This window comes from Natator depressus, chromosome 7 (genome assembly GCF_965152275.1).
Source record: "Natator depressus isolate rNatDep1 chromosome 7, rNatDep2.hap1, whole genome shotgun sequence".
In the NCBI taxonomy this organism is placed as follows: Eukaryota; Metazoa; Chordata; order Testudines; family Cheloniidae; genus Natator; species Natator depressus.
In genome coordinates, this window is record NC_134240.1 from 83,819,662 (window position 1) to 84,108,019 (window position 288,358).

The 288,358-nt window shown below is 43.5% G+C and overlaps 6 protein-coding genes, 3 long non-coding RNA genes and 1 pseudogene across 18 annotated transcripts in view; 8 read left to right on the forward strand and 2 right to left on the reverse strand.

Annotated features, from left to right (window-relative positions):
• Positions 1-826: 826 nt before the first annotated feature.
• LOC141990994 (uncharacterized) lies at positions 827-36,288 on the forward strand. Its single transcript, XR_012640312.1, has 3 exons — positions 827-1,067; positions 33,777-33,922; positions 34,866-36,288. It is a non-coding gene; the product is annotated as an uncharacterized LOC141990994 (long non-coding RNA).
• On the reverse strand, positions 9,556-37,194 carry EIF4EBP2 (eukaryotic translation initiation factor 4E binding protein 2). Of its 2 annotated transcripts, XR_012640310.1 has the most exons (4): positions 36,995-37,194; positions 24,804-24,980; positions 22,661-23,247; positions 9,556-9,645 (listed from the first exon to the last, which is right to left on the reverse strand). XR_012640310.1 is itself a non-coding variant. In XM_074958947.1 (3 exons), exons 1-3 carry the CDS (start codon positions 37,131-37,133, stop codon positions 23,216-23,218), a joined length of 348 nt encoding a protein of 115 aa, XP_074815048.1. In that variant the 5' UTR covers positions 37,134-37,194; the 3' UTR covers positions 14,390-23,215. The 2 variants fall into 2 exon arrangements, 1 of the variants encoding a protein (XP_074815048.1); XM_074958947.1 differs by lacking the exon at positions 9,556-9,645 and having other exon boundaries at positions 14,390-23,247.
• On the forward strand, positions 36,860-153,515 carry LRRC20 (leucine rich repeat containing 20). 3 transcript variants are annotated; one of them, XM_074958945.1, is made up of 5 exons: positions 36,860-37,166; positions 57,849-57,978; positions 76,021-76,170; positions 120,219-120,386; positions 151,010-153,513. In XM_074958945.1, the coding sequence occupies exons 2-5, from the start codon at positions 57,897-57,899 to the stop codon at positions 151,168-151,170; spliced, it is 561 nt and encodes a 186-aa protein (XP_074815046.1). In that variant the 5' UTR covers positions 36,860-37,166; positions 57,849-57,896; the 3' UTR covers positions 151,171-153,513. The 3 variants fall into 3 exon arrangements, with proteins under 3 accessions (XP_074815046.1, XP_074815047.1, XP_074815045.1); XM_074958944.1 differs by lacking the exon at positions 36,860-37,166 and adding an exon at positions 54,299-54,546; XM_074958946.1 differs by lacking the exons at positions 36,860-37,166; positions 120,219-120,386 and adding an exon at positions 54,292-54,546 and having other exon boundaries at positions 151,010-153,515.
• A 3,412-nt stretch (positions 153,516-156,927) lies between these two features.
• On the forward strand, positions 156,928-162,684 carry LOC141991340 (uncharacterized; annotated as a pseudogene).
• A 2,890-nt stretch (positions 162,685-165,574) lies between these two features.
• On the forward strand, positions 165,575-171,093 carry LOC141990993 (uncharacterized). Its single transcript, XR_012640311.1, has 3 exons — positions 165,575-166,085; positions 170,230-170,326; positions 170,805-171,093. It is a non-coding gene; the product is annotated as an uncharacterized LOC141990993 (long non-coding RNA).
• A 21,449-nt stretch (positions 171,094-192,542) lies between these two features.
• On the forward strand, positions 192,543-247,605 carry PPA1 (inorganic pyrophosphatase 1). Of its 4 annotated transcripts, none has more exons than XM_074958952.1 (11): positions 192,691-193,090; positions 228,523-228,587; positions 233,261-233,314; positions 234,422-234,541; positions 235,951-236,037; positions 236,398-236,524; positions 237,600-237,727; positions 239,957-240,042; positions 241,732-241,801; positions 243,131-243,170; positions 247,240-247,598. In XM_074958952.1, the coding sequence occupies exons 1-11, from the start codon at positions 193,084-193,086 to the stop codon at positions 247,269-247,271; spliced, it is 816 nt and encodes a 271-aa protein (XP_074815053.1). In that variant the 5' UTR covers positions 192,691-193,083; the 3' UTR covers positions 247,272-247,598. The 4 variants fall into 4 exon arrangements, with proteins under 4 accessions (XP_074815054.1, XP_074815053.1, XP_074815051.1 ...); XM_074958950.1 differs by lacking the exon at positions 192,691-193,090 and adding an exon at positions 224,909-225,078 and having other exon boundaries at positions 247,240-247,593; XM_074958951.1 differs by lacking the exons at positions 192,691-193,090; positions 247,240-247,598 and adding exons at positions 224,909-225,078; positions 244,012-244,058.
• LOC141990996 (uncharacterized) lies at positions 208,004-216,797 on the reverse strand. The gene is made up of 4 exons (XR_012640313.1): positions 216,676-216,797; positions 215,474-215,878; positions 215,144-215,257; positions 208,004-211,319 (listed from the first exon to the last, which is right to left on the reverse strand). It is a non-coding gene; the product is annotated as an uncharacterized LOC141990996 (long non-coding RNA).
• NPFFR1 (neuropeptide FF receptor 1) lies at positions 219,276-224,141 on the forward strand. Its single transcript, XM_074958948.1, has 2 exons — positions 219,276-219,443; positions 223,629-224,141. The coding sequence occupies exons 1-2, from the start codon at positions 219,310-219,312 to the stop codon at positions 223,831-223,833; spliced, it is 339 nt and encodes a 112-aa protein (XP_074815049.1). The 5' UTR covers positions 219,276-219,309; the 3' UTR covers positions 223,834-224,141.
• A 4,126-nt stretch (positions 247,606-251,731) lies between the features above and the next one.
• On the forward strand, positions 251,732-263,155 carry SAR1A (secretion associated Ras related GTPase 1A). 4 transcript variants are annotated; one of them, XM_074958954.1, is made up of 7 exons: positions 251,732-251,886; positions 254,248-254,322; positions 257,472-257,591; positions 258,815-258,880; positions 260,075-260,178; positions 260,765-260,896; positions 261,760-263,154. In XM_074958954.1, the coding sequence occupies exons 2-7, from the start codon at positions 254,265-254,267 to the stop codon at positions 261,874-261,876; spliced, it is 597 nt and encodes a 198-aa protein (XP_074815055.1). In that variant the 5' UTR covers positions 251,732-251,886; positions 254,248-254,264; the 3' UTR covers positions 261,877-263,154. The 4 variants fall into 4 exon arrangements, with proteins under 4 accessions (XP_074815055.1, XP_074815056.1, XP_074815057.1 ...); XM_074958955.1 differs by having other exon boundaries at positions 251,843-251,978; positions 261,760-263,155; XM_074958956.1 differs by lacking the exon at positions 251,732-251,886 and adding an exon at positions 251,964-252,008 and having other exon boundaries at positions 261,760-263,155.
• A 7,820-nt stretch (positions 263,156-270,975) lies between these two features.
• Positions 270,976-288,358, forward strand: part of TYSND1 (trypsin like peroxisomal matrix peptidase 1) — a 33,282-nt gene continuing 15,899 nt past the window's right edge. The window contains exons 1-4 of the mRNA XM_074958958.1: positions 270,976-272,529; positions 274,808-274,938; positions 276,123-276,308; positions 279,029-279,270. Of these exons, the coding sequence (XP_074815059.1) occupies positions 271,364-272,529; positions 274,808-274,938; positions 276,123-276,308; positions 279,029-279,246 (1,701 nt within the window). The 5' untranslated portion in view covers positions 270,976-271,363 and the 3' untranslated portion in view covers positions 279,247-279,270. The remainder of the gene's footprint in view (positions 272,530-274,807; positions 274,939-276,122; positions 276,309-279,028; positions 279,271-288,358) is intronic.

Genomic DNA, 288,358 nt, shown 5'->3' on the forward strand with positions numbered 1-288,358 from the left:
CAATGCTGTACAAAACAACACTTTTAGGAAGGGATTTGAGCTTCTCTGATTGAACCTCCAGGTAGGCAGAATGTGACTGCCCAAATTGAAATTTAACTTGTACATCAGTTAGCACATCATCTCTTGCAAAAACAACACAGAAGATTGCATTACTTTAGTTTTAGATCTCATCCAAAATATGCAAGCTCAAATATCATGCAGGGCACTGCTTCAATATTGATTCTAGGAGAGAACACTACCTAATAAACTGCTAATACTTCCTGCTTTACGTGAGTTTTCCTGGGAGGGCTCCTATTGATCTACTTCAACCCTATTTATTTAGCTTATGCTAGCTAATTAAATGACAACCCAGATGCCACAGCAGCAAAATGCATTGTTCTATGCAGAGGGGAATTTATAAAATCTGGGGAGGCTGGTCAGCCTGCCACGTTCTTTCTGGTTAATGTCCATGTGACTGAGCATCAGACTCAGTATTGACACATGTACAGACTCCAGCGAGGCTGGTCCCCTACTGTGTCTCTTTGGTTATGCCCATGTGACCAAAGCATAGCATTGCACATGTATGTTCATGTCGTAAATCCAATAGTATGGAATAATTATGAGCAGTTGCACAGCTGAGATGCTAGGATTGCATCTATGTTGCAGCTTTTGTGAGAGAATGGCTGAGACATTTGTAAAGTGTCACAATTAATCCATAGTACTGGTTTTACCATATGAACATCCATGTGCAATGCCATGCTTTGGTCACATGGGCATAACCAAAGGGACACAGTAGGGGACCAGCCTCGCTGGAGTCTGTACATGTGTCAATACTGAGTCTGATGCTCTACTGCGGTGCACTCTGCCTAGCCATGTACAGCGGTGCAAAAGGAGCACCATGTGGAAAATGCTACTACTCATGCTAGCCCCACTTGCACGGCGGTCGCTGAGGATGAGCACAGGTGCTAGGCAGTGGAGAATCAGGCCCAGTCTGTTCAGACTGTTCCGTTTTGGACACCGCAACGGTAGCCAGGGGTGCCCTTCAAAGGAGAAACTTGCAGGACCCCCCACAAGGCAGGACGCAGCGGGTAGGTGCAAGGGTTGGGGGAGGGCGGCTGGGGAAGGAGTGTGGGGAGGGGGAGGGCTCTGTGTGTGTCAGGGGGGCTGTGCTCTGAGGAGGGGCCTGGGCAGCCCAGCGGAGAGGCTCGGACATTGCCCAGGGCGAGCTAAGCTCTCCTCTCCGCCCCGGCAGTGCCTGTCTCCTGGTGTGAGCCCAGGCCTGCAGGGCCCGGGGGCGGCAGCCGCCCCCAGTGGCCTGTGCGCGGAGCCCCTGGGAGCCTGGGCGGCGGGGGGAGGTGATAGGGAGCGGGGGACGGGCCAGGCAGGTGCCAGCCCGGCGCTGGGGCCGCCTGCTCTGGGCGCCTCGGCTGCTGCTCCTGGCGGGGCTGGCCGGAGAGCGCCGCCCCTCAGCCCCCGCGGCAGCCCGGCGAGCGCCCAGCCCCAGGAGGCGCCTCGGAGCCCTCCTCAGAGCCCCTCCGCGCCCGCTCCGCCAGCCTACACGGTGAGCCTGCGCCGGGCTCCCGGCCCGGGCGGACGTGGGCCGCAGCCTGCGGCCGCGCAGTAAATGGGCGGCTTCCTCCTCCGGGCACCAGCAACGCCACCTGCGGCGCTGGGCGCTGTTCAGCCTGCCCACGTTGACTGCAGAGCCAGGAGGCGGCGTGTGTGTGCCTGGAAGCCAGTGTCCGCCCCAGGGCCCTGTGCTGCTCCCTGGTCACACAGCTACGGCCTCTCCCTCCCCGCCTTGCATTGGAGCAATTAGTGGATCGGAATGAAAGGAGAAAGAGAGGGAGATTATCTCTGTCATATTTCTGCCACACACATGTTCATTTCAAGTAAGATTCGCCTTGATATAAAATTGAATGTGGAAGTGTACCTGTAGTATTGTAAACATACAGATCTCACATCCTTTTCTAACTACGTTTAGGATGTGTTTGTATATATTTTGCCAGTTCATATTACTGTTATTAGCAGCAGGCTTTTGGGTGACAGCTACTGATGATTGAGATAATATCTTTTATTGGACAGAAGCTTTCCAGCTGCACAGAGCTCTTCTTCAGGTCTGGGAAATGTACTCAGAGTGTACCTGCTAAATGAAAGATCGACATACTGAGCACGTTTCCCTGACATAAAAAAGAGCTTTGTGTAGCTGGAAAACTTTGTCTCACTCACCTGCAGAAGTTTTGGTCTAATAAAAGGTATTACCACACCCACCTTGTCTCTCTAATATCCTGGGACCCACAGGGCTACAACAACTGCATATAGCTACTGATGAGAATTTCCATGGACCATGAAGCCTTTCACTGAATGCTTTTCAAATCAGGGTATGTCTGAGCAGTTATTTGGAGGACAGATGCATAGATGAATCAGTCCTGTGTTCTGCTATCTCCAGAGTGTGGTGCACTTAGGGTCTGATTTAAAGACAATTAAAGTAAATGGAGGCACCCAGGATCAGGTCCTTGCTTTCCAATGCTCTTTTCTTCCCTTTTCTCCAGTGCCATGCTTGCTTCTGACAGGTTTCAGAGTAACAGCCGTGTTAGTCTGTATCCCCAAAAAGAACAGGAGTACCTGTGGCACTTTAGAGACTAACAAATTTATTTGAGCATAAGCTTTCGTGGGCTACAGCCCACTTCATCAAATGCATAGAATGGAACATATAGTAAGAAGATAGATATATATAGATATATAGATATATATACACATAGAACATAAAAAGGTGGAGTAAGAGGCTAATTAATTAAGATGAGCTATTATCAGCAGGAGAAAAAAACTTTTGTAGTGATAATAAAGATGGTCCATTTAGACAGTTGACAAGAAGATGTGAGGATACTTAACATGGGGAAATAGATTCAATATGTGTAATGACCCAGCTACTCCCAGTCTCTATTCAAACCCAAGTTAATGGTATCTAGTTTGCATATTAATTCAAGCTCAGTAGTTTCTCCTTGGAGTCTGTTTTTGAAGCTTTTCTGTTGCAAAATTGCCACTCTTAAATCTTTTAAGTGGCCAGAGAGGTTGAAGTGTTCTCCTACCAGTTTTTGAATGTTATGATTCCTGATGTCAGATTTGTGTCCATTTATTCTTTTGCGTGGAGACTGTCCGGTTTGGCCAATGTACATGGTAGAGGGGCATTGTTGACACTATATGTTCCATTCTATGCATCCAGTGAAGTGGGCTGTAGCCCACAAAAGCTTATGCTCTAATAAATTTGTTAGTCTCTAAGGTGCCACAAGTACTCCTGTTCTTTATGCTTGCTTCTGTGATGTCTGGTGGTCCTCATAGGTTGTCAAATCTCCCTGCCAGGCAGCTCAAAACCTCCCAATCCACATCCCTGGGGCTGGCTGAATAAACTCTGCAAGGGGGAAAGTGTCTGGGAAAGAGCCTGACTGTCATGCCCTTATCCCTTCAGCTGTGGTGCCCTTTGTGGTTGTTTCCCCCTGAGGCAGAGAATGTGGATCCATGCCCCTGCCAGACATCTGTCACAGATTTGCAGTCCACATCCTGCCACTCTCCTTTCAACTGTGGAGTGATTAGATTATCTCCAGACCATCATCCTCAATGGCCATCATGAACATGAATAGGTCCCATCCCAATCTTCCCCTATTTCTTTTAGCCTTTGTTTTGAAGAGAAACAATCTATCAGTTCTCTTAAAACAGTGGTTCTCAACCAGTGGTCAGGGGGCCCGTGTGGGGCCATGTACAGGTCTGCCAACCACGGCCAGCATTAGACTTGCTAGAGCCCAGGGCAGAAAGCTAAAGCCCCGCCACACAGGACTGCAGTCTGGGGCACCGAGCACCACCACCCAGGGCTGGAGCCAAAGCCTGAGCAACTCTAGCTTTGAGGAGCCCCATTTGGTGTAGGGCCCCAGGCAATTGTCCTGATTGCTACCCTCTATATATACTCCTTGTTAGATACAGAAAAACCATTGTCGTGGTACAGCTGGGCCGTGGATGTTGGGGGGGGGGGGAGGGCTTAGAAAGAAAAAGGTTGAGAACCCCTGCCTTAAAAAACTGCTTGCTGCTTTAACCCCTTGTAGTTCTGTAAGCAATCACCATTGATAACACGTCAGGATACAATCCATCAATCTTAACCTGTTTTGCTTACTCCTGAATAGATGCTGGAACTAGGGGTTCTGGGGCTGCTGTTGCACTCCCTGGCTTGAAGTGGTTTCCATCATATACAGGGTTTAAAGTTAGTTTCAGTGGTTCTCAGCATGCTGCTATACAAATTGTTCCAGCACCACTGTACCTTTGTGCAATATGTGTGCCCTGTCTCCATCAATTTATTATGTTTAGCCACGGAGCATTCATATCCCCCTCTGGAAACTTAAGTGTGTGTATGGAAATATGGGGCAGTTTACAGCCTGCCGGAACAAGACTTGCAGAATAATTCCACTGCTTTTCTGTCCTTTCCTCGCTGGAGAGATATCCTGGAGGTTGAAAGTCATTAATGGATTTTCCTAGGCAATCCTCCAATAATCTTCAGCTGGCTAATTTTCTATAGAAAATCCTAGGGAGCAGAGCTACCTTACGTGTTTCCAATTTCAAACCTTTGACAGCATTTTGAAATTTGGAGGGAGGAAAAGCAGAGGACATATGAGCTGTCAGATGTTTTTTGAATTTTGACAAAAGTTTGAATTTTGAAATTTCAAAATTATGTGGGAAAAAATGGATCTTTTTACAAAAGTTACTGGGAAATTTTTTCCCCTAGTTTTGCCCAGCTCTACTAGGGAGAGCTGAACATTCTCTAGTGCTATCCTTTACCAGCAGACAAAATTCAATATCATAGAACAGTGGCAGTGCTATGTGAGTCATACCTGTTACATCATCTTAGATTAACATAGTGTGGTTATAGAGAAGAATGAAATAATCAATCAGTGCAGCATGTAATAAATGCTTTTAATAATAAAGTAGGAAGATGAAGAAACAAACTGATCATACAGTATATTATAAAGCAGATATGTGTTGGAGCACGTGAGAATACATTTACGAAGGATACATATCCACTAAACTGTAGTCATACAGGGCCAAACTCAGTCCTCAGCTACAGCTGTGCAAGATCTCTGAAGCAAATTCTAGGGACAGAATTGGGTCCACAAACTATACAAAATAAACATAACCCTTTTGCAAACTTTTGTTTGAACAAAAGTCGTAAAAAGTTTGAATTAAAGGGCCGGGGGAGGGAGGGATGATGATATAGATTCTCCTAATATACATGATCTTGTTTATTGATTTTCCCCTCCCCCCAGGAATCTGATCAATCTTGTTTAAGTCAGACATAGTTCTGAATGGCTGAATTTGAAACAAAAATTATGATAATTTTAACATCAGTTTTGATGTAATAGGAGAACTGCTTGTATTACTTAAAAACAGGAATAATTAGAAGCTGGTAAAATGTTTACTAAATATAGCATAACTAATACACACTGGAAAATTAAAGGCTCTAAATGTCACTGATGTTTCTGATGAGATCTTAAATCATGAGAGCAGAATGGATTGTGCTGTCTCTAGGAATCTTAAAATAGCATTGTAGCTTTATTGATTTAAGTGTGTTAGATATGGTAACTTTATAATAGGTGGTTTTTATTTTATTAAAGCTTACTCTTCCTCTCCCTTCTCTGCACACTAAAAAAATAATTATTCAGGGAGTGTAACAATACTGAATCATAAGAACAAGATGTAACAAATGCAAATTATAAGATTACTACATTGTAGTATGTTCAGCAAAACAAATCTAGCCATATTATTTATATTGTATGTATCTCTACAAATGGAATGCTCACTAACCACACAAACCACAGCTTGTATAATTACTGGTATATAGCTGTAGCTCACGAAAGCTTATGCTCAAATAAATTGGTTAGTCTCTAAGGTGCCACTAGTACTCCTTTTCTTTTTGCGAATACAGACTAACACGGCTGCTACTCTGAAACAAATATAAATGACTCCCTGTAATGTGTAATATAGTATGAAGTATGAAATACAAATGTAGCACAATGTGGGCCTGGTCTATGACTGGGGGCTCCGAGGTTCTATGATAATATAATATACAAAAAAGTTGAAAATATTAGAAATAATCCATTCCTCTGTCTTAACCGGTGACTGATTGACTGGATAGCAGGATTTAGGTTAGGCCCTGTATTTTCTTTCTAAGTTATGTATTTCTAGAGTACCCATACTATGTATATATGTTAAAGGGGCTCCAGGAAGGCACAGAGGCATTACACATATATGCATTGGTATTGGTGCTCTAGAAATACATACCTTAGAAAGAAAATGGAAGAAAACTTGCCAGCCATAGAAAGTCAGATGTGGTGATCATAATGGTTCCTTCTGCCCTTAATATTTATGAATCTTATTGCTACATCTTTTGAGAGTTGGTTAAATCACCTTAAAAACTTATCTCTTCTGTTTAACTTACAAATGTTTCTGTGAAGGGTTTTGCTATGCTGTCTAATATATATATATATTGCAATAAAAATCATTTCATGAAGAGAACTGATCTCAGAGAGAAAACTTTGATTTTTGCAGATTGATAAAACGTATTGTTTTCTCTGTGTTAGAACCTTTTTATTGCAAACTTATCATTACTTTTATTGGAAACCAGAATTACTCCCTATCCCCCACCCTCCCAGCATTCAGTATTGTTAGGGAGCATTTCCAAAACACAGATGTTAAATTGCTGTTCCACTGCTCCTTTCTACTTAATATTTTAACAACACTTAGTAGGGCAGGAGTTCTCAAAGTTTTCGTAGTATGGACAACAGCTTAATAAAGAGAGTGCCTTGTGGACACCTTCCTCTCTCTCTCTCCATAGTCTCCACAGCATTCCTTTGGCAACTACATCAATTGTTTACATGCAAAAAAAACACCAACAACAAAGTATCTGATTCATTTTTAGCTTGTTTTAGTGCATTTTAGTAGCTAGAAACAAGAAGGGAGAAACCAGCTGGTTCTTTGTGGACCACCAGCAATTCCCTGCAGACCACTGTTTGAAAATCACTGCAGTTAGGCTTCCTAGGCTGAAAATCAGTCTCTATGCTGCAAAATGAAATTTAAGAGTACTTTAATGCTCTTTTATAGTCCCTTACTTTTTAAGCTTAACAGAACGGCTCCAACATACTAGTGGATAATAATTGATGAAAGCCTTGGAAAAATGTAACTTTTTCTAGGATGGATATAAATCATAATACTTTGCATTTCTTCTACAGCATCTCCCATCTCAGGATCTCAAAGCACTGAAAACAATTTAGCTTCAAAACACCTCTAGATAAGGAAACAGACACAGAGAGTGATTAATTGAGTTGTCCAAGGTTTAACAGTAACCTGTAGAAGAGCTGGGAATAAACCCAGACCTCCTGACTCCCAGTTCTGTCTTCCTCTTGTGCACAAGATCTAAGAATATGGACTTGTGGGGGGGGGGGGCAGGATTTCACCCCGATGTCAATGGGAATTTTGTCATTGATTTCACTAGGGTCAGAATTTTACCCTGGGATGCTGTCCGAATTCTTCGTTTTATCTCCCAAAGTTAAAATCGCAGAGAACACAAAGTTTAGGCAGCCAAATGAAACATTTGTCAGGCTTTTCTGAAGATGTTCTGAAGAGCTATATTTTTTTAAAGCCAAATTTAAAGATGGATTGCAAATAAAATATTAAAATTTCAACTACTTTACCAGTCCTTACTGAAAGCCCCAAATAGAACTAAGAATTAGAGCTAAGAAATACATTATTACCTAAAACCTCACCGTTTTCTTTCCCTTCACATTCTGTGTTGTCCATCACACCTGTATTGTTGGCTCCCACTCCAATGTAATATCCTAGCATTCACTGTGCTGGTGATTTTACAGCCACCATGGTACTTCAAATGTGGCATTTTGCATTTTTCTAAGTTATTATTTTAGAACTCCAGGGGATGATGATAAATAATAACGTGCAGAATTCCTTTTTAGGCTGACTAAATGGGTATTCAGCAGCAATTTATGAAATGGACGGAATTTTCATATTTTATTTGCAGTTCACCTTTAACATTCTGAAACATTTTTACAGGCTACATTAATTTACATTTTCAGTGGGGATACATTTTAAAAAAAAAAAGACAACTGTTCTGTGAGCTTTGTAGTAACAACTGGATGGAATGTTCAAGTGTATATGAGTATGCTGCCCTCTAATGGTTGCAGTCTACACTGAACATAAACTCTGATACCACTATGAAAGTGTGAAAGACTGGCAATTATTGTTGTGCAAATAAACCGATAGAAAGAAATCTATTTTCAGGTTCTTGAGAGCATATTACAAATAATGAAGAAAGGAAAAATGAAAATTAGTTTAAAACACCAGCTACATGACAATGTCCTGACTTAAATACATAGGAACTTTCTTATACAGTTAGATCTGAAAAGTCAGGTACTATGCAGGTTAAGAGTAAAGCTGGGTGGGAAGTCAAATTTTAATTCCACAAGGGTGAGGTTTTGGAAATATTTTTCAGTATTTTGTCATGTTAACAGAGTCTGGTCAGTTTTATCATTGCTATTCAGTGGTAGGCAGTAGTAAAACTGACAGGAATTATGTCAGTTTCAGCCTGCAGATGCCAGGGCTTCCAGGATCCCCAGGTCCAAGGCAGTCAGCCTGGTGGGTTGCTGGGAACCCAAGGGACCCAAAGAATGTGGAAGACCAGGAAACTCTGGGTTCTCAATAGCACTCATGGCAGGATGAATTGGAGCTGGAAGGTTGGAAGCCTTGGGAGTTCTGGCTATCTATGCGCTGCCAAGGAGCCAGGTGGGAGAGCTGGCAGGAAATCAGGCAGGATTTTGTCAGAATCAACCAGTTCAGAGAATTGGCAAATTCCAATAAAAAAAAAATAGTTTCAGAATTTTTCTGATCAACTCTAGTTAACAGCTGATCTATTTCAGCCCACGTGCCAACTGCAGCTCTTGGATATATCCCAGTTGAAGAAAATTAAATACAGCTTTTTAGCAAAAATAATGAATGCTGTGGTATATTATTAAGTATAATTACTTACAACACGATTTTATTGATTTCAAAGTTTTTTTCATTGCATTTTTAGTATTCATCCATCCTTTTCTATTCAAAATGATACTGGCTATTTCTGGAATAGGTATTTGACTGAACCTATTTGTATTACCTTGTATACAAATAGTACCCAGTCTTTCAGTATTTGTGTTCAGTCTAATAATGCTTCAAGAAAAAGCATGAACAACAAATAGTGACATGGCAATTCATCTGATAATTCATGACTACTGCATTATTTGTTAGGGAACATAAAAGTGATGATTGAATAGTAAGCATTCAAATGCTATATTTGGAAAAGCCTTCATGATTAATTTTTGGTGGGAAGGATGGGTGTGAAAACACACTGCAGTTTGTTCTAGGAAGCTTTAGGACGTGCAAATATAATTTTTCAAACAGTATATTTTGCAAAAAAAATAATGTAGTTAAAATCTACAAAAGTTTAACAGGGAGGCAGTGTTGACTAGTAGATAGAGAAGACTGGGACTCTGGAAAATTGGGTTCTATTTTTCCTGTCTGCGACAGACTTGCTTTGTGATGCTTGACAGGTCAGTTCATTGCTCTATGCCTCAGATTCCCCATCTGTAAAATGAAAATACATTTGTAAAATTCTTTGAGATCTTTAAATGAAAGCTGCTTTGTAAGTGCAGAATGTTATCACAAATATCATGAAGTGCAATTCTAGCATGAACCAATTGCAATTCTAGTTACAATCAAACATCTCAGAGCCTACCTACCCCCATCCTCTTTATGGCTTGTAAATCCAAGTGAAGAGGTTCTGGACCCATTATTGATCAGCATTGTTTGTTTCTTTAGTCAGGTCAAACTGCCAGCAATGCTTTTAAACAAATAGTAGTTATATCCTGACTCAAGCACTAATATTTGGACATGAACAAATTTGGAGATTATCCTTCTGCCTGAAGCCTCCCATTTTAGAGAATGATAGTGAGAACGTGGTAAAGGTCCCACTCATAGCTATACTCTGATTCCACAGATTTCTCTCATCTCTTTCAGTCTGCTGTCTGTCCTGGAGCACAGCAAGAGACTGTACTGATAGTGATGCTTGAACTGCTTCTAACCATGAATATGGGCAAGGTGTCCATGAGGACTTTATTATACCTCTTACCAGCTTGATACTATTGGCAATAGGTAACGTTGACTTGATTGTGAGGTCTGGTAGTGGTGGACTTAATAGCACTTCTTCAGCTTTGTTCCTTTCTCTCAGAGAGCCTGTCAAATGACACTATCATCTGCTGCTTTGGCACCTTAGTGGCTGAATTTCACGTTCTCCAAAAATTAGTCAGGTATTCTGCTGCCTACCCCTTGGATAACTGCTCACCCCCCCCCCACCTGGCCCCCCTTTTCTTATTACTTGATACCAAGCAGCTGGAGTCAGGGCACTTTGTTCTTTTTCTTCTCCCCAAAAGGAAAAAAAATCCCCAAACACCACCACCTTTCATGTGACATTTGGTTCTTTTTTTCTCTCCAGGGTTTGCTGAAATATTATCACCCTGATCATGTCCCTGCCTCCTGCTGCAGTCCACTGAGAATGAGTCCACTTAGCATGCTCTTTTATGAAGAGGGATGGGTTACAACAGGCCACCATGAGGACATGATTGTAGAAGAGTGTGGCTGTCACTGAGGAAACTGCAGAGCTCTGTCCAGGCTTTAGTTCTAGAGATAGGGGCTGGAGCCCCCTTTGAATATTTGCAAAGTTAAGGACACAAGGGCTGTCTTGTTCATGGTAGTCTACTGCAGCCATCTGAAAAGTTACACAGCATTTTTGACAAGGGAAAAAGGAAATTCCCTACTAGTACATGGAAAAGATGACAAGCTGTGCCAAACCCTAGTACTTCTTTCAGTTACCAAAACAACTCAAATCAAAGTATATACAAATATATATTTACCTCTTGGTGTATTACCATAGCTATTGAAATCCGGTAGCTGAAATGCAAATTGCTGTGCCATCTGTGACTAGCTGTCTTGATTTCAGGATGAATTACACTGGAAATGAACTGGTAAAACAAATGTTTGTCATACGGCTGCACAGGCAACTTGAGTGTGTTTCTTGTGCAGGAGTATAAATGCAAATCTATCCAGTAAATCTATCTCTGGTCTTCAAATAAAGGTGAGAACAATGATGTTTAATCCTGCTTATTCTGAGCTCAGAGTCCAGGCTAGCAGTGAATTTTAGCACCTCAGTAGTAAGTACCTCACACTGAGTGACATAACTTTTGATCTATGAGGGAGTTCTCAAACTCTTCTAAAGCATGGACCGTGTCTTAAGTCAGATCATCTCAGGACACCACTCCTCCCATTTGTGCTCTCGCTGCCCATCTCATGCTTATCATCCCTGTGCCTGGGGTGCTGGAGCTGGGGGCACGACAGCAGCCCTTTCAAAGTAATAGCAATTGAGTGCTTTACAATTTTGTTCAGTGGCTTTCAGCACCCCCACTATAAAAGCTGCCCCAGCACCGCCATCTCTATGGCAACCACTACAATTGTTTAAAGGGGAAAATAAGAGGAGAGTATTTATATATTTTTCTCTTTAGTGCAAAGTATTCTTTTTTTGAAAAATCATTTTTCTTCTTCCCTTTCCATCTCTACTGTTTCTCTCTCACATTGCTCATGCATTTCTGCTACCTAATCCCTCCTCTCCTACAGCATGATTCCGTTGCTTTGTCAGCCTGGGGGTCAGCATCCTGAGTGGGCAGAGCAGCACAGAGGCAGAGCTATGGGTCAGGCTCAGAAACATGGGAAATGCAGTGCCAATCATGCAGCCACCTGGGCTTCATACCACTTAGCTACTCTCAGAAAGTTAAGGATGCAGAAGATTGTTTGTTTTACACAGGGAAAAGCAGCTCATTCGACGTTAGCAATTCCCCTCCTCTCATACGATGGGGAACGGATCCTATCCCAAACACGTTGCAAAGAACGAAAAGGGGCAGCAGCACAAAGGACCCTTCCCTTCATCTTCTGCAGCTGACAATGACCAGAGAAGTGATTATTTATTATTCATCCCAAAGTATAAAAATAGTATTCCAAGTCATGTGTCTGGGTAGAGTCCCAAACCACTAGCAACCCTAGCTCCATACTTTACAATGGTGGTTCTCAACCAGAAGTCATGAACAGGTATCACAGGGTTGCAATCACTCTGTACTTTCCATAGAGCTAAATGGGAGGGAAATCCCAGGGCAGTCCTGGTATTGTAAAGTTCAAGAACTCTTATAAAACAGTCATACACTTTATTTTCTACCCTTATTCTACACAGAACTGTTTTGTTCTTCCTGGTGTATATATATTGTTCATATATGAGTTAAACAACAGCTTCAAGGCTTAACTGGTACTTGGACTAGTAGGCACTGTTTTATAAATAGGAGACATCCTTGAAAACCAATAAAGGAATCATAAGTATTGTACATAAAATCAAACATGTGCCTATTCATGCCATTTTCTTTGTTTGGGTAAAATGTAGGCAAAGATTATTCAAAGAGTGAACAGGCAGAAAGTGAATTGTATTTTACATTGTTGCCAGATTTGTTTGTTTACCAAAGGTCATTAAGCCCTAGTTTTAAGAACTGAAGTCCTCTTTCAGAAGCTGTTCTGAGTTAGAGGGATGGCAAGTTTCTCCACCAACACCTGTAGACCTCTAAACCATTCTTGAGTTCATGATTAAGGTTAAGATTGTGTCATGGATATTTTTAGTAAAATTCAAGGGCAGGTCATGGGCAAAAAAGAAAAATTCACAGAAGCTGTGACTTGTCCGTGACTTACTAAAAATATACCTGACAAAATAGGGATCTGCGAATCCCCACACTGCCTGAAGTGGAGCAGCTGCACTGGGGATACGAGCTGCCTGCAGCAGCTGGGGGGGTACCTCTGCCGCTGGGGGGATTCCCCCGCCAGGGGCTGGGGGGGGTTCCCCGCTGCAGGCTGGGGCTCAGGGGTTCCTCCACCACCCACGGCAGCTGGGAGCTGGAGGTTCCGCAGCAGCTGGAAACTCCTCCACAGCCACCCACAGCCTCTTGGAGCTCCAGGGGCTGCCAGAGGCACCCAACTAGAGGAGGTGACCCTCCAGCTGCCAACCAGCGCAGGCTGAAGTCACGGAGGTCACTGGAAGTCATGGATTTCATTACTTCCGCAACTAAATTGTAGCCTTATTCATGATGCCCCTCAAATACTTTTACTAGCTCACAGTATTTCTCTGTCCCATCAAACTTACCTTGATCACTTGTCATGTCAGATCAGTATGAGAGTCATCTTTTCACCGGAGGTCCCTCAGCACCCAAGTTCTATGTGGACTGTGGGAATGAAAGTTAAAGGTCCAAAGCAATTCTTTAAGAGTATGGGTTTGTCCCAAGTCACTGGCCAAAATTTCCTTCACCCCAGAGGTGGCTGTTCATCAGGGGATTATGCATGTAAGTGTGAGGAGTTTGGGCCTGAAGAGGAACTATCATAAATGTACTACCCTACATTGTGTCACTGTACTTACTACAGAATGCAGTGGCGTGGATCACTGCTACATTGACAACAGTGCAAATAAAAAAAGCATTAGTGGGCAGAGATGCCAGAAAGCTGCTACTCTCCCTTCCAACCATTTACTGTGATATTAAGGGGAGGGAACTAGAACATATCCAGTAGACTTGGGGGTACAATACCAAACCCAAGGAACAAATGAGTCTTTTCATCCAGAGGATGCATTAAGTGTGAACTGTGAATACAAGGAAAGCCTCACTAAACTGCAACATAACTATACAAGTGCGCTTTTTAGGACTAGTGCTGCAAGTCAGGAAATAAGATCCATCCAATGCTATAACTAACCTTCTACAGGCTAAAGCCCAGAGTTATTTTGAGCACTTGGCTCTGCACCATTTGCTATGGTGTGCAAGTGACATGAATGATTGATTTATCATCAACTGCTTTTGTGGTACGCAACGAGAAGTCAGTGAGCCAGGGATGAAAAGCCATAGCAAGTTAAAATGCTTCTTATGTTGTGAGCATCTAAGTTAAGTGTTGCCCAAAAGCAGCAGCAGCATCCTACTGTTTAGGGAGTCCCATCCAATAATCTTCAGCTAGAAACATGAGATCCATGAGGAAGGGCGGAAAATTGATAGGAAAATCTGGCCCCAAAATGCCCCTCACCTTTCATCTGGACTTTTAAAGTTTTAAGCACAAAATACTGGAAGAATCTTTAAAGAGAGCCATATGTAACTGCAAGCAAGGGGTCAGTTTTTTAAAGACCCTGACTTCCTGTCACTGACCAGAAACTCATCATAAAGAAAATAAAATCCAACAACATAGTTTAATATAATCAAGATCTTTATTGATCTTATAACAGCAACCATTGGTGAGAGCTTTTTTTCCAAACACCTGTTTGTTTCAAGAACAGTAAAAACTGAATTGTACAGAAGTTGCCCAATGACTTTTCAGGCAGTCTCTGCTTTTCAGCCAAAATCACATTTAAAATTGAAAGGGGATGGGGTAGGAAAGGGAGAAAAGAAGAAAGTGTCAATGGGACTTTTTAAAATTTATAAAGACTTTAAGAACAGTGAGTTTATAAATATGTCAGACGCCCATGAATTGTCATAAGATTGGTACTGTCCTCTATGCTCTCAAGACACCTTCACAACTCAGCTAAGCTGTTTCACAATGATGCAAACAGTTTTCCTATCTGAGGTGAAGAAAGGCACTGGGTCACCATCTTGCAGTGATGCAGATATGGACATGGGAAGCAGGATGGGGAAATCACTGTTTTATTCCCAGTCAGTAGGGACCAAGGTGCTCACTGCCCTTTTTTCACTACTGGTGTGATTAACAAAATGGTTAAAGTTCACTCCTGCTGTATGTTTCTCTTGGCTCCTGTTTTAGGTTAGTTAAATCCTTGGATTTTGGTTTTTAGAGCAGTTTTGTAGGAAGAATCACTCTGCTAGAACTGAGGCTTCACACATCCACTGTTTGCCCTTCATACTTAGCAAAGTTAGTCTTCCTTGTGCTGCTTCATCTTTCAAAGAATCCAACAACACTTCCTGCGATTTTAAGTAAAATATATTTATTTTTATATATGTGTGTGTGGATTATGAACATCGACCCACCCACACATTTATATTTGCACACACTCTGCTCCTGCCCCCCAGTGGAGATTTCTCACTTAATGAATAGCCAACCAATTTTGCCAGATAAGTTATCAGAGCATACTTCTCAACCTGCCAAATGTTCTATGTGGGATTAAGTCACAATGACGGAGGCAAAGGACAAGCATCTTAAAATAATGCTGTGTAATAAGTATTTCTTTCTATAATCTCAATTTTATTATTCAGAATTTCTTAGATTAATTTACAAGAACAAAAGAAAACACATCCCATGCTCATGTGAAATGAGGGGTGAATTTAGTTTGAAGGGGCGATTTGAGAGGTGTGCTATCGAGCTTTAAAAGAGTCCCCACATATACTACATCACTCCCTCCCTACCAAAAGGCATTACAAAAACCTCCAGCATGAGTTCAGAGGAAGGGGCTGTTTTCCCTAGACGGACAACTAGGGGAAAGAATAGATAGAAGGTGGTCACTGAAAACTAGATGCTGCAACAATCTGAGTGAAACATTCATATAAAAATCAGTTATCAAAAAAGAGGCAAGCCCTGCATCTTTGATGCCAGATGAGTGCCACTACAAAACTACATTTGAGTTTAGATCATGGGGAAAATACTGATTTGTCATAAAGTGGTATTTTTCAAATGTAGCCAGGGGCAGTATTATTAACAAAGAACAGGCACTAGGAATTGTGGAAGAGCAATATTAGCTCTAAAAGGGAAGGTGCAATGGGAGGAGAATGGTGGTGAACCCAGAGAAGACACCCCCAGGCTGATTTACATCAACAAGACCATCAAATTTTGGGGGTGGGGAAGGGAAAGTTACCAGTTAAAATTTACAAGGTAAATAGTTCAGAAATACAAGTGAAAAATGAAATTAAAAACACACAGAATGACAGTGTCCCTGCAAAGATGCAGTACTCCTTTCTTTAGCTAAGAACAGTGGTTAACTCTTTCCCAACCAGATGTTTGGATTTTGTTGTTTGTCTCAGTGACTGGATTCTGGATGTCAACAAAAAGCCCATGTGTTCTGGGGTCATGTAGAGGTTTCCTAGATACAAATATAGAGACTGGGAAAAATTAAACAAGACAAAGACAATTATGAGGAATGTGTTTTCCTTAAGGACAGAGTCAATTCCAAGTGCAAGATGATAGCACCCTAGGGAGGATCACAGTGCCCTCTGATGGCAAAACTGGTGACCTTAAAGTATTATACCACAAGGAACCCACATGCAAGAATTACATTTGTCTTTTCAACAGCATGGAAAGAAGCCCAGTGCTGCTGACTCTAAATGATGGAACCTGAATGCAAATGGTCAAGCTACCAAAAAGTTGGGATTTTTTCAGCTGATAGACTGCTAGGGAGAGGAGAAAGAAAGATGAGCTGCGCTCCATGCCACCTGGCACATTTTCTGTTCATGGTAGAAATGAGGATATGTTTAACAGCAAATAGACATGAGAGAGACACAGAAGGCTGAGTGCAGGAAAGTGCTGAGCAAGCTTCCCACACATCTGTTAATACACCTGATTTATAATAGGAATAAGTGTGTGACCAGTAGCACTTCTGGCTGCTGCCCAGCACATACTGCCAGTCATACAAAGTGCAGAAGCCCAAAACAGCCACCAGGCATGGGGTTGATACCAACAACTCATTTCATTTGAAAACTAAACCACATTTGACTCCTAATATCTAGAGATGAAAGGAGAATGCTCATTGCAAAATAGAAACCCACTGGGCAGGGTGTAACTGGAAGCTATTTTATCCTTCCCTCCTCTCCCCAAGGTCAGTTTCAGAGAACTGGCACACAGGTCCAGAGGAGAATTACTGTATACACAGACTGAACAATTAGATGATTAAGCAGAGTTAATTCAAAATGGAAGCATGCATTAGGACTGTCACAAAGGTGCTCAGTTGCCGATACCAAAGCTTAAAAAGGAAACCACCACTTTTTTAAGCTTTGTACACCCTGGACACTTGTGACAAAGGCTTATTGGTAATTGTCCCGTTGCTCTTGGCACTGTAAATCAGCTGGCAAGTATTTTCAGAAGTGGACCTTTACTCAGACACAGAGAGGAATGCTGCTTTCAGTGTAGTCAATTCAGCACACGAACCAGCATCAAAAATAGCTACATGATGCTATTTGCAAGAAGATTTAACAGATTGTTTTGGATTTAATGTCACTCCTTAACCTACCTCTAGGAAACAAAACCCCCTGGAGAAACCCTTCCCCATCCCATGCTGTAGATGGGCCCTCTTCTGCAATCTGTTCTGTTAACACAGACTCCAGCACCTGTGCAGAGCCCCACTGACTTCAGTGGGGTTTCACACCAGCACAGTGATCGGTGCTGTGCAGGATTAGAGCCTGGGCTTTCACTACAAGCATAAAACTCAAAATCAGGAAAAATTGACAATGGTTACATGGAAAATCAAGGTGAGATGACGGTCATTGTCAGATGTGAAGGTTCACTGCAGGTTTCTTTCTATATAGCGTAAGTCACTATTATTCTACAATCAATCAATAGGGGTCATCTTACATAAGCTGTGATCCTTCTTTCAAAGCTCTGCACGCCTTCCTCAGAGTAAAGGTGAAATGAATTTAAACCTAATCAAGTCTAAACAGGCAACACTGCATCTTTGAGTTCCCTGTGTTATTGTTCAGTTTAATTCATTTTAAAAAGAAACCACAGTATTTAAACCCCTTCAAAATGAAAATCAGCATGGAGAAGGACCAAAGCAAAGCTAATGGGAAAATTGGTCACGCCAGCCAGGACAGTGGGTCATTTGAGAGGCAAGAAGGTTGTTTTGTTTGGTTTTCAAATGTGATATTTTTCTCAAGGCAAGGAGTGTTTAGGGGTAGGGCTGGCTCTGGGCCTGGTGCTGCTGAGGAACAATGCCACAATGGAAAAGGCTAAGGCTAATGAAACCAAGGCAGGCAGACATCTTATAGCATTTTCTATCACCATCCACGTGTGCCCACAGCAGTCCTGGAGGGAAGGATGCAGTAACAGTACATCCATCTCCATCTTGGTTTAAAAAAAAAAAGAAACGTCAAAATTTGATACTCATGGAAGGGAAACAAAGAGCCCTAGCTAGAGCCAGGCACAGAGCGAGACTGTTAGTTTGCCTTCAAGCAGCTCTGCCGATATCCCCCCCTCAGTAGTTTCATCCTGTCTCTCTCCTGAGCAGCAGCCGCCCATCATCCCAGACTGGTCTGATCTATGCTGGGCAAGTTTTCCCAAAAAGCTTAACTGGTTTTAAAACTAGTTCAGCTAACCGATTTTGAAGCCAGTTGGAGCCGTAAGGTAGACCAGGCCCCAGACAGTTTGAACTGTTTGTTCACTGAACTGGTTTAAAAAAAAAAAAAAAAAGTGTTCTGCAGGTTGTGAAATGAATTCAGTAAAAGTGGTTCAGGGCACCTGGAGTCTAATCTACATGACAGCTCCAGCCAAACTGACAAGTGGTTGGAATTCCCTTAGCATAAACCAAGCTACTGGGTTGCAGTTTTATGAAGTGGAGTAGTAGGAATTAGGATGAACCTGCTAGATTCATTTTTACTTATGGTCAGAGACAGAATCCGAACCCAGGTCCCTGAAGGTGAATAGGTTCCTGCACTAACCCAGTGCATCATCCAGGCCCTGTGTTTTAATGGTTAAAAGTAAGGATTAAAGCTGATCATATTAGGTAAGAGGGAGCTGTTCCCCAATCTCTGAGCTAGTCCCAAAGCACAAATTAGAGCAGTCTAAGGGCTACTCTAACTTGTTTTAGCTATCAAGGGGCCAATACAGGAGCCGAGGGTTACCTTAACTTCATCCCCTGTGCTGAACGCAAAGGGGGGGGCGAGTGTAGGAACTGCTATGATGGCTCTGCACTACCGAAGGACCTCACTATGCATGGAGAATCCTGAAGCAGCCTAAAACTGGTTAAAAGGGGCACTGATGGAGTGATACAAAGCTGCCCTAATGCAGGGAAAGATCTGACCTGTAATTTCTGGGACACAAGAATGTAAGTGCAAAATTTAGGTTTAATAAAATAAAGAATTTACAAAATTGAACATTTTCATCATCACCTTTCCTTCAGTTTTAACAAACAGAGCATTTAGATTGGATTTAAGTGTTATCCTGCAGTTGTGGTGCTTAAGAACCATAAAATAACTGAATATTTTCATTATCCACTTTCACTGGAGAAAGTAAATACGGAAGTGTTATTTAATCCTTCTCATAACACAAGAACTAGGGGTCACCAAATGAAATTAACAGGCAGCAGGTTTAAAACAAACAGAAGTATTTCTTCATACAATGGACAGTCAGCCTGTGGAACTTCTTGCCAGAGGATATTTTGAAGGCCAAGACTATAACAGGGTTCAAAAAAGAACTAGGTAAGTTCATGGAGGATAGGTCTATAAATGGCTATTAGCCAGGATGGGCAGCAATGGTGTCCCTAGCTTTTGTTTGCCAGAAACTGGGAATGAGCAACAGGGGATGGATCACTTGATGATTATCTGTTCTGTTCATTCCCTCTGGGGCACCTGGCACTGGCCACTGTTGGAAGACAGGATATTTGAACTAGATGGACCTTTGGTCTGGCGTAGAATGGCCGTTCTTATGTTCCAAAGCTAAGTGTAGTGGAAATAGTAAACAAGAATTATTAATGGATAAAAATACATTAATTATATTTTGTACTGGTTTTATTAACAAACAATATATGACATGTTTAAAATAAATTGTTTTTAACCTGATGGTGCCATTTTAAATGGCAAACAACTGAATTCAGATTCTGATTGTTCAACTAGGACACCACCAAGGTGGAAGGTACGTTAGGTTCCACCCCACACTGCTGGAGTCACAGATGCAACTGATGGCCAAAGAGAGCAATCAGCAGCAGGAGGCACAGAAATGCAGATTTTAATCAAAATCTAAATTCAAACTGAAAGTGAGAGTGTGGGAGTGTGACTGTGTGGAATTGCTTTTTACAGGGCATTAAGGTTACAGGGCACTGCACTGACCAAAATAGGTGAGAATTCTATCCAAACTGACTAGCAAAGTGAGAAAGTTTGTTGAGTGCACTATTTTTATTCAGTCACCATTTTTCATGGCACCATGGCATGTCCAGGGGAGCTGGGTGGGGGGAGAAGAGATAAAGCACAAGACAGTAGAGACCTGTCACTGCACAAAATGCTGGTGCTTTTAACACGATCTCCACTTTCATGACATCCTCCTGTGCTTTTTTAAAAACATACATTTTTATGCTTTCCTATAACCCCTATTTGCACTGTATCTGACAGTCTCTCAAATACTAATGAATTTATCCTCACAACACCCTTGTGACATAGGAAAGTGCTGTTATCCCTATTTTATAGATGGGGAAACTAAAGCACAGAGAGACTAAGTCATTTGCCCAAGGTCACACAGGAATACCGTGGCAGTGCCAGAAACAAATCCCAGATTTTCCTAATCCTACTCCAATGCCTCAACCACCAGACCATCTTTCCTCTCTGGATGCTTGTTTCTTGCCTTGGGTATTTAAAAAAAATTAAAAAAAAATACATCTCAAGTTGACAGCAGTCAGAATGATTTCTCCGGCTGACAGCTAAGAGGATTGTTGCATAACGGAAGCTCTTGCTGCACTGTACACTTAAGGATAAATTTTCAGTTTTGCAACAGGATTTTAGCTGCACAATTCTTGTTATAAAAGAGTTAAATAGCTGAACCCCTGGGTAGTGCTTTGAAAAGTTGAGAAGTTACGAACAAAACAAAACGTATCACTATGATGAGAAAAGTGACTAACAATACCTTGTCACTGCCCATTTCTTCTTCCTGTTTCTCCCAAATCAACTCTGCTTAGTTCACTAACAAACCCAAGTTTTTAGAATTATCAGCACTACAGAGCAAATCTGGATTCTGTTCTGCCTCATCAAGAAAACTGCCTGCTAAATTCCAGAAACTATTGTTAGTGATGATGCATGAAGCAGAATGGGAAAGGAAAAAGAAAAAAAAAAAAAAAAAGGTCAAACTGTTTCCTACATGAGAAGGAACTCGCAGTGCGCTTTATAAATATCCGAACTGAACAAATTGGATCTGGGAGACACAAAGTAAAACTGAGCTTTCTATAGCATCCTTCATACTAAACAGAGGTGGCATAATACCAGAGAATAAATACAGGACATAGAGATGTAGTTTTAGTCACTTCTCTGGCCATCACCAAGCTTTAAGGAAACTCTGCATTTCCCAGATTCAGGAATAGACTCTTTAGTGTGAGATCAAACATTACAAAGGGTTTTTGTTCCTGTGTTATTTACATGTTGAAGGGAAGAGGGAAAAATGAGAGTTTTTCAGGAAACCTTCCTTCCCCAAAGAAATATTTTACCAGGAAAGTGCCCCTTTTGCATACCAAAAGAGAAAACAGGGTCTTTTCCAATTTATAACTGAGCTGTGTAAATTTCTGACTCACATGTCAGATACAGAGTCTCCCAGCTAGCGGGGCAATGGGAAACAAGTCCAGCTACAGTTTGAGCGATGCCCTCAGCAAACTAAATCAAACCCGTCAAGAACTTTCAAGTGGCAAGGCCAGACAGGAATTGGCCAGAAGCACCACATTCGTGTCAAAATCCACAGTAGTCCAGCTAATCCCTTTGGCAAGATATGGACAGAAGCAGCCCTGGACAGTGTGGAACCAAAAATGACCCACACAGGCGAATGTTCACTTTTACAAGTCAGCCAATATACACCCCAGCAGTGAACATAAAAGTTGCCAACAACTTGGAGGAAAAGTAATGGAGTCGGTGAATGACAGGAGCACAGTGAACTATGAATGGAAGAATGGCGTAAGATGAGAAACGTTGACATTTGCTTTTTCCCTTCAGATGGGCGGTCTTAAAATTGAAACTTTAAACATTTAATAAGTGTATTCATTAAAACTGTTAGTGGGAAAAAACACTCCTCCTAATGCAAGAGAGATGGGGGATGTTGGAAATTAACCATTACTGCAGTACCTTCAATACAACAGTCTACAGGGTGAACCAGCAAAGAAATCAGGAGACACTAACAAGGGCAAAAATGGAGGAAGTCCTGAGGATAATATAAGATACCCATCCCCCATATCCTAGGAAAAAAAAAAAGTTTTGATTTCGCATTGATGGACTCACTCAAAGTACTCAGGGAATAAAGGGTTAAGTTTCCAAAAGTGAGAAATTCTGGGTAGCATTCCTTTGGGATGGAAAGAAAGGAAGAGGAGGGATCAGCAGTATAATGAACTGACAGCTTCCTCTAAATACACACAACATTAAGAAGCAGTATCAAAAAGAAGTTTGGCAGCGGGATAGAAACCAAGGAGGTACAGGAGCAAATGAATTAAGGTTATGCTTCTCCAGAAGAGAACATGTTACACTGCAGGGCACACAGAGTCATGGAGACAGGTCACAAGTGGGACTAGTACCCAGGTTCCCCCAGAGTTACTCAAGTGAGTGCTCTGGCCACTGAGGAAAAGGAACTCAGACTGAGCAGAGACTCTTACCTGTCTCCCACTATTCCTTGCAGTTTCTAAAATGCGAGTGATCGCAAGTATTTGAGACACCATATTACAACTGGTTACTTGCTGTGCACACATAAGCCCTTTGTGAGCTGGGATCAGGCTGAAGGGAGGGGAACAGGGAAAATGCCATCTCCACTGAGCATAAATCCACTAGTCCCTGGCCCCTTTGCTGTTTGCAATAAATATCCAATTGGTGATGGAGGTACGTTCTCACTTGTGTATGGTTTGACAGGGTGCCTCTAAAGTGCGAGATGCCAAGGTTCCACTTGGAGTGTTCCTCAGCTCTGTATAATTTGACAAGGGCATCCATTCAGTCACAGAGCAGGGAGATGGGAGTTAAAAAAAAGGGGGAGGGGAGAGCAGGGTTGGGGAGCTAGTCTTCTTATCCTTTGGCACTTGGAAGATGAGGTGGGGAGTCTGATGGAGACTGCTGCTACCGCTGCCTCTTCCACCTTTCAGTTACTGATCCTATTAGCAGAATCGAGTATGCACAGGTATCAGGAATTGCTGCCTCTCCATGGTTATGCTCTGGGGTAATCAGATGTCCATCTCAAACTGAGCATCATCCCCTGGCAACAGAAAAAGGAGAGCAGCATTAGAGGGAGATCTCAGAAAGCCCTCAAGAGGAAAGACAATCCCTACATACCTCCCAACCCTATTTCCTAATATAACTTCTGGTAAATAATATAATGGAAGATTTCATTCCCATAATTAACCTTGCACAGCAGATAGGGCAAATCAGATAATCCATTATGGAAGAACATGCTCTTCTTGGGAGATGCTGCAATCACTTGCAGTGTGCATTAAGGACAGAGTGGACAGCCCTGTCTCAGTAATCATTAGTTTAAGTTGGCAGCCTTTAAAAAAAAAAAAAAATCACCAAAATGTCAAATATTTGTCAATTTATTTTATGTTCTTTATTTGTAAAAGGCCCTATGAAGATCAGTAACAGCCTTGACTTCAATACAAATGTCCTAGTTATTGCTAAATATTAATTAATGCATGTACAGTCCTATGACCATGTAAAGAGCTATATTACTGCAAAAGACACTTTGTCCCCTTGAAGTTACAAGCATTGACTCTTGCTACCCACATCTGATTTAAAAAAAAAAGATAGTTTGAAAGCCACCCAGTGGCCCATTGTCTATGGGGAGATATGATACAGCAGGAAACAGTTACCTGTTTAATCACATCCCTGTACACATAGGAGTTTTTGATCTTCAAATGTGCTTTCTGCATTTTTTAAAAAAGCTTTTCTACCATGGCAAGAATGGCCTGTACATTGGCACTCTCATCTACCCAAATGCTCCCTGCTTCAAAAAAATCAATCAATCCTGACCCAACAAACAAAAAACACGCCCCCCCCCCCCCAAATTTTTCCCAAAAGAGGGAGGAATACCAAAAACTTCATGAAGTCCACTAGGGACTTCACTATGGCTAACAATTTTCTATGGAAGATGCTTAGGAGCAATGGATGGCAGTATAAAGTTCTTACAGATATTAGGAATGTAAATATCATTTAAAAGGTTAACCAATTAAAGGGAGAAGGGCTGGGGTTGCTCTGGGCAGTGAGATAGGCACTGGGTCGTCAGCTGGCTGGCGGGGTGGGACCGGGCGCAGTGTGTGGTGCTGCACGGCCAGGATCTGGCCAGCACAGCCGGGGTCCAGCCGGCAGTGTGTGGATTAACAGTTAAGGTCCATTAACTGGTGAAGCCTAATGCCTACTGGTTAACCCGTTAACATTTTACATCCCTAACAGATATACAAAACCCCTCTAAACGTATTATTTCATATGACAGATTCAGGGTGCAAAGCTTCATGGGGGGGAAGGGGAGGAGGAAAATGAAGCCATATGTATGTTAAATATTTCTGAAACCAGACGAGTCTTTTTTGCTTTCCCTGAGACTTACGCAACAATTACTGAACTACTATGGGGGGGGGGGGGGGGGAAAATCACTCTGAAGAAGGAAACCTACTGTACATACTAAATTTCAGGCTGCAGGTATTTCTATATAATGAGCCCATCACTGATATCTGAGCACAAGATCTGCTAAAGTCAAAAATAAGGGAGCTATAAAGAAGTTAACCAGAGCATCAACCACTACCATCACCCAGCCTCTCTTACCCATTGCAGTCTTCCTGTCATGATTGTTCAGATTGTTTATTTCCACTTTGGAATCCTCAACCATGGTACCAGGACTGGTAACTCCTGGAATATTTGGGAGATGGCATGGTGGGGTCTGAGCCATGGGGGAATTGCGGCGATCCAACAGAAACTTACGGTCGTAGATGATTCGGGTACCTAGCACACAGTCAGACAAAAGGAGAAAAATCAGCATGTAAGAATATATACAGAATGTGAGTTGATAATGACGTGTCAATGTGAGCAGGCTTTAGGTGGGCAAACTTTTTGGCCTGAGGACCAGATCTGGCTACGGAAATTGTATGGTGGGCCATGAATGCTCACAAAATTGGGGGTTGGGGTGTGGGAGGGGCTAAGGGCTCTGGCTGGGGGTGCAGGCTCTGGGGTGGGGCCAGAAATGACGAGTTCAGGGTGCAGGAGGGTGCTCCGAGCTGGGACTGAGGGGGATCAGGGGTGCAGGGTCTGGGTGGTGCTTACGTCAAGCAGCTGCTGGAAGGAGCGGCATGTCCCCCCCTCTGGCTCCTTTGTAGAGGCATCGCCAGGCAGCTCTGTGCGCCGCCCTGTCTGCAGACACCACCCCTGCAGCTCCCATTGGCCGCGGTTCCCGGCCAATGGGAGCTGCGGGGGCAGCGTGCACAGAGCCTCCTGGCTGCCCGCATGTGTAAAAGCTGGAAGGAGACATGCCGCTGCCTCTGGGAGCCACGCGGAGTGGGGCAAGCCCGACTTCACTCCCTGGCTGGAATGGGCCAAGCCCCGGACCCTGCTTCCCAGCGGGAGCTCGAGGGCCGGATTAAAACATCTGGAGGGCTGGATGCAGCCCCTGAGCTGTAGTTTGCCCACCCCTAGTTTAGACGAAAGAGCCACTTGGAGTCCCATTCCCCAGGCTGGTACAATGAAAAGAAATGAAAAGAAGCATTTGGGCTTGGGAGAGGATATGTCAACTCCAATCACTTCCTGTTGCTCTATTTACAGAATGGCACTGCCTTTTAACTCCGTTCAAAGGCCAGTTTTCCCCCACTCCTGCAATCCTAAAGAGGCACCGATTAAATGCATGTCACCAGACCATATAGGAAAGAAAGCCCCAACACCCTACATTCAGGTGCTCTCAAGTCAGAACTATGTCCAGCACTGGAGAATCCACCCTTGAGCCAACTCATGGTGCCCTCAAAATGAGAGAATACAAAAAAGTCTTAACTTGAAACCAGTCCTATTTAATAACAGCTCTCTCTCCCCCCACTCCACATTTCAGTCTTGTTCTGTTACCTAAGGAAGTAATAAAGGCGAGGAACTGCTGGGCAACTTTATTTCAAACTGTTCAGTGTTCTCTCAAACTGTACAACAAATATCAACATTCCATATTTCCCCACCTTATAAACACCAAATAAACGTAAGTAGACTCGCTTCAGTTTAACATTATAGACGCAACAAAGTCCAAACCAGACTTATTGACCATCCTTAACTTTTACAACTTTTTTGTTGTTATTAATGCAGTGTTTGTGAAAGGAAACTGACAGCTCTGGACACTGAAGTCTTCTATTTATCCATAGTCTCAGATGACATGGACAGGATAATGCAAGTATCCTCTCCAAAGTGCTTCCAGTGTAACCTGGTGGGACTTCTAGGGGATGAGGGGAAAGGACAGTTGTATCAAGCTGTACAATGAGATACTAGTTGTCACCCTTACTGACCTCTGTATCGATGAGCGTTAATCATAGTGACAGTTTTGTGATGTGGACTGCTTCCCACTGGTATGATTACCTGTACTGAGCCCATTTAGAAAGGATCGAGTGAGTGAAAGGGGATGGGGAGTAGCATTCTATGTCAAAAATGGCATTACCTGTTTCCAAGTCTCTCTCACTCACTCATACACACACACACACACATGCACGCGGTGCTTCAATAAGGCCAATTTCACAAAGCTGAAAATAATTACTCCTCTCAGCTGATTTGGCTCATAATTTAATCAAAAAAAATGTGAATGTAATTGGGAATCATTTAACACCACCTTACTTACTGCCCAATAAGCTACAATCCCACAACTGGAGGAAGAAGGCTGTGCTGGTTAAAAAACAACCTAGTTTAGAGAGGAAGCAAAGGTAGCTGTAAAAAATAACAAATGGAAGAAAGCGGAAGCTGATGGTAATGAATATAAATCAGAAGTTAGGAATTGTAGAAAACTGATAAGGGAAGCCAAGGGACACAAAGAGAAATCTATGGCCAACAGATTTAAGGACAATAATGAGTTGAATACATATATTAGGAACAAAAAGAATACTGACAATGTTACTGGCCCATTTCTAGATGGAAATGACAGAATTATCAATAATAATGCAGAAAAGGCAGAAGTGTTGAAGAAATATTTCTCATAATACGGTGATAACACTCATTCCATTCTACGAGTATCTCTGGATAATGTTAAGCAGAAGCTAAACAGTTTTAAGTCAGCAAGTCCAGATAACCTGCGTCCAAGAGTTTTGAAAGAGCTGGCTGAGGAGCTCGCTGAACTGTTAATGTTGATTTTCAAGAAGTCTTGGAGCAATGGACAAGTTCCAGTAGACTGGAAGAAAGTTAACGTAGTACCAATTTTTAATAAGGGTAAATGGAATGATCCAGGTAATTATAGACCTGTCAACATGACATTGGTCCCGGCCAAGATATGGTACCTGATTAATAAAGAACTAAAGGAGGTAATGTAATTAATAACCCTCGGCATGGGTTTATGGAAAAGAGATCCTGTCAAACTAGCTTGATGTCTTTTTTTGATGAGATTATAAGTCTGGTTGATAATGGTCATAGTACTCATGTCATATACTTGGACTTTTGTAAGCATTTGACTTGTTACCACATGACATTTTGATTAAAAAACCTAGAAAGATATAAAATTAACATGGCACACATTAAATGGATTAAAAACTGGCTAACTGATAGTTCTCAAAATGTAACTGTAAATGGGGAATTGTCATTGAATGGGTCTGTTTTTAGTGGTCCTGCAAGCATTGGTTCTTGGCTCTACGCTACAACAGGGGTGGCCAACCTGTGGCTCCGGAGCTGCATGCGGCTCTTCAGAAGTTAATATGCGGCTCCTTGTATAGGCACCGACTCTGGGGCTGGAGCTACAGGCGTCAGCCTTCCAATGTGCCGGGGGGTGCTCACTGCTCAACCCCTGGCTCTGCCACAGGCCCTGCCCCCCCTCCACCTTCCCGCCCCTGAGCCTGCCATGCCTTGCTCCCCCCCAAGCCTCCTGCACACCACAAAACAGCTGATCGGGAGGTGCTCATCGGCGGGACTGCCAGTGGGTGGGAGGAGCTGGCAGCACGGGAGTGGAGCTGATGTGGGGCTGCTGACGTATTACTGGGGCTCTTTGGCAATGTACGTTGGTATATTCCGGCTCCTTCTCAGGCTCAGGTTGGCCACCCCTGCTATATAACATCTTTATCAATGACCTGGAAGAAAACATCAAGTCACCACTGATAAAGTTGGCAGGTGACACAAAAATTGGGGCGGGGGTGGTAAATAATGAAGAGAACAGGTCACTGATTGAACGATCCAGTTCACTCCGTGAACTGGACACAAGCAAACAATATGCATTTTAATATGGCTAAATGAAAGTATCTACATCTGGGAAAAAAGGAGAAGGCCATACTTACAGGATTGGGGGGGGACTATCCTGGGAAGCAGTGACTGAAAAAGATTTGGGGGTCGAGGTGGATAATCAACTTAACAAGAGCTCCCAGCGTGATGCTGTGGTCAAAAGAGCTAATGCAGTCCTGGGATGCTTAAACACAGGAATCTCAAGTAGGAGCAGAAAAGGTTGTTTTACCCCTGTATTTGGTACTGGTGCGACCACTGCTGGAATACTGTTTCCACTTCTGGTGCCCATAATTCAAGAAGGATGCTGATAAATTGGAAAGAGTTCAGAGAGGAATCATGAGAATAATTAAAGGATTAGAAAAACGTGCCTTATAGTGATAGATTCAAGCTCAATCTATTTAGTTTTACGAAGAGAAGGTTAAGGGATGACTTGATGACAGTCTAAGTATCTACATGGGGAACAAATATTTAATAATGGGCTCTTCAATCTATCAGAGGAAGGTATAACATTATCCAAAGGCTGGAAGCTGAAGCTAGACAAATTATGAAGGAAAAGACGACAAATTTTTAACTGTGAGAGTAACTAACCACTGGAACAATGTACCAAGGTTTGTGGTTGATTCTCCATCACTGACAATTTTTAAAATCAAGACTGGATGTTCTTTTAAAAGATCTGCTCTAGGAGTTATTTTGGGGAAGTTCTATGGCCTGTGCTACACAGTAAATCAGACCAGGTGATCAGAATGGCCTTCTGGCCTTAGAAACTATGCAGAAGATTAACAAAGCATAGTAAAGGTCAGAGCTGTAGGGAAAGAAAGAAAACAATAGGTTTTGGAAATAGTGCATCCTTGTACATTAGGATAAATGGGGATGTGTGTCAAGGATGACAACAAGTTTGGAAGCCAGGAAAGCAGGCAGTGTGGAGTTAGGCTTGGTTTTTGTAAGAGTGTTGTACACAAAGGTAGATGAAAAGGAGAATGAGAGACTGAATGAGCAAGAGAGGAGAGATGACTGAGGGGGTTAAGGTCAAGGGGTTAGAAGTGAAGAGTGTGAAGGCCACACCATTACAGTTCGTTGTACGTGATAGCACCTAGCAGCCCAAGTTATAGACAGGATCCCATAATGCTAGGTGCTGTACAAATACAGAACAAAAAAATAATCCTTGCCTCAAAGAGCTCAGCGCTGGATCCCAGGATTAAGAGTAGGGGTGGAGGGGATGGAACAAGAATTCATGGCAGATGGTGTCAATTTTTTCTTTTTGAAAACAATTGTTAAAAACTTGGGCTGAAAAGGAGGTACAATAGGTGAGTGGGTTTGAAGAGACAGTCAAAGGTGAAGCAGTCATGAGGGTACAGGAGTCCATCAGGAAAGAAGAAAAGCTGTTTGGCATATTAAAGCAAAGAGCTGATGGCAAGGAGGATCTATCTGTAGTGAAGAAAGTTAAACTGATCTTTGGATTTTCTCCAGAGGCACTCAGCAGCATGGGGACAGGAACAGAGGAAGTGGGGGAGGTCCAATGCTGGAAACTGATGAGTTGGACGGAGCGTCCAGGAAAGGGAACAAAGACCCTGGTGTGAAGAAGAGAGAGGCCTTAAAAATGGAGACCCTGGAGTTAAAGAAAAGTAGTATCTGTCAAGGAGAGGGGACAGCAGAGAAATGGAAGGAGGTAGGAATAGCCGTGATGGACTGGGATGAGAGAAGTTAAAAGGAAGAGAGGTGATGGTCACAGATATAACAGACTAAACATCTTTGATTGCTCTTCTATGAAAAATGAACATATTATAGTTCAAACACCTACTGAGCAGCTGATGGTTCAAGGAAAGACAGCAACACTGCCCGAAAGTTCAATAATTAACTGGAACCTAGGTACATAGAGGCATCAGCACTGGGGAAAGCTGTTTAAATATCCCACACCAGGATATACTGGCATTTCCTTGGGCCCAAAGAAGAGTCCAATCCTCCTCAATGCCTTTCCAAGATTTCTCTCGCCTTTCTACCCCAAGTATCAAACATATTACTCACACACTTCAGAACCTGTTGTCTGAGCAGGCTTCCTGCTCTAGAAAGATCCTAGAACCAATAGCAGGGCCTCACTTAGAGGTAGGAGTTTCAGACAGTCACAGGTTGTATCCTGTGGATGCCTATTTCATAGAATCATAGAATATCAGGGTTGGAAGGGACCTCTGGAGGTCATCTAGTCCAACCCCCTGCTCAAAGCAGGACCAATCCCAAACTAAATCATCCCAGCCAGGGCTTTGTCAAGCCTGACCTTAAAAACCTCAAAGGAAGGAGATTCCACCACATCTTAAGAATTATAACATTCATAAACCAGACGGAGAACACTTCAATCTCTCTAGTCACGCGATTACAGACATGAAAGTTGCTATATTACAACAAAAAAACTTCAAATCCAGACTCCAGCGAGAAACTGTTGAGAGTGGGGTGGGAGGAGGTATTTTTTCATGCTTTGTGTGTATATAAAAAGATCTTCTACATTTTCCACAGTATGCATCCGATGAAGCGAGCTGTAGCTCACGAAAGCTTATGCTCAAATAAATTGGTTAGTCTCTAAGGTGCCACAAGTACTCCTTTTCTTATTGTCAGGATTGAAGATGTAAAATGCAACGTTTCACTCCAAGATTAGAACTGCAGAAAGACAGAGAACACTATTTTTAATCTGAAGTGAAGCTACAGTCAGAAAAGTCGTCGTCATGTCCCACTTTTAAAGTCTTTATCAGTTGCTTCTATGATCAGATCTTTTCAGTTTCAAGTCAAAACAAGATTTTTCCAGCTGCCAGTGGTGCAAGATCATCCTGGTGTACAAAAAACCCAAGCTGTGGTCCCTCACTACACAGGTTCTGGAGAAGAACTAGACAGCCTGTTGGTGGAGGGAAGGAAGAAAATAAGGCACTTCTCTTCTGCAGTGCCACAGCTTTATTCCAGAGTTGACAGGAATAAACTTGGTTTTGACAGTACACGGAGCATGACTCAAAAGACACATGAGGAGCATGAACACAACAGAACCATTTTGTAATCCCTTTTCTGACCACTAAACAGACACAAAAGTAAACTAAGAAAAGGCATTTAAAATTACATGCACGAAGCTGTGAGTCAGAGCAACAACTTGCAGCTCTGAGTGAATCAAGTCTGTTCCTTAGAAAAGTAAATGTTTAAATGGATCAAACACAACCTTCGCATTGCTAGTTTAAAGCTAATCAGAGTTGTATGTTTGAGAGTTACACTCAGAATTTTTCTAGGCAATGCGCCTCTCAGTCATTCCACACCTCAGGGGAGCATCAGACATCTTACCCAGGGGCAGCTGTTTTGCAACAAGATATTTTGTATCCTGTCCAAAGCTCTTTGTGTTTGAATTGCAGAGGAACACCTGAAGTCTTATTTTATTCCTCCCCCACGCCCCTTGCACAGCAACAAGAAGGAGCAATGGGTCCTGATCCTGATTAGGGCTTCTGGGAGATATTATTTAATATTTCATGTACTACTAATAGGGTACCAGCTGAAATATTCTTCAGAAATTTTGCTACTTAGATTCAGGGGGCATCGGGAGTCCACAAAATATTTTCCTACCTCCGTTCAAGAGGGGAAAGAAAAAGAAAAAAACCAACCACCCAGTGCCTTAGTAGTTCTCAAACCGTGGGTGTTGAGAGATTACTCCAGTGATAAGCTGAAATAAAAAGCACACTTTGCAGCAAAGGAGCCTCCTGAGAAACATGAAATAGTAATTGCCACCTACAGAATGATGAAAAGATAGTCAAGGGCACCCTCCCAGAAACAGGGTAGTTCGCAGGGACCTCCAGTCCTGTTTTCTGAACTGGTAATTTTTAAGGGGACCCTTCACCAGGACTGCACATGTAAAGGCACCTCTGAAGGCAAGAGTTAAACACTGGATCAATTCAAAACATTCCCAGAAACTGTCTACAGAAGGAAGTTATTAAAGGCAGGACCCCCTCTTTCTTATAACAATTTCTGTCAACGTGGGAAAACAGCCAATGTCCATGACAGGTGATAAGGTATAGTTGGTGGCTTTCAAATTAAAGCACTACCATGAACTCAAAAGGACAGGCAACTGTTTTCTGAAAACAGAATGGACTCTGTACAAATGGGACGATCTATCCTAGCTATAGCCTCCGCATCGTCATTCAGAATTCCGTGTTCCCTGTCTTTAGCTTCTACCGGCTCTTGCTGCTCCCTAAGCACTGAACTAGGATTCTGTTTTTGTACACTCCCTGTCCCCTACAGTTGTCCTCAGCCACACTCACAAATGCTAGTCTTCAATACTCTGTTCCCGAGGGCTCTGCAGTAGTTCTTACTTTTCTGATAGCTGGGATAAACTCTTACCTGTGTCACTTATGAAAAGGACACCATTAATATGAAGTTAGTTTAAAAAATACAAATTTAACAGCTACCAATACTAGGAGTTTTACAATCACATTTTTCTTTTAATATAAAAAAAAACTATGGGTCTTGCACAACAGTGAGGACAGAGCAACAGGGAAACAGTTAAATAGACTGGACAGAAAGTGCTGTCAGAATGTGCAAAGTAAATAAATTAAAAATATAGATTTCCTTCAACTGCTAATCTCGGTTATAGTGATTTTAGGCATTACTTACAACAACAATCAATAAAAATTCAGATAGACATAGACCCTTTATTTTGGGAGCATCTTTCTAGAAGGCAACAATTCTCAGGAGCAGGGAACTGGACGTTGTTGGTTCTATACCTGACTCTGCCACTTATCTCTTATAAACCTGGGCAAGTCACTTAGCCTCATAAGAAAACTGAGGCCCAATCTGTAAAATAGAGATAAATAATACAGTCCTATTTCCCATCTTTGTAATGTACTTTGAGATCCTTGGATGAAAGGTGTTTTAAGTGCAGAACGATGGCACCAATGATATTTTTGACATCACAATTTGGTACTTGAGTAGACGCTGCCAACTGTAAGACCTAGAAGAGGGATATCAGAGACAAAGCAGATCTGGATTAACTGGCAGTGTGTGGGACGAAGAAGTTTGCAGACTGTCTGCTTGTAGTGCAATGGGCTCAAGCTAGTGCCATATGTCCTTCATTTCCATGAGTGATACATTTAAAAGCACCAAGATGTAGCTACCAATGATTTATTCAAAACCTTTATATTCAAATACTGCTTTAAAATAAACCCATCAAGAACACTCTGAATGGAGGGAAAGAAAATCTGAACTGTATGAAAAATAACTTAGCATCAGTACTGTCCACTGTCCATGGATTTGACCCTGTACACTTTTAATGAAATCCTAAATATTAACTATTACTATAAAAGAATATTCAGCACATTAACTCACACTTAACATTATTTCTTCTTTTAGGTTCCCAGTATGGATCAACAACTCATTCAGAAACACTCACTAAACTGTCACACCTACAACTGAACCAAGGGCAGCATTCCATGTGGCTTGTTGCAGAAACCATATGAGGTGGAAGGAGTTTTCTAGTCCTTTTTTAATTCAAAAAGGTAGGGGAGTTCATTTTTGAGGTCTGTCTTTGTTTCCCCCTCACTCCCACTTTGATTTAATTAAAAATTTCTCTCCTCCCACCCTTTATATTCATCATTCCCTTTCACATTTCTTCTGTGCATCTCTCCTCATATTTATTTAACTATGTGTCTTCCTTGTTGTGGGATTCTGGGATCGCCCAATGAAGACATTCTAAATGTTACTTCTTCCCTGAATATGCCAGGCTGAGAAGATGGAACTTAGATCCCTCTATAACCCCATCAAGGCACAAGCAATGACAGCAAAGTGAAATTAACAATTCCAGTCAACTGCACTCCTCTGCTCCTGCTGGGAAAGTGCAGTGCTGGTAGGGAAGGGATGTGTGCAGGGAAGACAATGCAAACTCGCTCAGCTCTCCTCTGCACCTCAAATTCTACAGCATCCAACACCCTTTGTACCTCTCTTACTCCTGTTTATAATTCTGCAGCAGGAACAGCAAACAGATTCTAGTCAGTTTCATTCTGGTGCTTCTGGGCAGCAGCAGTACAGATGTGAAGCTCTCATGGGGTATTCTCGCCCCAGAATTATTTCTAAAATGTAGGCTAATTAAGGAAAAATAGGAACAGAAAGTCCTGCAACCCTACTCTTAACACACAGAACCCCACTGTAGCCTAATATAAGCCTGTGAGGTCAGGTACTCCAGTCGTTTACCTTCTCAAAAATTGTATCACTTTGTAAAATTTTTAAAATCATCATCTGTGAATATTTTAAAGATCTGACACCATCAGCATGATACATTCTACAATGTCACACCAAGTAGGGATTTCACAACCCACAGTAGATTCAGAACAAGTATTTAGGTAACATGCATTTATTAATATTTTGTCCCTTTTATCCAGCTTTTTTTTAAATCACATTCTGCACATACTTCTAATAAATCTAGTTATTTTCTTTCATTTACAGATGACCTTCAATGGCAATCCACCTCCTGCCAACACAAAATACCATAACAAAATCAAGACCCCACTTAATACCTTAATAGACAAAAAAAGTTTTAAAATACCTAATATGGAGGAAGAAAAAGTGCAATGATGGAAGTCCATTACACAGGAGGATGCAGCAATATTACACATGGCCTGTAAAATACACACATCACTAGAACTGTATTTGCTACTTTCTGGAAGCCACAGAAAAGTCACACTAGTGTTTACATTTTTATAGCTTTCTGCAAAGCGAGCAAGTGAAGAAGTCAAGAGACAGCGGAGGATAAGCCTGCTTCTCTAGCAGATATCAACATACATATATACAAAACCTGCCCATGCCCAGCAGAGAAAAGTTAGGGACACAAAAAAAATAGGATAGAGCAATGATGTGGAATTCACATGTTCGCATAATCTGCATAATTTGTAACAACGAAAGGGCAAACAACATCCAGTTTAAGAGGAATAGAAGCAATCTTGAGCCTAAAATGAAGTGGAAATAAGAGGTTTGGGCTTTGGGAAAACTATACTGCAAAAAAACAGCAGGTTCTCATCCCTGAATATTTTTGTTTTATAGTCCTGTTTGACCATAACGAAAATTACAATAGAGTTCCACTAATAATTTCTTTCCACATATTTTACCACTGATCTAAGCCAGGAACCAGGGCACTATTTTTAAAGCGACTCTGAAAACTATTGTGAAATGACTGTTTAGCTATTTAATAACAAAACAGCTTTGCCAACTGAAATATCTGTGAGTGCTTCCCCAAGAGGTCCCCCTCAGGAGAACAGAGTCAATATTTAGCTCAGGAACCCTGTCTGTATGCACTCTACCATTCACACAACGTTTAGGCTAGATAACACATCATGGGATTTACTGTTAATTGGTGTTTATTTGGGGTGGTGGGGAGGAATGATTTCATGAGTCAGCCATGTCTTGGAGGAGATGACAAGGTTAAGCTTTAGTTTTTAAATACAAATAGGGTCTCTGGTGCTCCTATGCCTTGACTCCTATTTAGCTCTGTTACTAATAAAATCAACAAGAGCAGCAGGCATATCAATAGGTTTATACAGGCCTTGTTGTCCAAGAACAGGCCTAAACGGAGATTGTTGCACAGTCTACATCCATGTTAGTCTGCAGTGCAAAGTTAGCACTTCCTTAAACTGAGCCCTCCACTGGCTGATGCATTTCTTTAGTCAGAGCTAAAAGAATCCCAAGCCCCCTTGATAAGGGCCAGAGGCTGGTTCCACACTGGGGTGCGTCCCGAGTTCCCGGTGGAGTTCATGTTTCTCTCCCTCCTGCAGCTGCTGGAGAATTTCCCCCCCTACTTCTCCTCTCCTATTGTGCAACAGACACGGGCTTGTCCTAGACTCCTAGGCCTTGTTTACAAATATCTCACTGCTAGCCCCACACCAAAAAGGGAGAAGGAGCTTGGGGCCCAGTACAACTAGGCTCCAGATCCAGCACAATCTCCTTCCCTCCCCTCCATCCTTCCTTCCGAATATAAAAACCAAACATTACAAATACATAGAGAGGGGGGGAGAGGGCCCTTTTAGTGCTAGAGGCTCTCCTCCCCGCTTTGTACAGCGATCTCTGGTGCACCTATTTCTCTCTGCTCCCCACCAAAGCCTCTGGTCCTGTGTAGCACTAGCCTATACCCCTTTGCTTTGAGATCCCGGGGAAGACGACAGAAAAGAGGTAACCCTACAGACGAGGTCCCCACCGCACAAGGAGTAATAAACCTGAGGGCTTCAGAGAAAGTGGGGGTCGCGCCTAGTCCGCTCATCACCATCTGCACTTTCCCGCACGGTCTCCCCTTCCATTGCACCCACTGTAGCATTACTTGCACGTACTTCTCTGCTAATCCCCCTCCCCCATTTAATTGCATGCGCTTTCCACGCTCCCCCTCCCCCATTAAAACTGTCAGCTGTGTAACGCTAATTGCATGTACTTTGCTGCATCTCTATTCTCTCCTTCCCGTTAATTGCATGCACATTTCCCCGCAGCCGGTTGCGCGGACCCCCGAGTGGTTGCCTGCAGCCCGGAGACTGGTGCGTGTACGGAGGGAGGCCTGGGCCTGGCCAGCAGGGGTAACCGGGGGTGCTCTTTACCTCCAGGAGTGGTAGAAAACAGGGTCCCCCCGGGCGTGGTGCAATAGTCATGAGGTAGCTGCGTGGTGTCGCTGATGGGCACCGTCCTGGTGGGGATGGCCCGGCTCTGGCTGTGCTGGTGGCCGCCGGAGGAAGACATCGCCCTGCTCCGTTGTCCCGGCTGCTGGGGGAGGTAGGTGGCGGGGGGGTGGGCAGAGACGCTGAAGGAGGAGGTGGTGGAGGCGGCGGCGCTGGACTCGCTCCGGGGGCGGGGGCAGCGGCCGCCTCTTTTCTCCGGTGCCTGGGCGCTTTCTCTCCCTCCACCGCCTCCACCGCCACCTTCTCCCTCGGCCTCCGCCAGGAGCACGAAACCCGGGGCGGGGGCCGACGGCCGAGAAGGGAGGGGCGGGACGTGGGGGGAGGAGCAGCCCGGGGGGTGGGGGCGGCCTGTGGCCGCTGCCGCTACGCGGGCTGGTGCGGGAACGTGGCTCCCCCCCCCGCCAGCGCTTTGTGCCACCCGCTGCTCGGGCACAGCCGGGGGCGACTCGCCCCCTTGGACACAGGCCGCGCCAGCGGGGACTCAGCCCCGGCTCGCGAGCTGCTCGGGTCTCCTGGGCCGAGCTCGCCGGAGAGCCGCACGCAGGGCTGGCAATATGCTTGGGACACACGTGCGTGTTCAGTACCCCATGTGCATGCTGGGTGGTTCGGGTTGGTGTGCACAAACCTGTGGTGCAACAGTGCCTTGCAGGGCTCGCTTTTATTTTATTTATACAGATTACTAGTGGTGCCTAATAAGGCACTTTACAGACAAAAAAAAAAGACAGTCACTGCGCTGGGGGGTTTACAATCTAGATTTCTGACGGTGCGAGGAGGGAGAGTGATGGGGGGAGGACAAGGGATGCAAAAAATAAGGCCCAGAACATCTAATAAGTAGTGTACCATATATAGCAACAGCGCTCTCTGCCTATTTTTTGTAACATGGGATTAAATAATAAGGAACTGGAGCTCCTCTAAAGAACATACATGTTGCTCCTAAGTGGTGATTGCTCTTAGGAGGTGATGCTGTGAACAAGCATCTACTTACTGTGGGAAAGTTAGATAATGGCACCCACATACATAACTTAAACACAGCAGCCTGGAGATGCCTGTAGAGCATAAATGACTAATATTTGGATTTTTTTAGTCTAAAGTTTCAAAATAAATCATGCGATTGTCTCTAAAAGCATCTTGGATTTTTTTGTCTTTGCTTTATCTTTTTTCTCTCTGAAGTCTCAATTATTTTTCTGGTTGTTTTTTGGACTTTCATTTTAAGTATTGTCTCTGCCTCTTTCTTACATCTTCATCCACAAAATGGCATTGATTGTGCTAGTGCGATTTTGTAACCTAAAGTTCCATGAAACCAGCTTTCTTGCAATATTTTGCTGTAGTGCTGTTATTTTTTATTAACTGTGGCAGGGTAATTAGGGCAACTTTATTATCATTACCATACTTATATGCTGATTTGTTTAGTGAAATGCCTGAGGACAAGTTAATTGCTATCAAACTACACTGTGTATTTTGTAATTCTTGCAACCTATATCAGGTTTAATTCAGAACAACCAAGCTCTGGTGTTGGATGCCTCAGGAGATAAGAAGTTAAACCTTTCATCTCCTGCCCACTGGCTGAAGTAATGATGAAAGTAATGAGTGGCAATTTGATGACCTGTGTGAAATGAGCAGGTGGTCTCAATCTATTTCCTAATGGACAGGTGTCCCTATCATAAAGGAATACATAGCTGTAGCACTCATTGGAACCCTTAGTGGTGATGTTAGGAGAGAAGCTAATGATTAACCAGGCATGGAAACTGAACTACCTTCACCTTAAAGGCCCAGTTACAATATGAACATTTTGCCAGGTCTTGACACAGCTGTCAACAGTAACATTAGCTGAATAGGAGCTGAACACAGTTCAGTGGTTAGCTGGCAGGTCACTGAACACAACTTGTAGTATATTGACTCCCAAACTCTGTTCAGCCCTCATTCAGCTAACATGGCTACTGCCAACAGTGTTCAGAAACTGTACAATTTCCAAGTGTAGACAAGCTGTAGAGATGCAGGTGATCGTTAAAACACATTTATGGAGCAAGATTAAGAAGCATGTACTGTCAGTGCCTATGCTGAATTTTCCTGGGGAAAATCAGTCTTTCACTTTATATTTAAAAAAAAAAAGGGGGGGGGGGGAGAAAAGACGACATAGTCCATTAGCTTGAACATTTTACTGTTGTGTGTGCAACAAAGTATATTTTACCTTGTGGCTAGACATCCTGCGTCTGGTGTATTCCCATTTACTGCTAGCCAGAGACTGACAGACAGGAACTGGGAGATAAACTTGGGTTTTCTGCATGGCACTCTTGGCTACACCCTGCTCTTAGTGTGAGGAAGCCTTATCTGTGCCAACTGTGGGTCAGTTCCTCAACACCACGAGCCTCTGGAAACACAAGTGCTGCTTTCCAGGCTGCTGCGGGCCCGCTTTCTCTTTACAGGTTAATAATAGGCACACTCTAACCCGAGTCCTCTGAGCATCTCCCTGGAATGTCCAGCGTCTGATTCCCAGGACAGTCATAGAACTCACATCTTCTGTGCCCAAGGGAACAGTACACCACAGCTTACCAGTTGCACCATAGAACACAGCTCTGCTTAACACACACAAACTTATTTGTTTTCTCTATAAATAAATCTAACCAAGAACAGCAATTTCAAATGACAGCAAACAAAAATATTAGAAACAAAGGGTTAAATATAATATAAAATCATAATGCTCATACTAGAGCCTAAACTTAATGAACAAGACTTTGTCAGTTCATACAGAGCAAAAGCTCACCCAAAATCTTTCCATCGCATTACAGCCAGGCGTACCTGTGATCTTCCTATCATGAAGCAAACCGTTGTTAGCTTACTTCCTAGGTAAAAGATGTAGGTACAGAGACTCAGCTTGCAGTTATAATCCCAAACATCCATTGTTTCCACTTGCAAACAGGCTAACCCCCACTGCTTGTTTTTTTCCTGTGTATAATCCCCCCTGGAGACTTCACAATCACTTGATTAGCACTGTGCTCAGACTGCAAGTAAGCACTCATTGTGAAGTGTATAATATTCAATTTACATGTAGACAAACAAAAAATCCCTCTCTAATTTGAGTCTAACCTTTTGGTGAGCAGCTCCAAGTCACAGACCTTAACATAATTTTCAGTTTATGTGCATAACTCCTGACATATTATGCATACATACATTTTGCAATGATTATGAAGTCCAGTGTAACACAGGCTTGCAGCAGAGACCTTACATGGCATTCTTTGGCAAACTAGGATGTAGATACATGCACATTTAAGGGATCCCTGAGTGTGGTATCTCAAGCCCCCTGCCAGATGGCCCCAAGTGGCACCTGGGACACAATTCCAGAACACTAACCATTAGCAGCAAGACCAAATATCTTGAGAGCACAAGGGTGGCAGTGATTATGAAATGCTATTGTGATCAGAGATTAGATTGGCTTCATTGGTGGTGATGCAATGAATTGATATTTTTCTCTGGTGGCTGCATCTTGTTCCAAAAGAAGGCAGCGTGAAGCAGTAGCACTAAGTGAGGTAGAAACTGTGTCTTCATTGCCAATGAGTGTTGTCTCTGAAGCCCCATGACCATTTAAATATCATTTAAAAATATTTTGCTCATGCTCAAAGCATACAAGACAAGCAATGGATAACCATATTATGAAGATAGCACAATCTTCTCTGAATTACACTTTATTTTGGTATAATGAGTGGGTACATCTTGGGTTGTAGGCGGACACTGAGAGAGTATCACCATTTTTTAAAACCAGTCTTATTTGTGATAGTGATAGGTAAAGAATGAATGATAAAAGTCAGTGTTGGAGTGCATTCTTGGTATTAGGACATGATCCACAAATTTTTCTGTATTTTATCACAATAGCATTCTTGATTTGTTGGCTGTGGAGGTACAATATACACGTTTATTATTGACTTTTAAAAAGCAAATTACAGTAAAGAATTAAAATATTGTGTGAATGAAGTGCTGGGGAAATGTGGCCGTCCATTTTAGTTTCTCGGAGAGGTGGGGCCTCCAAGGTGAACTAATTACAGAAACATGAATGACCTCCCCTTCAGGTGAGAGGAGGGGACCACCAGGAATCAGAAGTCAATTAAATAGGGGGGACAGATAAAAGGTGCAGAGATGGGAGTGAGAGCAGAGAGATTTTTTTTTCCCTCCCCCCAGCTTTTGAAAGTATCTTGTCTCCTCATTGGTCATTTTGGTCAGGTGCCAGCGAGGTTATCCTAGCTTCTTAACCCTTTACAGGTGAGAGGATTTTTCCTCTGACCAGGAGGGATTTTAAAGGGGTTTACCCTTCCCTTTATATTTATGACACCCACAGAAGGGGTACTGCCTGAGCATTGACAGAATAAGTTTCGCTCACACTGTTCTGTCATAGTGTTTCACCCCTCTTGTTGCCAAGAGAAAAAAGGGGAGAGACCTCATGGTTAATCGCAAACCAGTCTCTCTCACTAAACAATCAAACTGATAGCAAGAAACATAAACCTCAATTACAGGACAGTCTCCCTAACCAGGCAGGCAAATAGAGGCAGAGATCTGTGAACCCCAATTACAGGGCAATCTCACCAGCAAACCTGTCAAAGGAGTGAGTTTCACTGTGCCTCTGTGGGTCACAACTGAGAATACAAAATTCAGGACAAACTGCAGAGAAATAGAGCAGGCACCCCCAAAACTGGTGGCTAGTCTCCCATAAGTTCTACCAAACCAGCAACAAAAGTAAACTTCTGTTTCACCACACTGGCAAACAAGTCAGAAAAGCAGTCGCCTTAGGCATTTCAGTCCTTGTATCACCACCAAAAACACTAGACTTAATGATGACTGGTTCTTTAAAACCAGTTTCACCAAAGAAAAGGGTTCTTCTGATCCCAAAGGACCATCCACACACCTAGGTCAATATATAACTCAGATCTTACCCAATAATCATGCTGCTGCCAATCCTTTAGTATCTAAAATCTAAAGGTTTATTTATAGAAAGAAAGGTGAGTTAAAATTGGTTAAAGGAATCAAATACATACAACAATTGCAAAGTTCTTGGATCAGGCTTGTAGCAGTAATGGAGTAAACTGCTGGCTTGTTAAGTCTCTGGTTGCTTCCAAATCACTGGAAGATCTTCAGTCCTTTGATTAGAATGCTCCTATTTGTATAAGTTCATAGTCCAGAGGGTTGAGTAGGAAAGAGGAAAATTAGAGATGTTTCCAGGGCCTTTTATACCTTCTACCAATTGAAGGGAAACCCATTGTTCTCACTGTGGAAAATTACAGGTAACAAGATCGTGTTTGGAGTCACATGGGCAAGTCACATGTCCATGCATGATTTTGCGTAGTCCTAGCAGAAACCATGAAGTGTAGATAGGCATCTCCCATGGTCCATTGTGATTTAAATGTTTCTTGATGAGCCATTTAACTTGAATAGTCCCTCCAAGATCTGGAGGCTAAATGCCATGTGGGTGTTATCACAGAAGCAAACATTTGAAATACAGGTATATAGTTAATTTTCATAACATCAGATACAAAAATAATACATGCATACAAATCACATAATATTCAGCAAATCATAACCTTTCCATGGACAACTTACTTCACATACTTTGTACAAGACTTGTTGCAATTATATAACAGTGGTAGCAACAATGATCTACATGGTCATATTTTAATCGGATAACATAACAGAGAGATCCCACAATATCTCTGCTGCAGAGACGGTTAAACCCCAGTTACAGGGTGATCTCCCTAATAAGGCAGGCAAATACAGGCAGAGATCTGTGAAAAAACTGTTACTCACCTATTGTGACTGTTGCTCTTCGAGATGTGTTGCTCAAATCCATTCCAATTAGCTGTGGCACGCTGCATGCACAGTCGTCGGAAAGCTTTTCCCCTAGCAGCACTCGTCGGGTTGGTTGTGGAGCCCCCTGGAGTGGCGCCTTCATGGCGCTCAATATATGACCTTGCTGACCTGGCACCACCTTAGTTCCTTCTGGCTAGTCTGACGGAGGGGAAAGCGGGTGGGTTTGGAATGGATATGAGCAACACATCTCGAAGAACAAGTTACGATAGGTGAGTAACCGTTTTTTCTTCTTAGAGTGATTGCTCATATCGATTCCAATTAGGTGACTCCCAAGCCTTACCTAGGTGGTGGGGTCAGAGTTAAGGAAATGCTGATTGTAGGACCGCTCTACCGAAAGCCGCTTCGTCTCTGGCATGCCGGACGATGGCATAGTGAGAGGTGATGGTATGCACTGAGGACCAAGTTGTTGCCCTGCAGATTTCCTGGATCAGGACCTGAGCTAGGAATGCCGCTGATGAGGCCTGGGCCCTAGTGGAGCGTGCCGTGAGAGCTGGGTTCGGCATTCTGGCCAGCTCATAGCAAGTGCGGATGCAGGACATGATCCAGGATGATATTTCTTTGGGAAAAGACTGAGAGGCCTTTCATCCGGTCCGCCACCGCTACAAATAGCTTGTTCAATTTTCTGAACATCTGAGTGTGCTCGATGTAGAAAGCTAGGGCTCTTCAGACATCAAGGGAATGTAGCCACTGCTCCTGGGAATTAGCATGAGGCTTTGGGTAAAAGACGGGTAGGAAAATGCCTGGCTGGTGTGGAAGTGTGACACAACCTTGGGGAGAAAGGCCGGATGTGGTCTGAGTTGCACCTTATCCTTGTGGAAAACCGTGTAAGGCAGTTCTGAGGTGAGGGCCTTTAGCTCAGAGACTCATGTGGCAGATGTGATGGCGACCAGGAAAGCTGTCTTCCAGGACAGATACAGGAGGGAGTACGTGGTCAGTGGTTCGAACAGGGGCCCCCATGAGCCTTGAAAGGACCAGGTTAAGGTCCCATGCAGGGACAGGCTGGCAGATCTGAGGATATAAATGGCCCAAGCCTTTGAGAAAGCGACCAACCATAGGGTTGGCAAAGACCAAGCAGTCAGACATACCCGATGGAAGGCTGAAATGGCAGCGAGGTGAACCCTTATGGAGGATGCTGCCAGGCCTTGCTGTTTCAGGTGCAGGAGGTACTCCAAGATGAGAGGTATCAGCGCTGGGGGGGTGTGGCGCTGGTCACACCAACACGAAAATCTTTTCCACTTTGCCAGATACCTGGCTCTAGTGGAGGGTTTCCTGCTGCCTAGCAGGACCTCTCTTACTTGTTCCAAGCACAGATGCTCTGTGGGGTTCAGCCATGAAGCTTCCAAGCCGTGAGGTGGAGGGATTGTAGGTTGGGATGACAGAGGCAACCGTGGTCCTGAGTGAGTAAGTCAGGGAGGAGAGGCAACATGACCAGTACGTCCACTGACCGCTCCAGCAGCGTGATGTACCAGTGCTGGCGAGGCCACACTGGAGCTATCAGAATTACCTTTGCCCCCTCCCTGCAGATCTTGAGCAGGACTTCGTGCGCGAGAGGGAACGGAGGGAAGGCGTAGAGCAGGTGACCTCTCCAGGGTAGCAGGAATGTCTCCATGAGGAAGCCTGGACCTGCGACCCTGGAAGGAGCAGAATGCTGGGCACTTCCTGTTGCATTGGGTGGCAAAGACCCAAACCCCTGGATCTTGGAACAATGGAAAAATCAGTCAGGTTCTTAAAAGAAGGATTTTATTTAAAAAAAAAAAAAAAAAGGTAAAAATCATCTCTGTAAAATCAGGATAGAAAATACTTTACAGGGTATTCAGATTCAAAACACAGATGATTTCCCTCTGGGCAAAACCTTAAAGTTACAGAAAACAGGAATAAACCTCCCTCTAAATACAGGGAAAATTCACATAAAACAAAAGATAAACTTATTCGCCTTGCCTGGCTTACCTACACTGGTTGCAATATTGGAGACTTGGATTAGGATGGGTTGGAGAAGATGGATTTATGTCTGTCCTCTCTCAGTCCCAAGAGAGAACAACCACGTAAACAAAGAGCACAAACGAAAACCTTCCCCCGCCCCACAAGTTATTAAAGTATCTTGTCCCCTTATTGGGTCAGGTGCCAGCCAGGTTAGCTGAGCTTCTTAACCCTTTACAGGTAACAGGATGTTGCATCTGGCCAGGAGGGATTTTATAGCACTGTACACAGAAAGGTGGTACCTACAAGATCTCTATCAAGCATTCTTACAACTACAATACCCACCTGCGGAAGTAAAGAAACAGATTGATAGAGCCAGAAGAGTTCCCAGAAGTCACCTACTACAGGACAGGCCTAACAAAGAAAATAACAGAACGCCACTAGCCGTCACCTTCAGCCCCCAACTAAAACCCCTCCAACGCATTATTAAGGATCTACAACCTATCCTGAAGGATGACCCAACACTCTCACAAATCTTGGGAGAAAGGCCAGTCCTTGCCTACAGACAGCCCCCCAACCTGAAGCGAATACTCACCAACAACCACATACCACACAACAGAACCACTAACCCAGGAACCTATCCTTGCAACAAAGCCCGTTGCCAACTGTGCCCACATATCTATTCAGGGAACACCATCACAGGGCCTAACAACATCAACCACACTATCAGAGGCTCGTTCACCTGCACATCCACCAATGTGATATATGCCATCATGTGCCAGCAATGCCCCTCTGCCATGTACATTGGTCAAACTGGACAGTCTCTACGTAAAAGAATAAATGGACACAAATCAGATGTTAAGAATTATAACATTCATAAACCAGTCGGAGAACACTTCAATCTCTCTGGTCACGCAATCACAGACATGAGGGTCGCTATCTTAAAGCAAAAAAACTTCAAATCCAGACTCCAGCGAGAAACTGCTGAATTGGAATTCATTTGCAAATTGGATACTATTAATTTGGGCTTGAATAGAGACTGGGAGTGGCTAAGTCATTATGCAAGGTAGCCTATCTCCCCTTGTGTTTTTCTCCTACAAACCCCCCCCCCCCAAGACGTTCTGGTTAAACTTGGATTATTGCTGTGCACATTGTAAGATGAGCTATTGCCAGCAGGAGAGTGAGTTTGTGTGTGTGGTTTTTGGAGGGGTGTGTGTGTGGGGGGGGGGGTGAGAAAACCTGGATTAGTGCTGGAAATGACCCACCTTGATTATCATGCGCATTATAAAGAGAGGTTTCAAAGAGGGATGGGCTATTACCAGCAGGAGAGTGAGTTTGTATGTGTGTCTGTGGGGGGGGGGGGGGGGAAGGGTGAGAAAACCTGGATTTGTGCTGGAAATGGCCTTCCTTGATGATCACTTTAGATAAGCTGTTAGCAGCAGGACAGTGGGGTGGGAGGAAGTTTTGTTTCATGGTCTCTGTGTGTATATAATGTCTTCTGCAGTTTCCACGATATGCTATGCATCCGATGAAGTGAGCTGTAGCTCACGAAAGCTCATGCTCAAATAAACTGGTTAGTCTCTAAGGTGCCACAAGTACTCCTTTTCTTTTTTCCTTCCCTTTATGACAGTGAGCTAGCTGTAATTCATGCCCTTCAGCTTGCTCTTGTCTCCCCAGCTTACTACCTCAGCCTTCCCCCTCTCTCAGTCACTTCCCCCCAGCCTCAGATCATGCACCCACTTTTACTGCCTCAGTGCTTCCTGCCTAAACTTGATCCTTTCACACCATTTGTGCCACCTCAGAGCTTCCCATCCAACCTAGTGCCTGGAGCTGCCTCCCTGACTAACTCTGCTGCTTCTTCCTGCTAGGAAATCAGGAACTCACTTTTTCCTATGCACCAGGAGCCCTAGCTCATGCCATCTCCACAACTCGTCCTGAGCCTAAGCCCATCTCATGCCAATTAACTCTCACCCTGTCCCTGCTTGTGCTTCTGCAGCCTTAGCACCTCTCTGAGCTCCAGCCCCACCATTTCAGTGTCACCATCTCAGTTGAACCCACTCTGCCATATCAAACTCACTGCCTTCCTCTCACCCTAAACCTTGTTCCTCCTTGTGCCACATCAGCCCCGCCCTCTCACCCCAAGTCCCATTCCCACTTGTGCCGCCTCAGCATCTCCCTCACACCTCCTTTATAAAGAACATAAATATTAATATTATTAGTCATTTGAATAAGGAACTAGATTTGAATGGCTGTGACAAAATTTTGACTATCTGTGACTTCTTGGGTCACCCCCACAGTGACCCAACCATGCAAATGTTATAGGTTGTGAAGTAGATGTGACATGCCTTTCTCTAACCCAAAGGTTTTATTTCTACATAATATGCTGCTACATACCACGCATCCCTCCACACCTTCTATTTTTACAAATAGCACTTGAATGAGGAAATGGGGTTTTGAATGGCTATACATGATAAAATACCTCTTGGGTCACTTCAAGTGGCATATCCTAAAAGTTAGGGTATGTTTACACTTGGAGCTGAGGGTGTGATTTCTTGCTTGCATAAACATAGTTGTACTAGCTCTCATGGAGCTAGCCTTCTAAATATAGCAGTGTAGCTGGGGTAGCATAGGTAGCAGTGAGCAGCAGCAGCATAGGCTAGCCGTGCCAAGTACAAACCCACCTGAACCCCGTGGGCATGTAGTCAGCATGGTTATCCCATGATAGCTTAGTGGGTTAAGCATTGGCCTGCTAAACCCAGGGTTTTGAGTTCAATCCTTGAGGGGACCATTCTGTGTGACCATTGTTTTTGGGGGCGGGATAGCTCAGTGGTTTGAGCATTGGCCTGCTAAACCCAGGGTTGTGAGTTCAATCCTTGAGGGGGCCATTTAGGGATCTAGGGCAAAAATTGGGGATTGGTCCTGCTTTGAGCAGGGGGTTGGACTAGATGACCTCCTGAGGTCCCTGCCAACCCTGATAGTCTATGATTCTATGACTCTCACTACCCTGGCTACACTACTATTTCTAGTGCACTAGCTCAATGGGAGCTAGTGCAACTAAGGCCTGGTCCACAGTATGCGGTTATTTCGGGATTAGCCGAGTTACCTTGAAATAAAATTGGTTCCGTCCACACGACCAAACCAGTTTTTTCAATTTAAAGAGCTCTTTACTCCGATTTCTGTACTCCACCTTGGCAAGTGGAGTCGTGCTAAAATCAAGATCGCAGTTCTGGGTTACAGGTACTGTGGACGCAATTTGACGATATTGGCCTCCGGACGATATGCTCCCTTCTGACCACTCTGGACAACACTCTGAACTCCGATGCACTAGCCAGGTAGGCAGTAAAAGCCCCGGGAACTTTTGAATTTCCTGTTTGGTCACCATCAGCACAGGCGACCATCAGCACAGTCCACCATCACAGGCGACCATGCAGAGTCCACCATCACAGGCGACCACACAGCCCCGGATTCGCAGACGAGCTCCAGCATGCTCCGAACGGGAGGTACTGGATCTCATTGTATGTTGGGGAGACGAATCTGTTATGGCAGAACTACATTCCAAAAAAAGGAACGCAAATACATACGCTAAAGTCTCCAGGGTCATGACGGAAAGAGGGTACTCCAGGGACACAGAACAGTGTCGTACAAAAATCAAGGAGCTCAGGCAAGTGTACCAAAAAGCCAGGGAGGCGAACAGCCGCTCTGGGTCACAGCCCCATACATGCTGCTTCTACCGTGAGCTACATGCAATTATGCGGGGTGGCGACACTACTACCCCACCACTGTCCATGGACACCTGCAAGGGGGGAGTAGCACGGAGCGAGGAGGATGAGTTTTTTTGGAGGATGAAGAGGAGGAGGAGGATGGCGCACAGGCGGCAAGTGGGGAATCTGTTTTCCCCCCTAGCCAGGAACTATTCTTAACGCTGGAGCCAATAGCCTCCCCCTACTTCCAAAGCCTGCTCCTGGACCATGACCCTGGAGAAGGCACTTCTGGTGAGTGAGAGCTTGATTGGAGCCACACGGTGGGGGGAAACCCAGCCGCGCTGGGCTCTTCGTGTTTAGTTTAAAGGGCTCATCCCTGCTCAGAGCCTCATCAGAGCCTCACTGGGCTGTTTGCATTTATTTTAAAGGGCTCATCCCTTCTCAGAGCCTCATCGGAGCCCCATGGTGGGTGGGTGGGTATGTGTGTGTGTCGAGGGGCGGGGGGGAGTGTTGTGTGAAGCGATCATCCCAGAGAGCCCGCAGGCTGCCTGCAAGCTGAATTCTGTTGCCTGGCTGCATGTGATGGCTTACTCACACCAAAGTGGCAGGCACTTCAGGATAAGAGGCAAAATGAGACCTTGTGCAGAAAGAACATGTGCTGTGTACTATGAATTGCCTGTTTCACTGAGAAACAGTGTCCTCTTTGTGCTCTAAAATGTATCTTTTAAAATACTACCATGAACCAAACAGCACAGCTTCTGCTGCCACTCTGCTCTCCTACGTTTCGCACCCTTTTTCCAGGATTACCCATGCAGGCGCCATAGCCATGGAGCCCGATCAGATCTCCGCTGCAGTTTTGACCATTGTAAATACCTCACGCATTATCCAGCAGTATGTGCAGTACCTGCAAAAACCGGGTGAGGAAGCGACAACAGCACGATTACTATACTGATGAGGATATGGACACACACGGCACGGCATGTGGCGATGGGAGATCACGGTGCTGTTGGGCCAGGTTCATGCTGTGGAACGCCGATTCTGGGCCCGGGAAACAAGCACAGACTGGTGGGACCGCATAGTTTTGCGGGTATGGGATGATTCCCAGTGGCTAATAAACTTTCGTATGTGTAGGGCCACTTTCATGGAACTTTGTGATTTGCTGTCCCCTGCTCTGAAGCATAAAGACACCAAAATAAGAGCAGCTCTCACAGTTGAGAAGCGAGTGGCCATAGCCCTGTGGAAGCTTGCAACGCCCAACAGCTACTGGTCAGCTGGGAATCAGTTTGGAGAGGGGAAATCTACTGTGGGGACTGCTGTGCTGCAAGTAGCCAGCGGAATCATTGACCAGCTGCTATCAAGGGTAGTGACTTTGGGAAATGTGCAGACCATTATGGATGGCTTTAATGCGCTGGGGTTCCCTAACTGTGGTGGGGCGATAGATGGAACGCATATCCCTATCTTGGCCCTGGAACACAGGGGCGGCCAGTACGTAAACCGCAAGGGGTACTTTTCCATGGTGCTGCAAGTATTCGTGGATCGCAAGGGACATTTCACCAACATCAACGTGGGATGGCCGGGAAAGGTGCATGACACTCATATCATCAGGAACTCTGGTCTGTTTGAACAGCTGCAGGAAGGAACTTACTTCCCAGACCAGAAAATTACTGTTGGGGATGTTGAAATGCCTATAGTTATCCTCAGGGACCCAGCCTACCCCTTAATGCCATGGCTCATGAAGCCATACACAGTAACCTGGACAGTAGTAAGGAGCAGTTCAACTATAGGCTGAGCAAGTGCAGAATGGTGGTAGAATGTGCGTTTGGACATTTGAAAGCACGCTGGCACTGTTTACTGACTCAGTTAGATCTCAGCACAATCAATATTCCAATTGTAATTGCTGCTTGTTGTGTGCTCCACAATATCTGTGAGAGTAAGGGGGACATGTTTATGGCGGGGTGGGAGGTTGAGGCAACTCGCCTAGTGGCCAGTTTCGCACAGCCAGACAACAGGGCAATTAGAAATGCGCAGCTGGGCGCGCTGCACATCAGAGAAGCTTTGAAAGCCAGTTTCGTGACTGTCCAGGGTAAAGTGTGAGAATTGTGTTTGTTTCTCTTAAAGTTACCTGCCCCCTATATATATATATATATATATATATATATATATATATATATATATATATAAAGGAAATAAAGTCACAATTGTTTAAAAACTGTTCTTTATTATTTGTTGCACAAAACATTGAGAGAAATCAGAAGCTAGATGGGGGAGGGGGAGTATTGGTTTGGGGGTGGAGGACGAGGGAAGGACAAGTCCAGAAACCAAATCAAAATTTAGGATATGCCAAATTTCTGCTGCTTGTGCAATCCTCTGGGGTTGACTGTGTGGGTCCCCATAGCCTCCCCCCTTCCCCCCCGTGTTCTTAGGCATCTGGGTGAGGAGGCTATGGAACTTGGGGAGGAGGAAGGGCCGTTATTCAGGGGCTGCAGCAGTCTGTGGTCTTGTTGCCTTTCCTGCATTAGATCCACCATACAGCTGATCATGTCAGTTTGCTCCCCAATGAGCTTGACCATAGCATTCTGCCTTCTCTCATCGTGCACGTCCCTCCTCTCTTTGTATTCATGTAACGCTTTACACAACTCCACAATTGTTTGCCTCCACGCGTTCAACTGGGCCCTATCAGTGAGGGAGGATTGCATGAACTCGGCAAACGTGTCGTCCCGAGTTTGTTTTTTCCGCCTTCTAATCTGGACCAGCCTCTGGGACGGAGTAGATACGGACCGCATTGAAACATTTGTGCCTGCTGCAAGAGGAGAAAAAGGGAACAACGGCTGAAAATGGTTGTCTTCTGTGGCTTTCACAGAGGTGGGAGCCCAAGACAGACAACATGGAGAAGCTCGGAAGTGTGGCAACAGCGGGAGAGCAGAGTTGGCTGCGGAAGCTGTGCTGCTCGGTTCACGATGGCCAAGCAGAGTTGAGTTGGAGAGGTGGATTCATAGTAGCAGGAGAACAGCGGTGCACTGTCTGCTGAAAACAGTATGGCGTCTGCACGCCAAAAAGGTGTGAAACGATTGTCTGCCTTAGCTTTCTGACAACACACACCCAGAAACACCTGCAAGAATGTTTTTGTCCCATCACGCACTGGGAGCTTAACCCAGAATTCCAATGGGCGGCAGGGACGGCAGGAACTGTGGGATAGCTACTCACAGTGCACCGCTCCGACATTCGATGGCAGCCTTGGTACTGTGGACGCAATCCGCCAAATTCACGTGCTTTAGTGGGGACACGGAAGACCGAATGTATAAAATAGCTTCCGAAAATTCAAATAGAATAATTTCAAAATAATTTTGTACTGTAGACGTACCCTGGGTATTTCTAGTGAGTAGGGAATCCTACCCTAGCTCCAAACATACACGGAGCTTTAGAAGTGAAGTGAGGGTGTGACCTGTGACAGCATATTGCACAGAAACAAAGCTAAAGCTTCAGGTCAGGAAATGCAAAATCTTACTTATCTCAAAACAGTCTAATGATCACAGGGATGTGTCAGTGTGGGGGTGACCTGAGACGTATTTTTGACTTATAACCAGTCAAAGCCCACATCCTTATTCTAGGTTTCAGAGTAACAGCCGTGTTAGTCTGTATTCGCAAAAAGAAAAGGAGTACTTGTGGCACCTTAGAGACTAACCAATTTATTTGAGCATAAGCTTTCGTGAGCTACAGCTCACTTCATCGGATGCATACTGTGGAAACTGTAGAAGATCTTTTTATATACACACAAAGCATGAAAAAATACCTCCTCCCACCCCATTCTCCTGCTGGTAATAGCTTATCTAGATGTCCTCAATATAGCGCAAGTAGATAGGGGCGTTAGGAGACGAGAGCTGAGGAAGCGTTGTTCTAAGTCAGCCATAAAAATGTTGGCATACTGTGGGGCCATGCGGGTACCCATAGCAGTGCCGCTGATCTGAATGTATACATTGTCCCCAAATGTAAAATAGTTATGGGTAAGGACAAAGTTACAAAGTTCAGCCACCAGGTTAGCCGTGACATTATCGGGGATAGTGTTCTTGACGGCTTGTAGTCCATCTTTGTGTGGAATGTTGGTGTAGAGGGCTTCTACATCCATAGTGGCCAGGATGGTGTTATCAGGAAGATCACCGATGGATTGTAGTTTCCTCAGGAAGTCAGTGGTGTCTCGAAGGTAGCTTGGAGTGCTGGTAGCGTAGGGCCTGAGGAGGGAGTCTACTCTACTTGCGCTATATTGATGACATCTTCATCATCTGGACCCATGGAAAAGAAGCCCTTGAGGAATTCCACCATGATTTCAACAATTTCCATCCCACCATCAACCTCAGCCTGGTCCAGTCCACACAAGAGATCCACTTCCTGGACACTACAGTGCTAATAAACGATGGTCACATAAACACCACCCTATACCGGAAACCTACTGACCGCTATTCCTACCTACATGCGATCCATCGTCTACAGCCAAGCTCTGCGATACAACCGCATTTGCTCCAACCCCTCAGACAGAGACAAACACCTACAAGATCTCTATCAAGCATTCTCACAACTACAATACCCACCTGCGGAAGTGAAGAAACAGATTGATAGAGCCAGAAGAGTTCCCAGAAGTCTCCTACTACAGGACAGGCCTAACAAAGAAAATAACAGAACGCCACTAGCCGTCACCTTCAGCCCCCAACTAAAACCCCTCCAACGCATTATTAAGGATCTACAACCTATCCTGAAGGATGACCCAACACTCTCACAAATCTTGGGAGACAGGCCAGTCCTTGCCTACAGACAGCCCCCCAACCTGAAGCAAATACTCACCAACAAACACATACCACACAACAGAACCACTAACCCAGGAACCTATCCTTGCAACAAAGCCCATTGCCAACTGTGCCCACATATCTATTCAGGGGACACCATCACAGGGCCTAATAACATCAGCCACACTATCAGAGGCTCGTTCACCTGCACATCCACCAATGTGATATATGCCATCATGTGCCAGCAATGCCCCTCTGCCATGTACATTGGTCAAACTGGACAGTCTCTACGTAAAAGAATAAATGGACACAAATCAGATGTCAAGAATTATAACATTCAGAAACCAGTCGGAGAACACTTCAATCTCTCTGGTCACGTGATTACAGACATGAAAGTTGCTATCTTACAACAAAAAAACTTCAAATCCAGACTCCAGCGAGAAACTGTTGAATTGGAATTCATTTGCAAATTGGATACAATTAACTTAGGCTTGAATAGAGATTGGGAGTGGCTAAGTCATTATGCAAGGTAACCTATTTTCCCTTGTTTTTTCCTACCCCCCCCCCCCAGACGTTCTTGTTAAACCCTGGATTTGTGCTGGAAATGGCCCACCTTGATTATCATACACATTGTAAGGAGAGTGGTCACTTTAGATAAGCTATTACCAGCAGGAGAGTGAGGTGGGAGGAGGTATTTTTTCATGCTTTGTGTGTATAAAAAGATCTTCTACACTTTCCACAGTATGCATCCGATGAAGTGAGCTGTAGCCCACGATAGCTTATGCTCAAATAAATTGGTTAGTCTCTAAGGTGCCACAAGTACTCCCATCCTTATTCTAATTATTAATAAATAATTCCTAATATAAATAGGTATAACAGTCACTTATTTATTTTGGTGACATTTCTAAAAAAAAAAAAAAAAAAGGTAATCTTACATGGATGAATTCCCTAAAACATGTTGACCTTGGAACAAGGAACCGTGATTAAGGAACCGACTTCTTCACCCTTGTGCCTAACCCGCTGTCAGAGCTCCTGCATTTCTTGGCTCTGGGTCTTTTGCTGCTCTCTGTCAGGTCCTCCGCCTTGGGTTTCCCTCCCCCGCTTCCTGTCCCCGGCAGTGTGGCTGTAAAAGCAGCTGTTGCTGTTCTTCACAATGGTTGGGGGAAACCGGACAGACGGAGCTGGGAGTTCAGGCTGAGCAGCAGCAGCAGCAGCGTGGGTCTGGTGCTGGGTAAGAGATCGTCCGTCTCTTCCCTCAGCTCGCCCGGAGAGAAAGATTAGAAGAGCTTCCTCCTCCCCCTCGCACACAATGGGGCCTGCGGATACCGCCGAACTCCCCGACGGCGTGGGGCTGCCGACGCAGCCCGAGAGTTTGCACTTCTCAGTGCAGGCTGCTAACATGCACTCGTCGGCCCTCGTTTCGCCCGAGGGGTTGCGTCCGCCAGGTCCAGGAAACAGTGAGACTGAGAGCCCCGCCGCTGGAAATGAAAGGAGGCTACTGTAATGCACGCAGCCTGCTTCCTGCTCTGTGCATTTCGGCAGCGCGCTCCTGCTGCAAGGGCGCTGAGGGCAAGAGAGGGGGTGGCCTTCTCTCCCCCTGCCCGAGAGTGGGAAAACAAATAACTTCTTATGCTGTACATTTTGGTGTTGGAAATTGGAAGTTGAACATGAAAGTGTGGGGAGGGTGAAATTCCAACTTCTGTGGCTGGGTGGGAGGGGTCTTCCTGCCTCATCATAGTTGGGTGGCACGTGAAGTAATTGTAGGATGTATGCAGATATTGCTGTTAATCGTCCTTAGTTTTCCCCGTAAATGAAAAAGTAAGCTGTACTGGATCAATGCAGACTGTGACAGCATTTGGTTGTAATATCACTTGGGTTTGCTTAGGCAATATTGCAGTCCAGCTCAGTGTCAGATTTGCATGGAAAGGTATCTTGGATCTGAAGTCTTGGGTTTCTGCCACCAGTCTAGTATTTTAATTTTTACTGCTCAGTCAACTAAATATAGGACCACTGCTGCTGGGTCACTGTCTAGGAGGGCTTAGGCATACTCCTTAGTAAAGATACCAAAAGCATCCAAAGGAGGCATGACATGGAGATGTGCTGCTTGACCAGCTATAGACTGGGGTTCTAGGCTACTGCCTTTTGCATGATGTTACTAGATGCATCAACTGGTCCTTTCTACTTCTTTCCCGTTTTGGCTCATCTGTTGTTCTTACAATTCTTTTTGAGCTAAAATTCTTTGTACTTTGTCTCCCCAGTTTTCTATTAATTCATGCCAACAGAAATGCCAGAGGTCCCTTTTGAAAACAAAATAGATTAATAGATTTTAAGGCCAGAAGGGACCATTATAATAATCTAGTCTGATGTGCATAACACAGGCTATAGAATTCCACCCAGTAATTTCTGCTTCAAGCCCATAACTTCTGAGTATTGTGATCTCACAAAAAGGGCAGTCCAATCCATCACTGCGCACTACTGTTACGGCGATAGGGCTGGTCTCTGCATCCTAAGACATTCAACCAATGACCTCAGCAATCACTATGAGTGATTTCTGCATACTTCCAGGTGAAGTTTAGAGTTGGCTAGTGGTAGGAGAGGTAGTTAGAAGCAGAGTTTTGCCTTCTACTCCGTGAGTGAACCCTAGTAAAGAGGTAATGGGGAGGAACCCAGAGAAGGCCTGGTATTAGAGGCCTGCTGTCTTAATTGCTGGAAAGTTCAGGTTACTGAAAACACAAGTATTTTTGTAAGGACTAGTGAACTGAACAGTTCCTCTTCTGGATATACCTAGGTTTCATTTGCATGTATTGTCGCTCTGGTTCCTTTTTTCCATGTTTATTTGTATGTTTTTTCTGGGCCTCAATTTGTGTGTAAATAACTTGTGTTCCACTACTCCCTATGAGGGTTGCTTCTAAGAATTTTTAAATGAGGCCATATGTCCTCATTTTGTCTACCTTTGAAACATTCTGTGTGAAAGACACACTATAGGGTACCAAGTAGACATTCCGCCCTGGTGAGACAACAAAAATGGGACAACATATAATCAGGCGCAGATTAGCCACTAGGCCAACGGGGCCTATGCCCGGGTGCCCTGGCTCCGTCCACCTGCCCAGTGCTCCTGTCAGGGAGCGGGGGCTTGCCCCACTCTGCATGCTCAGTGCACCTGCTGGGGAGCTGGGTTAGGGCACGGGGGCTTGCCACACTCTGCCTGCCCAGCAAGCCCCCGTGACCCGACCCGACTCCCTGGCAGGAGTGCTGGGCAGGCAGAGAGGGGCAAGCCCCTGTGCCCCGACCCTACTCCCTGGCAGGAGTGCTGGGCGGGGCTGGGAAAGCCCCCACGCCCCCATCACATTTCCCTGGCGGGAGCAGTAGAGGTAGGGGGACACACTGCAGACAGAAAGGATGGGGAGGGGCCCCCACTTGTTCTGGGCGAGGGCCCCACAAACCCCTAATCTGCCTCTGCATATAATAAAGAAAATCCTCCAGAATTTAAGGAGAGTATCACAGGTTTTTCTTTTTCCTGTTGTACCCTTCCGCCACCTGTGGACAAAGGATTATCTAGTCCAACAGTTAAATATTCAGACGATTGTAGGGTCATGGGAGTCCTTGTGATTTAATATATAGTTAGGAGTTCTGACATCCTGAACAACTCAGATCTTCATATGGGGCTCAATTTGTGAGGCTTGGTGTTTTTGGTTTTGGGAAGAGGTGTTAATATTTTAATTTACATATTTATATTTAGTGTGAAAATTCAGTGTTTAATTATTGGAAAAAATAGGTTTAACAAAAGGTAGTCAATAATATTAAGAATCTACAAATGTCTTTTTTTTTATTTTGATAGCCATGACTGACAATTTTGATTTAAGAATATAACTCAAAGCAATTAATCATTTTAAAGATACATTTACTCATTTTGTAGTCTTTTGGATGGTGCAACAATAATGACAGTAACGAGTAATTAAGGGAGATTTAAAATTGAAGTTCATGGAGTCTGTTCATTAAATCAAAAATTCAGAGTATTTTATGTAGTTACAGTGTAGTTACTTACATTAGTGGAAAGTACATGCAAATAACCGCTATTTCTGATTTAGTAATATTTCTCACTTACTTTGTACTATTGTAAATGACTACATAAAATGCAGGGCAATGGAGTATCTCACCCGTTGTAAAAATTCACTTTTCACTGCAGAGTGGAGTAGAAAGGAAGTGGGGGAGGAAGGATGTTCCATGGTTTGAGTGCCAGGCTAGGACTTGGAAGACCTGGGTGGAAGTCCTCCCTCTGCCACAGACTTCCTGTGGGACCTTGGGCAAGTCGCTTAGTTTCTCTGTGCCACAGTTATCCTCATTTTACAGATGGGGAAGTAGTTGTGAGGTTAAATGCAGCAGATTCCCCTTAATAGCAGTCCTGATATTAACTTCTGATTAATAACATTTTACCAGGAATAAATCCCGTACCATTGACTGCTATTTTTACTTGTCCCTTTCATGATATGTTAGCACACTGGACCCTCACTGTTTTTGTTTCCTCATTCACAGTTTCCTCTGTGGAAGTGCTTCCCTGGTGGGACTGGGTGTGGTGCCTGCATGGAGAAAAAGATGGGGGAAGCTGTAGCCAGAGTTGCCAGAAAGGTGAATGAAACAGTGGAGAATGGAGCAGACTCGCTAGGTGAGTTAATCAGTCTGGCTTTGCTCACAGTGTGAGTTGGTCCCATACAGAGGGGCCCTTCAACCAGGGACACTAGGCCATTATTCTCGGACTCAGTCATTTAAAAGGTTGTTACCAAGACAGCTGGAGAATGGTTTTTAGTTTTCCTACCAGTTTGTTCCATTTATATTTTGAAAAATGTTGATTTCTCCATCTCCCGATCCATGTTTCCAAAGAGAGCAGAGGCCAACATGGCTTCTTTCACTTAACTTTGGCATGCGTGTGCTAGCATGGTTAATAATGTCATCAGGGATGTACATGGTTCAGAAAATAATGTTAATAATTAACTGTTTGCAGCAGGATACTTTAATTATTTTCATAATACAAACACTTTTTTTGTATTTATTTTGAATGAATTGTGCATTTTAAAAGTGCCAATTATTGCCAGGTTGGTTAGCTTTCTGGCAGAGGTCCCTGTGTCATCTGTTTGGAGTAGAGACTGCAGCCTGCTGTGCCCCCAACCTGGTATGCTGACTAGTTCCTTTGTAGGAGGATGGAAATAATGTTCTCTTTGAAAATGTCAATCTGTTTGTAAACAGAGGGCTAGATTTTTGCCTTCTCAGTGTCCTATTTTACACTGCACGGGTGGTGTAAAGGGCTTGCAGAGGGAGTGGAAGCAGCCCTTACAGACTGTCACAGGAGGGGTTTCCCACTGGAGCATAGAGCCAGCACAATTGTCCTGTGCTGGCCTTTAGTGCATCACAAGACCTTGTGGTATGGTAGGGGAGTGAGGAGGCATGGTTGGACCATACTGCCCGCTGACTATTCTGTGCTGGTGGATGGCTCCATAAAGAGTCACTGTAGAACAACATCAGTTAGGGCAATTCCTGTGATTGCTCCAGTGTCTGCCACGGACTGTTCTAGTCTCCAGCCATCTCCACAGTCTGTAAGGTAGAGAGGTGACACACAGCAATCTGTGTTCCAGCCCTTTTCTGTGCTGTGCTGAGCTCAGTTTGGCTGCTGTCCAAAATGAAAACCACAGTCTTTGTATTGTACATGGTCCTCCCCATCTGATTGTAGGGAGATGTACAGTCAGTACAGAAACCAGTCATTCTTTCAGTTCTATCAACACTGTCATCTTCTGGTATGTCACAGGTGCAGTCTTTATTCAGAGTATAGAGTCCACCACTATAGATGACATAGACAGATAGCACTGTGGACATGTACAATCCCAAATCTATTACAAAGGCAAATTTTACAACAATATCCTCAAAGTTAACTGTCAGCACCCCTTAATGAAATCAGAGAGGGCCATATAGTTGACTTAGCCCTATTTTATCTAGTAAATCATCTGTCCTTCATATTCAACACACATCAGTCATTAGTTTATGGTTTTCCACCCAGTAATGGGAATTGTCCATGTAGTTCGAGAATTAGGCCTACCAGGAAGACCACAGGTTCTTAGAAGGTTTAACTGATTCCTAGTTATCATTTAATTAATTTCTCTTTATCCCCTATCAGTGTCCTTGGATGCTTTTTAAGTTGGCTCTTTGTGTAGATACTTTGACATCCTATGTGCAGCCAGAAAGGTACATAAGCTCTGCAGGATACGGACTGTTTTTTTTTTTCCATCTATATAACCTTTGACACAGTGGGACCTCAATTCTAAATGGAGCCCTTGGACGCTACCATAATAAAGTATTAAGAATAAAAAAACTGGGCTTGATTGAAATGAAAATACCTCAAGAACAGTTGAACATCTTCTACAGCTGTTCTTTTTGCTCCTTCATCTATCAGTCTCCCTGCCTAGCAGGGGAAATAAGAGAGCCGCTATACTTTCTTCTAAGGCATGGCGCCTCACTTCATTCTACAGCACATAACAGACTGATAGTGTGACTATGGTATGATCAGTTCAACAGCATGCTCCTGAGGAGCCCCGCTCCATGGGCCTTGTATCTTTTAGGCTTAGATGATAAGGAGGACATGGGCAATTTTAACATACTGTTACCAATATGGCTGAGATCCTGGCAAGTTACTGTCTGCCCTTCACTCTTCTCCCTCTGACACCCTTTGGAAGTTCTATCTTGGGTGGCCTCTCCCCATCCAGAGGTACTTTGAAGTAGAGGTATAAATGCCAGCTCAAGGAGACATACATGTATGCTAAAAATAGAGTTTAGCTGTGGTGGCACAAGCAGTGAGAGGGGCTAGCTGCCCCAAGTACATGCCTGTAAGAGATACTGAGAGCCCATTTCAGGTGGCTAGCCCATCCCGCTGCCCATGCTGCAGTTACTCTCTTTTTAGCGTGCTAGGTTGATCAGAGCTAGTGTGAGTACTGTATATTGCCTTCAGCTGCAGTTTACACTTCCAGCTTGAAGAGTAGAGAACCTGACTGAGAGTAAGTCTAGATTTTTAAAAAAAACATATAATGAACGGTATGGTAAAGCCCTAATTAAAAAAATTAAATCAGAGGACTGGCTTGCTTTAACTAAATCCTCATTGGGTCTAGTTACTACCTGCAACTTCTCTCCTTAGGCAGGTGGAAAGTGTTCTAAACACCCCACAGGCATAGCTGGTTGCCTAGATCAAATCCTCTTCTCCCAGGAAGAACATCCTTCCCTTAGCCAGCCCTCTGCCTTCTGGGGGTAGCCATCATAATGAGCTCCATCTGGGATGCTTACTGCTTCCCAGTGCCTACCTTAACCCTCTCCTTACTTCTTAGGTGCATGGCTTTGTAATTACCATCACACTCCATTACCCTTTCTTGGCCTGATGGAAGCATTTGCTTCCCTACTCATTTAGAACTTTGTTCCCAATACCTTTCTTATTCTAGCAGATACTGTATAGTTCCCTGGCTCATCCAAAAATAAGCCCCTAGAGCTTACCATGACAGGCAAAGTGACAAGTGAAGGACCCACCTTTCTTCTCCAATTTGTGTTTTTCCAAGGGCACAGAAAAGGTGTTTATATCTCCATCCTCTTATTTAGGGAACTGCTTGATATCTGTTTTTAAACTGAGAGACCAACCCAACTAACAACTAATGGGTACTAGTGCCTTCAGTTCAGCCATGTCTTTCAAGACACTGATTTCTCTCTGTCTTTCTGGGTTTGCTCAGTATCTGGAAACTGGAACTTATCCCATGCGCTCCTGTTGAAACAGACTTTTTCTCAGGCTCTCATATCTCATGCCAATGATGCTCTTCCTGTTCCCAGTCATCCTGCCTACATCATTCCTTATCTTAACAGCACACTTCATGCTCTTCAGTGGCATGACAACACCACGCCAGTGATGTCTTTTTACAGTTCTGGTTACCTGGCTGCTTTCTGTTTTATCCGCCAGTTTCTCAGTTTCCCTTGCTTCACCGCAACCATGGATCTCCAACTCCTAGATTTTCTCCCCATTTTTTGGGCATTCAGCAAAACCTGGGACAGTCCTCACTAAAAGCTTCACTTTTCTTTTGTTAAAGCTTGTAGTATTCGCAAGAAAGCAGGGAGTCTCAAGTTTCAGTGAAATGCTTTTATTTAGCAAGTGTATTAATGACATGATGGGATGAAACTGGATGTAGTATCTTACTCAGAAAAAGCTCTTAAACTTTGTCTTCTTCCATGTCTCTTTAGTAGGTTTTTCAACAGAAAATTGGGTTTTGTCTATATGAAATTTTTTACCAAGTGTCTGCTTTCCACAGAAAATTTCAATATTCTGTTGAAAACCAAAACATTTTGGGTTTTTGGCCAAAAAATCATAATATTTTGACAGGTCTGACCTTAGGCATGGGTGACCAGAGCAGTTGCCCAGATTGCCAACTGCCAGGGTAGCAAATCAACTGGGGAGGCACCTCATCATTTAGCTGGTCAGGTGCAGGGGGTAAGACGGCATCAAAAACATTTTCCATCCTGGACAGCAAAACACTTAGAGGTAGCCCTGTTTTATGATTCAAATGCTGCTGTGGTGTCTCACAGAAGTAGTAGGTCAGGTGTCTTTATGCTCCCATTCTTCTCAATGGAACTGGGCAAGGCTTTCTGTCTGACCTACATCTCCTTTGATGTACCATGGTCAGTGACTCCTACGTGCACTCCCACCCTTAATTGAGAATGGAGAAGAGTGGTGTATCATGGGAGATGTAGTTTGGCCAGAAAGTAAGACCCATAGAGGAGAATGACAACTCCCATGAGGCATGATAGCACCATGTTGAATCAAAATATTTCAGTTTGGGGACAAAATACTTCACTGAAAAGTCAGACTTTTCTGGGGGAGCCTATTTTCCAGCGAGCTCTACTCTGTCTAGCCTGGTTCCTGTTAAAGGTCTTCAGGGTACTCCAGATGGCATTATGGCACAAAGCCTTGATAGATATGTTACTCTCCTTTCCTCTCAATACTCTGTTAGCTTCTCCACAGCTTGGAAAAGTACCTAGACACGGGTCTCACGCAGTGTTCGCTCTAATTTTTTACATTCATGTGTGGAATGAATTTTGTTATGTGCACCAATATGGAGGTGGTGGGGGTGGGGCCAAGGGGTTTGGAGTGTGGGAGGGGGCTCAGGTCTGGGGCAGAGGGTGGGGTGGGGGGGGTGAGGGCTCTGGCTGGGGGTGCGGGCTCTGGGGTGGGGCTGGGGGTGAGGGGTTTGGGATGCAGGCTCAGGGATGGGACAGAAGGTTGGGGTGCAAGGGGGTGCTGGCTCTGGGGTGGGGCCACGGATGAAGGCTTCGGGGTGCAGGCTGCACCGGGGCTGCAGCAGGGAGATAGCACTTCCCCCAGCCCTCTCTTGCCCCAGCAGCTCGGAGCCGGGTGAGAGTTGCCTCTCCCCAGCTGCAGCAGCTCCAGCGGGGTGGGGCTGGGCTGGGCTGGGCCGGGGGAGGGGCTCTTCTCCCCACCTGCGAGGCCCTTGATAGCCTGCTGCATGGCCACACAGCTTACAGGGAACTTAGGTCTCATGCTCAATCTCATCCAAAGGTAAATTTAAACAAAATAAACCTCTTTATTCACCAAGTGTTTGTTTCTTTAAGCAACAAGGTTGATATATTTATGGAAATTTTTACTAGCTACATAAAAGAGCATCCATCCTAGGCTCTGGGTGTTCTTGACAAACTCTTGATAAGTTACACATAAGACTTTACAGTTGGACCACTACTGCAACAGCAGTATACATTTAACAATAAATCCCTACCAGCAAAACGACCTTTGAGTTTCAGTCTCACCCTTCTATATATGTACCAATTTTGACACCTTCCACAATATTTGTTTTTTCTTAAAGCTCCAGCTCTGAGAATCACACAATTCTGCGAATCACATCTTTAATGAAAAGAAAGGTCAAGTTTCTAATTCCCTTAGTTTTGCACAGAAAACTTGAAAATGGGATTTGTGTGTACCCTAAAGGCACAGAAACCAGAAAGCAAATAAAAAGCACCCCACATTTTTTTTGCTAAAAATCTCATGATTTTTTGGGAGCCTGACTCTTGATTTATAAATGCTCAGGTTTGGCAATACTGGTGTATTTAGACAGACTTCTACCTGAATAAGGGCTGAGTACAGTCTATCAGATTTGGCCTAATGGGTATTGAAAATGTGTTGTACAAAGGTGGTAGACATAGAACTGACAAGTTTAAATTCCACCAGAACAGTCCTCAGGCCTTACTGACCACATTTCAGAGAAAATGTATGCCTCTCTTATGTCAGTAGTTTAGGATGATATGTATGTTATTTTTTTTAAAAAGTAAAAGGTTAAAGTTAAGGCTGAGTGGTGGATCAGAAGTTGCCTTGAAGTTATAGGAGATGGTCATTTATTACTCGGCAGTGGGGAATTGGTGAAATTCACTGTATTGTGGCATGAACTGGCTTAGTAATATGTCTCTAGACTTTATAACATTTAATTAAAAAAATATATTTGTATGTTGTGTAAAGAAGCTCAATCTATTTCATTTATCCAAGAGAAAGTTAAGAGATGACTTTACCTCCGGGGTAAAAGATTACCGATAGTAGGCGGGCTCTTTAATTTAGCAGACAAAGGCATAACAAGATAAAATGTCTGGAAGCTCAAGCTTGATAAATTCAGGCTAGAAATAAGCAGTACATTTTTACCAGTGAGTGACTAATCATTGGAATATCTCACCAAGGAATGTGGTTCATTCTCTGTCACTTGATGGGGAATTGGTCACTTTAAATCAAGACTGGATATCCTAAATGATATGCTACAGCTCAGCCAGAAATTATGGGTTTAATGCAGGAATTGCTGGGTAAAATTCTGTCAGACTTGGATGGTTAAAATCGTCATTTCTGGCCTTAAAATGTATAAATCTATAGGGAGATTTAAAAATATTTAGGTGCTAGCTGTATTAAATGTCAACACCCTATTACTCTTAACAACCTTTTAACAAACCTCAGGATCTACCCTGCAAACACTTGCTCTCATGCTTGATTTTTCTCATGTCCCAATGAGGTCTCTTTCTCCAAAATCTTAATTAGTCACTGCAGTTAAATAGGTTTGTTTGTTTGTTTTAAACAAAAAACAAGAGTCAATACCTTCACTTCTTAGATACTCAACTTTCACTTTCTTTCCTCTTGTGATATCACAATTTTACTAGTTCTCCAATCACTATAAACTGTTCTAGATTATACAGGACTTGACTTTCCACTTTAATGAACAAAGCGGGGGGAAAAAACCTCTCTCTTTTTTTTAAAAAACAAACGAACAAAAAACAACAACAACCAACCAAACAAAAATACCTTTCAGGCCTTCTTTATACGTCAGAAAAAAGCAAAAAAGTATGCAGAATCCTTTTTTGTTTTTTGTTTTTCCTTTTTGCAGGTTACTGTTAATCCCAAATTTATCTTTACAAATGAATTCCCATGCAGGGAGATTGCAAGAAGAGAACCAACGCATTGGCAATGATGTGACATTTGGCAATGGATTTCTTTCTTTGAGGGACCTGAGACCGAGAGAGATGACTGGCGACTACTTGTGAATACTTAAATGTTAAAATAATTTAAAACAACATAAAGACAAGTCAGAAATATTGGTGTTATCAATCAAACCTGTAATTGACTTGATTCAGTTTGCATAGAAATCCAGTAGGTGGTGCAGTTTCATTTCTGAACAATGGCTAAAACTAGATTATTTGATGAATTCACCTCATTCTCAGATTCCCCCCCCAGACACACGCACATACCCTGACAGTGGAAAAATGAATGAGGATATTTTGAAACTGGATTCCAATGCAGGCTTAGCACTTCTGATTATTGCAAGACCAAATCTTGCTGTTTATAATTAAAGACTTGTTGCTGTTTCTCTGGTTTTTTTTTTTTTCTTTAATTCCTGTCAAGTTTTCCTTATACTATCACTTCATATAGCTTAATGTTGTTCTAATATAGATTGCCTTGGAAGTAAGAATAAATCATTGGCTTTGATATTTCATCTTGATGACAAAATTAATAGCAAAATAAGAACAGAATGGCTAATGAGTATTTCTGACTGAAGGGAACCTGTTCTGGTCCCCTTAGCAAATTTAGGACCCATAATTCACTGCTATAGGGTTAGACAGTGCAATGGTAAAATCATCTGAATCCTATCTGTTCAGACAGCTTCTTACATGCGGGAAACTGCTGCAACGAGGAATGACAGCTACAAAGTATGCTGGTATAGATGCAACCTATGCACCTGATCTAAAGCCCACTGAAGTCAATGTAATTACATTGCTTTTAATGGGCTTTGAATCAGGCCCTATAAATTAGCAGATGAACATTGTTTCCAATGACATTATTAGAGAATTTTAAACTTTGGTCACCTATTCTTGTCATGTCTAGTGCTCACCCAGCCTGTGTGGAAAAAGTCCTATACAAAGAATGACACCAGTAGGGTTCTGTAGGAAATTACTGAAGATTGTAATTTTCTATTAAATTCTGTAAAACTTGTCCAAAAGGGAGCTGTCCCCATGACCTTACCATCTGCTGGCAAGAGTCTGGCAATGGTAGCATTTCCTGGGGGCAGTCTTTTACCCTATGGCTCTGACCAAGGGCTCCAGGTCAGTTACCACTTAAGCCTCTTCTTCCCCCCAGCCCCGGGAGTAAATGTACAACAGTGATTTATACCTAAAATAGCAAGTGGCCCTTTAAATAAAGAAAAATATTAGAAAAATCAAGAGAAAACCATATTGAATCAAAACTAAACCATAGAAAATAGCATCTCATCTAAACAGCACAGCCAGATAAGGTACGCTCTTGCAGTCACAGATTTAAGATAACTAGGGTGTAAATAAGGACTCAGGTTTGTCCAAGTGCCCCAGTTATATCCCCATCTTCACCCCCTAGATCCATTGTATGTCTGTCCCAGTGTTGTTCTACATTGAGTGGAACTCTGTCTTTGCTTATTAAACAGTATGTGTTCCCATCCTCTGTCTCTTCATGTATTCTTTAAAAACTCTTACAATCTTGCTAATATGTTAGCTTTCCTCTGCATACACCTTTGTTAAACAAAGTCCATTTGCACGCTATCATGCTGTGTAGGTACTTTGGGAGTGTGTGTATCTCCTGTCACTGTAGTACCTGAGCAGCTAACAGATATTAATGAGTTTATGCTTACTGCACCTCTGTGAGGTAGTAAGTAATATTATCAGATGAGGAAATTTAGACATGGAAATGTGAAGATTTATGCAAGGAAGACTGGCAGAGTTGGAAATTTGAACCCAGGTCTCCTAAATTCCAGTACCATGCTGTAATCAGAAGACTATTTTCCCTCCTTATTGTCTGTCTTTCCCTCAAGTATTAGCTAGGAAGGCATCTTTGTTTAGTTCCAGTCATAGGTAATTATATTTTTCTATAATTTCCTATTTCTTATTAATACTAATCTATATTGAATTTAATTTCTTGATGGGCAGTCTTTCCCATCACAGGAATACTGGATTGTTTAACTGAAGTGTCAGATGAAAGATACACATTGTTATTCATAAAAATAATTTGGACCTGTCCTATAAAATAATTGACTGTGATCACAGTTTAATGCAGTATTGATCATCTTATTCTTAAGAACATGAAAGAATATGATGAGTGGAAAAATATATGCTTGAGCGCTAATTGGACACTCACATTATTTGTGTGGAACTCTTTGAATATTTTATAGTGGAATTACACTGAGATCATATGAAGTGTGATAATTCATGGAAACTATGGACTCCATTGTAGACAGGAATATCTCAATTGTGGGGTCAAGATCCCAAAAGACACACAAAATGTTTAGGAGATAGGATGGTAAAACTAGTTGACTCAGTAAGAGTTGATAAGAATTAGGGTCAGAGGCTGGATCAGACTCCTATTGAAGTCAAGCAGTCTCTCTCTCTCTCTCTCTCTCTCTGTTGACTTTAGTGGGAACTGGATCAGCACCAAAGCAGATTTTCTATGATGTACTGATGCCTTTCTAGCTCCCCACAGCTTATCTTATGTGAGCCAGGAAGCAAAATGAAATAAACAAGAATTATTTGCACACAAGGGGTAACATTCATCCCTTTGCAGAGGGCCAGCACAAAGCCTGTGCATCACTGAAGTCCCACTCTTAATTCCATGTAAGAACTGTTTTGAGGACATAAAGGTGCACAGACCTTCTGCATAGAAGTCAAGTTCACCCAAGATTCATTCTACTTTATTGTTTACACTTGTTAGCGAGAGATCCCCAGCTCAGTTGAGGTTGCTGTCCAAACTAGGAGCTGGAAAGGGAAATTGACATCTGCCTCGGTTTCCTTTTGCACCTTGCCCACTAAAGAGTAAACTCCCTCAGCTTGGCTCTTTGGTGTTGCAACTCCCTACATATTGATCTAGGATCCTGAAGGAAAACTGAGGAGGATCCATGTGTGAAGATCTTATCATAGAAGTGGCACAATCTTCATCACATGGAACCTAACAAAAAAGTGAAATGCCTCAAAATGGATAAAGGGGAGGCAAGAAATTTCTTAAAATGGCATAAAATATGAGGAAAGGCAGAAAGAGGATCTGGACATAAATAGATAAAGGAAATACTAGAGAGAAAAGAGATTTATTTTTCAAGAAGAGGGACAGATTGGCAGAGAAGCAAGTACTTTGTCCATATTAAGTTACAATCATTTCATTTTCCACTTTCAGCCTTGGATATGGAGAGTTTTCTGATACTGTTTAAATATTATGACTAGAGAAGTAATTTTGAGACTGCACCTGGATTTATCAGGAGAATGTAGAAGATATGATAATCTGGGCTCAAATAAAGCATTTCATACTGTGCCTCAAAATATCAGAATGAAAAAATTATTTCATTATCAGCACTGCCCCTCGCACGAACATATGGTGGAAGAAATATAAGCAGAACATAATCATTAGAATTGGGTGAGTAACTGGCAGCCAGTAACATTCACATCTGCTTAGGAGTTGTGCACGTTGTATAAATTCATTATTCAAGTATTGCTAAATGTCACATGGTGACTGGCCCCCTAAGGGGAGATGAGGCCAGCCCTTCCTGTGACACATTTAGCTCACCTCACCACGTGCAGAAAATGAGCAAAGTCACATGGCAGGCAGGTCAAGTGACTAAATTAGGCCTTCTGGGTTGGAGATGAAATAAACCCGGAGAGCCAGAAGAGAAAGAAGGGAGACTCCAAATAGGAAGTCCTGAGCATTAGGGGTCAGTAGAGAGCAGAGAGAGACTCAGAGGAGTCCATGAGAGCCTGCAGGGTGAAAGCGAAGCCCAGAGGGTGGTCTGAAGAGGGTCTGAAGTTTGAGAGGGAAGTCATACAAATAGACCCTCAGGAAGGAGGGGCTGTGGCTAGCTTTAGACTATGCGTGGAAGATTGTTTTGGACTTGGATACCCTAAAAGTGGTGGACTTTTTCTTTGTGACTTAGCTGGAGGGTGAACTCACTGCAGCAACCAAACCAGACTGGCAGGTTAGAAGATTCAAGCTGAGTGAGGAGAAACTGAGGCAGAGGCCAGCTTGAAGCCAGACTGGGTAGGTGGTACTGCTACACTGAATAATTCATAGTCTGCAGATTAATTCCCAGCCATCCCAAATGAGACAGGAAGGAGATGGGGCTATAGCTGAGTCCCTTCCCCTCCCTTTGCACTGACAAATAGAGTTGGCTGCTTACGGAAGGGAGAGCTTGCTGTTCTCTCCTAAGAGGAGTGATCCCTCAGCCTGTGTGTCAGGGAGCTCAAGACACATGTGCTCCTGAGTGGTAAGCACTCCAATGTCGGCCTAGCCCTTTAGAGGACAGCTAAGGGGAGCATTTTTCACCTTCCTCTGTAGCGTGGGGCACGGGTCACTTGCTGGAGGATTCTCTGCACCTTGAAGTCTTTAAACCAAGATTTGAGGACTTCAGTAGCTCAGACATAGGTTAGGGGTTTGTTATAGGAGTGGGTGGGTGAGATTCTGTGGCCTGCGTTGTGCAGGAGGTCAGACTAGACTATCATAATGGTCCCGTCTGACCTTAAAGTCTATGATTCACAGGAACAAATTTAAGGAGCCAAACATACGTTGTAAGTCAACACCCTCCAGGGAGGGTGGGGAGGTAATAGTATTTAAAGGGTTCAATGTTCGGGAGGGGAAAAAATATTGCGTAGAGCAGTCCAAGGGAAAATAAGGAGGAGTAATGGAATTAAATTAAAACAAGGATGATTTAAGCTGAACTTCAGGAACATGTGGATGGTAAGGCCAATTAGTCTGTGGAATGATCTCCCAAAGGAAATGGTGGAAGACTCGCTGCCTGAGTAGCTTTACACTAGCCTGGACAGAGTACTGAAAAATTTCATAGAATCATAGAAATGAAGGGCTGGAAGGGAGCTCGAGAAGTCATCAAGTCCAGCCCCCCCTGCACTGAGACAGGACCAAGAAAACCTAGACCATCTCTTGCAGGTGTTTGTCCAACCAGTTCTTAGAAACCTGCAGTGATGGGGATTTCACAACCTCCCTTGGAAGCCTATCCCAGAATTTAACAACTCTTTTAGTTAGAAAGTTTTTCCTAATGTCTAATCTAAATCTCCCTTGCTGCACATTAAGCCCATTACTTCTCATCCTACTTTCAGTGGACATGGAGAACAACTGATTACCTCATCTTCATAACAGCCCTTAACATATTTGAAGCCTGTTATCAGGTCCCCGCTCAGTCTTCTTTTCTGAAGACTAACATGCCTAGTTTTTTTTAACCTTTCCTCGGGTCAGGTTTTCTAAAACTTTTAACATTTTTGTTGCTCTTCTCTGGACTCGCTCCAATTTGTCCACATCTTTCCTAAAGTATATTGCCCAGAATTGGACACAGTACTCTGGCTGAGGCCTCATAGAATTTCAGGGCTGGAAGGGACCTCAGGAGATCATCTAGTCCAACCTCCTGCTCAAAGCAGGACCAATGCCCAAATAAATCATCCCTCACCAGTGCCAAGGAAAGGAGGACAGTTATCTCCCATGTCTTACATAGGATACTCCTGTTAATACACCCCAGAATGATGTTAGCCTTTTTCCCAACTGTGTCACATTGTTGACCCATATTCAATTTGTGATCCATTATAACCCCCAAATCCTTTTCAGCTGAACTACCAACTAGCCAGTAATTCCCCATTTTGTAGTTGTGCATTTTTGCTTCCTAAGTGAAGTACTTTGCATTTATGTTTTATTGAATTTAATTTTGTTGATTTCAGAACAATTCTCCAATTTGTCAAGGTCATTTTGAATTCTAATCGTGTCCTCCAAAGTGCTTGCAACCTCCCCTTCCCCCAAGCAATGTGTCATCTGCAAATTTTATAAGCATCTTCTCCACTACGTTATCAAAGTCATTAATGAAAATATTGAATACTACTGGGCCCAGGACTTACCCCTGCGGGACCCCATTAGATACTCCTCCCAATTTGTCAGCAAACCATTGACGACTACTGTTTGCGTATGGTCTTTCAAACGGTTGTGCGTCCACCTTATGCACCTTATAGTAATTTCATCTATACCACATTTCCCTAGTTTGCTTATGAAAATTTCATGTGGGACTGTGTCAAAAGCCTTATTGAATCAAGATCTATCACATCTACTGCTTCCCCCCATCCATTAGGTCAGCAACTCTGTCAAAGAAGGAAATTAGGTTGGTTTGGCATGATTTGTTCTTGACAAATCCATGCTCTCTCTTCCTTATAACTGTATTATCCTCTAGGTTCTTACAAATTAATTGTTTAATAATTTGTCCCAGCATCTTTTGAGGTATCGAAGTTAGGCTAACTGGTCTATAATTCCCTGGGTCCTCTTTGTTCCCCTTCTTAAAGATAGTTACTATGGCTTGGTCAACGTAAGGCAACTTGCATCGACCTAATTATGTCAGTGTACACACTACAGCCTTGCTCCGACCGATGTAAGTGCCCTACTACAGTGACATAACTGCACCTCCAAAAGAGGCATAGGCCTTATGTCAGTATAATTAGGGTGATGCAGTGCCTGTGTAGACACTGTGTTTACTTATCCCAGGCTCCCTGTGGTAGGTAGTGGGAAGCCAAGAGCCTGGACCAGGGGGGCAGCTGGCTCCTGGTGGGGAGCCGAGAGCCTGGGCTGTCAGCCCCCTTCCCCCCCACTGCCCATCTTAAGTTGGTGGAAGGGCCCCTGGTGAGGACAAACACCACCAACAGAAGGAGGGTAGTGTGTACATGTACTACCACAGTATGTTTCTAGTGTAGACTTGCCCTATGTTTGCCATTCTCCACACCTCTGGGACCTTGCCTGCCCTCCAGGAGTTCTCAAAGGTAATTGCTAATGGTTTTGAGATTGCTTCAGCTAGTTCCTTAAGTACCTTAGGATGAATTTCATCAGGCCCTGCTGACTTGAATACAATATATTTAACTTAGCTTAATATTCTTTTACCTGTTCTTTCCCTTTTGGCTTGTGTCCCTTCCTCCTTGTCGTTAATATTAAGTGCGTTGAGTATCTGGTTGCCATTAACTTTTTTAGTGAAGCCTGAAGCAAAATAGGAATTAAGCACCTCAACCTTCTTGATGTCGTCATTTTTTAGTTCTCCTTCCACAGTGAAGTAGAGGACCTGCGCTTTTCTTTGTCTCTCGCTCCTAATGTATTTAAAGAACTTCTTGTTGTCTTTTATGTCCCTTGCTAAGTGTAACTCATTTTGTGCCTTTGCCATTCTGATTTTGTCCCTACATGCATGTGTTATTCTTTTTTACTCCACCTTAGCAATTTGTCCATGTTCCACTTTTGGTAGGATTACTGTTTGATTTTCAGGTCATTAAAGAACTCCTGATGGAGCCATATTGGCCTCTTACTGTCCTTCCTGTGTTTCCTTTGCTTCAGGGTAGTTTGAAATTGTGCTTTTAATATTGTCCCTTTTGAGAAATAGCTAGCTCTCCTGAATTCCTTTATCCCTCAGATTTTCTTCCCATGGGGAGCTTACCTGTCATTTCTCTGAGTTTGTTCAAGTCTTCTTTTTTTAAGTCCATTGTCCTTATTCAGCTGCTCTCACTCTTTCCTTTTCTTAGAATCATAAAATCTATAATTTCTTAATCACTTTCATCCAAATTGCCTTTCACCTTCAGATTTGCTACCATTCTCTTGGTCAGAATGAATTCTAAAATTGCTGAACTTCCTCCATTTTTCTGAAGCAAAAATTTGTCCCAAATACATTGCAAGAACTTACTGGAAATTTTGTGTTTTGCCGTTAAGTTTCTCCAGGGGGCAGTGGGGCTCAGGCTTCCAGCTTCAGCCTTGGGGTGGTAGGTGGCAGGCTCCAGCCATGGGCTCTGACCACGGTGCTTTGGGCTCTGGATTTTGGCTGCGCAGCGGCTGGCTCCGTCTCCCGGCTGCAGGGCTCAGGGCTCGCCACACCACTCCTGGTCCCTGCTGTCCGCCCCCCCCCCCACCCCCAGGCCCTCACCCATCCATCCCATCACCCCTGGCCCCTGCTGCCTCCCTACCCACCTCCCCATACAAGGCTTAATTTGTCCCCCAGCTTGGCAGGGCTGAGTAAGTCTGCTTCTGTGAAAAGTGATGTTTGTATGTTTGTTAGTATCACCTTTCACTGCCTCCCAGCTAGCTAACAAGTCTGCTGCTGTGAAAAATGATACTAACATACAAATATCACTTTTCACAGAAGCAGACTTACTAGCTAGCAAGTCTAAAAATAAAAGACCAAAAAAGCAGAAGAAGTAACAACAAAAAAGCCAAGAACATGCAAAGTATCTTATTTGTGTTTCTATTCTGTTTAGGTCCAGTAAAGAATAGAGACCATTGTACATTATTTTTATTACTGAGTCTGCAAAAGAACCCCTACATAAATAAATTGCTATGATTTGGACATGTATATATGTATATTTATTTGTTTTTCTAAAGTTAATTAAGTATTTTAGGAAAAACTGACATAGTGGCCACCAGCAAAAGTTGGTGGCCACACTCTGAGGCCACCAAAAATTTTGTTGTGAAAAGCCTCGCTCTAGCTCATGTATCATCAGTGATGAAGACTCTGCAGGTGAAAGCCTGTGCTCAGTTGCACCTGTGCCAGCCTCTTACATCTTTACTTATCCCAGTAAGGCAACTGGAATGCAATTGAGTTCGACAGGTAGCTCTGCAGTTGGAATCTGGTTCTCAATTGTGTCCATGAAGCATGAGCTCACGGTTTCCTATCTGTGATGGCTCTGCAGGAAAAGCCATACGGTGTTGTCACTAAAGTCAGCAAAGGTGATTCTGAATCTGTATGGGGAATGGACCTGTTGCATTAAATAGGGGCTACTTATACATAGTTCCTGTTTCAGAATAGAAATGCCCTTTGAATCTGGCTTATGTAAAGCCTTCTGGCACAATTAAAGGCCCATCATTTTGAACATAAGAATGGCCCTCCTGGGTCAGACCAAAGGTCCATCTAGCCCAGTATCCTGTCTTCTGACAGTGGCCAATGCCAGGTACCTCAGAGGGAATGAACAGAACAGGTAATCATCAAGTTATTCATCCCCTGTCGTTCATTCCCAGCTTCTGGCAAACAGAGGCTAAGGACACCATGAGGAGGAGGAGAGCTTCTAGAACAAAGGATTTCCCATCTTCTGACACTTACACATTTTCCTTAGCATTGGTAAGGTGGGAGGGATAGAGACAAAGACAAAAAGATGGATAAGTGTTTATCTGCATATTTAAAAATCAACATGAATTTGAAGTGTGGGATTATGATTGTAGAGACAACATGGAGTATGTGATGAATGGGGACTTAGTCAGGTCATTAATCACTGTGTGTTTACACTGTAAACTGAGGCAGATTGTTTTTCACTTGGGATTAACCTCAAAGTGATTATAAGAATTCAAGTTTATCAAAACCAGCGGTGCTTCTTGCATACTATGCTTTGTTCTCCTAAACATGCCTGTGTACAATAGTAGATAGAGTACTGTATATGTCTGTAATGCAAATTTAGAGTGGAGATAGATGTGAGTAGGGGCTTGAGGGAGCTAAGGAGAGAAATTCAATGAACAGCAACATACTGGAGAGGCGGATTTTGATTGCTTGCCTTCTGAAGTGGGCAGTTTGTTAGCATCACAGAACAATTCCCCCTACTCTCCTAAAAAGAAACCAACTCTCTGTTCCACTAAGGCCCTCTAATCACTTCTCAGGAGGCAAAATCACATGAAGTGCTTTTTGCTCAAGGAAGTTCTGAGATACTTGATATATTTTTATAGGTGTTCTAGGGCTCTCACCACAATACATTAGGGAGGTGTAATCAATCTTTCCCCTCATTTCCCCCAGAGAGATAGAAGAGCAACAGATGCTATACTTGACATTCACCAAAAGGCCAAGGAGAAATTATTGATCCTTGCTAAGAGTAGCAGGAGGGGCATGTTCCACTGTCGGTGAGGCACAATCCAAAACAACAAACTGACTGATAGCAAAGACCAGTGGCTAGCCAGATCAGTTTTAACAGCAGAAATATAAATCATCGCTTCTAGTTTACATTTCTGCCAGTTTAAATGGATGGTACCAATGGGAGGCTACAGCTGTACTGTGGAGCAGCAAAACTGCCTCCTCCTGCAGGCAGCCAGTACAAGCCCAAAAGTGTGTGGTGTTGGTCAGGGAGGAGTATGGGCAGGATGGCTGAGGAATCTCTAATTCATTACATACCCATTGCAGCCTCTACTAGCAGGGTTCCTATAGACATCCTGGGTAAAAAATAACCTTCCTTGCCCAGGGGTGAATGCCCTCTCCTCCTGTGGTGCAGGCATCCTTGTTGGCACCTCCCTGTGCCAGTGAATCTTGCCCCTACATGTAAGGGGACTGGGCTCCTATCTCTCAGCAGCAGCTACTCCCCTTGCTCCTATCTGCCTGACCACATGTAAGTTGTTAAATGGCGCATTATAGGCTGCAGAGCTTTCAGGCCAGCCACAAATACTTTGTACCAGAAGCTTATTATACAGCTTGTGCGTGTGCTGCATGTATCTCCCAGGTACCTGTTCCATCTCACCACTCTGGCCTACGTCATGGCTCCCCTGAAGTCCCTTTGTGCTGGTGCCATAGAGCCACAAAGCAGCTGCATATTCCCCCGGTGCAATACCTTGGTTCAGGAAGCCATCTATCTACAGGAGCCAGAGGGCTAGCTCTGTGCCAACCCTTGGAGGAGGCTCTATTCAGGAACTGAGGGGCATTTCATGGGTAGGAGGGGGAATGGTTGGGGGTTCTTGCATCCCAGCAATTTTAATCACTGTAATATCCCATGGGAGTCATTGCCGCAGGAGCACAAGCTAGGGTTTTGGGTGAGGAAAAAGCCCTCAGACGAAATGTCACTCTCCTTGCTGTGAAAAAGTCGATGGGGTGGAGAAATTGCATCCACAAAGCAAAAACTAATATATTCTCATATCTCTAGGTAAACTTTAGGGTGTAATAATCCTCTTGCACAGTCTTGAGCTCCTCTCAGTAAGGAATGTCCCCTGTTAAATGCAAACTGATACTGCACCAGTAACGTTAGGAGTGTGACAATTTGTCTCTTCTTATGCTGTTCTCTAATTCTTATGGATAGAATAAAATGTATGAACATGGTAGTAACTTGAAGCACTCTGTGCACACTATCCTGCTCTGCATGTTTGTGTCCTTTTTTCTTTGTTTCACTACAGATTTGGCTGACTGCAAGTTGATGATGTTCCCTATTGGCATTTACAAAGTCATGAGGAATGTCGCCGAAGGGATACATCTCATAACTCTGGCCAATAATGAACTCAAGTCTGTGACCAGCAAATTCATCACCACCTTCAGCCAGATGAGAGGTAGGAGTGAGTCTCCTGAAGTAACCACAAAAAAAGGAGAGATAGGGATAGACCTGTTTCTTGCTAGATGCCTGTAACACAATGTTTTTGACACATGGGTCTGCAGCTGTCTTTGTGAATCGTGCACTGAATAATGGTGATATAGATTCTGTTACAGCTTGTGCTAAATGGAACACAATATTTCTCATTATTTTCATTCTCATACTGTATTACAATCTCCATATAGTATGTTGGGATCTGTTCTTTCACAAAATAAACTTGGCTTCCAGTAATCCCTAATGTGAGACATGGTATTAAGGGCTGACTCCCTTAAATGAGTATTACAGTCGTATAACTCATGGACATAAATGGTATAACTCCTGATCTGCACTTCTGTAAGGGAGATAAGAATCTGGTGTTCTATCTTGACAATGTGCCTGTGCATAAGATTACAGATGCTATATATCAACAGTGAGGTGAATTGGCAGTGCTCTGTGGTGTCACAGGACTTGAATAATAGGGGATATTGCAGGTCAAGACTGAGGTCCATTGGCAGAGCTGTGTGGAAAGGTTATATGTTGCCAACCTGCACTTACCAGGCTTTTGTCAGTCCACTCAAATTCAATTTTTGAGGTGACAAGTTACTTATATCTACTTAAAATCTAGGATGAGAAATTCACACAATGAACAACCAGTGCCGGAGCTAGAAATATTTTTCTTAACACAATTATCATACAATACATAACTATTTCAGCAACAAGACACTCTGTTCAAAAACTGCTTCCTTCTCTTGAAAGAATGGACATTTTGTCATCACTTTCTACCATTTATTTTTGGCAACTGAAGAAAAGCTTGGAGGCTTTGCCACTTTGTGTGAAATGAGAGCACAATCTCTCTTTTTTTGAGATATGTAGGTGAAAACCCTTATCCAAAGCCTATATAATTCAATGGGAGAGTGCACTTTCAATTGGGTCCTAACAGGAGTCGTCTCCTAGTTGCAAAGGATGAAAGTCCCCTCTCTCCTCTCCCCTCTCCCCCCCCCCCCCCCCCCCCTGGTGCATGGCTGAGCCACTTATCAGAAAAGTACCTATTGTACTTGGGGGCAGCAGTTGCTTCCTTGCCACATGCCAAACTCATCATTTACTAATTTGATGTCTCAGTCACACCATAGTCTCTCATCTCTTTATATACCCAGTTATCTTTTTGTATCCAGCCTTTTGGGTTCATCTGCACTATGTCTTTTAAGCTTGTAACCAGGTCATATAGCATGATTAATTTTAAATATGGTTTATGTCTATATACAGCGTTGTTACTTGCTGTGGAAGCTTAGTAGCATGGAAGCTAACCTTACCTTGTTACACCCCTGGATAACTAGCCATGAGTATGTACAGAAGCTGGGACTGGATGACAGGATGGATCACTCAATAATTGCTGTTTTGTTCATTTCCTCTGAGCCTCTGGCGCTGTCAGAAGACAGGTTCTGGACTATGTGGACCATTTAGTCTGAGCCAGTAAGGCCATCTTTATGTTTTTATGTACAGGGAGGGTGATTAGGGTTCCTACATCTTTTTCTTCACATTCCTGTGCCCATATAACTCTGGAAGGAAGTCTTGTCTTATAATCTGAGAATGTATCATTTTTCACAGATACATATTTTGATTTATTAATTACATAACTGTGGTGAGGTGACTATGAATGAAATGTCACTGCCAGTGCATCACTTCTCCCTTCCACCTACCATGATTTCAAGGTTTACTTTAAACCCTGGAAGTGCAGCTCTCTTTATCCTTCCTGACCCTCTATCTATATTACGGAAAGGGGCACTTATTCCCTCTTCCATGTTCCTTCTGAACATTTCCCCTGAGTATCTGATTATGCTTCCTTCCCAAACCAATAGTACACCCTAACTGAAAAGGCCAAGGCTCTATGCCAATAGTAAATGGTGGTATCCTAGCAGTGACTGGATAGCTGGGGTAATAATGGTTTGTAGTTGCTGGAATGTAGTCTTTTACTGACTGCAAGAAGCTTTTTTGCCAGTAATGTCTTGTGAACGTAGGCAGGTACAACTTAAAGGAGTGGGCGGGGAAGTGGGGATGGGAAGCTACTTTACTGTTGACGGAGATGGCCTAATGTTGATCATCAAAACTTATCACACATCATTTTTGCGCTCCTGGAAAAATGGTGTTTGCTAGCTTATTTTGTTATAACCATTACGGCTGATTTTTTTTTAAAGTATTACTTTTATTTTGTAATGCAAGTAGCCAAAATAACCCAATACAAAGAGTGAGTGAGTCATGTCTAGACTCCTTATAAACCAGTGTGTGAAATAATATTTAGACTAGATTAAACCATTTAAAGAATTAGTGTTGACATGTCAGCTGTCTCTCTTTATTCAGAGCTGAGGAAGGTTAGTATTTAATTCTCCGTCTCCTCCATGTTGGACATGGAGGCCACAAAACAGTGGGGTATTCGGGGTCTCCATGGCAATGGGAGAAATAACAGATCTTTGTTCTAAACCTGGATTTAGGATTGCCATCCAGGAAGCACTCCCAGAATTATCTGCCTCCAGTGGCATACATGGCAGACTCCAGTCCAGGGCTTCCTTTGAAGCTGAAATTTCACAGGATCTTTGAACGATTTTTAATTAAATGTCTGTTTCTTCATGGGCTTTGGGGTTTTCCTCCTCAAAGCTGCTAAACTTAAAACAAAAAATTCTTCTGGCTCAGTGAGGAGGGTGAATGTCGCACTCTCTGAGAAGTGACAGACAGCAAGCCCCAGGAATTCTGTTTCCAGGTAGTGAGGGGCTAAGGTCCACCCCTTGGGATGGGTGAGCAGACTGCATGGAAACTCCCTTCACTGAGCCTGAGCCAGAATCAGTGGCATGAAAGTAGGGTAAAGTGATTTTTTTTCCTTTTCCTTAAAGCCCCCTGCCTCTCCCCTAAGCATGGGATGCCATTCGCATAGCTGGCAGAGTAAGCAGAAAAGTTTCACTGGAGCCTTCTGAATCTCAGGGGAAGCGGGAAAGCAAGGTCCCCTCCCATAGTAACCAGGAAAAAGAAATTCCTTGTCCCATCTAGCACATATATATGAGCTATGCTGAGGTGGTTGAGAAGGCCACAAAACATCCCCCTTTCCCACAAACTGTTTCAGGTGCAAAGCCTCAACTGCCATGAAAGGTATGCGCTCCTGTGACCTTTTTGATACCAGTGTCTCATTTGTCCTTAGTGGTTCTGGCTCACTCCTCGTTCTGCGCAGTTGGCTCCACTCAGTCCACACCCAGCAGCAAGCAGCGTTGGTGAAGTGATTCAGATCCCCTTGTCTGGGAGGTGGGCCTACTTCCTCTCTCCTTCCAAGGGTCCCATAGGGGTCCATTAAGTAGCTACTATTATTTTCAGGGAGATAATGCAGGTTACAAGTCTGCAGACTGTCCTTTCAATCTACCTGGAAATACACTGTTCTCCTCACAGGACTTCTCTCAATTGGCACTCTCAGGGGTTTGGCCCAGGGACTGGTGAATGATATTGGTTACAGTCTGCACTTAAAAGGGCAGCAGAAAGTCTTAAAACCTCTTATGAAAGTCTCCCTTCTAGATCCTCTAAAGAGAAGGAGAAATAACTAAAGCTGGGGCTTTGAGCAGGATACCTCAACTCCTCAGCCAAACTTCCAGCATTAAGCATGAATAAGGGTTTAATTTCATGGGTGCTTACGGTTTTTAGATCAGCTAGACTTTGAGTTCATCACAAGCCTGGTTGGAAACCTGTTGATTTAACCTCTCTACATCCAACTTCAGTTGGAAAACTAAAAAAGTGTAAGGAAAAGACATTCAAAAGCAGAGGTTATGGTCCCCTTATCTCAAAAAAGGTCTCAAAGGCCTCCTTTATGCCTTTCCCCCCCTCAGCCACTAAGCTTAAACATGGTTGTGAGGGAACAGGCCACAATGATTGTCACCTTTTCATTAAACTTCAGGTTTTGGTTCTTAGATCTAAATTAGATACAGTTAGAATCTCGGACAGTGAAATCTGGTCTCCCCTGTGAAATCTGGTCTTTTGTGTACTTTTACCCTATACTATACTTTTTTATACTATAGGGTAAAAGTATATACAAGTATGCAGCGTTTCTCAAACTGGAGGTCCCGACCCAAAACAAGGGCCTCAAGTCTATTGTAGAGGGGTCACAGTATTGCCACCCTTACGTCTATGCTGCCTTCAGAGCTGGGCAGCGAGAGAGCAGCAGCTGCTGGCCGGAAACCCAGCTTTGAAGGCTATGCCGCTCCTGGTGGCAGCGCTGCCTTCAGAGCTCAGCACCCTTCCAGCAACTGCTGCACTCCAGCTACCCAGTTCTGAAGGCAGCACAGAAGTAAGGGTGGAATACCCTGAACCCCCCACAATAGCTTTCAACCCCCTGTTGGGTCGTGACCTCCAGTTTGAGAACGCTAACTTAAGGGCTTTATATGTTTATATTTTGCCATTTTTCAGTATATATTCATGCTCTGTTACAACTCCGTGAAATTTAAGATTTAAATATCTGAAATCATGACATTCAAGATTTTTAAAATATGACCATGAAATTTACGAAAATGGATCATGAATTTGGTAGGGCCCTAGAGATGAACTACATCCCACTGTGAAGCCTATCTGACATGGAGGGAACTGAGAGAGGGGAAATTCTGACTTATCGGTGAGTTTTCATTCTTGGACCCTTCACTGTCTAGGAAGGAATACTGCAGAAAATGATCTGGGGATTATAGTGGATCACAAAGTAAATATGAGTGAACAGTTTAACATGTTGCAAAAAAAGTGAACATAATTATGCGATGTATTAGCAGGAGTGTTGTGAGCAAGACACAAGAAGTAATTCTTCCAGTCTACTCAGCATTGATAAGGCCTCAGCTAGAGTACTGTGTCCAGTTCTGGAGAAGAGAAAACTGAGAGCAGACATCATAACAGTCTTCAAGTACATAAAAGGTTGTTATGAAGAAGAGGGTGATAAATTGTTGTCAGTGGATAAGGAAAGGACAATGGGCTTAATTTGCAGCAATTTAGGTTAGACATTAGAAAAAAACTTCCTAACTGTATAAGGATAGTTAAGCATTGGAACAGATTATGTAGGGACATTGTGGAATTTCTGTGTCTGGAGGTTTTTAAGAGCAGTTAGACAAACACCTGTCAGGTATGGTCTAGATAATATTTAGTCCTGCTTCAGTGCAGGGGACTAGACTAGATGACCTATCCAGTCCCTTCCAGTCCTACGTTTCTGTGATTCAGTGTCAGTCTGATCCTCCCTTGGAGGACTGCATTATGTGAAGGGCTTTTTTCTGGATATTTCTCACTTAAATAGTTTGAAGGGGAAGAAAGTGTTCTTCTAGGAAACATTTACACTTTATGTCAAGTCCCTGCGGCAGATAATTTAGTTGAATGGCACTTCTAAACTTTTGTGTCACTAGTATTTTTTTTTCTTTTCAAGTTTTGGAAGCTATTGTTATGGAAAGCTCTTCCTGAGGGGCAATCCTAAACCCAGGCTCAGAAAAAAGATTTACTCTGCCTCTAGTTGCCATGGAGACAAGGAACACCACACAGTGAACTGTCTGACATGGTGCTAGAATGAAATTTCATAGGTAAAACAGAATTTTCCCTTGTGCAGGCGTTCAGGGGAGTGGGAAAGCACCTCTTTCCAACCAGTTTGCACACAAGGTCAAGAGTACAACAAGATTCTGTCAAAGGGAGAGCTGGAGTTGTTTGTGTGCTGGCTCATTTGCTTGTTTAAGTGGCACAGGTGGTCTTTTGGCGCTAGTATGGATTGTTAATGGGCTGAAGGCTTGTGCTAGAGATAGACCGTGATGAATAACCCTCTTCCAAACATGCTTGAACCATGAGAAAGTTCAGATCCAGGTACAAACATCTCTGTGCAATCTCTACATCATGGATTTTCCTGGTTGCCTCCTTCGTCAGTGCAGCCCCAGACAAACAAACAGGTCACAAGACAATGCTGGCACCTCATCTGTCTGCCCTTTCACTATGTAAATTCTTCACGTTATCACAGATCTAGAAGAATGAATCCAGGTTCCCTGTGCTACCGTTAAACTTCTGAGTTCGGCCCCATGCTGCTGAAGAAATGTAGTTCAGGAAGCAGTTGCTTGCATCTTTAGTTTAAATTATTTCTTTAATATTTAAGCTTATGAAATAGCTTTTCCTTCTCCTCCCTCCTCCCCCACCATCTTACAGGACACTGTTTGCCTGAAGACGCTTGGCAGAAGCAAAGAACAAATCCTTCGAAACAACAAACAGTTATCTCTGTGTGGCATACTTGGTTTTATCTTGTGGGGGATTTTTGTTTTTTGAAGGACAGGACAGAGCTGGGAAAAACAGAAACAACGGTGATATTATTCTTGATCTAGTGCCATAATGGATCTCCTAGGTATATTCGGAGACATGAGACTGAAGGCTGAGTGTGCCCAGCAACCCAAAAGGGCAGATATGATGTAATTACATATCCTGGACAGTACTATGATACTGATTAAATGGCTGCCTTGAATGCTTTGGCTGAATTCTGACCTGAGTGGATTTAGTCTCATAATTATACAGCTCAGACTTCTAGGACCAAGTGTACTGGTGTGAATCTAGATTTAACTCTGGTAGTTTACACTTGTTTAATTGAGAGATTACAGACGGACATCATACCAAAAGGATTGAAGGTAAAAAATCCATTACAATCTACGTACCACACAGACTATGCTGACAGACTGTGCCACACGCTCTCAAAGAAACTGTGGAACCACCTGATCAACATCCTCTACAGCAAACAGGGAAAGATTAAGAATGAGCTCTCAAAACTGGATACTCTCATAAAAAAACAACCTTCCACACAAACTTCCTTGTGGCTGGACTTTACAAAACCTAGACAAGCCATTTACAACACACACTTTGCTTCTCTACAAAGGAAAAAGGACACTAAACTATCTAAACTACTACATACCACAAGGGGCTGCAACAGTGCTTCCCTTAACCCACCAGCAATATTGTTAATGTATCCAGCTATAGTCTTAGCCCAGCAGAAGAATCTGTCCTCAGGGCCTCTCCTTCTGTCCCTCCACCCCCATGAACATGATACGGTTCTGTGGTGACCTAGAATCCTACTTTCGACATCTCCGACTCAAGGAATATTTCCAACACACCTCTGAACAGCATACTAACCCACAGAGACCTTTCTACCTACACTACAAAAAGAAGGATTCTACATGGACAACTGCTGAAGGTCGAAACAACAGACTGGACTTCTGCATAGAGTGCTTCTGCCGACGGGCATGGGCTGAAATTGTGGAAAAGCAACATCACTTGCCCCATAACCTCAGCCGTGCAGAACACAATGCCATCCACAGCCTCAGGAACAACTCTGACATCATAATCAAAAAGGTTGACAAAGGAGGTGCTGTCATCATCATGAATAGGTCGTAATATGAACAAGAGGCTGCTAGGCAGCTCTCTAACACCTCATTCTACAGGCCATTACCCTCGATCCCACTGAGAGTTACCAAAAGAAACTACACCATCTGCTGAAGAAACTCCCTGAAAAAGCACAAGATCAAATCCGCACAGACACACCCCTGGAACCCCGACCTGGGATATTCTATCTACTACCCAAGATCCATAAACCTGGAAATCCTGGGCGCCCCATCATCTCAGGCATTGGCAAACTGACAGCAGGATTGTCTGGCTATGTAGACTCCCTCCTCAGGCCCTACGCTACCAGCACTCCCAGCTACCTTCGAGACACCACTGACTTCCTGAGGAAACTACAATCCATCGGTGATCTTCCTGATAACACCATCCTGGCCACTATGGATGTAGAAGCCCTCTACCCCAACTTTCCACTCAAAGATGGACTACAAGCTGTCAGGAACAGTATGCCTGATAATGTCATGGCAAACCTGGTGGCTGAACTTTGTGACTTTGTCCTCACCCACAACTATTTCACATTTGGGGACAATGTATACCTTCAAGTCAGCGGAACTGCTATGGGTACCCTCATGGCCCCACAGTATGCCAACATTTTTATGGCTGACTTAGAACAACGCTTCCTCAGCTCTCGTCCCCTAACGCCCCTACTCTACTTGCGCTACGTTGATGACATCATCATCATCTGGACCCATGGAAAAGAAACCCTTGAGGAATTCCACCTTGATTTCAACAATTTCCATCCCATCATCCACCTCAGCCTGAACCAGTCCACACAAGAGATCCACTTCCTGGACACTACAGTGCTAATAAGCGATGGTCACATAAATACCACCCTATACCAGAAACCTGCTGACTGCTATACTTACCTACATGCCTCCAGCTTTCATCCAGACCACACCACACAATCCATTGTCTACAGCCAAGCTCTACGATACAACCGCATTTGCTCAGACAGAGACAAACACCTACAAGATCTCTATCAAGCATTCTTACAACTACAATACCCACCTGCTGAAGTGAAGAAACAGATTGACAGAGCCAGAAGAGTACCCAGAAGTTACCTACTACAGGACAGGCCCAACAAAGAAAATAACAGAACACCACTAGCCGTCACCTTCAGCCCCCAACTAAAACCTCTTCAGCGCATCATCAAGGATCTGCAACCTATCCTGAAAGATGATCCCTCACTCTCACAGATCTTGGGAGACAGGCCAGTCCTTGCTTACAGACAGCCCCCCAACCTGAAGCAACTATTCACCAGCAACCACACCACAGAACCACTAACCCAGGAACCTATCCTTGCAATAAAGCCCATTGCCAACTGTGTCGATATATCTATTCAGGGGACACCATCATAGGACCTAATCACATCAGCCACACTATCAGAGGCTCACTCACCTGCACATCTATCAATGTGATATATGCCAGCAATGCCTCTCTGCCATGTACATTGGCCAAACTGTACAGTCTCTATGCAAAAGAATAAATGGACACAAATCAGACGTCAAGAATTATAACATTCAAAAACCAGTCGGAGAACACTTCAACCTCCTTGGACACTCAATTACAGACCTAAAAGTCACAATTATTCAACAAAAAACTTCAAAAACAGACTCCAGCGAGAAACTGCAGAACTGGAATTAATTTACAAACTGGACACCATTAAATTAGGCTTGAATAAAGACTGGGAGTGGATGAGTCATTACACAAACTAAAAACTATTTCCCCATGCTAATTTTCCCCCTACTGTTACTCACACCTTCTTGTCAATGGTTTGAAATGGGCCATCCTGATTATCACTACAAAAGGGTTTTTTTCTCCTGCTGATAATAGCCCACATTAATTGATTAGTCTCTTTAGAGTTGGTATGGCAACCCCCATTTTTTCATGTTCTCTGTATGTGTATATATATCTTCCTACTGTATTTTCTACTACATGCATCTGATGGAGTGGGCTTTAGCCCATGAAAGCTTATGCTCAAATAAATTTGTTAGTTTCTAAGGTGCCACAAGTACTCCTCGTTCTTTTTGCTGATACAGACTAACACGGCTACCACTCTGATACTTTGCCCCTAGTTATCAGCTGATTAGATGGCCTCCTCAGCCACAAGCCGCTTAGTTAAGGCAGATAAACCACAAATCCTCTTGCCTATGAAGGAGTCTGTTTCCTTTGATTCTTGAATAGAAATTGGCTTCTTGAAGGGTGGGAAGGGGACCGTGGTACCAAATAATTTCCTACTTAGGGTGAGGGAGTATAATTATACATCCTACTTTTTCACCATGCTTGTGGAGGGATTGAAATACAAGTTTAAAAGAAGGGAAGGGAATCTGGACACAACTGAATATAGAAAGTGGAAAAAGAGGCAAGAGTTGATGTGATTTTAGGGCCCAGAATGCATGGGCCCTTGAAATGGACTACTGGCTAATTAGCCTTCTTAATATAATATTTAGCATTTATAGATAATAGTTCTTTACACTCTAAGCTCACCAAAGCACGAATGTATTCCTCGTGTTGTTATTAATACGTAGGCATTCTCTCTCCATAGCATTAATATTTATCTGTAACATTAATTCATCAGTCTCCTAGCAGCTGGAAGCATTCACATGAGGGGGATGTTAGATCTGCTCCCCCTGTTCTCTGCACATTCTGCTTTGGCACATCTGACCATTTTGTGGAGACAGTGTGCTTGCAAAACTGTGAGGCGTGAAGAACATGCTTCGGAGGGAAGGATGCTGAAGTTTGCACTGACTGAATATGGAAAGTGACGGAAGTAAATTGCTCTGCTTACTTTCAAGGAAGAGTGCGACTAAGATCTAGAGAATTATAGAAGGGTTCTTAGCTCCTGTTATCCCACTGGAATTCAGGTTTTCAGTTTAACTGCTTGTATCCAAATAAAAAAACAAGTTTGAAAGGCACAGGAAAGTAAAAGACTCTAAATATCAATTTGTTAAAATAAATTTCAATTGCATAAGCTTCTAAAGAGTTTAATACCATCTTTTAATGCTGCTGTGATAATGTTATGTTGAGCCTTCTGGAACACTCATCTCTGCTTCATGGGTTTTCTCTTTATAAGAACAGATGAGTATTACAATAACAAAATGATTGGAAGTTAAAGCTAGACAAATTCAGATGGGAAATAAGGTATAAATTTTCAACAGTGAGGGTAATTAACCACTGGAATAATTTACCCAGAGTTATGGAGAATGCTCCATCATTGACAAGTTCTAAATCAAGATTGAATGTTTCTTTAAAAGATATGCTCTAGGAATTATTTTGGGGAAGTTCTATGGCCTGTGTTACACAGGAGGTCAGACTAGATTATCACAATAGTCCCTTCTGACATTGCAAATTCCCAGATTCCTAGTATCCAAACAATGAGAGGACTCCGAGATATGACCATAAGCATGGGCGAGACAGTGGAAGTACCCGGAGGTCACTTTAAGCTAATAACTGGTAAGCTCTGTTTAAAATTGGCACTTCCCTCAATAGTTTAAAAACTCTTAAAGGGAAAACTTTGTTTCAGGGATATTTTGTTCACATAATGCACTGTATGAATGTTAGATGCAACAAGGCAAATCTTAAGAAGGAAGCTTCTAAAATGTGTTGTTGATTTGGTGCTGGCTCTGCTTTTGCTTTCTTTTTAGTTTTAACTTTTTTTTACTTTTTAGTTGGGGGAGAGGAGGGAAGACAGTCCCTGTCTCAGGATGAGCTGGGAAACAACAATTCCTTGCTCATTAAGGCTTCCCCATGGCTCTAAGTGTTACATTTATTTAGCAAAGTGATTCAGGAAGTTTGACAAGTGAATGTTCTGAACCCTATGACCCAGTCTCCCTCATGTATATTGGCTACATAGAATTTCATTTAAAACCACACTTCTGCAGGAATTTCTGTAATCTTTACAGTTCATAGCCCTATCAGCCAGTACAAGTGGGCATGCTTCCATTGTGTGCCAAGGATCACGGGAGTGTTGTGGAGAAAGTGAGTAAGGAAGTGTTATTTACTAATTCACATAACACAAGACCCAGGGGCCACCCAATGAAATTAATAGGCAACAGGTTTAAAACAAACAAAAGGAAGCATTTCTTCACACAACACAGTCGACAGGTGGAATTTGTTGCCAGGGGATATTGTGAAGGCCAAATTATAACGGGATTCAGAAAAGAATTAGATAAGTTTATGGAGGATAGGTCCATCAATGGCTATTAGCTGACATGGTCAGGGATGCAACCCTGTGCTTTGGGTGTCCCCAGCCTCTGACTGCCAGAAGCTGGGAGTGGACAAGAGTGGGTCACTTGATGATTATCTGTTCTGTTCATTCCCTCTGAAGCACCTGGCATTGGCTGCTGTCAGAAGACAGGATACTGGGCTAGATGGACCATTTGTCTGACCCAGTATGGCTGTTCTTACGAGGTATGGATCTTTCTGAAGCATCATTCCTCCCAGAGCTTCCATTGGGCAGTACACTGATGTAAGGCTGTCCTTAATAGGTGCCACCTAAATCAGAGTGTATAGACCAGTATAATGATACAGGACCAGCCCTAACTACTCATATCTCAATGGAAGTGTGCCACCTTATGCTGGCTGATAACTCCTTCACATAATTTAACATGATGACCAAAAACTTGAGTTAATAAGTTAACTACTAGAACAACTTCTAGTGATTAAAAATAATTTGAAATGTTCTAAATTTACAAGTGTCCTGTTTAGGGTTACTATATTTCAAGTTCCTAAATTGAGGATACTGCCAGGGAGGAGGAGGGGGGTACAGCAGCTGCCACTCTTCAGCTGCCCAGCTCCGTAGGCTGCACCCACCTCCAGCATCAGCACAGAAGTAAGGGTGGCAGTACCACACCATGCCACCTTTACTTCTGTGCTGCCCTAACGGAGATCAGAGGACCAAAAAAAGAGGTCATGTCCAAGTAAACCCAGATGTATGGTAACCCTAGTCCTGTTCAAATAATACGTTTTTAACTTGTGAATTTTTATAGCAAAAGTGAGATGGTCTTTAAATGCAATGGAGAATTAAAAACCAAAGTATAATCTCTGTCATTTTATGATAGACAGACAGTTCTGTTTAACTGTGATGTCACCATATACCAGGGAAAGTGGACAAGAGTGGGCAACTGCATCTTGTTTATTTGCTTACCTAAAGTCCTGTGCATCTGAATAAGTTTCTACGTCAATGGAGATGCACACCTGTGATGATAATAAAATAGTGGAAGAGATGCAGAAGTACAACAGTCTGTTGAATTTTGCATTTTTATAACTTCTCCAGTTACAGGGAAATTTTTATATATATCTGATGGATTCTAAGTCATAGTGTAGCAAACTTCATTCTGTATTTATTTTCCCTTGGAAGAATTTTGCTTTTGGTGTAAGTTGAAAAGTGGCTGTGTTGGTTTGGGAATGATAGTAATTCTTCACATATAATAGTCTCAAATCATCTTTTAAAGCTCTGTAGTCTGTGAGCCATGTTGAATCCAGCTTGGGGTCATGTAAGGGCAAGAACTGTTTTTTCTGTGCCTAGACTGGGTTGATGTGCTTTTTATGTTTATTTTCCCGGGATTGAAAGGGACAAGGTCAAATTTGCCCAACAATGTTAGTTCTCTACAAACAAGTTCTCCCAGAAGCGAAGACCGAGAGAAATGTTTCCTTGATCTTTAAAAATGTCAATGGAAAGTTCCCCTTTAAAAAGTAAAGCAAATAGACCCTCCTGCACTACTTACAATGCAAACACTGCAGTGCTTTGGAACATCTAAGCAGAGAAAAATGTACAAAAAACCTTCCCCAACCCATTTATTAAAATAATGAAATGTCAGTTACCTTTCTGAAATGTTCTGTCCCTAGAAACAGACAAGGAAACGTGTTTTAAAATTAGGAGCCTAGATTGTCCTACTGGGATCCCCGTGTGCAAAGAACTCCCTTGCCTATGCAGAAGGGGACTCTGGGGCGGGGATGAGAAAAGCACATTGTGTTTCTTGTACCACCTGCCTCTGCTGGGCTTAGAAAAGATGATACAGTGTGAGACTGTAATTTTGGGGGTAGGTCTCCTGGGCTTTCCAGTAGAGGCCACATCCCTCTGGCTCGACAACATGTATGTGTGGCAGGGAGTGAAGAGGTGTCCTGTACAACAGCTTCCTTTCAGAGATTTCCCCACCACTTCCATGGAAGGGGATAATTTGGCCCTAACTTGATAGTGTTGTTTTAAGAGAGGTTGGGCAAGAGAAGCATGATCAAACACACCTCTGCCTTCTCCCTTTTTCTCCTCCTCAGCTCAGACCCTCCATTAACTTTCACTGTATGTAACCTTGGTTTCATCTATGGCTATAAACTATCCTTTTTCTCCCATACTCCTCTTGTCTGCAAATGTACATACCACCACCTCTGTGGTATTGTGTTGACTCCACTTAGTCTAATTCACTCCCGATTCTAATATGTGCAGAATGCTACTGGCTGCCTTCTTCCTGATACAATGGAATGTACCAGCACCACCCTATTCATGGTCAACTCCACTGGCTTCCATTCATTTCAGGATTCAGTTCCAAATTGCCTTCCTCTATGGGTATGTCTACATTGCAGTCCAAGGTGTGAAAACAACCAGTGCGGACATGCCTGAGCTAATGTTGATCAAACTAGCTCTAATAACAGTAGCAGTAAAGCCACAGCAGCCCAGGCTAGCTGCCTGAGCACATGCTCAGGGTGTGTCTATGCTGCAATTACACACCCACGGCTGGCCCATGCCAGGTGACCTAGACTTGCTGGGCTTGGGCTGCAGGGCTCTTTAATTGTGATGTAGATGTTCGGTTCAGGCTGCAGCCCCAGCTCTGGGATGCTCCCTCCTCACAGAGTCCTAGAGCCTGGACTCCAGCCTGAGCCCGGAAGTCTACACTGCAATTAAACAGCCGCACAGCCCAAACCCTGGAAGCCCGAGGCAGCTGGCACAGGCAGGTTTTTTCATTGCAGTGTAGACATACTCTGAGAGTCCCAGATGGGCTTGTATGGCCCGTGCTGCTACCGCTATGCTGCTGCTGTTAATCAAGCTAGGTAGATCAAAGCTAGCTCAATACATCTGCTTGTACTGCAGTCATCCCTCTGACTGCAGTGTAGACGTACACCAGAGGTAGGTAACGTATGGCACCCGTGCCAAAGGCTGCACGCAAGCTGATTTTCAGTGGCACTCATACTGCCCGGGTCCTGGCCACCAGTCCAGGGGGCTCTGCATTTTAATTTAATTTTAAATGAAGCATCTTAAATATTTTAAAAACCTTATTTACTTTAGATACAACAATAGTTTAGTTATATATTATAGACTTATAGAAAGAGACCTTCTAAAAGGGTTAAAATGTATTACTGGCACGCGAAACCTTAAATTAGAGTGAATAAACGAAGACTCTGTACACGACTTCTCAAAGGTTGCCAACCCCTTATGTACACCATGGAGCAGGCTGCTGCAAATTCTTCTAGGGTATCTTCCCCTCTGTGTGTACAGGGACAGAGAGGTGGATATTAATGAATGTGCTTGCAGCCACTTCTTTTGCAAAAGCCTTCTTCTTTGAAGCTCTTGCCCTCTGGAGTAGCCTTCCCTTATCTCTCTGCTTCACTGAGTCTCTCTCTTTCAAAATTCTCATAAACACATGCTATTCCCTTCTCTCCTACAATTTACTATTAAACTCTGCAAACACTGAATTATGTCATCAGGGAATTGTGAATTTTATCAGTTCCTATCAGTCATCAAACAAAATACAATTGCATTTTATCACAGTGCTTTGGAGGAATCTAGGTCCTTCCACCAGTGGCTCAGAAAAGAAAAAGAAAATAAACTTCCTTACTATATTGTTACTGTAGGAAATTAAGACAGATCTATTGTTTTTATGGGACTTACTGTAGAAAATTATATAATAGCATTTGAGTGGATGACAGATGCTGTAGTGAAACTGGACAGCCTTCCAATCCATTCATCAAAATGCTCATGAGTGATAGAAGGTGAAACATTTAATTAATACAGAGTAAAGAAAATTAATCTGTCAGAAGAGCAAATACAGTTATGAAGAAAAGCAGTACATATGTTTTAGCTCTTGCCAACAGTGTTTGTCAGTTACAATGAAAAGAAGCTTTATTCATGCCACAAATGTGCATATTTATTGGCTTTAATGCCCTGGGGGAGGAAGGGTTGGTAAGCAGAGAGGTTTTATTCCTTCAGAATAACTGTCCAGCAGATGCATAAACCTCTGTTTATTTTTCCCACTCTGCATCTGAACAAGAGCCAGTGCTACATCTCCTAGTGAATTCCCTGTATTACTGGCCACCTGTCTTGTCCAGGATTCTTATCAAAGAGATGGCAAGCTCATGGTTTCACACTGAGGCATACCTCCAGTAACTGAAAAAATTAGTTACCTCACCAGGAAGTAGATCTCTTGTCTGCCATGAAGTCACACTGAAGTAAATCAGTGAATAAATAAGGAGCTCTAATCCTTATCATTAGTGGGTACTACATGTATATAGCAAGAGGAGAATACATGCCAGGTGCTCAGATAACACCATGATGGGGCAGCAGAAGAATGTGAATTGGACAATGTATAAATATCAGACTAAGGAGGCAAACAAACTGGTATACAGATAAGTGTTTATGATGTGTTTCAATATTTTTCCTTGTAAAATGCCCTCTGCTGTTGGGGGTAGAAGGAGGAGAATATCACCAGCTCTGCGATTTTGATCATCAGGACTGTGTAACCATAAGAAATCTTACCTGGTATTCTCTCAACTCCCCTTCTCTATCCTTTCAGCCAAAGATGAGTTCCTGGGATTCCCTCTGAAGCCTTTCATCGCTATTCTTTGAGAGCTCAGTAGCATCCCCCCAGGGTGAAACAAGGCACTGTGCAGCACTGCCAGTGCCTGGTAGCTTAGGAAACAACATAAACCAAAAACCACAATGAACTAATCAAGCTCTTTTTCCTAGAGACTGGGGAAGAAGAGAAATTTCTAATTGGGGAAGCACTCAGAAGCTAGAGTGATGGTAGCCATATAAGTAGCTAGATAGATCACGTTTGTCCCAAGTAAATGTCAGCCTTAATAGCAACTTCATAACTTATTTCAGTAGCCTGGCATCTGACTTCATGGCTTGTGAAATGACTCTAGAAGCTTGAGGAGGAGGAGCTGAGTTTGTGAAAGTTGGTGGATACTGCTTTGGTGCTGCTGTGTTTTGCAAGACATCATTGCAGTTACTACTTCTGAGGGCATTCTGTGTGAAAAATATAAACTTTCTGCACACAGTATTTTAAAATTCTGCATAATTCTGCAAATTTCATTTGTCAAATAAAGGTGGAGGCTCCAGCATGGCATTGGGGAGCACAGGCCACTGGCTGCACAGAGGTGGAAGATCACTGTACAGCTCCCCCCGGACACGGACTCAGCAGTGAGGCTGCCCCCAACCCTGACACAGCTCAAGGACCGAGCCTGCCCCAGAAATGCTCCAGGGCTATGCCCCTCTGTGCCAAGTGCACCAGGTGTGGGCAGGCAGGCTCAGCAAGGTAGCACCTAAGTGTGGAGGAGCTTAGTGTGGGGGGATCCAGGTGTCGGTTGAGAGGGTTCTGTGTGGGGCAAACTGGGTGCGGGTAGCTCAGTGGGGGATGAGGGTGTGGGGGGATCTGGATGCACAGGGGCTTGTTGGGGGGGTTCTGGGTGCAACAATAATTGGACTCTGCAGGGGGGACCAGGTGAAGGTGGTTGGGCCTCAGTAGTGGGATGTCTGGGTGTGGGGGGAATAGAGCTTGGCGGGGGGTATGGGTGTGGTGGGGCTCAGTGAAGGGTCCAGATGCAGCTGGTTGGGGCTTGGTGGGGTGGGGGTGTGAATGGCTTGTTGGGGTGGTCCAGGTGCAGGGGGAGTGGGGCTCATTGGGGGAGGGGAGTTTCTGAGTGTGGTGGTGTGAAGCTTGGCAGGAGGGTCTGGGTATGAGGGGGTCTGGATGCACAGTGGTTGGGAGGATGGGGGAGCAGCTCCCTCTACAGGGATCTCACCCCCGCAACTGAGGAGTGATGGGCGCAGGAAGCGGGGGGGAGGGGAGAGTTTGCAGAGCTTCCTTCAGCTGGGGGAGAAATCTGGGAGTGGGTATGACCCAGCCCCGGATGCTGTGCAAGGGAAGAGGAAGTTCCATCCTTCCCTGTCCAGCCAAGACTAGCAGCTGTGGCCAGTGCAGGATAGGAGTCAGCTGGGTCTTCCCCAGTTCTGCCTCCTGCCTCACAGTTATTTACCTCTCTGCTGTCTGCCCTGGGCCCCTGAAACATACTGCTGGGGAGGGTTGCATGACCACTCTTGTGGTTTCCCTTTCAGAAAGTCATTTTTCTGTGGGGAAGCAAAGAAATCTGCAGGGGACATAAATTCTGCGCATGCGCAGTGGTGCAGAATTCCCCTAGGAGTAATTTACTTTCAAATGTTCTGTGCTAATGGCAGGTGAGACACTTGGCCCAGGTCTGCCCCAAGAGATGCTTTATTTATTCTTTCCTTCATGAGTAAACCACAAAGGAAACATTCTTCAAAAAGATAATTCATATATTAGGAACTAACCATGATTATGAGGACTAAAAGATCTGGCCTTTAGTGAAATGCTTATCCTTACAGCAAAATTGTATCATGTTAGAACAAATGTGAGGAGTCAGGTTAGCGAATGAAATGTTGACTGTTCCTTCATGGTCAGTGTAAGCTGGGGAGGAAATTCCTACTTTGCCTTGCATCAGCCTGGTTTTCCTGTAAGCGACTGTTACAGTGGGCCATATTCTTATGGTGCCCCTGTTGGGTTTTGCAGCTGTGTAGAATAAAAACCAGTCAGATTGCTCAGCTTTTTTTGTTGTCTCATTTCCACAATTCAGTCTGTGGCAAATAAAGTTCTAATATAAGAATGTGAGAACCTGAAACAAAGGTTATATACTCCTTGACCCTTATTGTTGAGTGCTAGAGTGAGAATGATGTGGTGCATTGATCTTGTGCTAGCACCTCTGCACAGGGGTCGGTTTCAGCCTATAGGGCTTGTCACGAAGTGTGGGGGAGTCTGGGCCCTGCACCCCTCTTCCTGGGATTCACCGTGACTCTCAGTCAGTCAGTAAAATGGAAGGTTTATTGGACAATAGCAACACAGTCTAAAACAGAGCTTATGGGCACAACCAGGACCCCTCAGTCAAGTCCTTCTGGTGGGCAGGGAGCTTCAACCCGAGCCTTGGGGTTCCCTGCATTAGACCACCCAGCCTGAAACTGAAACTCTCTCCCACCCCTCCTCCTCTGGGCTTTGTCCCTTTCCCCAGCCAGGAGGTCACCTGATTCCTTTGTTCTCCAACCCTTTAGCTCTCACCTGGCAGTGGGGAAGGGCCAGGCCATCAGTTGCCAGGAAACAGGGTGTTGGCCATTCTCTGTGTCCAGACCCCTGCACACACCTGCCCTCTAGGGCTCTGCAATGATAATACACCCTTATCCCACCACCTAGATACTTAAGAACTGAATAGGGGAAACTGAGGCACCCCCACAATATTCAGAGAAAACATTAAGAACAGTCTCACTTCGTCACAGGGCTAAAATCCAGTCACCCTCAAAACTACCTCATTAAGCATCCACATAAATGGAATCTTCATTATGTCAGACAAGGAAACTTGAGAGATGCATCAGCGTGACATTAGATGATCTCTTCCTCTTGAAACCAATTGTACTGTCTCCTCAATTATCCCAGTCCCTAACAGTACTGGGACCACTGGGTCAGACTTAGGATACAAGTTCTGAGCCCTTGCAAGTCAGTGCATTGCACGAATTTGACTAGTCCGTAAATCCAAATTCTGACCTTGATACCCCATTTTAACTACTTAAAGAGAATGTCCATCGTATGGACATCGTATAATCTACCTAGTGTCTGTTAACAAGGAGGAAGAGAGATTCTCAAGTATCACATTTTCCATTCCAATCATCAATTAGGTTGTAGTTTGGGAGATCAGGGCTACAATTACATGATGAGAGACAGAGAGCTAGTCAAGGGCATTCTATATGAATATATGATAAAGAATTTAAGACCCCAATTCAACTCCCATTGAAGTCAAGAGGAGTCTTTCCATTGACTTTAAAGGGATCTGGATCAGGCCCTATATCTGCTTGGCGTGAAGTGAACTGATTACAATAATATTGAAATATCCTGCCAGGGCCAGAGAGAGAAAAGGAGTGGGAATGATGCTATAGCCCAGTGGTTAGGACATCCCTCTGGGGGCAGGAGACCAGCGTATAGTCCCCCTGCTCCAACAATTCCTGCTTTATCCACAGGGGAATAGCTTCAAAAGGAGAGAGTGAGGGAGCCCCACATCAGACTATCCCATAGGTCAGTGGTTAGCACACTTTCCAGAGAAGTAACAGATACTAGGTCCAATCCTGTCTCCCCCTCTGGGAGAGAGGAAGGTCTTGAATCTGGGTATCCCACATCCTAGGTGAGTACTCTCATCTTTGGGATAAAAGTTATAAGGTGTACCACTGCCGAATTGGCTTTTGAGTGGGGCCTGAGATGGTAGATGCCCTTAGAGGGTGCCTAGCAGATTGGGCAAATTAGGTGGCCAAATGCCTGTTTTTCCCTGGTTCATGAATCACTCTGTGGCTTAGGTGGGAGAGGGGCATCCAGACACCTAGAGGGAGGGTGCAGCATATGTGCCCAGACGCACAAACTTAGGTAGCTATGGAATTTTTACTTTGAAAAACATCTGACTGAATTTAGGCGCCTACAACATTCAGCGGGAGTTTTATGGATCACAGTAGGGGACTTAAGTGCCTGAAAACAGATTTTATGTGCCTCCCTCTGGGTTTAGGCACCTTGTAGCTTTGTGGATTCCATCTTAAGAAACTAGCTACACTACATTCTAAACTATCAGTGGAGAGCCAGCACCAGACTGCAGCAGAGGGTCCATTAATTAGTAGCAGGAGTTCACAAGGGAGACCATATAGACTTTCCCACCCTCTCTATTGCACAGTAAGTGTGGAGGAGGAATGGTCTCAGCTCTCTACTTTCTAGTGGCTTTCCAAGCTGCATTGCCTAGATATTAATTAAATGAGGTAATGTGTAATGGCTATGTTTGGAGACACTTGGCAGTTCAGTCAAGGTGACAGAAAGACGTTCCCATACTTAAAGTGTGCTTCTGCTCTGAAAAATGACTGTGTAAAAATCACGTGTTCTGTGATTATTGACCCTGAATAATTTGTAAAGTGAGCACATTTGATCAACAACTGCAAAAGTTTTGTTGACCAACTGTCAGGCCTGTAATCTGAGCCTGGGCTCTGAGAATGAAGCTGGATTCCCTCTTCCATGCATCATTGCCACTAATAAAGATTCTGCAAATGGCATCTGTGCAACCCATTGTCATCAAATTATGTCCTTGTTGGCACCTGTTCTATCCTTGTAGCCTTCACTATATTAGCACATGTGGAACTTAAAGAAGCAAAATACAATATAATGGTTAGGCTTGGTTATTAAGAGGTCAGCTGAGAAGGCTCAATCAGTATTTATTAATCAAAGATTATTAGTCAAAGATTAATCAGAACAATACAAAATACAGAAAAAGACATACATTACCAGACCAATTTGGGAAAGTGGTCCTGTCGCTTGATTCATTTTCAACTAACTTTCAGAAATTCACCTCCTTATATATTATGCTTGAGACAAAGAAATGGCATTTCCCTAACTTTTTTATCCATGGGATTCTTTTCATGGTATCTCAGCTTACATGTAACTCCTGATTAGCTAAAAAAAAAATATCTCTCAATAGATCATCATCTCATCAGTAGCAGAAGACAGCTTTAATAACACTATCCCTCATAAATCGCAGAAGACAGCTGCAGTAATAAGTCTCCCTAATCAATCACAAATGGTCATCTTCTGGACATCAGGACACAAGTCCTAAGGGACAATGGATCAGAGTAAAGGACTATACACAAACCACCATTTGGTAACACACTAAAGTTCAACCTAAATTCAGGGCATTTAGAATAATAGATACAGAGCACTTTTGGTTCATGTACACGGGATTATGGGAATTTGGGCAAAGAGTTGTGGCCGTTTGGTTTGTACAGGTAACAACCAGAATGAATAGAATGCCTCTCATTCTCGATTACCTGTATTTGTGTGGCCTCTGCATGGCTAACAGGAGTTAAAAGCAGTAACAACATAGATTTGTCACATGTCTAAGTCAGATTCAGGACTCTCATAATTTGTCAGACCACTCTGTTTATTAGCAAAGCGCTTTGCCAATGCACCCAGATGTGAGCCCCTCTCTGAGGCTAAAGATAACTTATTTATACAGCTAAGCCAAAGCCAATTTAACATAAGAGACAAAAGGAAGCAGAAACTGACAAATATACATACATATCTTATTTGCATACTAACGTTTACCAATCTCCTAGCTTAGTAGGAGCTCTAAGTTAATTAGTTTGAGGACCCATTGTCTCACACGCCTTAATGTTTCTCTTCCTGACAACTATATTTCAACAAACCCTTCAAGTAGCATTTCTTTAATGAATTATAATTTCAATATAATTCATTCTTAATTCATTCTACTTTCACACACACAAGTAAGCAGGTAGGAGAACTGCATTATTATATGACAGAAGAAGAGTATGGCTAACAATTAGGCAATAACTCAAAAGGTGATTTGATGTAATTTCTTCTTGTTTTGAAAGTGTTCTCTATTTCATAACTGTATGTAATGTAACTATTTTATAATACCTACTTTATAAGACTGTTGGGAGGCTAAATTAATGCTTGTAAAAATACCTGGCAATTTTCAGATAAAGTACAAAGAATTCTAGACTTCAGAATTCAGAATATCAGAAGGGCAAAATATTATTATTATTTATTATCATACCAAAACAGTAGCTGTTCTATTCATTAGCTTTTCCTGGAGCAATGTATGTAGCTGTGCATGAGGGAACAATATCATGGCTATGACCTGTCCCTATCTCTTGGAAAGAAAGCAAACTGAGGCACTTTGTCAAACAACATTACCAGTTCATGGGCATGGACAATGAGTAATTTCCTTCCAAGCATCAGGTGATCTGGTACAGAGTGCCATGCTATGCACATGTCAGATTAAGGTGAAGAGATATTTGTTTTAACAGATGTTTAGAAAGCAGAGGCCATTCCCCACCAGACTATAACAATTTTAAGATGGATGTTTAAGACTGATCTTAAACAGCTCAACAGCATTTCTTAAAGTAGGGGGAAGAGCTGAGGGAATAGTGGTGTGATTTCAGATTGCAAATGGAACAAAGGAGCAGGAGTCACCTCTGTAGTTCTAAATTTTTCACTTCTCAGGATTAAGCAAAAGTAGTAAAGGGCTCTATACCTTTACTCATTATATTAATTTTGACATGTTTGACAGGTTTCCATGCCCCCTTTTTACTTTATGTCTTGCCCTCCAGTGTCATTTTTGGATGTGTACACTTCTGGAATGGTGGCTGTTTTGAATTTTTTAATTTATTTTTTCAAGGTGAGTACTGCTCATATGTGTATTTTTTCCTCACATTTAGAACTATTTAAAGAGTTTTAAGGTTAGAAGAAAAAAAGATTCTTCTGAAGAAAATAGGCTTTTTACATATTTAGGGCCCTTTTAAATAAAGTTTAGTAAAGAGAGAAAAAGTGTTATGACATTAATATGTTAACGGGCCTTTTAGAGAAAATATGTTTTAAGCATTTTTTGAAATAAAATCATTAAATAGTGGTAATAGAACATGTATTTTTAGAGAAAATAAGGTTAAAAAGACACAAAGTGAGAGAGGCTGTACAACAGCCAAGAAAAGCAAGATCCTTTCAGCCTGTTACAGAAAGAGAGAGAAAATGAAGTGAGAGAGGCTGCAGAGAAAGTTTTAAAACAACGGGAAAGGAAGAAAGCCCGTGTCAGTGACTGAATGGCAGAGAGAAAAGAAAAGCACTTTACTTCTGTGGCTGCCACCTGTCAAATGCCAATAATTCCAGGATAGTAAGCCTTGGACAAGCCGTGCCTCTTGGCTGGACCAATAGGAAGCAATTCTTTAGACACACCCTAGAATTGCATTTTTCTGAATTAATCTAATCTCCCGAGAGGTGTGGCTGTTGACCATTGGCCTGTTTAAAAAATGAATCTCTTTAAACGAACGAATTAAAAGACAAACGCTGTACGTAACACAAGTTTGTGTAGATGTAGGAATTCACCGGTCTTTAAAAAAAATAGTGCTAGTTGGCGTTTAAAGTTTTGCCTAAAGGAAAACGGCTTTAAAAACATATTACTTGTAACCTGTAAAGAAAGCTTTAGATTCACAAACTTTATACAACTCACACAGAGGTTACCTTAAAAGAAAAACTACCTTCTGTAAAACAGTTGATTACGCCTTTTACCAGAGATAAGAATGCTATTTCTCCCCCCACATCCTTTTTCTTTCCTAGCTTTAAAAAAAAAACAACCCTAAATGCTGTTAAACCAAGTAAAGCAGAAACAGCCCCAAATCCATCCTCTCCACCCTCCTCCTTTCCTGACTTTTTAAAATTTAAAAGTGTCATCTTCTCTGTGTTATTTTGCTAAACATGCTGTTTTCAATCAGATGAGATAAAGTTTAAAAAAATACTTTTAAAGGTTTAACGTGTAAAACAGGACATGGGGACAAGAGAACTCTCCTGGATTTTAGGGGAATATTGATAACTGAAATCTTTTTTGGTGAAACAGTTTTGTAGTAGCCATTCTTTGTTAGTTGTCATGCTTTAGCATGGAAAAGCCTTTGTCATATAGAAATTCTTCCCCACTTTATGGGGCATTATTTCCCCCATACAACGGACTAGCAGAAATAAAAAAATAAGTAAGATTAACAAAAACATTGGCGCATTACATGCTTGGAGATATTTTGTAGCAGTACGTGCAAAGCAACAATTACACTTTATTTTGTGGTTTTGTTTCTTATTACATTCAAGGGGCCCTGGAGAATTTTTTTTTTTTTTTGCTTTTATGTAATACTTTACATTTTACTTTTATACATACTGTAACCCTAGATGCATTACAGTGTCAAGTAATACAAGCCAGTAGATGAGAGACCTGAGAAATTACTGAAAACAGAGGTTGTGATGGCCAAATCCCTAATGCAGAGAGACTGGCAAGAAATTAAAAGGCACATCTGAAGTGGAAGAGGGCATGATTTAAGAGGGGTTCTAAGCTACTTTGCAATGTCCCAGCTGCCCAGATGCCCTACTGCCTTTATTCCTCACACACAAGCACACAGGGGCCCTTAGAAGAACAGGCCATCTATACGCCTTTTGTTGTTGACAGACTGCAAACTAATAACAATAATACAAAACTAAAGGGTGCAACCTACTTCCCTTTTGACAACAACCCGTTTCCCCCCAATCCTACTGCATCACAGACAGAAGTTTCTCCTTACCCAGAGAAGGGAGGCCAATGGACTTTTGAAGCATTGGCCCTAAACTGTTGGTTAAGAAAGCATTGCATAACCATTGTATAAAAGAGGATGAACTGTTTGATGAGCCCTAGGGAAGGAGAAACTCACCTTCAGTAGCACTTTTTCCAGGAATAGGGCCATTGATTTCTGTGGGACTGTTTCCAGATTAAGGTACTACCTAGGAGTGAGGGTATCAGAATCTGGCCCAAAGGCAATCAAGTTGTGCTATTTTCCATTTCCCTGTAACTGCAGAGAAGGAGATGACTTTTTTTGCGAGGAGTGAGAACATTTTTCATTTGGAAATAATTAAATGACTAGTAGTTCAGTCACACTGGAATTGTTTTAGAAGCAGAGATGGACGGGGGGAAAGTGGTAGGAACAATATCACCTCTACACACCAAATTTTAACATATATTAAGCATATGTCTGCACAGCAGCTGGTAGTGTGCTTTTCAGCATGAATAGACAGACACAGGTTAGCCCTGCTCAAGATAGCACACTAAATGTAGCCGTGGGCCATAGAAGCACTGGCTAGCTACCCAATAATATACAAGTCTGGCAGACTTGTACTCAGGCAGCTAGCCTGAGCCACCATGTGTGCTGCCATGGCCACACTCCTATTTTTAGCACATTAGCTTGAGTGGAGATAGTGCATATCTGTGTACCCACACTGGGAAGCACCCTCCTAGATGTTTTGTGGACATACCCTAAAAGAGGTACATGAGAAGTCTTCCACTGGGAACTTCTTGCATGGGTGCAGAATAGTGTGTTTTGGGGAAAAATTCAACATATAGCAATATCAGGGGTTTGTACCTGGCTTTGGGGAAAATTATGAATGATATCCTACCTTTTTAAAAGACAACCAATTATCTGGAATTTTTAATGGTGCAAAACAGAGGTTCTCAAAAGAAAGTAGGGACTACATCTATGTAGAAGGATTGTCTGGTGAATACCTCTCCCACTTATGACGGCATAACATCTCTGCAGTAACTATACCAAGTGCTCACATGAAAAAATATTATTACCTAAAATCCATGTCTGTCTTTTAAAACCATTTAGCGAGTGAAACAAGGGAAGAGAGCTAGCACCATGTGACTAGCCAGCTATAAACCATAAACCATCAGCAAGTGCTCTGCAGTCAAAGAACTCCATAAGAGGATTCATTTTAGATTGAAATCCTGCATAAGGAATCCTGGGCAAGATTAGGAAGGGAGCATCACTTTCCAAGCAAAGTGCTACTAAATACATTTGCTGGAATATTTTAGAGCTCATCACTAACAACTGCATAGGGAAAATGTACTGAATATTTGATCGATAATATAGCATACGAAAGAATTTCTTAGAGTCACTACTTCTGCAAAATGATCCCATGCACATGACTGGACCAAAAAATGCAAGCAAACCATCCTGATCACATTTTCTTCAGATACTTTATTGTTGTATATTAGTAGCTGAAACCCTGTGCTGTCACCCATGTGTAACTAGTAAAGTCTTGTGCAAAAAAAAAAAAAAAAAGGCCCAAATGGCTGATAAATTTGACAGTAAAAGACCAAGAATCGCAGTGATGCTTGAACCTGGTGATATTTAAAACAGAAAGAGCTCTCAACCAGGCTCGTATCTGTTTCCATCACTTTACATGACTCAGCAGAGATTATGGGCTTCAGAGTGACATGCAGACAGGTGACAATCCTGGACTCTTACTATAAATATAGATAAGGAGAGGAAAAGCAAAGGAGTTAAATTATATTGTTATTTAGGGCCAAGTCCTCCGAAGTCGCCTCTTAGGGCCCAATCAGTCGCACCCAATGAGAGGTTTGCTATTGACTTAAATCAGAATCCACATGGGTTTTAAAATTTCAGGTGCAGTATAATAACTGTTAATGAAACTACCTGAACACAGGTAACTGTTTAAAAAGGTAACATACTCAAATCCCCACAGCAACAATATTGCACTGTTTCTTTTTCCCAAAAAGTATAAATCTGAAGGCCAGCAAATGGGTGCACATAATGAAATGTAGAAATATGAAAGAAGGGGCACTGTCAATCTGTTTAGGCCTAAAAGTGTATTTTCCTTGAAGGAAATTTTGTTCCATGGTACATCCTTGGAAGTGCTGTCAGTGTCAAATAGAGGGAAAGAAGCAAACTTACAGACTTCAAAGGATTGCAATTACTAGGTACATTTTTCTAAACTATATATTTTTTTCTTAGGGTTTCATGGGACCCTAACATAACATCATTGGGGACCCAAACAATAATTTAAAGCCCTCTAAATCTCTTGTAATCCCCTGATTAGTTGGTACTTATTTATATGGATCTGATAACTTAAATTCCCCCAAAATTAATTACTATAAAATTATTTTGTGCTGTATCCTGCCAGTAGGAGAGTCTCATAAAAACCAAGGGCAGGATATTTAAAGTGCAGAAAAGGAAGCCAGATATTGCCACAAACTTCATTCACTTTAGGGTTTTCTCCAGTCAGTCCTCCTTTCTTCCAAACTAAGTTTGGCAATTACTTGATTTACTTCCTGAGTCTGTGCACAGTCAAATCTCAGCAAGGGAATGATCATTAATGGAATGGCAGAAATGAACATTAATGAAACACTAATCATCCCTACTGAAATTGTTATTGTTAGCTCTGCAGGATACCAGTTGAAGGTGACAATATAATACAGGCACTATATGCTAGTGAAATATACATTAAAAGTATTTGGGATCCTTTCATATCATCAAGGGTCTCAAAATGCTTAAGGTTAAGAATATCTCTTACATAGAATGGCCATTCTGGGTCAGACCAAAGGTCCATCCAGCCCAGTATCCTATCTACCAACAATGGCCAATGCCAGGTGCCCCAGAGGGAGTGAACCTAACAGGTAATGATTAAGTGATCTCTCTCCTGCCATCCATCTCCACCCTCTGACAAACAGAGGCTAGGGACACCATTCCTTACCCATCCTGGTTAATAGCCATTAATGGACTTAACCTCCATGAATTTATCCCAGTTCTCTTTTAAACCCTGACCTCCTCAGGTTGATTGCATGCTGAGTGAAGAAGAACTTCATAGAATCATAGACTATCAGAGTTGGAAAGACCTCAGGAGATCATCTAGTCCAACCCCCTGCTTAAACCAGGGCCAATCACCGATTTTGGCCCCAGATCCCTAAATGGCCGCCTCACAGCCCTGGGTTTAGCAGGCCAATGCTCAAACCACTGAGCTATCCCTCCCCCCAAATAAAACTTCCTTTTATTTGTTTTAAACCTGCTACCCATTAATTTCATTTGGTGGCCCCTAGTTCTTATATTATGGGAACAAGTAAATAACTTTTCCTTATTCACTTTCTTCACACCACTCATGATTTTATATACCTCTCTCATATCCCCCCTTAGTCTCCTCTTTTCCAAGCTGAAAAGTCCTAGCCACTTTAATTTCTCCTCATATAGGACCCGTTCCAAACCCCTAATCATTTTAGTTGCCCTTTTCTGAACCTTTTTCTAATGCCAGTATATCTTTTCTGAGATGAGGGGACCACATCTGTATGCAGTATTCAAGATGTGGGCATACCATGGGTTTATATAAGGGCAAGAAGATATTCTCCATCTTATTCTTTATCCCTTTTTAAATGATTCCTAACATCCCGGTTGCTTTTTTGACTGCCGCTGCACACTGCATGGACGTCTTCAGAGAACTATCCACGATGACGCCAAGATCTTTTTCCTGATTAGTTGTAGCTAAATTAGCCCCCATCGTATTGTATGTATACTTGGGGTTATTTTTTCCAATATGCATTACTTTACATTTATCCACATTAAATTTCATTTGCCATTTTGTTGCCCAATCACTTAGTTTTGAAGTTCTTCACAGTCTGCTTTGATCTTAACTATCTTGAGCAGTTTAGTATCATCTGCAAACTTTGCCACCTCACTGTTTACCCCTCCCTCCAGATCATTTATGAATAAGTTGAATGGGATTGGTCCTAGGACTGACCCTTGGGGAACACCACTAGTTACCCCTCTCCATTCTGAAAATTTACCATTTATTCCTACTCTTTGTTCCCTGTCTTTTAACCAGTTCTCAATCCATGAAAGGATCTTCCCTCTTATCCCATGACAACTTAATTTACGTAAGAGCCTTTGGTGAGGGACCTTGTCAAAGGCTTTCTGGAAATCTAAGTACACTATGTCCACTGGATCCCGCTTGTCCACATGTTTGTTGACCCCCTCAAAGAAATCTAATAGATTAGTAAGACGTTCTCCCTTTACAGAAACCATGTTGACTTTTGCGCAACAATTTATGTTCTTCTATGTGTCTGACAATTTTATTCTTTACTATTGTTTCAACGAATTTGCCCGGTACTGACGTTAGACTTACTGGTCTGGAATTGCCAGGATCACCTCTAGAGCCCTTCTTAAATATTGGCGTTACATTAGCTATCTTTCAGTTATTGGGTACAGTAGCTTGCATCTCCCCAATGATTTCTTGGGTGAGAGATGCAATTTTTCATTACTTAATGTTGAATTATGACAGCAATGTGTCTACAACGCCTGTGTTTATTACCTCCTGTATAGCTTTTCCCACTGAGAGCTTTCTTTCAGAATATTCTTCCATCGCCAGTTTAAAATCACAGCCTCCTGCCACAGTTACTTGCTTCAATTCTTCCTGCTGTTTTTGCCTCTGTTCCTGTTCTAATGGACTCCTTGATGATTATTCACTGTAGAGGCAGCTGCCAGGTAGTGGGATATAGATGTTGTAAAGCCCATAAAGCACAGATATGATTAAATCAAGTTTTCATCACTGCAAAGCACGGGTTATCCTTTAAAAGATATGAAGATTATTGTAGACAAATGCTTATTTCCTTTGTTTTTCCAAAGGGCTCACAAAGGAGAGATCAAACTAGGGAAAGGTCCATTTTGAAATTTTGAACATTGTGACTAACTTTTCAGCACATCTTAGAGCTACAGTGGCTGGATAGAGCTCCTTTCCCATTGGTATGTACCGCAACAGAAATGTGTCAGCTGCTAGCTGGTGCAAAATGGCCTCATGCCTCTTAGAAAATACCTTCATACAGAGGGCTTGGGACAGAGCCACTGCAGGAGTTTCCAATGTAGAAAGCACTCCTGGGAGTAGTATTATGCCCTACCTACTGCAAGACCTACAGGTGTCCTTGAAGTCAGGGTGCAGATTAGAGCAGACTTCAGGATTGCCCTCATCTGCACTGGGGACCAATCTGGCAGCCCCACAATTGGAGGGATGCATGTTTCCCCTCCCCTCAGGGCATGTGCAGAGATTAACTCCTTCCTCTCTGATTGATCAGTTTGTGAGGTCCATAGAACGGCTGAGAGCACACAAAGCCCGATCCTGCAGGCACCGCCCCCACAGCTCCCATTGGCCGCAGTACCCAGCCAATGGGAGCTGCAGAGTCGGTGCATGGGGCTGGAGCAGCATGCAGAGCCCCCTGTCCCCTTCCTCCTCCCCCCCCCCCGGGACCACAGGAACATGGTGGCCAGGGCTGGCAGGGGGCCTGCCATAGCCCTGCTGCGCTGCCAGACTTTTAGCGGCCTGAAATCTTCCGGTTTGGCTTCAGTAGCCTCCAGAAGATAGAGCTTGATTCCCTGGCAACTACCATCATTAGAAAGAGGTTTGCTGGAGTGAGCTTTGGTTGGCAGCCTTGAACATCTGATAATATAGGCCATGGATCCTGCAAAGAGTAACTTTAACTCAATCCCACTGAGTTCAATGGGTGTGTTTTCAAGCATAACCTTATTCACATGTGCAGCTTCTTTCAGTAGGAAGCCCTAATTGTCCATGGTCAATGGCTGCGGGTTCTGTGGGACCAGACTTTTGGAATCAATTTGAAGATAAGTAAACAATGTAAACAGAATGTCCTTATGCAAATAAAAGCAAGTCATATGTGATGATTTGTTTTTGTTACTCTGTTTAAGCTTCAGAATAGTTAGCTGGTGCATGTGGAAATAGAAAAGTAGCATTAATTCATGGTGCATATTTAATTTATAGGACTAAAGCCACTTTCACAAACATAGAATGCTGATTAGCGCTACTGCTTGCAAAATAATTTGTGTTTTATTTTGAAGACACATGAAAAGATTCACAGCAGAAATAAACAAACCATAAAGAGATAGGCAAGATAGTCATTTGTAAAAGTGGAACTTGCATTAATAATAAATTAAATAAATGCATACATGTATTACATACAAATGAAAATAGAATCTGTGTTCTACAGGGAAGCCTATTGATGGGTACAATGTGCAACTTCACTGTCCCTGCTGCTTTTGCAGTGTTTGACCTGAAGTGTCCTTTGCACTATGCTGCTGGCACAAAGGGAATGAACATAAAGCTGCCCTATTAGTCTAGTACTTAAGATTGTTCACATCACTGCATATTCCTCTATGAAATAGGTACCTCTTTCAGTAGAAACAACATAATTCCATAATCTCGCAGTTAAATGGTTTACAGGTGTCAACGTGCTAAGTATAGACACAAATTAATCAAAACAACAGTTTCTAATATTAAACAAAACAGTAATTAAGCCTATAAGCAATATGCACATACTCTCTCCTGTCACATAATCACTAGGGCTCCATGTTCTAGTGGTGCAAAAACAGGACGACTTCTAATTACTGGAAATCAGCTCAAGCTAAAAGAATGGGGAGAACGGTCATCTGATCCTGATGACTAGTTTACTGTGTACTGTATTGCATTTCATATATTCCCATGTGATAATTTTTACTTGGAAAGGGCCTTTCTGTTTACCAGTTGGAAGTGAATCTCTATGCTTGGACTTTCAAATTATAAATCCAGCTTTCAGAACTCTGTAGCAGAGCATGTTCTGCTCCTGCCTTCTTTCACCACAGAAACTTGCTCAGACTCCACCTGTTAGATAGCTACACCATGCTGTTGATTTATATTTCCTCCACCGACACCTCTATGGTTTTGTGCAGCAATACCATTTACAAGGTCCCTTGTATGCCCAGTCTCCAAGAACAGAGACTCCCTTTCCTGAAGCTCTTACTGACTTTAACCTTAGCTAGCCCCACTCCTCCCTTCTGCACTTCTTTTCTGTGCCCTTTGTATCAGTTCTCCACTGATGAGCTAATTAATCCTTTATTTCACCCATCCTGCTATCCTGATTAGCTAATTACATCCTCAATCAAACCTCTTTGGGGGAGCTAATTAGCATCAGAGTTTAGGATCATGTGTTAACTCCCTACACTCTGTCACAGACTCCTACAGGGCAACCAGATGGGATGCTGGGTAACTAGGTTTATGGTATGTGTCCTTCTCTCTTGCATTTATTGAGCTACACTGTGTTTTGTGCTGTTGTATTGGACTTGGGATTTAGGACTTTTTATCAGACTCAAATTCCCAGGACACGTATTCCCTTACAGACAAAGGCAAACCTTAGAATTTCTGTGGCCTGGGGGCTACATCTCTTCTGAATTTTACATTATGCATAAATGCAATTGTTGCTCCTAGGGGAATTCTGTGCTAAAAAATTAAAAATTCTCCTTTTTCCTCCAACCCCACTCTTCAATCTACTGCATGAGCAGCTCTGCTGTGTTGGATATAAGTAGTCTGCTTTACAGGGACACTGAACATATGGGTGAAATCCTGGTCTTACTGAAGTCAGTAACAAAACTCCCTGTGACTTCAACAGAGTCAGAATTTCATCTATAGGGAGCAAGTGTAATGTTCTGATATCTGCTTCAAGACAAGCCTTGTCACTTTTATTTAGTTAGTTTTACACTATTTCTAAAAGCAGTGTCTAATAATGAATTCCTGAAGCATCACATCAGAGAGAGAGAGCAGTTCTTCACAATACATTAGCTTTTTGAGATTTCAGAGGGCTTCTCATTAGTTGGAGTATTAAATGAAAATCCAGGTCTCTCTGTGAGTTACGTATTGAAAGGCCAAGGTTTTGCTCTAGAAGTGAGGTTTTTAGAGATGAAAAACAATAATGAGGGTCCCCTAGCTGAGCCCCTAATAACTATCTATCAGGCATTTATTGCTTTTTTTCTATCCATTCCGCTAGTGCCCAAAAAAGTGGTAATTTAATGAAGAGAAAATGTAAGTTCCATGTAGGTGATATCAGTTTTTTCAAAATTCTTCTGGCATCACCCAGGTAACTCACCTTGCACATGGTTAATTCAGTGCTCCTGAGGTTCAAACAAGTAAGACACATTAAAATATCAGTATTCAAGTAGGAGACAGGGGCTGCTTTTGGATGCTGTTGGGCAAAAGAAATGATATTTTTGCCCCTCCCCAGCGAGAAGCTGGAAGAGATTTTGCATACTATGAGCCAGATCCTGAAGTCTGGTCTTTGTGTAACCAGTGCAGCTCAGGAGTGGGCTGTACTAATGTACTTTAAAATCACATTTGCGGTCCCCTGATCCTAGGGCCCTTGAACACTGGTCCCCCTCCCCTTCCCAACTTATGCCAAATTCTAAGAGCCCCAGGCATCTAGGAATCACTGAGGTACAGGCACATCTCAGCCATGTCCTTTGCCCCAGTCATGCCCAGCATTGGAAGGCAGCAAATGATAGGCTGGGGAAACTGGCAGAGAACTCTTTAAGCAAGTTTAATCAGCTTTAAAAGGTTAAATAAACAATATGGATGGGTGATATGCCCTATACCTAACCCATACGCTTCAGTCTGTTCAAGTCAACGTAGCTTTGCTGTACAAATATAGGAACCTGAGTAATGAGATTGGAGTTGAACTGAGTTCTTGGGGAACTGAGTGAAAGAGATATCGGGGAAACCCCAACACAGAGAGGCCAAGAACCTTGTTCCGTATGAGAGAGTTTGTATACGTGTCTTTCACAGAAATGGTCGTGGGTTCTCACGGACCGGTTGTCCGGGTTCGTTGGCAAGACTGAAAATACGGTGGGGAAGGATTCAATCACCTCCTGCATTTGGGCCTTCTGCTCTGGTTGAAGCTCTTCTCCCATTGGTACAGCTCGGGATACTGGGGTCACTGGTACTTGCGGGCTTAATTCAGGTGGATAGGGTGTTATTAGGAGTCCTTCCTGGTCTCTCCAGGCTTTCAAATGGTTAGTGGTTTATACTTGCATTTCCTCCTTCTTCCCAGGCTGTCAGACTTTGTAGTCAGTAAGTCCCACTTTTCTTACCACCTCAAATGGTCCCTGCCACTGGGCCAGTAATTTTGACTCTGAACCATCGCACAAATAGCAGTACCTGTCCCTTTGTTATAGGCCTTTTCTTGGTTTTGTTGGGCTTTCAATATGTTGTTGTTGTTTTTGCAAGGTCCTCTTAAACGTTTCTCGTAACTGGAGGATGTATTGCGCCATGTTTATTGTCTCTGGTCCTTCTTCCGCCCATGCTTCTTGGAGGAAGTCTCAAATCTCCTGAGGCTGTCTCCCATGTAACAGTTTGAATGAGGAGAATTCTGTGGATGCCTGCAGAACCTCTCTGACACCAAAGCTGGATATGAGTCAACAGTGTGCCCTTGTTGCCAAGAATGCTAACGGCATTTTGGGCTGTATAAGTAGGAGCATTGCTAGCAGATTGAGGGACGTGATCATTCCCCACTATTCGGCATTGGTGAGGCCTCATCTGGAGTACTGTGTTCAGTTTTGGGCCCCTGTCAAGGTTCCTTCCCCACTCTGAACTCTAGGGTACAGATGTGGGGACCTGCATGAAAGACCCCCTAAGCTTATTCTTACCAGCTTAAGTTAAAAACTTCCCCAAGGTACAAACTTGTCCTTGAACAGTATGCTGCCACCACCAAGCATTTTAAACAAAGAAGAGGGAAAGAGACCACTTGGAGACGTCTTCCCCCAAAATATCCCCCCCAAGCCCTACACCCCCTTTCCTGGGGAAGGCTTGATAATAATCCTCACCAATTGGTACAGGTGAACACAGACCCAAACCCTTGGATCTTAAGAACAATGAAAAATCAATCAGGTTTTTAAAAGAATAATTTTAATTAAAGAAAAGGTAAAAGAACCACTTCTGTAAAATCAGGATGGTAAATACCTTACAGGGTAATCAGATTCAAAACATAGAGAATCCCTCTAGGCAAAACCTTAAGTTACAAAAAGACACAAAAGCAGGAATATACATTACATTCAGCACAGCTTATTTTACCAGCCATTAATCAAAAGAAAATCTAACGCATTTTCTAGCTAGATTACTTACTAACTTAACAGGAGTTGGAAGGCTTGCATTTCTGATCTGCTCCCGGCAAAAGCATCGCACAGACAGACAGAACCCTTTGTAACGCCCCCCTCTCCAGATTTGAAAGTATCTTGTCCCCTCATTGGTCATTTGGGTCAGGTGCCAGCAAGGTTACCTTAGCTTCTTAACTCTTTACAGGTGAAAGGGTTTTGCCTCTGGCCAGGAGGGATTTTATAGCACTGTATTCAGAAAGGTGGTTACCCTTCCCTTTATATTTATGACAGCGCCACACTACAAGAAGGATGTGGAAAAATTGGAAAGAGTCCAGCAGAGGGCAACAAAAATGATTAGCGGGCTGGAGCACATGACATATGAGGAGAGGCTGAGGGCACTGGGATTATTTAGTCTGCAGAAGAGAAGAATGAGGGAGGATTTGATAGCTGCTTTCAACTACCTGAAAGGGGGTTCCAAAGAGGATGGATCTAGACTGTTCTTAGTGGTGGCAGATGACAGAACAAGGAGCAATGGTCTCAAGTTGCAGTGGGGGAGGTTTAGGTTGGATATTAGGAAAAAAAGTTTCACTAGGATGGTGGTGAAGCACTGGAATGAGTTACCTAGGGAGGTGGTGGAATCTCCTTCCTTAGAGGTTTTTAAGGTCAGGCTTGACAAAGCCCTGGCTGGGATGATTTAGTTTGGGATTGGTCCTGCTTTGAGCAGGGGGTTGGACTAGATGACCTCCTGAGGTCCCTTCCAACCCTGGTATTCTACGATTCTATGAAATAGCAGTGATGGGAGCAACTGGTGCCAATGACAAGGATCTGATTATACAAATTTTTTCATAATCTCTTTCAGCATCCGATTGAACCATTCAACTCATCCATCCATCTGGGGGAGGAGGGGAAAACAGGTGTTCTTAGAGTCTTAACCTTTAACAGAGCACACAGCTCTTTCATCAAACACGACACAAAATTAGTTCCCATATTGGTTAGGATCTCTTTCCGTATCCCGGTCAGGTCAACAGCTTCATAAGTTGGTCCATGATGCTTGCTACATTCATAGAGAGGAGGGGGATGGCTTTGGGCTATTGAGTTGTGTAGTCCAGGACCACCTGGATATACTGTTACCCTGTTATGTTTTTCCTCCAGCAGCCCCACTAGGTCCATCACTATTCTTTCAAAAGGTACCCCCACTATAGGAAGCAGGTTGAGGGGAGTTTTTGGGGTCCTCTTGGGTCCTGCCAATTGACACTCAGGGTATGACATGCAGTAGTCCTTGACCTTTATGTGCACTCCAATAGAACCTATTAATAACCCCAAGTGCCCCCTGCATGGGATTAAGTGGGTGAGCCATAATACTTCTCTTTGATATCTTCTTGGTACAAGGAACTGTATTTTTGTCTCTCTAGTTCAGTGGTCCCTCTCCAGGCAATATAACTGTTCCCCGCTAAGTTCAAAGTGGGGCCATTGCTTTAGCAGCTGAGGGTCCACTATACCATTGACTACTGCCACTTGATCATAAGCTTGTCTTAGTGTCTGGTCATCTCTCTGTTCCCTTATGAAATCTGCCTCTCTGATTAGGAGCTCTCCATCCAATGGGTATGGGTTCTCATTAGTCTTTGGGGAAGGGGTAGGGCCTCTCACCTGGTGGGAAGTCCCTTTCGTGGGGTTCTCTGTTTCATCCAATCACACCAGTTCCTTTGGTCTCACGAGTTCTTGGGCCTCCAGGAGCAGGGTGGCCCCCCCACAGGTAGGTGATTGCTCCACTCTTTTAGAATTTCTGTAAGTGTTTCCAGTCCCTGCCCAGGATTACTGGATATCCAAGGGTAGAAACTAGTCTTACAAAGAGGTTTCCTGTATGTTTCCTTACCAAAAATCAGACTTGGTGGGGTTGGGTCATAAATCTCCATGTACACACCGGAGAAAGACAATTTGTCCAGGGGAGCCCTCCTTGCTTACCAGCTGCTCTCTGATCAAAGTCTGGCTGAACCCTAAGTCAACTACCCCAGGCTTCTCTACCCCCTTGACCTTCATTGGGGCCATTATTTTAGTTGGGCCCCATTTTTAGGCCCTAATGTCAGCTGTCTAGGATTGTCCATAGTCATATTCCATAAGTCATATTCCATATTCGCAGCAGAAGTGACCTTGTTGCCCACATGGAAAAATGGCTTTCCCCAGTGGTGGTGATGGTTGGTTCATCACCGGGGGGAGTTTGGTCTTCAGGGTTGACCCCTTCTGTGAGTTTAGATATTCTCCAGGTTTCCATTCCTGGTTGAGCCATGGTCCTGTGGCCTTGCTGTACTCTCTGGCCATTGGTAACACTATGTCCAAGCTACAGATCCAGTCAGGCCTGCCTCCTTATCTAGTCCATGCCTTGGGGTGGGCTGGTCCCCTAATCCCAGCATAACTACTCCTCAATGTCTAAGAAGGGGGTCTGGTTGCAACTATTTAATTGTCTGTTAAATTTACGACTTTGGCCAAAGTCTCAGATCAATGCTTCAACCCTGAGTCATTCCCCCCAGCTGGGAGGATCTGGGTAAACTGTTCTATTGCCATCCACACCTGTATTCCAGCTCATGTCTCAGGTTGGAGTGAGCAGCAGCATTGTTCCTTGAGTTTCTGGGCTACCACCTGGAGCCGGTCCCCTGGTGAATATTTCTCTCAGTGGGAATGACTACGTGTAATGGGGTTCACTCACCACTGTGGTGCCTCCTGTTGGCTGTCTTGGGAATTAGCTCTGCGTGTTAGTGTGCCCTCTTCAGGTGGTCCCTCACTGCCATCACTCCTGCTCTAGGACCAACATCTTTCCAAGGACTGAAGGGGAAGGGAGTCCAGGAGAGCTGGCTGTATTTCAAGGAATCCCTGTTGAGGTTACAGGGACAAACCATCCCGATGAGTCGAAAGAATAGTAAACATGGCAAGCGACTAGCTTGGCTTAATGGTGAAATCCTAGCGGATCTTAAACATAAAAAAGAAGCTTACAAGAAGTGGAAGGTTGGACATATGACCAGGGAAGAGTATAAAAATATTGCTCGGGCATGTAGGAAAGATATAAGGAGGGCCAAATCGCACCTGGAGCTGCAGCTAGCAAGAGATGTCAAGAGTAACAAGAAGGGTTTCTTCAGGTATGTTGGCAACAAGAAGAAAGCCAAGGAAAGTGTGGGCCCCTTACTGAATGAGGGAGGCAACCTAGTGACAGAGGATGTGGAAAAAGCTAATGTACTCAATGCTTTTTTTGCCTCTGTTTTCACTAACAAGGTCAGCTCCCAGACTGCTGCGCTGGGCATCACAGAATGGGGAAGAGATGGCCAGCCCTCTGTGGAGATAGAGGTGGTTAGGGACTATTTAGAAAAGCTGGACGTGCACAAGTCCATGGGGCCGGACGAGTTACATCCGAGAGTGCTGAAGGAATTGGCGGCTGTGATTGCAGAGCCCTTGGCCATTATCTTTGAAAACTCGTGGCGAACGGGGGAAGTCCCGGATGACTGGAAAAAGGCTAATGTAGTGCCAATCTTTAAAAAAGGGAAGAAGGAGGATCCTGGGAACTACAGGCCGGTCAGCCTCACCTCAGTCCCTGGAAAAATCATGGAGCAGGTCCTCAAAGAATCAATCCTGAAGCACTTACATGAGAGGAAAGTGATCAGGAACAGTCAGCATGGATTCACCAAGGGAAGGTCATGCCTGACTAATCTAATCGCCTTTTATGATGAGATTACTGGTTCTGTGGATGAAGGGAAAGCAGTGGATGTATTGTTTCTTGACTTTAGCAAAGCTTTTGACACGGTCTCCCACAGTATTCTTGTCAGCAAGTTAAAGAAGTATGGGCTGGATGAATGCACTATAAGGTGGGTAGAAAGCTGGCTAGATTGTCGGGCTCAACGGGTAGTGATAAATGGCTCCATGTCTAGTTGGCAGCCGGTGTCAAGTGGAGTGCCCCAGGGGTCGGTCCTGGGGCCGGTTTTGTTCAATATCTTCATAAATGATCTGGAGGATGGTGTGGATTGCACTCTCAGCAAATTTGCAGATGATACTAAACTGGGAGGAGTGGTAGATACGCTGGAGGGGAGGGATAGGATACAGAAGGACCTAGACAAATTGGAGGATTGGGCCAAAAGAAATCTGATGAGGTTCAATAAGGATAAGTGCAGGGTCCTGCACTTAGGATGGAAGAATCCAATGCACCGCTACAGACTAGGGACCGAATGGCTAGGCAGCAGTTCTGCGGAAAAGGACCTAGGGGTGACAGTGGACGAGAAGCTGGATATGAGTCAACAGTGTGCCCTTGTTGCCAAGAAGGCCAATGGCATTTTGGGATGTATAAGTAGGGGCATAGCCAGCAGATCGAGGGATGTGATCGTTCCCCTCTATTCGACACTGGTGAGGCCTCATCTGGAGTACTGTGTCCAGTTTTGGGCCCCACACTACAAGAAGGATGTGGATAAATTGGAGAGAGTCCAGCGAAGGGCAACAAAAATGATTAGGGGTCTAGAGCACATGACTTATGAGGAGAGGCTGAGGGAGCTGGGATTGTTTAGTCTCCAGAAGAGAAGAATGAGGGGGGATTTGATAGCTGCTTTCAACTACCTGAAAGGGGGTTCCAAAGAGGATGGATCTAGACTGTTCTTAGTGGTGGCAGATGACAGAACAAGGAGCAATGGTCTCAAGTTGCAGTGGGGGAGGTTTAGGTTGGATATTAGGAAAAAAAGTTTCACTAGGATGGTGGTGAAGCACTGGAATGAGTTACCTAGGGAGGTGGTGGAATCTCCTTCCTTAGAGGTTTTTAAGGTCAGGCTTGACAAAGCCCTGGCTGGGATGATTTAGTTTGGGATTGGTCCTGCTTTGAGCAGGGGGTTGGACTAGATGACCTCCTGAGGTCCCTTCCAACCCTGGTATTCTACGATTCTATGAAATAGCAGTGATGGGAGCAACTGGTGCCAATGACAAGGATCTGATTATACAAATTTTTTCATAATCTCTTTCAGCATCCGATTGAACCATTCAACTCATCCATCCATCTGGGGGAGGAGGGGAAAACAGGTGTTCTTAGAGTCTTAACCTTTAACAGAGCACACAGCTCTTTCATCAAACACGACACAAAATTAGTTCCCATATTGGTTAGGATCTCTTTCCGTATCCCGGTCAGGTCAACAGCTTCATAAGTTGGTCCATGATGCTTGCTACATTCATAGAGAGGAGGGGGATGGCTTTGGGCTATTGAGTTGTGTAGTCCAGGACCACCTGGATATACTGTTACCCTGTTATGTTTTTCCTCCAGCAGCCCCACTAGGTCCATCACTATTCTTTCAAAAGGTACCCCCACTATAGGAAGCAGGTTGAGGGGAGTTTTTGGGGTCCTCTTGGGTCCTGCCAATTGACACTCAGGGTATGACATGCAGTAGTCCTTGACCTTTATGTGCACTCCAATAGAACCTATTAATAACCCCAAGTGCCCCCTGCATGGGATTAAGTGGGTGAGCCATAATACTTCTCTTTGATATCTTCTTGGTACAAGGAACTGTATTTTTGTCTCTCTAGTTCAGTGGTCCCTCTCCAGGCAATATAACTGTTCCCCGCTCTAGACTGATGGCTCTAGACTGTTCTCAATGGTAGCAGATGACAGAACGAGGAGTAATGGTCTCAAGTTGCAATGGGGGAGGTTTAGATTGGATATTAGGAAAAACTTTTTCACTAAGAGGGTGGTGAAACACTGGAATGCGTTACCTAGGGAGGTGGTAGAATCTCCTTCCTTAGAGGTTTTTAAGGTCAGGCTTGACAAAGCCCTGGCTGGGATGATTTAACTGGGAATTGGTCCTGCTTCGAGCAGGGGGTTGGACTAGATGACCTTCTGGGGTCCCTTCCAACCCTGATATTCTATGATTCTATGATTCTATGACTGCAGCGTCCTCTTCAGCAACACAGCTCTCCATCCATGCCACAAACTGTGCTCCCCACTTCCGGGGGACCTGCAGTCCGCTGTTCAGCCACTTCCCTTAGTGGCTACTGCAGCGAGTTTTCTGGCCTCTTCCTTGTGGCCCCAGCATCCTCTTTGCCCTTGCCTCAGGTCCTCAGCCTGCAATCCCCAGCAACCAGCCAGGAGCTGTCTCCTGCTCCCCTGGTTCCTGCTAGCAGCACTGCTCTCGCCAAGCTGTTGGCAGTTCTCTCATCCCTCCAGAGACACAGTCCTTCCTCCATAGGCTCCCAGCAGAGAACTGCCTTCCTCTGTCCTGCAGATCCGTCTTTGTATGGAGCTACTTGGCCCTGAGTGGCTGCTCCCTTCAGCCTTTCTCTTAATTAGCTGCCTCTGGCGCAGCCTCCCTAGGGCTGCTTTTAACCCCTTTTCTGCCAGTGAGGGGCAGCTGCTGCATCACACTGCGACACATTTCAGATGCAAAGTCCAGATGAGCGTAGTCTTGCACATTGACTAGGTCTAGTCCCCTACATGCAGGCTGGGATGTCCCGGTCAAGTATGAGGCCAGCAGAATGGCCCAGTGTTCCGGCGGCCAGTGGGCTGCTCTTGCAAACATAACCAAAAATGCCGCAGGATCATCTTCCAGTTCCATCTTTGTAAGCTTTACCAACACCCTAGTAGTTGGGATTGGATTAGGGGCTCCTGCAGAAGGATCTGCCGCTCCCTTTTGGCTCTATGAGCATCAGCACCTGCTGAAGAAGATGCTACTGCTGTTCTTGTTGTGGTGCTACCAGCTCTCGAACGAGCTGCTGCTTTCGCTGTTGGTGTATTGCTTGTTGCTGCTGCTGGGCGCTCATCTGCAGCAACAGCTGGTGTTGCTGCTGTACCCTGTTGCTGCAGGTTATCAGTTACCCACTTTAACAGTGTCTCCATTTCCGTCTTTGTGCTTCCTCTGTCTGACTGATAAGGAAAGCTTTTCTGTTTTGTTTTTTTCTCTCCCTCCCTTTAACAGAGCTGGAACAAGCCTGCCCATGTTCTCCACCAGTCGTAAACAGGAACACTCAGCACCAGTGCTGTCTAGTGGTCAGGCAGGGGTGTGTCCCCCTCCCTGATGTCCCCCTTTTCAGTTACAGTTCTGTCTTGTGGGGTCTGTCCCTTCTTTTGTGGCTCAGCCCCACTGGCTGGGTTACATATTCCAGTCCATCCTTGTTTGGGATATCCCAAAAGAAAGTCCAATCACAGAAAATTCTTATAGCACCCACAGGGCTTCAGGGCTTTCACCGGAGTTCAGGAACTTTTGGTCTGGCCCTTGAACAGTCAGGGTCTTCCCTAGCTGGATTCTCCACCCAGGTAAAGGCTCCTATTGTTGTCAAGTCTTGTGGAGTTTGTAGGGGAGCCTGAGCCCATTCTTTCCACCAGGCTCTGATCCAGAGCCTAATGGTAGGCAGCTAAGTTCTGTACCTTGGGGTGCTAAGAAGCTGCCTACAAGGATCACTTCCTACCTAAGTCCCCTTTTCCCCCACAGGGTAAATTAAAGAATCACAAATAAACTTTCACAATCAATCACCAGTCTTTCCTTTGCAGGCTTTATCAGGTGTTGCAGGTTTCAGGCAATGAGAGCTCCTGGGCTGTATTTCCCCAGAGCTCAGAACAGAGGGTCTGTTCCCTTCCATTGCCTGCCTCCTCTCAGCAGCTCTGCTTCCCGTTTTAATCTCCACCTCCAGCTAGCGCAGGCTTTGAGGTTTGCAGCAGGGCAGGGCAAGGTGAGCCCAGAAGTGCTCCTTAACCCCTTGTTGTCCAGTGTGGGGTTTGTATCCCCATCACAGGCAGATGCTCAACATGGAAAATTTTAACCCAAGTAGTTAAAGTTTTTCAAGGTATAGGTAACTGAAAACAGGATCCTATAATGGAAAGTTGCAGGCAATGTGAATAATAGGCAGTGCTACCTGCACTACCTCTAATTCCCTTTAGGAAAACACCATCAACATCGAACTAGTTTCTGTAATTTATTTAAATAATCTTTTACCACATTACTCTGGCTGGCAAGGAGAATGAGGTGAGGAGCATTTTCATGCTGTCAAATGTACAAATATCTGATAAGTTTATCCATAATTCTGGATTTTCTGGGCACTAATTGTGGTTTCTAATAATTACCCAGTGTTCTAATGAGGCACTTTGTCCTTAAATCACGGATATACACTCTCATCTTGAACTGCAGCTTAATAACATTCTTTTTTGGAAATTGTTGTCACTGAGACTATCAGATCTTTCAGAGCATTAGTCTCCTCTTAATGCACAGGAATTTATATGCTGTTCCATGTTGAAATTCTTATGCAGCTATAGAAAGATTTCTAGTTTGGAATCCATTAGGGACTGATTCTGTTCCCTTTATTTGCAATGAATATGTCTGACTCCACAAGTAACCCCACTGAAATCTGTGGTACTGCACATGAAATAAGGTACTGCTCACTGTGACACAGGGGTGGCAGAACTGGCCCCTTAATGAGAAGCCTAGTTGCAGTTGCTGACAAGATTTCAAAGGGCTAGACTTTGGCCAGCACCTACACAAAGTGGTGAAGTCAGGAGTAAGAGAACTCTCCTTTGCACAGCCCAGTCACCCACCAAGCAGAAGGGCTGCTCCCCTCTAGGAACTGTTGTTCCAAAAGAGTGTGGGAGAAATGAGGTGGTGATGTCAGAGTCATAGATAGCTCCGCTGGCTGGCTGTGCTGAGGAGAGTGTGCTGCATGCCTCAGAAGGGGAGTCTCAGATTATTTCCCCCAAGCAAGAGGAGCACTCAGTGACGCAACCTGCCTCTTTGAGCCATAATGCTCCCTTGTGCTTACCCTGGGGCAGTGCAGCTCTGTACCCCTCACAATGTAAGGCTGTGGTTGGCTAAAAGCCACAATTTAGCCCAAAAGAATTTATTCCTACCATGGATTAGGCCACGTATATAACAGGCTAATAAAGGATGGATGTGGTTGTTTCTCATACAAAAATCTTGTTTTTCCTTCTCCCTTGTCACTAAGGAATCGCAGCAGCAGCAGCAGCAATGTAGGATTTGGGGTTGTGCGTTTTTTTGTTTTCATGATGTCACTTTGTCTCTCCCCTGCCCCCATTCCCACCCAAACTGTAGAACTCAACCTGGAAGGGAATTATCTGCATCGCCTGCCTGAAGAGATGAGAACCCTGTTACATCTGAAGGTGATCAACCTGTCCAGGAACAAGTTTCGACACTTTCCTGAGCAGTTGACTACCTTGAAGGCTCTTGAAACCATCAACCTTGAAGAGAATGAGATTACAGGTAACCTAACAGGGGAGAGTGTGAAAATCAAGTGCCTTAATGTTAGGTAACAATAGCCCAGATGACATCTCAAGGACAGAATTTTGTTTTATAGTAGTTTTCCTCATGTTTTCTATTAAGGGAGTTTGAATCAGAACAGGATTTTGTTTCTTAAATAATTATCTGCTACCTATTCCAGCAGTTTGTCTGTCATCGAGTCACAGGTCTCATTTTGTTTCATCATAATCATCTCCAAAGCAACCAAATGTCATGCCACATACAGAGGATTATAGGCCAAATACAGACACATAAAAGCACATGCATCTCTTGACATTAGAAATGGAGAAGCTGTCCCGGCTTATATTATGTTTGAGCTAGTTAAGATCACTGACTCTATGCATAAGCAACAGAAGCAGATGAATGCTTAACAACAAAGATCTGATTTACTGGCAGAAGACTTTGTGATAAATGACAAAGGTATCACTGCAACTCACAGCAACTCTTTTTAAAGTTGGACAGTTCAACTGACTGGAATGGCATAACTTAGAGTTACCAGTTTAATACTATTCTGTTTCATATTTGTTCTGTGTACCAGCACTTCTCAGTCTAAAGGCTTTCAGCATTAAAGAGTCCGTAGGAGGCCAAAATTTGACCTACCGTTTTTGTGTTCTTTGAAGCAGTGGTTCTCAATATTTTCCCTACTGCATGATCCCATGCTGCAACAGAAAAAAACGTTGGGACCCCTTCTCCAGCTACAGGGAAAAGGAGGGTGTAGAAGGCAATGGAAACTACCAACGTTCAAGTTGCTTAAGAAACATCCTGTTTTTTTAAGTGTTAACATAAGGGTGGTTGAACAAGCTGTTAAATTTATTAAAATAAATCACCTTACAACAGCTTTCACAGTCTGATTTCCAGTGCCATCAAATGGCAGAGTAATTTTTTTCCTCAAACTGGCTATCCTGCTGGGAAATATTATTTCATGGCAGTCCTCGCATAACTCTTGTACATACATAATTCAGCCTAGAACATTTCTCTTTTCACTTAACAACCTTTTCTTTTTTTGCCAAATCCTTCTTTGTTTCACCTGCATTTCTCACCTCCTTCCACAAGTGGCTCCACTGAGATTTTTAGGTTTAGATTTTCAAAGCCACTTAAGGGACGAGGATAGCCAATTCCTAATTGGTATCCAAATCCCCTATGCAGCTTTGAAAAACTTCATCTTAATGTCTTTCCTCCCTTTTTGCTTTTGCAACAGTGTTCTGAAGATTTCCCTATTTTCTGTCAGCCCTGGAATGGGGAGATAGGATTTTCTCCCTCACTGCCCCTTTTGACAAGGAGCAACTTTGATGAATTCTGGAGCAAGCCACTGCCAGCCCCGTCTGTTGGAGTGAAAGTTGCTATAACTTGAGGCTTTAAGGTAGAATAAAATGGGGAACCAATGGCTCTGTGAGCCCTCCAGAGAACGACTGGACTCCCTCTACAAAGTGTCTGGTGATGCTCTGCATTAAAGGACATTATGTAAGAGCAGATTCTGTTATATACAGTCTCTCTTACTCATCACAGCACATTAAACTTATATAGTAATAAATACTGAGCCATGATGGAGAAATAAAGAAATTAATTAACCAAGTAGACAAGGTGGGTGAGGTAATATCTTCTATTGGACCAATTTCTGCTGGTGAGAGAGACAACCTTTCAAGCTTACAGAGAGTTCTTCTTCAGGTCAAATTAACTAGGTGACATTTGTAGCTGATTAAAAACTCTTGTAGCCCTCACAAGTGGTCCTGCACTCCACACTTCACCTATCTGAGAGCTATAACTTCAAGGATCTTCTGCTGAAGTAAATTACCCCAGTCATATGCTCCTAAATTAATCTGTGCCCTTTAAACATGCCAGACTTCATTTTCACATATGCACGTTCTCCCAGCTTCAATGCCTTTTTGTGTTCAGTTGTGCTAAATGTTCTCCAATTACAATCTCTGCAGCCAAATAAGGAGAAGCATTGAGAAGCTCCAATTGTCCTATCATCTCTGCTGGAAGAACAGTACCCAGTGGGCTGAAAATCAGGGGTACCCTATGGGTCTAATAAGGATGTTGAGTCTCTGGGAAGAGGAACAGGGAGCAACTCAGTTTACTGACCTCTCAGCAGTGCATCTAATCATATGATATGCCGTTTCTTAAAGCTTTTCTTTCTTTCTGGCAAGCCCTAGCATCCTGTGATAACTCACTATATGAGATGAACATCCGAACCGGCCAGGGAGCCAGTAAGTACAGTTGTTTTCAGGCAATCAGCTTTTTCTGCCTTGAAAACTTGACAAGTAGGCAGCCTAGAGTACCTTACATTAAGTGCAAGGGATGCTAGAAACCTGCCATTTCACTGATCCTGTCTGTAACAGAATTAATCAGTAGGTTTCTGTTAGTACATGTGCTCTATGCAAGGCAACTAAGATGGATAGCGAAAATTACAATTTATGCTTTGTTTCCCCCCATGTTTTGCACATGGTTTATTTTAATTGGATTTTAGCTTTGACCCAATAAAATCCTTTTCTCGTCTCTCTGGTAAGGTAACACAGAGCAAGAGAGACTGGGTAACAGATAATACCCTTTTCATTTGATCACAATAGACAAAACCTCTCTGTGAAGGAAGGATCAATTGTAAACCATAAGGCACTGATAATTGGCCCAGTTAGAGTATTTAGGCTGCTGGCCAGATAGTAAGCCAATTAAAAGCTTGCCCTGATACACAAATAAAGAGAAGCATGTTTTGAACGGGGATGGTGGGAGACAATGTCTGAAATTGCTTATAAGAAAGGAAGGCAAGAGAATAACTTCTTCCTCCTCCTCTTCCTCCTAATTATAGAAAGGAAAAAGATCATTGCAGAGGTTTTTTTCCTTGTTGCTTGTTTGACTCAGATTCAGAGTGTGATAATGGTGCCAAGTTCTGAATCCCTTCAGAGTTATTTTCCATACTTCTTACATCAGAAATTCATTTTTTATGTGAGCTTTCTTATATTCACTTACTCTGCTGCAAAAATTCAAGAAGAAATAGCAGACGTCTATTTTTTTAAAGAAAATGGTATATGGTTTGAGTAATGTTTTTGGCAGTACAAGATTAAAGTGCAAAAAAGAAAACCTTGTTGTGTGAAAACACAATTTAAAATAAGGTTGGAAACCTCTGATACTTTAACTAATAGTTCTGTTTTTTTTCACTGTGTTTTAAGTTAGCTGGCACACCAGAAAACTAAGGGTTTGCGTACAGGGGAAGGTATTTTTTTTAATTATCTGGTGACTGTCTGTGAATTGGATAGTCTGCTGTGAAAACAGACTAAATCCATTTTGAGCTGAGTTAGTCTAGAAAAAAGCTTTGTGTGGATGTGTTTGTATTTCAGATTAACTTTTTCATTTCTGGCAGTCCTCTGACTGCTATCCCACACCCCGTTGTCTCGCAGCTGGATTGACCTGTCTGTTTACCTTTATGCCTTCTATTGCTCTGGGGCCCTATTGACTGCATATTATCTCCCTATTTAAATGCTGGGCATGTAGCTAGGTATCCCGCATTTGTGAGTACATACTCCTGGAGTCAGATATCTTTCTCTGCATTATAACAACCATGTCTCAGGTTTCTGCATGGAGCCATGCAGAGATCATGAATCCCCTTGAGATCTGGGAAGAGGAGACAGTCCAAACCTGCCTTAAAAACACCCAATAGTATACCAAGATATAACAGGGTATATCAAAGCTGCTGACAGAGAGGAGTCATTCCTGGGACAAGTTGCAGTGGTGCAGCAAAGGAAAGGAGCTCTAGCAGAAGTATTAAAAAAACCAGGACAGCAACAAGACCATTGGCAACACCGCGAGTTCCTGCCCCTACTATCGTGAGCTGGACTGGATTATGGCCAAGGAGGCTACTTCCAAACCCAAATATTTCCTAGAGAACACCAATGGCACCCAAGAGGCCATGGCCCCTGAGCCCCATCAGGATTCCAGGATGGAGGAGATTACCAAGAGAGTCAGGATGTCTTCCCTGTGCAAGAGCCTGAGAGGGAGAGAACGTTGGGGATGGCTCCCAGAACCCAGGCAAACACCCAGCATGAGAATGCTGGGGAGAAGACCTCTTCTGCCAGTATGACATGCTGTGCTACAGTACAACTGCATAGGGGAATAGAAACAACTTTTGTTCTGGGGACCCCAAGGTCACTGTCGACTTGGACAGATGTGAGCTGGGAGCCTTTCTGAGCTTGCTTGGCTTTTATTTCTCCATGCCCACCCTGCCACATGCTCAAAATGGTTCCCACGCAGAGAATTTAATCTCCACAGATGTTATTTCTCTGAAATATCAAATCCCATAGGCATCAGCCAAACTGTCACCCCCCCAAACCCCATTTCCTGTGCTGCTTAGCATTCTTTCTCTCTCTGTCTCCCCCCGGACGACCAACGCTCCTCATTCCCCCCTCCCCCCATCCCATCCTCACTCAATCTGGCAGCACCATAGGGGTTACAAATCAAATACATTGTAATGCAGGCATGTTTATTGAAACAGCAGGTACAGGGAGAGAAACGGCAATACAAATATTTTGCTTCACAGTTTGAGCAATTCCCCAAGCTGTTGGCTACCTTAGCATTTGGGAAATATATTTCCTGAAGTGAGACATTTCAAAATGCATCGTGATTATAAAGTGTTTGCGGCTATTTTCAGTCAAACTCTCAGGGCTCGTCTACACTTGAAACACTACAGTAGCACTACTGTTTCAATATGGATTTCAATATAGCTGGTCACTACAGCAATGTGAGGGATTCTCCCACCGACTTAGTTAGATCGATGGAAGAATTCTTCCACAGGCCTAGAGCAGTCCACGCTGGGGGTTAGGGCAACTTAACTGCATCACTCAGTGGTGTGGATTTTTCACACCCTTTAGCCACATAGCTGCGTCGATCTCACTTTTCAGTGTTGACCTGGCCTCAGCATTGTTAACTTCTTGGGTTCACAACAATCCCTTCAGAAATCTATTTATTTTGCAGTGCACTTTGTGCTGAACTACAGATGTCATAAAAAAAATTAAGGTAAAGATGTTGCTGCATTTTGGCACAAACGTTGCAAGGCAGTGTAGCCTTCTTGAGGCCATGTGTATAAACAGGGTAGTCCTTCCGCTCCTACAGACTGATCTGGGGGGACCATTCTGGTGAATAGCAACACTGCATATCTTGCTGGTCTGCCCATTGGCTTTTTGAACAAGACCTTTCTCTGCCTTTTAGCAACATGCCTCAGGGGTAATCTCCTCCAAAGTACAGATGATCTTCAGAGGTGCATGTGCAATTATGAACCTTACCCCTGCCTTCCCTGCCGACCTGATCCACCCACTCTCCCCAGGGCCCCAGCCCACCAATGGCTTGCACAGGTGCACATGCCATTACTAACCAACCCCCTGCTTCTCTCACCTCCCATAACCTTCCTAGTCCACAACAAACCCTGGATTGGTACAAGGGTTCTATACAAAGTGGAAGTAAGGTGAAAAACATCTTATCTCCAAGCTTGGGGACCTCATGTCTGCAGCCCAGAAGAGGCATAAGAAGACCGATGGAGGGAAGGTCTCCTTAATGAAAAAGTAGAACAGAGAATTGACAAGGAAGAGCCTGGAAAAGGATAGGGGTATGTAGAAACAGATGCTGGAGATGATGCAGAATAATCACGGCATCGGGTACCATTGGCTGGGAACTGGTCTAACACTGGGAGAAAGTGTTTTTTACCCAGAAAAAGTAAAGGCATGCATGAGACCCAACATCTGAAGAGAGGCACTCAGAGAGGCTAGAAGAGGGGACAGAGGTGCAGCTAGTGCAGCAATCGTGACACCCTCCTCTGCCCTCCCAGCTACCCTCTTTCCCCCATTGCTTGTTACACTCGTGTTGCATTTTGTTTCAAACTATGTTATAAACTCTTCAGGGCAGGGATTTGTGTCTTCCTGTGTTTTGCACAGTGCCTAGCAAAATGGGAACCCCATACTGTTCAGGGCCTTAGGGTGTGAATGCACCACAAACAGTTAATAGTTAAGTGTTTGTACAGCACTTAAAACATGTAAAGTATAATATGTTATTTTGTGATCTGGGCAAACATCCACCACGGAATGGGTCGAAAGCTTGGACTTTGTTTCAGTGTAAACCTAAAATATATATAAATACAGATCATACCAAACTGAAAGGGTAACACTTTACCCTGCAGCAGCTGTTGCCCAGACTCCTTTAAAAAATTATAATGTGTCTTCCTGTCCAAATGTCATTACATTTCAGACTTAAGACTAATCCATAGTAGAAAGAGTTTCCATATAGCTATAATGGCAAACAATCCTAGTGGAGATGCAGCTTATACCAGCAAACAAGTTCCCTGAACAAAATAAGCTGTAGCAGCAAAAGGATTTTTCTGACATTAGGGCCTTTGCTGCCATAGCTATGTTGGCTGGATGTATGTTTTTTTCATACTCTGAACCGACATAGCTATGCTGGCAAAACTTTAAAGTGTAGACCAGATCTGAGCAAAAAAATTATACCAGCAAAATCACTTTTATACCAGTTTAACTTCATCTGTGGTAGGGCTTTTGCTGGTATATAAACATCATAACAAAATCAGACCCTGACCAACATTGCTATACCAGCAAAAGTTTCTAGTGTTAACCTGGGGCTCCACTGTCTGGATCAGATGGGGTACTCAGCAATAGGGGTGAAATCTTTATAGGTTCAGTGAAGGAGTGAGTCTACCACTTTTCTCCGTGTAGAATATGGACCTATTTGTGTTTCCAGTTAAAGTTAATTAGTGATGCATCCTAAGAATATTTGAGTCCCTTCTGCTGCTGCAAAGAATTACCGCTGATAGCAGCATAGTTGTGGAACATGTGAAACATAGATCAAAGGACACAAGAACTCTTAGCTTTTCATTCCTCACTTTGTTGGTTTGGTATTTATTTTTCAAACACCTGGAAGGGTCTTTTGTGATTAGCTAATCCATACAAATGCAGAAGGCGGGAGAGATGTAAAACTGCCTTTGATTCATGGAGTTGAGTGAAGCAGCTGCCTATATAATGAATGGTTAAACCCTAGAGTGATTTGCAGAAGTGCTTCAAGCTAAAGCTTCATCCTTGACAGGTCTTGCTTTCTCTGGAGTCTTGGCTTTCTTTTAATCTGAAAGAAATCTCAGGAACACAAGGAATGTTTCTTAGATAAAATATTTGGCTTCTTTTAATTTCATAGTGTCAGGTTCCTTCCTTTTCCAGTTTCACTGGATTCTGAGTTAAAATGGAATTGGAAACATTCTTTAGTGTTAGTAAAAAACGCATTGCTTATTATCCGGTGATACTTGCATAGATTAAGTTTACATGGTTCAAAAAAAGTGTAGTTAAACTGGTGTCATTTTGGTGTAGGTGAGAGGAGTCAAACCTGTGATGGCAAAAGGACAGATCTGTATGAAATAGTATCATTGTTTGGTGTTACTTTGAATGATCATTTAACATTGCTACTTGCCTTGTGTACATTCTGATCCACAGATGGGATAAATACTGTGCATCCAACTTATACTTATTGTGAATGACAAAATTCAATTGCATTTGAATATTTTTGCTTGTCATACAACAAATGTTGGACTGGAGAAAATGAAAGGAGAAAGAATAGGATCATATTAGTATGTGGGGTGACAAAGTCATGCTGGATGGCTGCAAGAGGGTGGTCCTATTGGGTTCTGGGAAGTGGGCAGGCTTGTGCCTTGCCTGCCCACTTCCTGGATCCCAATAAGGCTAAAGGCTCCTCCCCCAGCCTAAGGGGAGGAGCTACTGAGCCTGGGACTCAAATAAGTATGAGAGACAACAAAAGAGAAAACAAGGACAGGTGTGAAGGTCAAAGGGTCAAAAGTAGGGAACCTGAAGGGGACACTGAGCAGAGAACCCCAGACAGCACCCACTGCTCCTCAAAGGGTGTGTTAGCCCTAGAATGGTAAAGGCCTTTTTTCCTACAAGTTGAGAAGGGTTTGCCTTAGGTCAATTAGGGACACCTGAGTCCAATTAAGGACTGCCTGAGACCTTTTAAAACCCCTCCTCTGGTGGGAGGGAGGAGAAACAAGCTCCTGCAAGGCTAGTGGCAGTAGGGAGATAGGCTTCTCCAGGATGAGAGGCAGCCCCCTCTCCTCATGGGGGAAAATAACTAAAATTGAATAGCCCGGGGCCAACAGCAGGACACCCCCTGCTCAGTGAGGGGGCAGGGAAAGGTATCCCCCTTTGTTTTTGTGTTTGTAAATTTGTTTCCTTTCTTCTTAGGCCTGCACCGAGGCCTACCTTGAAAATACTGATAAGTAAACACAGAGGGGAAAGAGAAACACTGTTTAGAAGGGGGCTGATTTACCCCAGGCCTCTCTACCACCAGAGGGGGACGTGCTAAGTCCAGTGAGATGGAGGAGGTGCATTACCACGCATAGATACAAGCTTAACCCTTGACAATTTAATGAGAGAGGCCAGCCAGCAGATGCAAACAGGCAAAGGGAGGGAGTGAGGGGAAAGGAGGAAGGCAATGGACTCAAGGAAATTGTTCTAATGGTAAATAGTTATGAAAGGAGAATCAGAACCATGTTTTTTTAAGAGTCTTTAGAATATGGTCCTGATTCAGCAAAGCACTTAGGCATGTGCTTAACTTTAAGCCAGTGAAACTAATCATATGCTTAAAATTAAGCATGTGTAAGTGCCTTGCCGAACCAGTGTTTGTTATCCTTTAACACATAAAACAGTAATGTAAACAGGATGTCTAGCTGTTAACCTATAAGGAGACTGGAAATTGTTTGATTTTATTAGTGGATTTTTTTTGTTTTTGTATTGTTTTGTAGAACAGGTGATAAGTCTAATAAATCACAGTTATCTTTTTATAAGGTGGATTATACTTTGTGACCAAGTCTCCAACTGCATGGGATAACATCTTATAAAGAAGATCTCTGAGACCTAGCCACTTTACTTTTGCCTGATGTTTAAGACATTCTGGTCTGTGCCAGCCGACTCGGGCTTCTGGAGCTTGGGCTGCAGGACTGTTTGATTATTGTGTAGACTTCTGGGCTCAAGCCTGAGCTCTGGCACCCTCCTATCTTGCAGTGTCCTAGAACCTGGGCTCCAGCCCGAGCCCAGAAGTCTACACAGCAATCAATCAGCCCCAAAGCCTGAGCCCCACAAGCTGAAGTTGACTGGCATGGGCAGCCATGGTATCTAGTTGCTATGTAGACATACTCTTAGAGAGTAGGGCTTAGCTGACCCAAGCTATGGCTTGAGCTGCCCTAGCTTCTATTTTGGTTCAAGTTCCTAAACATGAAAGGTGGTTGTAGCTGTGTCAGTCCCATAATATTAGAGAGACAAGGTGGGTGAGTGAGGTAATATCTTTTACTGGACCAACTTCTGTTGATGAGAGACAAGATTTCAAGCTACAGAGAGCTCTTCCTCCGGTCTGGGAAAGGAAGAGCTCTGTGTAGCTCAAAAACGTGTCTCTCTCACCAACAGAAGTTGGCTCAGTAAAAGATATTCCAGTACCTCATCCACCTTCTCTCTAAATGTGAAAGGATCAGTCACCAGAAATAACGCCAACATTTATTGCCGTTTGGGTTTAGAGGCATATTCATTTGTTATCTGAAGACTTATTGTACTTTGAAGATGATGAAACTGCCTCATTAATATGAACAGTTATGCTACTAGTTGGCCATGAGGTGTGGGCTAGCTTTGCTTCACCCCTCTTGCCCTAGATTCTATATGGCATATGGTGTGGTATGGAGCACTACTGCATACTTCTACTGTCATTCCTCCATGAGGTGTGTTAACATTATGTTAAGAAACCTCTGAAGAAGTGACAGTGATATTTTAGTCTCTTCGGTGTGCCTCTCTAAAAACTGTGAATATTCTGTTTGGTAAACACGGACAAATACAATCATTAGACTTGTAAAATCTTTCAAACAAAACTAAAAAGGGGCGGGGGGAAGAGACCACATGTCTTCACTGACATAACCAGATCTAGTAAAACAAATATTTAATGTTACAAAGTGAAGCATTAGGAATCATAACAAACTGAACAAAAGTGACAGCCATCAAATTACATGCAGATAAAAGGCCAATTATTTTTCAGAGTGAATTTTTAAAGAATTAAGTCTGACATATCACAGCAGACACGATTCATATGAGGAGGTGAATATCAGGAGCAGCCAACATTTTTAGGTGTTTATCTGGGATCACCTGATAAGAGAACCTTATTTTCAAAACTGTCTGTTAGGATCCATATTTGATTAGAAGTGTCAGGTATGTACCATACTTGTCTGTAAAAGTCTGACACATTAGATAAAGCTGTGCTTTTAGTTACTAAAGCTGGGGGAGAATTTCCCTCTTCCAGATTTCCCCTCTCCCCCCTGTATGTTGGCATTCTGGAGGAGCAGCACAGATGGGGAATGTAGTAGTACCACATAGAAAAGCTGCTTCGAGTGGGGAATCTTGAAAACTTACTCCTGAGCTCTGACTTTCAAGGCTTACCTGTCACTTTGATGAACTGCTTTGAATATTAATAACTTCGAGCAGTGGAGCTTCATTCAGCAAGTACCAATTAAAAGATCAAACCTAGTTCATCCTGCCCCCTTGGTATTATACTTTTTTTTTTTCCCAGCGGCCAGTTAAAGAAACAAAGACAACAGGGAAAGAGGGAAGTAGTGTTCGCCACATGAGGGAATTTCTATGTGTAAATATATTGATGGGGAAGCGTTGACTATTGTTGTTGAAAGCAGCAAGTCAAATATCCATCTTCTGTTTAAAAATGCTAGAGCATTAGATTGCTCAGTGGAAAATGTCTTTCTATTTTGTTTCTTCTTTCAGGACTTACTGTATCCTATTGCATTAATATGCAGTCCGGGAAGATGGTAGTAGATGATTCAATCATTTCACTGAAAGGCAAAAAGTCTGTATTTAGACATGGACGTGGAACTCCCATTGTGATACCTAAGAACTGTGTGTTTACTGTGGAGATGATTATAGGAGTAAACTACTCTGTGGTTGCTGATCTTCCACTGCATTTGCTGTACTGTTTGTTCTGTTAAGAAACAGTGGAAAACTGGGGTGCACAAAGTATGTTGATCTGCATGTCTAATAGTACCCAATACCTGGGCAAACCTGGAATGTTCAGCAGCAATCAGGTAGTTAAAGAAAGGTCTAGTGCAGTTCAGTAGCATCTAATCTCCCCTAGGCCAGTCTCATTTCTAAAACAAACTGTTTCTCAGTCCTCATTTGTTCTACTGTATCAACCTGTGCTCTCCACCCAAATTAATATGTCTAGGGCTTAATCAACATCCATTTAAATGATTGAAAACCTGTTGATTGGATCTGCTGGATCAGGCCCATAGTAGGAGAAGGTTGAAACTTGTATTGAACAAAGGGAATGAGATGGAAAGCAGAATTACATTCATTGAATTACATGAATATGAATCTTTGATAATAGAAATGTTGTTAATAATAGGACAGGTGTTTTACCTGGAGATAGATATATAGATATATATATATATCCAATGGAGTAACACTGTTTAAGTATTCCTACCAGTACAACTTTTGCATTAGATAATGATACTGGCTTATTTCCAAACAAAAAGCTATGTTAAAATGGAGAGAACATATCAGTAATATAAGGGCAACAGGGAGCCAATTTTACCCCATGGGCAAACAAAAGAGCATGGATGATTACTGGGGGACCAGTGTGTTAATCTATACCTTTCTTACACAACTCACAGAGTATACACATTGGAACTTGTAAGCACTGACTGAAATAAACTGATTCTCTAAACTCAAAAAACAAATGTTACAAAAATGTTTTAATTATTTCCAAAGTAAGCATTACAAACTCAGAGCGTTCAGAGTTAAGGATATATTTATATTACAATGCATGGAAATACACAGTTAGGGCAACTGTAGTGATGCCACATTATAGCCATATGATTAAGTTAAGGCATTTTGTGGTCCCAGCTTCAATTAAACAGATTTTTAAAAGTTAACTCCCCTCCTCCCTTCCGCCCTTCTCATGGTTCCGTTTTAAATCCTCAAAATAAGCACATAGGCTTTGTGGTGGCACACTGCATATGGGTGACTTTACTCCCTGCAAGTGTCCAGAGTACTGTCTCCTGAGTCTAGTAACTCAAATAAGTTTATGCTATTTGATATCCCTGTTAATCCTCCAGAACCAATGCAGTTAAAAAGATTGAGCTGAATTCTATTCTTGGTTGCACAGCAGCAGAATTGTTTGCTACATTCCAGGTCCAGGGCTAGTCAGTTACAACCGTTCACACACTGACAGCAGTGGAGTTCCACAAGTGTCACTAAGGGTATAACTGGAAGGCAGTAAAGATGCACAGGTGTAACTGAGGGCAGCAGTTCCCCTGCATAAACTTCTGTTGTTGTTAATGATGCACGTGAAGTAAAGAACCCTTCTTGATTCTCAGGGTCCAGTGGATTTATCCCTGGGGCCCATACAAATACTAATTATCTTGTTTCTGGTATGCAACAGAAGTTAGGTTTTTTTTTAAAGTACCTCCTAAGAGAGGGTATCACCAGACGCTGCTGCCTCCCCCCGGACCCCACAAGCACTAGAGCAAGGTAGTCTGAGAGAAGAGAAGGAGATTATCGCATTATAGATTTAGGGTTAAAAATGTAAAAGCACCTCAGTTATTTAGAAACCTCAGTCCCATCGACCGCTTTTGAACATTTTATCACTGGTCAATAACTAGCCAAAATGATACTCTTCTGACTCTGACTGAAACCTGAAGAATCCACACTTGCAATGGTCAGACTTAGATGAGCCAGAATGTGATGAAAGCTCTGATTAAGCCAAGTGAAACCCTAACAGCCTTTTCCTTTTGAGACAGTCAGGTCTTGTGCTTGATAGCTAAGGAAGGCAGAGACTGTTACAGAAGAGGGGTGTAGTTGGAAGCAGCTCTTTTCTCTGCACACACAGCATCAATTCCCAGTGCTGCTGGTGTGGCAGAGGCTTCACTACATTATCTGTAAATGCTACAGGACTGAATTTTACTTATCCGGGAAGGAGCCCTAGCTCTCAGGCTCCTTGAGGACTTTAGAGGCAGCAAGATAATCAAGCTCCCTGTACCCTTTGGTTTGAGACTACCCCTGCTGGCAACTGAATACAACAGGGAGCCTCCAGGGATGTCCTTAAGCCCAAACAACTGCTGGGGGCTGAGTCAGTACACAGGGCTAGGATGTTTACATGGCACCACACTCACACATTCCCAAACACATTGAATTAAATAGAAAGAGACTCAGGAGGCAGGGGTCCTGATTCTCCTCTTGCTCATCCCAGTGAACACGGGGAGTAGCTCAACTGAAGTAAGTGGAGTTCCATTGGTATGAGACTGGTGAGAGGAGAATCAGGCACAAGGATTCTCGCTACACTTTGTTTTAAAAGGAAGCCACCTGTGACCTCTTCTAATGAAGAATTTTTGTGCAATGTAATAGAAGCTTAGTTTATACCTCTTTACTCAGTTGGGGTCTGAAGTGGTCAGTTTTGTTCCATATTGTAAACGTATTTATTGGTTTCAGTGTGTTCAGCATGCCTCTTATTAGCCAGGTCACTCTTTAAAAGCACATTATTACAAAAAATGCCATGTTGACGCAGTGTCAGGTCTGAGCAACGCAAGCCATTAAATCTGACGCCCACACAGATCCTGGAGAACTCGGTGCCCACCCAGGTCTCACAAAGCAGCCCTGCTGAAGATCTTTTTGAGAGTTTGCAGCCCTTTACTTGTTTTTTTCCCCTTTCCTTCTCCCCATATCTTAGTAGACAGCCCCAGGTGTGGCACTCACCCCCTCATCTCCCATCACTAATGCAATGTCCCACACACCTTCACAAGCCATCACTAGGGCATCCCACCTTCCTAGTGGTGGTCCCCTAAGCTTTCTTGCAACCTTGCAGTGGTTGCTGCAATAAACTTGTGCATGGTAGGTGTGTCTTTTCCCATGCTTTGTTCTGCATTAGCATTATTCATAATAAAAACATCATGTGAAATAATAATTCCTGTTGTCCCATCAGGAAAATATGCTTTCTTCGCAGTTGCCATTCAGTAATAGGCCACGTGGTGGCAGACTTTCTGACTGGGACAACTGGTGTACACGGTGGCACCGTGCTAAAATGCAGAAGCTCTTTGCACAGGGAGGTGGCCAGGATAGAATCATAGAAGATTAGGGTTGAAAGAGACCTCAGGAGGTCATCTAGTCCAACCCCCTGCTCAAAGCAGGACCAACACCAACTAAATCATCCCAGCCAGGGCTTTGTCAAGCTGGGCATTAACAACCTCTAAAGATGGAGATTCCACCACCTCCCTAGGTAACCCATTCCAGTGCTTCACCACCCTCCTAGTGAAATAGTGTTTCCTAATATCCAACCTAGACCTCCCCTACTGCAACTTGAGACCATTGCTCCTTGTTCTGTCATCTGCCACCACTGAAAACAGCCGAGCTCCATCCTCTTTGGAATCCCCCTTCAGGTAGTTGAAGGCTGCTATCAAATTCCCCCTCACTCTTTTCTTCTGCAGACTAAACAAGCCCAGTTCCCTCAGCCTCTCATTGTAAGTCATGTGCCCCAGCCCCCCCGATCATTTTTGTTGCCCTCCGCTGGACTCTCTCCAATTTGTCCACATCCTTTGTGTAGTGGGGGGCCCAAAACTGGATGCATTACTACAGATGTGGCCTCACCAGTGCTGAGATGTTTTGTTGCCCAGGGTGGAAAACCTCACCTAACTTGGCATCCCTGGAAGTTTGTGCCTTGGGCAAAGCTCTGATTGCCTGCCCCTAAGGCCAGCCCTGGAGCTGTCCACAGAGGTAAAGACTCAGATCCTCAAATCACTCATTATTCTACTTTTATCCGCTGCAGAGGGATGATGGCATGAGACTCTTCTGTTTGCAGCACTGTTGTTGGCAGGTATCAGAACAAAAGACACAGGTGTGGGAAAGAGATGGAAAGGAGAGGTGGGGAGAGAACAGACTGTGGACCAGATTCACATGGGTTTCATCTATGTAACAGGGGCTGCAGGCTCTCCCATATAGCAAGTCTGCATTGAGGTGTGGGGCCTAGATCTGGTCAGCATGGCTCCAAATATGGGCAAGGCAGGATCAGGCTGGTCAGAGGATGAATTGAATCAGCACATCTCGCCTGTGGAGCCCTTGTTGGAAACATTGGGGGAGGAGGCTGCAGTAAAACAGTCTGCCCTTTTCCCCTCTCAGGGGTGATTGCTTCCTCCATTGCAAAGCATTAGGAACAAGCAGCGGGCTGAAGAGATTGATTTTTGAGGAAAGATTAAAAGAGCTAAAGAGCTATAGCTCCCCTCAGCTAAAGAATGATTGGGGGTGGACATGATTGACTGCAGACACCTGAAGTATGTAAATACCAAGCAAGGGTAGGAATAATTTAGTCTGATATGTGAAATAATGGGTAAAATTAAGAACAATTTAGAGTAACTAATGGGTTTAACTCGCATTGAAGTTAATGGGACTCTTTTCAATTGCTTCCGTGAGTGATGTGTCAGGCTCTGATATTGTGGCAAAATCTCCCAATGGAGGCTACGGAAACGTTAATTTATACCATCTAAAAGACTGCCATTACTGGGGAATAGACTGTCAGGAACAATTCTGCACTGGCTGAGGTAGGAGGGACCAGATGACCTAATGGGTCTTTTATCTCTAGATTCTCTGATTCTGTGGGTGAAGTAGAGACGGAGGGAAGGATGTTAAGGGAAGACAAATCCAGGGAAGGGAAGGGGCAGGTGGGAACAAACCTAGAGAATCCTATTGCTGCCCTCACTTGGGGACAGAAACATGTTAGCCTTACCCAGGCCCAAACTGTGCTTGCCAATCATTTCACAGCACAGGGGTAACTACCGCGTTTCTAGCACAGGGGTAACTAGCACGCTTCCTCTCCAAAAAGTTTGTTATATTTAGCACCTGGATAACTGCCTGCAGAAATCCTGCTATAGATCCCCCTGCCCCAGCTGCTCTATAGTAAGAATTCTCAACACCTTTTGGCAGGGCTGCCCAGAGGGGGGGGCAAGTGGGGCAATTTTCCCTGGGCCCCGCAGGGGCCCCCACAAGAGTTTTTGGCGGCACTTCAGCAGCAAGGAGTCCTTCGGGTCCATGTCTTATGCGAAGTGCCCCGAAGACCCGGAGTGAAGGACCCCCGCCACCGAAGATCCCAGGCACCCTGAATCCTCTGGGCTCTTGGCACATGGTTTGAAATTGTGCTCTGTGGGAACTCAAATCCTTCTTATAACTGTGCTTGGCTGTAGCTGTGCTTGGAAACTGTTTCAAATGCAGTTGCAAACCCCAGTGGTGATGGGTTCTAAAACAGTGCCTGATGGCCAACTCCCCATCTGCCTAATGGTCTCTTCATCCATGGCTGCAAACACACAACATTCCTGGTGGTCTCCCAATGTGCAGTAGCAAGTACTTCAACCAGGCTCCAACAACTCCAGCCTTCAATGGCAGGCTCCCCACCCACCCAGGACCCTCGCCATCTTGGTGGCCTCACTGACTCATCATTCCACCAGCTCATGGTGATGCCATAAGGAGAAATTAATCATATGGCTATTGCATGGTTTCACTATAGGGCATTGATACAGATACTGGGTGCCGTTACTGTGCATTTCTTACCTTAGCATATTTGAATTTCTTTTAATTATAAGCCTTAACTATTTCTTGCCTTTTGTAATGCTTGATTTGGGGATAAATAGGACATCCCTGTAATGCTGGGGTGGGGGTTGGTGTTTATCCTCCAAGTACCAACCCACTTTCACCCTCCCCTCCATTTGAATATAATTTTTGCCTGGGAATAAATGCAGCTATGGAGTTACCTGCAAAGAGGTTGCACAGGAGTTATTAAATGGAATTTAGTAAACAATTCTGTTGATGATGTGCACAGTGGAATAGAATGTGGCTCACTGAGTCTGCAAGGCTAACCGGAGTAAGAGCCAGTAAAACACAAAGGTAGCCCATACCTCTAAAATATACATGGGAGGGGGAAGACCTGCTGAGAAAGATGGTGCTATTTTTACATAGTAATTTTTCAGATTAGATCCCCACTTTTCTATAGACAGAGAATCTATGGGTCTGTTATGGCTCATTGTCTATTTCCTTTTACAGTTCTTAAAATCCATCCCAACCACTTAGAGCTGAAGGATTTGGTTTTCTAATTAATTATAGCCATGTTCTGAGCTGAGAAAATTACTGTTTGGTTTAATTATGAAACTGTATTATTTCTTTTTTTTAACTGACAAAAACCATTGAAAAGTTGTGCTGCTAATTAAGTCCTGAATGTGTGCATTGGATGACTAATCAGAATTTGTCAAGTAGCTTCCCTTTTGAAAAGGTCTAACTATTTTAATTTCCATATGAGATGTGTGTCAGTCATTTGGGGGTGGAGTAGTAATAAATAATAGATGGTTATCTCATAATCTTAATCCTTTCCCAAGACAAAACAAAATAATTGTAATGGTGTGGTGTATAGAGACAAGATTAAAACAGGAATCTTCATCCATTTGCAGTAGAAAACACAGTAGTGTGGACACAACATCTTGAAAAAGGAATCATAATGTTATGGATGTAAAGCTGAGTTCACTTCAATAGGTGAAGACTGAAATTAATGTTCAGGGAAAATCTCCAATGGAGACACAAGAGTAAAGACAGGCGAGGGGAAAGCGGGAGTGAAAGAAGTGACTAAATACCCCTCTCCTCCCTGCAAAAGTATTGTCTACATGATAGAAATCTCCAAGGAGTGCCTTTCAACTGTTCATTTTTGCTGCATATAACCCAGTAAATCTGAGTATGTTTTTGATTGTAAAGCCAGAAGATGAAGTTTAGGATTACCTGTACAATTATACCTAATTTAGCCAAGGACAAAAGAAACCAGCAAAAATTTGTTGCTTAACAGATGTGGTTTTCTAATGAGGTGAAGCAGAATTGTACTCCATATTCGTGTTGCCAGCTTTCGTGATTTTTATTGCAAGTCTTACAATATTTTGGTGTGTTCTTTAAGACACTGGACTCTGTGATTACATAAAAATCTTGGATTTCATTTTTTTAAAAAGTAAGTTTCTAGCCTTTGCGGTTGCAGAGAAGCTTCAGAACACGACCCCAAAGGGTCCAAAACCAGAAGGCAACTAAAAAGAACTCCACATTTATTATTTTAATATTTTGTTATTCTTTAAGTTAACCTAATTATTTTGGGGGCCCTGACATTTGAGCCCCTGGAGTAGTCAGTACTGCAATATGTCCAGCTTTTCCTGAGACTTTTGCCCTTCTCCACTTGACAAATATATTTCTTCCCATTGTTTATAGATCACAAGCCAAGTTGGCTGTGATGTCAGCAGAACTATAGGAATAAGCTTTGCTGATCTTTCTCTCCATAAACAGCACAAAACACTATAGACCATGCAGACAGAGTGACTACTGGATTTTTTTTTTAAATTTCATGCCAAGCAGTAGACTTTAATAATAACTGAATCTAGAGGTAGAGAACAACCCCACACCACACACCAAACACATCTGCAATACAAATAGGCACACAAACATATACTCAGGCATTAGTTATAATCTATCTTCTCAACTGAAAAAAGTGAGTTGCTTAGACTGAGATCAGTTATTTGCTAGCTCCCTGCCCAAAGACAAGCAGCTCTGCACATATGACCAGACATTAGTTGTTTGTTATCAACAGTTCCAGCATGGGTAGACCTTGTTTTCTGTGATTTTTTTTTTTTAATTTTGCATCTCTCAAAATAAAGAAAGCAAGCTAAATGTAGCTTTAGGGTTTGTTTGTTTCAATTCCAAACTTCTCAATTCCAGATGTAGGCCATGATCCTATAATCAAATCCATGGGCTAAGCAGTTTCCATTTCCCCTTGTTCTCCTGTTCTTTCTCCATCAATCATCCTCACCCTGTCTTTGAAATACTATACATTGACCGTCAACCAGACTTTAAACAGGCCCAAGATGGAGGACTGTGACAGGTCAGTAGCCACTAATTCCAGTGGCTGCAGTTCAGTCATTGTTCAGCTGCTTGTTCTAAGTAGCACACAAGCAGGGGAAGCTGGGTTGCAATAACTTAAAACACTTACTATCCTCCAAAAAGAGCCAGCAGAGGCCTCTTAGTTCTAGCTAATGCTCTTGCTCACACTGAATCCTCGAGCTGGGTTTTTGTACCAATTAGTTAATTACATTGCAGTAATTATGGAGACATTTGGTTGCAACTTTGTAGTTAAGGATAGGTTGAGATTAAATAAGGGGTGTGTACTGCACACAGATACACTGAGTTTGCATAAGGGAGTTCCATAAACAGGCAGTTCTGTTTAAGGAAACACAGAAACGATAGAATTTAAAGAGAGCCTGCTTTCAAATTCATCTGGGAACAACAGGAGTTACAGAGTCACAGAGTAAGGTGCATGGACATAGAAGAAGAACTGTGAATAGTAAGGAACAGTCTTCCACCTTGAGAAACAGTTTTATTCCTATAAAATCATAATCTTTCAAAGACCCTTCAGCATTTATAGAGGATATTTGATTGTAGTCCCACTTTTAAGACAATGTACAAACATTAGCAGGGTAGGTAACCAGTTAGATCAGAGGCTGGGAGAGCAACTGTTTCAGTTCAATATCTGAATGAAAATCTTTACATCATTGCTCAGACAATCAGTCTGCCTAATAAAAGGAGCTTCTCTGCCGTCCCCAGCTGCCATTCTGCAACTGCATAGAGTGAGCATATAATTATACCAGAATTCCACTACATTCAATAGCTGAGTCACTGCCTATTAACTCTTACATCTAGGATTAGAGACACATACACCTTGCCAAATTTACCAATGGTATGTAAATCAATTAACACAAATAGATTTGAAACCATAGGCACTGTCTCATTCCTCTAACACTTATTATATTGCACAGTTTTATTTCTTCAGCTATATTAAGAAAACTTAAAATAAGAAAACCAGAAGAAGATAATGTCACAAATTTGGTCATTGAAAATCTATGACTTAATGACCAAACTATGAATCTTCAACTCAAATGTCATTTCCATCTTAATATATGGATATGAAAGCTGGGAAGCCACCAAAGATATAAACATTTAAATGTTTTTGGAAGTAAATGTCTTACAAAAATACTAGGTATTAACTGGAAAGAATTAATAAGTGCCAAAATTTGTCAGAGTTCAACAATTTCTTATCTCCAAAGTTATAGAAAAGATGTAAATGTATGTGTTAATCAATTCATCAATCACTTTCACCTCTTTGAAATACCACATGGGAAGGATTCAGCTTCAAATGCTAGTAGAGGCAGAAGCAACTAAAAACAAAATGGAGGAACTAGAGCTACTGATGCAGGAAGTGAAACCGGATATTATAGGGATTACAGAAACATGGTGGAATAATAGTCATGACTGGAGTACAGGTATTGAAGGGTATGTGCTGTTTAGGAAAGACAGAAATAAAGGCAAAGGTGGAGTAGCATTGTATATCAATGATGAGGTAGACTGTAAAGAAATAAGAAGTGATGGAATGGATAAGACCGAGACTGTCTGGGCAAAAATCACATTGGGGAAGAAAGCTACTAGAGCCTCCCCTGGGATAGTGCTTGGGGTGTGCTATAGACTGCCAGGATCCAATTTGGATATGGATAGAGACATCTTTAATGTTTTTAATGTAGTAAATACTAATGGGAATTGTGTGATCATGGGAGGCTTTAACTTCCCAGATATAGGCTGGAGGACAAGTGCTAGTAATAATAATAGGGCTCAGATTTTCCTGGATATGGTAGCTGATGGATTCGTTCACCAAGTAGTTGCTGAACCAACAAGAGGGGATGCCATTTTAGATTTGGTTTTGGTGAGTACTGAGGACCTCATAGAAGAAATGGTTGTAGGGGACAACCTTGGTTCAAGTGATCATGAGCTAATTCAGTTCAAACTAAATGGATGGATAAACAAAAATAGATCTGTGACGGGGGTTGTTGATTTCAAAAGGGCTAACTTTAAAAAATTAAGGAAATTAGTTAGGGAAGTGGATTGGACTGAAGAACTCGTGGATCTAAAGGTGGAGGAGGCCTGGAATTACTTCAAGTCAAAGTTGCAGAAACTATCAGAAGCCTGCATCCCAAGAAAGGGGAAAAAATTCATAGGCAGGAGTTGTAGACCAAGATGGATGAGCAAGCATCTCAGAGAGGTGATTAAGAAAAAGCAGAAAGCCTACAAGGAGCAGATGATGGGAGGGATTACCAAGGAAAGCTACCTTATTGAGGTCAGAACATGTAGGGATAAAGTGAGAAAGGCCAAAAGCCATGTAGAGTTGGACCTTGCAAATGGAATTAAAACCAATAGTAAAAAAGTTCTTATAGCCATATAAATAAGAAGAAAACAAAGAAATAAGAAGTGGGACCTCTACACACTGAGGATGGAGTGGAGATTAAGGATAATCTAGGCATTGCCCAATATCTAAACAAATACTTTGCCTCAGTCTTTAATGAGGCTAATGAAGAGCTTAGGGATAATGGTAGGATGACAAATGGGAATGAGGATATGGAGATAGATATTACCTCATCCGAGGTAGAAGCCAAACTCAAACAGTTTAATGGGACTAAATCGGGGGGCCCAGATAATCTTCATCCAAGAATATTAAAGGAATTGGCACATGAAATTGCAAGCCCATTCACAAGAATTTTTAATCAATCTGTAAACTCAGGGGTTGTACTGTATGACTGGAGAATTGCTAACATAGTTCCTGTTTTTAAGAAAGGAAAAAAAAGTGATCTGGGTAACTACAGGCCTGTTAGTTTGACATATGTAGTATGCAAGGTCTTGGAAAAAATTTTGAAGGAGAAAGTAGTTAAGGACATTGAGGTCAATGGTAATTGGGACAAAATACAACATGGTTTTACAAAAGGTAGATCGTGCCAAACCAACCTGATATCCTTTGAGATGGTAACAGATTTTTTTAGACAAAGGAAACGCAGTGGATCTAATTTATCATAGAATCATAGAATATCAGGGTTGGAAGGGACCTCAGGAGGTCATCTAGTCCAACCCCCTGCTCAAAGCAGGACCAATCCCCAACTAAATCATCCCAGCCAGGGCTTTGTCAAGCCTAACCTTAAAAACCTCTAAGGAAGGAGATTCCACCACCTCCCTTGGTAACCCATTCCAGTGTTTCACTACCCTCCTAGTGAAAAAGTTTTTCCTAATATCCAACCTAAACCTCCCCCACTGCTACTTGAGACCATTACTCCTTGTTCTGTCATCAGCTACCACTGACAACAGTCTAGATCCATCCTCTTTGGAACCCCCTTTCAGGTAGTTGAAAGCAGCTATCAAATCCCCACTCATTCTTCTCTTCTGCAGACTAAACAATCCCAGTTCCCTCAGCCTCTCCTCATAAGTCATGTGTTCCAGTCCCCTAATCATTTTTGTTGCCCTCCGCTGGACGTTTTCCAGTTTTTCCACATCCTTCTTGTAGTGTGGGGCCCAAAACTGGACACAGTACTCCAGATGAGGCCTCACCAATGTTGAATAGAGGGGAACGATCACATCCCTCGATCTGCTGGCAATGCCCCTACGTATACATCCCAAAATGCCATTGGCCTTCTTGGCAACAAGGGCACACTGTTGACTCATATCCAGCTTCTCGTCCACTGTAACCCCTAGGTCCTTTTCTGCAGACCTCAATTTCAGTAAGGCATTTGATATGGTTCCACATGGGGAATTATTAGCTAAATTGGAAAAGATGGGGAACAATATGAAAATTGAAAGGTGGATAAGGAACTGGTTAAAGGGGAGACTACAACGGGTCATACTGAAAAGTGAACTGTCATACTGGAAGGAGGTTACTAGTGGATTTCCTCAGGGATCAGTTTGGGGATCAATCTTATTTAATCTTTTTATTACTGACCTTGGCACAAAAAATGGAAATGTGCTAATAAAGTTTGCAGATGACACAAAGCTGGGAGGTATTGCCAATACAGAGAAGGACCGGGATATCATACAGGAAGATCTGGATGACCTTGTAAACTGGAGTAATAGTAATAGGATGAAATTTAATAGTGAAAAGTGCAAGGTCATGCGTTTAGGGATTAATAACAAGAATTTTTGTTATAAGCTGGGGATGCATCACTTGGAAGTTACAGAGGAGGAGAAGGACCTCGGAGTATTGGTTGATCACAGGATGGCTATGAGCCGGCAATGTGATATGGCTGTGAAAAAAGCTAATGCAGTCTTGGGATGCATTAGGCAGGGTATTTCCAGTCGAGATAAAGAGGTGTACCGTTATACAAGGCACTGGTGAGACCTCATCTGGAATATTGTGTGCAGTTCTGGTCTCCCATGTTTAAGAAGGATGAATTCAAACTAGAACAGGTACAGAGAAGGGTTACTAGGATGATCCGAGGAATGGAAAACCTGTCTTATGAAAGGAGACTCAAAGAGCTTGCCTTGTTTAGCCTAACCAAAAGAAGGCTGAGGGGCGATATGATTGCTCTCTATAAATATATCAGAGGGATAAATACCAGGAAAGGAGAGGAATTATTTAAGCTCAATACCATTGTGGACATAAGAACAAATGGATATAAACTGGCCATCAGGAAGTTTAGACTTGAAATTAGATGAAGTTTGCTAACCATCAGAGGAGTGAAGTTCTGGAACAGCCTTCCAAGGGGAGCAGTGAGGGCAAAAGACATATCTGGCTTCAAGACTAAGCTTGATAAGTTTATGGAGGAGATGGTATGATGGGATAGCCTAATTTTGGCAATTAATTGATCTTTGACTATTAGCGGTAAATATGCCCAATGGCCTGTAATGGGATATTAGATGGGGTGGGATGTGAATTACTACAGAGAATTCTTTCCTGGGTGTCTAGCTGGTGAGTCTTGCCCATATGCTCAGGGTTTAGCTGATCGCCATATTTGGGGCCGGGAAGGAATTTTCCTCCAGGGCAGATTGGCAGAGGCCCTGGGGTTTTTTTGCCTTCCTCTGCAGCATGGGGCACGGGTCACTTGCTGGAGGATTCTCTGCACGTTGAAGTCTTTAAGATTTGAGGACATCAATAGCTCAGACCCATGTTAGGGGTTTGTTACAGGAGTTGGTGGGTGAGATTCTGTGGCCTGCGTTGTGCAGCAGGTCAGACTAGACGATCATAATGGTCCCTTCTGACCTTAAAGTCTATGAGAAAAAAAAAATCTCACTGGTAAAATCATTGGGGAAAGAATAACCAGACATGTCAGTGATTATATTGTTACTTGTGTAAACCTGAGCTGTTGAATCCCACATTTATTACCCCACTTCGCAAGTTCTTTCCCTGCCATTTTGTCCTTTCCCATGTGGTAAACCTTGATAATTATTTTCCCCCTTACTCAGTCCTCACATCAGTGTTTTTCTTTTGCGGGGGTGGGGAGGCAGTGGCTGTTCATATTACATCTTTTTTTTTCTCAGTTGTAACTGATATATTTAACAAAAGATAGTTATCAGCCAGTTGTAATTAGCAGTTGGGATTCAGTAGTCCTGTCACGGTAGGTGGGAGAAGGAAAGTCTTGTTTTATGTTCTAAGCTAGCAAAAATAGTGCGATGAGTCTGATAGAAAGATTCCCATTAACTGCAGTGGGATAGAAAGATTCCCATTAACTGCAGTGGGCATTGGATTGGACCCAAAGTGGATCTGGACTTTTAGAACATAACATTCTTATGCTGTAAGAATGGTTTATAGCCCTCCCATGTGATACCCTGTGTATAATTTCAGAATTGAGGTTAACTGAGCTCTCTAGAAAAGTGCCCACTCATTGCTTAATCTGAACTGCTTCAACAAATGACTGCCAAATCTTCAGTGATATGATCTGAGGGATAAATTGCAGATCTCTGGAAGTTGCTGGCAGAAATTGCATTTTGGCAGCCTATCACTTCACATCAGTGGAAAAACTGCCCATGTTCCTTCCAGAGAGCTAGATGTCTGTAGAGATGAAAAAGTATATTTAGAAGTACAACTTATCACCAGCATACTGTGTAATTAAAGCTTTTGGTTATCGTTGTGAAGATAAGCACTAACATATGGTTAACAAACAGAAAAGACAGGAAAAAACGTATAGCTGCATCTTCTCATTTCAAATCTTGCATCACTCCATCTCAACTACACACACCACCTACGCTCCTTCTCCGTAACTCCTTTCACCCATAATAAGGTGTAATAAATGGGAGTGCTGTTAAGAGATTAATCTTTATCTCTTTATCTCAGGGGGGAGGGATAGCTTAGTGGTTTGATCATTGGCCTGCTAAACCTAGGATTGTGAGCTCAATCCTTGAGAGGGCCAATTAGGGATCTGGAGTAAAAATTGGGGATTGGCCCTGCTTTGAGCAGGGGGTTGGACTAGATGACCTCCTGAGGTCCCTTCCAACCCTGATATTCTGATTTTATTTTCTGGCTCCAATCACCTGATATAGGTCAGGGTTACAGAAGGTTAATATCCCTGTCACATGACAGGGGACAATAGCAATTATTCCAGTAGCTCCTGGATCCAGTACTACCATCACCTAAGGCACAAGAGTTTAAATAGAGGCTCAGAAATAAAGCATCACATAAACAATAAGCGCACGCTGTAAAAAAAACAATGTCAACAATTTCAAAATGTTTTCAGGTCAAAAATGTTGTTGAAAAATTCCTGACCAGCTCTACATAGGAATCAATTTGCTGTCAGCAATACACAGGATTTTACTTGGGTGTTTTCTCCCAGGCACGGTTACTATTACCATAACTGAGAAATGAAATTCACTCTTTAGTATGATAAAGAAAATTTCACATAGGGGGGTTAACTAGGGAACATAAAACAGCAATTATACTTTCACGTGACTTCTTTTAGACCATGTACCTTGTTAGAGAAACCTCTGGGAGGGTCACACCAGAGTGCGCTGAATCTGCAGCTTCCACTTCCATCCTTCTGGAGCTTTTAAAAAACCTCATTCTTTTTCCATAGCTGTTTGCTTGAGAGTTAGAGGTTGTGTCAGATGTGTATATTTTGTTTTGATTTAGATGGACTACATGAGCTAAAGATGTTAACATAAGCCAGTTACTGTCCAACATTAAACAATTAAACAAGGACCAGGGTTTGGTATACAGAGACTTCAGCCTGCTTAGTACCATGGCAAACACACCCTTAAAAATCCTTTTAACCTTTTATTAAAGATAAAGAAAAGAAGGAAAAACAATTAAAGCATTTGAAATGTAATGTATTAAACCTTCCATTTTAAGAACAGCCATTGTTCCCTTTACCTGCAGAGACATTTTAGAAGGAAAAGAGTCTTGTTTGATAGCTGGTCTTAGCTGGTATCAAAGACTGTAATAACTGTCCTTTTGGGGAAAAGAGAAGTTAGTTGAGATTGGATGGAGCTGTTGTTGTTGTTGCTGTTGTTTTTAAAGTCCTATCCCATTTTGTCACAGATGGTGTTTGGGATACACTTGGTAATGGTGGGAATGTCATCTGGATACCTCATGCTGGTCTGGGCTGGTCAGGACATGTTTCTGAATCAGGACGATGAAAGCCCCAGATCCCAGGAGTTGGTGGGGGTGGCAGCCATGACATTGAAGCTTGCTTCAATAGCTAATTTTTTCTCCCGAAAATTTCTTTCTTTAAGGACCCGTAAAGGGAATGGTGGGCTGAATAGTCCATTTCCTCACTATTTTGTGCACCAATTAGGCCGAGTATCTGACACACCAATTTTGGTTCACTGATTTCTGGTTCCATACTTTTCTTGTTTACCAAGCATGATCTTCACACAGTCCTTGAGTTATATAGTCAGGCCTTTTTGTTTGGACTGAGTCTTTTTTATCTTCCTTTCATACCTTTTGCCATCAGCATTTGTTGTTAGAGGTTATTGTGACATCTTATGAACTTCCACACAATTTTTACAGTTGAGTTCACATTAGGGTAAACTTGTAAGCCCAATTATTACAACCATGTCGGTATGTAAATTAAGGGCAGCTATGGAAGGAGACTATCTCTGTCCCCCCATAACATTCAGAAACTCTTAAAACAAAATATATATCATCTTGATGTAACAACATTGCAATGTTACAACCTTTTATCCACCCAAAGAGGAGACCTATCACAGCTGACATGATGAAGCCAGTTAAATTGTACGGAACACAGCTGCTTAGGGCAAGAGACTGGCCAAGACTGATGTGTGGGAGAGGGTTTGTATACATGTATATAGTGTGAGTGTACTTTTTGTGAGCCTGATCCTGCAGCTGGGTGGTCGTTTAACATGTGCGCGAGCAACAGAACTGGATCCTCTGCTAGGTCTGTGGTAATGTGCCATGCGTATGGCTTTAAAAACTCATTTTTTGTGGGATTGAACGTGTCTGCAAGAGTATTTGTGTGGGTGCGCCTGTGGGTTCAGTTTGATGTATATTTTTAGGATGTGGTTTGGAGAGCTTGTCCCTGAAGCAGAGGTGAAAGTAAGCCGGTACAGTATGGCATACCGGCAAGAGCCAGTACACAGCTGACCTTACCGGTAGGGGGCAGCTTCCCCAGGCCGGCAATTTAAAAGGGCGCTGGGCTCCCGGCAGTGGCCGGAGCCCCTGGCCCTTTAAATCACCGCCAGATCTCCGGGGCTCCCGGTCGCCACCACAGCTACAGTTACTATGGGGCTACGGCGGTGATTTAAAGGGCCCAGGGCTCCTGGCCACCACTACCGCAGCCAGAGCCCTGAGCCCTTTAAATCACTGCTGGAGCCCCGGGGTAGCAGTGGCGATTTAAAGGACCCGGGGATGCAAAGGCCCTGCCCCTTCCTCCTCAGGCCCCGCCCCTTCTGCCCAAGCACGCCCCCCACTGCTCAGGACCCCGGGCCTGCGTACCGGTAAGTTCCTTAAGTTACTTTCACCCCTGTCCTGAAGGCTTGTGAACATAACATTTTAGTGGACAGTGTGTGCATAAGAACACTCTGTTGAATAAAATGCTTTTGGAATATCTACAAATTTCCAGTCAATGTAAAACAAATAAATTGGATCCTCACAGCTAATTATTTTTTCTTTTCCAAAAAAACAGCCCCCATCCCAGTTGATTATTCTATCTAGAGGAGGGAAGTTGACTCATTTATAATTAATAGAAAAATTCAGCTGTTACATCTGTGCATATGTCTGTGACTTCCATGCCTGCTTCTCTCAGCTTATTGATAAATAATGTTCTGGTTGCACTCAGTGCTTTGCAGGGATGGTGGTTTCCAGCTGCCTTTTAATCAGCTCTGTAGACCAGTTTAATCAATTACAATGTGCAGTTTTGAAGTGGGTCAGTCTGTTAGCAAAAGAAAATTTTTTGTTTTAATAAACATTTTTCTAAATAAATCAGTGAATTGAGTGCTGTTAAAAGGTACTTGGCCAATAGCCCTAGAAACTGAAATTCTCTCTACTTTATATCACAACAGGAGAAGCAGCACTGCAGGTTTCCACACAACAATGACCAACAAGGGACTACTTACAGAGTACTTCAATCACTGGCCTCTCTGATGTGACTGCCAAATTGTTCACAGTTGGCACTATCTGTCCATTGGGACCTGAACAGAGATCACCATCTTACACAGTTGTAATCAGCCTCCTCTGGTGTGTTCTCCCACAATCCCACAGCTGCCATTGGCTGCCTTCTATGGGGTCTATGGGGTCTAACTACAACTGCTGGGATGTAGTTGGTGACTATATTTCCGCCCTCCAGCTCCAATACAATTACACTGATGCTGTCAGTCATGGTTCTGGGATGTGGCATAGGAGAAAGGACTGATTTATCATTAATGATTTTTGTAAGGCACAAAGAAAATAGACATAAATAATCCAAAGAGAGATAAGAAGAGGAACCTATGAGCTTTGGGAAGAAGAATGTTGAGGTATTCACATCTGCAGTTGCAGTTCAGAGCTTCTTGCATAAATATGAGGGCACAGGGTACAGTGATTTCTGCCACTGCTCTAATCTCACTTCAGGCCTGAATTCTTATCTGGAGTCTCTTGGGATCAAATCTGAACAAGAGTTACATTGTCATGTTGGGAAGAAGGTTGGGAAGTCTTGGTAAAACAGAATATACAAGCCCCTATTAATATTAAATACGAAGCATGTGAATTTGAGTGACATGACCATTATTTTACGTTTCCCCCAGTCTTCACATGGCTGGGAAGTGTGATGCAAGTTGCCTAAGGGCTTGAACAGGAAAGAAATATTTTGTTTCATTCCACTGATTTTTGCCATGAGCTTTGAAGACTAGAGAGGTGTCTTCATACTCTTTCATACATCTATATTTGGAATCTTGAACTGGATCCCTTTCTAGCTTTCTTACAGGTGAGGGAGTTATTACCATATTTTTTCAAAAGACCTGTTGTGGGGGAACAGTACATAGCAGGAGCTCTCTGGCAACCAAGATAAAAAAAATCTACTCAGTGTGATGCAGCATTTCAGTTCTTTTTCTCCGTACAGGTATGGGAATATCTCAAGAAGCCTTTTGGACAAGAATTCTGAAAAGTGGTCTTAAAACCATGCCACAAAACAAGGCAGTGCTCTTCATGACGGCGATTCTTCCTTACAGTGTCTTTCACTATAGACAGTGCAATGGGTCCCAGATCTGGAATGGGACCCTGGGCATTAGGGTAATGCAAATAATAAAATCAATAATTCTGTGAACGTCAATGAAGTACTCCCAAGTATTTTCTGTAAGGCTGGGTAAATAGGGCAGCTGCACATCTGTTTACATTGTGGTAACTGTATCTTTGCAAAAGAAATGACAGAAACATAATTTCTTTATTGTTTAATTAAAGTTTACAATATGCAGAATGCACCCAAATTGTAGAGAGTTTTCAGAATGGTAAGATCCGCGATTCCCCACCCAGACAACAGTTTTCTCCTGTTCTGAATGTTAATGAGTTTTTCTCTAAGGGGAAGAGGAGAGAGGTTTGATCTGTGCATTTCAACGGGACAGAATCCCTTCAGATAGATTGTCCTAGATAGTTTTCCCCAACAATGTCTAAGTTCCTGGTGAGTAGCAGAGCTGTAAATTGTGTTAGATGTTTGCAGTATCCCATAACTCAAATGGCTTTTCCTCAAACTTTCCAGAAATAATTCACCTCTGGGCTGAGACCAGGCATGGACAATTCAGCCTAAAGGAAATATTTTTCAGAACCTGATGAGTGTGTGAAAAGAAGATCTTATAATAAAGTCACATTCATGCCTTCAATGATAGCTTTATCTCCAAAATCAGTTGGCAACACTGGCAACCATTTAAAGCAAGGCCACTCATTGTATGCCCAGCTTCCTGGTTCCATTCTCCGAGGGTGTAATTTATATACCTTTCCTGCAGTTAAACCCTCTTCTTATGAATAAATAATAGAAATTGGAACATTACCAGAGCTTCAAAACCCTGAGCTCTTGGGCTTCAGCTACTCACAGAGAGCAGCTGCTGCCATCACTCACCGTCTCACATTGAATTCATTTCATTTCGCAGACTGATTGCACCTAGGGATGTGAGTGACAACGATCTTAAATTCCAAAGGATCTGACCAGCTTATGTGTGTCTCTCTCGTAATCCAGGTGGTTGTTTATTTTGTGCATGTTCTTCTTGTTCCAGATGTCCCTGTTGAGAAACTTTCTTCAATGGAGTCGCTGCAGAGTGTAAATCTGAAGTCAAATCCCCTGAACGAGGAGGTCCGGGTGATTGCCAGGCCGCTGATAAAATTTGACCTCCTGGTGTCTCCAAAGGGAGCACATGCTGCTCCTCCGCAAGCCTGAAACACTGACTTTGGTTGCATGGACTTGGTGTGACTTCATTTGAGAATGGTTTTAATGGGAAAGCTAGGGGATCCGGTTGCAGGGCATGCTGATCTAGAATGGCTCCACCAGCTTTTGCAAGCTGTATCACTCCTGCTGGTGTGAGGTTTTGTAGATGTGAGGAGTGGGATGGGGAGGATTGTGCGGGGGCGGGAGGGGTGTTTCAGAATCGGTATTTCATTGCTAGAGAGTGAATCTGCTTATTGTTATTTCTTTACAGCTGTCTAAAATACACAGAACACAAAAATGCACTGAGGCCCTAGTAAATTGCTATTTGATAAAGGAATAAATCTGTGAAAAGATTAAACTTCCAGGGCAACAGAAGGGAAAGTGCAATGCAGAAATAGATCGGGTAAGACACTCAGTCTCCTGAGTGTATTTTCTATGCACCAAACAAAACGAGAAATAGTCTCACAGCAGAGCCTTCTGCAATGAGTCTGACAAGGAAGAGACCTATTAGAAGAATAACACTTTGCTTCAGCAGAGATCAATGTAATAGCCTACTCCATTCCTGTATCACTCAAAGCCCTGTTATTCAGGGCGAAGCATGGTATGGAGCAGAAGAGTGGTGGAGAGAGGCTCTGTCCCATGAATAATGGGAAAGCACTTGTTTACAGAGCCTTGCTGGTCCAGGATTGAATGAAAATACTCTGTGGATGGACTTTTCTTTTCAACTAGTTAGAGCTTGGTGGCTTTCCCCTAGGATCTAAGCCAGCCGTTATATGGAGCATATTAACTGGGCACCACTATAAGCATCAAAACAAGACACTAAAACTTGTCTTACAGTACAGAGGTCCTCTTGGAAAAAATATCCTATCTACAGACAACTCCTTTTCTTCTTCTCATTCTACATTCAGCATTTGATTGAAAAGGCATAACGATCACCCCGTCTTCCATCCCCCCCGCTTTTTTTTTTTTTGACAGATTTGTTGATTTTGTCCAAGATAAATAATTTCTGTTCAGCCTCCTAGGGCTTGTCTTCACTGCAAAGTTAACTCAACTTATAATTTGAATGTTGCCCTTAGCTTAAAGTCCCATCCACACACACAAACTCTTTACTGAAGTGTGGTGGTACTTTTAAGTCAAGTTGGCTGCCCTGAGAGGGAAGGTATAGGGCAAAACTCAAATGAGCATAATTCATCAGTTGCTAACATAGGCTAGCTCCACTCGAGTGCCAGCAGTTCTCCAATGGCTTCCCACAATTCCTTCCCTGTGCCCAGAAAGGACAGAAAAGTTATCTCACAATTTAGTGGAAAATAATTCATAGAATGGCTTATTTTACTACATCACTTAGAACCATGGATTGTGTGTGTCCCCAGCCATCTTAGTGCCACACACTAGTGAGTGCAGCTCCAGAGTGGCTACAACAGCTCAAGTGTTATATCGCAGTGAGCTAGGCTTGCTTGAGAGGAGTAACTCAAGTGCAGATAATTTGATATACTCCTAATGTAATACTGTTGACTGGCAGTGCATTGACATTAACAAGAGCAGGGGTGAAGGAATGTTCAAACATGTTTGAAAACCTGTGGTTTCTGCATGTCACTCCAGTATATGTTAGTTCTGGTTTTAGTGATCTCTCTGAGTGTGTCCTGTCATGAGCTGCTCACTGCTTGTCCCTTGTTCACATGGTAGATATATTTTGCTTGAATAGATTTTAACCTAGTTTCCTGTTGATGGGGATCAAGAGAGAATCGGGTGAATGGAGGAACCAGAAAATTTAACTTGCTGGTGAGAAATGATCTCTGGTGGTTGGTTTAAAACAAAAAGGCAATAAATAAACCTATTTGTTTCATCCTCTTGAATAGTGTTTTCCACAGAATATAGACATATGCTGGATGTGCCTAATACATGTGGATAATATTGTTTCCCCTTTCTAACACAAGCAGCCAGTCAAAATTTAGGGCCCCGGGGATATCCCAGCTGGAAGTAGAGTTGGTATTTTCTTTGATGCAATCTACTTTATTTACAAGGAATGTAGAAAGTCCTGCATGTCCGAATGCAGGGGGAACTAAGATCAAAAGGAGCAGTTTCTTATCTGAAAATGCCATGCCTCTTTAGCCAACACTAGACCCAAAACACTAGACCAGGGGTGGGCAAACTACGGCCTGCAACCTGGATCCAGCCCATCAGGGCTTTGGATCCGGCCCGCGGGATTGCCACCCCCATGGCGCCGCAGGCCCCACGCCACTCCCGGAAGTGGCCAGCACCACGTCCCTGCGACCCCTGCGGGAGGCGGGGCAGAGGGCTCTGCGCACTGCCCTCGCCTGCAGGCACTATCCCCGCACCCCACAGCTCCCATTGGCCGGGAACGGGGAGCCGCAGCCAATGGGAGCTTTGAGGGAGGTACCTGCAGGCAAGGGCCGCAGGGACATGGTGCCGGCCACTTCTGGAGCGGTGCAGGGCCAAGGCAGGCAGGGATCCTGTCTTAGCCCCACTGCATGCCGCTGCCACCCCGGAGCCACTCCAGGTAAGTGGCACCAGGCTGGAGCTCGCACCCCGAACCCCTCCTGCACCCCAACCCCCTGCCACATCCCTCCTGCACCCCAACCCCCTGCCCTGAGCCCTGAATCCCTCGCCCTGAGCCCCCTGCTGCACCCTGCACCCCAACCCCCTGCCCTGAGCTTCCTCCTGCACTCCGCACCCCTTCCTGCACCCTAACCCCCTGCCCTGAGCCCCCTGCTGAACTCCTCCACCCTAACGCCCTGCCCTGAGCCCCAAATCCCCTGCCCTGAGCCCCCTGCCGCACCCTGCACTCCTCCTGCACCCCAACCCTCTGCCCTGAGCCCCCAACTCCCTCCCTTGAGCCCCCATCGCACTCTGCACTCCTCCTGCACCCCAACCCCCTTCCTGAGGCCCCCGCCACACCCCGCACCCTCATGCACCCCAGCTCCCTGCCCTGAGCCCCCAACCCCCTGCTCTGAGCCCCCTCCCACACTCCGCACCCCCTCCTGCATCCCAACCCCTGCCCTGAGCCCCTGATACACCCTGCACCCTTCCCGCACCAAACTCCCTGCCCCAGCCCTACGGTCATGGCCCTGCCTGCAATTTCCCCACCCAGATGTGGCCCTCTGGCCAAAAAGTTTGCCCACCCCTGCACTAGACCCGCTAGACTCATTTTCTAGCTTTTTCCAAGGTCAGCTGTGCTTACAGGCTGCTGCTTGGCCTCTCAGTCTGCTGGCTCTGTTTCCAGCTTGTCTTTTTTACTTACACAAACACACACACATACACCCAGTCAAACACTCCATCCACAGGGTGCTAGTTTCTGGGCAGACGCTGTTGGACCTTGTTTTTGGTGTGGCCCCTTACGTGTTTCTTACAATGCACAGTTTGTGCAGGGTGAGTTCACGCATCAGTTTGAACAAGGTTTTAACTCAGCCCCTAACAAGATTTCACCCAGCTCATACCTTATAAATGGGGAAACACTCATTTCATTGGGGGTACATTTACGTCCTTACTGCTCACTTCATCTCTAAAAGGTTGGCTGCTTTCAAATATTGGTATTCGGGGCAAGTTGGGTACAAGGTTTTGTTATTCTAGACCCACCTTATTCACAATGAAACTTTACTTTGAAATAAAATAGGTGGTTGGTTTAGTAACATCGGCCGATCAGTAGAAGCAGTGATATGGATTCCTAAAGCTCTCCTGCCAAAAAGTAATTTTCATTTAATCAGCATGTGAAATGTCAAGTGTCAAAATAAATATACCCTTGTGCTACATCTCTTGTATGCTCACCTTCTAGAGAGCAGTTTTGTTCTTCCCACCTGGCCTTTCTTGATTATAAAACTGATTCCTTTAACCAGCTGCTACATCCTGAGAACTGGACGTTCTTTTTTGCTCTGGCTTTGAAATCCATACTACCTGTGCTTTCTTTTTGAAAATCATGATCTTGAGTCCAAGTTCCTGACTTAAGAAGTGGTGTGTGCATGTTTGAATATAATGCTATATGTTAATTCAGGATTTTTTCATGATGGCACACTGATATCGGAGAAACACAGCCAGCTCTAGGATTTTTGCTGTCACAAGCAAAAAAAATTTTTTGGCCACCCCCGCTTTTTTTTGTGCCCTCCCCGCCTCAAGTCTGCCCCTTCCCCAAATCCCCAGCCCCGCCTCCTCCCCCGGGCATGCCGCATTCCCCCCCCATTGCTTCCTGCAGCTCCCCCCTGCAACCCTCCACCCTAGCTCACCTCCGCTCCGCTTCTTCCCCCCCCTCAGGCAAGGGAGAGGCAGCATGTTCAGGGGAGCAGGCGGAGCGGAGGGGAGCGAGGGGGAGGGAGTGGAGAAAGTAACGGGGGGGGGTAGAGGAACCGCTCCCTGCCCCAGCTCACCTCCGCTCCGCCCCTGCCACCTCCCCCAAGCGCGCCGCCGCTCGGCTTCTCCTCCCTCCCTCCCAGGCTTGCCGCACCAAACAGCTGTTTGGCGTGCAGCAAGCCTGGGCAGGCGGGGGAAGAAGCGGAGCAGCGGCAGCACGCTCAGGGGAGCAGGCGGGAGCGGAGGGGAGCTGGGGCAGCGTGGCCAGCGCCGGAATGCCGCCCCTAGAAATGTGGTGCCCCAGGCACCTGCTTGTTTTGCTGGTGCCTAGAGCCGGCCCTGCAGAGAAATCAACATCGCATTACTTCAGCTACAGAGATGACTGGAATATCGTCGCATGTTATTTCAGATTCCATGACATGGTACATCCATAAAAAAAGAGCACAGAGGAATATGACAGGGTCACAAGATATTTGCAGGGTCTGATCATTTAAAACTCATTGCATATCACAGGCCATTTACCTAATTAGTAATAAAAAAACAGACTGCTCATGTGTTTGAGGTTTAAACATACAACAGAATATGCACCAGGGAGTTCCCTAATGGTGGCTGATACCTTATCTAGGAACCCTGTTGATCATCTAGATTCTTCAAAGGCTCTCAAAGACACAGAAGCACACATGGGTGCCATATTGAGTGGCCTGCCAACCTCACTACAGAAATCAGAATTGATTCAAATAGTCGCTAGTGATGATACACAACTGCAAATGGTATCAGATGTTACTTAGCAGAAGTCCCAGATCCAGCCCTTGCCTTCTGTCCATAGTGAGGAGAACTCTATGAAGATCTGAGGCTCTGTGCTGATTGTACAGAAGCCCACAATCCTTGCAGGATCACATGAAGGAAGAGATCCAGGAGGGACACCAATGCTTCAGAAAGCACCGGTGTGTGAGTGGCCACCCACTTAGGGGTGCACCTAAAACTCAAAGTAGAATCATGCAAATCTTGCACCAGAAAAACTCAACTCAAAGAATCTTTTCCATCAGGAAGAAAAGGGCCCATGGGTACCTGGTAGCCTTTAGCTATTTCTCTAGGTTTATAGAAATTCTACTTTTCACTAGACACATAAGCCAACAAATCACAGAATAGTTAAAATGCACTTTTTATTATTTTGGCACTTGGAAGAAAGCCACTGGCCATGGACCACAGTTTGCTAGTTCTAAATTCCAAGCTTTTGGGCTACAGTGTGATGTTAAGCATGTTAATTCTTCCAACAAGGGAATGAACTGGCAGAAGGAACAAAACAGATTGTTGAGAGAATTCTACAAAAGATCCCATATTAGATTTCTGTGCTGTAGGCCAACTCCCACCACATTGGCACAACAATTACCAGCGTAAGCCCAGCTCATCTTCTTATGGGTTGACAGATTAGATCAATGCTGTCAGTCTATATGGCATATCTTTAGCTTAATGGCTCTTCTTAAAGATGTGAAGCTGAGAGATACCAAATCTGTAAGATCTCATGCTTTCTTTGTTAGCTGTTGGAATGCAGCCCAAAACTTAAACCAGGAGACTTAGTCCTGATAAAATTGAATCAGTAAAAATATTGGCCAACAGCTGTTGTCACTGGACACAGCTGTGCCCCAAGATCCCACATGGATAAGACAGATCAAGGCACTTAGTGTGGAAGAAACAGGTGGAATATTCAGCAGGTAGCAAACCCAGTTTGGGTCTGTTATGGGCTTGATGCTGAAATCACTGGGTGGAATTCTATGGCCTGTGTTATTCGGGACATCAGACCAGATGATCATAATGGTCCCTTCTAGCCTTCAAGTTTCTGAATTAGTTGAACTGCTGTGTGACTCCACTAACAATGGTATTCACACCACCAGCTGTGTGAAGGCTGAGCAAAATCCTTCATAATCCAAGAAAATAAACTGGACAAAACCCTCCTCAAGGCCAGAGGTGATCAGATTTGGATGAGCTGTGAAGCAACTGACTCAAACTGATCTACAATTTTGTTTTTAAAGATTTTCCAGAAAAAAGAGGGACAAGATATGAAGATGTCTGCATGGTTTGTTTAAAATTCTAGCAGGAACCAGGCAGAAGAAGGCTAGGTGAGGGCTCTAGACAGGAGCTCTACAGTGACAGAAGCAGATTAGATTTAGGGATGACATCATTTTCCTTCCTCAAATAGTTTCTTATTTCAGTATGAAAAGAAAGTGACTTTTGGTGATTCTTTACTGTTACCATGTGACAGAATCATCAGTGCCATCAAAACTTAGGTAATAAAATGTGAAAAGCATCTTGGGTATTTTTGCTTTCTCCTCTTTTTTTAACCTTTCAAAGAAAGTAAGTCTCAGAACTGAAAGATGCCTAGTCTAATGGGGGCAGGACATGGGAGCCCTTCAAGAAAATTGTGGATCCACCCTCAATCTAGAGGCTTGGCAACTTTTGTGAACAGGTACACATTTACAAAGCACCAGAAATTAAAGTAAAAGATTGCTGCTGACCTGCTGGGCCATTGGGGCAACAAAAGTCACCATTGGCCTATCCTATTCTTTTGTCTACTGTGCATTCAATAGCTGGTAAGTCTTGAATGCTGCCTCAGCTGCCTGATATACACTGGAAAGTAGAACAAGGAAAGAATTTCCCAATCCCAAGGAGCACTTTCAATTTTATCTAAACTGATAAATGATGTATTTTCTCTGTGGATAAACAGACATATCTGCATGGAGGCATCATGGGGAATGGTTTTACAGAAGGGCCGGGCAAGACAGCTCTGTTTGAGTGAAATTGTGAGCTTTAATCCTTATTTGTTTTCTGTACATGCATGCTTTACAGTGACTTTCCCTTTATCTTTGCTTTTTGAGGCTGAATTGTTTGTTTGCTCTGAGGATCAGAGCTAAAGAACACTTTGGCCATTTCAGAGGTGATGAAGGATGCATTAAGTCACCCAACTACAAGGGAAAATACCATTTCCAACTGAAGCACCTCTAGTGCACTCCCCAAAAGGGTCCCAATGAGAGAGGCTGCTCCTTTGTTTGGTCCAGGAGCCCTAACTGTGGAATTCTTTACTACTTCAGTCTCTAATGTCCCATTAAAAGTAACTTCTGTTGGATGAATTTCTTTCTTTTGGACAGCCCTAGTGGTAGCACATTGGATTTGATTTCTCATCTCTGCCTAACCTGGTGGATGGCAGCAGCTGTGCAATATTGTATGAGCAGCACTTTCTTGTCCTTGGGATGGCAACTCATGTCATTCAACAGCAATTCCTTCAGTCAGTCGACTTGGACTGAGATGAGTTGCTTCAAAGGAGGTCTGCTCTTTCTTGGCTGAAAGGACAGTAACCACAACGTAGAGTCGCAAAGGAAAGGAGTCTGAAGAAGGGGAAGTAAAGGAGAACCTTGTAGTGAAAGGATGTAATGTGGGTTCAGTAATTGGTTACAATTGGTATTTCCCATCTGTCTTGTGTGATGTTAGGAGAATCTCTGTGACCCGGGGTGCCCAGGGTAGCCCTCACTGCCAAGGTCAGGACAGGTTGCAAAAGGGGGAGCAGATATTCCCAAGACTGGTGGGTAACACTGAAGTTAAACTCCCCAACCAGTCACAGACTGTGCTTCTGATCCCCCACACTGGTTATCAAGAAGCAAAAAGAGAAATCACACAGCCCCCTTTATTGCATTCCAGTTCTCTGGCTCCCAGTCAGCCCATAGGTCCAGTACAGGGAGAAGTTATTTAAAAAACTCTGCGCACATATGCAAAGTGTTCTTCTGACCCCAAAGGGTCAGCCACGTTACCAGATCTGTATAGATTTGGATCTTACCCAAAATACCATGCTGCCAGCCAATCCCTTAGTGTCTAAAACTAAAGGTTTATTATAAAGAAAAAAAAAAGAACAAGAAGAGAGATGTTAAATGGTAAAAGAGTCACATACATACAAAGACTTCAAAGTCCATCAGGTTCCTAGCAGTATTGGTGAGCTTGCTGGATTGAAAATCCCTCTGGAACACATCCACAGTTTGGATGGGTCATTCAGTCCTTTGTTCAGAACTTCATTTGTAGAAAGGTTACTCCAGAGGTAAGAAACAGGAATGAAGACAAGAAGCAGGACCAAAAAACAAAATGGAGAAGATGCAGCTGCCTTTTAAATGCCTTTTGCCATGCAGCTCGTATTTCCTTTTTTCCAAACACAAGCTGCCCAGCACATGGCCTGGAAACCTTAGAGTTCTGTCTATAGGCGTGCCCCTGCATGTCTTGCTGAATAATAAGGTATAGCCCTTTACCCTTTCAATGGGTTCATCATACAGTTGATGTTCCTTGATGAGCCATCAAGCAGGCTAAGCAGTGCTGATGCCAAACTGTATGGGGGTGTCAGCCAGAAGCAGAGCACAAGTTTGAAACACAGACATATGTACATATCTATAACTCATAATACAAAGGTGATACAAACATATAAACAAGATTATCATACTTGGCAAATGAGAACATTTTTGCAGATACCTTACAAGGCGTATCTGGCACAGCTCATTGCAAATTTTACAATATTGGTGTTCATAATATCCTAAAGCGTCCCCCAAATTCCATACAGAGTCACAACCTCCTCCCTGTGTCTACTGATGGAAACGTGCAGACTGTGCTGTGGTGGGAGGTGCTGTGGTTCCATCTGAAATTCAGTACTACAGAAGTGATGGGCCTGGACACTGGAGGAGCACTGGAGCTGTGTTTTGTGCTTTGTAACGCAGCAGCTAAGCAACTTGTTCTGGCTCCTTGTTTAGTTCTGCTCTCTGAAGCCAGTTTGTAGCTAGTTTATGCGCTGTTAGCAAGCTAGTTCTGTAGTGGCAAAGCACAACTTTTTACAGGCTGAACAAAGCCAGTAGCTCTTACAGAGATTTTATTTGGTGACAAAGAAATGATGGGTTGTTTTTTTAAAATAAAACCTTAGAATCCAGGTTTCAGAGTAGCAGCCGTGTTAGTCTGTATTGGCAAAAAGAAAAGGAGGACTTGTGGCACCTTAGAGACTAACCAATTTATTTGAGCATAAGCTTTCGTGAGCTACAGCTCACTTCATCGGATGCATAAAGTGGAAAAAACCCCCATCCCACTCTTCTGCTGGTAATAGCTCATCTTAAGTGATCACTCTCCTTACAATGTATATTTTTTCATGGTCTGTGTGTATATAAAATCGCCTCACTGTACTTTCCACTTTATGCCTCCGATGAAGTGAGCTGTAGCTCACGAAAGCTTATGCTCAAATAAATTGGTTAGTCTCTAAGGTGCCACAAGTACTCCTTTCCTTAGAATCCAGTTGACATTCTCCTTCAAGTTTGGGAGAGAGGAAGGACTCTAAAGACATAGATCAAATTTTGGATCTCAACTACTTGACTGTTGTTTGTGCATCACAGTTTTATTTCCTGCTAGAAACTTGTTTAAAAAAAACCAAACAAGCACTAAATGGTGTAGGTGCTCTTTGAACCGCAGGCAAAATATTGATGATTCTAAATCCATTCCAAGACCAGTAAATATTATTTTAAACTCCAATAGGATGTTTGTTTTTTTAACACTCTTGGACAGAGAGGGGAAATATTTAATTTGGCCATGAGGAAAATGTTAGTTGACTTTTAGTTTTGTGGTTTTATCATTTAGGCCATTGCTGACACATTATAAAGTCCTTTCATGCTGTGGTTTTAGAATATGGGTAGGAGTGAGAGAAGCAGCCTGAAGGAGTAGCCAAGATTGCATCCTGTGCAATTATATGACAAAAAGAGCAGAGTCCTGGAACCGTTGATCCTTATTAATTATTTTTTTCCTACTGCAAAGTCAGTTTTCTAAAGCGAAGACCAGTTTAGGGACTGTTGTATAATAGTCTTTGTTGGATACTGGCAACTCTTAGCCTTCAGCCTAGGGCTGTCAATTAATTGCAGTTAAAGCAAGCAATTAATGCAAAACAAATTAACGCATTTTTAACGAGAGTTAATCGCACACCTCTCTTTTGATCTTCACTTACTGTACTTCATCGTTTGGCAGACATGGCACAGTTCTACTGTGTTCTCATGATCTAGAGTGATTAAATATCAGAAAAAGTTAGAGGAGCAAAGCAGCAAAAGTTTAGGTCTTCTGAAAGGGAAGGTTTTTTATTTTTTTTTACTTTTAAAAAACTTCCAGATGGTTCTCTGGATAAAAAGACTGTTATCTGTAGCTATTGCAAGGCTGAGTTCCAATCCCATCAAAGTACTTCAAGTCTGCAGTACCGCCCCCCGCTAAACATGCTTTCGCCTCCCATTCTTGTGCTACAGATAACCCACCGACAGCAAATGAATCCCACCAGTCGTGACAGAGTACACTTACAAAGTTTGAGGCTCTCTATAAATAGGGTGACCAGATAGCAAGTGTAAAATATCAGGACAGGGGGTAAGGGGTAATAGGTGCCTATATAAGAAAAAGCCCCCAAAATTGGGACTGTCCCTATAAAATCGGGACATCTGGTCATCCTATCTATAACCCCATGGACCAAACAAAGTATAACAGCGTAACCAATGCTATTGCAAAGTGATTAGCTATGGACTGCAGACCACTTAACATTGTAAACGACAGAGAGCTAAGAGATATTATTCAAATTGCATCTTCCAATCAGTCATAAACCTTGCCCTCCCGAGGAACCATTGCATAACAAATACATGACCTATATCACAAGGAGAAGACTACAAATTTGGAGCTTCTGAGAAATGCACTAGCTGTTGTTTTGACTGGTGATCACAGAACATCCTTGAGCAATCACAGCTATCTTGGAGTCACAGCACATCTGATTGATGCTGCATGGACACTGCAGTCGTTTGATTTAACAGTAACATATACAGAAGCGAGACATTATCCTGAAACATATGCGGAGGATTTCTTGGATGTTGCAAAAGAATGAAATATTCAAAAAAAGGTGACAACAATTAGTACTGACAGTCCACGTAATGTGATAGCAGCAGCCAGTCGTTTGCCTTTTGAATACAAGGTTTATCACTCACAGTCTGCAGCGATCCATTACAGTAGCACTTGCCGCTCAGTGCTGGCAGTTTTGAAAACATGCTGGCAAAATGTAGAAAACTTGTGGGCCATTTCAAACTCAGTCCACCTAACAGTACAGAGCTAGAAATGCAACAAGCCACAAATGGGCTGAAACAAGAACCTCTTTTACAAGATATTTCAACTAGATGAAACTCCACACTGTGCTTCTGAAGAGCTAACATGGCTGTGATAGTGGCTTTATTTCTAAGCAGGTGCTGAACCACAGCCAATCTATCAATGCTGACAGGTAGTGATATTGAAGCATAAAGGGGCATATGAATGTTTTAGCATATCTGGCACATAAATACCTTGCAATACCAGCTACAACAGTGCCATGCGAACACCTGTTCTCACTTTCAGGTGACATTGCAAATAAGAAGCGGGCAGCATTATCTCCCAGAAATGTAAATAAACATGTTTTTCTTAGCAATTGGCTGAACAAGAAGTAGGACTGAGTGGACTTGTAGGCTCTAACAATTTACAGTGTTTTGTTCTTGAATGCAGTTATATAAAAAAAAATCTACATATGTATGTAGGATTCATAAAGGTTTATGCGCTTGGCAACATTCAGGGCACACCCGGAGTGTTGTGTAGGAGTAGTGCACACACAGCTCCTTTCAAGGGCATCAACCTTGGAATCTCGCCAAGATGATATGAACCATGGGAAGCCTCCCAGGACTGGGCTCAAGGCCCGAGAGCAAGGAATGCGGTAGATAGAAATTGGTAAATAAGAATGTTAAACAAAGCCAATGTATTCCTTTTATCTGTTGGAGAATGTAATGCGCGGGGGGAGAGAGAGAGAATAAAGGGGAAGGTGGAAAGCTAACAGGCAGAAGCCCGTTAGCAGAGACCAGCCTGCTTGCTTGCTAAAAGCTGTGTTCTGTCTTGTCATTGAACCGCCACATATGTAAGTTACACTTTCACGATAAAGAGATTGCACTACAGTACTTATATTAGGTGAACTGAAAAATACTATTTCTTTTGTTTATCTTTTTTACAGTGCAAATATTTGTAATCAAAAATAATATAAAGTGAGCACTGTACACTTTGTATTCTGTAAAAAGAAAAAAGAAAAGGAGTACTTGTGGCACCTTAGAGACTAACCAGTTTATTTGAGCATGAGCTTTCGTGAGCTACAGCTCACTTCATCATCCGATGAAGTGAGCTGTAGCTCACGAAAGCTCATGCTCAAATAAACTGGTTAGTCTCTAAGGTGCCACAAGTACTCCTTTTCTTTTTTCTTTTTACGAATACAGACTAACACGGCTGTTACTCTGAAACCTTTGTATTCTGTGTTACTGAAATCAATATATTTGAAAATGTAGAAAAACATCCAAAAATATTTATAATAAATTTAAATTGGTATTCTGCTTAACAGTGTGATTAAAACTGCTATTAATCGTGGCTATTTTTTTTATCTTGCAATTAATATGTGATTTATTTTTTTTTAATCATTTGGCAGCCCTACTTCAGCTTTGTGCCTTCTTCTGCTCCCACAGCATCTGGTTATCTCACAACAACACCATGGCCCTGTAATGTGCTGTTCACATTTCAGCTGTTATAAGAAGTGATAGCTGCTGCTGTCCTCAATGCATTTCCCAGTCAGCAAGTGCTCTCAGATTGTGGGCAAAGAAAGGTATAAATTTACAAAATTAGTCCTTGAGCTGAGTCGGGAAAATATTGTGAGCGTGGTTGTCTGTTAAGCTTTGGGGATACAGTAGACAAAGGAGGAAATTGAATAAGTAAGCACAGCATTTGCAGTTATAATTTTTTCTGCGTGACTGTCTGCATTTAGTAGCATTTAAACAGCGAACATTAGACTCCACACTATCAATGGAACTTTTAGCCATAAAGTTTATATTTCAGTTTTAGCCCCATCTAAAGTTGCATTAGCAGAATCTGTGAGAGCTGGTAGGATCTCAACACAAGGCGCTATGGCTCAAGCTCAATAGCAGTAGGAGAGGGCAGCCGCAGCCATCTCAGTCAAATTCATCCTAACTCCTCCTGCTCCCTAGCTGAGATTTGCTATGGAGAATAATAGGCAAAAACACCTTCTGCTGTGTGTGGCCAAGTTACTGTGAACTAACGTTCACCACCAGCTCTGCCCTTCCACCAATCTCCCTGACTATAATCACTGAACAGCACTGCTGTTCTGGAAGCCAGAGAGCAGAAACCCCAGCAGCTTCAAGAGAGCTGGAACCTGAAGACACCACCAACCCTAACCTCCCAGCCCCCAGCTGTAACTGGAGAGGGAAGGTGCCATCGAACAGGAACACTAAGAGCAGAGTGCCCCAGCCAAAGCCCTATTATCAGACACATCAAACCAAAAAACCTGAGTCATCTACAACAGCTACAGAACCAAAACTAGTCAACCAAAAGGATAATGTGACAACATATCCTCTATGAAGCTCACTATGGCTTTCATTCTGCAGCTCTGATTTTCAACAGAAGCACCTGTCTAGTATGGTAATGAGCACTGTAGAAAACAATGATAAACAAATCAGCTAGCAGAATGATAACAATGGCTGGATCAGTCCTAACCCCTCTCCCTCCTATCAACTCCAGAAACCGTCAGGGTTGCCAAGATTTTCTCCATCTCAAACCTTCATATCACTCTGCTGGTTTCTCAAGAGAGCCCTACCTTTGAACTCACTATAGGACTCCCTTTTTCACCCCACCTGCCTTTCCCATATGTTAGTTACCTGATATCCTGAAGATGAATCCATAATAAGACCATCAGTTTCATTTATAGCGCTTATTCTTCTGAGAGAATTTTTAAAAAATTGATTCCTGCTGAAAAAGAACCCAAAAGCTCAAAAGCCCTGTTAAATCTTGGGAGAATTAGGACCTGAAATTAAACGCAGGAGCTGCTTAACATACGGACAATTTTCAAGAATTGATTAAAATTCATCTTCTCCCTGACAGTCACCGTGTCGCTACAGAAATTCAAATGTCTGAATGAAGGAAAACTGTGAGGACCTGTAGCCAGACAGCCAGCCCCCCCCCCCCCCCCCAGACCAGCATTGCTGGAAACACACGGGAGCCAAAAACCACAGGGCACTTAACATGAATTCCAGCACAGCCTTTGAAGCTGTGAGAAGCACAGGTGTGCTGCTACAATGTGCCTCTGGGAACATATACAACGACTGGGCTCACAGCAGGCAGAGGCGCTGTGACAGACATGGCTCTTAGCCCCTACTAAAACAGCATGATGCACACACACCAACATCCTAGGTGGGAAAATATTTACCCTAATAAAAGGAATGTCCGGTAGTCGACACTTATTGTTTCTCTCCCTTGCAAGTGTGAACTACTCTTGCGAGAGCTGGCGTCACCCCGACAGACCAGCCCCAATTTGGCATAGAAAGGAGAAAGAGAATAAAGGAGTACAGAGGTATAAGTAGCACCATGATTTTTGAGTGCTTTTCACTATCTGCTGGTCAGATAAGTGACAGCCTCCCAAGGCTTCTGCAGCTAAGAGGGTCCCTAAGCCTTGTCCCTTATTCGTCTTTCCGCGGAATTGAGTGACCGATCCTGGCTTGGCACCGCTGGAATCGAGAGATGCAAGGAGGGTAAGAAGCACCCACACCTGATCTCCTATCTTTAGTGTACACATATTTTGAAATAGAGCTCTATACTTTGTTTTCTTTCTTTGGGATTGTAGCTTCAGTTTTGTAACTTGTTTGTGTGTGTAACATCTCTACACTTAAATAAGTAGGCACTAGCAATTTTGTAACCACATGATTAGAATCTAGTTTAATAAATTTTGGTAACCATTTGTGCATAAGCCTGACTTGTTTCTCTGGTTTACTGTAAAGCAGCCAACACAATTAAAGAACCTCAGCCGTTTTGGCTATAAAGCCTGGCCATTAGGTGAGAGTACTAAGAGCCTAGCGTTGAGTTGTGCCGCCTCCACGGGGCAAACTCTTGGGGCACCTGTCAGTCAATCCTGACTGCCCGCTGCGAAGGAGCTCTGAGCTCTAGCAGTTAAAGTCACGGGTGTGGAGAGGCTCTTAGTGCTGCCATTGGGGCACCTGTCAGTCAGTGTTGACTGCCCGCTGCGAAGGAGCTCTGAGCTCTAGCAGTTAAAGTCACGGGTGGTTAGGACCTTGGGGCATCCGTCAGCCTAGCCCGGGCTGCCCGCCGCGAAGGGACAGTGCGTCCTAGCGGTTAAAGTCACGGATGGTATAAACAGGCATAGCTGGCACCTCACCAAACATCCTTGGCCATCGGCTAACAGGACCAGATCTTAGTTGGTATAATCAGCATCGTTCCACCGAAGTCCATTTTCACCAGGGAGTAGATCTTGGAAACCCACTGTCTGAACTGTTCTTTATTGATCTTTGTATATGATGTCCATTAACATACTATCTGGGCAGCCAGTTACTCTCCCATTGTGACGTGATATCTCAGTAATAAGGCCTCTGTTGGATACTAAATGCTGGAAGGAGAAAAGCAGGAGAGACCAAAGAAATATGCATGTTTAATACTAGGCTGGCTCAACATTCCTCACACTGCTTGTGATCATCGGCTGGTGTATGTCAGCGTAACCCCATTACTGTCAATGGAGCTATGTTGATTTACATCAGCAGAGGGTCTGACCCCTTATGTTTTCACAGATAAAAGAATGAGCTCACTTTTTGGCATCAATATGTCAGAGTTACTATAGCAAGGGGAAAACTGAGTTAGTCCAATTATAATTTAGTTGGGGGGGAAAGTTGACAAGCCTTTCATGTCTCCTGCATTTTGAAAATTGCTGTATAATAGATTGCTATGGTCCCTAGATTCTGGTCATCATATAGAGATGTGTACTGCTTCCAGTGGCTAGCTGGAAAGCTGTCAGTGCAGTTAATGAGTTCCTGTCCACCTTCGGGGACCTTGATAGGATTAGAGGCTGTAAAGGTAAGCCGTGCACGGTGCAGTGTGGAAGTACTGGCGAAAGACAGTAAGGGGAAGTTTGTGTGGACTTGGTCACAATGATGGATATCATTTCCCATGCTCCGGCCCCAGGAACAGGTTCAGTAATTACAGGTCACTGAAAGATTTATAGCCAGGGAGAATGGACTGGGCTCTCTTGCTGTGATTAAAGTACACTTGCTCTGTAGGGCAACAATCAAACTTGGAAGCCACCATGGGAAACGCCCACATTTTGATGCTCCAGCCTGCTGAAAATTGAACTGTGCTGTGAAAACTAAAGGCATGGAGGATGGGAGCTGTGAACTGAAGGAAGGGTGCTCAGGAGGAGGGAGAGTTCACCGGGGTTGAGGGTTAGAATCTGAGAGCAGGAGACAAACAATGGCATGTGCTTTACGAGGCTGTAAGCACCTAGAAGGGCAAGACCGTTTGGCAGATCACTGGGTTTTTGCAAAAGATTTAAAATGCAAATTGCAGTCTTTATTCCCTACTCTGCAGTGAGATCTGGCATTAGTACCAGGGTGCCCTCTGAGAAGATTGTGCAGTTGAGATTGGGAGCCCTGCATTTCTGATTGTCCTGTTCCTTATTGCTCCTCTTGCATGGAACAGAGTCTCTTCTCAGCCAGTCTGCAGGCTCAAACATCTCAGTCTGTACTCCCAGCTGGTTAGCAGGTTTGATTTCTGTCACAAGCTGCCCAGGCTCGTAGGGGCAGAGAGCACTGCAGAGGCAATATGCTTTGCTGTTAATAGGGAAAGGAGGCTTTATGCTGATCCAGATTGACCCCTCTTGCTGATGAAACAGTAATACTGACAAGCTCCAAAGTGGGTTCTGGCTGCTTCCTGAATCCAGTGGTGGTTGATAGAACAGGAGTTAGAAAATAGGGGGTCTTCAGGTCTTCAGTGGGGACATGAAAGACTCATTAGGGGAAAGAATCTATGGTCTAGTTCCACTTTGCAGCACCAGAAGCTCTAAAGATGGCCACAGGTCCAAAGGTACCTTACAATATAGCTGCTTAGAGTCAAAACTCTTAAGTGGGTAGAAAAAAATCCTGATCAAAAAGCGAGGGCTGTAGTTTATATCATTTAGTTCATGGCCTAAGAATGCATTATGGATTCTAGGTCAAAGTCCTGCACTCCAGGATTTCGGCTAATACCCTACTACTAACACACTATATTGTGCAACACTAGGATAGATGTTGGCTTATGAGAGGCAGCATGGTCTAGTTGACCGGGCACTAGAGCGGGGGTTCAGAAACCTGGGTTCAATTCCCAGTTCTGCCACTGATCTGCTACATGACCTTGGGCAAGTCACTTCAGCTCCCTGTGCCTCTGTTTCACCTCCTGCCTTTTGAGTGTCTTGTGTAATTAAATTCTGAACTCTTCTGTGCAGGGATTGTAAGATGTGTTTGTACAAAATGGGCCTCCGATCTCTGCTGGGCTCCGTGAGTGGGTGTATCAGGTATTTGGTAACAGAAGCCCTGCTGCCTTGGTGCACCCCTCAAGAAAATGACCTGTTGGAAGTGAAGAGCAGCAAGTTCAGTCTTCCATAGGATGCCTAGAGAGGTCTTCCATGATAAGCTGCAGGCAGAACCAGCAAGAGTTGGTTCTCTGGCACCTAGAAGGGCTGGGACAGGCAGAGGTCAGTGAGGGCCCTGAAGGCCAGATAAAAAGGGCTGGCTGCTTCAACTAAGTGCCAGTTGTGGGTGAAGCCAGGACAGGGTAGGCTAGCTCTCCCTACCCTAATCCAAGTAACCTGGCCCAGCCAGGGGCTTAACCTTAGCCCTGGATCTCCATGAAGGACTAGTTTTATGTTATGGATTTTAATGCCCAGGTGGCTATTTTGAGTTGAGGTTCAACTTATTTTCTGTTATCCTCAGAAGGGGTTGGGGCTGAGAGCTGACCTGGCTGGAGAGATGGGCATAAAATCCATATGCTGTTTATGTAACAACCTGATATATAGACCACGTCAGCTCTTTTTACAGGCCCAAAGTCCAAAGGTTGGTCAGGAGGCCAGAGGCCTAGCAAATAGTGAACAATATTAGCTAAGAGATCAGAACAAACAAAAGACAACCTTGCTTATTGCTGAGATAAGCTTGGTCAGCAAGATGCCAGGTGGGGATTTATAATTGGTGGCTTTATCTAAAAGTTGCAAACAGACCCAGGAATGAAAGGGGCCCTGTTTCTTCTGTAGGAAGAGGTACCTTCCCACACACCAACCTTGAGTTTATGGAAGAGGTTCAAACATGTCAGTATGAGATATGACATCCTCCCTCTCACAGATATACACCCCTCCTCCAAGCCACTACAAGTGCCTGCCTTAGAAACACAAATGAGCAACTGAAAACCAATCTTTATTGCCATGTACTTTTCATTTGTCTCTTTGCTTTAACTCCTAGGTACGTACCTGTGGACAATCAGAGGAGCTACTTCATTCCTATGGACCCCAAATCAGAATTCAACATATATATTTTATACTAACACAGTTTATATATTGTTTAAAGGAAAACACCTGTGTACTAATTGTATGTTACTTGTTAACCTGAAATCATGGGCAGAGACTGTATGTAATTTTTGACTATTGGATACTATGCTTATCTTGTCTTGCTGCTAGACCTATCTAGGGGTTAGGGATTGCCTACCCCGTCATTTCCCTCTGCCTATGGAAAATCCATATAATCCACTGTAATCAATTGTTTGGTAGTGTCTCTGAGCCTAATAAGCACGGTGACACTCTGCCAGCGCTGTGCGTAATAAACCCACGTGTGTGCTTGATTCTACACGGTGTCCATTTTGGTCTTTCAGGCAGTGGCAGAGTGCTGTGGAACCAGGACATAAAGGGGTACTAGAGGGGAAGAGCCCCTGCAATGCCATGTCCTCAACACAAGGGGGTGCTCTGTTGGTGAGTAGATACTAACAGGGCGCTAAACACTACTGTAATATAAATAATACGAGAGATGCCTCCTTTTGGATTAGAGATTCAACTTCAATCTTTTCTCATCCTCCTTGATGGCTGTTCAGGCAGAAATTATATCTACCCTAGAAGGCTTTTGCTGGCATAGATATTTCTTCAGGGGGGTAATATTTTTACTGATATAGCTGTACTGGCACAAGCCTCTCGTATAGACATTGTGACCAAGGAACCTCTTGATGCCAACTGGCAGAGGGGACAGGGCACACAAAGTTTTTGCAGGGATCCCCTCAGTCACTTATATGCATAATAATTCACTAAAGGGTGGCCTGGGAGGTCTCTACTGAGAACTAACAACACACTGGTCATTTAACCATTGCAAAATATATGGAAGGATAATTTTTAAGGAGTTATGTATTGCTACTGGAAATTATATTTTTAAAGTCTGTGAATTAAAGCAGGTCACCAGGAAGTGACAAATATGTCTTTTCAGACAGGCAGGAAACATCTATCTAATTATGTGCAAACTGAGAATTGCATACTTCACAATGGATACCTATCTGCATACTAAACCACCAGCTGATCAAGATTAAAAAGTTAACAAGAGATTGCAATATCTACAGGAGGAACGCATAGCAGGAAGGTGTCTGGTTCATGAACGAAGATCCAAGCACTGTTTTTATATTTCTTAGGTTGCAAAGGGACACCCTGGTATGTTTTACCCAGGATGTAAACTGATGGTGGGCTTGCTTAATGAACGGAAGATCACAGCCAAGCTGTAGTAGGCTGGAAGGATTTTGAGTGAGCTTTTGCTTTAATGACATAATAATGTCCAGTTAGTTAAGTTTATGTTCTAGAATGTGTTATGATTTTATTTTAAAGGTAACCCTTTGTTTCCAGAATTGCTGCTTGCTATTCTTTCATCTCTTCTTTGTTAAATAAACTTAGACTTGGTTTCTCTATAAACAAATGAAGTGCTGTGTGTTCAGCGGAGCTGTTCTGCGGTATAGCTGGTAAGTTGCGATGTACTGTTCCTTTGGGAACAGAGGATTTGGAATTCTGTAACTGTTCTGTGGGTCGGGGCGCAGGGCATTCCAGGAACATTCTCGGAGGACTCCGGGGTTGGAGTGTGCCTGTTGCTACCCTGCAGAGGAATAGCCGAACCTGCATGGGTTCAGATGGAAGTGCTTGCCAGGGGTCAGCTCCCTGACAAGTCTTCTTCCCTCTAACAGCAGGCGGGAGCCAGGTACCCCACAACTGTGCCTCCCCCCGGGAAGTGTCACACCCAGTTATACGAACAAAATTGTGCTCTTGCCAGTGTGACAGTTTGGGAAATTTGTCTGTGTAAAACATATGAATGCTGATTGATTTTATGATATTGCTGTATCACTGAATCCCTCAATATATGTGGAATCAACCATTTGCTACTCGGGCTGGTGTCATGTATCTCCCAGATCAGCAACCGTTGAGCATCATTAACCTGAATAGCCTCCCATTCAAATGGGAGCACCTTAAAACAATGGGATGCCTGCAGCCTAGGAAAATCTGGGTCTATCCAGATGGTCTGCAGGGAGGGGGGCTGGACCCATGCAAATTCCTCAGCAGAAATGAAGGAAGGAAGAAATAAGTTGTTAGAACTGTTTTTTTTTAAACACACACAATCTGGGAAGTTCAGGAAACACAAAGGGACATGCCTACTGAGCAGGAGTACATTTTGACCACCAGACTGAACAAGCTGAGGGGGGCTTCCTGCAGGAATTAAAGGAGCCTACATAAACAGAAAGAGAAGACTGATCTGTGGGAATAGAGTCAAGGAGAGGGGACCTGAGACCTCTGATGGCACCAATCTGTACCCCCAAAATGCTCAAGAGTGTTGATGACTGAGAGAGGGAATTGGGAGCAGGTGTTTATTATTTTGCATACATCTGTGTCACTCATTATTTGTCTATGAGTGAAGTGTGACTGGCTTAGAAATTCCTCTGAAAAGTCTGGTTTCAGAGTAGCAGCCATGTTAGTCTGTATTCGCAAAAAGAAAAGGAGTACTGAAAAGTCTGTGCATGTTACTTGCTTCAACTCTTACATTCCAGGAGGCTTAAACTATAAACCAGAGTACCCATAAGGGTGGAGTTCTGGGGAGGGTGTACTTAAGTCCTGGGAGGACTTTGGGGGTTAACGTTGGTTTGGGGGCTTTGGGCAACTGGACCTCAGAGTCCAGTTCCCTAGAAGTGGTACCAGACAGAGTCACTGCCTGGGAAGCATGCCCAAGAAGCCAGAGACTGTCTGCGAGGGAGCCTATAAGCACACAGATCCAGCACGCGAGTCCAAACACAGTTGCCTTGTGAGCATCCAGAATGGGTGTTCAGCCAGGAAAATGACAGCTGGTATAGCTTATGTCACTGGGGGAGCTGGAGTAAGATATACCAGCAAAAGCAGGTTTGCTGGTATAGCTGTGTCCCTACTAGGAACACTTTGCCAGTATAACTACATTGGTTGAGCTATAACAGCACAGCCTGCTGGTGTTGACATATTTGTATTCTTTTAGGTCAGGGGTGGTCAATCTGAGCCTGAGAAGCAGCCAGAATTTACCAGTGCACATTGCCAAAGAGCCACAGTAATACGTCAGCAGCCCCGCATCAGATTGCGCCCCTCCCCGCTCCCAGCACCTCCCGCCCACCGGCAGCCCCACTGACTTCCTGCCTGCACCTCCTGATCAGCTGTTTCATGGCGTACAGGAGGCTGGGGGGGGGGGGGGAGGAGCGAGGGCATGGCAGGCTCAGAGGAGGGGGCCGGAAGGGGTGGAGTGGGGGCAGGGCCTGTGTCAGAACCAACCAGGGGTTGAGCAGTGAGTACCCCCAGCACGTTGGAAAGTTGGCACCTGTAGCTCCAGCCCCAGAGTCAGTGCCTATAGAAGGAGCCGCATATTAACTTCTGAAAAGCCACATGTGGCTCTAGAGCCATAGGATGGCCATCCCTGGTTTAAGGTAAGAGAGGAGATTGGTGTCCTGGCCAGCATGCAGTTAAGCAGGTTCACTTAGCTATGCTGTGCATGAGCTCCTGCTTGGTGCGTAATGTTTGCCTACGCAGTCTCTGACCTCACAATATCTGGTTCATTTTGTAACGCTCTTTGGGATTCCTTCTTAAGTATGAAAAGCACAACATGAAACCAAGTTCTGTTCTATTGTGTAGTCATGACACAGAATATTCATCATAAGCACAGCCAGGCACGAGGGAAGAGAGTGAGCAAAAATCACTCGATCAGATCAGGTAGGCAGAGGATATGAAGGAATTATCATTCACTTACATTCTCTTGTTTATTTAAGATGCATTCACTTGAGATTATACTCTGCATAAGGGAGATCATGTTAGCAGTGGCAGCTGCAAATGAACCAGTTGCAAGGAGGAATGGGCCTGTCAGGACTTTATGGTTTCATCTGGGTAGTTACATCAGCTGAAAGGCTTTGCCTGTCTTGTTAGAGTCTTGAGCCAGCCTCATCAGCTCTGCAGCCCATGGCATGTCTCAGAAATGACAAGAAATGAAGTTGCATCCGATGAAGTGAGCTGTAGCTCACGAAAGCTTATGCTCAAATAAATTGGTTAGTCGCTAAGGTGCCACAAGTACTCCTTTTCTTTTTGCGAATACAGACTAACATGGCTGTTACTCTGAAAGAAATGAAGCACATCAGTTTCTGTGCTATTTGTGAATGCTAAGGGAAGGCAGAGCCACCTGCTCTCCAACACTGTGAGAGGGGTTTATACCAAAGTCCTGTCCTATCTAGCTTTTAATACCACCCTCCCTTAGTGTGGTACCTAAGTACCTATCTACTCACTTCTTGATTGCTTCTGCGGGAAAACAATTGTAATCCGATCTAAAGGGAAGTTTCAAGTAACTCATGAAGAGTTTCACTGATAAAGACAGAGGGTAGGAATGGAAGTGAGGGTCTTATGGTTAAGGCACAGGAATGGGGGACTAGAAGTCAAGAAATTAGGGTTCTATTCCCAGATCTGCTACATTCTTCCAGTGTGACCTTATGCAAGCCTCTTTACTTGTTTTCTCAGCTGAACAGTGGAGATAATATCTCCATTGCAGCGATGTTGTGAATCTGCACTCACTCCCTGTAAAGCACTTTGTGAGTTTTTAGGGAGTGGGGTGGAAAGAATTATATAAATACAAAGTAGTAGTTTAGATTTTTTATTCCATATGAAACACTTTTATGTAAAAGATCCATCTCATTAGGCTGGGAATGTTACGCCCACTGAATTGGACTGTCACTCTTCTGATCTAGCCAGCTGACTGTCTTGAGGCATTAACAAGTAGCGATGGTCCCAATCCTCTGATGGTGATTGTGGAGGGAAATGACAACTCTAAATAACTCCCTTCTAGTCATCTTCAAAAAGTTGGGTTGGTAGTTGGGCATTGGCTTATTTTACGATGAGTGTCTTCAGGGCAACCAGAGACCTCAGCTCTTCATCGTCACAAAGCTTGTCACTGCTACCCCCTGGACCTCAATGTGATGGGTTCTTTCCCCATAACTGAATGTCAACAGAAAGCTAGTCTGTCAGTACATCAGAGGAAATGAGCAGGAGGTGTTGGCTCTTTCCGTGTTGGAAATCAATTATTTGATCCACTGCATTTGTTTTAAATGATTTTTTCCCTAAAAATCTCCAGATTACAATAGCTGACAAAAGTTGAAGCATTTGGAAATTTAAAAGCTGAAACAGGAGCAAGTGACATCTGGAAATGGAGCAGAAGTGACTGAGACTGTTTAGGCTAGTCATGTTACAGTGTATTCAAAATTATGAAAGTTATAGTGAAAATCAATCAGTCTCCTCCTTACCCTCACCCACAACATGAGAACAAGGGCCACTAGGTTCCATTTAAATGGCAGTCACTTTCAATCACATCAAGGCAATGAGAAAAGGAGGACTTGTGGCACCTTAGAGACTAACCAATTTATTTGAGCATAAGCTTTCGTGAGCTGTTTTTTTGCAGCATATAGTCAGCCTGGGAGGTTCTCTACCATGGAAAGCTGTTGAGTGAAATACTGGGGTGGGAATCTAAAAAGGGCTGGTTTAATCTAATGAGTATTACCATTTGTCCACTTCTACCACATGGAAAATAATCTAATAATAGTAGGTGGATCTCATACTTTATGGCATAAATTAATTACCTGTGCAGAGAGGGGAGATTTCCCTTCCCCGACCCCCTATGTACAGCTGTTTGTGATTGACCAGATGCATTGGGCAGATTCTCCAACTTACTGCTTGATACTGCTGAACCGGATGCATTAAAACGGCAATTAAACAAAGCACTTAAGCGTGTACTTAAATCCCATTGAAGTGAATGTGACTTAAGCACATGCTTGAAATTAAGCCTGTTGTAAGTGCTTTCTGAATAGGGATGCAATGAAGCATGTGGTTGAAGTTAAGTCTGTGTTTAAGTGCTTTGCTAAATCAGGGTGTAATAGCCTTAGGGTGACCAGATGTCCCAATTTTATAGGGACAGTCCCGATATTTGGGGCTTTGTCTTATATAGGCGCCTATTACCTTCCACCCCTGTCCTGATTTTTCACACTTGCTTTTTGGTCACCCTAAATAGCCTGCTCTGGTATGACAAATCATGACTTCACGGTTTTGGAAGGGGATTCTAAGAGCCCTTCTACTTCATAAATGTAAGCTAGTTAAGGGACATAGTTGTCACGTGGTGAGGTCACATGGCTAAAACACATAGTGTAGAAGGGACCTGTGTCCAGTAACCAGACTAAAGCCTGCAACATGTCTGAGGAGTGGAGGGGGTTTGAGAATCATAGAAATACAGGTCTGGAAAGGACCTTCAGAGGTCATCTAGTCCATTTGCTCACATTGAAGCAGGACCAAGTATTCCCAGACCATCCCTAACAGATGTTTCTCTAATTTGTTATTAAAGCCTCCAAAGATGGGGATTCTCCAACCACATAGTTTAGCGTGATTCATAATGTGTTCAAGAGAAGCCCAGGGCTGAAGTACCAGATCCTTCATGTATGAAGGATGGGCTTTAGCTATCAGTGGAAAAGTTTGCATAATGACAGTCCACTATCAAGAATAAGACGGACACTGTCGTCCAGTCACTGCCCCTTAAAGCCAAGGTGAATGAAGGGAAATGAGTGGCAATGAGAGCAAACTACACCAGTTTAAAAGTCAAATGATTTTGGAAAGTCAGAAAATTATTATTTATTTGTACTATGGTTGCACTTCAAAGCCCCAACTGAATCAGGGCCCCATTGTGACATTGTACCTACACACAGTGAAAGACAGCTATTGCTCCAAAGAGCTTACACTCTAAATAGACAAAGGAAGTATTATCCCCATTTTACAACTGGGGAACAGAGAGATCAAGTGACTTGCCCAAGGCCAGACAGGGAGGCTGTGGCAGAGCCAGGAACTAACCCCATGCTCCTGGAGTTTCAGTCTAGTGCCTTAACATCAAGACAATCTTTCCTCTTGGTATTAAGCCACTAATGTAATGGTGCAGTATGTGGGTATTGCTTTCCCCATAAGTAGCTGATCACCTGACTGCAGCTCTTTTTCTCTGCCACAACAAGCTATACTGCGTATCTCTTAAATATTTCTGTGTTCCCTGTGTTTGCAGTGAACAGTAATTATCAGGCATTCAGAAGAAAATGGTGCTGTCATCCAGTGCTGGGTTCTCACTTTGTTTGGGATTGTGATGAAATAAATAATTGCACAACGCTCATTAAATAATCATTTGTAAGTGCAGTTTCTCAAAAAGAAAATGTTCACAGGGCACTCACCACCAGTCTGATTAGAAAAGAGCTGATGTTGTTTACGAGGAAGCACATTAGCTGAAGATTGGACCAGCCTCCTGGTCCGTCTGGCTGTGGTGAGATCTGATCCAAGTGATGCCACACATTGTAATGAGAGGGGGAGAGATGAAAGTAGGAAAAATGGGGAAAACAGTGGTGACAGAAAGCCATTTTCCTTAAGTATAATTAAGGGCAGGAAGGCCTAGACTATAGAACTGTCATGTAATATTCTCTATTGTATCTTTCCCTTCTCTCATGCCTGTCTTTTTTTTTCACTTTCTCTCTCACCCCTTCAGATATTCTATCGTCCCCTGTCTCACCCTTCCCCACAGCCAAGTCCTTTCTCTTCACTTTTCTATTTCCTGTGTCTTTCCTCTTCTTCCCACCTATGTATTTTGCTTATCCTCTGCTGGCTCTGTCTTTCTCATCCTTTTCCCTACTTATCAGTTGCTTATCCAGTCTATAGACTGTGTGCAAAAGCAGCATAATAGGACTGCTTTGCCATTTTTAGTTCACTTTCTGCATAGTCGGAGCTGTCCAAAGTGGAGTTCTGGTAAATATTTTCAAATCCACAGGAGCCCCAGCATGCCCCACAGAGCTGAAGCCCCGAGCGCCAGTGCTCCCTATGGGACTAAAACCTTGAGCCCTGGCGCCTCCCACAGGGCTAAAGCCCTGAGTCCTGGCACGCCCCACGGGGTTGAAGCCCTGAGCCCTGGCATACCCCAGGGGCTGAAGCCTCAAACCCCAGGGCGCTGGGAAATACTCAATGAGAATTTAAGCCGTGGTCCAGGGGGGAGGGGATGCAATCATTAGATATGCAGCCAGGTTACGCATGACTCCAATGACCCAGACACTAGCTCTGGGTTAAAACAAACTTTGGACAGCATCAGGAAGTGGGATTCATACCTACATGTGTGGATTCTTGCATCTCAGGCCAGTCTAGAGGAATAGCTGATTTCACCGTAGGTACAGAACACGTGCTATGACACTGCTCCCTCTCTTAAAAAGGCTCTTATTCTCAGCCTGTTTTGGTGAAATGCTGGCCTGAAAAAGCCAGTGTCCCACCAAAACTGGTCAGTGTGAAACCTCCTGTGTTTTGTTCTCCGTTGGAGAAGCAGTTCAATGGCAAACATACATTTTATTTCCTAATTTCCAGTGCACCACTTTTCACAAGATATTTTAAAGGGAAAGTTCTCCTGCACCTCAAGAAGAGGAATTCATGCTGTGGCATAGCCAATGTCAAGTTTAACATTCAGTGGGCCTTCTCACAGTAAATCAGGTTTCAGAGTAGCAGCCGTGTTAGTCTGTATTCGCAAGAAGAAAAGGAGTACTTGTGGCACCTTAGATGCTCAAATAAATTGGTTAGTCTCTAAGGTGCCACAAGTACTCCTTTTCTTTTTACAGTAAATCAGGCTTCTCAATTCATTGAGGCACTTTGAGGCTATAACAATATTTGTGAGATGCTGCCATGAGCAGGACATTGTTAATAAGACTCAGTGGTCTAATGCAATAATATTGAAATTTTGCTCAGTGCCACTAGTCCAAACCCCATCAGGAATTTAACTGACTTTGTGCCTGATCTTGATCTTTATCATGTTGGGTTGTGAAGGTTTGTTCTTGGTGATGAAAGAAGTTGCCCTCAAAGGAGGCAGGTAGAAGGCAAAATGGATTTGATGTCATCCCAGCACCACTGAGAAGGAACATACCCTGATTCCTGAGTATTGGTTTTAGGGAAGCCTGAGTGCTAGGCCAAGCCTGTTACTCCCAGCACGTAGCTGTGGGCCCCCCAAGGAGGCACCTCAGGGCTGAGGGTGAGAATTATTAGCAGAAATGTAGGCCATAATATTTCCCCCAAAACCTACTGTTACCTTAACATTATTTCCAAATCCCTGCTAATTTGGAGAAGGGGAATTGAGTTCAAGCCTCCTGTCGGGATTGTTCTTGTTAATAGTGTGCTGCATTTTTTCCCTCTACAAAAGAGTTCTTCAGAGACCAGCCACTGTATTCTGTGTATTAGAATCTGCTATTCAAATAGCATATGTGGGGAGAACTGGAGTGCAGCAGCATTACATTGGGCTATAAGCCCAGCATGCTGAAGTTGAAGCTGATCATTTCATTTGAATCCAACCCAGGACTGCATTAATTCCCACTTCCACTACCTCTGTCTTCTCCCCTCCCCTTCACACATCTCCAGGTTCCCTGCTAGATAGAGAAGGAATTGTTATGGTGCCCTTTGTGGTATTCATGTCAGTACTCCGAATGAGAGTGCATGCCAGTCCAAGTGCCTGCCAGTCTTAAAGTGTTATTGATTTCTTTTAATGAACATGAAGGTACGTTCAGGCAAACATGAGATGAGAAAGAAAGAGACCCAGGTTAGATGGGAAAGTTTTTCTTGGACAAAAACATAATGGCAGACAGCAAGAGGAATTTTCTCTTTAATAGGTGCCCCTTACTGTCCTCCCACTTTACCTTTGCTTATCTGAAATAAAAATCAACGATGTTCATATTCTGCTGCAGCAAGTTTCTCTGTTAAAAAGCTAAATTATCAGCAGCAGCAAGCAGTTATCCCAGAGTAATACTATGGGGATTTTCCTGATATACCTGTCCATCATCAGATACTAGTCAAGAGTCTAACAACTCCTAGGAGTAATATAATGAAAATGGTGAACCAAAATTAGTAATCTGACATGGATGTGTTTTACAGCAGTAGGCAATGGCTATATAGGACAGGGTATTTATAATATAAAGGAAATGCAGAAAAAGACCGAGACCTCCTTGATCCCTTTGAATGCTTTAATCCCTGCCACTGAGATCCAAACTTCTTCTTGTCTTCACATGCACATTTGCATAGAGATTATTGTAGAGCAGAGAGTAGGCAAAATGCACTCACCATACCTTAATCTAGACCTCTCCATGTCTAAAAATAGACATAATTGTTACTAGTTTGTGGCCCTAGAAATTGAAGTTCCACTGGACAGGTAGAGCAATAATCAGGGCTTAAATTTTTGTAGAGTGTTTCCTGGAGCCCTCCCCCCCGCCCATCGCCACCCCCTCAGAATGCTATAAAAACTCCAGGGGGGTGAAAATATTTACTGGAGTTCCACTCCAGACAGCTCCAGCTGAATATAAGCCCTGGCAATAACCATGGCAACACAAGATTCTCCACCATGCCCTGTCATGGTGCCTCAGCCCCGACCTATAGCAGATGAGTTTGGGAAATTCCATCAGACCACCTCATGGAGTTTCCAGCCGATAATAATGGTAGGGACAGAGTTTGTCTTTGTCTTCCTGTGAAACAAATGGCCCCCAAGCCCTACTGATTACAAGGGGGCCCCCCAGAGGCCAGGCCATCCCTGTGGATAGCCTGTGTCTCAGCACTGCCTCCTGGATCCCCCTCACCACATGGCTCTTATGTATCCCTGCTGACAGCTCTTCATGTGCCAGCAAGTGTCCACAGAAATCCCTTTTAAAAGGGGGTGTGACACTACACCCCATATTCTTCATAGAAATATGCAAGATGGGTTATGTGAGATATCATTGGAAAGGTTATGATTTACTGAATATGATTATCCAATTTGTATGCATGTATCATTTCTGTATCTGAAGTTAGGAATATTGACTATGTAACAATTACAACTGTGTTTTCACCTGGGGAACATCCACCAGACAATATGCAAACAGCCTGGATGGATCATTGGGGTAACAATAGGTCTTTGAAGATGCTAATCTCCCTCCGCCTGGAGAAGTTTCCTGGAATGCTGCTTTGACACTTCAGGGTCAGGTGATCATGTCACCTGGTACTGGACACCATCTTGGACTTCTAATGTTTTTCCATTAAGAGGGGGTGGGATGGAGGTTGCCAAACTGGGAAACAAAGGATTCCCGCCATATGCAAATCCTATTTAAGGCTGGGGAGTGAGTTAATCTGGGTTCATTCTTCACTGAATCCCCACCCAAGATGACTGCTGGCAACATATGAGAAACAAAGACAAAGGGAAAGGGGGAGGAAGTACTGAACCTGGGCTGGGAATGGTGTGTGGCCCGTGAAGGATATTCCTGGAGTTTTGAGCTGCAAACAAGAGCTGTCTGTCCACAAAGAAATTCTGCAACCTCCTTACAACAACATTTAGGCTGAGAAATTATTATTTGTAGCCAGGATTCTTTAGTGTATTAAGCCTAGTTTGCGTGTTGTTTTATTTGCTCAGTAATCTGTTTTAATCTGTTTGCTATCCCTTAAAATCTACCTTTTGTGGATAATAAACTTGGTTTTTGTTTATTCTAAAACCAGTTTGTGCAGTTCATAACTGGGGGAGGGCAAAAAGCTGAGCATATCTTCCTCCACATTGAGGAAGGTGGTGGATTTCATGAGCTTACACTGTATAGATCTCCATACAGCACAAGACAATATAATTTTGGATTTGCATCCCAAAGGAGGTGTGCACTTGAGTGCTGGGCAATCCCCAAGCTGAGTCTTCCCACACAGAGCTGATCTCAGTGTTTGTGTATCATTTTCAGCTGAGTGTGTCCCTATCTATGTGCGTGTGCTGGAGAAGGCTTGAGGGCCTGGCACAGCAGGACAGGGTGAGGGAGCCCAGGCTGGTGAAATGGGCGAGCTCAGTGGGACCCCAGTATATCAGGTAGCACCCCGGAAAGGGGGGGCAACCTGTCATAGCGAGTTCCTCAGCAAGAAAAGGGATGCATAAAAGTCCATACAACCCCAGACTGATCCTGCCTTCCCACCCTCTATCCCTTTCTCTGGCTGCTGCCCATGACAGCCCTTCTCCCCTCCCGACTCTGAACATATCTAAATCCCCAAAGAAGGCTCTTCAAAGAACCCAAGGGCGTGTGATATCATGGAGGCAGCACTGCCCCTCCCTTGTTGGCAGGCAGGAGCTGATCCACATGCAGAGGGCCACGTTCACATGCAGATCCCAGGCTGCTGTAATTAAGACTATGCACTGAGTTTGTTCATAGTGGACCTGCTCTTCAGCACTCTTACATCTGTGACAGACAACCATCCCTTCTCCTACAGAAAGATATAGCACTTGAAAGGTGATTGGCTGTGTTTCATAGTACTGTCTGAGATTCAACCAATCAGCAAACAGAATCTGCCCTTGATTAATACGCCCCTGTGGCAGGGCAGGGGTAAAACCCCCTTTTGAGGCCTGCCAAAATGCTGGCTGCAGACGGCTCTCTGGTCAAAAGGCCAGGTAGCGAGACATAGGTATGCAGCAGGGAGCCCAGCTGTAAGCCCTAATGAGAGCTATATCAGAGCAACAAGCTGTGCCGAGTGGGAGCAGCTGGGCTAAAGACTGGGAGGGCTATAAAAGCCCTGGGAAAACCTCAGTGAGGGGGTGGCTGAGGAGGAGACAGGAGGGCTGTTTCTGCTGTCCCCTTACCTACTGGAAGGAACCTCAAGGGCCAGAAGACCCGGGGAGGAGTCTGTGGTGTGATTGTTGTTGGGGGGAATTAGGACTGCACAAGAACACTGTACATAAAGACACAAAGGTGGTGGGACTCTTTATTATACCAGCCTAAACATAGGGTTCAAGCACAAAAGAGGGAGTGCCAGCATAGACCCTGTGACAGCCCCACGAATTCCTTTATTTCAGCTTGTAACTTTAACAGACATCCTATTCTATTACAAATCCATTGAGCAATCCAGTTCACCTCGCACTAAATTCAAAGCTGGCTACCTTACCTTAAATTCTCTGGAGACAGTCCCCAAATGTACGTTTTATCAATGCAGAAAGAAATCCTTGTAAACAGTTCAGTCTTTAATTCATCTGTTTTTTGCCTCCTGGAGTCTTGGCTGAGAGTGGCTGGAGTACCTATTACAGTTGCTGCTTCCTCTCCTTCCTGTATGATTTCCCCTCTGCTCACCTGCCCCTTGGTTTGCTGTATTATTTCTGAAAATAATTTTATTAGCCTTGCAGTATAACACAGTTAAAATGGAGATGGTGAAGTATTGGCATCAAATACGGACAAACATCAAGAATCAATGAAATTAAATAGCTCTTTGCTCTACTGAGAAGCAACTAGCTACAGTCTTGTCAGCTAACCTAACAAATGTGAACTCAGTTAGGCAGTGGTGAAAAGAGGAATATTCAGAGAATAGAAACAAATAGGCAAGAGGCATTTGTAATACAAGGTCAGTGATCAGAGTTATCCACTAATATGCCCAGACTGCAGTATAAATTCTGAAAGATTCTTTGCTGGCCCCACAACAATCTATGAATTTAACAATAGTTTACAAGCGGCACATCTGGATGAGTTGCCAGGGAGATGGAGGAGCTGCTCGTCGGTAATGAAAATCATCACTGTCTCAGCTTGTGATTTTCTATAGCAGCTTTCTGGCTGGCTGCCAAGAGGCTGTGTCTGAGAGATCCAACAGGTGGACTAAATTTTTTTAATCAGCCATGTCTGGATGAAACATAAAAATAATAGAGGCGTAAATCTGCCCCCTTCCCAATAGAGTTACCCTGATGTGCAGCTACAGTCTGCCTACAGCTGTTTCAGGATTTTTGACAAATGTTTTTTGTCAGAAAAATGTCGATGCATCAAAACCAACACTTTTTGTAGAAACCGATCCCTTTCAATGGAACTTTGGTCAGAAAGGCTTCTCAGCGCCAGGATGGAATGTCTGGTCAGTGACAGAGACTCCCACCCCAGAACAGCCAATACCCTGCCACTCACCTGATCCGCAGCACTGACTTGAATGTGCGTCTCCCACCTCCCAGATGAGTGACCTAATCAGTGGGCTACAGAGTCAGGCTCTCACTTTCTCTCTTTGGCACAATGGATATTTAACTATTTAACTACAGTGTCCAACAGTTTCAACAGGAGAGAAGTTCCCCTGCCCAGAGTTGCTAAAATTCAAGTCCTAGCTCTAATCAGGCAGATTCAGTGGGCTATTGGGGCGGGAGAAGGTGAAAGGGGGAGATGTCTCTTCCCTTCACTGCCTTGCTTTTTCACACAAAAATTCCAACAGTCTCAGTTTCATCCTAATGCAGAATGAAACCTCAAAATTTTTCACAAAATAGAATTCTTGTTTTCTGGACAGCTCTGAATCTGCCTATCTGAACATCATCCTCAGAAATCTAACCTGTTATATGAGCAATTAGAAATTTCCCACACTGAAAATATTGTTGTTATAGATTTGTATAGTGCCCTTTACATGCATTGGATTATTCTGCACAATGCTAAATGACATACAGTTTAGTGATTGATTCACCTACCACTGAAACGGAGTCACATCCAGGGTGAAATATGGCAGCTGGTTTAGAATGCCATCCACACCATGCAATGTTTTAGGTGAAACAGAAGTGAATAGTGTCATAGTCAATTAAATATGAACTCAGAGCTTTTGCTAAAAGTTAAAATTGAATTTGTAAGATCCTAAAGGAGACGGCTGTTTCAGACTGACAGCAGTGCTACATTATAACTAAATTGTCTCTGTAAGAGCCTGAGAAAGCTGAACTTCCTATTTTCTCTGCCAGAGTCAGTGATATTAAAAGTACCATAAACAAAACGGATGGGGAAAAGGGGCTTAGGTGCAGGTCCCGCTCATGTAACATGCTGAGTGTCCTGTGCCACTGAAGTCAATGGGAGCTGAATGTGCTCAGGGTGTTGTAGCATTTGGCCCTTAGAATAGAGTGATTCTTTCAAACCATTGTTTAAGGCATTTGAGCTTCACACTGTGAGGAAAGCAGGAAGTCAGCGTGGTGTTTACAGTAGATCTGTGACTATCCTTTGTCTTTCTGCATACTGCAACTTTAAATCATTAAGGACTCTACTGTCTGCAGAGACTGGTAGCCATTTTATGTTCCGTTTTGTGAAGACAGTTACAGAGGATAGCACTGTGTTAGCTCAGGGAGACATGACTTTAGTTCTTTATAGTTACTTTTATTTTTGATTATACGATCTGGTTGTCTTGATCTATGGCAGTAGTTCCCAGACTGAGGTCCATGTATGCAAGGTGTTGTTCAGAACACTAGCAGGTCACGTGGCAATAACTCCTCCTCTGGGCTATGTCTACACTATGAAATTAGGTCGAATTTATAGAAGTCGATTTTTTAGAAAGCGATTTTATACAGTTCATTGTGTGTGTCCCCACTAAGCCCATTAAGTCGGCGGAGTGCATCCACAGTACAGAGGCTGGCATCGACTTTCAGGGTGTTGCACTGTGGGTAGCTATTCCACAGTTCCCGCAGTCTCCTGGAGTTCTGGGTTAAGCTCCCAATGCCTGATGGGGCAAAAACATTTTTGCGGGTGGTTTTGGGTACATGTCGTCAGTCGCGCCTCCCTCCGTGAAAGCAACGGCAGACAATCGTTTTGCGCCTTTTTTCCGTGTGAGTGCCATACTGCTTTCAACAGACGGTGCAGTAGGTCTGCAAACCATCGTCATCGAACGACTGCTTCCTCTGCCACTCTGCTCTCCTGATGCTATGAATCCACCTCGCAGGTCCTCTATATGACTGTCGTCATCCACCGCTTCCGCTGGTACTCTTCTCTCCTGCTCTCCTGGTGGTCTCGCAGGGCCGCTTCCGCTGCAACTCTGCTCGGCTGCTCTTGTCTCGCCATAACACGGCAAGCATGCAGCCCGCTCAGCTGTTGTGTCCTGGCAGCAGACGGTGCAGTAGGTCTGCAAAACTGGTCATCCAACCACTGCTTCCCCTGCAACTCTGCTCTCGTGCTCTCTTGCAGATGCCATACCACGGCAAGCATGGAGCCCGCTCAGATCACCGCGGCAGTTATGAGCATTGTAAACACCTCGCACATTATCATGCAGTATATGCAGAACCAGAACCTGCAAAAGCAGGCAAGGAGGCGATGTCAGCGCGGTGACGAGAGTGATGAGGATATGGACACAGACTTCTCTCAAAGCACGGGCCCCGGCAATTTGGCCATCCTGGTGGCAATGGGGCAGGCTCATGCCGTGGAATGCTGATTCTGGGCCTGTGAAACAAGCACAGACTGGTGGGACCGAATAGTGTTGCAGGTCTGGGATGATTCCCAGTGGCTGCGAAACTTTCGCATAAGGAAGGGCACTTTCATGGAACTCTGTGACTTGCTTTCCCCAGCCCTGAAGTGCAAGAATACCAAGATGAGAGCAGCCCTCACAGTTCACAAGTGAGTGGCCATAGCCCTCTGGAAGCTTGCAACGCCAGACAGCTACCGGTCACTCAGGACGTTTATGGCGGGCTGGGAAGTTGAGGCAAATCACCTGGCCGCTGATTACATGCAGCCAGACACCAGGGCGGTTAGAAGAGCACAGCAGGGTGCGCTGCGCATCAGAGAAGCTTTGAAAACCAGTTTCATGGTTGACCAGGCTACAGTTCTAGGTTCTAGTTACAGGCTACAGTGTGACAGTTCTCTTTGTTTCTCCTTGATGAAAACCCGCCCCCTTGGTTCACTCTACTTCCCTGTAAGCCAACCGCCCTCCCCGCTTCGATCACTGCTTGCAGAGGCAATAAAGTCATTGTTGTTTCAAATTCATGCATTCTTTATTAATTCGTCCCACAAATAGGGGGATAACTGCCAAGGTAGCCCAGGAGGGGTGGGGGGGGGAGGGAAGCACCGGGTGGGGTGGGGGAGGAGGGAAGAGCAAGGCCACACTGCACTTCAAAACTTATTGAATGCCAGCGTTCTGTTGCTTGGGCAGTCCTCTGGGGTGGAGTGGTTGGGTGCCCAGAGCCTCCCCCTCCCCACCGCCGTGTTCTTGGGCATCTGGGTGAGGAGGCTATGAAACTTGTGGAGGAGGGCGGGCGGTTACACAGGGGCTGCAGTGGTGGTCTATGCCTTTCCTGCACCTCAACCATATGCTGGAGCATATCAGTTTGATCCTCCAGTAGCCTCAGCATTGCATCCTGCCTCCTTCCATCATGCTGCCACCACCTTTCCTCTTGATCCCGCCACCTCTCCCGTTGCTCCCGCCACTTGTCCTCTTGCACGTCCCTCCTGTCCTCACATTCATTTTGTGCTTTCCTGGATTCTGCCGTTGTCTGCCTCCACGCATTCTGCTGGACTCTTTCAGTTTGGGTGGACTGTATGAGCTCAGAGAATATTTTATTGCGAGTGCCTTTTTTTCACCTACTTATCTGAGCTAGCCTCTGGGACGGAGATGCTAGTTGCAGCGTTGAAACATTTGCAGCTGCGGGAGGGAAAAAAGGGAGATTAAAATTGAAAAGACACATTGGCCATTTAAAAGGAGGGGCTGATGTTTTCGGGTTAACGTGCAGCACAAACCCAACTAAACCCCCCCACACCCAATTCTCTGGGATGATCACTTCACCCCTCCCCACACCGCGTGGCTAACAGCTGGGATTATTTCTTTTCAGCCACAGGCAAACAGCCCAGCAGGAATGGCCACCTCTGAATGTCCCCTTAATAAAATTCCCCAATTTCAACCAGGTGACCATGAATGATATCACTCTCCTGAGGATAACACAGAGATAAAGAACGGATGTTGCTTGAATGCCAGCAAACATTGGGACTACACGCTGCCATGTTTTCTTATGCAATGATTCCAGACTACGTGCCTGCCACAGGCCTGCCGTAGTAAAGTGTCCTACCATGGAGAACGCAATAAGGCTGCCCTCCCCTGAACCCTTTTGCAAAGGCTTTGGGAGTACCTCCAGGACAGCTTCATTGAGATGTCCCTGGAGGATTTCCACTCCATCCCCAGACACGTTAACAGACTTTTCCAGTAGCTGTAGTGGCCGCGAATGCATCCCAAGTCTTCAGGGCAAATTAATCATTAAACACGCTTGCTTTTAAACCATGTATTATATTTACACTCACCAGAGGTGCCTTCTCCGCCTTCAAGGTCCAGGAGCCCGGGTTGGGAGGGTACTGTCTCCAGGGTGATAAACAGTTCCTGGCTGTCAGGGAGAACAGTTTCTCCACTTGCCTGGTGTACGCTATCTTCAACCTCCCCCTCCTCATCATCTTCCTCAACCCCAAAATCCTCATCCCTGTTGCGTGAGACTCCCTTGCAGGAGTCCACGTACAGGTGTGGGGTAGTTGTAGGGGCACCTCCTAGAATTGCATGCAGCTCATCATAAAAGCGGCATGTCTGGGGCTCTGACCCCGAGTGGGCGTTTGCCTCTTGGGTTTTTTAGTAGGCTTGTCTGAGCTCCTTAAGTTTCACGTGGGACTGCTGTGGGTCCCTGTTATAGCCTCTGTCCTTCATACCCTTGGAGATTTTTTCAAATATTTTGGCATTTCGTCTTTTGGAACTGAGTTCTGATAGCACGGATTCGTCTCCCCATACAGTGATCAGATCCAGTACCTCCCATTCGGTCTATGCTGGAGGTCTTTTGCGATTCTGGGACTCCATGGTCACCTCTGCTGATGAAATCTGCACAGTCAACTGTGCTGATCAGCTTGCCATGCTGGCCAAACAGGAAATGAAATTCAAAAGTTCGCGGGGCTTTTCCTGTGTACCTGGCCAGTGCATCCGAGTTGAGAGTGCTCTCCAGAGCAGTCACAATGGAGCACTGTGGGATAGCTCCCAGAGGCCAATACCGTCGAACTGCATCCACACTACCCCAAATTCAACTTGGCGATGTCGATTTCAGTGTTAATCCCCTCGTTGGGGAGGAGTACAGAAATCGATTTTAAGAGCCCATTAAGTCGACAAAAATGGCTTCGTTGTGTGGACAGGTGCAGGGTTAAATCGATCTAATGCTGCTAAATTCAACCTAAACTCGTAGTGTAGACCAGGGCCATGTTCATTGCAAAGAACAGCCTGGAGGACTGTAAAAGCAGCTGAGAATAAAAAGGAGCCTACTGATTGTTAAGAGAATAAGAGAAAACAGGAGCTATCAGGGACCAGACCAGAGCCACAGAGCAGCCCAGAGCTGCCAAGCACCCATGGCAGAGGAAAGTACAGGGAGAAGGGAACCAGGCATCAGGAAATGTTGTGCTGGGTACAGGAGGAGAAATAGGCCACGTGGCAAAGAAGCAGGGGCCGAGGAGCAGACCAAAGAGCAGAACAGGAGATGTGAGGGGATATGAAATGCAGAGCAAAGTACACAGCGTTATTGACTGTTTTCCATAATGGACAAAACACATATTGCACCAAAGACAGTTAAAAATACTTATATATGTCTGCAACAGGGCGTGCGGACTCAGGCGCTAACTCAGCATCTTGTCACTCAAATCCCCACCTCTTTACATTAATTCAGCTCTGATTGAAAGACAGGAGACCAATTAACTGAGTGCTGATGCAGCTGAGGGGCTAATTGGGTGAAAATGCCCCCTAGCACCCAGGCCTATATAAGCAGACAGGAAGGACGTACAGGAGGAAGAGCTGAGAGCCTGAAGGAAGGCAGGAGTAAGTAGGACTGGTGGCGGCTGAGGCTATAGTACTAGTAGTAATAATTAATACTAGCCCCACCACCTGTTATATCATCAGCCTAGTAGTTACCTTTTGGCTCTAATTTTACCTTGAAGTTTCATCTGAAACTACAAGTGAAACCTTGTAGTGCCACATCTTCAGCCGGCTGGCAGAGGCATGGTACACCCACATTTTTTTTAATCTATCCTCTGAGCTATCACTTTCCCTCTTCTTCTCCTCCTGGCCCTGGGAACAACCCATATATCCCCTGCACCATCCTCATCCTCAGGCAGCCCAAGAAAAGAGTTTTGGTCTCCTTCATAGAGAATGCTGCAGCCTTCTGCCAAGCCACTCTGCACTCTGTGAAAACGTCTGGTTAAGGTAAGGGCGTCTTTCAGGCTACGGCATGCTCTGGAGTAGTGAGACATCTGCTGGTAGGAGTCAGCTCAATAAGGCAACTTTACAGAAATAGTAAAAAGTGACTCGGTACAATTCCCCCCTCGCTAAAAAGCAATTGCATATTCAGTTCTGTCCAAATAAACCACCACAATTCCACCACTACCACTAAGGGCTGTGCATATTTACAGCGCTATAAATTATTTATAACTTCATTTCCCTTTAATTGGAGGATCTGAGCCTCTTTGAATTGCAAAGCAGGCAAAGATTCACTTCCATCACTTCCTTACCTTTTAAAGGAGGGTGGGGGACTTGTTTTGCTTTAGAAGCATACGCATGTATTTTTTTTTTCATAGGTGGACACTCAAATGGCTCAATGTTGTTCTGACTAGTGTTGGCCAAATAGCAAGCAGATTGACTATGGATTTCTGAAATAAAGTTTTGTCCACCATTATTTCTGGAGTCATATTAGTCATAAGTATGTGAACATTTGCCTTGCTGTGGTGAAAAATTTTGTTAATCTTGAAAACTTGACAAACTTTAGCACTAGTGATTATTTTGAAAGTTTCTATGGAATGTGTGTTGTTCACTACTTACTAACAACAGGTTGTTAGTTAGAAAAACATTGGACAGGGTGGTCCAGCTGTACTTGGTCCTGCCTCAGCAGGAGAGGCTGGACTAGATGACCTCTTGAAGTCCCTTCCAGCCCTATATTTCTACAGTTCTATGATTAGTCTCCTGTTTTTAAAAGTTTCAGGCATCCAGTCAGAACTGACAAACTAAACCAATCATCTAGCTCACAAACTATCTATTGAAGGCAATTATTTGATTCCCCATCCCCAATTAGTGTGATATCTAAGTGCCCACAATCTTTAATGAATTTATCCTCAGAACACTTCTGTGAGGTAGGGAAGTCCTATGATCCCCATTTTACAGATGGGGAACTGAGGCACAGAGAGACTAAGAGCCTTTCTACACAGATTTCAGAGTAACAGCCGTGTTAGTCTGTATTCGCAAAAAGAAAAGGAGGACTTGTGGCACCTTAGAGACTAACCAATTTATTTGAGCATAAGCTTTCGTGAGCTACAGTGAGCTGTAGCTCATGAAAGCTTATGCTCAAATAAATTGGTTAGTCGCTAAGGTGCCACAAGTACTCCTTTTCTTTCTACACAGAGAAATTTACCATCATCATTTATACTGGTAAATTGCCCCTTGTAGACAAGCCCTAAGTGAACTACCCAAGATCGCTCAGGGAGACTATAGCAAAGTAGGGCATTTAACATGAGTCTTCAAGGCTAGCACCCTAACTGCTGAACCATCCTTCCCCTCACATCCCAGGAACAGACAAACTGAAGAGTTTAAAAACAGCCCCTAGGCTGAAATGTGTGTGTCCAAGCTATTTGGTGAAAACTTACAAATAGCAGATAATTGATTACCTTAATGTAAGTCACAGTGGATCTTGAACCCAGCCCTGTAAAGCTGTTAGACAGTAATCACCTCCACACTGCCACCCAGCAACAGCTGTAACCAGCTCACACTCCATGACCTGCTGTGGACATGGACCATGGGCAGTCCCGTCTCAAGGGATCTGACAGGCAGCAGCCTCATGGCTCCTCACCCTATATAAGCCCAAGGAGCGGCCCAGGAAGCAAGCAGAGAACACTGGATCTCTTGTAGCTGCCATGGCCGTTCCTGCTCTTGAACTCCTGGCTCTCACCTCAGCTTGATTTGGACCTTGCCTCCGGACCTGGCCCCTGACACATGACATGGACTCTGATGGTTGATATTAATCCCAGCCTGGAACTTAGCTATGAACCCCTCTACTACTCTCAGCATTGGGTTTGATGCTGCTCTGATCCTTGGTTCTAACTGCCCTTGTCAGGATCCTGACACCTGTTCTCAACACAGAAAATCTGTTTCGCTGGCCATTCCTTCATCAGGACTATACCTTTTCTCTCATGTTCACCGGCACAAGGGGAAGGAGTCACTCTGTGTCCAGTTGCTACCTGGGCAAAAAGGTGAGATAGTACTCAATCCCTTCGGACTCGGGGGTTAATGGATTCTGTGGGGCACTGTGCCACTAAAACACTGTTCCCTGGAGAAGGTGCAAGAGCTCACACTATCAGCTTGCAAGACCAGAAGAGGCTGCCGGAGATAAGTCTGATTTTTCTTGTTATTCAGTGTTGTGACTAAACCCTTCCCTTTGCCCAGTTGATAAATGAGAGTGGCTGCAGATACTGTAATTAATTGACCAGCTGTTTGCCTGTACATCCAGCAAGTGTTCCAGTAACCATGACAATGTTACTGGAACACCCCCCCACCCCCACCCCCACCACACACACACACTTTGCCCCTAACTAATAGAATCAGCCTCTTTGCGGCTGAACAGTAAGAGCTGGTGTGTAGAGAGTCTGAGGAGCAGAAGCTGAGCAGAGACAGAAGTCATGCACAGAGAATGCAAGAGGGCTGATGAGCTAACAACGTGTGCTTCATTCTCCAGCTGAACTGGAAACAGCTCCAAGAGCTCAGCTTGCAACTCTGATGGTGGGAAGAAATTTTTGGAGCTGTTTGAGTGAGAGGCCTGGAGCATTTTGCGATGTCTTAATCCCATAACAAAGACTATATCAAAGGGACTGAGCATTAGGAAGCATTTCAACAGATGTCTTTGTAAAAGGATTCTGATTCTTCCCTCCCCCCAAAAAAGCATTTTTGGAATAGCTGCAAATTCAATATCCACAAAATACTCCAAAATCCTGTGGATTTAACCAAGTCTCCAGCCTGGACTCCAGTCATCCTTAACTAATAACCCCATTGCTTTAACATAGTTCTTGCACTTGACTGTCTTCTTGGACTTGGACAAAAATATTACCTCCCTTCATCTCCTTCCTTGGAACTGGAGTAGACTGCCCTGAGGATTGAGAACCCTTGAACTCTATGGGAATTTTATGAGGGGAAAAAAGCTCCAATTCTGCAGGTATCTTTTGTGAGTTATCCTGAAGCTCTGAGAACCTGGGGTGAGTGGCTGAGTGCAGTGGATCAAGATAAAATTCATCACCACAGCAGAGTTGCTGCTCCCTCTCTGATAGCAGGAGGCTGCAGCTAGATAAAGAGAAACATAAAGGAGTGACTCTGATCTGAAGACTCCAGTCTACCTGCAAACAATACAACACTCCAATATACTGAAGCAAGAATCGGGGTCAGGCTGTGTCATGGAAGGTGAGGACATCCAGTTTCTATCTCCTTGTCAAATATATATTGCAGGTGTTCAATTCAGTTCTCTTAGGGCCTGATCTAAAGTCAATAGGAATCTTTTCACTGACTTCAGTGGGCTTTGGCTCAGTCTCTTATAGCGTAACTTATTATGGTATATTTGTCTTCTGTGAAATGTATGGGAAAGCTATTTAACACTGCAAAAAAGGAGAACGAGAGAAGGAGGAGAGGAAACATGCATTCTGTGGCTTCCACAACAACCATAACTGTGTGTGTGTGTGTGTGTGTGAGAGAGAGAGAGTTACTCTAGGCTGTTAATATTTAAGCCTTAATACCTAGTATAAGTTAAATTTAGTCAAGTTATAGTTGCAGTGGAAGCCATAACTTTGCATTTCCTAGCTCTTGTGGGTTTAGAAATATCTAAAAATTGCAATAATGTAGTTTTTTGCATTTAATTTAATTGCCATTTTAATAAAAGTACAGAGTAAAGAAAGGAGCCTTTTTTCCACCAGCTATCAAGGCTTCATACATATGTGGAACCACACATTTGATGAGAATACTATAGCTGATCCTTCTTAAAGTGAAGTCATTTTCTTCATAGAAAACTTTACCAGTTTGAAGATTCATGCTAAAGCAAATTTCAATTTACACACTGAAATGCATTGATATAATCTGGGGTCACATCACAGGTGACTAAAGTAGATTCCCCTGGATAAGCACATAACAGCTCACGCCTGGATAATCACACAAGGAGCCTGATCCAAACCCCCATGAAATTCAAGGAAAGACTTTAATTGACTTCAGAGGGCTGTGAATCAGGCTTGTCAGACACCCTTACATCAGCAAGGAAAATAACATGCCCAGGACCCTATTTTCAATATTCGCATTCCCCCCACAGATGACTCCCCCAACCGATCAAAATAAATGCTGGGGAAAGCATCCTTCCTGATTGAAGGCTACTTACGTGCCCAACTCAAACCCTTCAACTAGTGACCCTTCTGCCTGTGTTCCAACCCCAGCCTCACCTTGTCCCCTTCTGCATCTATCCCTCCATTCCCCCGGCTCCTGTCCCCTCCCCATCTGCTATTCTCCCCTGGTTCCTGTCCCTGCCTGTAGTCCTGCTCTTCCCCCTCACCACCACACACATTCCCGTCTTTCAATGGCTCCTGCTCTTCCCCCATCCCTGTCTTATGCCCCTCTCCCATGCTTGTTCCTGTCTTCTCCAACCAGTCTCTGACCTCTCTTGCTCCTGTCCCTTTTCCATGACCCCATTCTTCTCCTCTCTGCATTAGAGTCAGGCAGTTCCTTCCCTTTTCCTCCATGCTACCTGGGCAGCAGCACGGAAAACACCGAGAGCACACGAGAGTCTTCCTGTGCCTCACACCAACATGGCCCCCGGCAGCTGGAAGGAGGAATTGCAGAGAGAGAGAGACTCTTCAGAGGATTTAGCTGCCAAATTCTAACAAGTCTCTACTGAGCATGGTGTGAACTGAGATTTTTTTCAGTGATTATAATTTACCTAAATATGGCAAAATCTTCCTTGGGTTGGCAAAAGACACTTCCTTGACACCAAGGTGACTCCCCGGCCACATTTCAAGTCCCTGTTGCAAAGCACAGATTAGCTAGAGCTTCTCAACAAAATGTTTTATAGCAATTATTTTTAACAGGGGCAGAATAATATATTTTTACCATAATCTTGTTCTCAAAAATGGCTCAATCATTTTAGCTGAAATTTTCCAAAAAAAATGTCTGCCTTAAGCAGACAACTGGCATGGGAAATTTTACTCAAACACATAAAGTTTGGCCAAGGTCTAGCAACTGAACACCGTGTCTTGCAATGGAAAGTTTGAGGCCATGTTAACTATCGACATTACCTATTCTGATTAATGAAAGCTGCCTGACCAGAGATAGCTCAGACACAATCCAGTACCTTCTTCTGATTGGATGTGTAGTCTTTAAGCCAAGTTATACTCCACTGATCACACAGTGACACCAGAACAGCAGCCTGTATTGCTGCATCCTGCTGTTACTGAAAGCACATCCTCGGCATGCACAAACATGACAAGCAAATGCGCTGTAACTACTACAGCTCCTGAAAGTGTTGTTTGACTATGAAAAGAGACTATGTAGAAATGGTGCTTTCTTACTCAACCAGTCTCTTCCTTTTGTGTGAATTCTGAGTCGCGGGGGGGCATACTCTGCTGATGAATTTCAATTTGTGCTCCTACCAGCCCTGCAGAGGCAAAGGATGAGTGGTACAATGGCAGTATAGGGCCCTGGATTGGGACTCAAGAAAACTGGGTTCTATTCCTAGCTCTGTCACTGACTTGTACAACCTTGGGCAAGTCCCTTCATCTCCCTGTGCCTCTGTTTTTCCTCTCTCACTTTGTCTGCCTTGTCTACTTCGATTGTCAACTCTGAGACAAGACTATGTCTCACTATTTGTTTGCACAGTGCCTAACTCTATGGGGTTGTGGTCTCAGCTGGGGTCTTTAGGTGCTACTGTAATACAAACAGTGAGTTTATTCTGGTTTGAACATCTTCAACAGAATTAACCACTAAATACTGATCAGAATTTTAATCTTTAATGTTAGTGATACATGAGCCAGAAAGAGGAGCTGAACTTTAAGACTGCAGGTTGAGTTTGAGGAGCAGCATTTTTTTTTCGGGGGGGCAGGAGATGGGCTTAATACTTGTGAATTAAACAGCTTTGATGTAGAAATGATTGAACAACAATAAACATGGAACCCTATGGTGCCATTCTTACACTTTCCAGAGCAGACCTAAACTGGAAGCTTTTTGTTTGAGATCCAGAACTTCTCTTCAAGTGCAACTGCACCTTTGCTTCTACAGTCACTTAAAACAAAAGAAATCAAATGCTTTAACACACCAAGTACCATATATACTTATTTACTATTAATCATAATGAAGGAATGCAAAGGTGACGTGTTCCCTGTGGGAAGTTTATAGTTCGCATGCCACTTCACATATCTGGTTTATATTTTCCTTATTACATTTCATCTATAGACCAGGTAACATCTCTCATCACTGGTGATTGTCACATTTTCAAACAAACAAAACAAGGTCCTGGATCTTGAATTGCGTCTCCATGAGTTCAGGGCTCTGTCTTTATGGATGCAGTTGCGGGAGCAGACCAAGAAACTGAGTTTGCAAAGGCATCTTCAGTATGACCATGTGAGGTTCACCTTTTTGCCCTAGGGTCATTAGCTCTAACTCGGACATCATTCGTTATCATTGAGGAGATCTCAGGCCAAATAATGTTGTACAGGAGAGGCAGACAAGCAAAGGGTAAAAGAGAGCAATGGAAGAGAAAGTGTTTGGAATAACGATAAAAGAAACACTAATCAGGACAAGTCCCATTCAGAAAAGCTGTAAAGAAGCCTATTAATAGTAATTTGGAAGCTCAGAGGACACCAGCAACAGGAGAGGAATAAAATCACAATTAGAATAACTGAGTAGTTAAGAACTACAGAGGCTCAAGCAGGAAAACTCCAGGGCTGGATTTGAAGCCAGAATATCTCCAAAGTACAGACTGTTTGGACCTGGGGCTTGGGTTGGCCCCATCCTATAATTAATAACAATAAAATGCAAACGGTTTGCAGCCTCTATGAGCCTTCCTCTTTCCCCTAAGTGACCCAAGGGACACAGGACCCATCAGGTCATGACTATTAAGGGTGTATTAAAGTTAATCAAAGCCTATATCCATCAAAGTTTTGGAGCCTTCTGCACAGCTTCTCCTCTGCCTCCCCAAACAAGCTATTTTCCCCCAACCCTCCTCTACCTCCTCTATTTTCCCCCAACCCTCCTCCCCCTAGCCTGTAGGATGTGAATTTGTCTTTCTCCCAGTCTTAAGTGGAGATGAGTTGAAATCCAAATACACATTTGAAACTCCTAACTCTGGGGTTTCTGTGAAATTGGACTTGGTTCCAATCCATCCCTTATTTTGGGTTTACAAACCAAAACCACTGGCAATGAGGTTTACCAGCTCCCACTGCTTTTGCTAGTCAGTCTTTGATCATCCTCCCAAGAATGAGGCAACCCAGACAATCCAAGTCCACTGCATCAGGAAGTCAGTTTACAGCACTCGGCTGTATGCTGTACCACTCCCTGCTATTCTGCTTCCAATTAACTGCTGAGCCCAGGGCCCCTGCAAACTGTGGGCCCTGATCCCCAGTATCTTGCTCTAATCTGCACTTTACAGCTACTTCATCTTTGATTCTCTCAGTGAGAAGCAGACATCTAGGTCGTACCTGAAGATGCTGTTTTTGTAAGAACCTCCAGGGACTAGAACCTGGGTGAATTTGCAAAGTGCAAAGAATGGGCCTCACATTTTTTACATTTTCCACTCGGCTGAAAGTCAGCTGGGGTATGGGGGGGGGGGGTTGCAGTGGGATCTTGCTTCTATTTCTCAGCATAACCAAGACTGGTGGCGTTAGTCAAAATAGGTGAGACAAAAATGGCAGTAAGATGCCACTCATTTGTAGCTTTTTGTAGTTGGTAATAGCAAGACTTTGCAAGCGTTAATTAAATCATTGTGACATCTCTAGTAACGAGTGTGAATTTTGCAGGGATAATATCAGTTATGAATGATTTCTCGCCAAACCGTGTGAATCGTTCATGACATCTCTGTCAAATGTGTGTGTGGGCAGCAAATAATGAGCCAAGTGAAAATTGGTCAGTGATAGGGCAAGGGCACTGCAGTGCCTGGCCCTGATGGTCAAGAGAGCAACTCCTACTGAGCTTCCCGCTCCCCTCACACAGATCCTAAGGTGGAAGAGCTATAATAGTGATTACGTGGGGAGAAAGTCTTTGGGAAGGATGGGCTCTGCATCCAGGGGCCGTAGGACTGAATCTAACCCCAGCTTTCTATCAACTTCAATTTTGCGACCAATGTGGTCATCTTGTCAGGAATTTGATGGAGTGTGCACAGTCTCTCAAAGGTGAGAAAATATTCAGCAATATCAGTGGATTCATCATACTGTGGACATAGTCGCTCCCATATATGGATTGATGGGGAAGAATTGTTAGGGTTATTCGGTATATTCTGCTGAGCCCTTGCTTTCTCTATCTCCAGTGCACTTCCTCTCTTTTTCCCTCTCCTCCATTTCTTTTTTCTTTTGCCTCCATAGCTCTCCTGTGGGCAGCTTCTTCTGCCTCCACCCTGGCTTTTTCTGCCTCCCTAGCAGCTTTTTCTTTGGCTGGTTGTGCATCAATTTCCATCTGTCTGAGTTCTACCCGTCTTTCATGTTCCTTCTGTCTTTCCTCAGCTTCCAATCTGGCTAATTCCAGTTTCTGTTGGACATTGCTTTCTGTCATCCTAGCCTCTCTGTGTTTAACCTAGCTATACCCGAGAGTTAGAAAGGAAAAAAAACCTGTTTGTGAATTCCCAATTCACTGTGCTGTAACCTGATACCTTTGCCTCTGATAGCTGTTCTCAGCCTACAGAAAAATCCTTTTGTTAAAAAACTAACACTTCTGCCTCCAGACAAAGAGACAGAAAACCCTCTAGCTGCTCTCAGTAAAAAAAACAAAAAACAAAACAAACCCTCTTCAGGTCTGTGCTTTTGGTTCAAAATGATCTTTGGTTCAAAATGATCCCACTGCTCTGCCACCATGTCAGGGTTCCTTCCCCACTCTGAACTCTAGGGTACAGATGTGGGGACCCGCATGAAAGACCCCCTTAGCTTATTTTTACCAGCTTAAGTTAAAAACTTTCCCAAGGCACAAACTTCGTCTTGTTTTTGAACAGTATACTGTCACCACCAAGTGATTTAGACAAAGAACAGGGAAAGGACCACTTGGAGTTCCTATTTCCCCAAAATATCCCCCCAAGCCCTTACACCCCCTTTCCTGGGGTGGCTTGAGAATAAACAAGATGAGCACAGACCAGCCTTGGATTTTTAACACCCAAAAAACGCAATCAGATTCTTAAAAAACAGAACTTTATTAGTAGAACAAAAAAAAGATAAGAGAACAACTCTGTAAGATCAGAATGGAAGATAATCTTACAGGCAGTCAGATTCAAAACATAGAGAATCCCTCTAGGCAAAACCTTAAGTTACAAAAAGACACAAAACCAGGAATATACATTTCCTCCAGCACAGCGAATTTCACAAGCCAAAACAAAGAAAACCTAACGCATTTTCTAGCTAGATTACTTACTAACTTTACCGGAGTTGGAGGGCTTGCATCCTTGATCTGTTCCTGGCAGAGGTATCACACAGACAGACAAAAGCCTTTTCCCCCGCTCCAGATTTTGAAGTATCTTGTCCCCTCATTGGTCATTTTGGGTCAGGTGCCAGCCAGGTTACCCGAGCTTCTTAACCCTTTACAGATAAAAGGACTTTGCCTCTGGCCAGGAGGGATTTTATAACACTGTATACAGAAAGGTGGTTACCCTTCCCTTTATATTTATGACACTGGGGCTTTAATGAAAGCATCAAATAGCACAAGACTTGGCAACACTGATCTACCTATATCTCTTTTGAGCAATTTGAAGATAGAAATCCCTTCCCACTTTCTACAGTTTGTGACATTACAGGGAATCAAGCCAGTAATGCAGAAACTCTGTGCAAATATCTATTTCCTACACAAGAAGGCGGAGTTATACCAACTCTTAGAGACAAAACAGCAGGAACTTCTAGGGCAGATGTCAGTGGCAAATGTGGGCCTTCTCTCCCACATATTATTTTTTTTTTTGCGGGAGGGAGTGGAGAGGAGTGTCTATATTTTTGCTTCTTTATCTTCTTTTTTGTAGCTGACCGTTTCTGGATGAATTATATGTTGCTAGCTTTCAGGAGATAATGGTAAACAAACAAATTATAACCCAGTGGGCACTCTGATGCTATAAAGGTTTGCTGAACCCAGAATATCATTGGCAAGAGGCAGCAGCAGCAGTGTGCAGTGGAGTTTTAAATGCTGTGAAGGTCCAATAAGAGATCCAGTCTTTCTCTTTTGGATTTCCCCTTCTTCCCATCCTTACTCCAACACCTGTCAGCCACATCAAGAACATGCCAGTTTATTTCCTATTTCCAGTATCATTTGCAGATCACCTAACATAGGCAGCTTCAGAAACAATACCAGGAGGGTGATGTTAGAGAGAACTCCCCCCATGGGGGCCACTAAAACACCATGTAGATTTCCTGAAATTGGGGGCTAAGATATTAGCAATTCAGATCCACTGCATGGCAGTCTCCCTGCCTTTGGCAGTATCTTCTTTCTCATCCCTCAAAGATTGGAAAGGTTTTCTTGGCAATGTAAATGTGTGAAACTATATCAGAACTGAAAAAGTACAGTGGAGCAGCTCCAGAAGTTGATGGTTTCAGTCGTTTGTGTGGGCAAGTAGCCACATGATAAAACAACAGCCATACTTGGCACCCGTTGGCCCCCTTGTGGTAACCTCAGCAGAGAGACGAAAGACTGACTAGGCCTGAAGAATGAACTCCCTTCTTTCCTCTAAAAAAAGTCCCTCAAGATCAGAGAGGAGGCACATGGAGGGAAGCTAGTTGTCACTGTCACTGGTGGTTCTTGACCTGTTCTGTGAGTAAATACCAGACTGCAATCTCCACCTTTCACAGCTACTAAATTCACAAAAACCAAAGGGCAGGGAAATAGCTGCATTTAATTCAACAGAGAAGCCATCTTCCAGTGAATTGCATGAGATGGCACACTGTAATCATGAGCGCCGAGTGCTGTTAAAATACAAATACCCGACAACCTGATTGACAGAAAAAATTTATTAGCAGAGCAATTCAATTAATTCCTAAAAGCTGTTTTGACTCCCTCTCCCTTTGATACTTTTTTCTTTTGTGGGCTGTAGCGTTGAGTGTAGATTTGGCGGGCTGTGTTTCTCTGCAGCAAGTAGATTTCAGAAGAAAGCAGCAATTTGCTTTTCTTTTCTTCCCTATCATCATGAACATTTCTGAAGGGCAAAATATATGATAGGATGTCTGAAATAAGCATAACAGGAGGCTGTGGTGCTCTTATTCTCTCTTGTTACAACAACCCTCTTCCATTGGAGCTCTTGTCATGTACCATGGAGACTTGAAAAAAAGCTCATGAATTAATTAGAAGAATTTGTCAGTGTTGTTGTTTTTAATTTTGTGTGTTTCAAACTCAGTGCAACCAGCTGGTTTTTTTTCCCTCCATCTACTTAAATGTCATATATGATCCATGAAACTTTCATGCTAGAGTTACTGATTACAGTAAAAATAAAACCAGGCTCATCTAATTGCATTCTTCTAACCAGACATTCAGTAGCAAAAAGATCTGATCAAACTCACAAGTTAAATGCACTGGATTTATTAGAGATTATTTCATACAGGCGTAGGACACTCAACTGTAGGAGTGCAACATTGTTAGGGAAGATAAATCAAACCGGGCTTGTTTGCCCTGGGCTCCCAATTAGAAGAGATGTTGGGAACCCTGCACATAGCAGTAATTTAAATGAATAAGGAAGCTGACCAGGTATGGGATTAGACCACTATCTTGGACACAAGAAAGAGACAAAATAACATTAATATTCTCTACTTCTCCCATGCCTCTTGCTGTTGCTTTTTTTGACCCGCTTACAACTTCTTTGACACGGTTGGATCACGCTATTACTCAGGATCTTTCATATGTCCCTCCCAGCTTTTGGAGGGCCCCACTCCCCAACCCTTCTAGCAGCTCTCTGAATCCTCTGTGGCACTTATGACGGCTTTCTTATTCCTTTCTCCTTCATATAAGTACCCTTTTGATACTCTTGTTCTATTTGTTGGTCCCCAGTACAAAAGGAAACTATCATTACAGTGGTGTTTAAAATAGGAATGGGGAGAGTATAAACCAACTAACTTTATTTTGGTTAGGAAAATGACTAGCATATGTAAAAAATCACTTTTTTTTTTTAACTCAGTCTGTTCTCTGTGAGTTTTCCAAGCACACAATATATTCTCACTTATAGTCAAGCAACATCTTTTACTCCTGTTGGCACGGCAGAACCAATTCAGCCGCAGTATATTCTGCTTCATGTTTAGTATCATCAACACAATACTCAACTCAGCTCTCATTACAGAGGGTTAAAATGTGCCAGTGGGGTGATGCAGGACCACCCCTCCCCACAGGGAGAACTGCAGATACTCTGACTCAAGGAATAAAATGCTTCTTGGAGCTCCCCAGCGTGCAGAGAAGCATACAAAAAGGAGTTCAGGAGAGTTAGTAGTTTTTTAAAGAGACATTACTGATAGCACAAAAGCAAACTACCCCAATGCACAGGAAAGATAGGAAGTATGGTAAGAGGCCCCCATGGCTTAGATTGTCAATGACCTGAAACTCAAAAAAGAATCATACACGAAGTAGAAACTAGGTCAAACTACAAAGAATGAATACAAAAAACCAACACAAGCATATACAGACAAAATAAGAAAGGCCAAGGCACAAAACGAGGTTAAACTAGCAGGGATATATAAAGGGTGACAAAATACATGAGAAATTAAGAGAAAGACCAGGGACAGGATAGGCCCATTATTAGAAGAGGAGGGAAAGATAATAACAGAAAATGCAGTAATGGACGAAGTGTTAAATGCCTTTTTTGTTTCAGTTTTCACCAAAAAAGTTAGCAATGACTGGAGAACTAATATAATGAACATCAGTGTAAATGGAGTAGGATCTGAGACTAAAATAGAGAAAGAACAAGTTAAGAATAACTTTGACACGATAGATGTCTTCAAGTTGGTAAGGCCTGATGAAATACGTACTAGCATACTTAAAGAACTGGCTGAAGAGATCTCTGAGCCACTAGTGATGATCTCTGAGAACTCACAGAAGACAGGAATAGGGCAAATATAGTATCTATCTATAAAAAGGGGAATAAAGGACAACCCAGAGAATTACAGACCAGTCAGCTTAACTTCGGTATCTGGAAACATAATGGAGCAAATAATCAAACAAGTAACGGTCAACATAGTTTTGTCAAGAACAAATCATGTCAAACCAACCCACTATCCTTCTTTGACAGAGGAATAAACCTTGTGGATAAGGGGGAAAGCAGTCGATGTTGACTTTAATAAGGCTTTTGGTGCTGCCTCACATGACCTTCTCATAAACAAACTAGAGCAATATAGCCTAGACTAGCCTACTATAAGGTGAGTGCACAACAGCCTGGAAAATCATAAAAATCTTAGAGAGTAGTTGTCAATGGTTCACAATTGAGCTGTAAGGGCATATCGAGTGGGGTCCTGCAGGGATCTATCCTGGGTCTGGTTCTATTCAACATCTTCATAAATGATTTGGATAACAGCACAGAGAATAAACTTAAAGTTTGCAGATGAAACCAAGCTGGAAGGGGTTGCAAGCACTTTGGATGACAGGATTAGAGTTCAAAGTGATCTTGACAAACTGGAGGAATGGTCTGAATTAAATAGGATGAAATTCAATAAGGACAAATGCAAAGTACTATACTTAGAAAATACAAAATAGGAAATGACTTCCTAGGAAGGAGTACTGCAGAAAAGAATCTGGGGGTTATAGTAGAAAACAAACTAAATATGAGTCAACAATGTAATACTGTTGCAATAAAAGTGAACATCGCTGTGGTATGTATTAGCAGGGGTATTGTAAGCAAAACACAAGAAGTAATTCTCCCACTCTGCTCAGCACTGATAAGGCCTCAACTGGAGTACTGTGTCCAGTTCTGGCACCATGCTTCAGCCAAGACATGGACACATTGGTCAAAGTCCAGAGGAGAGCAACAAAAATAATGAAAGGTCTAGAACACATGGCCTACACGGAAAGGCTGGAAAAATTGGGTTTGTTTAGTCTGGAGAAGAGAAGATTGAGAGGGGAAATGATAACGGTTTTCAAGTACGTCAAAAGTTGTTGTTATAAAGAGGAGGATGATAAATTGTTCTCCTTAACCACTGTAGACAAGACAAGAAGCAATGGGTTTAAATTGTAGCACGGGAGATTTAGGTTAGACATTAGGAAAAGCTTCTTAACTCTAAGGGTAGTTAAGAACTGGAACAACTGGAGGTTGTGGACTCTCCATCACTAAATGTTTTTAAGAGAAGGTTAGACAAACACCTGTCGGGGCTGGTCTAGAGAATACTTAGTCCTGGCATAAGTGCAGGGGACTGGACTAGATGACCTATCAAGGTCCCTCCCAGTCCTATGATTCTGTGAAACTGCTACCCCCTTCAAGGGATTCAACATATTCTCCTCAGCATAATGGGGTGGAGCCTTGGCTCCATCTTCTCTTCTCCAGTCTCTGTGCTTTAGAAAGGAATTATCCTCTGAGATCAGGATCTGAAATTCTGCTTGACCCTTATGCAAGCTGCACAAGTGGAGAAGGCTCCCTACTCTTTCCTGTTACTGCTCACCTGCATAAGTGCTAGCCAGGTCCAGTGCAAAATCTGTATTTTTGGTGACAGTATGAGAAGCAGAAAGAACCCAGCTTTCAGGTCCCTGGTACGTTTTCACTGCTATCAATGAGAAGAACCGTCTGGGTCTCATATCATTTTAACAGTGCCACTTTTCAGAGTATACCTGAACCTAAATACTGGAATCTTTGTGTCTGGGAAAGGTATCAAGTAGTTTTTTCCTGACGTCCTGTATACTATGTAATTTCCTCTATGTCATATGGTATGTTGTGTATCTCAGCTTGTCCTGCCATTCTCTCCACCTCCCTACTGGCTGAATGTTAATAGGAGAGAAAACTTGTAGTGAAATAGTTTAACTACCAGCTATGCTAGACACTACAATGTAATAATTAACATAAGCACATTTAATACCCTGCTGCAAGTCCAGTTTGAAACCACAGTAAAAAAAAAAAGTTCAATCGGTGTTTACATTTAGCATTAGATTTTCTACCTCCCTGGTGGCTTAGTAATTAGTTCTCTGAACTGTCAGGTGGGAAACCTGGGCCCAATTCCCAGTTTCTAGCCCTGTAAGCAAATAGAGATGCTCAGTCTTTAATGTCATGGCTAGTGTGTACATGTACCACTGCCCCCTCTGGGACGGAATGCCAAACTTTGTCAAATGTGTTAGATAACATCACTCTCTACTGGCTACAGAATACAAAGATATAAACCCTCTAATACTTATATAGTGGTTATTCATTTACTGAAGAGGTAGTTTGCACTATATAACAGACAACACCATGGTGCAGTAAGCCACAGTGGATAGTTTATGGAAAGGAGGGAAGCTACAGAATTGCTCAACAGACTATGATCCCTCTGACCAGACTCTGAAGAGAACCCTGTCTAGTTTTAGGATGCCAGACACAAAGATGGTGGCTGCAGTTCAGAGCGTGAGAGCCAGATTTAAAACAGAGAAAAAGCTGATGCACTCATCTGGGCTTTTTAATAATGCTGGGCAGCTCTTTTGGTGGGGAAAGGACATTAAAATTCTCCCCATTTCTTCTGGGTCACTCTGTATTAGATATTGAGTTTTCTTCTTTATTCTCTGTATTACCGTAACTAGGAGCCCCAGGCATGGACCAGGACCCCATAGTGCTAGGCACTCTACAAACATCGAAAAAAGACAGCTCCTGCCCTAAAGAGCTTACAATCTAAATGTAAGACAAGAGAGAACAGATGGACAGGGGAGTATAAGGAAACCATGAGACAGTATTGGTCAGCATCATAAGCAGTAGTACCAGTGGCCTACCCCTATCAAGTTTTTTGTAGGCAGCACACCAAAGGAGAGTTTTCAGGAGCAATAATGACGTAGCTTTGTGGATGTTTAAGGGGAGCTCCTCTCAAGTGGGAAGGGCAGCATAAGGGAAAGCACAAAGTGCTTGTTTGAAAATGTAACTAGTGGGCAATAAAGGCTGGCATCATTGGCCAATCAGAGGCAGGAATTTACCTCTCAATAGCAAAGGGGAGATAGGAATAGATTGTGAAGGACATGAAAAGTGAAGGCAAGCAGCTTATGTTTGATGTGATGGAGAAGAGGAGCCAGTGGAAGGATTCAAAGAGAGACATGACATGATCAAGTTGACAGGCTAGGAAAATAATCTTTGCAGCAGCATTCTGAATGGATATGAGAGGCGCACAATTGCACTTGTTGAGCCTAAAGAAAAGGCTGTTGCAGTAATTTAGATGCAAAATGATGAGATCCTGGACAGGAGTTTCATCTGTGTGGATGGGTAGGAAAGATTGTGTTTTAGAGATGTTATGCAGATAGACTCATGAAAAATTTAGACATAGCCGTAGAGAGATGTCCAAGTCAAAGATGATGCCCATGCTAGGGACCTGAGTGGGAGACAGGATTGATGCTGTCCACAGTGATTGCGAAAGGAAATAGGAGGGAGAGTCTGAGGGAGAGGGGGAACTTAAGAGCTCTGTTTTAGCCATACTGAGCTTGAGCTGATGGCTAAACATCCACGAGGAGATGTCAGAGAGACAGGCTGAGATTTTAGTTTGAACAGAAAGAGACAGGTCTGGAGCAGAAAGGTTGATCTGTGAGTCATCAGCATAGAGCTATTAGTTGAACTTTTGTTTGTGGATGCAATTATCTAGAGATAAGATGAAGAGGAAGAAGAGAAAGTGACCAAGGACAGAGCCCTGTGGAACCCCCACAGAAAGGTGGGGGTGGGCAGATTCCCCAATGGATACGCTGAAAGAATGATTAGGAAGAGAACCAGGAGAAGACAGATTCATGGATATCAAGGGAGGACAAGATTCCAAGAAAAACAGCATGCTTAACTGTATCAAAGGCAGGTGACAGGTCAAGGAGGATGAGGATGCTCTGAGGCTTGGCTAGGAAGAGATCATTAGAGACTTTGTCAAGAACAGTTTCAGTGGAGTCCAAGGGACAGAAGCTGGATTGGAGAATATCTAGGATAGAATTGGAGGAGAGGAACTCCAGACAGCAATTGTACACTGCACAGTCAATTAATTTAGAGATGGAAGGGAGATAGGGATTATCGGGTTTTAGGATAACCTGATTTTGTTTATCAGTTTAGATGTCCCTATGAATTGTAGATCAGGGTGTGGTGGGTGACAACACGGAGGAAGATATGCACAGCTTTTTGGCCCTCTTCTCCCCGCCCTTATGAATTCCACCAATTGGTTTTAGAGAAAACAAAAACAAGTTTATTAACTACAAAAGATAGGTTTTAAGTGATTATAAGATATAGCCAACAGATCAAAGCAGATTACCCAGCAAATAAAACAAAAACACAATATAAGCTTAAGATACTAAGAAACTGGTTACAAATAGTAATTTCTCATCCTAAAACTTGTTTTAGGCAGATTTCAGAGGTTCTTGAAGGCAAGCTGCTCTTGCTTGCAGCAGGGTGGATTTGATTTAGATCAAATTGATTTAAATCATGATTTAAATCACTAAACAGGAAGACTCAATTTAATCATGGATTTCTACATAAAAGTGCATTCTTGATGGTTGTTATAACCTTAATACATATTCTTCACAACTCAGAGATAAATGTAGGTTTCATTTTTAGAAGGTATACACTATACATTTTTAAGTGATTTATTCTGAAAACTTTTCAGATTAGTTTTACAGCTATATCAGAAAATGAATGATTGTTTGGTTATTTCATTTACCAAAGATAATTGAAGCAGATATTTATGAAGTCACTGGGAGGTGAAGTATCTCCAATTCAACAGGTTAGTCACTAATATTTGGAGAATTTTCTTGCCATGCTGTATTAGGAGGAGAACATCACCAGACAGACATTTAAATTGTTTTATTTAACTAAAACAACAACGTTATGTATTCTGGATTTTTTTTCTTCAACAGCAAACGTATAATATTTTAACCAAACAAGCATATGAATTTTTGAATTTAGTTAAACAGTCAAGTTTTTTAAAATCAGGTTTGTTTTTGTTAAAATTGTTTTTAACTAAGATAGTTAAATATTTAAAAAAACAAAAAACAAAAATTAAATCGACTATGTCAGCCAGGTCAACATGAGAAACGTAAAATATTGGCTTCTGCAACTAACTCAGTTGTCTTCACCTTGTTTGTTCATAATCAGGAAAAAAAAAACAAGTTTTCCTGCTTTTTCAGGTCCCAAACGATTTCTCAATTTGGAATGAATTAGTCCAAAGGAAGAAAATATTCTTTCTACACCAGTAGAAGAAGCTACTGCTGATAAAAGTGAGATTATCATTTCAACAGTCTCTGAATCCAAGTGCTTAAGTGACTTCCACCAGTTCACTGGTGTGACTTTCTTTAAAACATCATCAGCAAACATATATTTTTTGAATGATTCTTATTCCCAAACTGGGTCTCTTTTTTGGCCTGCTGCCATTATAGGTTTTTCCTTCTAGTGAGAGAATGGTATGGTAGATCTCAAATCAATGAAGGCTACACTCAGAAAGACCTCAAGACTTCTGGAATATGCAGCTCAAACAGTTTCACTTTTGTTTCTACGGCATGTCCCTCTCTTCTCACATTTATCTCCAGATCTATTCCGCTCCCAACAATCTTCTCCTTGTCCAGGTCTATTCCACTCCCAACAATCTTCTATTTGTTGAACTTTTCGAAACTTTGCACTTTTAGACAGAGGTAAGGGATTGACTCTGTGTACACAAATTTGCAGAGGGACAATAGGGTTGAGGTCTGTTATTTCTCACCTCTATATTTTATTTATTTATTTATTTATTTAAAAACATTTTTGCTGTTAACAAGCATATTATCTCTGGAGAAACAAATCCACAGTTTGAGAACTGCAAAACTATGCATCTCTGATGGTATCTTCTAGACTGATCACTGAGTCCTATTGGGTAGATAGAAAGATTAACTGAAATAATCTATACAGAAGCTCCTGGAACCCCATAAGATTGGGTCCCTAATCCATGAACTATTGGAACTCATTTAAAAAACTCTTCTTAAACATTACATGAATATATTGTCTCATACTATAGAATCAGAATTTATAATCCCTATTCCATGATGAGATAGCTTTGAGCTATAATGTATCTTAATTAAAACTATCTTTAGATAGGTTTTTTTCCCCCTCAAAAAGCATTTTATAAAAAAAAAAATCCGATTTAAATAAAAAAAATCTGATTTTTTAATTTTTTTTAAAAAAATCATTGATTTTTATCCACCCTGGCTTGCAGCCTAAAACTCCAGGTAGTTCTTTCACAGGCCAGACCAACTTCCCACCCTGGGCTCAATACTTCTCCCCCACTTTGTCTTTGTTTCTTAGGCTTTGTCTACACTACACAGCTTTTAGAGAGACAGCCATGTTGCTAAAAGTCGGGCAGTGTAAACGCTGTTTGTTGGCATTTTTGCCAACAAAGTACTTCCACCCCCTATAAGCGGGGGTTCGCGTTGTCAACAGGAGAGCTCTCCTGCCAACAATGAGCCATTTACACTGCCACTTGCTGTGGCAAAACTTTTGTCTTTCGGGGGGGGAGGGAGCTTTTTTTAAGCACCTGTAAACAACAAAAGTTTTATCGTTCAATTGGCAGTGTAGACAAACCCTTAGATGTTCACAGCAGTCATCCTGAACAAGGATTCAGTGAAGAACAAACCCTGATTAACTCACTCCCCTGACTTAAATAGGCTTTATATATGGCAGGAATCTTTTGTCTTTCAGTGTGATTCCCACCCACCCCCCTGTGGAAAAATACTGGTGTTCTATTATGAAGTCCAATACCAGGTGACTTGAACACATGACTCTGCAGTGTCAAAGCAGCCATGAGTCAGAGGCGGTTTATAGCATCCCAGGAAAGCTGCTCAGGAAGGCGGGAGATTAGCATCTTCAAAGACCTATTGTTCTCCCTAATGGTCCACTGACTTGTCCCCAGCTAGCCAGCCAGATTGATTGCATTCTGTCTGGTGCGCGTTCCCCAGGTGCAAACACTTTTGTAGTACAGATGTATTCAATATTCCTAATTTTAGATACAAAAATGATACATGCATACAAATAGAATAATCATATTCAGTAAACCATAACTTTCCAATGATACCTCACATGATCTATCCTGCATAAAATACATTATGACTATGACACACTCCTATCATAATATTACTATGAAAAATATGGGCAGCAGTGTCACACAGGCTGACTCGACAAAGAATGAGATTTTTGAGAGATCAGGACATTTTTTCTTGTTTTCTTATAAATTGTGGACTATAAAGAGCATCGCCCAAATGCATCCCTGCTATAACTTCACTGAATTTGGTCTCGTGTCTACATAAACCTCCTTTTTTCACTTTATTGTAGAAATATTATCTTTGTAATGCTTCATTTGCAGTGTGTGACATTTTAGATAAATAATAGGTTAAAATTTCTCTCCCCTCTTTCAACCTAAATTATCACAGTGGCTAGCTTATTTTTCACAGTGTGAATGGAACAGAGCAATCACGTTATGCATGGTAATTAGCAGGATCTGTTAAAGCCTACACATGATGCAACACACACAAATGGAGTACAATATAACAGGTAATTGTTTCTTACTGCTTCTCTGCATCAAATACTTCCCACATCTCACTGCAAATAGTTCAGTAATAATGCTCCTCTATTTCCAAATACACTGCAGAAGGGTCACTACCCCCTATGAAATGAGAATAGATTATAGCTGCTTAACAAGTAATTTGTTTGGTTCCATCTAACCCAACAATTAAGAGGATATGTGCAATAGAAAAGCTAGAATGTACAGCCTATCTATGATGTAAATGGAAATGCACTAGATGTTTTTCCACAAACGTCAGGTGCATTAATCAATATAACTCCCAGCAGAGCATATAATTATGGCAACAAGTTGTTTAGTAGCATGTCAGAAATGCTTAGGTAAGCAATGACCTCACTTAGGCCCATTGGGATCGGGTTTGCATCGTAATACAGAACTAGCTTTATGGTCCTGAAATGCAGCAAACAGTGAAACAAGACTGTATAATTTATGCCAAGGCAATCTTGTTCTTCCCCAACTCTTTCCACAAGCTGACGGGTGCTATGTTGAAGATGGAAATTAACACTTTTTCTTCTGTTCATGAAAGTTTTGAGGGTGGCTTCTCATTTCATTCTTTCCAGCGTGACTTCCGGAACAATTTCTAGTAAATTACTAAACACCAAACAATATTTGCTTAGAAATTGACTGTGAAGTTTTAGAGATTCGGAATGCACGGTGCAGTCAAAGCTGAGTTGGTTGCCAATTCTTTTACCTTTCTACAGACTGGAAATAATGCCTGCCCAGGACTTGTCTTCTGTGCTGTAGCCATGCAAACTGGGGTGTCATTAGGTATCAACGTTGTTGGTAATCTGTAGAGAGAAAACTGAAGTATCCAAATTGAAATAGGCCACATTCATCACAAGAATAACAAGCAGTCTTCTCGAGTTTCTCCCATGGGAATCCTTCACTTCCTGGGGAGGGCCCCTAAAGGTCTCTATATTTCTCCCACTCTGTACCATCCTGCCTTGAATATTGGGTTCCCCACTCTTGGGCAACTGGACTGGAGTCCTTATGGATCCCAACAGTGACAACTTTTCTAAAATTAGGAGGTGGGGTTCCTGCAGAGAAGATGCAAGATACTACCGTTCCCCTAGGCCTGAGGGAGCTACCTCAGTACTACAGCAATCCCAGATCTTGTTTACCCAGGGAGTGAGAATCAGATTGGAAATTGAACCAACTCTTTGCCACAGAAAGTGAAATAAAAACAAATGTACTAGTGCAAGGTGAAGGTAACAGGGAATGCCAAAGCTAAGGTTCTTCTAGAAATATTACCTTATTTATATATTCAACATATAAAACATTTTGACCACTGTTTAGGCTGTTAAATATATATATAAAGCCAAATTCCATGCTGGTGTAAACAAATGCAATTCCATTAAGTCAAGATCCTAGTATGATCCAGTTTCTTCCATGTGGATCAGTTAATGTTAATATGAGAACCTTAAAGTATGTTCTTCTTGGACATGTGCTTGCTCATGTCAATTCCATTTTAGGTGTGTGCACTCCCATGTGCACAGTTGTCGGAGATTTCTGCCCTAGCAGTTTCCGGAGGGCCAGCTGTGGCGCCCCCCTGGAGTGGCACTCCCATGTGGCAGTATATCAGGTGTTGCCAGGCCTGCACCCTCTCAGTTCCTTCTTACTGCCCGTGACAGTTGATTGACGCACCTTGTCTTGCTTCGCAAGAACAGTAGCAGTTTATGCATGACTTGTTAGTTGTGGTTATACATAGTTTCATAGTTAGTTAGTTGATAGTGTTAGTTGGGGCATGGCTACACTTGCAGATGTAGAGCACTGGGAGTTAAACCAGCCCTTGGAGAGCGCAGTAGGGAAAGCGCTGCAGTGTGTCCACACTGTCAGATTCAAGCACACTGCCGTGGCCACATTAGCAGCTCTTGTAATGCCCCAGAGAGCAGTGCATTGTAGTAGCTATCCCAGCATGCAAGTGGCTGCAACGTGCTTTTCAAATGTGGGGGGGGGGGTTGGAGTGTGACAGGGAGTGTGTTGTGTGTATGTGGGGGAAGAGAGAGTGGGCTTTTGGGGAACTGAGAGCATGTCAGCGTGCTGTCTTGTAAATTCAGACAGCAGCAGACCCCCCTTCCCCTCACCTCTCTCTCTCACTCATAGCAAGCAGCATTCCACACTAATGGTTGCTTTGTCCTGGAGCAGATAAGCAGCCGGCTGTCAGAAACAGAGCATATCAGCATTCCTACAGCCGAGTTCAAAACAATGACAAGAGTGGCCACTTGACTTAAGTAGATTATGGGATGTTTCCGGAGGCCGATCAGAGCGCAGTAATGCAACACCTCGTTCACGCTATGCAACACCTCGTTCAGCCGAGGCGCACCAAGCGTTATGCTTCTTGTGGAGGTGGATTACCAGGAGCGCTCCAGCTGCAGAGTCCAGGCACTCTAAGTGCCTTGCCAGTGTGCACGGGTCGTGAGTTAGGGCGCCTGGGGCTGTTTTAATGCGCTCTAACTTGCAAGTGTAGCCAAGCCCTTGGTCAAGAGTGTCCCCCATTGGGACTTTGCCCCAAGCGGGGTATGCCCTGCTCGCTTGGCTTTAAGCCATGTGTGTCATGCATCAGGCCGATGCCAATCAGCGATCTGCACGATAGCTGCCTTAAGCTTCTGGGAGAAGGCCATTGCAAGGACAGATGCCGGATCTGTAAGAACTTTTGCCCGCGGACTCAGAAAGAGCGGGATATCCACTTGAGGGAGTTATTGATGGAGGCTGCTCTTCATCTGGTGTCAGAACCCTACACTGCGGCACCTACGCCAGCACTTTTGGCCTCGGCACAGGGCGCACCGCTGGCACTGGACTTGGCCCAGCACCGCTCTGTCTCACCAGTGCTGAAGAAGAAGCTCAAACGAAGCCCCTAGGCACTGAAGGACAGAGGCGCATCAGGCAAAGGACCTCTGTCAGGCCATGCACCCGCTACGGACAGTCACAGGGGTACCGCAGAGGTTGAACCCACCAGCCCCGCCAAGGACCCACTCCACACCCCAGACAGTGGCAAGGGTTCCCAGCCTCTGATGAGGCCCACAGTGCCTGAAACGGACTCGGTGGCCAAGGAGCAAGGCCGACTGACTCCGCAGGTGTCACGCCAGGTGACCAACACAGCTCCGTTTGTGGCACCAAAGGGGAAGGCCACCAGGGTGCTGCAGCATAGACTGGCAGAACACCCCAGTTCGCCGGATCGCAGACGCAAGTCCCCCTTGCTGTGACCTCGGGACCCAGCACTGCATCCTAGCTTGCCAGCCGGACAGCCAAGATCTCCATTGAGATCCCCTCCTACTAGGCAGGGGACTAGACTCATGGCACCACCCTGGTACCAACGACTGTCTGGCCATAGGTTGCCTAGACACCCTCTCCCAGAAGGTCTCCTCATCATCGGTCCCCATCCTGGAGGGCTCGCTCGTGGTCTCAACGTCGGTCACGCTTCCCCCAGTACTGATCCTCCAGCAGGTGGCACTACTCCCCGTCGCCCCGCCATTCACCTACCAGAGTCAGTAGGCAGACTCAGTTCTTGATAGCCCCGCCGTGGTCACCGGAGGGGCAGTGGTCAGGTTCGGTGGTGGCCCGCGGAGTCCTCCAAATGGCCTGGGATGTGACAGACTTGGCTATCAGGGTGGTCGTGTCAGCGGTAGCCATGTGACGCAGCTCCTGGTTGCAGGCTTCTTGGCTGTCTCAGGAGATGCAGACCACAATACAGGACCTGCCATTTGAAGGTTCAGGGCTCTTTTCTGAGCTAACTGACTCTAGGCTCCATGGGCTCAAGGACTCCTGAGCCACCCTCCATTCCCTGGGTCTGCACACCCCGCAGCAGTCCAGGAAGCCATTCCTCCACCTCCACCTCCTCCCCCCACACAGTCTAAGTCCTGGGGGGCTCCCAGGTCTGGCCTCTACAGGAGGAAGGACAAGGACAAAGGGCCCAAGAGATGCTACCAGTCCTCTTCCTGTCTGGCTGCTCAACCTGACCCTCCCAGAAGTCAGGGAGGCCAGAAGCAGTCACTTTGGGGGTGCGCTCGAGGATGGCGCCACAGCCAATGTACTGGATTCAACCCTCCCTTTCCTCAACCACTTCCGTCCTTTCCAGTCGGCCTGGTCCCGTGTCACCTCGGACCGCTGGGTGCTAGATACCATTTCTTCGGGCTACACCCTGCAGTTTACAGTCAACCACCCCTCCCACCCCCCTTCCCCGTCCCTCTTCAGGGACCCTTTTCACAAGCAACTCCTCGTTCAGGAGGTCGAAAACCTCCTTTGCCTGGGGGCAGTGGAAAAGGTTCCTCAGAACATGGAAGGCAGAGGATTCTACTCCTGCTACTTCCTAATTCCAAAGGCAAAAGGGGACCTCAGACCCATCCTAGACCTGCGTCGGCTCAGCGAGTCACTCCAGAAGTTGAAGTTCCACGTGGTCATCCTGGCCTCCATCGTCACTTCCCTGGATCTGGGAGACTGGTATGCCACGCTCATTTTAAAGGAGGCTTACTTCCATATTTCCATCTTCCCAGGGCACTAGCGTTTCCTCCGCTTCATGTTGGGAGGGCGCCATTTCCAGTTTATGGCGATGCCCTTTGGTCTTTCATCAGCCCTGAGGGTGTTCACAAAATGTATAGTGCCAGTGGCTGCTTACCTGAGATATCGAGGAGTCCAAATATACCCGTACCTTGATGACTGGTTGATAAGGGGCCGGTCTCCAGGTCAGGTGCAGAGACATCTCGACCTGGTCTGTTCCACCTGTCGTGACCTGGGGTTAATAATAAACAAGACAAAGTCAACTGTAACCCCGATACAATGCTTAGAGTTCATCGGAGTGTTCCACAACTCCACTCGGGTCAGGGCCTTCCTCCCCGAGACTCGATTCCAGGCCATGGCGAACCTCATCGCAGGCTTGCAGGCCCACCCACTCACCACCGCGCACACATACCTGAGGCTGCTGGGCCAAATGGCAGCATGTACTTACATGTCCGGCACGCACAACTCTGCCTCAGACCTCTTCAGGCATGGCTGGCATCGGTCTATGTACCCAACCGGCAGAGCATGGACTAAGTGGTCAGGATTCCAGACAGCGTCCTGGCGTCCCTCGTATGGTGTCAGGATCCCATGTCAGTGTTGGCAGGGGTTCCCTTCATTTCCCTATCCTCGTCAGTCTCAACACTCAAGGTCGTTGGTCCAGTCAGGTGGTCAGCTCCATCTTCCACAGGTAGGGAACTCCCCAGGTGGACCTGTTCGCGTCCAGGCAGAACAGGAAATGCCTTCTATTCAATTGGAGGGCATGGAGAGAGTAGCCCTGTCCGATGCTTTTCTGTTCCCGTGGTCAGGGGCTCTGATGTACGCCTTCCCTCCGCTGCCATTGCTGCCCAGGGTCCTTGCAAAGATAAAACAGGACAAGACAAGGATCATCCTCATAGCACCAGCGTGGCCGTGCCAGCACTGGTTCAGCACCCGTTGGACCTCTTGGTAGCTACCTGTCGGGTGAGACCTGTTGTTCCAGAACCACGGCAGTCTTCTGCACCCCAACCTGGCAGCGCTACATCTGATGGCCTGGCTGCTGAGGGGCTAAACTCGCAGGAGCAGCAGTGCTCGACTGAGGTTCAGCGCGTCCTTTTGGGAGGTAGGAAGCCCTCCACCAGAGCGACTTACCTGGCAAAGTGGAAACGGTTCACCTGCTGGATCATGGACAAAGGTGTCCATCCCGAATGGGCTTCTCTGGATCTTATTCTGGACTAACTCCTGAATCTCAAGCTCCAGGGCTTGTCCCTTTCATCCATCAAGGTCCATCTAGTGGCCATCTCAGCCTTCCACCCACCCTTTGAGGGCAGGTTGGTTTTTGCTCAGGACATCATAGCCAGATTCCTTAAGGGCCTAGACCACCTCTACCCAAAAGTCAGAGATCCAGTCCTGCCGTGGGATTTGAATCTGGTGCTGACGCAGCTCATGGGTCCCCCTTTGAGTCTCTGGCTTTTTGCTCCCTCCTTCTCCTTTCCTGGAAGGTCGCGTTCCTAGTTGCAGTGATGTCGGCCTGCCGAGTACCCGAAATTCAGGCACTCCTCTTGGAGCCGCCATACATGGTCTTCTACAAGGACAAGGTCCAGCTCAGACCAGGCCCAGCATTTCTTCCCGAAGTCATCTCTCAGTTTCATTCGAGTCAGGACATTTACTTACCAGTCTTCTTTCCAAAGCTGCATAAATCGGAGGAGGAGCATAGGCTACATGCCTTGGACGTCCGGAGGGCTCTGGCCTTCTATATTGACAGAACCAGGCTGTTCCATAAGTTGACACAATTATTTGTCACCGTGGCCGACAGGACGAAAGGTTGCCCTGTATCCACTCAAAGAATTTCTTCTTGGATCACGGCCTGCATTCACTTCCTGCTATGACCAAGCGAAAGTGCCACCTCTGGCGATCATCACCGCCCACTGTACCAGAGCGCAGGCCTCCTCGGCAGCTTTTCTGGCCCAGGTGTCTATTCAGGACATCTGCAGAGCAGCCACCTGGTCATCTGTCCATATCTTTATGTCCCACTATGCGTTAACCCAGCAGGCCTGGGACAATGCTGGCTTCGGTAGGGCAGTACTGCAAGCTGCTAAGCTGTGAACTCCGAGCCTACCTAGAATGGAATTGACATGAGCAAGGACTCAAAGAAGAAAAAAAGGTTATCTACCTTTCGCAACTGTTGTTCTTCGAGATGTGTTGCTCATGTCCATTCCATTTTCCACCCTCCTACCCCTCGTTGGAGTTACCAGCAAGAAGGAACTGAGAGGGTGCAGGGTCGGCTATGCCTGATATACCGTTGCATGGGAGTGTAACTCCAGGGGCGCCATAGCCAGCACTATGGATACTGTTAAGATAGAAATGTCCTACAACTGCGCACGTGGGCATGTGCATACCTAAAATGGAATGGACATGAGCAACACATCTCGAAGAACAACAGTTACGAAAGGTAGGTAACCGTTTTTTCTACTTTGAAAAGCGATTCTGTAAAAATGCCATTGTGGGGTTCCATCCTTATTGTGTCTCAGTGATTACCAAATGTGCTCAATTAACAAGTAAAAAGATGTTTTTCTATCTGCCAGTCCTGCAAACTCAATCTGGGTCTGATATTTAGACTGGGTTCTTTCTATCTGAAGAGTAATAATCTTAAGGTTCTTGCTGGTCAAATTAGGTCCTGTGCAACTCTAGTGTCTTCAGATTATACTCTTATTTACCTCTGTACAACCCTTTTGCCTTGCAAACAAATCTGCTGAGGTTACACAAGATAGAATAGAATCAGGTTCACTCCAACTTAGCTGTGTTATATCTGCAATGCTAACAGGAGGAAAAAGGAACACATGTATTTTTGTCATTGAGGTAAGCAGATCTGACTCTGAATACACAAAGGACCCAAAGTGATTTATCAGAAGGTGTCACTTTTATACAGCCACTTCTCAGAGTAAAAAACAAACCTTTAATTTTTGCATTTCTTTACATATTTTGACACAAAAAATAACCTTAACATTGCTTTTATATAGTTATTTTGTACTTAAAGTGCAAACTTACTCTGGCAAGGGACAACGCAAAAAAATCGCCCTTCTTACTCAGCCAATCTGCTCCCTGCATTTATTCAGTCATAGCTGCTGACTTTGGTAACTAAAATTTTATTTTTCTCCTTTTAACTCCTGAGCACCCTGCAGATTCACCACAGGTTTAGGGAACTGGATAATCATGTGAATCATCACCAGAACTGTTAACTAAGTTCCGATTGCAGGACCTTTATTGTGTATCATGCACAAGCCAAAAAAGTCCAGCTTGGCTTTTATATCCTATGTTTCATTTACAGAGCTGGCAGTTAGAAAAAATATCTTTTTTTATTTGTATACTGAGCACATTTGACTTGGAAATAGTGAGCAAGAAAAGAAAGCCCTACAACAAGTCATGTTTCATAGAAGAACCACACTGTAATAAATATTGAGTTAGACTATTAGCTAAGTGCCTGTGCAGATGTTGTACAAAAATGGAAATCTGGTTATTAATGTTAGAAATATTCAATACAACTCTAAAAGAGGATGACCAGGGATGATATTTATGTCTGGCTATTCACTAGGTCTTGGAAGAATGTGGTACACTTTAAAGAATATGTAATTATGCAGAAGGTCATGGACTGGAGTATGGCTTATCATCCTCACCTCATGCTGGCCCACAGTTATCCACACCTTTTTAAAAAGTCACTACATTACTAAAGGACATGTTAGTGTGATAACAAACCGCAAGCCTAGTACCAATTCAGAAATTGATTTGTAATCACATGACCAATGGGTACATCTAGAGGAAATTGCTGAATGCATGCTGAAATCAAGCTAAAACTGGTACATTTACAGGCTTTGGAATATATCTGCAGGGGATTGCTGAACATCTGTAAAAATTTTAATAGCTGTGAAAACTGCACAGTTCTCTAGATGCATTTAGTGGCAGCATTGATGATTTACAGGGTTTGGTCCAGACGTCAGTCAGAAAGACTGCGACCAAAATGCAAGGTAGAAACTGAGGGTTAAATGGGGTATCCTCAGGCTTGTGAATTAGGCATCACCCACACTGTATGGAAGAAAATTGGATTTACTCTGTTTTTTTTCTTTTAGAAAAGAAAATTACTCAACTGCCAAGTGCCAGCTCAGTGCAATTTAGATCAGACAGATCACAAATCCTTGAAAGTCATGTTTTATGACCGGCAGTTTATCAGCCTGTTCACAAGGCTTAGGTTTGGCAGCTCTGCACAACCCTAGGTGAATGCAGCTTATTCTGCATAGTGGGTTTCTGGTATGCATGTGTCCCCATGATGCTATCTGTGTAATTCCAGGTTGGCCATTTGACAACATCATGTGTAAAATGAGTGGACTGATGCAGGGGATGTCTGTCTCCTCTTCAGTTTTCACTCTGGTGGCCATTGCAGTGGAAAGGTACGTGTCCACAGTACTCTCGTTCTAGCCATTTGCCTGCCGAAAACAGAGCAAGGTTTCGCAAAAAGAAAAGGAGTACTAGTGGCACCTTAGAGACTAACCAATTTATTTGAGCATAAGCTTTCGTGAGCTACAGCTCACTTCATCGGATGCATAGAGCAAGGTTTGTGGTCATTTCAGTCCTGTTTCTCTGCGGAGCCCCATCTGGTGGCAGGATACTGCATCTTCACAGTACCTGTTTTCCTCCCCTAGAACATACAGGCTTAGTGCTGTTTGTGTTCCATCAGTCCCTCACCCCATTCCCTTGGGATCCAGCAGATACAATAGAAAATGTGTGTGATGGTGGAGAGAGAAAGAAAATTGAAGAGGAAGACAAAAAGGAAAGAAGAGATTCAGGCCTACCATATATTGGCATGTGAGTCCCAGATGTGTGCAATGGGCAGCCGGGAAGCTAGAAAGGTAACTGTCATGGATCCACAGGATTGGTGCTATGGCTCCAGCTTTGGAAGGAACAGTCTCTGGAAGGAACCCTTCAGTGTGCCAGCCCCCCTAGGTGCCTCACTCTTCCTCCAAGGTGAGCCACACAGCTTCACTACCTCCTTAGGCGGGACCTCTGGTCTTTCAGCACCCCCGCTTTACACTGTGAACTTCACTCAGCAAGTCCAACAAGGAAAGACCCATGAGGGAGACTTGCACAATCCATCAGCACAATCCATTAGGGAGCACCCTTCTCCATCAGCATTTGCAGTAACACTCAGCCAGCATTATAAAACGGAACAGTTTATTAGTCAACTGGAACACAGCATAGGAAGTCCTTGGTTAGCACAGAGAAAAGAAAATTACAGCAGAGTCCATCCTGGTCAGCACAGAATCCAAAGTCCTGTCCTTCTGACCTCCATTCGTCCCAGTTCACATGTGTCCTTGACTCCTTCAGCAGCCAATCCTTAACCGCTCTCCTGACACCTCCCCAGTCCTTTGTTCTCCAGCAGGACAAACACTGCTTGGCTTCCTGCAGAGAGATGTGCCATCCATGATTGTTGGTTGCTAGATATCAAAGTCCCAGTGATTGGATTTGCCATTGTCTTCTCAAAAGCTCCATTGATATGGAGCCTAAACCCCAGACAGCTGGGCATCATTCATAGCTGAGTCTTTGCAGAGAGCAAACCACCCTTTCTATCCCCTGGACAACACTACAGCACATAGGGGAAACTGAGGCACACATAGGATTCCTTTAAAAATGGCAAAAATTCATATTTCATCACAGTAGCCACGTAAATAAAGTGTGGTAACATGTTAGGACAGAAGAGGTCCATGCCTACATAATGGTTGTAGGTCATCATAAAAAGTGAACTGCCTTTCTTCTACTATAGGTATGGAATTCAGTTCTCAATGGTATTGGTAGAAAGCATATGGATTGTCCTCCTACTTTCTCTGAAATTGAATAAATAGCTCCCAGTGAGTAACTCAGAGCTCTGTGTGAGAGAGTTTGAGATACAGTTCTGACATAGCTCATTACTCAGACTAACATTTCCCAGTGAGCGGCTGACAAAAGGCACAATAATACTCACCCCTAAAATAAAATGGATTCTCTCATCTGTATTTTTTAAATGCAGCAAAATCTGTGACTCAGCAACTGAAAACTGATGTTGTGACTCAAAAAACATCCTTCTATCTGTGGCAGATGTTTTATTCTGTTAGAGCTCAGATGGAGGGCAAACTGCATCCCAACAGAATGTTACCCATTAAAGCAAACCAGCTGTTTAAACATGTTCAAAATTAAGTAAGACAAAATATGTTACAATGCCTTTGATCTTTAGGTGGATGAGTGGGTGCAAGAAAGAGGTTGTGGGAAATGCATAAAAGACTTGATCTATCAATAGTGTTAGTTTAGCTGAAGAGACAAAGAACACTTGCCTGACAAACAGAGCCAGCAAGGAGTTTCAGTTAGATATGTTCAGCTCCCTTCCTTTAGAAAATACAAGTATGGAGGTCCTCTAGGTGCTTCCCTGTAATTACAATTTTTGGCCCCAGCTACACTGCAGTTACAGTTGTTTTAAGGTACCCCATTACAGCACAGCTGTGTCCTGAACTTTTAGCTAACTGTGTTCTAAAGACCATTTATGTTAACCCTTAATGTGACTATAAGACTGTTAGGTCTGATCCACACTTACAAAAGCATGCCACACTACAAAACACTTGTGACACAGCTGTGTGGGTAAATGGTTTCCCCAACACAGCTGTGATTGTATTACAGTCCAGGCCTTGGTGTCTGAGATACAATCTGAAAAATGTTGTAACATCACTTTTTCTGGACAACAGATTACATTGTGTTAATAAACCAAGTCCTTTCCTCTTTGGGTCAGTAACCATTGGAAAGGCAATATCTAAAATGCCCCGATACCAGATGTAGGAAATACCGAGGATGGGTTCCTTGTGCCACAGCTGAATGCTCTCTGCAAATGAATCCATTAGTGGGCATGTCCTGCCTTCAGTGCAGGGGACTGGACTACATGACCTCTTGAGATCCCTTCCAGCCCAACACTTCTATGATTTTATGTAGCCTTCCTGTGCCATACAAGGTATAGTATCCTCTGCTGGTCAATGTGTGCAGAGTAGGGGCTCGTCTACACTAAAAAAAGAATTTGTGCAAACAGTTGTCTGCCATGGGTAAGGGAGTCTGTTATGGCACTTTATTTCACATATGGGCAGAAAAAACACTTATAATCACTTTTAGGAACCATGTTATCACATTGGCCATTCAGTTGAGGAAAGAATGTGTTATAACATAGATACCCCCAAGCATAGCAGACAAATGAATGCTCACAAGATTATGTAGTGTTGGTAGGCTGAAAAATATCAGTTTATATTTTTCTTGCCCATCCCTTCTTCATTATTCTGGGTAAGACGAGACAATGCATCTGTCAACATTCTTATTTAGATAGGCGCAACCTAGATCATCTTTCCTTTTTCCAGCCAGTTTCCTGATTGAGAGATCTATCTTTACAGAACATGGGAAAACCCAAATGTTCATCACTGAGTTTTTTGCTTTTTTCCTCCAAATTGCCACCATCACATTATGTCACATGGTAATGTTAGAACACACATTGATGTCACCTTGTAGTGTCACCACACTTTGTCAGCTAGGATTCCGAGAACCAAAAATTAGAAGAATCTTCCAGTCCTCCTCTTTCAAGATGGCAGCTATATGAAAAAGCAGACATAGGAACACCATGAGATCGTCCCTTACAGCAACTGATCGCTACAGCATCTTTCTGCCCAGACCAGTGTGAGTGGAAAATTCTGACTTGGCAGTGTTCATTATTCACTTTACAGGATCATAAATGACTGTGCAATGGGCAAGGTAAGGGAGAATCAGGTCCAGACTGCTTAAAATATTTCAAAAAATCATGCATATAATAGAAAATGTACCGCTGATTCTAGGCGAGGCTACAGGGAACTTCAGCACCTTGTTCAGTGTGCTGATTCCTAAAACATCAATGCCTATTTAAAACATTTCATTGCATGATGTTTTAGGCCATGTAAAGGAATAAAACATCAAACTTTTTGTTTAAAAAAAATCACTTTTTTTTAACATGAGTCATATTACATCATCTTTGTTTTCATTACATTCCATAAGCAATTTGCACTTGTAAATGTTAAAAGGGAGAGATTGAACCATGAATTGCTGGGGGTGGGGGTTCCACTAAAGCAACTTGACTGTAATTTCTTTGTTTTTTTCTTGGGTTTATATTTCTTCACGGTGACATGTGAATATAGCCCTGCTCTTTAATACTCAGTAGGAGTTTATTTGTGGTCCAGGTCAGTACATTCACATACACTATGACATCAGCCTGTGTTGTAGGACCTAATCACTACAGCATCCTTCCGCTAAACTTCTCACTCTTCTGTATTGTGCAATGACTTAGCTCCACAATGCAGGCTGATGTCTGACGATGAGAAAAATGACTCACCAAGTAAACTGCATTTTGTACAATTATTGGTTTGAAATCATTTTTGCTCCAGTATGAATGTACCTCTTTACAGGGACAGAAGTCAGGATGGGAGGACTCAAACCTTGATCTTCTGCATGAAAAGTCAGAAAAGGCCTCTATAAATGTCCCTTGGTACATAGAGTAAGCACCTCAGCAGAACTTAAAAGCAATACTCTTTTTCCTCCTCTCATAGGTTTCGTTGCATTGTTTACCCCTTCAGACAGAAACTAACCCTGAGGAAAGCCCTAATCACCATAGTTATCATTTGGGTCTTGGCCTTGATAATCATGTGCCCCTCTGCAGTCACCAGGGATGAATATCATTTCATGGTGGTTACATACAACAATTCTTACCCACTATACTCCTGTGGGAGGCATAGCCTGACAAGCCAATTCTAACAAGATAATTGAATTGGTAAGGCAACCCCACCTTTTCACATACTCTGTATATATATCTTCCTACTGTATTTTCCACTCCATGCATCTGATGAAGTGGGTTTTAGCCCACAAAAGCTTATGCCCAAATAAATTTGTTAGTCTCTAAGATGCCACAAGTACTTCTCGTTGTTTAATATATCAGTATTCACTACCTCTTGCCTCTCGTAACTGTGAATAGAGCCCTCCTGTATCAGAATTGTTATTTGGCGTTTAGTAACCACTCTCTCCATGCTGTACAAAATGGTATTAATGACATTACTGTATCACTGGCCACAAGTTACAGAAATAAAACATCGCTCTTCTGGCTTTTGTTAACGTTTATTGTGACAATGCCTGTGCCATAAGGGCTGCAGGGCCCTGCGCGAATCCTTTGGCCCTGATGTGGAGAGGGCAGAGTTAGAAGAGGGTTGAGCCGGATCCCCTAGAGCCCAATTGCGCTGACTTCTGGGGGCAGGGCCGGGCCGCACATCCACATTAACTACAGACCAAAAGGCAGCCCCAGACTAGTCAATATGCAGCGAGCTTTGGGACGCAGCGGCACGCGCCACCTGGACCCCGGAGGGGGAATCACCTTTTCGGGGTGCCAAATATTCCTGCCCCTCCTCCAGAGCGGGGCCTGCCCACAGCGATGAAAGGAGACGGAGGCGGAGGCGGAGCTGTCACCGCACCAGCTGGGGGCGCAGGGGGTGCGGGAAGGTCCCAGGGCAGGGACGGAGGGGAGCGGTCGCTACGCTGTAGGAGTTTACTCTCTGTACGCAGCCAGCCTCGGTGACCGCGCCGCCGGCCGGGGAAAGAAAGCGGGCCCGGCACTGCGGGGAAAGCCACGTGTGCTCTTGACAGCCCGCTCGACCGAGGCCGAGAAGAGCGCGCATGCGCACAACTCGTGCGCTAATGGGCCACTATCTCGAAGTAGGCGAGGCGTGAGAATGCGCTTGCGCAGCGTTGTTCTCCGCGCTGAGGCCGTCGGAGGGCCACATGGCCATGCGCCTGCGCAATCCTGTTCCTGAGGGCTGGCTGGGCGGGGCGCAAGAGGGGGGAGAGGCCCGGCGCCTGCGCAGTGCTGTGCCCGGCAGTGTTAGCGTCCCTGGTGAAGGGGCCGGTGCGGTGTGTGTCAGTTTGTCTCGTTCGCTGCCGGTGGCACCATGGCCAGCTACAGCCTGGAGGAGCGCGCCACCCTCAACAGCCTGGAGTACCGGCTCTTCTTCAGTGAGTGCGCGGCGGCCCTCCCGCTCCGCGCGGGGTGCCCGGGCGATGGGATCCCGCCCCGGGGGCGGCCAGGCGGCACAGCGCCCAGCTTGGGGGCAGCTTGGGGTCGCCCCCTCGCCTCCGGGGGGCTGGGCCCGGCCCCGCTGACCAGATGCGTGCGGAGCTGCCTTGGCACCCCCGCCCCTCGCCGGCCCGGCTGCCGAGCGGGTTAAAGTCTGAGCGTGGCGCGGGTGGGGCCGGCCAAGGTGCCTGCTGCCGCCGCCAGATAATCCTGTAAAGGGCTTTTCTCTGCTTCCTGCTCCTTCCAGCCCTGTCCCCGGGGGAACGGCCTTTAGCCTGGCCGGGCTGTTTAGGGCGGTAACCTGGGGCGCTGGCCTAGGCGGCACCCTGCCCCCAGGGCTCCGCCTGGCACTGGCCGGGTGCAGGGGCTGGTGGGAATGGGGTCACCCGTCGTGCGGGGAAGCAACGAAAGCGGGGCTACGTGTCTCGAGCAGCAGCCCTGCCAAAGTCAGCTCGCCTGAGGCCAATTTTCTACTCGTATGCTGTCTTTTTTTTTTTTTTTAAACGTAGAAGGGGTGAAAATGTGGAGGGAGGAAAGTATCGTCCACATTTTAAATGCATGGGAGAGCAGAAAGATCATAGGGGAAACTAGCTGCTTGTAGGACCACGTCCTTGAGACTGTTCATCGTGCACCTATCAGCTCTTCAAAATCCTTCGTTGAAGCCCACAAGACCTAGTTGTTCCCTCAGTGAAGTGGCGACTTAACTCTTCCTCTTATTCTTGACCAGACATGTCAAACTGACACCTCTGATAATGCCATCAACTTGCTCTGCCTGCATCCCCTAAATCTTCTGCCTGATTACAGAGAGAGAAGTAGTTCCCAACTGTACCCACTCCTAACTTGTGATAGCTCTCAAGTAAGAACTTGTGCTGGGGGTGAAGGAGAGAACAAAATTGGCTCTCTGAGTATTGCATCATCTACTAGGCTTCCTTAGTAGCTCGCTTTCCATGGTTAGGAGTAAAAGGGCATGATACTGAACTGGCCACAAATAATAGACCTGCTCTGTTGCACCTCAGCAGAAGAAAATGCTTGACTTAGTACAATGTTCCCAACTCAGTTTTCTGAAGAGAGAGAGCCTAAGAATCCTAGCCGGCTTCTCTAACTTAGCCATTTAAGTGACTAATCTCTTAATGGCTGTCTTAACTGAGATTATGAAACATTTTGTATCCAATACAGTCTTTCTAGGAAAGTGATAATGTAGTAGTGTATTGTTTAGTAGGAAGAGTTAATATCTAATATTGACCTGCTAGGATTTGAAAATTTATTCCACAGAGAAAAAGCAGACACTGTCCATTACATTATAAAATCTCTGGGTGATACTAATTGGTAATACACAGGTATGAATAACAGAATCTTTCCATGTTTTCCGACTCATGCAGTAGGAGCAGGAGAGAAAATGGGGTGGGGAGTTAAAATGAGTATTGCTCAGTCAACAGGAGAAATAGCTGTCTGTTTCACATTGTCTGCTGGGAATGATCAGATTTCCAAAGTCTTGCTTTATTGAGGGGGAACCAAACAACTCTCTTGAGGGCAACTAGCAAAGTAACTCATTTATGCTGAAATAAGTAGGTCTGTAGAAAATACCAGAAAACCTACAAACTGAAACTGTTAATTCTCAGATCCCTCAAAGTTCTGTTCTACGCAGGCTGTAACAGCAGCACTCTTGCCATCGTGGCTTTAAATATCAGCTGCAATTCTAAATATGAACTGTACCAAAATGTGAAAGAAAGCAGAATGTCTACACCAGGCTACAGTGAACTTCCCAGTCCTGGTCTTCACTACTTTATTTTTGTAGTTTTGCAGACCATTTTGTTTCAACTTATCGAACATCAAAGATAATAGCCACTTTCACTGAGCACACTGACTGTGCTTTAAATTAGTAACTAGCAGTCCTGGGCAGGATAGTCTTGCAAAGATCCTGCAAGGGTGCTGGGCTTGCTGAGCATAGGATTCTGGCTTCATTCCCACTCATACTCTGTCCAGTTATCTGCTAGCTGGGGCAGGAAACAGCTTCAGATTCATTCCTGGTAAGCAGGTGTGAGGTGAGGATGTTTCCCCTCCCCGCCCACTCTCCCCTGGAAAATGTGTGCAGCAGTGCTAGAAGGGGGTGGAAATGTCTGATGATTGTAACTCATGAATGAGGTTAGCCAACCTTAACTAGCTGGTAGCCTTCAACAAATAGGCCCTTTGCATGTGCCATACATATTGGAACCACTTTGATTTACTGGATGATCTATAGCACTTGGGAGGGGTATAAGTATTGCTTATTAACAAGGCTTCTGTATGTAGTTATTAGGGGAGCTCTTAGGATACAGCTCCAAGACAAATTATATCTGCAAGCTAATTAAACCTTGTGGTGGTCTTAAAGTGAATCTAGACCACTTCCTATAAGATCTGGATGTAATTTGCTGTCCTTCTTCCAGCCAGTGTTTGACAATTATCAATATTTTTATAATCTTGACAGTCACCTCCATAGGTGTCATTTGAGGTTGTCCCATGCCATTTCCCCCATAGAATGTGACACATTAGATAATCTACTTCCATTATTCCCAGGGATCTTTGTCTAACTACTTGAGGGTATTATGCACCTGTGCTATCAACTTCTCCTTAGAGTTTGAAATAGAATGTTTCTATCTGTTGGTTCTTTTAAACTGCGCTGAGATTAGGGAGATAGACGCAGCAGCATAATCATGCCTTACTTGGAGAAGGTATGTCTTGTTACTTACTTCATGTATTCACAACCCTCTATTTAAAAAAAAAAAATCCTTTACAATATTATTTGTGCAAATATTAAGGTGAGCTCTGCAAACAAGTGATGGCTGCTTTTTAATAAGTCTTCTCTTGTGCTGTATTTCTGGAGGAAACATGGGGAGTTTTATAAGACCTATGTTGCAGCAATGGAACTGTAACTAAGCTATGTCTACGCTACTGCGGTAACTCGACCTACGCTACGCAACTCCAGCTATGTGAATAATGTAGCTGGAGTCAGTGTACCTTAGGTCAAGTTACTACGGGGTCTATGCCGCGAGGGGGTCGATGGGAGAAACTCTCCCGTCGACTTACCTTACTCTTCTTGTCGGGGTAGAGTATAGGGGTTGCCTGGAGGGCGATCTGCTGTCACTTTGGCGGGTCTTCATTAGACCCGCTAAATCAACCGCCAGTGGATTGATTTCAGAGCGTCAATCCTGGATGTAGTGTAGACCTGCCTGTAGTAACACTACATCTCTGACACTAGTTTCCCTGTTACTATTTCAGGACATGGTCAACATCTTCTAAGCTAGGCATTTGAATAAAGACAACTTTATAGCCATAATAGTTAAATTGTTTTCATTAGCGCTAATTAATGCATCTTTATTTACTAGTTTAATATGTTGTTCTTTCAGAAAATGATAAAGGACACTACATTTCACCATTCCATGATATTCCAATATATCCAGTTGCTGGCAAGGTAATGTATGTGGCTATATTAAGCAGGTTCTTAGCTTCCCACTATGAGAACTTTCCTATTAGAAATCTCTTCCCTCCAGATACTATTGGTTTTTCCTTTCAGTGCATCTGTGTGGTAAATAACTGTAACATAAACTATGACATTAGTTGGCAGCTGGCTAAACAGTGCAACTGCAATTTCTCTAACTGAGCAAACTGGGTTAGGTGGAATCTTACATCATGCACTTTCTCTGCTGATAAGGGAAATTCAGTACAAACTTAGCCATAAAATGAATGATAAGGTCTTCTGTAATTTGGAACTAGTAAATAACTTCTGATGCCAAGCCACTGAGGCAACTAACTTTATTAACTGAGACATGTGAAATAACATTGTTACTCGTCTTATAAACTGGAAATGGTTGGTTTCATGGATGAGAGCTATGCAATGATTGGTTTCATGGATGAAAGCTATAAAAATTGTAAACTTTTCTAAGAATGCTAATGTAGAAGAATTTGAAAAGTGATGACTTGGGCCCTAATACCATGAACAGCTCCCCGTGAGCAGAATCCTTATGTAAAGCTCCACTGAAATTGTTGTATGTCTTCATTGCATCGTCCTGAAGTGCTTCTTAGTTCTGGGGCTAAATTCTTAGCTGCATTAGGGCTGCTTTGTGTCACTTTCCAAATGAAGATCTGTTGTAATTCCAGTTTAACCAGCTACTGAAGTAACCTCCCAGTGTATGTCGAGATCATCAGGTTACCCAGAGCCATTCCAGTAGCTCCTATAAAACTATCCTGCTCTGAGAGGAGTGTGGCTGGGGAATCCCTGCATTCTCTGTGATCCATGGGTGCCATAACAAGTCCTTAAGGTTGTTGGCAGCTCCTGCAACTTAAAATGGTGGTTCCAACTTGCTTTCAAGGTCTGGCCCAACTGCACCATTTTTGAATAGCAGCTCAGGATCTTGGGAATGATATGCTGTGTGGAAGGAATTTTTCATTGTGTGTACTTCTCCCCCACCTCCTTCCCCCTCCCAGGGTTTTTACCACCTCTTTTGGTACTTTTGTCCAAACATAGTGCTAGTTCAGAATTGGCAAAGCTTGTGCTGTGGTGATGGGAGTAGTGTAAGACTCTCTTCCATTACATCTGGAGAACTGCTTCCTTTTTTAAAGCCTCTAAAGCCCCTTGAGCTGCTGTGGTACTTCCACTGACATCCATGGGAGTGCTGAATATGGGTCAAACTCTGTAGCAGAGTTGAAGGTTTTTCTGGACTCAGCATTTCAAAATGCTTTCTGACAAATTGTGAAATGGTATCAAGTTATGCAATGTCAGTATTTGATCAAGATGTTGGCTCCAAATACAAATCTGTGTCACAGGGATGTCTCTTTCCTCCTCCCTCCTCAGGTACTACTTCTAATCTCCTATTATGCAGAGTTATTTGTGGAGCTCAATCTTACAAAGAGGAGCTATAGATGGGAGTAGAGTTGTCTGTGCTGCCTTAATAACTACTTTTTGTAGAGAGCTGGCTGGTCATATGCCATTTGCATTTCCACTTGCTACTAGTATTAAAATGTAGAGTTTTAAAAAATAGACGAATTATCTGTTAAGATGTTGCACACGCTAAAATAAAAAGCTCAAATCTATGCACTAGTCTTTGGCACCCTCTGCATTCCTCCTTCCTTAGTCTAGAAAAGGCAGTTCTCCTGTTATTTCATTGGACCACAGCATATGCATATCAAAACCTCAAGTTTAATAAAGGGAAGCTGGGAAACTGCCATCCTGTGTGTGAATACAGCGAGTGAAAGCTACCCAACCTCTCCTTGGACTGTTGTTCTGCCCATGGGTTTCCTCTCCATGAAAATTTTCCTCTGACATGGTTTAAGGAAGTAGTGCACATTTGTAGGGAAAGGGTTAGCATGACTGAATTCTGAGGGTGGTAAGAGAAGAGGCAAGAGCCCAGAAGATCAGGTAGGTGCACGGTCCGCTAGCTAGCTCTTGCTTTTTACAGTAAACCCTCCTGGTAAAAATATCTTTTCTGACTTATCAGAATTATACCACTAAAGTAGATTTTGGAAGCATTTCATGTATTGACCGGGGTGTTATGGATATAAAGGGGAAGATGGGCTGAAACAAAAACTTCTAATTTTTCCAGTAGTGTGTGCAAGACCTCATATGAGCAGAACCAAGATACTTTCAAGACCAACTCCTATGTAGTGTGTAAGTTTATGTATAACTTGGGGAGGGTGTTAAGGGCAGCAGTTAGCTGGGTGGTAAGGAGAAGACACTTTCAAGTTTAAGGCCACTCACAAAGCACCATATGCCAAATGTGGTGGAGAGCAGTGTCTTCTTGCCCGTCAACTCGTACAAAACTTCCAACTTCCAAAAGCACGTTTCCGGAATGTAACTTAGACTAATAAAATACAACAAAAGTTATACTCTCATTCTCCCCAGTCTTTCTTGAACTGGGTAAAAACAAAAATTGGAGTGGAGGGGGTGGGAAGGTGTCTGGAGCAGTGCCTATCGGCTTCAGGATTTGGAGTATTACTGGTTAACTGCTAATCTCAGATTGGTAAACAAACAGCACACTACATCAGTATCTGTGGGGTGTGTGTACAAAAGTCATTGGGGAGAAACAAGTGTGATTAATATTGTATACAACTACACAATGCACTGTTGACTATGTTACTTTTCTTTGTATTGCATGGCTATCTCAGGGAACTTTCCTGGTTACTCTGCTGGTTCAGTAGCTGTTTTGTTAGGGAGTCCAGCTTAGGGCAAAAGGTTACGTTACTTTGTCTGGACACTGTCTCTAGCTCTTAATCCTGGTATTTTTAAGATCTTGAGAGGATTGTAAAGTATTTTTCAGTCTAAGATTTGAGATGTGCTAAACCTATCTGTACGTGGGCTCTTGTCCTCCTAGTATTCAAATGTGAAGTCACACTATCTTAATGTATTAATCATGCCTTCTAAACCATGTCAAACTCACCCACTTAATTTCCCAAATATGAACTAGCTTCTACATATACACAAGTTTCCTTATCTTGAATTTAGCTAATACCCTTCAACCTCCTCTCCCTCCCTTCAAAAGTTAAGTTTATTTCCATACACTTAAGCACTGACTGAACAATCACACCTTACCTACTCTGTTCTGATCCACTGCATTTTTCACACTAATGGATCTTTCTCTCTCCCTCCTTAGTAGAGCAATGCACAAACACTAATGGAGCTCCGAACCACAGAGAAGAGCCCCTAACATTGAAAGAGTAGGTGCAGTAAACTGAAACTGGAGAACATGTAACACTGATTGCAAACCATTAGTCATCCAACTTTGGTGAAATGCAGGTGCAAGGGATTTAGCATCTCTGATACAACTGTTAACCTGAGGATTAGATGAACCAACAGTTGATATGGAGCCAGAAGCTGCAGGTACTCAGCACTTTGAGAAAAAATAAGCCCGTCTTAGTTGTGGGGGAGGCCTTTTTAAAAAGCAAAAAAAAAAATACAAAAAAGCTCTGAGCTCTGGAGGAAGAAATGACTCTAGTATGGGACTTTCAGAAGAAGTACTCTGTGTTGGTCTAGCTCTCATCTCGGTGGAAGTTTCGTGCCAAGTCGCACCCATAGTCTCAGTACTACAAGAGACAGTTCTATATAGTAGAACCTCAGAGTTACAAATGGACTGGTCAACCACACACCTCATTTGGAACCAGAAGTACGTAATCAGGCAGCAAGAAAGACTCCCCCCCCCCCCCCCCCAAAAAAAAAAAAAGCAAATACAGTACTGTTTAAACTTTTTTTTTAAAGGAAAAGTTTTTTAAAAAGTCTGTGCTTGTTTCATTTAAATTAAGATGGTTAAATCAGAATTTTTTTCTGCATAATAGAAAGTTTCAAAACTATATTAAGTCAACATTCAGTTGTAAACTTTTGAAAGAACAACCATAATGTTTTGTTCAGAGTTACGAACAATGTCCGTTTCCAACATGTTCATAACTCTGAGATTCTACTGTCTTCCTGACAATCCTTGTACCTACTCCATTAAATGTGCCTGAGCTATAGATGGGCCATCTTTTTACACGGGGAGGGATGATTTTCAGAACATCTTGGAGATCTCTGGTTGTGTGTGTTTTTTTTTTTTTTTTAGTCAGGGTGGAGTTTGTATTTCTGCAATGTAGAATGCCTATCAGAAGCATTTTTTTCTTAGAACAGCCTCAATTATATTCACCCTGCAAATGAAAAATGAAACCTTTTAGTGTCATGGATCTGCTTATGCTTTCTTTGGCCTCCATTTTGTTTCTCACTAGAAACTCACATGAGATACTTCTTGTTATATGTTTATTAAACTTAATTTAAAACTGGTATTTCAGGATCTACTAGTGTCATGGAGTTATGTTGCTGAAAAGATGCGTGTTGCACCAACAGTGTAAAAAACCTATTGTCAGAATATAAAATAGCCTTAATGCTGGGCTTGCATGGAGGAGTAACTTTAGTCTGAATATTGAACACTTTACCGTTGACACTTAAAATCCTGCTGCTCAGTCAGTTATCAAGATACAACAAAACTATCTCACTTGGACACAGCAAAATGTGTTAGAACTTTAAATAACTTGCTGCTTTTGATTAGTTTGAGCTTCCATTTGGAATATGGGGATGTACTTCTCATTTCAGAGAGATTTTGCTGATCTGCTTCTTGCTTGTTTCAGAATGTGTTCAACATGGTTGTGGAAGTACCTCGATGGACAAATGCAAAGATGGAGGTAAGTGGAAGATAAAATCCATAACTGAAGGTCTGGCTGCTTCTAGTTCTTAAATTTCTGGCACTGCTGAATCTGTGTGGCTTTTTTGAAAGGAAAAAAGTAGTCTAATGTAGTACAACTTTGCTCTGGAACTTGGCTGTCTTCTGCTTGTTAACAGACCTAAATGTAAAACTTTGGTAACTAGCTTTATTATGTATTAATACTAAAGTAAGCAAAATATCATGAAACTTAAAAGCTCTGACCAGTGTTGATGTCTCAGTTTAGGTATAACAGTTGCAAAGCACATTTGGCTGTATAAAAAAAATTGCAGAGTATGGGCAGTTTTATGAAAACTTTTTAAATCATAGTTCTACTGTAGTTAACTGCTAAATGAACTAGGAACACTGTAATAGTAGGCCAGTATCACTCCTATGTGAGGTGTAGCCTTCTTCAGTCCAAGACCCAGATGTTGGTGGAGCTTTAAGACTCTTGCTTGAAGCCCTAGATGCCTAGTGGAAGAGACCTCCTCCAGGAAAGGGATTAGTTTGGCCCATACTACTTGGGCACTGGAATGGCTGCAGGCTATATAAGCATAATTTAAGAAGGATGGGTTTGGGTATTAAGAGTAATTGTATATTTTGGAGGGCTTCCACATTCCAGCTTATCTGAATACCTCCCTTGGGAGTAGCCTTTCCTTTACCTCTGGCCCCTGACTAGTTGGATCACTGAGGGAGAGCCTGTATCCTAATAGCTACAGTCTGTAATGTATCTTAATCGCCAAGTAAGGGGCTCATTCCAAATAGGACTGGTTTGGATACCATTTTAAGCAACTCTTCCAGAGGCAAATTTTACCCATGGTGTCAATAGTATTTATTTTTACTGGAGAACCCAGGCCAAGACTTTCCATGAAAAAGAAAAAAAGCCTCTGGGCATATTTTGGCATTTGCCTGTGTGGCCAGACTTTCAAAGGTACTGAGTCTAACAGCTTTTGTTAACCTATCAGCTCCCCTCAAAGTCTTCAGATTAGATTCAGATTCCTAATTTTGAACATCTGGGGTCCGGGTGACTAAATGGTCGTTGTTTCAGTTAGGTAAAAAATGTGCAGGTAACTGCATTTGTCTGTTTCAGATTGCAACAAAGGATCCTCTAAACCCAATTAAACAAGATGTGAAGAAAGGACAGCTGCGTTACGTTGCTAATGTATTTCCCCACAAGGGCTATATCTGGAATTACGGTGCTATCCCACAGGTATTGCTTTGTACATATATCTTACCTTTTTCTTGCGGTGGAAACTAGATATTAGCCACACAAACACCATCCTGAACATATTTATGTTTTTTTTTAAAAAATGTGAATGCTACCATGCTAACAAAACACCAGGCTGAATCTATTCAGACTGAAACTGAAATAGAAAATGCTTATGAGGGGAAATATGTAGTCAGTAGTGACAGTGACAGAAATCTCAAGAGGAAGGTAAGTAAGCAAGTCATGTTGTAAACAAGCTAACAAAAATATAAACTTGCAGTAAAATACCAATGTAGAATAAAACTGGCTTTATACCAGTAATAAAATGCCAGCTGTTAAGCTACAATGACCCCTACCACCTATCAATTCAGTTGAACAGCAGTCTTCAGAAATTAGTAGTAGGTGGATAGTCTTCACTGAAGAATGTTGCTATATAAGAAGAATGTTTTAGGCATTTGGTAAGTGCTCTCTGATAGGAGTGATTCTGTGCCCATGTAAGTTTCAGACCCCTGGTGCTTCATCTAATGGTCTGACTTGGATTTCCCAGACAAATTCTTCTTAAAAGCAGCCTGTCAGGAGACCCTACATTCAGTTGTGTACAGACAGTGAAAAATCACGAGGAGAGTCATTAATGTATACATAACTTGAAAATGCTTTAGGATCCTATGGCTAAATATACTAAAATCACCTTAGATAAGATACAGTTTTAATACTTGCATTCTGCTGGGCTTCACATCTGTAATTTGAACAGTCCTGGCCTTTTCTAGAAATAGACTTTCTATCTCGTATAAATAAAAGCTAGGTTTTTAGTTAATGTTGTAGCTAACAAAACACATTGTATGACAACCTGTACAGAATGGATCTCTTCCATACCCTTCTCTGAACTTTGTTCACACACTGCCCTTAAATTCAGTCAAACTGTCCACCACCAAAGATGGACAGATTTGGCTGCCTGCCTGCCAGCATAAATATGTAAATAATGCTGCTACAAGTTCCTTATTGTAAAAGGACTATCTTAACGCTAATCTTGTTTTGTCTTTTAATTATCCTGCTAACTTTCTGTATCCTCCCCTCTGACCTAGGAGAAAGTGAGGTCAGTTCTGATAACGAGAAGTAGTTGAAAAGAACAGTCAGAGGAAGTGAGCATGCAGCTTATCCTGATCTAGAAATCCCAAATGGAAATGGACAAAGTAAACAGGCTGTGTAAACAAATGTAAAAAGTGAACACTTCCTAACCAGCAATCAAAACTGACTTTCTTCCTGCTGAAACCCAATGGAGAAACATTCCATCTTAATTAAGCTTCTTCACTAGAAAACTGCTGCCTGCATGAAAAACTCAGAGCCATCCATTCATGTACATTTTGAATCTCTGGGGCTCTCATCTAGTTTAAAAATCTCTTTCTCATACGTAGACATGGGAGAATCCAGGACATAAAGATGAAAATACTGGCTACTATGGAGATAATGATCCAATTGATGTGTGTGAAATTGGAAGCAAGGTAATGTGCTGTCTTACAAAGGATGTTTATTTCTTAGAACTGTAATCCGTTAATTAACTGACTTCAGAGACCACCTAACTTCTGGGTCTTTTAATAAGAACTTGGCTTCTCTTAATGCTGCCATGGAGACTTCTGGTGCTGAAATGTAATGAATCTTAATTCCCCAAATTCATGTCAAAGTTCAAGTTAATGGCTACCCAGTGGTGTGATTTACATTAGTTTCCAGCCATTCAGTCTTCTGTATTGATCCTCTTACTGAACTTGTTTTGAATGTTAACTTTTTACTGAATTGTAATTCGTCTTATGTTGCACATCCCATAGAACATTGGTAGAAATAATTAATAAATTTTATTTAATTAGATATGCTCAAGAGGAGAAGTAATTAAAGTGAAAGTTCTGGGCACACTAGCGCTGATTGATGAGGGGGAGACAGACTGGAAAGTAATAGCAATCAATATTGAAGACCCTGAAGCAGCCAGCTATAACAGTAAGTAGCACAGGAGGAAGGCATTGTTTTGGCCTTTTACTTACCCAACTGGGGGTTTTGAACAGAATGTTCCTTCATGCTGGAAAAATCTGCATTTAAAATCCCTAGAGCTAGATTTTAGCCAGCTTCTGCACAGGGCCTTGGCAGAGCAAGGTGAACACAACCCCCTTTTTCACTCCCATCCTGCTTCCTGTGCCAAGGGATCTACATATTCCTAGAAGTGGTGCTGGCCTAAGCCGCAGAAGGGTGTACTAGTTCAGCACAATCCTTTAGCACTTCTGCTGGTAGAGGTCGCTTGGAAGCTTCCAGTGGGAGCTGGTTACCTTTGTGCAGCCAAAACCCTGAGGGAAGGTGATAGTGGAAACTCCACTGAGGGTGAATTGCATACACAGCACTCATAAGATTTTGCTGGCGCAGGCACAAGGCACAATTTGCACCTCTGAGCAACAGCTGGCTTGATCGGGTCCATGCAGCTAAATGAGCACATGGTGTCTGACAAAACACACCTAAGTTCTCCACTCAAGTTTCTCCTGACTAAAGGTCAAAATTCCTTCTGCCCCTTCTCCCCTGAAAATCAGAAAAGATTCCAGTAAAATAACTTGGGCTAATCCGACCTATTAAAGGTTATCAATAACCTATCTTTGAAAAATAACTCTTCTATGCTTTGGACAGTTGGATATACTCTGAGGATCAACCAGCCTCAAATCTGACTACTTCTTGCCGTCTCAAATTAACTTGTTTCTTGTCTTTTTGACATAAACTTGGGCAGGGAGGTAAATCTTGTTCTTAGATATCTAAAATCCACCCTCTGTCTTAAAAATTGACTTATAGTACATTAGCCAAACTTGTCCCTAACAAATGACTTCTCATGAGAGCTAGGCATGCACTCTTTAGGAGATGTTTCAGGTGTTGTACTGTAGCCAACAATCATAATGCTTATCTTCCTCAGTAGTGCGAGACTCCAAGGTGGTCTGGACAAAAGTATATTATACGCATAGTACAGACTAGTTTAAGACTGCACCTATTTGCATGATAAAGAAGAGGTTTTTTTTGTTTTTTTTCCCCCTGCTGTTAGATATTGATGATGTCAGAAAGATAAAACCTGGATACCTAGAAGCTACAGTGGACTGGTTTAGAAGGTACAAGATACCTGATGGGAAGCCAGAAAACCAGTTTGCATTTAATGGAGAATTTAAAGACAAGGTAATGTAACCACCTCTTCATTATTGTAAATCTGTAAAACCAATCTGATTGTCCAAAAAACACATTACAGTTGAGGAACAATAGTCTGTACATTAAGCGTGAGGCACATATTGCATACTTAAATGTTAGTTTTCAGAGTAGCAGCCGTGTTAGTCTGTATTCGCAAAAACAAAAGGAGTACTTGTGGCATCTTAGAGACTAACAAATTTATTTGAGCATAAGCTTTCGTGAGCTACAGCTCACTTCATCGGATGCATTCTAAGATGCCACAAGTACTCCTTTTGTTTTAAATGTTAGTGTGACTGCAAAACTGAAGTTTCACTTGAAAACCTAGGCCACTTGACTAAGCTTTATTTTATCTACTGTAATAGAAATCACTGATTTATTCCTCTTCTAGCTCTCCCCAACCCCATCTTTATTTTGCTTGCTAGCAGAAACACTAAGGGTTACATCCTCAGGTGCAATGCAGCTGTTGAACACCCCCAGCTGTTGGAAACCACACAAAATAGGTGTATCCCGCTACAGGAAGATCACTCCAGAATACAGGATCTTCTGGCATAGAACCAGCACAGTAACTCCAATGATTTTCTGTTGACATGTGGAGCTTAGCCAGAACAAAGGGGGCATGACTGGTGCTTCCCTTTATCTCACTGATCTTTCCCCCCACCCCCAATCTTGGCCTGTTAGAGCCTCCTAGCAGGTGACAAAAGCACACAGGTAGCCCATGAAGACTAGGTGGTGCGCTTGTGTACACAGCCTTCTCCTTCAGACGTGTTGTCCTAATTTGCTATAACCAAGGAGCTGATTTACCTCTTCTAAGTTACTGTACATATATTCTGAAATTCTCACCGATTTCCTCAGGGAGTAAGGGTTTTGTTTTGATGGCATCCCTTTCTTTCCAATTATTTATAACTAGCGAAACAAGAATTTAAAAAAAAATCTTTTAACCATATTCACTAAGCATTTCACTTGGCTGTGACTATAACCATTACATTACTAGTTTCACTTTCTGGATCATATGCTAGAAAAGGATTCTTGTGTGTGTCAGGCTACACAACTCTAAAAAGTATTTTGAATTTAAATGTGTAAAAGAAAGTGTTAACACAATTTTTGCCTAAAATTAATTGGAAATGTCCCCTTCCTTTAAATATTCAGAAAATAGTTCCAAAAACTGATCAGTGTCACGGCTAGTCTACATAGCTATTATTCTTTTTTTTCCTGTCGCACCCATTCTGTTAGATACAAAGTACTGGAACACCTAAGAGTTTGCTTAAACTAGGGAAGGAGGATAGAGCAGGGGTGGCCAACCTGTGGCTCTGGAGCCACATGCAGCTCTTCAGAAGTTAATATTCAGCTCCTTGTATAAGCACCAACTCCGGGACTGGAGCTACAGGCACCAACTTTCCAGTGTGCTGGAGGGTTCTCACTGCTCAACCCCTGGCTCTGCCACAGGCCCTGCCCCCCTCCACCCCTCCCACCCCTGCGATGCCTTCACTCCACCCCTTCCCACCCCCCCAGACTCCTGCATGCCTCGAAACAGCTGATCGGGAGGTGCAGGGAGGGAGGGGGAGGCGCTGATTGATGGGGCTGCTGGTGGGCAGGAGGCGCTGGGAGCGGGGGCAGAGCTGATGGGGGTCTGCTGATGTATTACTGTGGCTCTTTGACAATGTGCATTGGTAAATTCTGGCTCGTTTTCAGGCTCAGGTTGGCCACCCTGGGATAGAGATTAGGTCAGGATCAGCCAACACATGTTAGCGAACATCAACCTCTTTCACTAACATAGACACTCTGTTAGTGAGAGGGGAAAATGGTTTTATGGTAAAGGTACTGGACTGAGATTTAGGAGATCAGAGTTCAGTTCCTCTGTGTTCCACAAACTTACTATGTCTCCTTCAGCATCTTGATTCCATCTTAAAAGAGAAATTTTATAATCCCCCATTTTGTCTGTTAAGGTGTTTGGGGCAAGCACTGTGTCTTACTAGGAATCTGTAGAGTACCCAGCACAAAGGGGGCCTAATCTCACTTAGCAGCTCAAGCTGCTACTATAATACTAATAGTGACAGAGGGCAAAATAATAGTAGAGATACTTAGTCTGTTTATAGCAAGAAAATTGCTCTTCTAAAATATCTACCATAAACATTAGGCTCTGTTGGTTCCTATCTAATTGACAGAATGGGGGATCATTAGAGTATTTGCCAGTAATATGGAATTTATCCTTTTTAATTTTAGGACTTTGCAATTAACATAATCAAAAGCACTCATGAACACTGGACAGCTCTAATATCTAAAAAAACAGATGGAGGAGAAATCAATTGGTAGGTTACAACTCTTCTGTTAAAAATTCTAAGCAAATGGGAGTACATAATAGCAGTCTGTGTTAGGGGTTTAAAAAGGGCTCCAAAGGTGATCCGGCAATTACAGGCCTGTAAGCGTGACTTCAGTACCGGGCAAACTGGTTGAAACTATAATAAAGAACAATATTGTCAGTCATATAGATGAACATAATTTGTTGAGGAAGAGTCAACATGGTTTTAGTAAAGTGAAATCACGCCTCACCAATCTACTAGTATTTTTTGAGGGGGTCAACAAGCATGTGGACCAAGGGGATCCAGTGGATATAGTGTACTTAGATTTTCAGAAGGCCTTTGACAAGGTCCCTCACCAAAGGCTCTTACACAAAGCAAGCTACCACGGGATAAGAGGGAATGTGCTCTCGTGGACTGGTAACTAGTTTAAAAGATAGGAAACAAAGGGTAGGTATGAATGGTAAATAGTGGTGGCCCCCAGGGGTCTGTTCTGTGACCAGTCCTAGTCAACATATTCATAAATTATTTGGAAAAAGGGGTAAACAGTGAGGTGGCAAAATTTGCAGATGATACAAAATTACTAAAGGTAGTTAAGACTCAGGCAGACTACAAAAGGATCTCTCAAAACTGGGTGACAGGGCAACAAAATGGCAGATGAAATTTAATGTTGATAAATGCAAAGTAATGCACATTGGAAAGCATAATCCCAGCTATACATACAAAATGATGGGGTCTAAATTAGCTGTTACCACTCAAGAAAGAGATCTTGGAGTCATTGTGGATAGTTCTCTGAAAACATCCATTCAATGTGCAGCAGCAGACAAAAAGCGACCAGAATGCTGGGAACAATTAAGAAAGGGATCGATAATAGGACAGAGAATATCATGTTGCCTCTATATAAATCCATGGTACGCCCACCTCTTGAATACTGTGTGCAGAGGTGGTTGCCCCATCTCAAAAAAGATATATTGGAATTGGAAAAGGTTCAGAAAAGGGCAACAAAAATTATTAGGGGTATGGAACAGCTTCTGTATAAGGAGAGATTAATAAGACTGGGACTTTTCAGCTTGGAAAAGAGACGGCTAAGGGGAGATATGATTGAGGTCTATAAAATCATGACTAGTGCAGAGAAAGTGGATAAGGAAGTGTTTTTACTACTTCTCATAACACAAGAACTAGGGGTTACCAAATGAAATTAATAGTCAGCAGCTTTAAAACAAAAGGAAGTATTTCTTCACACAACACACAGTCAACCTGTGGAAGTCCTTGCCAGGTGTTGTGAAGGCCAAGACCATAACAAGGTTCAAAAAAGAACTAGATAAATTCATGGAGGATAGGTTCATCAATGGCTATTAGCCAGGATGGGCAGGAATGGTGTCCCTAGCCTCTGTTTGACAGAAACCGGGTATGAGCGATGGGATGGATCACTTGATGATTACCTGTTCTGTTCATTCCCTCTGGGGCCCCTGGCACTGGTCACTGTCAGAGGACAGGATACTGGGCTAGGTGGACCCTTGGTCTGACCCAGTAGGGCCGTTCTTATGTTACTCTAGTATTAGCAACTTATTCTGCAGCTCGTTCAAAAACTGAGCCTTCAGCCTGTGTTTTTTAAAACTGGTAACCTTAACACCATTAATGCTGTTGTCTAATACTCTTGGGGAAAGAACTTGGCTCTCACGATTGCCCTTTCTCTTTTAGCGCAAATACAACTGTGTCAGACAGTGCTTTTTGTATTAGTCAAGAATCTGCTAAAGCTACTGTGGAAGCAGTAAGTAAAAATAGATTTGGGTATCTTTATTTTTTAAAGCACCGGGTGTCCGTGAGTATAAAGAAAAGACAAAAGGAGTTTAGGTGGTGCACTAAAAAAACACTTTTTTCCCTGTAGGAACAGCTTGTTGTACTGACTAAAATCACTCTAGATGGCCAAACTAAGCATGAACTTTTAGTAAGCAGAGGTGCAGGCGTGTACAGAAACTGAAACCCCTTTTTTCAGAGTTTCTACTTGCCCAGCTCATCTGGGGATGGAATCTCTTTTGAAACACTGTTTTAATTGGAGCAAAGTACTTGTTTTTGTATCATTAACTCACGTAAATGACTTGAAGTTAAAATGTTTAAAGAACTTTTTGAAAATGAATAGCTAAGACATAACATGAACTTCAGTTTTTAAAGTATAGGCTACCCTTTGCCCTCAGAATGCATGGTATTTGCGACAGAACGACTTACAAAGGACTCCCTTCTGATTCCTTGAGAATATTTCCTGTCAAATGCATTGTCTGACATCTAATGTGTACTGCATTAATCAAAACTTCTAAATGGGTGAGGAATTCAAGCACTTCAGAATATTTGGCTATACCTGTAAGTCTGGAGTACCACAATATTAGGCAATTTCTAATAGAAGTGATGCAAAAAAGTGTGAATGGATAGGTAATGAACAAATCCTTTCAATATGTTAAAATTCTTATCAGAAGCAGAGACCAGTTTATAAATAGATGAAGATATAAACCTGTTTAACTTACTCTGCTTTCTAAAAGTGTCATGTTATAGCTGTGTCAGAATTACCTGGTAAAATTCTGAGGATAGAACACTTCATTAGGTTGTGGACTGGAATTGTCACCAGCCACAATATATTTTCGTCTTATCACTAGAAAAGCAAATACTCCTTGGGAAATATTAATCCTGGAATCCAAAACTAATTCTAAATGTCCTTTGCTCTTGTTTTTTGGAATCCAGTATTGGGACATTAAATAGCTATGGCTGCAGAAAAACAATAGAATATTATCCTCTTGCCTTTGTAGAGGTAGATATGCTTAGTGCAGAATGCCACCAAAAAATAGCTGGCTTGATTACTTCCATATTATCTAGAAGCTGTACTGATTTACAGAATACTGACAATATATAGCTGTGTTCTTCATCACCTATAGTTCTCCAGTATTGGCTGGTATGAATCTCTCTCCATATTTATATAGCCTGGATTTTAAATCTAGTTTAGTAAAGAGCGGACTTTGGGAACACCAAGAAGCATAGTAGTCTCCAGATCTTAACGGTACCTCAATAGATTCCATAGTCATAAGCCATTAATGCATGTCTTATTTATCAGGTACCACCCTGTGGAACTCCCAATACAATACCACCTGAAGGTAAGCCTTAACACCTACATCTCATTCCAAAGTGACTTTAAGAAGCATTCGTTAAGAGAGATTCTATAGGAAAAATTTACTGCAAATATTTTAAGTATGGTAACATTTTCTAAAAGCATTGGAAATAAACTAAAAGCTTTGTTTAGAACTCTAGATTTTGTAAGTAACTGTTTAAAAATGTCTAACTTTTCCACTCAACTCCTAATTTTGTACATGTGAAGATGCTGCAGTATCAAGCATTCTAACTACTGTTTGAATAGCTTTAGCAAGGAAAGAGGGAGGAATACTGGGATTAGCAGGTTTCTTGAGCTTTAGGAAAAGCAATCCAGAGGACTGAAAGCATAGTGAATGCAGCAGAATGCACACCTCTCTACTTTATGCCAAAAAAAGTGAAGGGGGAAAAGTTTACAGTAGTAGGATAACATATCTATTAATAGTGCAATGTATAAGTGAGCTGAAAAAAGAGAGGCTTGATTTCATACCCCCAGGAGCCAGAAGTAAGTAGCAAAAACCAGACAAGTTGCCAGAAAACCAATACCCTCTCTAGTCAGTTTCTAAAGCATTTGTTACTGTCTGACAGGTTCATTAAAAATGCTTTTGCCTCACGGAATATGCTTGTATCTTTAAACTTGTAATTGGATATTCCTAGTAAGGTTAAGGTTAAAAGGTTAAATGATTGATGATGCCATTACTGAAGCAGCTGTCACAACTATAAGCATTCTTTGGTCATCCATCCTTTTTTCTATATGTGATGCTATAACATGCCTCTAACCTTAAAATCTTGAGGCTGCTAGCACCAATGCAGTCCTAGAGTAAGTCTGTTACTAAAACCTTTTCACAGATTGCCTTACTTCAGGAGTTGTGGGATCATAACTGTGTAATAAAGAGAAATGCCTGAAATGAGCTGCCATCTTGAAGCCCCTCACCCCATAAAGGGATCAGTCTCCACACAACTTTTTGGGGTAATGCTCCCAACTCCATGGCTCAGGATTCATTGAAATCTAAGAGCCCTTTTTGCACCATTATCTAATCAGTGGGTAATCAAAATGGCTGCCTTGTTGCCAAACAGAGTCTAGTGTAGTAATTAAGTTCTAAAGTAACAAGTTTGAAGTTTGCTTAAGAAGGGGAAACACAGATTAAACTTTCTTGTTAACTAAGTTTGGAGAGAGTGCTAGCATGATAAATGAAGTGTGTGTGGGAGGAAGGGGGGTAACTCCCTTTGATGGACACCCAGCCAGCCAGTTAGCTGTAAAATTCCTCTTGTTAGCTGTTGCTTTACCTGTAAATGGTTAAAAAGTCCCCCAGATAAAGAAGAAAAAAAAAAGTGGGTGTGATGGGTTGGATCACAGAAACCCCCTTGGGACTGCTACCTGATGTGCCTAGACTACCTTTGAGCCTGTTTTCCCTGCTAGCTTGGTACTTCAGAGCCCTGCCTGGTTGTGCCAGGCACGCTAGCCTGCTACAGCCACAGACCCAGGTCTGAACCACATCCCCCCACAAGCTACAGGCTTAACTGAAAACAGCTTAAGAAGTGCTCCTGTCTCTTGCACTTACAAACCCAACTCCCAATGGGGTCCAAATCCCAAATAAATCCATTTTACCCTGTACAAAGCTTATACAGGGTAAACTCATAAACTGTTCTCCCTCTATAACACTGATAGAGATGCACAGCTGTTTGCCCCCCCAGGTATTAATACATACTCTGGGGTAATTAATAAGTAAAAAGTGATTTTATTAAATACAAAAAGTAGGATTTAAGTGGTTCCAAGTAATAACAGACAGAACAAAGTGAATTACCAAGCAAAATAAAATACACAAGTCTAAGCCTAATACAGTAAGAAAGTGATTACAGATGAAATCTCACCCTTAGAGATGTTCCAGTAAGCTTCTTTTACAGACTAGCTGCCTCCTACTCTGGGTCCAGCAATCACTCACACCCCTGTAATTATCCTTTGTTCCAGTTTCTCTCAGGTATCTTTTGGGGGTGGGGAGGCTACCTCTTAAGCCAGCTGAAGACAAAATGGAGGGGTCTCCTAGGGCTTTATATAGTTTCTCTCTTGTGGATGGAAACCCCTTCCTCCCCCATACAGAATCCCCTCTACAAGATGGAGTTTTGGAGTCACCTGGGCAAGTCACATGTCTATGCATGACTTCTCTATAGGAATGCTCCCAGGAAAGCTCAGATGTGGATTGGCATCTAAGTCTTTTGTCAGCTTAAGTGTTTCTTGATTGGACACTTACTGAGAATAGTCTTCTCAAGAAGCTGACCAAATGCTTCACTGAGGCTACTTAAAATCAAACAAGTATACAGCCAGTATTTATAACTTCAAATACAAAAATGATACATGCATACAAATAGGATGAATATATTCAGTAGATCAGGGATTGGCAACTTTTGGCACGTGGCCCGCCAGGGAAAGCCACTGGTGGGCTGGGACTGTTTGTTTACCTGCAGCATCCGCAGGTTCAGCCGATCACAGCTCCCATTGGCCATGGTTCGCTGCCCCAGGCCAATGGGGCTACGGGAAGCAGTGGCCAGCACATCCCTCGGCCACGCCACTTCCCACAGCCCCCATTGGCCTGAAACGGCGAACCGCGGCCAGTGGAGCTGCAATTGGCTGAACCTGTGGACGCTACAGGTAAACAAACTGTCCCGGCCCGCCAGCGGCTTTCCCTGATGGGCCGCATGCCAAAGGTTGCCAATCCCTGCAGTAGATCATAACCTTTGCAGAGATATGTTACATAGCACATGTAGCATAAAACATATTCCAGTTATGCCATATTTACATTCATAAGCATATTTCTATAAAGCATTATGGGGTGCAGTGTCACAGTGGGCACCTGACCAAAAGAGTCAATGGGAAGGCTAGGACTTTTTAAAATTGGGAAAGTAACTTTCCCTTTGTTCTCTCTGGGCTGAAGCGATGGGGCAGCAGGAATGCTGTGTAAAGTTTGAACCCGATATTAAAATCATATCTAGAACTACTTTTAACAACCAAAATATGTAAGTAAATTAGAAATGTTTAGGAAGACCGCAATTAGGTTTATTTCTGTTTGTTTTTTAAGGCTTGTGAACTTCTCTGTACTAAACCCAGATGCTTTTGTTTGCTTGTAACCTTTAAGCTAACCCCCAAGAAAGCTATTTTGGGTGCTTAATTTAAGCTTTTCCCAATTTTAAAAAGTTCTATCCTTCCCATTAGCTCTTTTGGTCAGGTGTCCAGTTTTTTTCTTTTTGCTTTACCTGGGGGACTTTTTAACCCTTTACAGGTAAATCAAGTAAAGAACAGCTACCAGGAGGGATTTTACAGCTGGCTAGCTGGGTGCCCATCGAAGGGAGCCACTCCCCCCCCCCCCCCCCCCCCCACACACACACGTACGTCATTTATCACAGCTAGTCAGGAACTCTTGTGGAATTTTAAAGTATTTAGTACTGCCCTAGACCCTGTGCAGAATGCTTGAAGTGCACTATTGTGTAAAAACATTAATTTCATTGTAGTAGGAAGGCTGGAGGGGAGGAGGACTTCAGTCTCTGGGAACAGTTGCTCAACACTCTTATGTCTCAGATGCTAGGGAATTATGGAACTAAAAAATAAAATCAGCATGGTTGTAGGCTACTGTAATCCCTGACTACAAAATTATTAATTTATGTATTGCATTTTGAGATAGCAAAATATTTAAGTACAAGGACTGCAAACATCAGTGTGGCTTAGTTAATTTTAAGTTCTAATTGCTTCTCTACTTAGCAACACTGATAAAATGCCAAAAAGAAGAGTCTTGCTCCCATTCTAGTTAATAGCAAAGCTTCCACTGACTGCAGTGGGAGCAGGAGCAGTTCCAAAATCACATTTGACAGTCCCAGGGGTTGAGGACATTAGTAAAGTTTGAAAGAGTTGAGTGGTAAGTAACCCCTAATAGCCACAGGCAGATAACATTGGGTCCACAAACTCTTCTGCAGAAATATTAATGGTCTGTGGGGTCCTGGAGAACTTGAACTAAATGTACAATAACTGGGTTTAAACCTTTTTTTTTCTTTTCCCTTTTTCTTTTTCTTTTCCTTTTCTGACTACAGTGGACAAGTGGTTCTATTACCAGAAAAACTAAGACCTAAAGGTGGATGTTGAAATGCCTACATTTCTCCTACCAGGAAGCCCTAAGTGGGGGAGGGGAGGGAATGAGAAATACTAGCTTACAGTTCCAGAGGAAAAAATAGTCTTGTCTTATAGATAACTTATCATAACGGAATTGCATATCTACCAATGTGGCATGTTCAAGATGTACCAAAGTCATGTGGAGAACTAAATGCAATCATTTTTGTAAAAGAGCAGCTTCATGTGTCTTAATATGTATCTTTGTACATCACAACGGTAATTGTTCAACTCAATTGTGTATAGAATACTTGATGGGTATTCACTGTACATTAGTAAGAAATAAAATTATTTTGCTGAAGTTCATTCTGTGGATTCCTGTTTCCTCCTCTTCTCTCCCAGTATTCTGTCTAAACACAAAGCTACTCTGAATCAAATAAGCCTTTAAAAACAAATTTCTTCTGTCAAGAGACAAAGGCTGCATATTCTCATCTTTTGCTTCACAGCACAAGGATTCTGTGGAGGAAGGACCATGACACTTAATTTCAGTGATTGTAAAAATGTGGTGCCTTGGTTGAAAAATGCATATACCTAAACACTCAGATTAGCAGTACTCAACTGCCATGGCAGTTCTCAATTACAAACCACCTACTCCTGTGCATCAGCAAGAGCTTAAAGCACAGAAACCTTTGCTTGAGTATATTAACTTACATAAATTTAATCAACTCTAAGTGCTGTTGCTGCAAGTAATTTATTACTACTAAAACTGACCAGTTAGCCGAAAATTCTATTTATTTCATATTAGGGTGGATACAAACTGATTTTTTAAAAAATCTAATCTGATTTAAATACATTTGGATACTTTTATTTAAATACAGGTTTGTTTTTTTAAATCTATTTAACATTCTGAAACTGACAATCTGTTAAGGTTTAAACTATTAAAATATTTAAAGATACTTAGCAATACATTTTTGTGGCTAAGCTTCTTAAAAAAAGCCAAACCACTGAACTGGTAGCTAAGTACCTGGAACCAGAGTTTGAAGTGCTAAACCAATGTTTGATGGCAGTAGCTTCTGTAGCTGCAGAGAGATTTTCTCTTTAGTTTATTCAACTAGGTCAGCTCAATGACTAGTTTATTGCCTCCTTAACTTTGAAGGGGGAGTTGAAAGTGCAGGAAACCTTGTTTTCCTATTCCTGTCTCTGAATAAAAACTAGTGTGAGGATAAGATTTACTAGCTCTAAAATCTTGAGGGACACGGTGACCAGAAACAATCAGTTCAATTCACTAACTATAAATATTTCCTTTGTTTTTAATAAAACAATTAGTTTTAAATGCAAAACCTATTTTGATTACTTTCTTATGTATCAGCACATTTAAGCATTGTAACTAATAAACAGTTTTAAAATGCTGTTTTATGCATTTAATTGAATTTGAGTTTTCATCCAAATAAAGTTTGACACAAATCTTATAGTAAAAATGAATCAATCTTTTTCTAAAATAAAAATGTAAATTAAGAATCTGAATAAATTTTAAGCTATGTAACTGCTTAATACATGAATAGATATACTGTATTCTCCAGGTTAGCAAAACGAAGTAGCAAATTTAGTGTAAAGACTAGATTTACTTGTAAATCCAATACATTAATGGTTACTTCTTTTTTTTAAAAAAAAGTGTAATGCAAAAATTAACACGTTTAAATCACTTACAATCTGATTTAATATTTTGATTTAAATCAGTCCACCCTGCTTTATAAACTTGCTGCATAGATGGTTTTGCTGACAATTGCTTTTGCTCCAAGCACTACTATAAGCACTGTTCTGAGGGAGTTTGAGCACACACTTCCTCCAACTCCACAAGAGGGTGTTTCAGATTTTAAACCCAAGGAGAGTGAGTCTCCTTTTCCAGGGACTTCTGTTGAGAACAGCACCAGCTCTCATGGTCCATGGGTGGCATGTAAAGGGTGATAAACAGGAACTATTACCGTTAAGGCACTGGACTACAACTTCAGAAATCTGGGTTCAATTCCTTGCTCTACTTGAGTCCCCCTTTGACCTTGGCCAAGGTCATGCCTGCTCAGTCCCTCAGTTTCCCATTTGCAAATAGAGAAAATACTTTTAATTTTGCAGAACTATAAAGATACACTTGCTAATGTAAATCCATTATGTGCTGAATGAACAAATACTGTCTTTGGACAACTGTGCTTTTTACCAGTTAACACAATAAAAAGCTAATGGATGGATACCATCTGAGTCCAAAGAGATTTAAACAGTCATAAATAAGAGTGCCATCTGTGAAGGATTTCCCTAACCGCAGCTTTGAATTTTCAAAATGTCCACAGGACAAGCAGAAGTCTTTACGTTCCCAAAATAATAGCGCGCTTGCTCTTTGACTACTGTTCTTTAAAGCACTTATTTATGGCTGTTTCTCACTAAGGTGTCTTCAAAAAAAAGCTAATTTAAGTAATGTGTACCATTTCCAAACTCTTACTTCTAATAGCCTTGCAGAGCAAATGCTATAGTGAGTAACCTGCAGATTCGATTCCATCTTCCATTATCACCATCTGCTACATTGCAACCAGTTACTTGTGCACAGTATCTTTGTTACCTGATTGAATGAACATGACTCCTTAGAATCTGGCTTTCAGGGTGAATATATTCTTGTGAATTAAAAATCAAATTTCACTATGTAGTTGGTAATATGTGCTGTGACACATTCCTCCCAAAACACTTTGTTCACCAGAATGTGCACAGAAAGCACATTCTAGTGAAATTACATGATACAACAGTTACAGCTAACTCACTTAAAAAAACTGAACTAATGTTATGAATGAATCCCTGAAGAGCTCAATTTCCATTTATATATGTGCATGGCTTAGAGAACAGGTGGCTGGGGGAGGGATCCTGAGATTACAGTGGATGAGAAGCTGAGTCAGCAGTGTGCCCTTGTTGCCAAGAAGGCCAATAGCATATTGGGCTATACTAGGAGCACTGCTAGCAGATCAAGGGAAGTGATTATTCCCTTCTATTCAGCACTGGTGAGGCCACACCTGGAGTATTGTGTCCAGTTTTGGTCCCCCCACTACAGAAGGGATGTGGACAAATTGGAGGGAGTCCAGCGGAGGGTAACAAAAATGATTAGGGGGCTGGGGCACATGACTTATGAGAAAAGGCTGAGGGAACTGGGGTTATTTAGTCTGCAGAAGAGAAGAGTGAGGGAGGGATTTGATAGCAGCCTTCAACTACCTGAAGGGGGTGCCAAAGAGAATGAAGCTCGGCTATTTTCAGCGGCAGCAGATGACGGAACAAGAAGCAATGGTCTCAAGTTGCAGTGGGGGGAGGTCTAGGTTGGATATTAGGAAACACTATTTCACTAGGAGGGTGGTGAAGTACTGGAATGGATTACCTAGGGAGGTGGTGGAATCTCCATCCTTAGAGGTTTGTAAGGCTTGACAAAGCCAAAACTTGGATGATTTAGTTGGGGTTAGTCCTGCTCTGAGCAGGGGGTTGGACTAGATTACCTCCTTAGGTCTCTTCCAACCCTAATCTCTGATTCTAAGAGGGCAGAAAGCAGAGTATTACCATTTACCTCCCTGCTCTATCCGCCAAACCTCCTGTAGTTCATCAGAGGGAGGTGTGTTCAAGGGAGAAAGCAGAGACGTGCTAGGGCTTCTCCTGCATCCAGGAGCATTCCTACCTCGAGTGAAGCAGGAGGGAATGAGTCTCTAAAGGGGGGTCAAAGAGTGGACAGTGGGCTCTATGGAGGAGCAGCTGTTTAGACTGGAGGCAGGGTCAGATGCCACTAACGCGGGGGGAGGGGGAAGAGAGTGCTGAGCACCTTAGGGCCGCTTCACAGTTCCCCCACTATTCTGGTCCTTTCACCACCTCCATGCTTCCCCCGCCAGAGCCCTGGCTGCCCATACACGCTACGCAGTGGCTGGGGGGAGGGACTCGTGGGGCTTGCAGGGCCCCTCGCGTGGCGCCCCGCTCCGTGAGGTTCCCAGGTGCGCGTTCGCGAAGCGGCCGGGGTGACACCGCCCCGCCGCTCCCTGGCAGACACGGCGGGGAAAGCCCAGCCCGGCCCAGCGGGCACCTGACCCGCCTCCGAGGGCCGGCCCCGCGCGCTGCTCCGTGGAGACGGCAGGCAGGGCCTGAGCGCGTCGCCCCTTAGTGCATGTCTCCTCGCCACGCCCTGGGGGCGCGCTGGCCACGGGCAAGCTCTGCCCGGCCGGGGCCAAAGGGAGCGGGGTTTGGGGGGAAAGGGAGCGCGGCCCCCTCCCCTACAGCTGAGGCACAGAGCGGACGCCTGATTGGCCCCGGCTACACACTCTGTGACGTGAACTGTCTGGTGCCAGGACAGCGCCCGTGCATCTCCGCTGCGCGCCTGCGCCCTTCGCGCGCCTGGTTGCAGCCAGAGCCGCCCGGCGTGGCGGAACTGACAGCCTACAACGCAAACCCAGAGGGACAGCTCCAAGAGGCGCGGGGCGACACACGAACCCGGAGCCCGAACCGTGACACGTCACCACGCCGCGGCCGCACGCAGCGCGCGCTAGCCAGCGCGGCGGACCCATCCCCCGGAAGCAGCCGGCCGAAGAGGTGCTACGTATTTCCGGCGTGTAGCTGGCGGCTGCCGAGTAAGTGAGTGGGCGCTGACGCCTGTCGAGGGTCCGCAGCCCGGGTCAGCCGCAGGGAGAGGACCCGCGAGCGGCGGCGGCGGCGGGGGGAGGTGATGGGCGGCGCGGCGTCAGGGGTCCGGGTAGGGGGCGCTGGGCCGCGGTCGGGCCTGCCGGGGGGAGGGGGAGCGGAGCTGAGTGACACGCAGTCGGTTTGGGTGGGAGCCGCTACGCGCGCGGAGGGGGCCCAGCGCGGGTGAGGGAGCTGCTCTGCCGTGGGGGGCGGGGGTCTGGCTCCCTTCTCCGTGCGCTGCAGGCCCTCCTCGCTCTCGCCTGGGCCTGTGGGTCTAGGGCAGCGGGGTTTCCGCTCCCGGGGGCTGCCGCACGCCGGGCGGACCGAGATAGTCAGTCCAGAGCGCGGGGGCCTTTGAGCCCCGGCTTCAGCCGCAGGCACTTAAGTAGGGCGACCCGATTGTCAGGACGCGGGTGAGTACATGGCCAGGTGCCTTGTGGGAGCTTGGCCCCTGTGGCAGACACCTCACCCCGGCCTAATTACCGTATCCTCACGCAGGATTTCAACATCCTGCCCGGGCGCCTGTGTTTGAGAGTTATGCTTAGTATGTTAAATTTATTTGCACGAGGATCTCTTCCTCCTTCTGCGATTACTTTTTTTTTGGTCACTGTAAATGAACCTTTAGCCACAATCGTACTTATGGCAACAGTAGGTTTCTTTAAAACATTCCTCATTTGACTTGTACTTAAAAAATCACTGCAGACTTACAAGCACTAAAAGCATAATGACATAGGATTAAACAAGACAAGTTGAAAGCATTAATTGTGGCTTGTTGCAGCCAATAAACCTGCAACTCCCCTTGTAATACTTGTTCTTTTGCTAAGCTTTGTTTTTATTCAGTTGCATTGTAGCTTTTGAGAAGGAAAACCTTGACTGGGGGTTTGACTTGCCTTTCATTTTCATTCTGACTACTACTGAAATGAGAGGGTGAACTCTCTCTATGTATTCCAGAGTCAACCAACACATAGTTTTACAAAGATTGGTCTAATGGACTTTTGAAACCATTTACATTGTGTATGACCAAAACAGAGACATGCAGTTTATAAAAAGAAAAGGAGTACTTGTGGCACCTTAGAGACTAACAAATTTATTTGAGCATAAGGTTTCGTGAGCTACAGCTCACTTGGCTCACGAAAGCTTGTGCTCAAATAAATTTGTTAGTCTCTAAGGTGCCACAAGTACTCCTTTTCTTTTTGCGAATACAGACTAACATGGCTGCTACTCTGAAACCTGGCAGTTTATAACTGCACCAGAGAAAGTGTGATAATGAGCATGATAGTTAAAAGAGCAGGAGGTACATAAGTGTAATTCAGGAAGCAGCTAGAAGTGAGCAGTTACTGTTAATGTAGAAGTTAGTGGGATGTTCCATGCAATGGTGCATCCTAAAATGCCCACAGACCGATTACTTCAGTATTGTTAGTACACCAACTCCACTGTTACGTATAGCTGCTTGCGTGCAAGCAGTTGGTAATGCATGCAGTCTTAGAACCTGTTTGTGGAAGAGGACATGTTGACCTAAAATGAGGTTTTTTGAAATGCTGTTTGAAAATTTCCAGAGATCTTTAACATCCACTCAAAACAGGGACTAGGGATCAGACACCCTCTTTCAACTCCAGTAATATTTGGGTAACAAATTTGAATTCAGCCTTCTGGTGCAGAGGCAAGTATGCTTTCAACTAGGCTTAGCCAGTCAAATAGTGTCAATAGACCAGTCAAATGACCAGTCAAATCATAGCAAGAATACTCTGATGTAGGAGGCAGTCTAGCTTTCTGATTGCATCATGATGTCATTCTTTTTTTTTAAGAACTTGATTTTTCACATTTTTCTGAGATAAAATAACTCAGTTAAGTAACTTGTTTGTTGTAATTAGTCATGAGTATCTATCTAAGGCTAGGTTTCAGAGTAACAGCCATGTTAGTCTGTATTCGCAAAAAGAAAAGGAGTACTTGTGGCACCTTAGAGACTAACCAATTTATTTGAGCATAAGCATCCGATGAAGTGAGCTGTAGCTCACGAAAGCTTATGCTCAAATAAATTGGTTAGTCTCTATGGTGTCACAAGTACTCCTTTTCTTTTTATCTAAGGCTAAACCTTTTGGAGTCTATAAAGTCTTACTTTTTTGCTGCTGTTATGGTTCTGATAAATTAATGCTTTAAAATATTTGATCATTCTTAACATTATTTGACCAGTCAATTGACCACTTATTTTTGGACCTGTCAAATGCCTATCCCTACTACCAACTGAATTTTGCTGGCATATAGGCATTAAGGTTTTTACCCATAAATGTCTCATGTTTATTTTCTTGCAGGCAACAAATCTTCAACAATGTCTTTCATTTTTGAATGGATTTACAATGGCTTCAGCAGCGTGCTGCAATTTTTAGGTAATATTTCAAGTGTGTATTCACCATCAAACATAAGTTTATTTAACTAAATAGATTTTAAATCATTCTGATTAAACCAGTGCAAATGCAAACAGTACTGGTGAGATGATGGTGGTAGGATTAGTTCATTTGTACCTTCATTTACGAAGTACCTAAGTAATAAAAGTAGCTTGGTCCACAGTTGAATTTTAAAAAAATGTAAGTCCTATAACATATTAAAACATTCCTTCCCCTTTATTTGGTGAGCTCTGCCTTGTACTGTACTGTTGTGCAGTAATCAGGTGCAGTTTATAATGAAGATACTCTCCCCTTCCATGATACTTTTGAGACAATTACCTAGTTCTCCTGATTGTCTGAGTAGCTCTTTATCTGAGTTTTATGGACAAAATTGTAGGTACAGAGGTTAGGTGACCTGCCCATAGTGTTTCAGGGAAATCTGTGGTTTACTTTGGAAGAGAACCCATGTATAACTCCAGTCCTTCTGGTTTACAAGTTAGACATAGAATCATAGAAATGTAGGGCTTGAAGGGAACTTGAAAGTTCATCTGATCCAGCCTCCTGTGCTGGGGCAGGACCAACAATACCTAGACCATCCCTGAGAGGCATTTGTTTCACCTGGTCTTAAAAACTTCCAGTGACGGAAATTCCACAAACTCCCATGGCAGCCTATTCCATTGCCTAAGTATTAGAAAATTTTTCCTAATATCTAACCTAAATCTTCCTTGTTGCAGACTAAGCTGATTACTACTTGTCTTACCTTCAGTGGACATGTAGAATAATTGATCACTTTCCTCTGTATAATAACCCTTAATGTATTGGAAGGCTGTTATCAGGTCCACCCCCCCTCAGTCTTCTTTTCTCAACATACACAGTTTTTTTTTTATCCTCACAGGTCAGTATTTCAAAACATTTTATCATTTTGGTTGCTCTTCTCTGTCCTATCCTCTCATTTTTGTGGACTCTCTCCCATTTGTCCACATCTTTCTTAAAGTGTGGTGCCCAAAACTAGAAATAATACTCCAATAAAGTCTTCACTGGTGTGGCGGAGTGGGACAATTACCTTGTTGTGTGTAAGACGTATGACACTTCTGTTATACACACCTCAGAATATTAGCCTTTTTTGCAATTTCATCACATTGTTCGCTCACATTCAATTTGTGAGCCACTAAAACCGCTAGATCCTCTTGTGCACTACTATCACCAAGCCAGTTATTCCCCATTTTGTATTTGTGTATTTGATTTGTCCTTCCTAAGTGTGGTACTTTGTACTTCTCTTTATTGAATTTCATTTTGTGGATTTCAGATCAATTTTCCAATTTATCAAGGTCGTTTTGAATTCTAATCCTCTCCTCCAAAGTGCTTGCAACCCCTCCCAGTTTGCTATTATCCATAAATGTTATAAACATATTCTCTGCCCCATTACGTAAGTCATTAATAAAAATGTTGACTAGTACCAGACAGACCTCTGCGATACCCACAAGGTACATCCTCCTAGTTTGATATTGAACCATTGATAACTACTCTGAGCACATCTCCACAATTGTTTTCAAATTTATTTCCAGTCTTTTCAATTGATTTTCATGCTTTCCCTTGAACTATATCTTTTCTATTTCCTATTATTTAGCTACTTAACTCTTATTAACAAGGCTTGGAAAATGTATCCAGTACCTGCTGGCCCAAGGACTAAGTCTTCGAATTGCCAGGCCAGCATACTCCAGCAACCCAATCCATGTATTCTTCTGTCCAGTGTCCTGTTAATTGGATTCTCCCACCAAATACTGGGGCCCACGACGTAAGACTATTGCTAGTTGAACTGAACTCAACTCTATATCTACACACTAGACCCAGTACACCCCAAATTGATGCTGATTGGGTCCAGATAGAACAATGTTATTGCTACCTTCTCCAATAAATTAATAATGCACAACCGTCTGGATAAATCAGTTTATGGTGGCCCTGTGCCAGGTGCTTTGTTGAAGTGGGAGGATAGTTCACCACAGACAAAACTACCCTCTGACCCTGACCTCAGCTGGCTCCAAACCAGGGAGCAGTGTAGTGGCGTGCCCTTTGTCTACCATTCTAGAAGATGGCTGTTTCATTGGGGGTGCGGAGGATTCTGTCAGAGGGGCCTTTCTTATGTCTCCACTCCAGCAATTTGCTGGATTGGCAAGTGTGCCCATGCACAGAGACTTTCATTGAGGTGGCATGGTAGTATCAGTGAGGTCCCACCTCTATGTAGAGACCTCTGCTAGATGGCTGCAGGGAAGCCCCCTTTAGTGGGGGTGGGGATGGGGATGGATGAATACTCCTGGGGGCTGCCTATTCCTAATGATGGCAACCAGGGCTTTCTGACCACCCCTATCATTGACAGTCGCATCCCCCTTTTCTTCTCTAACACTGGTGGCAATTCTGGATCAGTGCAGATTTGAAAGGTCTTATTGCATCTGTTCACATTTGGAAGGCTACTTTCACAAAAAAAGTTCCAGAAAACTTTTAAAAATAAAAGCTTAGATGCTGCAGAAAATGACACTTGTCCAGGAAAGATCTGCACTTAGAAGTGGATTTTTCAAGCTCTGTTTATATTTACACAATCTAAATAGCATTCTCATTACTTCATTCTGTTTCATATTCTGCTCTTCTTGCCCTAGATGAGCCCATTTACAGTTTTACCTTCTTGTGAGTAAAATCTTAATTCCACTTTTAAATGTCTTGAATGGCAGATTAATTTTTAACCCATTACATCTAAGGATTGGTTTCTTCTGGTCTATTTTATAACAGGACCTAGTTGTACATAGACTTGATGTAGCTTCGTTCTCTTCAGTTTTTCATGTATTCCATAGATGTGAAAATGGCTTTCAAGAAAAGCTTGAAGGTCCTTACAGAAATGAGTTTTTGTTAGAGGGAGCCAAAACTAGTTTAGAAAACACTGTCCAGTCTCATAATTAACACTTTGCTCTACCCTCCCAAAACCATAGGTTTATTTCCCAGTGTTGTGTTCCCTGTGCTGCGGGTTTGTGGGTACTGTTTTACACTTTTGGTTTTGGAAGGTGTGGATTATGTGATACCACTGCAGTATTTAATATCTGTATTAGATCATATTTCTGCATGAGAGCAAATGTAAACCTGTTGAATTTTCTTTTCACTTCCAGGATTGTACAAGAAATCTGGAAAACTGGTGTTTTTGGGCTTGGACAATGCTGGTAAAACCACTCTTTTGCACATGCTCAAAGATGACAGATTGGGTCAACATGTCCCAACGCTACATCCAAGTAAGTTATCCAGTGATCTGATTTTACTGAGTCCATTGTTCATGGGATTTTCCTCATCAAAATCATTCATGCAACTACATATTGAGCTGTAATGATGAAAAATGCCTTAATAATAGTTTTCATCTTTAGAGATTGACTTAATTTTTTAAAACTGACCGTGAGGACTTTTGTGTGGTGTCTGTCTCTTGAGGTGAAATTAAATTTAACTTGAATAAGTTTTGTAATAAAACATCAGTAAAACTATATAAAGTGAATGACTTGTATCCACAGTGGCTTTATCCTTTATGAAATAGATCCCTCATACCATTCTGTGTGTGGTGGTTGGAAATATTATTTGAAATTATTAATATTAATAATATAGGAAACGACCAAACATCTGTTTAACCATAAATTCTTTAAGTCCAAAGGCCAAATGGTATTTAATACAGTTGCTCTAAACATGTCTGCTTATTTTTAGGCTTTTAATCACTACACCCGAACAGTTAAAAAATTATATATATATATATATATATATAATTTTTTTTTATACTGAGCAATATACTTACAAATCGGTAAAACCTAGGGAAAACCGTCTCATCCTGCTGTGCTCCAGCATGATCAGGTGGGGTCTGACACAGAACCTCAAATTCATAACTTTTTATACTCTTCAGCAAACAAATGGTGTCATAGCCAATTACCACTTTAGCTAACAACTAGTTTGAAACAGTTCACCCTCATTTTTTAATTTTAATCCAAATAAGATTTACAACATCCTTCTTCCTGAGGTCTTTCCTCCTTATCTTTTCCCCTCCATCCTGCTAACAAACAACTTTTTCATTTCACCTAGGCTCACATAGAGGTAACACTGGTACATGGGGTGGGAAGGTCCATGTTTACTCTTTTTAAGACAGGTTCTTTTTGTCTTATTGAAAACCACCTGCAGTCATCCTTATCAGAGGCCTTCTTTTTAGGAACTTCTTGTTTCATTAGTTATTCTTTGAACCAGAAATCTTCCCTACTTCATTCCTTTTGGCCTTATATAACTCATTATTTTCAAGGCCTTCCTTCTACTTGCTAGTCAGGTCCTTTCTTTACAACACATGTATATTTCCTTAAACTTAACCTAACTCTAATTCTTCGATTTTTATATTTATCTTACAGTGGTGGTAATAGGTACAGTAAATATGGTGGATGTGATAATGGCTGCAATTCAGCTAACTCAGACTTTATTGCTCCTTTTTTAGCATCGGAAGAGCTGACTATTGCTGGAATGACTTTCACAACTTTTGATCTTGGTGGACACGAGCAAGGTAAGAATAGACTTTTTTCAGAATTGGGGAACAGAAAAGAATATTAAGTGTTACAGTTCATGCTGACACTAATAATTATACTAAACTTTAGCCGCCTTAAGCAAAATATATGGGAGACCACTAACTATGGACTCTTTTATTTTAACATTTAGAATTAGGTAATATTTATTTATATGTAAAGTTAATCATTCTGATTAACTTATATTTCATTTACGGTAGCAGATAAATCTTGGTTCATCTGCTTGACAGTGTGTACAAGATCTTCCTTTCAGTACGCTTCTGCCTTAAATCTCTCTCTCACCGTAGAAGGCTTACATATGCATAGAACCACAATGAAGGTTCCTAAAGGTGGTTTGCAAGGGACTCTCTAAATAAAGTTGACCTTTCTTTGCTTTTTAGAACGTTAGAGGTTCTACTGAAAGCTTTCTGATTGTTTTGCCTTAGAAATATCAGGAATGTCAAATCTGGATTTCCTTGTCTTTTGTGAAGGCTCTTCTGTGAAACTTATCTGTATCATGAGCACTTACATCTTAATTGAAGGGGATGGGACGCTGAATTCTTAAGATTTCTCTTCTCCAAAATGATCATTAGTAATTGAAATCAAATAGGCTTCTAGTATTGTTTATTTTTAAATAACCTGACAAAAATCCCTTCCCCCTTGGTTTCTCAGCTTTGCGTCTCAACTCTGGGGTAGGTCACCATTTTACTAATTCTCCAGGTCAAGTGAGCCCTGGACTTCTAATGTTTAGAAAAACGTTTCAGACATCTTAGACCTCAAAGAAACAAAGGTCACAAACCCATTTTTCTTCTTGCATGTCACCTTTATCCCATGGTCTAAGCAGTCCTCTAAGGCTAATATGATACCATGGTGATGGGCTTGGTATAAGAACCTGAGCAGAACAAATTTTTAGCTTTTGAATACTACAAAAATGAGTTACCCTACTGTTGCACTCAAGTGGCTCATCAACAGAGAAGTTCAAAAATAGTGTGAGAAGCCTGCAAAAAGGTCTGGTTACTTTTGCTGGTAAACGAGGTAGAACTGACAGTTAATACAAGTCACTGGCTTCAATCCAACTGCTCATCTGAAGTATTTAAACTTTTAAACAAATCATTCTTACTTCTTTTCCTGAATGTGGGCATGCTGTCCCCTCAAAGCAGGGTTTTCACAGGGATGTTTGTTCTTTTCTATTCTAGCTCGCCGAGTTTGGAAGAATTACCTGCCAGCAATTAATGGGATTGTCTTTCTGGTGGATTGTGCTGATCATTCACGTCTCATGGAGTCTAAAGTTGAGCTTAATGTATGTTTCCAATTTGTAGTTTTTTCCATGTAGGAGCTATGTCCTGGCTTTACAAATGCAAATTTTCTACCCCTTCAAGTGGAGGATACAATAATATCTTGGAATAATCTTCTTCCCTTCCCTTCCTCCCTTCAAAAAAAAGTTGACTTGGTTAAAGCCCTTTGCATTTAAAAAAAAAACGCATCCTAAAAGAAAAAAGCATGGTTTGAGATGGAGAATTAAACTAATAAGGCCATTCTTAACTATTGTAGAGCCACAGGAAGAACTTATACTTTTACTACATATACTAACACCAATTTAAAAATTGGCTGAAAGTTTGCATGCTCTCATAGGCTTAATTTATATTTTAAAAGTCTTCCGATCATTTGAAATTGTCAGTGTACTTTACACAATAGGTGTCCTCGATAAACTCTTGTTATGAGATTTATACTCACTTCTGAGGAATTTTTTCCACTTCAAAGTGCCATAACATCAAAAGATCGTTTTAAATTGTTGCCAGTTCTGATTTGAAGCAAAGAAATAAAAGGTCACTGCAGATAATGAATTTTTAAAGGGCATCATGTTAACACTTATGTTTTGCCTGTAGGCACTAATGACAGATGAAACAATATCCAATGTGCCAATCCTTATCTTGGGTAACAAAATTGACAGACCAGAGGCCATCAGTGAGGAGAAACTGCGGGAGATTTTTGGGCTTTATGGACAGACCACAGGAAAGGTAAGAAGAAAAGAGTTTGAGCCTTTGGCTATTAATAAAGTCATAGGGAAATGAATTAAGAACGAAATATTTTTTATAAATGATTTTACGTGTTACCAAGAATGCACATCAGGATTTGTTAACCAGGTCATTCTGTCCAAACATTATTTGAAAAATATTAAAAATACTGGAGTGTTAATGGGAACTGTCTGGATATTTAAGACTTGGTACAGGCATGGTATTTCTGAAAGAGATTGCAGTAGTTTGTTTGTTTGGAAGCTTTCTGTAGTGTTCACCTAATTCTTCCACCCCTGTCTTAGGCATCCTTGCTCTTTTGCTTTTCTAGAAATGACTGCGCTTTCTTTCATAGCCGTGTTAAAAAGATGATTAAACAAATACTAAAATATATAGTGGAAAATGCAAGAATACACTTTCAGTGCACCGTAGAGCTTTCGCATGCTATGCATCTTATATTTCAATTTTAAAATTCATTAAGTTGTACAACTGCTATATCAAAATAGTTGCCCAGATGTTCTCACTTAAAAACAGACTTGGCGTTGTCTGCTTCCAATGTTCTATTGCTCAACTGCCTATCTAAGTCTCTTGTTCACTGTAATCTGGCTGTTGGGTCTGTAGGAGCAGCTGTTGAGGTGCAGTTAAGGACAACTAACTTTAAAAGGCTATATAAAGAAGACTATAAAATAAAACTAAAGAGATCTCTGTAAGACTGGTAAGTGAAACTTCAGTAGGAAAATCTTGCTAGCCCAGCATTTGACTCCTGGATTACCATTTTGTAAGGATAAAGAAACTGCTCCTCCTTGCACCTACATACTCAGTGCTTGTTGTTGCAATTCTAACTTCATCCTATTTTGTTGATTCTCCAGGGAAATGTGCCACTGAAGGACCTGAACACACGCCCTATGGAAGTGTTCATGTGCAGCGTGTTGAAGAGACAAGGCTATGGCGAAGGCTTTCGTTGGCTATCACAGTACATTGACTGATGTTTGGACAGACATAGAGTTTTACTCCTCTGGACTAATCCTGTTCACAGCTTCCTTATGGACTTTTCTATTAGAATGTGGAAGGCTCTCCTGCCACATATTGGCGTTGACCAAGAGACTCCTGGTTTTCAACTATCCTGTTGCACAGTGGTGACACAACTCTTTTCCACATGGCTGGGAGATAACTCAATTCTGCACACTGGTGCAAGTTGTCCCTTTCAGTTGCCATTGTTTCCCACAGAACCCATGGCTTTCAGTTACAATGGGGCTGGTGTGATCTGGAATTCAAAACTCTGCACGCTGTACTGCAACACCTGAAAAAGAGAATACGTCTCACCACTGTGGCTAATTGACTTTAAGAAAGCAATTATATTTTTTAAAAAAAGTGTTAATGTAAGCAGTGTCCCTTCTAACTTTTTGGTTTAACATTTCTCTTGTTTGGTCCAGAGTCTATTAGGGTTTTTTTAATCTATTTAATGGTATTTAGATATTTCCCAAATTAATGAACCAAGTATCATGATATTAAAATCCTAAATAAACATAGATTTGGGCTTAAATGTTCTATAGGATGGTTGTGCTGTGTCACATTGGGTGATCATGAAGAGGGTGCTGTTGGGACTGACTTGTGCAATGAAGCTTCTTTAACTTACAGGGATTTTAGTTGAAAAAAGGATGCACACAAGCACATCTGTTCTGTGGCTGCCTCATGCTTAGGTGTTTGAATGCAGTTTCCAGCCTCAGCCTCCTAAAGTGGTGATGCTATGAAAGGGACAGTGTAGCTGTCTTGTTCAGTTTCCCATCAGCAGTCTTTCTGCTGTGGTGGATTAGGTTTATTGGGTTCTCACTCTAGAATGTAGGATGTTCTTTGTTTCAGGGTTCCACTGTATTATAACAGTAAAAATCATGACATTATTTGGTTGCTGTAGCATGAGTGTTCAGCATTTGCATCTGATAAGGTTGTTCATGTAGACTGCACCAGCTTCTTTTTTTACTTAACAGACTTTGTCTGAAGTTTCATTACTGTCTAGAGCTCCTCCTTTTCAGTTAAATAAAATAAAGACATATCTTCCTCCACAAGGGGTGGTGATATTTAGTTGAAACTTATTCAAGCTTTCATAACTGGAAAGTACCCTTCGTTATTAGGGGAAAGTGAAGAATCTTACTGTGACGCTATGCAGTGTAATGCCTGAGAACAGCTTGTGTGTATTTGCCTGCCACAACCTCTTGCACACACCCAATAGGTCATGGAAAAATTATATATGAATGGGAAGTAAAATAAATCTTAGCTCTTAAACCCTGTTGCTTCTTGTCCCATTGACATTATTCTGATTAATCCCCACACTAGATAGTGTTATACTCCTGTAAAGTGGAGAATAGATTCATCTCTAAGATGGCCTAACACTTAATTCCCTATACCAACATCTGTTACTCCTAATGAGGGAAAAAGGAACTTTGGGGATAAATTATTGAACTAGTACTCAGTCTTTTTTTGCCAGCTGATTGCCTTTCCCACAAGTTTTTAAGGTCTAGCTTGACAAAGCCCTGGCTGGGTTAATTTAGTTGGGGATTGGTCCTGCTTTGAGCAGGGGATTGGACTAGATGACTTCCTGAGGTCCCTTCTAACCCTGATATTCTATGAAGTAGTAGTGAGCATTAAGATAAACAGTTTATTCTTATGCTGAGTTTGTCAGTTTGAGCCAGCTTCATCAACCATTCACTGAAGTGTCGGAAGCCATATATTTTTCTACGGTAAGTGTTGGAATCTCCTGCGTAAACGTCACTGTGGAGTACTCAACAGTAGCATGGGATTCTGCCATGTGTCAGGTATGAATTTAGTTTTACAACCAGAAAAGGGCTATCTGTGCTGCAAAAATGGTACATATGTTCTTCTGATGCTGGCATAGAAACATATAACCCTTATATTTTAATAAGTGAATGTTTGCTTTTAAGTTGAGCTGAGCCTTCTATGGGCAAAGGTTCAAGGAATGGCAGATTTGCTGAAGAGGAGGGGAACTGATAGAAGGCTGACTCATCCTAGGGTATAGAGGACCTATCTGCCTGCGTTTAGACTATAGGATGATTAACCTTCTAATTTGCTGTGATGTGTCCCCATTGGGCTGTACACCAATCGGTCACAGAAATGAGGTCTCTATGGGGTGTGCATATCACTTCAAACCTGTTAAAAGAGTGAATGAAGTGTCTTTCAATTTTGTTCAGATACTAATATCAAGGTGAGATGTTCATTAATTTGGTGTGAAGGCACTGTCATGAACCTGGCCTTCACTACAGTGGTTCCACTAACCAGCTGCTCATGAAAGCTTATGCTCAAATAAATTTGTTAGTCTCTAAGGTGCCACAAGTCCTCCTGTTCTTTTTGCGGATACAGACTAACACGGCTGCTACTCTGACACCTGAAGACTGCTGATTTTGTTGCTCAGTCAAAAACACTGCAGTGTTGCCATTAGAATCTAGGGTTAACTTATACTTGGCTCATGAATAAGAACGGTTGGTTTGGGGCTAGCTCCTACTGATCAGCATAAGACTTGGCAACTCTGATTATCTGTAACTGTGGGGCAGTTCTATTCTTAGTGTTTAGAAACTATTTAGAAAGTTAGTACCCTAAAATAGCTAAGCCTTCTGTGAAAGTGGTGTGCCCACCACTGGAGAAAGGGAACAACAGTAAATAACACTCCTCTGTTCTGTGCACCTGTAGACAAATATTGTTCCCGGAAATGTACTGCTGTAAAGTTTAATATATTTCAGAAATTTGGGTACTGATAGTGTAACTGTATCTAGATAATTCTTCAGTCTGTTTTAGCAAAGCACTTACTCTATTATTCCTGGAAAAAGTGAAATCATGCAGATTTTTGCAAAGGAAGTTCATCTGTTTCCAGATCATTTTATTAAAGTTTTTTTAATTTAAAAAAAAAAGGTCCAGACTGGATGAATGCGTTTTGGCATTCTTTACATAAATGGTGAGGAAGACTGCATGTGGGATTATAAAACTGTTTGTGGAAATGTGGAGAATGAAAAACTGAAAACTTTGATAAACAGATCTGAAAGTCACATTAGGGAATGGGAAGCCTAGTGCACAAGGTTCTTGCCAGTCCAAAGGTGAGAAAATCAGATGCGAATATCTAAACTCAAATCACTAAAGGATGTCAGATGTAAATAACACTTTACAGAATGCAAATGAGGATGTTGGAGCTTACATTTTAACTCAAGAAAATTAGGTAATAGTTCAAACCTGTCTGGGAACAGTGCTATTGGGAGGTCAGTTATAATGGCTTTGTAAAGATCTTGCAGGAGAAGATGCATTCTCCACTGGAAGAATGCTTGAAGTGTGGCCATGGTTCGAAAAGGCACAAAGATGAGTGAGAGACCAAAGGACCTCTTAAGAATGAAGCTGAGAAAGCAAAATGAAAACAAAGATTGGGGAGAGGGTGGGTTGGAAAAAGCATAGGCCAGTGAAGTGATTCAAAGGTACAATGTACATAGTGCAGAACAGTTGCATAAATGGTTGTGATTGGACTAACAGAAACACTTCGTGTGAGAATTGTGGTGCAATATCAGATCTGTGTTGGTAGCTTATACAGTACCTGTCTGTATTGTACATGACTCTGTGGTATTAGTCTGTCACTCTCATGAGCAGTAAAATTCACCAGCTTCCTGGTCTTAAAGATATTTATTAAAAGAATTCCCTGACTTAGTGGGACTTCACCAATGTAAAATGAAAGCGAGGTAAATAAGTGAATCAGATATGGAAAATATCTACTACTGCTCCTACTCCATCTTGCTAATACAGGTTGTTCAGTATTTATATTTGGTCATCTACTTTTAAATGGGCCAGGCAGTGTGGCTTCCACTTCCTTTGAGATTAATTGCAAGGAAGGTTTTCTTGACTTTTTCTCCTGTTTCTATTCCTCTTACTCAAATTCTTTTCTTGTGAGGTTTTACATCCCTCAACTGTGTGTAGATTTATGTAAATACATTTGAATGTATTTTTTGTAAACAACAAACTCTTTATCTAGCTGAGCCTTCTATAGGCAGAATTTATGGTCTGGCCAATTATTGGTGAAGAGGAGGAAAATGAACTGGTTCTCATTATTTTACTGCTCTCCCTTCACTTTGTCTATCTTCTGGGTAGAGCACTCTTGTGCATTCCTTCTAACTTGCTTAGAACTTTCAGTTCTTGGTTTCTTCCAAGTTTTTCCTCTCTCACTGAAACATTAAAATATTCCAGATTTTTTATTAAGTCCTGATCAAGTAATATGTTACAACTAGGTTGTTCTCAAGGCATTTTAACTGCATTTTCTGTTTTTCATTTTATCTAGTGACACATTCAAGAGATTTGGGTCGTCTTTGTTCCCATGGAGGTCAGGTTGCAAGCTGATTCCTGCCTAAGCAAGAGCTCTGTTACACTGTGGCTTCTCAAGGGAGGCTTAGCAAAGTAGTGAATACAAAAGGAAGCTTGCAGATTGTGTTTGTACTGGGAAAAACTGGCAGTGTAGTAAAAACTTTGCCTCCATGTTCTGTACTGGATTGAAAATGTCTAGGTGGTCTTGCTCTAGAGATAGCAGTAACCGTATGCTTTAGTCTGTGCCGAGACTTTTAACAGTTTCACAGCTCAAGATCTTACAAAAGGCTTCCCTACTACAAGTGTCCAGTACTAACACTTCTGTAACATGTATTCTAACTTTTAGAAGAGGTAGCAGTGGGTGAGAATCCTACAGTAATATAACAAAAAGCACGCTCTTCTGAATCAGTGGGAATTAATGTTTAGGGCCGGTTTATGCAATTTTTATCCACCTCACTAGTGAAAACCCCTAGCCTACACACACTGCATTGGTATACAATTACTTGCACTGGTGCAGATTACCTGCTTTGAAGGCTAGGCAAGTCATACTGTGTCTGTGTTTACACAGAGACTTACACTGGTGTAGCTGCATGCGCTCACACAAAAATCCAGTGCAGGGAAGCCTTTGTAATGGTAAACAATGTGACTGTGTTAAATACACTCTCAACAGCGAGCATCTTAAAACCTTTTAAAATGCTGTAGTCTGGTATATTTTTAGACTAGAGCTCTAATTTTAGCCCTTGAAATACTATATGAAGTACGCTAAGAATAGCTAGAGAAGTATGTTCAGTGGGTTTCACACATCAAGGTAGGAGCAGAGCTCTTTATTGCAGGGGTTCTCAAACTGGGGGTCAGGACCCCTCAGGGGGTTGCAAGTGGTCAGCCTCCCCCCTCCCCAAACCCTGCTTTGCCTCCAGCATTTATAATGGTGTTAAATATATTAAATGTTTTTGAGTTATAAGGTGGGGTCAAACTCAGAGGCTTCCTAGGTGAAAGGGGTCACCAGTACAAAAGTTTGAGAACCACTGCTTTATTGGAATAGAAGGGGATAGAAAAATGGAAAATAATATTACCTCCTGAAAGAGTCTGACCAATAAGTATTTATTCAATGCTCCTCCACGATTCTAGCAATATCGGCACTCTTCAGTAACTGAGACTGCATTTATTTTTCCCTCCCCCCCCCCCATCAATAATCATTGTTCAGCTACTGTTTGCTGTACTTTTGCTGTAGGTCAGGGGCTTGTTGCCTCTGGAGGAGGGACCTCAACCGCTCATCAACTAATGACAAACTGGAGCAAGAGGTGAGGGTCAAAGGTTCAAAATAAGGGATCCAGAAGGGGACACCTAGCAGAGAACCCCGGCCAACACCCACTGCTCCTCAAAGGTGCCTGTGGAGGCGGCCCAAAGGAACTCTGCCCAGATATGTGAACTAAGAGAGGAGCAGAAATAGGTCCCATAGTCACAGAGCACCTCGCTGTCCAACATCCTCCTCCTGGTGGAATAGATGGCTACCTTAGCCGGTGCCAGCAGGAGGCTGACAAGGAGATCTCATGACTTTGTGGGGCCATGAAGGGGGTATGCATGAGGAAAAGTGCAGCCAGAACCTAATGAGAAGGTTCTGGAAAAAACAGAAAAGGCGCTGCAACCTGGTTCACTCAAGGTAGATATGCATCACCTGGGTCTCCCTCATGCTGGAGAAGGGACAGGTGGCAGGGAGGGGGGTGAACTGTGCTAAGCAAGTACACACCTGTGGTCTCAGAGTAACAGCTGTGTTAGTCTGTATTCGCAAAAAGAAAAGGAGTACTTGTGGCACCTTAGAGACTAACCAATTTATTTGAGCATAAGCTTTCGTGAGCTACAGCTCACTTCATCGGATGCATACTGTGGAAAGTGTAGAAGATCTTATTATATACACAAAAGCATGAAAAAATACCTCCTCCCACCCCACTCTCCTGCTGGTAATAGCTTATCTAAAGTGACCACTCTCCTTACAATGTGTACGATAATCAAGGTGGGCCATTTCCAGCACAAATCCAGGGTTTAACAAGAACGTCTGGGGGGGGGGGTGGTGTTAGGAAAAAACAAGGGGAAATACGTGACCTTGCATAATGACTTAGCCACTCCCAGTCTCTATTCAAGCCTAAGTTAATTGTATCAAATTTGCAAATGAATTCCAATTCAACAGTTTCTCGCTGGAGTCTGGATTTGAAGTTTTTTTGTTGTAATATCACAACTTTCATGTCTGTAATCGCATGACCAGAGAGATTGAAGTGTTCTCCGACTGGTTTATGAATGTTATAATTCTGGACATCTGATTTGTGTCCATTTATTCTTTTATGTAGAGACTGTCCAGTTTGACCAATGTACATGGCAGAGGGGCATTGCTGGCACATGATGGCATATATCACATTGGTGGATGTGCAGGTGAATGAGCCTCTGATAGTGTGGCTGATGTTATTAGGCCCTGTGATGGTGTCCCCTGAATAGATATGTGGGCACAGTTGGCAACGGGCTTTGTTGCAAGGATAGGTTCCTGGGTTAGTGGTTCTGTTGTGTGGTATGTGTTTGTTGGTGAGTATTTGCTTCAGGTTGGGGGGCTGTCTGTAGGCAAGGACTGGCCTGTCTCCCAAGATTTGTGAGAGTGTTGGGTCATCCTTCAGGATAGGTTGTAGATCCTTAATAATGCGTTGGAGGGGCTCAATGAAGGAGCTACCAACTAATATCCCTGGCAGGCCCTGAGACCAGGGTGGAATACTGTTGGATCGTATTAAAGAAGTTCTGTATTAAAATCACAAATGAGTTTGATTCTCTATAGTTTAAATTCTAAGGTATTACTAATTAAGAGGTCTCTTGGTTTTTGGTACTGTTTCTCTCCCTCTCTGTGTGAAACTTGCAAGCTGCTAATTGTGTTAGGATATCCTAAGCCAGAGTCTGTTCTCAAAGCAATACTTTGTAAAAACCAGAAACAGCACACAGAGACTCCCCATCCTTTTGTTGTATTTCTCACTTTAACAATTGTGATTAAAATAGAGATAGAGGATGTGTGTGGATAATACATGAATGATCAAGGAGATGCCAGCCTAAGAATCCAGTGTCAATCGGCTAAAGAAGGCATCAAGTGGAAACAACCAGAGGACCCACGGAGGGCAGACTGGAATCCACGCAACAGCCTCAAGGATGGGAGAACTGAAGAACAAGATAACATCTGGCAGCACGGAGCAGTCAGGAATGTGCCATCTGCTGACTGATTCAGCAACCACATGCTGAAGTAATTCCCATAGACTGGCATAGGAATACATTCCTATAAAAATGGACTCTAGAAACTGAGAACTTTAGGGTCTGATTCTGCAAACCAACTTCCAGGAGCGTCAGATGTGCATCTGACAAGGCCCTGCTCCCTCCTCATGTCCAGGCCACCTGGCCAGTGGCTTGGCACAAGCAACTCTAAGGCTGGTAACTATGACAACAACCTTGCAGAACCTGTGTGTGTGTGTGTGTGTGTGTGTGTGTGTGTGAATAAATATGAAATAGAATGGAATGTTATAGCTATAACCAACTGCTTACTATGATTCTTTCTGTATTCACAATAAATGTAGCATTTTGCCTCTTTTCCTTTAATAAGATCCTGCTGGTTTTTATTTTATTGGTATAATAATACTGACTGGCCCCCTTTAATATAACATACAAAACATTGACTACTTAAAGGTCACAAAGTATCAGTCTGCTGACCTATGCAGTTAAGGAAAAGAAGTTAAGTGTTTGCAGGATCAGGATCTCTATCCTTACTGCATGTGTTAGGTGACAGTCTCTCCATCTGCTATATGATAGAGAATACTTTGAGCAGATTTTAAAAAGGGAAATGCTACCCTCAGGAAAGCCTCTCAAGCAAAAACAAGGCAAGGACCCATTAAAAACAAAAAGTGGGAAAAGTAAAGCTGACAAAAGGAACATGCAGTATGTGATTAGACTGTGGAACTCAACGCCACAGGACATTATCGAAGTCAGAATCTTGCCAAGATTTTGGCATGGATGGGATGCGGATCACAAGAGCGGCCAGACAGGCATGAGGCAGTATTTTATTGACCAACTTCTGTTGGTGGAAGACACACGCTTTCCAACTTCGCGTGCTGTGAACGCAAAAGCTTGTCCCTGGCCCGCTGCACTGCAGGGGGATCCTGGCCCCCAACCGCAGCCCGCACTTCACTCCCCTTGTATCACGCGGTGTCTCGCCCGGCCCTAGCAACTCGCGCCCTCCAGCTGCCCGCGGCCTGAGGTCCGCACAGCGCGGCGCCGCCCGCGCCATGCTGAAGCCGGGATGGCGGCCGGTGGAGGGGGAGCGCGGCGCCACGTTGCAACGCGGGGACAGGCGCGGCCCTGGGCAGCCGGCCCGTGGCCGTGCCGGCTCCCAGCAGGCAGCGCGCCGCCAGGCGTGGGCTCCCGCGGACACCCGCCCCACGCAGGGCCCGCAATGAGCCCGTCCGCGCCCAGCGCTTCGTTAGAAGCTGGGCAGCCACCCGCCGCGACGGCGCCTGAGTCACGCCGACCAATCCCCGCTCGCTGGCGGACAGGGCGGCCAATAAACCGAACCCCTTGGGGCTCACGCGCGTAGAGGGCGGAGCTAATGAGGCTGGCCCGTGCTGCGGCCGCGGGCCTGGCGGGGGGCGTTCGGCGCTGGCTGCTGGGGCCGCGCGCATGGAGGGCGGCGGACGCTGACACCCCCCGGGGAGGTGACGAGCCAGGGCGGCAGCTGCGGCGCTCCTGGCTCTCGTGCGCACGCATCGCAGCCAATCTGCGCTGCGGGAGCCCCCCAGGCCGGCGGGCGGCCCGGACAGTCCCTGCGCCTCGGGCTCTGGTGTCTGCCCCCGCTGTGGCGCGTCTCGTTCCTCTGCCCACGCAGGCAGGGCTGTCGCTCCCGTGTAGCCCCCACGCCGCCTCTCCGGCGGTTCCCTCTCCGCTTGTAGCGGGCGCGGTTGCTGTCGGGGGCCCTCCCCGGCGCCCTGTCCCCACTCACTCGCCGCCCGCGCCTCTGCTGGGGAGGCTGCTGCTCCTTCCGTCTCTGCCTTGCACCTGTCGCGGAGGGGGGGTGTCTAGTCCTTGCAGGCACCTTCCGTGTCCAAGCCTGCGACTGAGATGGTGCTGCTGACTGGGGAGAGGGCTTGCTGTGTCGTTAGTGCTTCCAGTGCACGTGGGAATTCCGTGGGGACCCCAGCCCAGGGATCCTGGAGCTGCAGTGGGGTCCTCTTGAGCCAGAGTCCAGGGATTGTGCTCTGCCATGGAGCTATTTTCTCTCCTTTCCTCTTGGAGGAGGTGATAGCAGCAGAACAGGGCAGCTGGTCCCACTGCAGCGTCCTGCTGGCGAACAGCTTCTCCCCAGATATTCAGATCCAGGTTCTCTGGCCTGCAGAAAGCAGAAGCAGAGGGAATGGTAAGGGTGTGTTGGGCAAAGATTTGAGGGCCTGCAGCCCAGCTCTGGGGTTCAATCCCCTTGCAAACCAACAGGGCTCCCCTGATACCCTCACACAGCATGAGGCCAAGCTCCTTATGATGGTGCCCTGCCCAGAGTTCCAGGACACCTTCTCCAGAGTCTTCACCCGTGCTGAGCAGTGGCATTTCTGTAGGAGTGAAGATGAGCAGGAGCATGGGGCACTCTTGGATGATTTGCGCTATCTGCATTGGTTTGCCTTGCTGGAAATTCCAGACTTCAACTCACCTGGTATAGCTCAAGTGAGCTGTGTGCTGGCCGAGTCACTGAGGAAAGGTGACACGCTGTTTGCCTGTGGCTCCCCTTTTGGTTCATTTTGCCCAGACATTTTCATTAACACCCTTAGTAGAGGGATAGTGAGTAACTTAGCTGGAGAAGGCAATGTCCTTATTCTGACTGATGCTCGTTGCTTGCCTGGCACCGAAGGAGGAGGGGTCTTTGTGTTCTCTGAAGATGGTTTTAACCTAGTTGGAATAATTGTGGCTCCACTTTGTTGGAAGGCCAATGAATGGATTGGATTGACGTTGGTTTGTTCAATTTGCCATATCCTGGAGAATGTCAAGAGTGTCTTGGTTGGGTCTGGAAGTTCTATGAAAACCTGGTGGCCTCATGTGCAATTGGTTACTAAGCCTGTTGGGAAGATGGCAGTCAGCCCTGGCCCTGCACAGCATCTCTTGTCTGCGGTGGTGTTGGTGGAGTGTGGTCAAGTCTGGGGATCTGGAGTGCTGGTCGGTTCAAGGCTAGTGTTGACCTGTCGACATGTGGTGAATGAAGCCGCGGGTGTCTGTGTAAGGGTACAGCACAGTCCTGAAAAGTAAGTCTTGATTCTTGTTTTTGTTTCTTTGTTTAATAGTCAGTAAGTAGGACAATGCAATCCACATGGCAATGCAATAATCTGCAAAGTGTCATACACTGTGGCCTATAGCCTCTTCCTTAAATGACTGCTTTGAAGTTTCTAGTAAACTCTTCTGCATCTCCTAACAAACACTGCCATCCAAATATTTGATCAACCTGTCAGTTCTGGATAATAGGTGTGAAATGGCCAGTGTGTTCCATATCAAACACTAACTGACCCAACCCCGCTTGTACCCAGCATTGATTTGCAATGCCATTTGTGGCCCTTTCTGAACGGATACAATATGGGCCAGGGTCAGCGTGCAGCCTGCCTCCAAACCTGGGGCCACTGAGAGGGTCCCACATGTGGCTGTGCCAAAGAGACAGTATCACTCATCACTGACGACTGCCCTTTGACCACATGTGATGGTCGTCTGAGGCCTCTGCACTTTGCTGATGAGGCTGCTGCAAATTAGCTTGGCAACCTCTGCATTTGATAAGGTATCAAACACTTGTATCACTATTCTCTGCATCTCTTTTATACATTCTTCCAGAGGTCAAATGTATTCTATGAATTAAAATTACTGTCAGTCTGTCCCTGGTGTTTATCAATATGGTTCTCATCTGATCACATATTTCAGCCTAATGTGTGAGGGGATACTATATTCAGAAGTCCACTTGGCTTTACACTTAAAGAATTATGTTGTATAGCAAGCAGTGCAAATCACAGATTTCAGAGAAGCATGCAAGACAGAACTTGCACATTATGCTATGAACTAACCAAGCAAGTCATATATCAACCTGGATAAATTTCAGTATTCTGTAAACAACTTGTTGCCAAGCTCTTTAACTAAAGGCACTTTTGATTAAGAGGAAGTTATCATTTATGTTATGAAGTGCACTTTGGGATTGCAGCAGTGGGAAGAGTCAAAATTGAAGACTTCCTGGCTTAATACCTTGTTCATGGCCCCCAGGCAGAGTGCTACTGAAAAAGTGAGCATCTCTAGAATCCTGCGCAGATACAAAAGTTGTATCTGCATCTGATCTGCGCACCACGTTTGCGGGTATCTGCAGATTTGCAGGGCTCTAAGCAGATCCTGTCCCTCTCTAGTATCTCCAACAGCCAATTTGGGAGTAGCATGGATTGCCTGTAGGGGGAACCACCTACCTGTGCAACTGGAGGGTTGGAGGGGAGTCAAACTCAGATGTAGGGAAGAATGAGACTGCAATTCTCAAAACTACAAGAGAGCTTCTGCAAACCCCCTGTGGTAGAGAAGGTGAGTTATTTAGAATGTCTGTACACAAGTGACTCTCCTGATAGGTTTGCATGTAACTCTTCAGACTTCGTTCTGAATCAAGCTCCTGTTGTAGTCAGTATGTCAGTAATAGTGATCGCTGCTTTGACTATTAACAGGTGTCTGGGGGTCAGTCCAAGCTCAGGGGCTCACTCTGAAGAGTTTGCATTCTCTGACCAGGTCCCTATCTCATGGTCATACCTGTCGCAGATGCCATTCTTAAGATTCCTTTTTTGTCTTATTTTTCTAATCCAAGAAGGCGGACTCTCTGCTAGTCTGACTCTTAAGTTGAATTTTATGTCTTATCCCATTGAGTGATGCATTCCTTCCCCTGCTTCCCATTCTAAATGTTTCTTCATGCATCTGGGGTGCAGTCTCAGATAGGTGACATTCCAGGGTGCTGGATCTAAGGACGCTTTGTCAGGTAGTTTAAAACGATCCCTTCCCTGTTGCCTTCAAAAGAGCTTTACTATTTTCAGTGCAACCTAATGTCATTGCATCCCACCTGATAACGAGTGCAAGGGATACTGGGGACTGCCTCAGCACATCTAAAGAGGAGCTGAGGCAACAGCAGTAAAAGAATCTGGAGCTCAGCTCAGAACTGAGGGCACTGGGCAGGAGACAGTCGGGCCCTGCAGTACTGGGACAAGCAGGGGACCAAGTGGATTGCTGAGGTGGTGGGATGTGTCGCATGTGGGGCATTGAACCTGCTTGGACCAGCTTTGTTTTACCTACACCATATTGGTATATGATGATTTCTTGGGATTGTGTGACACCGATAGGTGTTGAAGAGTTAAATCCTGCTTTCTTGGGAGTGAACTTTGCCACAAAATGGATGAAGTCAGCTAACTTGGAGGCCTGAACCTGATGTACAACATCTTACTAGATTTGGAGTCTGTCTTCCTTTCTAAAACTATCGTTTTCAGACTTATACTGAAAAACCCTGTTTGTATTTGCTCCTAGGGTCTGTGTCCTTAAAGGGAAAGCGGTGTTTACTACAAATGATGATTCTCCCTATGACATAGCAGTGGTAGAACTAGAAGAAAGCTTACTCTGTTTTGCAAAACCTGTTTTAGCTACTAAGTTTGGTGCAGGTAACTATTCTTCTATTTACTGTCCTGCTTGTAGCTTCACTGGTCATGGGTTGATGTCTGACTGGTAACTTGATAAACTCCAAGGGCCTGAATCCTCAGCTGGAGAAGTGAAAGCTCAAAGAGCTGTGTGATTATGATTGGTTACGCTTACCTTTAGAACAGGGGTTTGCATGATCAAGACTTGCAGTTGTACCCAAAGCCAAGACTTATGCTATAGTACTAAGGGAAGTGCTGCACTTGACACCATTCAGTGGTAGGAAGAGGTGGTGCTTGCCATCTTGCAGGGTAAGACATTTAACAAATGTCCCTTCTTATTTGGTTGTTCAAGCGACAGATCGAAAGACTGGGGTTGTGTTTCAAAGTTAGTGGCCTGGCCAGCATTCCCTCCAAGTAAAACACTTGCGAGTGTCCAAAACTGTGAGTGCTATCACTAAGCATAGTGTGCTGCATCCTCGCATGCAGCCATTATGTTACTGGGTTCAAGCCCTGTAAAGTGCAAAGCAGAGGAAGGGAACACAGACGGATGTGACATACTTGATCTTCACTAAAGATTTGGTAAGGTACCATATCAAATGCTTGGATATGTATGCTGTCACATGACCTGAAAACTGACTAAAGGACAGTAACCAATAGAAGTTGGGGAGTGGGCATGTCTTACAGTTTACTGTAGGGATCAGTTTTACATCTCTAGGGCAGTGAAAATTTTCATGTCTTGCCAACAGCATTGTGATGCGCTGTATACTACTGGAAGCAATCAGTAGTATAATGTTAATGCAGCAATCTGGGATAAACTGAAAACAAACACAAACAGGAGAATAATAAAATGGGATCTAGGACCGTTACAAATCTGGACAGAAAATAAGAACTACAGATGTCCTTACTGTGGCTGGTGGGGGAGATTTTCAGAGGTACAAATGGCAATTAAGAACCTAATTGCCGTTTGTGTTCTGGAAAATTTTCACTAGTGACTCTTCAAGTGTTGCTGACACCTCATTAGATAACAAACCTTCTACTTCCAGATCATATTCTGCATTCTCTTTTTCCTGACTTCTTCCATTACAGGCAACATTTGTCTAAGAGCTCGTCCACTCTTGCTGCTTATTTACTACATGAATTCACCCTTTTATTTACCTCCCCTCCCCTGAACCACCTGATTCTTGCTCCTGTTTGTCTCCTCTATGCAGGAGAAGAAGTGAGTGTTGTTGGCTTTGGTGTGTTTGGCCAGAGCTGCGGCCCATCAGTGACATCAGGAATCTTGTCAGCTGTGATCACTGTGGATGACAAGCCAGTGATGCTTCAGACAACCTGTGCGATTCATGGTGGCTCGAGTGGGGGGGCCCTTTTCTCTACAAACAGCGGAAAGCTCCTTGGTAAATAATATGCTTTGTCAACGTTTATCTCCCTTCCCCTCACCCCACCCCACCCCAAATGCGGGGAATGGCTAGTCATGTAATGAATCATCACAGCTGGGTGGTGTTAGATGCTTTCTCTGTTTCCCTGTCCTCCCCATTCAGGAGAGACCTTTTTTCTTTTACAGAGATTATACACATTGTTAAATGGCCACCATCACACAAAAGGAAGGATGAGGGGATGATACTAGAAGCTTCTGTAATACTTTCCATTTTAGGATTTTGGAGTGTCACAAAAATTAATTCTAAGTGCACATTTAGTATGAGATTGTCCTTCTTACCAAGGGGAAGACTGAGATACAGATTGTCATGCAGGTCACACATTCACTCAACAGAGATAGGAATAGAATCTGGGGCTCCTGATTCCCAATCTTGTTTTGCCCACTAGATGATACTTCGTTACTTGAACTTGATACTCCCCTTTCATTGTGACTAGCTGAAACCTTATCAAGGGCCTAAGCAAGTTAATACACTCTTCTTTCACTCTGTTGAAAACATAGTTGAAATCCTGTGTCTGGTAACCAGGAAAAAGATTTTTGGTGGTGTCTTATCTCTTTGTGCATATCTGAAATTCTACAGTTCAATACACTTGGTAGCCTTTAATGAAAGAGCTTGCACAAGACATTTTCACGGCATTTTCAGAGTAGCTGGGGGCAGGAGGCTGTCCACGGCTGGAATAGCTACTGAAGTTCCAAGCCAGGACTGGTGAATGCTAGCAGAGTTGTGCTGGAAGAACTGCATGGATCCTGCCTTCACTAGGCTGGACTACATAACTATTCCTCTCATCCTCCACATCCTGAGGTTGCAGTCTAGCAAAGCACATGCTTAACTATAAGCATTTGAATACTTCTTTTGCGTAGGACTACTTACATCAAGTACTGAAGTGCTTTGCTGGAACGGGGCCTAAAATTGCCAGTCAGTCTACCCACAAGGGGGCGGGGGGGAATATATATGTATATTTTTTTATATATAAAATTTAATCAGTGTGGAGTTCTTCAGAAAGGGTCTTGCAGGGCTGTCTGACATGCTGATGGCATGTGTTGGCCAATGAGATGGAGCTAGGAGATCCTTCCCTGTATACTGTTATAACCAGTGATGAGCTGCCAAAATCTTAACAACCGGTTCCCTCCTCACCCCACGAGGGGGTCGTGGCCTGCCCCCACCCCCGGGGACTCCTGCCCCATCCAACCCCCCTCGTTCCTTGACGCCCCTGGAACCCCTGCCCCATTCACACCCTCCCCTGTCCCCTGACTGCCCCCAGAACCGGGCAGGAGGGTCTTGTGGGCCACCGTAGTGGGTGCCCACCCTGCCCCTAAGAGCCAGAGGGACCTGCCAGGGGCAAGGTGGGGAGTCCTGGTGGTGCTTACCTGGGGAGCTCCCAGGAAACATCCAGCAGGTCCCTCAGGCTCCTAGGGGTGGGGTAGTGTAGCTGGGGGGGAGCAGAGGGAGTGGCCGCTGCCCCCACTGATCACATCAAAAGTGACTCCTTAGGCACCAACTCCGTGGGTGCTCTGGGGCTGGAGCACCCGGGGGGAAAACTTGGTGGGTGTAGAGCACCCACCAGCAGCTCCGCGCCTGGCCCCAGCTCACCTGCGCTTCCGCCTCCTCCCCTCCTCGTGTCCCCCTACCCCAGCTCACCTCCGCTCTGCCTCCCTGGGCCTGAGTGCGAAGCCACTGCCTGCTTCTCAGCCCTCCCAGGCTTCCCGCGCGAACAGCTGATTTGTGGGAAACTGGGAGGGGTGGAGAAGCAGAGTGGGGCGGTGCGTTCATGGGCGGAGGCGGAATGGAGGTGAGCTGGGGCGGGGTGGGGAGCTGCCGGTGGGTGCTGTGCACCCATCAAATTTTCCCCGTGGGCGCTCCAGCCCCGGAGCACCCAAGGAGTCGGTGCCTAAGGCGCTACTTTTATCCAGTTGTTAAATTTAGAAGCCCTTTTAGAACCAGTTGTCCCTCGTGGGACAACCGATTCTAAAAGGGCTTCTAAATTTAACAACGGGTTCCAGCAAACCGGCTCCAGCTCACCACTGGTTACAACCACAAAAGTCAATAGCAAATTGTTGCTTCTGTGAGATACCTGATTCTTTAGTGTGACTATTTTATCAATGGAAAATGTGCATTATGTCAAGGGCATGGTTCAGTACTTGTATCCTTTTTGTGTTAGCAATTCCCTCTTTGAAGCTAGAAAACATAATACTGTTTTCCCTGTCAGTTATGTCCTCTTCAGAATAGCAAGCTTCTCTTATGGGGACACTTCTCTAAAAACTGGGCTCTATCCCCAGTTCTGATATTGATTAAAATGTGTAGCATTTACACTAGGGAACTTAAATATCTGTGTCTCAGTTTCCCCATCTGAAAAAACAAAGTTAAAATACCTACCCACCTTTGCAAAGTTCTTTCAGATGGTGCAGCTATTTAAATGCTAAGCATTATTATTAATCCTTCTTTGTATTTTGGAATTTGAAATCTTACTCTGGCCTTTCTTTCTTTCTTTGCACTGATGAGCCAGATTTGGGGGATAAGGTTGTCTGTTCTTGATACAAAGTAGCAAAGGACACATTATGCTTCTGTCTAGGTCCTGCAATCTATCCATTGTATGCAAGCATGTTTTTAATTCCTAACTTCTTAAGCTACCAGAAAGTTTACAAACTCTACTTTGTCTCCTTTTTATTCTTCCCCACATACAGGGATTGTTGCTAGCAACACAAAGGACAACAGTGTAGGAGCTACATACCCTCACCTGAACTACAGTGTTCCCATCACAGTTCTACAGCCAGCAGTCTTGGAGTACAGCCATACTGGAGACCTGCATGGTTTCCAGGAGCTGAACAGGGCCAATGACAAAATCAGACTAGTGTGGCGGCTCCAGAGAAAGACCGCAGAGGTACCGCACAGCAAGTTATGAGGCTGGCCATCTCAGAGAAGAAAGGTAGAGCTCTCCTAGAACATCCTGCTCACAGGGGCATAGGGGGAGGGGGACTCCACACAATTCAATGTTGTATTATCTGTAGCTATGTCGAATTTGTCATAAATTGTCCACAGTCTATCTGAAGGTATGGTGTCTTTGGGGCTGACCAGCTGCCCTGAAATCAGTGATGTTAACATTGGTTCTGGCTGAACTGAGTGAAAGCAGAAGATGATGAGCAGCTGTTATGCTGGGCAGAGCCAATCAGAGTAGAACTATAGAAATGAGCTGTAATGATTCCATGGGTCCCTAACCAGGCTTCAGACTCTCCATTAGGTGAGTTCCCTGGATAATGGCATGCTCCTCTCCATCATTCCTGGAAGAGCTGTCCCCAGGAGTGCAATTCCCTTCAGCTGCAGACACTGACTGGCTATTCATTATTTGGAGGTGCTGATGAGGCAAGAATAACTAATACGTATGGTCAGGCAATCACTAAAGGGTGGTGTGACTTTCTGGAAGTACTTAATGTCAGCAGGAAGGAGATGAATTGCTCAGGATGCTGATGGTGCAAAGAACATAACTAGGAGTCAGGGTTTTTTGTTTTTTTCCCCCATAACAAAATCGAAGCTGTGGGATTGTATTGTGTGGGATGTCTAAAGTCCTATCTGGATGTAGCACTAATGCAGCTGGGAATAATCCTGTAGTGGCAGAGGATCATCTGATGAGACTCTTCCATCTTTAATGTCTCTTTCAGGAAAGGAGATTAAAGCATAGCTGTGGGTGTGAGAATTTGTAGTTCAGAGTACCTGTGTGTATTAGAGGCCCATAGGTGTTCTACGGATTAGCTAATCCTACACCAGCTTCTTCAGTGGTTTGGCAGAGTGTTATTTGGGGGTAGAGATATTTTCTCTGTCCAAGTCCAGTTTTAACTGCAGACTATGGAGTACTGGAAGGGAAATCAAGACTATTGCCTGGAAGAAAAGGCAAACATCCGGTCTAAATGTGAATGCATTTACCTTACACGTTTCTACCATCTTCATTTTCTCTTTTGCTACTTAATCTTTACCAACAGTTTATTTTATGTTCAGACAAGAATTTTCAGTTTCTGGAAGTGTTTTCCTGTTCATGCCATGACTTCCTATGACTGAAACTGACCTTACAAGTGTTGTTGTACCCCAAGGTGGACCAAAGCTACACATTTTGGGAGTGTCTGCATCTGGGGCTTTTAATCTGGTGGGGGCAACTACTGGCAAAAGACTTCTTCTCCAGATACAGCACTGAGTCTTCCCAGTGGAAGCATGCAGAAGGAGAGTGCACGTTATAGAACACAGCTTTACTAATAGGGAGAGACTTCATGCTACTTGATCAAGTTTGCCCTACTATGTAATACACAAAAAGGCCTGAACTAAACATGACTCCAAACACATTGGAAACTTGTAGCACCAAACTCCGGTTTGGAGGCTCATTTCTGCTATCCGCGCTTTTATTTCTAAGAAGAGCTAAATAATCTTACCCGGAGATTAAATGCCTCCTATGTCCACTGGGTGCCACTCGTACTCCAGCACCTGCAGTGGGGGACAAGACTTCTATTAGCAGCTTATCCTGATGCCAGTACTACTCATGTATCTTTTTGTTCGTTTGTTGCAAGTGGGGTGCCCACACTCTCATTAGAAATCCTGCTTGGGATTGCACTGATACAACTGTCTGACTTGTGCGTGACAGCAGGACCCTATTTCCTGATTAAATACAAAAGAATGTGAACTTGTCCACTAGTGATCTATTAGAAACTGAGCAAATTCATCAAATATGATGACTTAGAGGAGAGAGCTTCCGGCTGGTCTGATGAAGTGAAGTAGCAAAGCGTGCTCTTATGACCAACCCTCTATTCAAAGGCACTGGAGTAAAACTGTTGAAGACTTTGAGACTGGAGATGGGCCTGAGGTTCTTAGTTTGAATCTGGTTACAAAGTTCATGACTGTTCAGATCCAGGGTTTATGCTTCTAATTAAAGCAGTGTGCACACTCATGGGAGGGAATGCGTTGACGTGTCTGATAGGCTGGAAAGTCTGCACTGCAGAACCGTTGTCTCTAGTCATTGCTGTGTCTGAAGTGTATTAGCGGGGTTCAGGTATTGGCTTATGATTGAGGCAGAACCTTTTCCAGTTGGGGATTGTTGCTGTCATTGGATAGTATCTCTGATCTCATCTGATTTCCCCGCCCCCTTCCCCTCCCAAACTCACCCTCCACTAGGCAGGTAGTCCACTAGGCAGGTAGCAAGGGCTGTGCATACAACAAAGTTGTTTGGAAGCAGACAGCTGCTTGTTAACTCATGATGAAATAAAGCTGGATCATGCCAGCTGTTCCTACTGACTTTATGTACTACACAGTGGTGCTCACTCTGCAGTTGACTGTTTATGCAACTCTAACTTTGGTTGCATAGGTATAAAAGAGTAGACTTTGGCCTAAGGTGGTAATGAATATATAACTTCCTGCTGCCTCTTGTTGTAGGATCCTTCCTCTGCACTTCCAGATTGAGTATTGTAGATCATCTGCCTGAAGGGAAAGACCCAGCTTCCTGTGATATCATTCATTGCTGGCACTCCACTCCACTCTGAATTATCTGCTTGTGGGGAAGTAGACAAATGGGGGTAAAAGCAATACTGAATCTATTGCTGTGATGGAGCTGGAGTGAATTGGCTGCTTTTGTGGCTAGGTCCTATGACAAGTTTGTGTGCAGCCCATTTATCTCTCTGCCTCCTGGAGTCACCTTGAGAAATATCCACTTGGGGCTTGAATAGCCCTTAAGAAATGAAGACCTTAGTGTACAGCTGCTTTTTTTTGGGCAGTTCACAAATGATCTGGTTTTTCTGTCACTTGAGCAATAAATATCTCGGACTTCAGCTCATTCTTCCTCTGTCATGCAGAAGAGGAATGAGTTTGTTGAAACAACAAATGTTCCTGGAGGAAAAGGGAATGTTCCTGAGCAACATAGATGGCCTAGCCCTAGGCAGTCCTTTAAATCTTGCACAAGCAGAGAAGGGTGGATGCTCTCCAACAACAATGCTGGAGAGAGCTTTGCATGCCTGAAAATAAAATCTGGACATTGCTTGCAATGGTCTTCTGATTTAATGAGCATTAACTTGCATTCATTCAGCAATCTCTCGTTGTAAAGTGGTTCTTGGCTGGGACAATTATCATACGGTTACCGTACAGTTTTGTGTAACAGTGTCCCTGACCTAATTGCTTGGACAAATAGGTAGTTAATAGAATCATAGGACTGGAAGGGACATCAAGAGGTCTTCTAGTTCAGTCTCCTACACCCAAGGCAGGACTAAGACAATTCCTGACATGTGTTTGTCTAACCTGCTCTTAAAAATCTCCAATGATGGAGATTCCACAACGTCCCTGGGTAATTTATTCCAGCGCTTAACTATCCTGACAACTAAAGTTTTTAAGCACATTGCTTCTTGTGCTAAACTCAGAGGTTAAAGAGAACAATTTTTGTCCCTCCTCCTTGGCACAACCCTTTATTTACTTTGAAAACCATTATGTGTCTTCCCCCCCCAGTTTTCTCCAGACTAAACAAACCCAATTTTTTCGTATTCCCTCATCCTAGACCTTTAATCTTTTTTGTTGCTCTCCTCTGGAGTTTCTCCCATTTGTCCACCTCTTTCCTGAAATGTGGTGCCCGGAATTGGACAGAATATTCCAGTTGAGGCCTAATAGCGTAGAGTAGAGTGGAAGAATGACTTCTCATGTCTTGTTTACAACACTCCTGATGATACAACCCAGAATGATTTTTTTGCAATAGTGTTACACTTCACACACATTTAGCTTGTGCTCCACTATGGCCCCAAGATCTTTCTGCGGTACTCCTTCCTAGGCAGTCATTTCCCATTTTGTATATGTGCAACTGATTATTCCTTCCTCAGTGGAGTACTTTGCATTTGTCCTTATTGAATTTCATCCTGTTTTCTTCAGACCATTTGTCCAGATCACTTTGAATTTTAATCCTATCCTCCAAAGCACTTGCAGCCCCTCCCAGTTTGGTATCGTCCACAGCCTTTATAAGTGTACTCTCTCTATGCCATTATCTAAATCATTGATGAAGATATTGAATAGAGCTGTACTCAGAACTGCTCCCTGTGGGACCCCACTTGATATGCCCTTTCAGCTTGATTGTGAACCACTGATAACTACTTTCAACCAGTTTTGCACCCACATTATAGTAGCTCCATCTAGGTTGTATTTCCCTAGTTTGTTTATGAGAAGGACACGAGACAGTATCAAAAGCCTTACTAAAATCAAGGTAATAGTACATTCAAATTTATCTAGTCATTTGTGGTAATTGTTGGCCACTGCATGCCTCAAGGGAGAGGTTCAACTGGGTTCCTATTGCTTCTCTGCACTGGATTTAATTTGTATTCCTTACAAATGGGAGCAGAGACCTGGAATGGCAGATGCTTGGTCTTGGATTGATCAACTCTGGCACTTCTGGGTTCCAGAGGAGTTCTGCCCAGTCCCCTTCAGGCAGAATGATTGGTGGGGAGGGGGGGACTCGGAGGTTATTTGAGTGTGGGGGTTTTTTGTGGCAGGAGGGGGAGGATGTTGGGCCATGGCTATTTCTGAGAAAAACAGAACTAGACAGTGGAAGACTCATATCCTTGAAATCCGAAAAAGATTTGTAAAGTTTGTGGTGGCATCTTACACTGTAAAGTTTTTTCCTCTCAAAGCTGTAAAATAAAATTGTTTTCTAATCAATTTTTCTGTCTTATATTTACCAAGCAATCTATAAATCTTCTCTTCCTTCACCCTGGTTCCCTCTGCTCCCCAAAATCTTGAACTAAATACAGCTTCTCTTGCCTACTTCAATAGTGCAAAGCTTTTCCTTAGTACTGCACAATTACTAAAATGTATAGTTAGGCACTGAGTTGCTTCCAATCACAATATAGTTTTACGGTCTTGTACTTTAAGTTGCTTGTGTTCCTTTTTAAAGAGTATCTCTTGTAGAGAGGAAGTCTTCTCTAGCCCCATCTCTCCCTTCCCCAAGAAGGGTAATTGGTTTTTGTATTCATATGGGAATGCATACATAGTCACCAATACCATTTGCTGCCTTTAATTCAGAGAAGGGAAATCTAAATAGAAGCCAAAATTATTTTTTAACTAGGTTTCCTTTCAATAAGTGGAGGTAGTAATGATGGGTGCACCCCTTTCAGCATGATTTATCAATGCAGTAGCTGATAATGTTACTCTTTGTCACTTTGTCTTTTATAATCCTAGAAACTAACACCGTCACTGTCCTGGTCCTGTAGACTTGACTTTTTTCTCATACCTTTTGAATTTGTACTTTTCAATGTCTGTCTCTTGGAAGGTGTCCACCTTCATGCAGGTAGGGGAGCTGTGGATTTTGTGAATCATTCCTGATCCCCTGCTACTCAATTTCAACAACACTCCCTCTCCAGGCTGAAAAGAGGTCCACGTAGCCTATCGCTTCTATCCAATAACATTTCCAGTGTGACCTTTCTGAAGCCAACAGACACATCAGAATACCTCAAATCCACACTCTGAGGTGCGGGGAGGAACAGCTGGGCTGTGGCACTGTAGTGTTTCAAGCTTTCTGGTTCATGTAGCTCTGTTCATGCTGTTTGTTCTGGCTCTAACACACAAGCTGCATCCCTAGCATTCGCTTGTGGGTTGGAGCCGAAGATGGTACCTAAATGGCTGGGCAAACACATCCCTGACTGAGAGCTCTGAAAAACCTCTCCCAGCCTTTACCTGGCTCTGCCCCGTTTGTACAATCTTTGATTGCCAGTGAGACCCTATGCATGTGGCAGTGGGTATAGAGTCTGTAAGCGCATATCTGCTCCAGGTGCAGGAGAACTTTTTGTTTAGCTGAACTATGGTGAAGGCTTATATCCTCTGTAGGGCAGATGGGACAGCCCCAACCTTCTCCCATGTTAGCTTTGCACCAGTGTCTGTGCTGACTGCACAGCAGCTACTTGTGATTTACACAAGTGTAGCTAAGAAGAATAAGGTCCATATGCTAATGAGTCCTGACATTACAGCCACTAGAGGGCAGCATATTACCCACATGCAGGGACATCATGGTTGGATTGCATCAACTTTACTGCAACTTTACTGCATGCGTGCCAAAGGCGGCACGTGAGCTGATTTTCAGTGGCACTCACACTGCCTGGGTCCTGGCCACCAATCCGGGGGGCTCTGCATTTTAATTTAATTTTAAATGAAGCTTCTTAAACATTTTAAAACCTTTATTTACTTTACAAACAACAATAGTTTAGTTATATATTATAGACTTATAGAAAGAGACCTTCTAAAAACGTTAACATGTATTACTGTCACACAAAACCTTAAAGTAGAGTGAATAAATGAAGACTTGGCACACCACTTCTGAAAGGTTGCCGACCCCTGGTGTAAGGAATCTCCCTGGCAGGTGCAGAGCTAGCATCCCTACTGAATGATGGCTCTTGGACTGCTCTAACCTTCCATAGGTGCCAAAAAAACACACCCTTGCTAGGCTGGGGTTTGGTACAGGATGAAATGCACACGCCACCCTTCTCCGCTGATGCATACGCATGTTGCACATCACACTGTCCATATGCACAGTTTGGTATGACGTGGTCTAAGCACTACTGACTTTAAGGTGCATCTTGAAAGTGAATTGGCATGCTCGTGGGCAAGCATCCGATCATCAAGTCCTGGCTGGGAGCGCAGGACTTACATGGGTACAGAAACAGGGAGAATGACAGTTTCCTGGATGAACCTTATTGAATTAAGTTATACCCTATTGAATTAGGTTTAATACCTTTTGAAGGCCATTGTATTCCGCATGAACTTGTGTATGTGTTGTTGTGGAATTGTATGTATCTTCTCCAGCAGGAGGGGGATGCTACTGTATTTTCTCTGTTACCAGCCCTTTGAAGCCACCTCTTGGAGAGGCTCATGTAGACTAGTTCACACTGGATTTCCCAGGGACCAATGGACAAAGAAAAGATTTTTTTTTTTTTAAACTGTCTCAGTGCATTCTTCCTGATCCAGCAAATGGACAGGATCAGTGAGCCACAGAGGGCTCCAATCCTTTGGGAACGGTTGGCAGGACTGGGCCTACTGAAGCCCCATAAGACTGGGTGCTTGTTCTGAGCTAAAGCTGTGATGAACTTGTAACTACAAGGAATCCCCTTGGGTGAAGATTTGGGGGAGTGTTTCTGCCAGAATCCAGGTAGGCTTTGGGGTGAACTCTCATAAGCTTATTCGCATGCATGTAGGTTGTTCTATTGTTTTTAGTGTGCGTTTTCTCTGTAGTGCTTTTACTTTAAGAATACAGTAGGCTTTCATGGAAAGTGCTGCGTGGTATCTTGTAACTGTAGCTGTTAATCGTCTCTGAAGAGAAATCAAGCCCGTGTGCTTGGGCAGCCTGTGTCTGGAAATAACACAGTGAAGGCAGGGAACTGGGCAGCCTGGAAATACCCTGGTGAGAAGGGAGTGGCTGTGAAGGTGGAAGCCTGAGGGTGGTGCTCTTGCTGGCCCACTGAGGGGAACAAAGGTGCAGCTGCCCTGAACTGTAATAGCCTTTTTTTCCCCAAAGAGCTTAGTGCAGGAGTTCTTCTATTGGATCAGTCTTGGTGCCGTCCTTCAGAGCAGCAAGGGCAAGTCCTGCAAGAAAGGATCCACCGCTATCAGCCTACAGGAGAAGCTGTGTGATGGCTTTGCCAGCATGCAGGTGGCTGGGCACTGCACTGGTAAGAGAATTGTAACTAAAGACACTCCAATAAGTGAGAGAGATGAGTTGAGTTAAAAAACAATCGTGTTGCCTTTCTATTCCTTTTATTCCTTGTCTGCTCTCCTGGCAGTGCTGGGATCAAGGTACTATAGTATTGCGTACCCTCCCCCTCGAGGCATAATTTTGCTCTGCCAGCCTCCTGGGACCAGACATCTCCCTGACCTGCTTTTCACTCCCTACTCTTGTGCAGGGTGAGGAGCTAGCTCTGAGCAGGCAACTACACCCATTCTTGTACTGCTAGTCTCCTGCTTGGAGGGATAGCTGCATTCTGGCCCCACCCCTCCAAAGAGACATCTTTCAAATAGGGATCAAATTCCACACCCATGTATTAGAGGTACTTTCAGCCCAGAGTTGTAGGTGCTGTAACTGACACATCAGATCTGCTCTCCCGAGGCTGGACACCCCGGTACTTTTATTGTAGCACAGAGAACTGGGCTCATGGATACTCCTGTATGTCCTTCTTTGCTGTGTTTTCCAGATCTATTTTAAGCTGTGTCTTATCTTGATGACTAAATGACACTAATGGTGCCATATACTGGGTACGCCAAAGCGTACCTCTCTCCAAGTCACGCCAATAGTGCCTTGCTTATGTGAGATTCCTCTGCTCTCTCAGGTGCCCCTATGTTAATAATAGCACTTCTCAGCCCTTTATAAAAGGCTTTTCAGTTGTAGATGCCAGCGTTGTGCAAAGCCCTGTTCTAACAGACTTGTGTGTAAAGGGATGCGGTGGCTTGCCTGAGTTCTCACAGCAAGGCCAGGGCAGAGCCAGAACTCAGGTCTCCTTGCTCTGTTCACCATACTGCTTCCTTGTAGAGAAAAAGTGTGTGGGATTGGCCTTGAGGGCACCACTGGAGTGGCAGAGGGCATCTGACCAGGCCTAAGTGAGCTGGTACTGACAGAGATAAAAGGCTATATTTTTACAAGCCCACATCAGCTTCCTCCTTGCATCTCTTTTTTGTTGCTGAAAATGCAAACAGTTCATTAGTTCCTCTCAGTAGGGCTGACTCTGTCAGGGCTAAAGGAAGCTGCACTCTGGCTGGCGTGACATGAACTCTGCTGAAGGAGAAACACTTAGCTAACTTCAATGCAACACAGGTTTGGGAAATCTCCGTAATTACAGGAGAAGCCAGGTAGTATTTCCTCTGTTAATTATTTTGCATGTCCTTGTTCTCCAAAGAAGATGAATAGCTTCACTCCTGGCAAAGAACCATCGGCACTTCATGCAGAACTTTGAACACTGTTTTGTTCAGAGACAATGACGTTTTCTTTTCATCTCTTTTCCTTAGTTTTTAATTGCTAAGAATATTTGCAT

Bases quoted from the DNA above. Each gene is read 5' to 3' on its own strand.
- EIF4EBP2 (XM_074958947.1), bottom strand. From the start codon at position 37,133: ATGTCTTCCTCCGGCGGCCACCAGCACAGCCAGAGCCGGGCCATCCCC. The intron at 24,981-36,994 runs GTAAAGAGCACC...ACTGTGTGCTAG, and splicing joins GTTTTCTACCACTCCTGGAG to GTACCCGAATCATCTACGAC. The intron at 23,248-24,803 runs GTAAGAGAGGCT...TTCTGTTGCCAG, and splicing joins TGACAGGAAGACTGCAATGG to GGGATGATGCTCAGTTTGAG.
- LRRC20 (XM_074958945.1), top strand. From the start codon at position 57,897: ATGGAGAAAAAGATGGGGGAAGCTGTAGCCAGAGTTGCCAGAAAGGTG. The intron at 76,171-120,218 runs GTAGGAGTGAGT...CCCAAACTGTAG, and splicing joins CACCTTCAGCCAGATGAGAG to AACTCAACCTGGAAGGGAAT. The intron at 120,387-151,009 runs GTAACCTAACAG...TTCTTGTTCCAG, and splicing joins TGAAGAGAATGAGATTACAG to ATGTCCCTGTTGAGAAACTT.
- NPFFR1 (XM_074958948.1), top strand. From the start codon at position 219,310: ATGTGTCCCCATGATGCTATCTGTGTAATTCCAGGTTGGCCATTTGAC. The intron at 219,444-223,628 runs GTACGTGTCCAC...CTCCTCTCATAG, and splicing joins GTGGCCATTGCAGTGGAAAG to GTTTCGTTGCATTGTTTACC.
- PPA1 (XM_074958950.1), top strand. From the start codon at position 225,015: ATGGCCAGCTACAGCCTGGAGGAGCGCGCCACCCTCAACAGCCTGGAG. The intron at 228,588-233,260 runs GTAATGTATGTG...TGCTTGTTTCAG, and splicing joins TATATCCAGTTGCTGGCAAG to AATGTGTTCAACATGGTTGT. The intron at 234,542-235,950 runs GTATTGCTTTGT...TCTCATACGTAG, and splicing joins ATTACGGTGCTATCCCACAG to ACATGGGAGAATCCAGGACA.
- SAR1A (XM_074958954.1), top strand. From the start codon at position 254,265: ATGTCTTTCATTTTTGAATGGATTTACAATGGCTTCAGCAGCGTGCTG. The intron at 260,179-260,764 runs GTATGTTTCCAA...TTTTGCCTGTAG, and splicing joins AGTCTAAAGTTGAGCTTAAT to GCACTAATGACAGATGAAAC. The intron at 260,897-261,759 runs GTAAGAAGAAAA...TTGATTCTCCAG, and splicing joins ATGGACAGACCACAGGAAAG to GGAAATGTGCCACTGAAGGA.